This window comes from Dermacentor albipictus, chromosome 10 (genome assembly GCF_038994185.2).
Source record: "Dermacentor albipictus isolate Rhodes 1998 colony chromosome 10, USDA_Dalb.pri_finalv2, whole genome shotgun sequence".
NCBI lineage: Eukaryota > Metazoa > Arthropoda > Arachnida > Ixodida > Ixodidae > Dermacentor > Dermacentor albipictus.
In genome coordinates, this window is record NC_091830.1 from 29,354,528 (window position 1) to 29,641,203 (window position 286,676).

At 47.1% G+C, this 286,676-nt stretch overlaps 11 protein-coding genes across 23 annotated transcripts in view; 4 read left to right on the top strand and 7 right to left on the bottom strand.

The window, feature by feature from the left end:
- The window catches only part of LOC139051058 (cytoglobin-1-like), a 7,821-nt gene extending 4,791 nt beyond the window's left edge, over positions 1 to 3,030 (bottom strand). The window contains exon 1 of the mRNA XM_070528110.1: positions 2,725 to 3,030. Coding sequence (XP_070384211.1) covers positions 2,725 to 2,948 — 224 coding nt within the window. The 5' untranslated portion in view covers positions 2,949 to 3,030. The remainder of the gene's footprint in view (positions 1 to 2,724) is intronic.
- A 2,649-nt stretch (positions 3,031 to 5,679) lies between these two features.
- On the top strand, positions 5,680 to 21,423 carry LOC139050735 (TNF receptor-associated factor 3-like). The gene is made up of 4 exons (XM_070527418.1): positions 5,680 to 7,068; positions 10,424 to 10,986; positions 18,077 to 18,404; positions 20,019 to 21,423. Exons 1-4 carry the CDS (start codon positions 6,790 to 6,792, stop codon positions 20,289 to 20,291), a joined length of 1,443 nt encoding a protein of 480 aa, XP_070383519.1. The 5' UTR covers positions 5,680 to 6,789; the 3' UTR covers positions 20,292 to 21,423.
- A 7,498-nt stretch (positions 21,424 to 28,921) lies between these two features.
- Positions 28,922 to 46,684, bottom strand: LOC139050533 (uncharacterized). Its single transcript, XM_070527041.1, has 6 exons — positions 46,480 to 46,684; positions 41,643 to 41,854; positions 40,262 to 40,436; positions 37,423 to 37,542; positions 35,762 to 35,871; positions 28,922 to 33,192 (listed from the first exon to the last, which is right to left on the bottom strand). Exons 1-6 carry the CDS (start codon positions 46,598 to 46,600, stop codon positions 32,935 to 32,937), a joined length of 996 nt encoding a protein of 331 aa, XP_070383142.1. The 5' UTR covers positions 46,601 to 46,684; the 3' UTR covers positions 28,922 to 32,934.
- Positions 46,685 to 60,056: 13,372 nt separating this feature from the next.
- On the top strand, positions 60,057 to 131,550 carry LOC139050778 (neprilysin-1-like). 5 transcript variants are annotated; one of them, XM_070527525.1, is made up of 9 exons: positions 60,057 to 60,216; positions 60,804 to 60,997; positions 110,836 to 111,098; positions 115,763 to 115,969; positions 121,157 to 121,456; positions 122,914 to 123,216; positions 124,022 to 124,410; positions 125,399 to 125,771; positions 130,095 to 131,550. In XM_070527525.1, exons 5-9 carry the CDS (start codon positions 121,193 to 121,195, stop codon positions 131,124 to 131,126), a joined length of 2,361 nt encoding a protein of 786 aa, XP_070383626.1. In that variant the 5' UTR covers positions 60,057 to 60,216; positions 60,804 to 60,997; positions 110,836 to 111,098; positions 115,763 to 115,969; positions 121,157 to 121,192; the 3' UTR covers positions 131,127 to 131,550. The 5 variants fall into 5 exon arrangements, with proteins under 5 accessions (XP_070383626.1, XP_070383627.1, XP_070383625.1 ...); XM_070527526.1 differs by lacking the exons at positions 110,836 to 111,098; positions 115,763 to 115,969; XM_070527524.1 differs by lacking the exons at positions 60,057 to 60,216; positions 60,804 to 60,997; positions 110,836 to 111,098; positions 115,763 to 115,969 and adding an exon at positions 94,147 to 94,329.
- Positions 67,500 to 84,679, bottom strand: LOC139050780 (large ribosomal subunit protein uL1-like). Of its 3 annotated transcripts, none has more exons than XM_070527530.1 (7): positions 84,640 to 84,667; positions 82,853 to 82,867; positions 81,628 to 81,720; positions 76,994 to 77,128; positions 72,927 to 73,075; positions 68,986 to 69,158; positions 67,500 to 67,757 (listed from the first exon to the last, which is right to left on the bottom strand). In XM_070527530.1, exons 1-7 carry the CDS (start codon positions 84,642 to 84,644, stop codon positions 67,587 to 67,589), a joined length of 741 nt encoding a protein of 246 aa, XP_070383631.1. In that variant the 5' UTR covers positions 84,645 to 84,667; the 3' UTR covers positions 67,500 to 67,586. The 3 variants fall into 3 exon arrangements, with proteins under 3 accessions (XP_070383631.1, XP_070383629.1, XP_070383630.1); XM_070527528.1 differs by having other exon boundaries at positions 76,967 to 77,128; XM_070527529.1 differs by lacking the exon at positions 82,853 to 82,867 and having other exon boundaries at positions 76,967 to 77,128; positions 84,640 to 84,679.
- Positions 88,235 to 100,726, bottom strand: LOC139050781 (large ribosomal subunit protein uL1-like). 2 transcript variants are annotated; one of them, XM_070527531.1, is made up of 6 exons: positions 100,670 to 100,726; positions 99,278 to 99,340; positions 93,373 to 93,537; positions 91,568 to 91,716; positions 89,405 to 89,577; positions 88,235 to 88,488 (listed from the first exon to the last, which is right to left on the bottom strand). In XM_070527531.1, exons 1-6 carry the CDS (start codon positions 100,672 to 100,674, stop codon positions 88,318 to 88,320), a joined length of 726 nt encoding a protein of 241 aa, XP_070383632.1. In that variant the 5' UTR covers positions 100,675 to 100,726; the 3' UTR covers positions 88,235 to 88,317. The 2 variants fall into 2 exon arrangements, with proteins under 2 accessions (XP_070383632.1, XP_070383633.1); XM_070527532.1 differs by lacking the exons at positions 99,278 to 99,340; positions 100,670 to 100,726 and adding an exon at positions 93,644 to 93,841.
- On the top strand, positions 104,333 to 108,875 carry LOC139050779 (uncharacterized). The gene is made up of 3 exons (XM_070527527.1): positions 104,333 to 104,569; positions 106,328 to 106,603; positions 108,258 to 108,875. The coding sequence occupies exons 1-3, from the start codon at positions 104,439 to 104,441 to the stop codon at positions 108,712 to 108,714; spliced, it is 864 nt and encodes a 287-aa protein (XP_070383628.1). The 5' UTR covers positions 104,333 to 104,438; the 3' UTR covers positions 108,715 to 108,875.
- A 1,924-nt stretch (positions 131,551 to 133,474) lies between the features above and the next one.
- Positions 133,475 to 154,110, bottom strand: LOC139050662 (large ribosomal subunit protein uL1-like). Its single transcript, XM_070527254.1, has 6 exons — positions 154,059 to 154,110; positions 148,851 to 149,001; positions 145,280 to 145,435; positions 142,383 to 142,531; positions 139,283 to 139,455; positions 133,475 to 133,732 (listed from the first exon to the last, which is right to left on the bottom strand). Exons 1-6 carry the CDS (start codon positions 154,093 to 154,095, stop codon positions 133,562 to 133,564), a joined length of 837 nt encoding a protein of 278 aa, XP_070383355.1. The 5' UTR covers positions 154,096 to 154,110; the 3' UTR covers positions 133,475 to 133,561.
- Positions 154,111 to 155,993: 1,883 nt separating this feature from the next.
- LOC139050473 (large ribosomal subunit protein uL1-like) lies at positions 155,994 to 160,884 on the bottom strand. Its single transcript, XM_070526902.1, has 6 exons — positions 160,852 to 160,884; positions 160,566 to 160,684; positions 160,146 to 160,301; positions 158,748 to 158,896; positions 158,137 to 158,309; positions 155,994 to 156,207 (listed from the first exon to the last, which is right to left on the bottom strand). Exons 1-6 carry the CDS (start codon positions 160,867 to 160,869, stop codon positions 156,037 to 156,039), a joined length of 786 nt encoding a protein of 261 aa, XP_070383003.1. The 5' UTR covers positions 160,870 to 160,884; the 3' UTR covers positions 155,994 to 156,036.
- Positions 160,885 to 160,947: 63 nt separating this feature from the next.
- LOC139050472 (ubiquitin carboxyl-terminal hydrolase 47-like) lies at positions 160,948 to 236,102 on the top strand. Of its 3 annotated transcripts, none has more exons than XM_070526899.1 (35): positions 160,948 to 161,189; positions 166,091 to 166,135; positions 166,613 to 166,672; positions 171,017 to 171,190; positions 174,776 to 174,895; positions 177,223 to 177,340; positions 177,700 to 177,796; positions 178,450 to 178,528; positions 178,998 to 179,064; positions 183,657 to 183,796; positions 185,786 to 186,069; positions 189,690 to 189,969; positions 191,355 to 191,434; positions 192,329 to 192,457; positions 193,951 to 194,119; positions 196,295 to 196,399; positions 197,839 to 198,046; positions 201,560 to 201,675; positions 205,893 to 206,012; positions 208,257 to 208,383; positions 209,409 to 209,489; positions 210,371 to 210,631; positions 213,563 to 213,705; positions 214,775 to 214,868; positions 215,814 to 215,905; positions 218,587 to 218,670; positions 219,372 to 219,452; positions 221,170 to 221,285; positions 221,997 to 222,115; positions 225,562 to 225,692; positions 227,630 to 227,677; positions 228,337 to 228,467; positions 229,861 to 229,932; positions 230,073 to 230,224; positions 231,141 to 236,102. In XM_070526899.1, exons 1-34 carry the CDS (start codon positions 161,151 to 161,153, stop codon positions 230,215 to 230,217), a joined length of 4,155 nt encoding a protein of 1,384 aa, XP_070383000.1. In that variant the 5' UTR covers positions 160,948 to 161,150; the 3' UTR covers positions 230,218 to 230,224; positions 231,141 to 236,102. The 3 variants fall into 3 exon arrangements, with proteins under 3 accessions (XP_070383000.1, XP_070383001.1, XP_070383002.1); XM_070526900.1 differs by having other exon boundaries at positions 214,778 to 214,868; XM_070526901.1 differs by lacking the exon at positions 166,091 to 166,135.
- Positions 236,103 to 240,276: 4,174 nt separating this feature from the next.
- On the bottom strand, positions 240,277 to 250,500 carry LOC139050366 (uncharacterized). 4 transcript variants are annotated; one of them, XM_070526608.1, is made up of 5 exons: positions 249,970 to 250,102; positions 247,840 to 248,096; positions 246,769 to 246,937; positions 241,909 to 242,055; positions 240,277 to 240,924 (listed from the first exon to the last, which is right to left on the bottom strand). In XM_070526608.1, the coding sequence occupies exons 2-5, from the start codon at positions 248,089 to 248,091 to the stop codon at positions 240,671 to 240,673; spliced, it is 822 nt and encodes a 273-aa protein (XP_070382709.1). In that variant the 5' UTR covers positions 248,092 to 248,096; positions 249,970 to 250,102; the 3' UTR covers positions 240,277 to 240,670. The 4 variants fall into 4 exon arrangements, with proteins under 4 accessions (XP_070382709.1, XP_070382710.1, XP_070382708.1 ...); XM_070526609.1 differs by having other exon boundaries at positions 247,840 to 248,037; positions 249,970 to 250,008; XM_070526607.1 differs by lacking the exon at positions 249,970 to 250,102 and adding an exon at positions 249,124 to 249,270.
- Positions 250,501 to 286,676: the final 36,176 nt, after the last annotated feature.

The following is a 286,676-nucleotide window of genomic DNA, read 5'->3' on the forward strand; positions in this document are numbered from 1 at the left end:
AGTCGCGTCACCTCCTCGTCTTCTTCCCTGATCATTTAAGCAGTGTCTGAGACGTTCGTTGCTGTTTACCAATCTGTGTGCTCCGGCAACGTGACGTTGCACTATTAAGCCTTCATCACTCTCACACACAAACTTCACGTTATTGCCTACGAAAGGAGGCAACCCCGGGACACGGTCAGACAGAACCATTCTTTTCAGCGCTGCGGGTGCATATCCCGCACTTTGCCTTCTAATTTTCATTCCTTCCAAGCGCTTGGTCTACATGATAACGCTGACACGTTGGTTGATGCCCTTGAGCGAATCCTAAAACTATGCATAGATAATTTTGTTCCCCTCAAGCCTAAAATGAGAAATCCTCGTGTTCATTGTTTGCGGCGACTGAGAAAACGCATGCAATCCTGACAGTATTGTTCGCTTTAGCACTGCTAACGAAGAACTGCGTATCAAAATGCAAGCAGCTAAAACTTTTATTTTAGTGTTGAACTACCAGAATTATGACAATATAATCCGCGCGAATTCAGGACTTCTGTCACACCAAGGAAAACTTCTGCTGCTTCTTTCATATTGCATGAGACAGCTATTTCAGACCCCACTGAAATAGCTCATGCTTTAGTGCCTACTTCTACTCAGTGTTCTCGCACGACAGCAACTTTTTGGCACTATTCGCAAGGGCTAATTCTGAGCTCTCTAACGGCCATGGGGTAATCAGTGAAAACGGCATTCTAAACTTAATTCTCAATTTAGGCACAATGAAGTACACTGGCCCTGACAATATTCCGAACAGCTTTCTGGTCCGGCACTCTCTCTGGTGTTCAAGTTATTTGGCGGTCATTTTTCACAAATCCTTGACTTCAGGTATCGTCCCCCAGTCTTGTAAGCCAACCTAGCCTCTTTATGAATCTGGTGAAAAGCAACTTTTTCTATCTATAGGCCTATATCACTTACCTACGATTCCGGGAAGCTACTGGACCATATCCTACACAAGCATATAACAGAACACCTTCTCTCTAACATACAACATGGATTCCATCGTGCTTTCAGCACAATACAACTGGTGCCATTCTCACATGACATTACTAACAAACTTCATATTGTCAAACAAAAAAAGGATGCTTGATTTGTAGCCTTTTCTGAAGCCTTTTACATTGTTATACGCATCTAATTGGACTACTTACTCGACTGCAAATGTAACAAAAAGCGTTCCGCAGGGCTCTCTTCTGGGACGCTTGCTACTTTTAATATTCATAAATCACCTTCCCAGTAATACTAAGTCAGAAGTCCATCTTTATGCGGACGACTGCGTCCTATACCAGGTAACTTCTCCTAGTGATAGCACCTTAATTCTGGATTCCTACCCCAGATTTTGCACCTGGTGTACTGATTGGCAGATACGCGCTAACTTTCGAAAAACAGTAGTAGTGTCATTTACTAACATCTGTTTTCCTTCACAGCATGTGTACACTTTCATCAACACGATAGTTCCCCTTGGCATAGGTGTACAGATACCTTGCAAGTATCTTCACCGACAACATGCAGTGGTTACAGCACATTGATCACATTACATCTGAAACACTAAAACTAATGCAGAAACTCCGCTGCGGTTGTCTAAGTATGCCTAAGCATACAACCAATTTTAAGATGGCTAATGCCCAAATTTCAAGTTGGCCCACCCCAAAACTCTAGTTGGCCCACCCAAGTTTAAGTTGGCCCACCACTAAATTTCAAGTTGACCCAGCTCCAAACTTTAGTTGGTCCAATTCCAAATTTTCAGTTCACCCAACCCCAATCTCTACCAATTTCTAGTTGACCCAACCACATGTTTAAGCAGGCCCAGCCCTACTCTAAGCTTCCCTATGCATTTTCTAAGGAGCCCTACTTATCTGGCTCTATGGGTATTTCGTTTTTGTTTATTTTTTTGCTCTAAATTGTTCCTTATCGCTTATAAAGCTAGATCATCTTCATTTGCAGTATTATAATTATTAAATTCTCAACTTTGCAAGTTACATATTTTCGTGCAGCTACAAGGCGTTACACATTTCGCGTGACGAGCCTGGGGTACTCGCCAAAAAATTCGTACGCTATAAAGAAGGAAAATACTTAAGACGAACGTTATACAAGTCGCCGAAATATACAAAATTGCTAATGTATAAAACACTCTTTCACCGTGTACTACAGTAGGCTTGATGTATCTGGAACCCACATAAAGTTTGCGATATAAACAAAATTGAACCTTTGCAAAGGAAGGAAGTTCATCTGATTTGCCATCACTGCGATCGGGATTCTTCGCCCTGGCCCACAATGAATTCTTCGAATTGATCTATCCTGTGCACCAGGTGGCATGCCAATCCTATGTCACTATTACACTCAGTTGTTCACTCGTCTTGCCGACGATCCGCTGATGATTACATCGCGTGTGCGAGTGCTTTTTCCGATTATATGTTGTCACAGCCTCGAACTAAAGGCTTCCTTTGACGTGCTAACATTTTCAAACAGCGTTAGTTCCTGAGAATTGTCGACTGCTTTAACGAGTTACTCGGTTCTGTTCGTGAATTGGCGCTTTCATATTTTGTAGAACCACTTCAGGGATAAGTTTACTGTCTTTTTTGTCTGCTTGTGGTATCTGCTGTACACCACTCCGGCACTGGCCCTGAATGGGGCTGCAGTATTTGGAAATCAATAAACAAATAAATGACGCGGTGTTGAGTGCCACGCTTTCGCTGGTACCTGAACTTGCTGTCCTGGCGAAGCGCCTCGAGCTCCTGGCCCTTGAACTTGTTGAATAACGTCAGGTATTCTGGGTGGGCCGTGAACAGTGCGTCGAACAGCAGGACGCCGTAGTCGCTGTGGGCCTTGGTGAATGCGCGCCACGAATGGAGCACTAGCTGCTTCTGCCGTTCCGTCATGCCGGTGGCCTTGTCGATCTTGTCTTTACTGTGGCCATGACCCATGGCTGCGACGGCGGCGAGCTCAACTTCTACGACGAGCACATCCGGGCACCGAGCCGATGATGACGATGGCGACCGAAACCGTGGCCGATACCCACAACTGAAAGCCGATTGTTGCAGTGGAAATTTTTTTTTAATGCGAGGGTAAATGCCTCAGGGCATACAGGGGTATGGGATGCGGGCGAATAAGGATCGTTAAATTAATGAAAAAAGATTTGCGGATCTAATGAAGTCCAAGAGCGATCGATGATGTGGTCCCTGCGAATCATTATTGTTGGGTTCGGGATGATGGTGACGATGGTGATGACTTCTTACGAGCTGGCGCATATCCGGGTAAAAAGGATAGATCGTGAACCTGCCGGCGTTGATCGAAAGTGTTGTTGATGATTGCTGCCAAAAACTGGCAGTTTTGCCTGAAGGGCGCAATCATTGACAGTGGTATCAAGGCTTACCTTTGCTCTTAAACTCCACAGACGGTGTTCAATGTATATGCCGGTGCGATCTGTTGGCGGGAAACATACAGCTACAATTTGTCAGAAATGCTTAGCGCTACTTACGAGCGGGAACGCGAAAGCATTATAGTCCCGTTGGTGAATTTTTAACACGTTCCTTCTCCACGCCAAGGTGGTTTTTCGTCTGAGCAAGCTCTCGCCTGCGTTCTAACTGCGCCTCGGTAAGGCCAAATCAAAACACGCCAAGCGCCCTCTCCCCCTCCCCCTCCCCCCCGTCCTGGCACGCGTACATCTCCTCGCTTTACAGTTCACTATACCCCGCTCCCTCCCCTTGCACACGAGCTACCCTTATTGCCGTTTGCTGTACGATTCGTCAACCTTGCCCGCTATGTCCTTAGGCCTTAGAAATCCTGTCCCTATGGCTTCATCTCTGGGAGTCCTCTGTAGCAGTGTACAGTCGACCAAAAAAGTTTACGGACCACGGGATCTCAGTAAATTCAAAATATACGAGCAGCCTTTAAAAGCAGCCAGTAAAATTGTGCATCACAGTGTTGTTCGCATATGCCACAAAAGGCTAAAAATGGGAATACCAGGTTGTGTTTTGAGACTGAGGAGATATTCAGCTTTGTGTCAGATCTCTTGGTCCGTAAACTTTTTTGGTCGACTGTACGTGGCCATTAGTCAGCCCTGTAGAAGCCTCACCAGCTTTCCTCACCTCACTACGGCCAATAATATCGCACACAATGCCTGATAGTTCTTCAAAGAGTCCTGCTAAGCTAGGTTCTCTCGTGAGGGTTCGTGTGTTGAACGTTGCCAGGTTCAGTTTCCAGTGGCGGCCTGTCCGGGTTCAGAGATCCTTAGCACCCTCTGCGGCGCTGCAGGCCTGACCATCGTGCGCGGCCGTGCGCAGCCACACAGGTTTTATTTTGAAGGCGAACTGCGCGAGGGACAGATAGCGCCGAGCGCTGATCGTTTCGTGCGCGCTATGTTCTCGCCGCTTAGTTCGTGTTCTAGCGAAAGGTAGCACGACGATCAATTCGCTCGCCGCTGCTGCTGCGTTTCCTCACTGTAGCGTTTTGACGGCGAGTGAGATATGTTCATGTTTGCTTGTGCACACGTGACACCATGCTTGCTTAGTTAGTGAGCGAATTTTTACAAGCTCATACGGCCGACAAAACTACTATCCGTGCTTCGTATGGCTCTCTATTAATTTGCTATCGCAATCGATGCTGTACACGGGGGCCAAATAAACTCATTTTATTTTCATTGCTGAGGTAATTGTTACATGCGTGCATCCACAGAATCCGGACATACGCCTATCGCGTGAGTGGGGAAAAAAAGTAAAAATTGTAATAATATTCCTCTTTATCAGAGCTGGCACTCCCTGAGGGAGTGGAAGTAGCAAGGAATAGTAATGGTGCCTAGAAAGGGGTAGAAGTTAGCCAGAGGTAGTTCCTGTTGGCTACCCTGCACGGGCGGAAGGAGTAGGGGGATAAGAAGGCAGAAGTAGCAAGCTGGTGCGCCGCTCATCGGCCGTGGTTCGGAAGACCGAACTGACAGGGTTAGTTCCGATAAGTGAAGCCAAAACAAGCGGCGATAGGCCCAATAAGCTCAGCCATCTTTCATCAGACGTCATGCCGCTAACAGCGCAAGTCATTTCTTTTTAAACAACGCATCCAGCAAAAAGGCGCTGGTTGCTGCAATCAGTAATAGCGATGGCTACAACGTGAGCTTCGTGAGACATGCGGCCCTGCCAACAAGTTGACCTTGCAATACAAATTCGATTCTCTTTGCCTTTAGAGCACGCGATGCGTGTCACAATATTTTTTTGTTGTTGTTGTTGTCTCCCGCCACGACGAGACGCCTGGTCACATCTCGAGCAAACAAATTTAATGAAATCGGCTTTTCCGTGCGCGGAAACAATTTGAAGAAGTGGGACAACAGATGGAGTTGCGCAGTGCAGTATGATGTTAAGAACAAGGATAAGGTGCCTCGGAAATCTTACGTTTCCATAGGTGGGCCTGTCTTTGACAAAGGCTTATTTTGGACAAATATATGCCCATTGATACAAACGTACGCCAGCCTTTCTGAGGCACCCTATCTCTTTACGTAACTTTTATAACACAATGCATGGAAACAGGTTATATATTTACAACTTTGCTTGCGCACTGTCGATGTGCTTGCAATACAGCAAATAGGCAAGCGAATACGCATGCGCGCAAATAGAAAGCGCGAGAGCGAAGGAGCAAAACAGTAAGGCTTCAGCCACGCTCGGAAGCTGGCAGTCTGCGTCAGGCAATGTGGCGCGCGGGGCGATGATGCGTCGTACCAGGCATACCGAATTCCATTGCCTTAGCGAGCTAAAGGCCACGCAGGCGCGTTTGATCTCAACGCGTGAGATCGGCTCTGCGAGCGGGGCCGCCTACATTGGCAGCGACGCTGCAGTTCATTGTTTACGCACTCCTGCAGTCCCGATACATCAGACCGGTGCCAAAAGCGTCTGTCGGCGCAGCTGTCCCTTTGACGTAGCAGGCCACGCATTGCTTCGTATAGTTTTCACTTCATCTACGCTTCGAATGCGCTCTCCCTCCTCCCGTCGAGGCTTCTGGCGAACGCTCTGTGGAGCCAGTAGCAGCAAGCTTGTTTGCATTGGGTGACCTTATCGTTGACGCATCGGCTCCCCTGAACACTCGCGGAAACGTCGTGCGGATAGAGACACGTTGTACGCTTATCGGCGTGTGTAGCAAGCGTTTGGTGTGCACCGAAGCTGCAGCGTGCCGCGGACCTCCTGTCGGGACAGTTTTTGAGGACAACTAACATGTCGCGCCACGATGTCAAAATATCGATGCGTCGTCTCTTCTCCTGCGCAGTCCTCGAGCCTCAACTATAGAGATGCGAGTCGCCTTGTCAGCGTGCCAAATGATTTCTGCTCTAATCATCTCGACTCGTAATCAATCCCGGGCATTGCGGAAACAGCGATAACTGGATTCCAAACGACGTGGAAGGCATGGTTTGACCTCAGTGGACGAATCATTCACTCTCCTGCAGACAGTGGTCACAGACCCTTGACGATAAGCACGTAATCACTTCGTCGCTGCGCTTACTGATTACAAATCGCAGTTTAAGCGTGTCAGTCCATGCGGGAGCAACAGGCGAGGACGCTAACGAACCCGTTACCATGGGGCTACGATACTTTATCAGTGAAGCCTATGCCGCTCCTGCATAGCGTAGCCGACCAAGCACAACGGAAAGACACACGCGACACCTTATCTTCTCCGCATTGATTAGGAGTCGATAACACCCTTCGGAGAATCTCTGGCGAAGTCCTCGGAGGAGCCCCCGGTGGCACTGAGCTCATCGGAACGTCGCTGCAAGCGTCGCTCGCCGAGGCGATGGCACCTCGGAGCTCGTACACGCTGCGCGGGTACTCGCGGGAGCTCGACTGGAGGCCCACGCGGTTCGTGGGCCCCGTGCCCTCGGTCCGGGTGTGCAGCCTGTGCGGCCTCATACCGGACGCGACCGTGCAGCTGCCCTGCGCGCACGTGCTCTGCGGCCTGTGCTTCGACGGTTGCCTCCGCCAAGGGGGCGTGTGCCCCATCGACGGCCAGGCCTTTGCTCGCGAAGACGCCGAGTGGATATCGCTGTCGCTCGAGAGCTTCATGCGGAGGAAGGTGAGCTCTTGGGCCTTTCTTCCTGCGCGGACAAGTTTAGCAATAGTGCGAAGCGAGAGGTGAAATATCGGGTTCAAAGGCGGGAGAGTGGGTTAAACAAAGAATTAGGCGTGCTCATCGGCCGTTAACTGCACGACAAGGTAACACGGAGACAGGGCCTGAAAGGGAAAAGTACGGGTGGGCGAGGGACGATGATGAAGTAACTCAATCAGCTAATCACATGCTTCTCGGCGCATTACGCGCCCAGTGTCCTTGAAAAGTACATGTCACCTATGCATGCTAGTTTAAGTGGTATGCATAGTCTGTAACTGTACGCAACTCTGTAACTGCACTTATTTAACTATGTGTATATAGCTGCATTTCTAGCGAGAGATACAAGTGATCAGCTGCTTGTAAACAAAGGAATCGTTGGGCCAGAGTGAATGTCGCAGAAATAAATAAAGTAATTACTAAGGGGCCTCGTCTTGTCGGGCTCTAGCTGGACGCATGCTATGTAAATTGTGCACGCACACTATAAATGTTCAGTTTTGTTCACTTTGTAATGCTCAGTTTTGTTCAGTTTTGTATAAATGTTCACTATTTGTTCAGGTCAATTCTAAAATTTTCCAGTGCTTGTCCAATGTTCAATAACGCGTAACTGTGTGTGTGCGACCACTGCGTTTGCTTTATAAAGACTGAGAGAGCAGAAAAAATTTACAAAAATAAAATTCGCATGTCCGAATTATGACGCATCACATTCATCAATAAAGCTTTCACATAATGATCCTACAATGTCTTTTGTTCCGCACAGGCCATGCGCGGTGGATGTCATACAATGCAAGTTTTCTTCCAAGTTGGTGACCTCACAATAAGCCGCGCCTTGGAAGTTACGTACCTTCGAAGGCGGAGACGATTGTGAGCTCACTGACTCACAAGATGTTATATACAATTTGATGTAAAAATAAGAAAGCTATGCTACATGTGGAACTGTTGCGTTCATTTGCACAAGCCGATCCTTGGCAGACATTGGGTGCGCGAAGCTATTGTACTAATCAAGAGCATAATCTATCAAAGTTCGAAATTAGCTATCTTATTAACAAGCTTATGAAAAGCGCGTTGACTGCAAAACCGAAGCCAGGAAGTGCATATTGGATACTCATTACTCACAACCTATAAATCCTGCACCTAGCACCAATGTTGAGAAATATGCCTTCTCAAAAAGTATGCCACAAGGTTGCACCTAACACTCATCAGAACTGCGGTACTAAAACTGTTTTTTCCTTGTGAATGTTCTAACTGGCGCCCCAATGGGTTTCACTGCCAACTTTGAAACCAATTTTAAGCAGCCTGCTCCTAGCTTGAAAGTATCTGGACACGGGATATGGTCTTGCCGGCATTATACTGCGTATCCAAATGCGATACTTGACTTGCTGCGCGAAAAGGGATTTAGAAACGGCTATGTGCAGCGTTTAGTGTTCCCATGACTGCACCAGTTCGTTAGACGAAGAAATAATGCTCTTCCAGCTTATGCTTGCTCAGGACATTGTACTTACAGACGCTTGTCGATGAACCTTATTCGACGAAAGAGTTGCTACAGAGGCTTCCACTACCAGGCTACAAAACCGGCCTACTGCTACATCACCCCTACCTTGACCTACTAAATGGGCGTGCCTGGTACACTAAACGACTTCAAATTTGCATTAGCCGTATGAATTCTGGTCCTTATAACGTAAAACTATTCTAGTCTGTTATTATTCCTATCTCCTGACGTCAAATCGGCGTAACTACGAACGCTATCATCGGGTGGTGACCAGCAGGGGTTGTTGAACAGCCCAATGAAACGTTCTCCTCGTTTATAGATCACTTTAGTTTGCTTTTAACGTTAATAGCAGCCTATCTTAAGTTATATTTTTTGTCTAATTGGCTGATAAGAGGCGAGGAGCACGCAGTAGGGGAGAGGGTATCGGTAGGGTCACCCCAGTGCAGCGAAAGCACACAAACAGATGACGAGGGGGGTGCCGGTGTCTGCGATTGGCCCGCTTCCCCTTGCTTAGCTTGCTGTAGCTGGTCAAAAACAGTGGTGGCGTACAACGGCAGGTTATAAGTGCCCCTAAAACAAATCCTCGTCGATGGAGAGTTAACAGTGCAGTGTTGTATACGTGTCGAAAGGGCTCGACAAAGTTCTACTGCCACGCACGAATTTTTATTATACGCAAATAAATTCGTTCTCTCCGGCAGTTCCGAGTTGGCAGTGCCACACAAATACCCATGGGCGTGCAGCTGCCTTCTGTTCCTTTCGGAACGGGGCAGTCTGCGGCTATTCGGAAACAAGCTCAGTTTCGTTCAGCATATTACTGGATATACACGCACCTTTGACGGGATGAGTTTTCGCGGTTTGGTGACGTCGCATCACAGAAAGGCGAAGTTGCCAATAAACTGGCCAATAAAGTGACAGAAATGCAATGTTGACCAATAGGGGAGGGCCAATGGCGAAAAAGGTGTGAAATCAGAAATAACTATTTTCTTTTGTTCGGCATATCAGTGCATCTTTCACGCGTGTACGTCCCTTCTACGTGGCGAGTTTTCACGGTCAAATTACGTCGTGTAACAGACAGCTGGCGTGGGCACAGCCAGGAAACTCTGGACCAATACCGGAGGGCTAATGCCGAAAAGGCGTACAATCGGATATAATAATTTTTATATTGTTTGGTCTAATCAGGCATAAGTAGTCTTTACATTTCATTTTGGATGTTTAATTTTTGTAGTTTTCATGACGTCACGTGACAGACAGGTGAAGTAGGGGTGGCTCGAAAAAGTTTGACAAATCGTGGAGGGCTTATCGCAGAAATGGAATAGAAACATTTTGGAATGGGGGGAGGGGGGTATTTATCTTATAGCGCCCCTAATGCAGTTATTGAACAAATAGCCAATCTTATTTACCTGTGTGCGTGATGAGTTCATCTGTTCGAGCACATTATGCTCGACACGGAGCATGACATACCTATCACAGCAGCATTTGCGGAACATCCATTTTTTACCTAATTACAATTCGAAGAAACGAAACATTGGAGATACAGCACAGGCGAAGAATTTCATTCTGTTCCCGAAAGATTCCGCCAGGTTCCAACAACACCGATTAGCCACCTGACTTATCGTATCGGCTGACGATTCGATTTGAAGCTCATTAACATCGAGAGGCCATTATATTTCATGTCGCTACAATACCTCGGTCCGAACTGGTGCAATTCTGAACCAACGTAAACAGATGTATGCGCCTCTGTCATCAGCTGCACTGCACAACGTATCGGACACCGATTTGATTTGACATTCATTTCAGTTCGATTCAATACCGATATTGCATTCGTTTTTCCCGCAGGTGCGATGCTGGAATGACGTAAATGGTTGCGACGCCATCATCGAAGTTTCCAAGATTGCAGACCACTTCAGCAACGAGTGTGCCTTCCACGCCACTTCCTGCTCAAGGTGCGGCTTCACGGTTCTTCACAGGGACGTCGTTGAACACCTCAAGTCCGGATGCCGCTCCGCCGTCGTGCCGGGCACTACGGTCCCGGTTATGACGGACGCCCAGAGCCAGTGCAGCGAAGTCGTCGAGCACCTCAAGTCCGAATACCCGGCGACCGCCGCGCAGGACACGACTGTTCCGGCTACGTGCGAAGCCCAAATCCAGTGCAGCGAATGGAGCGTCACGCACATGAATGGACAGACCGACAAAGCCTTGGCACACGCCACCGCGGCGCTGGAGCTCGCGTCTACGCAGAAGGAATCTCTGGAAGCAGACCTGAAGGAGCTGAAGGAACTCTTGGCGCAAAGCTTCGCTGTTCTGAAGGCCATGGAGAAAAGTTCGGTGGAGGTCCGGAGTGAGAGTTCAGATAGGAGCGGCAAACGACGCTCCTTGAGACACCGAGAGGGTAATGGCAGGTATTCGATTGTGCACATCAATATTGTCCAGTGTAGGGGTTGAAGGACGGGACTTCGGGATGGAAGCCCAACTTGGGAGTATTTATTCTACATTTTGTACATAGAGAGGTGAGCGTCAATTAACATTCGTACTGACATTACGGGCCAGCAGCAACTCGGACGCTGCGGCCCGCGACAAGAAGTTCGAGAGAGGTGAATCAGGGAATCAGGGCATGTCCCAGAATGCTCAGGTCTCTCTGGAAGGCTTCTTATAAACCCTTCGAGCACTGTGTGTCACGTCATGTTTGACCAATGGGAGAGTCCGCTCCGATGACGCCACTTTCAGCCAATGGTAGGCGCCCGTGTCGCGGTGTCACACCTGGCGGCTCTCTGCGGTCTTGCCTCGCAGACTGGCAATGCACTTCGAACGAGGAGAAGGGGAGGGCTGCTCATGCTCCATTGTCGGAGGCCCACGTGCTAATCCCGGCGGCGCACGAACTTGTTGGCACGTGAACTTGTTGCCTTAAACTTGTTTGCTCGGCCGCTCCTCTGGAATGTGCTTTCCTGCTTCGGCATTCCTCAATTAGCTGTGCTGCGATTCGAAGTGGTTTGGGGAACTCGAAGTAATCGCAGGAAACAGCTCCATATCTAACAGCTCGTCCTCGCCCCGGTTGTTCTGAATGGCCGGTGAACTCAATTCGCTGGCCATGAGGAACGCTGAAAGAAGCTGCAGGGTACTGGGGTCGAGCCTCGTTTGACAACCCTCGGGATCCTGGGCCCTGGAGAACATACGTCAAACAAACCAAACAACACAGCGCTGCACCACGCGTAAGGGCAGGCTCTTCACCCCTGACTCGCCAGGCTATTACTGAGTCAAAATCAACCCTGATCTTTTAGTTCCCCAATTTTGACAAAGCAGTTCCAACCACCCTTCCAAACAGCTATCCATTTCTCCTCGATTGCCGACAAGACCAGAGTACTATTGTTGTTGCAAAACAAAAGGGTCGTTGACGATGCAAACAACAAATGAAAACAGCCGAACATAACTTAAGTGGCCTAACTACACGAACAGCATGTTTCCAATATATCGCAGTGGCGTACTTATCGCACGTATTGGTGCCACTGAACAATCTGGTCAACCTCACAAGTACGTAATCACAAGCGCACTAGCCTTGTGGTCACTAAACAAAACGCGTACTTGCGTTGTAGGCAAACTTTTCATTTACGCTTACTCACGTTTCTTCCCTGAAAGTCCTACAGGACTCGTGACTTAAACGAACAATTAAACTCGCGGGACTTACACACTCCGCAGAACCCTTAAAATAATGCGTCTTCTACTAACTCTTTCCACGCACGCTCACTAAAGAAGTCAGAATACGGCTGCCCTCCACACACACTAGCAACCCAGTCATAAAGTCTGCTTCCTTCCGTCCACACAGGACACGCGCTAATGGAACTAAGAACGCCTCTCAGTGCAACTCATGCACTCACTGAAAATCTACGCGCTTAACCTTAGAAAATTCAAAACCACTTAAAAAGAAAGAAGGTTAAATAACACACGCGCTTTACCATAGGCCTTTCGACGATAACCTTGACCTTCAGGTTACTCAAACACACACAAAAAAAAACCTATCTACTTATTAATGAGCATCTCGCGAGACTACATGTTTACTTAAACGCGTCTTTCAAATCTCGGAGCTTTCTCAAACCAAAACATAAACAGAGCTCAAACCTTACACCTTGAAAGAAATCCTAGTCTCAAATCGCGAAAATTTTCCGATCCTCAAAAATAAAAAACAAGACACTTCATTTCTACGGAAGGGCTCTTCGCCTCCCTTTCCAAACGCTTATGTCTGACTCATACTCTGAGCCGTCCTCGCGGTGGTCGCGGCTTGAAAGCTACTCTGGCTGCCGAGAGACAACAAAAGGGCGGACTAACTATCAGCTCCCCCAAGACGTTACGGTCTCCTGACAATTTGCGTCCTCGCGCCCCGCTTTCAACACAAACTCGATTGACCGCGTCGCTACTCCCCACCTGGTCTCGTCCTGCCACCTTGCGTTTCTTCGAACTGCACGCTGAGCTATGAAAAGAACTACGGAACGACGAGGAGTTTAACAGCCTCGTGCCCTCTGTCCGCGTCCGTGCAGAACATTCTTCGCGGTCCCCCTTTGACCGGTGGCTCGAACATTCTGGATGCGTCAACATCGTCCTTGACGACCGCACCTTTTTCCTCGCGCCCTGCCCTTTTGGGTTTCTCGCCATTTTTGGCGGCGCTACATTAGTTACCGACTTTCGGTCTCTACTGCGCTTCTTTTTACGGCGCTTTCTCTTCGCACTCACTTTCATGTCGCCTTCTCGTGCCTCGTGCTGGCCGGTACACATTTCGTCGGCCCGGATCGGTCTCTTACCCGCACAGTCTGAGTGATTCTCACTTAAATCTACTCTCACTTTGCCTCGACTGGCGGACAGCCCAACCGACTCTGGCACAATGCAGCAGGCTTTACTCGAGTAAGACAACTCGCACTCTTGCGAACTGCCCTCTACTACACTGCCCAGCTCACGCTGTGAATCGGCACACAGCCCGTCGGTATCGATCGCTGTCTCACGCGCACAGTCCGAATGATTAACTGAATCATCCCTATCTAGGCTATCTAGACTGGCGGAGAGCCGCACCGATCCCTGAACAATGCAGTTGTTCTCTCGTGAGCTACGGAGCTCGCCACCCCGAGAACTATTCTCAACTGCATCGTCCAGCTCGCACTTCACTTCTGCACGCAGATCTGGCTCTACATGGGTGCTCGCGTTTGTCGCGTCAACAGTACCCTTTTCCTCGCTAGCAACCTCGCTAACCTTACTAGCGACGCACACACGCGGTAACTGTGCCAATTTGTTCGCAGCTGGCCTAGCTGTCTCCACAGTCATCTGTTGGCACAGCACCTCGTCGCTCTCACTCTGGCCTTTAACGGCCTCTATTGCCACTAAGGCATCGTTAGCAGCTAGCCTTTTCCCTTCGCTTATGAATCGGCAGCCAATCTCACAGGCACTACTCTTCTCGTCGGCTTCTGGCGAAAGTCCGCTAGACACTTCCTCATTCTTTCGCTCTGTACTACCTACAGAATTCTCAGACAGCCGTTCTCTCTGTGCCAATAACTGATCACAATACTGTATCTCTTTGATCAGTGCTGCCTTCTCTCTCTCATACTTTTGCTCACGCTCAAGCTTACGTTGATTCTCACTATCGTGAAGCTCACACCTAAGAGTAAGTTCTTGAAGCTCATGCTTCCGTTCATTCTCACGTTCTTCACGCTTATGCTTACTCCTAAGTTCACGACGCTCTCGCAAACGTACACGACGCACACGCTCCCGTGGCTCCTGTATCACCTCCCAAGCAAGCGCAATGCTTTTGTCATCATTGCCACTATCATTAATCGCCTTTATGATAGCTGGCGTTTCCATCCGTTCGTCCGCCTCAACTCCCAAATCGTCGCACACCAACAACAAGTCTAACCTCGTCAACCTTCTAAGATCCATGGCAGCTGCCCCGACAGGTGGTTAAAACTGTTTTCCTTAATTAATTTGTGCAAACACACAATGCAACAAACTCCCGATTCCCAGGACTATCAAAATTGAACACACAACCTTTGAGTCTGGCGAATCATAAGGAAAAAAACCACGCGCTCACTTACGGTTGCAGCACCCTGCCATCCGGTTCATTTGTCCGCTGTTCCCGGTTCCTCCGGACTCTCTGGGTCGAAGGCTCGCTCCTTCTTCGCTACTCCCAGTTTCTTCGGACCTCTTTCGACGAAGGCTCTCTCTTCTTCGCTCTTCCCGGTTCCTTATGATCTCTCTTGACGAAGGTTGATCCGTAGCGCTGCCACCAGCTGATGCATTCGGAGGCGATCCTACCGCTGCCAACCAGATGTAGGGGTTGAAGGACGGACTTCGGGATGAAAACCCAAAACTTGGGAGGATTTATTCTACATTATTTACAAGGAGGTGAGCGACAAGTATCAGACGTACTGTCATTACGGGCCGGCAGCAACTCGGACGCTGCGGCCCGCGGCAAGAAGTTCGAGAGAGGTGAATCAGGGAATTAGGGCCTGTCCCAGAATGCTCAGGTCTCTCTGGAAGGCTTCTTATAAACCCTTCGAGCACTGTGTGTCACGTCATGTTTGACCAATGGGAGAGTCCGCTCCGATGACGCCACTTTCAGCCAATGGTAGGCGCCCGTGTCGCGGTGTCACACCTGGCGGCTCTCTGCGGTCTTGCCTCGCAGACTGGCAATGCACTTCGAACGAGGAGAAGGGGAGGGCTGCTCATGCTCCATTGTCGGAGGCCCACCTGCTAATCCCGGCGGCGCACGAACTTGTTGGCACGTGAACTTGTTGCCTTAAACTTGTTTGCTCGGCCGCTCCTCTGGAATGTGCTTTCCTGCTTCGGCATTCCTCAATTAGCTGTGCTGCGATTCGAAGTGGTTTGGGGAACTCGAAGTAATCGCAGGAAACAGCTCCATATCTAACACCAGTGCTTGCAGTTTTTTGAAGCGAAGTTTTATTTGCCTCTTCCGTCGACTTTCCCACTGCTGCTGATGTGAGCTGCTGCGGCTGCTGCTGTCCGGTAGGCCGCTAACGCCGGCCACGTCAAGACGTAGTTGAGACGAACGCCACTAACGCCGGCTGAGTCGGGACGTGGTCGAAACGCGGCCATGCCACAAAAACGTAAAAGGCATGCGCTGTCGGTATTTTGTTTCGTGATATTTGTTTATGAGCTGTCATTCTCAAAATCTCGAGGAACAAATTTGTAAAGAATGTAAGAGGAAGTATGTGCAACGTGGAAGGCCTGCGCGGTTGTGGTTCAGAAAGATTATTCGCTAAGTGACGTCCGCGGCGTCAACACCGGGTTTTCCGTGACGCGGGACCCTCAGCGCCATTGTTTTAGTACATAACAGGAGTGACACGAAGGAGAGCCGACCGGAGAAGCTCGTCTCAAGATTTACGCCGCATCGCATCTGCACAAAGCCCTCAGGACGCCTAACTAGGCGTGACCCCTCACGAATGCTGGGCAGGAGCCGCCGCGCTTGTCTCCATGCTCACCCGCAACAGCAACGGCAGTAGGGGGAGGAGGTGGGGAGAATATTAGCGAGGGAATAGAGAGAGAGACAGCGGAGGCAGTTTTCTGAGCTACAACGCTACAACCCAGAACGGCGCCGAAGCGTGCACTTAGTGCCGACGAAACCAATGCTCGTATAAAGCGTCGAAGCGTCGAGCGGAGCAAGAACAATGAACACAAGCGAAGCAGGCAAGGTAACATTTCACATCCCGTCGCGACTGCCGAATGCCGTCAATATATCACCGCCAAATAACGTCAACGAACGCAAACAACAGACAAAGCTTCGCTTACATCGATTGCCACAGTGCGTGGAACCAGCATGTTCTTTTTTTTTTTTTGTCTTGCATGTAGCCTTCAACGCGACGCACCTGCACCTACTTTTCGCTTCGCTCTATTCAGGACACTCAAAAAGTGACGATATGTGTAAAATAGTCCATTTAGTTACTCTGAGGTGTAGGTTAAGGAAAACGCTGAGGTTTAACATATTGAAGCTACTCAGGAGCTCTGATAGATGCAGTAGTGTCGGGAACCGACTTGCTGTAGACCGCGAAGTGACCTTTATTAATGTTCCCTCCAACGAAACCACGCTAAAACAGCGTTCTTGCTGTCCTCTCCCATGAGAATGCGGCCATCGATGCCGCAATTTGGACCCATGTCCTCGATTTTCAAGTGCACTGCAGTAAGTGGCGAAGCTGAAATGCTTGTTAGGCCCGATTTCTGCGCAAGCAGAGGGGCACGTAAAAAATCCAAGGAAGACCTGTATTTAATCAACGAATCACTGCTGACATATTTGACAATAGCCTCTGCCCACCCTGGAAGAGTGTACATGTCCTGTCCTGTGTAACTCGACTCGTGAGTAAGCTGTTACGGCAGGTCATGGGCAGACATAGATTTCTGTCGTCACTGTTGCTTGAATACGAATGAGCATGTGCTTTAACTATCAAATTTCAAAGCGTAGGTCTTTGTAAGCGGGTGGTGGCAGCCATACGGCACATGAAGTCTATGGACCTACCGTAGATTTCGGCGGGAAACTTTGATCAAGCTATATTATTGTTCAGAATGGAGCAGGTCACTGTGCACACTCAAAACAAAATGTTTTAAGAGCCGTACGGACGACTTGTCCACAAAATAAACCCGGCAAGGCAGAGGATTCCAGAACTGTGCGTCGTACGATTAAGACTATTTAAGAGCCTTCTACCTGGCCAGCTTTCCATTGTTAACTAGGTATCACCGCAAATCTCCAAACATGAGTTGCAGTATAATTAATTACTTGCTGCATTCCTAACAATGGCCGCTAAGCATAATTTGGTCGGAACGCCTCATTGCATCGCGTAGCATAATAGCTCAAACAAATTACTTTGTGCCTCCTGTAGCATGCGACGTCCCTCACATTGCCAGCTGCCCCAGTATTAAGGGGTTTCAGAGTACTTTGTTCCATGGTAGCGCATCGCAGGGCATACATGTGAAAACGTTCACTGCATGCGTTTTTTATGTGTGCGCTTTAAATGTGAGTGCTTGCATGTCCGTTTTGGGCACATTGGTGTAGCGGGCGAGCGAGAGGATCATTTGTTTTATTGGATGTGAAAAATTTTGCCTGACCTGGCACTGTGTTTGCCTCCTCATACTGCTTTAGGGGAGAACTTAGATACCTTAAACAACACATTTATACAGAAGGCGTACGAGGAGTGTCATTTACACATAATACACACAAGCACGCAAAGTAATGAGCAACTAACTGTCTCGATCAGCGCAGCGTTCCGGAAGAAGAGAGAACACCATCCTAGTACGCAAAGCACTACCAGAGCTGCTCCTTAAGCGAAGAGCATGGTGGCTATCAAACGGGCTGCCTCGTGAAATTGAAGCAGGTTTGTAGATATCTTTCGCAAAAAAGCCTGTGCAGAACGCACAAAACGTAAGTCATTCCTCAGCAGTGGCCGTTTTAGTAATCAGTGGTGCGAATCCGTGCTTTTTGTTTACTTACGAAATGCCCTCTCTTCGCAGCTCGGTCAAGCAGCTTCGGGAAGGCATCGGCGAAGTACTGAGGGCGTGGAAAGACTACCAGGCCAGGAGTCTGAACCCGCGTCGCAGCGATTCGAGCGAGAGTTGCAGCGACAGGTCCGAGCCATCCGCGGCTACGCCGGGTCCCGTCGCTTGCAGCGTCTGCCACGACTGGTGCGTCGGAAGCTACGCGGCGCTCAAAGAAGTGGCGCTCAGAGACGGCACAGTGGACGTGCCCAGCAGTTCGGGCTACTTCTTCGGCTACCGCATCGAGCCCATGATCCGCTTCAAAACGCATGGCAGCAGCCTCAGGATGCACTTCGGGCTACAGGTGAGTCACATTCCAACGATTAAGAGGAGGCCTTAGTTTCTTACCAAACTTTATTATTGTCGATGTTCCAATGCACATTTGATTGATTGAATGAATGAATGAATGAATGAATGAATGAATGAATGAATGAATGAATGAATGAATGAATGAATGAATGAATGAATGAATGAATCTTCGTTATCATCGCCCGATTTCAATTCAATGCATGGCTATGGACTCCCTAAGACACCTTGGGCCCGCCAGAACTATCTAAAACCTGCTAGTTTCCTTATATCTCCGTCCAGTCTACTGCCACCCTCACCTGCGTTTTTCTCCCCACGGCAGGGATTCTGTTATTCTCAAAGACAAACAGTTGTCATAGCAGGTTGTTGTAAACCTACCGTCTGTGTGGCGAGACTGTTTTCGTAAGGAAATCTTCTAAGGTCATTACTGACGTTTGTCGCGACGATGCCTGCGAACCATAGGCTGCGAAGACGACTCTAACAGTCACGCTACGGGATTATAAAAACAAGCTAGCATGCCATCGGCGACTGTCTTGATAGTGACGCAGAACGGAGGAAAGCAATCGTCATATTCTCTTGTCTAACGACCGACCTTTCCACGAACTAATTATTCCGGGCTGTGTTGAACGACGCTCGAAGTGCGCCGCGTGCAACGAGGAGAGTCGTGACATTTCTAACAAAGAGCGATGTCGGCCCCTGGTTCAATCAGCGTTTTACAAGTGCTTATGTAACCTAACCTAACCTAACCTCATTCCTGCCAACTAGGGTCACCGAGCAATCAATGGTCTAATGGGTACAGCATCGTGCTGCTGTGCTAACGGAACCGAGTTTAAAATGAACTGTCGAACCAACATGGGTCATTGAGTATGTAACAATGGACATGAGCCGCTCATCAATGAGCATGTTTCACATCGACTAGGGTCATTGGATATGTGCCGCACTCAAGGAACCTCCTTGAAGCCAACTTCCGTCAAATGGTATACGTGCGGCTGGGTACTTGTCACTCTTCAAAAACATGTGTTAACGCGATATTGGGTCACTGGGTCTGTCACTCGTCTTTATTATTATTTATTTATTTATTTTCAACACTGCCAGTCCCATTAGGGAACATAGCAGGTGGACATACAAAAATGAAATACATGGTATAAAACATGTTTTTCCGCTTCATTCTTGCACAGACTGTGGTTCTTAAACGGCCTGACCAATTATTAATCATTAAAACACAAAGCACAAGATCACCAATTGTCGTACGCCCATCACAAGACAGATTGCTAATCGCCTTGACGCTGCCAATCATATCCATAAGATGGGTGCACCGCCAATTTTTTTTCTTTCCCTCCTCCCTTACGCGTAATCCAGAGAGGACGACGCTTACCTCCTTCCAACGTGAAGGTTTTATTTCTCTTATTAGCTCTTCAGATACCTGCACTGCTCAGTCCAACACTAACCGCACGCCGCGCACGGTCGAACACTGAATACTCATTGCGATGTTGCGTCCAGACTGAGGTTTCAAGTAGTAGTTCCTCGTAAGTAAGGCAGATTACGTCGTGAATGTGTCAACGCCCTCTACAATATCGCGGGAACGACTGTCTCTATTATTTTCACCCGACAGGTGCTGCAGGGCGAAAACGACCAGCAACTCATGTGGCCGTTCCACCACTACGTACGGCTCTGGCTGGTGGTGCCGTCGGGCGATGCGAGCAGCGGCTTGCCTTTGGAGATCATGCCGGAGACGGTCGACGGCCCGCTCTACGCCAGACCCGCCGAAGGCTCGCGTGGCAACGGACCCTGCTTGAGCGCAGCCTCGGTCGACCTCAGGGCTCTCGAATCTGGTGGTTACATTGAGCAGGACAAGTTGCGGCTGCGCTTTGAAGTGCTACCGTGACGCGTGACGTGAGGTACTGGCAAACAGCTCGCGCTGTGTCCATCATTGGATACGGTGATAGAAAGATGGTTTATTCGCGCGAAAGCTAGAGTTGTTGTTCCGAGCTGGAGTGCCTGGGCGTGCTGCACTTCACCGGAAGGAGGAAATGGCAGCAGAGGAAGTCATCCATGATGACGGTGGCGGTGATGAGAAGGAGGAGAAAGACGAGAGAGTGCGTATAGACCTACAGTGGGGACCAGCGTGAGAGGGAACAGATAAATGGCATTCGAGGTTGTCAACAGTGCTTCACAATATACACTGGCACCTGGAAAGTACAAGAGGCACAGTTTTAAACTCGGCAGCTATTTAGAGTAAGTGTTCGCGAGGAAGTTCTGCCATGACACTCCTGCAGCAATCGTTCCTTGAGGGACTGTTTTCCCGCTTCATCCTTGCACAGACTGTAGCTCTTAAACCGCCTGTTCAATCGCTTGATTTACACAAAATTTCCTACTTGACACTCGATTCCACTCTTCCAGCTAATTGATCACGCAATGGGCCTAAGAAGGTGGTAGAAGGCGATCGTGGCCTGGCGATAATTTAGTAAAAAAATATCAATAACGTGCCTCTACGAGCAAGGCAAGAAAGTAGAGTAGCGCTCCAGTTAGAAGTGGTAGTCGACGCCTAAAATGAGGATAGTCGAACATGCGAGACCTGAGAATCTTTGCTACTTCAAGTTCCAGCTGACATGTCCATCAGGCATTCTGGACTCGCGCATAGCCTGCAATGAATGTAGCAGTAGTTGCATCACTGCCAATCTCCACATTGTTAGACTGTGCCTTACTCATATATTTCATATCGCCCTGAAAGGCACCTTCGTATACTTACCTGCTCATCGTATCTGAGCTTGCACAAGCTGCTGGACTGCGGTATATTCGCTCATGTTTTGCCTTTCTTCAACAAGGTGTCAGGGGACATGAACGAGGTGCCCGCCGAGACATATACCTGTACATTGTCCACACCATCCGCTTTTCAAGAAGTTCATTCAAAGATAGTCAACACATGCAATCCTTTCATGCGCCTCCCAACCCGTATATATTACTGTACATCAAATATTTGCCGTACTCATGAGCCAATAAAGAAAAACGTAGACGTTTGTCGAGTAATACTTTATACTACGCACCGCTCGACAATAAACTCGCTGTCGGCTTCACGTCGTCTGGCATAGCATAGCAGCCACTAACAATCCTTTTCTGTGGTCTCCTTTCAGTGCACGCCGATTGACCAAATTATGTGTGATCATGGTCTTACGTGAAAAAACTATACCTTGGCTGCAAGGTGCACTACAGAACGGGTGGTTCAGGATAAATTTTGGTTTTTCTTAATTTTTTTAACGTGCACCCAAAGAGCGGTACACATGTGCATTTGCATTTCCATGGCAACGCGATCTCTGCAACCGAGAATAGAGCCCGCTACTTCGTTCTAAGCGTTGTGTGCAGTATAACATAACCAGCAGAAAAAGTAGCGAGAATGCCGGGACGCCGTTTCGTTTGCAACAACAGAGCCCCCATTTTCACTGATCCACTGAGGCTGGTCGAGTGACTGAATGAGTCGTAGTGCTAGTTATAAGGAAAATAAATATGGATGGCAAAGAGAAAGCCGACAACCCTGCGCTACTAGCAAGATGTTATCAAAAAAATATATGCTGGTTCCACGCGAACAAAGCGCCGCTGGTCAGTAAAAACTGCTCGCGGTTTGAGATAAAACCTGGGGCCCTCGTTTGACCAGGGCAGTGAGCCTACGCTATCCTAACTAGAAGCCTCGTATTTATCAGAACGGTGACGTCTTGTTCGGCGGCCATACCATGCTCGTTGTGCCAGCTGTCGCCTGATTATGGAAGCCCAGCAGTGTTGTGCTTGGTTTCTGCTCGAGAGAGAGACCACCTGCTAGCGCCGACAGCTGATGGTTCCTCTGGTGCTGCGAGAATGCGCAGGCGCCCGACTTTAATAAGAGGACCATGGTCCACTTCCATACCAGGAAGTATATCTTCCTCTTAAACTCTGTGCACTCGTTTGCGAAAGAAGCCTCACCATGGGTAGACGGGCAGAGATAAATTAACACTTTCATTGTATGCTGCAAGGAGGTATGCATCTCAGCCGGCAAGTGAATAACTACGTAATGGGTCAACATCAGACGGACGGCCCATAGCAAGCGTACATCACGTGGTTATGTCATTCGTGCTACGTTCTCTTTCTATAGGCTGTTTACTCATTACGTATACGTATGCCGCAATAAATCACATTGGTTCGTACTTAGGTACACTTATATCCTGACATGCAAACAAAGAACATAATCTCGAACAAGACGTCAGCATCTGGAACCATTTTATAAACTTTATAAACTCAACATTGGAATTGGTCTGCACGACAAAGTTTCCCATTGTTTGCGCGTCAATGAAACATAAACCACGGTATTTCTATTCAAATATTGCAGCACATTACAGTCGTGCAGTGTATCTAGTGAGAAACTCGACCTCTGTCATGCCTCATTGTAAAAGATACTTTATACTTTCTTTTATGCACGGCGTTCTAGCTGAGATCTCCTGTAAACCATGAGTTCCTGACCCAACTAAATAACGGTATGCAGTGCTTACCCCATTCTCACTCGGAGTTCAGTTTCTGAAAGTAGGTTTCTAGCAGTAGGTTTCTAACACTAAGCTATGTTATGCACATGTATCGGGTTCGAGGGCCAGCGCTGTGCCGTAGACATTGTATGTCGAGCGAATGGTTAAATTCAACACATATTTGCTGTTCACGCGAAGTTTCTTCACTGGAAAGCACTCAGTGAATGTGCTGTCACCATATTCTACGAACATCATTGGGTTATTTGGCATATTCTGAAGGGATGAGCGACCGAAAGTTTACTTGCCGGCCTAAAACGTTAAACTCCACATCGAGCTACAATTTCATTCTATGCGAAAATGCAAACGAATTCATCGGTCGCGTCCAATTAAAATTATATCACATGCTAAAAATAAAACTATGCCCACAGTTTTTCCTCAATGAATGTCCACAGGTCTACACCACGCAAGATCAGTCATCGTATCGATACCTAATCTCTGGATCGTATTGCGCGGGCTTGTATCGACGCGACAGCCCTTTCCGGATCCTATCGTCGCCTAGGGCCTCGTTCCAAATGCCCTGGTGCCACAATGCTCTGCGCAGAGTGGTTAGGGCAAACGTGCTTCGGAGGTGAAAGAAGATCCACCACCCGCCGTCGACGAAAGAGTAGGCCTCCGACTCGCGCCAGGCCACGCGACTGCCGAAATCCACGTGACCCAAGCCGGCCGCTACAGCCAGCTGACCGGTGACGTAAGCCGCCTCTGACCAACGGGACCAACGGGGTAGCCGCCGCGAAGCACGGAGCAAGTCGATCAGGATGGGCAGATTCATGATGATGACGCGTCCCATGCAGAAGCTGCGTATCAGCGAAAGCGCGGATACGTCTGCCTGGAGTCCAAACACCTTGCTCCAAAGCGGTGCCACTCTGTTCCCGGTGGCTGTGGCCATGACGGCACAGTGGAGCAAGCGGCCTCGCGGTTCCACGTTGCTAATCAGGTACTCGGACAGCACGAATGGCTCGATCATGACGTCATCGTCTACCTTGATGACGTAGAGAGCGTGGGCGCAGTGCTGGCGGATCCACTGCATTACGAGCAGCAGCTTTCTGGGCGCGGACTCCCGTCCCACGCGAGGGATCAGCAAGACGTCTCCCGTCACCTGGGCTTCTAGGACGGTCCAGGCGCCATCTGCAGTGCCCTCCGGAGGATGATCCACAACGAACAGTCCTGTCCAGTTGAAGAAGCCCTTGGCCTTCTCCTCGAAGAGCGAGTCGCGTATGGCCGCGCGGCGTCTCCAGTCTTGCGGCTTCGAGTAGATGAAGAACACCACCTCCTGAGCGTATAGGCACTCGCGGCGCACTGCCCAGCCGCCCGACGTCGGCAGAGTGTCGAACCGAGAACCCGCGTCGAACGCGAGGTCGCTGACGGCCTCTTGCGCGGTTGTCGCGGTGTTCGCTCCTGGGTCTTTGTTGCTCATGTAGCAGCTCACAGAAGCGAGCAGAAAGAGACCGGCGAAGCAGCGCTTCCGCGCTCTGTAGGCTGCCATCTTCGTCTTCCTTGTTTCTCGTCGTACGGTGATGATGATGCTCCTCAACTACGGCGCGAGCTCACAAGTGTGATAGGCCGAAAATCGGGCCATGGTAGGAAAACTAAGCAGTATAATTACTCCCAAATATTTGCTCAAAATACCGAGAAAGAACAAATAATTAGGCTGCATACGAACTGAAATAAAGTTATTAAATGTGCACAGAAAAAACGCATAAAAGAAAGCGATAATATATTATTTGAGAATTATCTGCGCCAATCTGGTCTCGTGCTGTCTTCCTTGGGCTCATATCAGGGTGAGCATAGAACACTTCTTCTCGTGTCGCTGTTTTTATCAATTAGGGAAACAAAGTTTGAGAGGACAATTTTAGGGGCCTGAATTTAATCTAGCCATTCCCGATATTCTATCTTTGGGAGCCTCTTCTCTGTGACATAATCATTCGGATTTTGGTGCAGCTGTTTTGAAGTTTATAACTGAATGAGCACGATTTCCTTGGAAAATTCTTAAATCTTTACTGACTCCATTCCTTATTATGTTTTAAGCAGAGAAACATAGAGCTAATATTGCACTAACCAAGTGTATTCTACTTCGCTGCCGGTGGAAATTTTCGGCCGCGGCGTAAACTCGTTTCTGCTGAAAATATGCACTAGCAGCAAAGTAATATACGCTTGGTTGGTTAACTGTGTTGGTCTGGTTAGGCTCCCCGCCACCGGGTGGAAGCACCGGGCAGGCGGTTCACGTTTGCACCTACGCTCATCCGGTAAAACGCCGAGTCCAATTACGTTTGTCCGAATACCGCACACGCTAAAATTCTCTGTTGGTGGAGCCGTCTTCAGTGTAGACGAGGGTGCATTCACACGACGACGTACAACCCCATCGCTAGCGGCATGGTGGACTGCTTTCCACCACCGTATAAGAAGCCCTGCGCTCTGAGGTGCGCGGGTGGCGCGCCCAAGAAATGTTCGGTAACGCCAAGCCCCACCGCAAGGGGCAGCAGGTCTTGATGGCGGATTTGGCCGGTCACTGGGCCGTTCTTTCAGGGTTTTGAATAGCAGCGTCCTCCTCGCGCGCGTCCCATTTGTGTTTATTCAGATCTGTCCTGCTGAAATTTATTTTTAGCAGCTATAGAAACATTTTATGCGAAGCATACTAGCCGCACAACCACGCTCTTCCTTGCTGCGCCGCGCGCGGCCGCGTAGCTGCCATATGACGTCATAACAGCTGCAAAAGCGGAGGCTCAACTCGTGCGCTCGCTTGCGGCCGCGTAGCTACATAGCCGGGTCTCAGCTCGTGCGCTCGCCTGCATGAGTTGTTTCTTCGTCTAGCCGAACCAAATATAGCCAAGGAACAGCAGTTCACCAGGCTAAACAGTGGTTCAACAACTAAAATAAAGGCTAGTATGCTTCGCATCCTGAGCTTAACCTTAGCTAAGCCACAGCCATTTTTTCACACCGGTCATTGCCATTCAGTGATTTCCGAGATGGATTGCACCCTGGGCAATTTCCTCTTTGACCTTCCTCGCGCTGCTGTAAACTGTAGTTCGCATTTATCTTAACATATTGAGCTGGTGCTTTGAGCAAACACTGCTTTTAAATAATCTTTCGATGATTTTGAAGGACCTTTACTTTGTGGTGACTTCTGGCTGCCGGCATTTTGTATTCTTGAATGTCAGCGCGTATGTTCTTTATATGTGAATGACCGCAAAGTGACAAGGAATACAGTTTGAAAAAGTGAATTCAGAGCTCTTGTGTTTGATACGACTTTCACAAGACAGACCAGGGACACCTTTGGTATTGTCTTGCGAACTTCCAGGCAGGTTATTTGCTCTCATGCGTAACAGATCCAACCGGAGGGGAAGACGATCACGGAGGCCTCGCTTAGTTTGGCTGTTTACGAGGTAAGCCCTTTGGCTCTGCAACCTGATGTTGCTATTAAGGCCAACCTTAGCAGTTCATAATAATTCATAAAAAATAAAAGTTCTGCAAGACATATTCGACACATCATACTTGCTAGCCCATGTTCGCCATCGTGTTCAGACGTCCACGTCTTCATAAAAAATGAGGACAGACGTGCTTTTCGCAGACATAGGGCGTTGGTTCTTGGTTGAAGTATGGCCTTCTTTCCATAGTTGCAGCCAGTTCCTCCTTTTTATGGGCTCAGAAAATTTGAACGTTTATCGCAGGAAGTGTCTAGCCGCTATCACATTGCGACAAAGCACTTCTTTCCCGTATGGGTGCGAAGTCGTCGCAGACATAACATGTCCTTATGGGCGGGCTAAGTGACCACCCGGTCGTTTTTCCATTGTTCTCAGACACGGAAAAGCAACGCTTTAATTCCTCGCCCAGCACTTCCTCACGAGGAACGTAGCCACATCATGTTCGAAATCAAATTCGTATTCAAATGTTCGCTCAAACCTGCGCAGATATATGCAAGGAAAGACCCAGAAAAAAAAACATGACAAATTTGATCAAAATGTGTAAATCGTCTACCAGACAACCATGCAGAGCACCGGCACCTATAAGCGATACCTAGAGTGCAGTCAATGTCATAAAACAGCACATCAGTAGGCCTGAACGAGGCAAGCAGTGCGGCGTGACGAGCATTCGCGCAAGAAATCTGCACGCTGCCTGCTTGGGCGGACGACATAAGCCGCTGCGGCGGAAAAAATTGGCTGGCGACGGAGGAAAGGAACAATGAATTGCGCACTCGTAATCTGCATGTTTTATATAAGCTCGCTAATAGTTCACGTGAAGATCAAAGCTCGTAACGACTACTTTCCAGCTCGTCGTTATCGCAGAAACTTCCGTTTCCCATTTAAACCAGAGCAAAACCAAACGAAGTGACAGGCCACAAAGAGGGTTATGAAGTGACTAGCGCAATAGTGGACACGGGACACTAAAAAAGCGACAAGGACACGCGCAAACTTCAAACTTGTGTTTATTACAAAAAGGTAAGTCACGCACTTGATCATAATCAATCGCAATCGTGCAAGACAACATGGTCATCACAAATAAACAAGAACGCACCATGGCCGGGCCAAGGCTTAAGGCGACCTCCTACGTACAGGCCCCAGAAATGCAAATTCTTCAATGCTAGGGATTGTTTGCTAATGCAGTTGCCTTCTGCGATAGCCGCTGCCTCAATGATGAGTCTAGTGTTTTCCTGCCCGCTGCTTGCTATTTCTATTTTTTCAAAGAATGGATGACATTTGCATTGGGAGCAACGGATCCCTAGGAAACCCTCTCTCCCTTTTTGAACTTTCCGATTACGTTCCAGTGGTCTCACGTTTAGGCACCTTCCCATTTGTCCCACGTAACGCTCATCATTGAGGCAGCGGCTATCGTAGAAGGCAACTGCGTTAGCAAACCATCCCTTGCATTGACTCCTAAAAAATTTGAATTCCTGGTGTCTTTATGTGGGAGGTCGCCTTAAGCATTGGCCCGGCCATGGTGCGCTCTTACTTGTGACGGCCATGCTGCCTTGCACGACTGCAACTGATTATGATCAAGTGCGCGAGAGTATATATACTTACCTTTTTGTAATAAACACCATTTGGAAGTTTGCGCTTGTCCTTGTTGCCGTTTTAATGTCCCGTGTGCACTGTTGCGCTAGTCACTTCAGCATGGAATATCAACCAGCCCGGTCTCACACCCTGTACTAAAAGCAGTGCTCCGCCTAGCGAAGGTGAACATTTACATGACATCCGCTCCCCGTTGCAGCAGTGGAGCACCTTCATTCGCGCACTGTACGTGGTTTCCACTGCTCCCTGAAAGGCCTGTCTCCGTTGTCTGGGTCAATAATTGATCACGGCGGCTGTATGTGGCGGAAGAAAACACGCTACGAACCCGACTGAGTGGCCCAGATATTTGGTTATTCATCAGCCATTGTCAACGCGCCTGCGTCTGTGTCCAAGCCGATTCCTTCAATAAACGTGGCCGATCGTCTCCTCTTAGCCACCACAAGTCGAGCAATTCTATTTCACGGTTCTTCTTTGTCCACGGCATGTGGTTAAACCTTATTCCGTGGAAATTATAAGTTCACCTTCGGACCACCTTTATGTGGCTGAAATGAACACGATCTGGAGCAATTACTAAATAATAAAGCAAAATTCCTCACGGGGTGAATATATGGCACGTTATGCTTTTGAAAGACGTGTCAGGCCACTGTTGTTGATCCACGCACAATGAGGAGTACCCGCTGTCTCAGTGCGCGAGACCAGGCTTCCCGTCTCGAAGACGTCGTTTTCTTTATGGTATCGGCTGCTGGCGAACTTTGTATTTAAGGCTCTTAGAAAACATGAAACGATGTAACGTGGGACTGGCCAAGCAAGAGAAATGTGCGACAAGCAGTGTCCCACTCTTCACAACTGCACTTGTAAGGAAAGATGTCGATTTCATTTCACAATTGTAATCCGGCAAAGGTGACATTTTCCATTGAAAAAACAAAGAAAACAATTTACAGCAATGTCACGTGTGCCCAGTAAGCATAGTGCAATTTTTCGCCACGTCATTTTGAAAATTTTTATTTCCGGTGTTGGCTTGATTCTTCTGTTTCGGCGGGCGTTGGCTTCAGTAGCACAGCTATGAGGTTAACGAATAAGGCACATCCGGTCGCGCCCACTAAAAATCGTATCGTATAATTCGCGCGCTGGTATTAAGCATGAACGTTATTGAGTATTTTACGCAAATAAGTTGAACGTTGAATGTTTCAAGGGAGCAGCACATTGAAGTACTCCGCGAAAACTATGAATATGACACGAAAAGTTTTATTCAGGAAGTCGCACTTCCTCCAAACTCACCGAACGCAACTCTCGCCGATAAGACTAAACATTAAAAAAAGCAATTATCTTAGCATATATGTTCCAAAACGCATTCCACGCGAAATTGTTGATGAAAAACAAATTCTGTGCTCCCTGTCACAGGGCTCAAAGGTATGCGGGCAATGCTGGGTTTTCGCTGGCTAGAATACATTTGCCTTATTTTCTGTGCCTTCATTTAAGCAGGTAGAAGTAGGAATATTATACAGTAAGGCAACGTGATCCACACACAGCGCATAAGGAAAACCACAGCCTGAAGAAACCCGTTTTCCAAATGCTTCGATAAGGGTATACGGTTTCATTAGAGCCTCAGACTTCCTTTATCAAAACGTTGGCTCCAGGCTCAGGCTACGCCTCTTCACCCACTGTGCAAAAATTTGTCTACATTTTTATGTGACCCATTTGTTGTGCTAATACAATAAAACAGCAAAGTAATACATGTTCGACGAACTAAAGTATCCTGCGCAGCTATTTCGACGTAGTTGAGGATAACTCCAGCCAAACTTTGAGCCAGCTGTCCGCTAAACAGGGAGCCAGAGTCGCTTAAGTAAAACAATGTTAACGAACGTTTCCACAGTTTTTCGTTGATTCTCTTGAACGAACACACTGCTTCTAGCACATGTCCATAGGCTTTCACAACAACGCTTTGATAAGCAGGTTAAGTTGTATAGCTAAAAATATAAAATCTGAAGAGCAGTCGCATAATGATAGTCATAGCGATAGTGACAGTTACAGTAATAGACAGTGAGCATTGATTCGCTGGAGCTGCACTTCACCGTAAGAAAGAGCACTGTAACCACATGCAAATTCCATTCCATAATGGCTTTGTGCATTATATGCAAACACACCAACCTCGTAGATCAAACCGTATGCGCAGTGAAGGTTAAACTCGATAACCGTGCTATTTGTAACTTTTTTGCAGGGTCATCTTTCATCCTCCCCAAGTTTGCCGAACGTTTAAATGCTTTTCCAAAGGTTTCGGAACGAACACGCAAAGGCTTCCTCGCGAACGTCGAGATTCGATTGACTTTACTATGTATACTTCTAAGAAGTTCTATCGGCTCAGAATGAAGCCACAGAAAGAAGCACGAAAATATCGATTCGTGTGAGGCACTTCACCTATTTGCTGCATATCCGTTTCAGCGTTCTTAAATGCCGCAAAATTGTCCTTCAGTTTCGAACATTGCGTAAGAAAGCGTTTAAAAGGTACCCCAACCTATCGCGATAGCAAAACAAAAACATTGAACACGAATCCACATCGCCACACCATGTGGCTGCAATGGTGCTCGCCTACGCAGTGTCACAGCTGAAATATTACCACACCACGCAAAGATGTGCTAGTTGCGTAATTCAAGATACGTCGTCTTTGTCAGACGAGGCGTCTACGGAAACTCTTGTAGCGCAAGCACAAACGAACACAGAGGGTACAAGGTACAAAGCACAGGGCTTAATTTCAAGAACTGAAGGGACATGTGTGCACTGTACAAAAGCGTGCATGTGCCCGATGACGTATAATGGTACTATAAGTATGGCAGTGAAAACTTAAATGAATGAGACGACGTTGGAGGTTAGTTATGTGTGCGGTCACTCGTGCAGTACGATCCGTTCTTAAAGAGAACAGTTATTATTTCGCTGCTTTCGACCGCAGGAATGTGGCACAAAGACACGCCGGTGACCCTTCAAGGGTACATATCAACCTCATTCGTCTTCTGAGCCAGACGTTTCCCTCGATAAACTCTATGTGCTCGAGCTTTGATGAATTTATCATTAACTAAGTCACGATGAATGTGCAGAGCACGAAAACGAACAGGAGACACAACATGTTTAAAGTTCACTCTCAAAAAGTATTGCAAAAACCATGTCTCATCCTGATCAGCTTATTTTTATGTCCAGTGTAGGACGAAAGCATCTCCCATCGATCTCCGGTTACCTTACTCTCGCGCCGCCTGATACCATCCTTTGCCTGCACATTTCTTTATTCCATTACACCACCCAGTCCTCTGTCACCCTTCGCCGCATTTGCCTTCCCCTGGCACCCATACCGGGACTCCAAATGTCCATCGGCTGTCCACACTAAATCTTACATGGCCTGCTCAACTCCATTTCATATGTGAACTGTAATATCAGTTGCCACTGTTCATTCCCAATTCTGTCTTCCTGTCTTTTAACGTTGCGCCTATAATTTTTTTTGTTTATTGCTCGTTGCGCGGTTAACAATTTTTTGTCAAGCTTCTTTTTTAAACTCCCTGTTCTTTACCTATATATAAGTACCGGTTGTAGATCTTTGTTTTCAAGGATAGCGGTAAGCTGTTTGTCATGATTATGTAAAACATTCCGTATGCACTCGAATGCATTATTATTCGGAAACATTGTCTCCTCCTGTATTGAAGGGGCCTAGATAAGCGTACTCTTGCACAGATTCTAGAGGATGACTGCCAATCACGAATGTATGTTCTCTTGCTTGGCTATGCACTATTATCGTAGTCTTCTGCATATTATTCTTCAAAACTACTCTTACACTTTGTTCGCTAAAGTCCTCAACCCTTTGTTGGGGCTCATTTCCAGCACTGTTGAACAGGTTAACGTTATCGACAAACGGCAGCTTGCTGAGATGTTCCCCGTGCAACCTCAGACGTAACCATTCCCATTCTAACAGCTTGAATACTTCAAAGCACGCAGTGAACGACACTCAAGATATTATGATTGTCTCTGCTTGCTTGACTTCCTTCTTAATCAGTAATTGCCCGTTCTTTATGTGAATCATGAAGGAAGTTGTGGAATCTTTATATATATAAATTCTATGGCATTCACGTATCCCTCCGGTATTTCTTGACTAAGTAATCCCTCGATGAATGCTGGTATCTCTGTTGAATCGAGTGTATTTTCGTAATCTATGAAATCAATATAGAGAGCTTAGTTATGCACCTCATATTTTTCGATGACATGATTGATCACATGTATAGGATTCTTTGTTATATACCCTTATTTAAAGCAATCCTGCTGTCTGGGTTAAGTGAAGTGAAACGTTGCCCTGATCCCGCATTGCGAATAAATAGTCGCAATCTTTTCGAGTATAATGTCCCCTCTACTCTTCGTCTAACCAACTGTTACTCCATATTTCCTACCAGTTTTCCGTTCGATATATCTTGCAAAAATTTTCTAACTTTATCGCTACTTACACGTCAAAGTTCTGTATGCCGTTTCAAACTATGTGCAATCAAGAGTGCGTGGCTGCCCGGGGTTAATGTAAAGTTCAGTATAGACATCATCTGCTGCTTTTGCTATATCACCGAAATTGCTCATGAGATCGTCCTGATTATCTTTCACTGCATTGATTTTTTCCTCATATTATAGCTTACATTTTGTTCTTCCAAGCGTTATGTTAAGGATGATGGGGTTCAGATACCAGCCGGCGTGTTTGACATACGTATATATGCCACGATGTTTTCAATAATATTTTCAGTTCTCAGTGAGTGCTGGTTGTGTCGTTTACATCTTGCTCTGATCATTTTCTCGCTCTTTGTACATTCATCCTGAAAGAAAGCCAACTTGTCCAGACTGTCCAACTGCCAGCTAGGTGTTCTCTTTAACAGTGGACCGTACAGCATCATCTAAAACCGTGTCGTTCTGCCACCAACCAGCCCATTTAGACACTCTTGTAGGCAGGGCAGCACGTATCTGTCTTTCACATCGGGTCCGACACGGACCGGTCGTAGCGGATGCAGGGCCTCAGTCGCTTCTCGCTACCCTGGGTCTCCTTCGGCACGTTGTCCTCGGACGACGTCCTGCTGGGAAGGCCAGAGACCTGTACGCTGGGCACCTCCAAGAGAGGCTCCATGAGCAGGTGCCTTCCCACCAGTGGTCGGTAGGTGGTGTCGTAGGCACCGGAAATGCCCGATCCCGCGCTGTGAACCGACTGGGAGCTCGTGGTGCGGGACAAGTCCTGCGCACACCAACGGCATATATATATATATATATATATATATATATATATATATATATATATATATATATATATATATATATATATATATATATATATAACAAGAAAGGAGTTAACCGAGGGGCCCAATGTTTATTAAGCATGTCATAAGAAGCCCACAAACATTGACACCAAGCACAACATAGGGGAAATTGCTCGTACTTACTACGTGAATTAAAATGTAAATGAGAGGAAATAATGATTTTGTGAGTGGTGGCGCTGGCTAACACTCCCAGGGTTCTAGTATGAAACTTAAATACCCAAGAAAGATGATAAGAAAACGGCGCCGCGGTAGCTCAATTAGTAGAGCATCGCACGCGTAATGCGAAGACGTGGGATCGTTCCTCACCTGCGGCAAGTTGTTTTTTCCATCCACTTTCATTTCCATTTATTTATCATTTCTTTAATTCGTTTAGTAAGTATAAGTAATTTGCCTTATGTGGTCCTTGTTGTCAATGTTTGTTGGCTTCTATTATAAATTCAGTGATTGCCAATATTCAGCTCTTGTGGATGGTGTGTTACATCAGGAACAGAACCGAAATAGTAGTTGCAAATATGCGCTCTGCTTACTATTGAGTTGAAGCCTCCGTGTTGAAAAATAATCGCTGTCTCGCCCAAAAGGCAAGCCGTTGATACAGATAGCGAATTATCAAACAACTACACGGATGCTCACAGCTTTAGTGGCTGCATAAATTGCAGTGAACATTGCCAGAGAACTTTGGTCACACTGCTTGTCAGTATCGTAGCCGTCGGGTTGCGCTAATAATCTATTAGCTTTGAACACTCAACTAGCCTCAAACCACGCGATACTTCGGTCGGACTACGTGTGCACTTGCCAGCGCCCGCTCACTGCTGGCCGCTCCTGGCTAGACCCCTTGGTAGACTTCGCATCGTGTTGAGCGTCGTCTTGCACAAAATACGCAATTTGTATGTGGCTGCTACCCGCCGGCCAAGCTGGTGCAGGGCAAAGTTATTCCTCACCACGTAGCAACCTCGAAGTGGAGCACATGAGCGCGAGCGCACACTCCAGCCCTGTCGTGCGCGTAGCCAGCATGTAGCTGACTATACGTTGCACACTGTTGCATGTAGCTGCGTCTGCAGTGTAGCGTAGATACCGCGGCCGTCTTGGAGGTGCCGTTGACTGAGCTCACTGCGGCTAGCTGAGGACAACGGCGTGCTCTGATCCTTATCTGCGGGTGACGTGATTCAAGGCGCGAGCGCCAACATCTGGCCAACAGGTCGTCTGCCTCCCGAGTTGCACGCCCTCGAGGTATGTCGCCATTATGGTAGAAGCTCGTTGCGTTAAGAATCCGTTCAACGAGAGTCCGAAGTGCGGCGTCTGTCAGTGAGCCGATGTGTGCGCTGCCGAATTACTCGCATAAGCGAACGTCAGGATGAAGTTTTGTCGTCCCACGAATATTGTGTGATAGTCGTGGAGATAAGTGGGAAAGGAAAAGTGCTATTCATGTAACTAGCTTCGAGAATAACCACGCATTGCTTCATGGCACACTGAAGCACAGCAAAAAAAGATGAGACACTGTAAGTCATCCGTAAACTGAGGGATAGCCTCCGAGCTTGGCGCGTCGTAGGCGCCAAAATCGGAAGTAGCGGAGTCTAAGTGAACAAACAAAATTAAATTTGAACTGTACGCCACGGCGACTTTCAGTAGACGGAGAGGTGTGGGCCTCACCTTGCTCCACCGTAGCCTACCCAGTGCCAGGAGCCATTGAAAAAGGACAGACAGCTCAGCGAGGGGGGATAAAAGACGACCTTTGCCAATAACGCCGCTTCTGTTGAACGCATTGAAGTGCTTCTTGCTGCGAAGTATTGCTAAAATAGTCTGTTTTACCGCCAGATACATTTTACGACTTCAGGAAAAGTCGCTCAGGACCAGTTTGGAAGCACACCTAATGAAGACAATTGGGCTGATCAGTGTATTTCCGAAGGCTGGGACAAAATTAGGCTTGCGGAAAGGTAACGGATGAGAAAAAAGAAAACTACTCATAACGCTAACTTCAACTGGTGTTTGCCGATCACACAGCGCAAAGTTCATGCATTGCAGCTCTCACCAATGGACAAACATAATCACAGAGGCACAGTTCTTAAATATGCAAGGAGTTAATCTAAGCGCTCAGGTTCTTCAAACATTTTGCCAGATAGCTATTTTCTTTACGACTGAGTGCCAGTGAACGCATGCTGAAGATCACCAGCAAGACAGTCACATGATTTCTCCTTGGAGAATGTGATGCCCTTGTGCGAGCGCGCGCGCTTGTTTGTGTGTGTGTGTGTGTGTGTGTGTGTGTGTGTGTGTGTGTGTGTGTGTGTGTGTGTGTGTGTGTGTGTGTGTGTGTGTGTGTGTGTGTGTGTGTGTGTGTGTGTGTGTGTGTGTGTGTGTGTGTGTGTGTGTGTGTGTGTGTTTGTGCGCGTGCGTGTGTGTGCGCGTGCGTGCGTGCGTGTGTGTGTGATTTTTTTATTTTCGTTTGATTTTTTTCACCAGTTGCCAGCCTGCGACTTCACTCGGTGTACTTACGTGTGGTCCCACTTGAGCACGTTTCCTGATGTAGGCCACTAACGCGAAGATGAGTACAACCACCGTGATTCCAGCGGCGACGGTCACGGCCACTGCCAGGGTCTTTGACACTGCGGTAAAGGTACGTAGAGGCACGACATTTGAGAGATTCAAATATGCAACACCCTGTGGAATCTGCGTAACACCTACATTTATAAAGTTCGCCAGAAAAAAAAAGTTGTACTTGATGTCAGAAAGGGCTGTAAGGACTGCAGAAAGAGCTGATTGGTGACCGGGTTACTTCCATCGTGAATAAAAGCTGTGAGAAATAGGCAACACGAAAGGACGCAACAATACCATTGCGTCCTTTCGTGTTGCCTATTTCTCGCAGCTTTTATTCACGATGTTTAGTCGCGCTGTCTAGTCTCGCAGCCTTTATTCACTCAGTGTTTAGTCACAGGCGTTGCCTTTTTTTTTGTTTGACGGGGCTTAAAGGAGCAGACAAGTGCAATAAAAAGGCCACCGAAGAGGAACTGATTAATGGCGTCATGATGTACGGACAGACCAGCATACACACGACAAGCATTTCATTAAGGACAAGTTATGCAAGCCCATTATGGGCTTTTGTTACGAAGAAGGCCTGCAGATATCTGTCTAGGTATAACGTGTCCCGTCAAAACGAATACGCAGAAACAAAATGGCGTATCCCACGTACTATGCGAATGGATGCTGTTGTATGCTGTTTGCTGTGATTGACGGTACTTAGCGGTGATGTTGGCGGCGAATGTTTACTTTCTTCAGCGTGTCGTTGAATACGCGAGTGGTGAGTTGACGTTAGACCTTACCTTGCGTGCACTACTGTGGTTTGTCTAGGTAGTCCAGAGAACACACAAGGAGACGTGTTAGCTAGACGCGTTCTTGTGCATCGATCATAATCTCTGAGAGGGTTGAGCATTGTGCAAGACGTTTCGCTTCAAAGCGAAAACGCTCCTGCTCTGCGCGACGCTTCTTTCGGGCCTGGGTTTCCTCAACACTGAATGCAGGTTTTGGAGCCATTTTGCTGGCGCATGCTTACGTGCTCCTTCTGCATACGTGGTCAGCACGCTGTTGAGACAACAGCTCCAAGCACTCTCTTTAGGCTGTGGACGATTGTGATGTTTACACTATCACACCCCAGCACGCGACTTCCACAGCCCAGCAGCTGCATTTCTGTCGCATAGGAAAGCAAATACAACACGTGGCATGCGTACAAACTGAAACGCTGCCGCGGCGGCGCCGGCCAGAATGCGCAGAGGCGAGCGGCATCTGGTGGTGTTACAAGAAACCCAGCGGCGCGCGCGAGCAACACCACAGCAGCAGCGCCCGGGAAGCCAGGAGAAGAGAGAAATAAAGCTTCCCTTTAAAGGGACATGCACGCAACTAGTGGACACACGAGGCATTTTAAACCACCTGCATGGTTGAGTGAGCCTTTCCAAGAAGATCAAACCAATATACGCTTGTTTAATATTAATGAAACTTTCTTAGTGAAGGCTTAAGATTAGCTACTCCCTTGACAGAATGAGATTTAATGACGATCTTGGATCGCGTTGAGCAAAATTATTCGAGTTTTGTTCCAGCCTTTGTTGACCTGTTAGTAATTTTCAATTCTGTTGCCGCGAGGCACTCGACAAAGACAAACTCACTGCAATTCTCGTCACTCAGGTCACCGCAGTTGTTCTCGTTGTTGCATGTGAGTTCGCGCCAGATGCAGAACTTGTTGCCACACTGGTATTCGCCCTTGTAGCAGCCGTCGAAGTGCAGGCCTGCGCATGCGTACAAAGGAATTAACTGGGATCAGTACTTCATGAACCAACACATCAATCATGAGCTTGTGCCATAAAATGAGTACTAATAACGTTGACTTTGATATGACCTATGGATATCTGCGAGTGTGATAAAAGTGTACGTAGTACATTTCTACATTGCTAATTATTGTTATTGGCGCTAAAGTTTAAAGCGCCTAAATGTACCTCTACTTGTATTTGCACTGGCGCTCCTCTCCGCTGTATTCCGCACAGTGTGAGCTTTTCTAAACGTGTCGCATCTCAGTCAGGTAAACGGCAGTCTTTCCCCGAGACTTAAATCGTCACTACAGGGTTCCAAAATACTAAATAATTGAATTGTACTCTGTTGTAGACGAATAACAATTGCGTCACAACTTTACCTGACAACTGTTGTTGGCCTCGTAGGAACAAATTGCGTTGCGCTTTTGCTTTACAGTGAGCAATCGGTCAGAAAGTTTCCCACCACATGCGGACTTCTTCAACATTGCATCACGTACGTACGGCCAATTGCAAATGTATGTCTGCGTTTTAAGCGTGGAAGAATAGGAGAAATGTAGAAGGGCGAAAGATCCTCGTTCTAAAATACATAGGGTCTGCATCAACATCTGCGTCACTGTTCGGTACAACGAGTCGTTTGAAGCCGTCTGGACGTGATTTTGTGGCTCGTCGACAACTGTTCCGATAGGTTCATTTCGGGATATATAAATGACGGTAGGTAAGGGTAATAGAAGATCGCTAGGAGAAGCATTCGTTCTGGCAATGAATCTAACATAGGCTCATGAGGATGATGATAATGATGATTTTGGTAGGATGCTCGACTGAGCATGCTAATGTCCCACAAGGCCTTTGAAAGCTACTACTGGACGGTATTGCAAGGCTTATTTCCACCGATAGTGAACACTACTGAAGGCTGGCCGCGATGCATTTGCTTTATACCGAAGTATTAAAATGTCTAGCAAGACCTAGGTACCACCCCCGGTGGGCAAAATCAATCTGGAGTCCCCAACAACGGCGTCCCTAGAGCCCATGTGTAGCTTGGAGGCGGCAAACCTAATGAATCTTCCAATAACACGTATCAGGATCAAACGAAGTGAAAATGATTGCTATCCACGTAGGACAGAAGGCCCTGCACTAGCCCCTACTAACGCCTTCGCGCAAGTACCTCTACGAGGCTGGCGCGAAGCTGGCGTTTGTACTGGAAACGCTTGTTATGGAAACGCTTTCGTACTCTCTTCACCTCCTCGTGCAGAATACTAAATCGTCCCTGCGAAGCCATCCTCCTACTACAGTCTCGTGTACCTGCATCCCTGTATAGCACAACTTTCAGTTGTATTCCAATAGCCGCGTGATTGCTCAACACATAACCGGTTTCCCGTGTGACGCACACTGTAAACTAATTGACGCAGGAGCCTCCAGGTTTGCCTGTCTGAGTATGTCCATTCACGAAGAAGGTGCGCAGCACAAGCGCTTTTAAGTACTTACGGCTTGTCTCGTCAATAAAGTAACTAGTTACATGTAATCGATTACTGAAAAAAAGTAATTGAGTTACAGTGAGCGTTACCGAGTAAAAATTGCAATCCGAGTAAAAATTGCAATCAACTAATTACAAATCGCAACGAAATGGGCATGGCCAGGACATGTAATGAGGAGGGAAGATAACCGAGGGTCATTAAGGGTCACGGACTCGATTCCAAGCGAAGGTAGCGTAGCAGGGGGCGGCAGAATGTTAGGTGTTAGGCGAGCGGATGAGATTAAGAAGTTTGCAGGGAAAACATGGCCACAATTAGCACATGACGGGAGTAGTTGGAGAAGTATGGGAGAGGCCTTCGCCCTGCAGTGGGCGTAGCCAGGCTGATGATGAATTACAAATCTATCGAGATACGTAATTGATTACAAGTCATTAATTACGTGTAATTCATTTCGTAGAAGTCTGGAAGCATTGGAAGATTTCTTTTTTGCCCATGAGACCGGTTCTGCTGTGAAAAAAAAAACGTTCCAAATTAGTGACGTCACCATGGTCTACAGCCGTTGTGTATGCGCATTTTTCTCCGCTAGTAATGAATATTTCTCCACTGGAAAAATAATGAAATTGGTATGAAAAACTAGCTTCACCAGTTTAAACTGAATTAGAGTTCGCCTTCGCTCTCTCTATAAGATCAGTTAGAAAGGCAAAACATTTACTACAAAAAAAAAATAGTTTAAAACGTGACCCCTATCGAGTGTAAGTGGGGGTACTCAAGATAGGTTGGTCTTCGTTTTCTCCAGTAACAATAAAATATTTTCTCTACGTTTGCTACGTTATCTTCATGTACTCCTTTTTTTATATCTTCTGAAGCGACTCAACAGTACAGTGCAACCCCGTAGCTGAGATATAAGCGACCCGCCGTGGTTGCTCAGTGGCTATGGTGTTGGGCTGCTGAGCACGAGGTCGCGGGATCGAATCCCGGCCGCGGCGGCCGCATTTCGATGGGGGCGAAATGCGAAAACACCCGTGTGCTTAGATTTAGGTGCACGTTAAGGAACCCCAGGTGCTCAAAATTTCCGGAGTCCTCCACTACGGCGTGCCTCATAATCAGAAAGTGGTTTTGGCACGTAAAAAAAGAAAAAAAAAGAGTTATAAGCGCACTCGCCGGCATGATGCGACGACCGACTCGCTTCGCACCGCGCCGCAGCGACGGGTCTCGGAGGACTCACTTACTCTGCCGGTACGACGTGAGCACGATCTCGAAGGCCTTGCGCTCGTAGTTCCAGTCGTGGCGCGAGGTGACCAGCTGGACCAGCAGCTGCGGCGCGGTCACCCAGTGGGCCTCCTTGCCACGCGGGTCGTCCACGTTGCGGCAGAAGCGCTGCGCGTCCCGGCGGTCTGCCCACAACTGCACTGGACGCAAGGCCCCGAAGCGGCCCCGTATGTGCGCAATGGTTGCCACCGAGGCACAAGGGCAGAGTGCGAGAGTGTCGGAAGTTTACAACGCAGTCATATAGGCGGTGGTAAGATTAGATTAAATTAGATAGATAGATAGATAGATAGATAGATAGATAGATAGATAGATAGATAGATAGATAGATAGATAGATAGATAGATAGATAGATAGATAGATAGATAGATAGATAGATAGATAGATAGATAGATAGATAGATAGATAGATAGATAGATAGATAGATAGATAGATAGATAGATACTGTATTACCTGGTGCCGTATTGCGTCAATGCAAGCCCGCCTATCGCACCACAAAGTGCGCATGCACTTGCTGATTCGTAGAGAATAAAAGCAGCCCCGCTATCTTCAATAAATCATTACGTTGCTTCCACCTACTGCGTCTGTTGTTACCCGCGCTACAGCAGTGGCGACGAGGGTGCGATTTCATGTGAGCATGGTCTGCGACTGACAGGATCGAATGATGGCATCTCGCCCATCGGTTTTTGTCTAGACAGTGAGCAGCGGGAGCACGTACAGGATAGGGCTGGAAGCGCTCTTTACAAATGGTGAAAAAATCAAGACAATTAACCAAGACACACTACCCGTTTCTATTGACGGTGCAGCTATTGTGGTCCCTTTGCCCTAAAAGGACTTAGTACTTATCGCTGGTAATGTAACTCCTCTTGCCACTAAGCGATGCTCCGCATGTCGGAAGACTCACTCCAGCATTGACCTAATTTTTCCGCAGAACTGCGCGCGATATTGTTCTAGTGATTGGAGCAATGTATTTCTTCCCTGTGGCGCTCTTTGGCCATACCTGGCCCTTGCACCACTAAACAACGCGCATTAATTTATTCATTTCTATTGCCTTGTTACACTTCATCGAAGCTCCCCATATTCCCCAAAAGTAGAATTATACGCAGCGGTGGCTCAGTGTCAATAATATTCTGCCGCAGAGCAGGAGTTCACGGGCTCGAATCCCAGTGGCAGAAACGCTCTTCTGTGCAAGCTTAGGTGAACGTTGAGGAATCACAGGGAGGTCTAAATTATTCCGGAGTCCTCCACTAGGGCGTCTCTCGTACACTACGGTTGAACTATTATGTTAAACCACATCAATCAATCAACCGATCGCTCGATCGAAGGAGAGGTGTACGCGAGTACCTCCAGGTAGGAAAGACAAGTCATGGGCAGGTCCAGGAACGAGATGCTGTACAGCAGGCTGCGGTCCGCCCTCGTGGTCACGTTCACCGTGCAGTTGAAGTCATGGTCGATGTGGTGCTTGGTGGCACGAAGCACCACCGCCGACTCGAGGCCTGCCACACCCACCGTGATGGCAGCCGTGTGCGACGACCCGCACAGGTCATCCATGTAGTCTGCGTCACGGATGAAGCGAGCCACGTTATCTTTGCAAGCGATAATATTTCTCCGACTGCTCTACCCTACTTTGGAGGTATCTATGTCGCCTCGATTGCAACGGCCGTGTGAGAACAGCTAAAGAAATGCAGCCCCTACGAAAAACCAAACATGGACCCGCGGTATGGCAAGGAAGCACCTATGCTCGGCGTCACGTCTACTGTTGAGAATAGGGACGGAGTACGTGCGACAGTAGACAACACCTCCTAGATAGCACAATGCCTGTGCAATCTGATCCATGACGTAATGCTTCCTGGCCCGACTGCCATAGAATCTTGGGATGTTCCCGAGTAGACGGCGGTGATTTTGACTTGATGGCTTTTGTCACGCCGGGCTTGTCCATAGAAATTACAAGCCTAGAAGCATGGTGTCATAAGTAGAGTGCACAGGCCTTGAACGATCTAGGTTGTGTTGCAGTAACGCGGAAGAGCACTGTCACCGTTGTGCTATGGCGATATCGATGTGCATGCGCGGTTGGCGTGTGGAAGCTTAGAAGGCCCCCAGAGATTCTCAGTTCCGTACGTTTGGCTGCAAAAGCGTCGAAGCCAAACGCACGCGCCGTTACGCTCCAATCATTTCGCTACAATGGAAGTTGAATAAAGAATGTATGCTGTGCGAATGAAGGCTCTCGCACAACTTGGATAATCATCGTAGATGGGCTCTGCCGGATTGCTTTTTATCGAGTAAACAGATTTGCTAAACAAGAGTCTTGTATCACATATTACGTTGCAGTGTCAATTCACAGTAACAACTGAGTTATCGATTGATAGATTACTTTATTCAATAATTGATACTAAAAAATCTGGTAATATTGTAGCAATCATTTAGTTAGGCCTTTTACGTCCCTTTACGCGTTTCCCCAGCACAGGGTAGTAAGCCGATAAACTTACACTGGCTAACCTTCCTGTCTTCCCTCCCTTTCTCTCTCTCTCTCTCTCTCTCGGCACACCACAAACAAACGCAAACAAAAGTGGTTCAACTACCGCAGTACTCTGACACGTTTTACTATCTGCTACTCATCGGGCATAATTCTGTGGTTGTTCGAGTTTGAGCCTCTACACCTTTGAACATCTTCAACCTAATGACATGCTTCCCGTCGTATAGCCGCACCACATGGCAGGAGTATGTTGCCACTGTGGGAAGAACTGGGTGTTGAGGACAGGTTGCTTGGTTCTCCTTTGGTGAGTTGGCGCGGCCTATACTCCGCAGGAACGGCAAAGAAACGAGTGGCATGAGACATCAAAAAATCTTCTAGGGTAGCAGCAGCAGCAGCTGCTGCTGCTGTTGCTGCCGTTCTAGAAGATTTCTTGATGCTTCATGCCGCTCGTTTCTTTGTTGTTGTTGTTGTTGTTGTTGTCGTCGTCGTCGTCGTCGTCGTCGTCGTCGTCGTCGTCTTCGGAAATTTCGCGTGCTCACGAAGGAAATATTTCATTTCATTTCATTTATTTTTCCCTTAAAGGCCCGAAGGCATTACATAAGGGGGGAGCAAAATCAAGGTCAGGGTTCGTCGTGCAAACAACACACATTGTCTTTATCTTGCCGCTAACTAATGCATGCATCGGCAATGCATTATAAAAGAAGCACTTGCAAGATCTAGCAGGTCAGTTCATCACACCGCTAAAACTGTTTAGCGCATGACGCCATCGTCTTTGTCGTCGTCACCGCCAGCTTTTTTCATGATGAAAGCAGAGATAATCCCTCTCTGCTTTGATCAAGAGATAAGCTGATGCTCTCCTCAAAAACTTTTATCTGTCCTGCATCAGCCACACATCCTATGCCGGTAAATTGTTTAATTGCATCAATCTATCTAGTGATCTGGTGGTTTTCGCACGTCTTCTTTTCATTGGCACCCGACGTGTTACCCTAACAGACCACGCATTATCTATTATACGTTTGAGATATTAGATCTTCTTCAACTTCCTCCTCTTAATATCAGTTCAAACATGAGGCGCTCGCCTCTCCTCTCTTAATACATAGTGTCGTATTTCTGTCTATAACGCTACGCCTATCATGTTCCATTTTATCTTTCGCTGCGAGATCCTTAGCTTCTTTTCAAGTTTACTTCGAGCCACGTTTCGACCCCGTAGGCTTGTAGTGGTGGTTTTATACGGTCCTATTGGAAATTATAGTTTTCTCGTGTGTTTAGACTGGTTGAAGCTAAAGCACTGCACGCGCCGGATTTCCAGGCTGGTGCTGTTTTTCGCGGGCACGGGCCCGCGACGGCATAAACTGCCCCGCGCCCACCGTTAGAAGTTCAGGCCCGGCTCGGGCCCGGCCTGCTGCGATTGTATAAGCGGGCCCAGTCTTGGATCGTGGGAGAAATTCTGTGGACGTTCCTTAAGAATATCATTAAACATCACAATAAAACTGAAATGACAATAAAACGTTCCAAATAAAATATTTCCGGTAAAGCAAGTGTACAGCTAACGCAAAAGACCGACAGAAGGAAGAGGCTGGGTTTAAAATTTCAGGAAGGCCTTTTTGTGTACAGTCTTGCGTACACTCTATCGAAAGTGTACTGCGTAGTCACACGGCGACGGTGGCCTATCCACACAACGCAGAGGCGCTTCACAACTACGCGCCAGAGAACATGGCGGACGCGGCCAGTAACATTTGACCCCGTTGCAGAATTTACCCTGATGCGGAACTTACCCCATTCCGCACATATGTCTGCAGCACACACATTAATTTGAGCGGATTTCTAAGCACCAGACTCGTGAGCTGGCACTGATAGCAGCTCCTTTCACAAAATACCTTGACAAGTCGAAGGAAATGCACCACACGGAGTAGATGCAGGTAAAGGACATTCCAGAGAGGAGAGAGAAGGAAAGAGAAAAGCAAAGGGTAACGGCAGGAAGCTTAACCAGAGGATACCTCTGGTTCACTACCCCGTACTGGGAAAGAACGAAAGGGTTACTACTGAAAGAAAGCAATGATACAAGAAAGCAAATGAAGGAATTAAAGCATGAACCTTGTAGAACTGTCTATGTGGACGCCGTCGCGCACACTCTGAAGCGCCGCGTATTAAGAAGCAAAGCCAATGTTCCGCTCAGGTATAGAACCCCACAACATTGCGCACTGTCGCACAGACCAACAATTTGTCCCCTAATCCGGCATCCGTTAGGTAACGGAGCAGTCCCCTTTGCAGCGGCTCGCACTGACCTCCTCGTACGGTCAAGTGTCCAACAGTTTTTCAGACAAAATAAGCGACATCGTTCGTCTGTACGCGATGACGAAGTGAATTTCACCCCTCTGCGACACTAACACACTCCTTCTATCCACTCCACTTTATTTTTATGCTGAATCCCTGTCTCGGGCCGCTTATTTCTCCTTTACAATGACGTGGGCAAGCGCACTGTATCTCCCGTATTTCGGTGCCATCAGCACATTTCTCGTATTCTTTTTATCGCTCCTTTGACATACTCAAACACGTCCCATTCGCGCTGCTCGGTAAACAGCGAGAATCGAGTGACGTAAAGAGCTGAGGCCTCATTCGAGGCATAACGGCACTGCGGAATGGTGCGAGGGACGGGTTAATTCGGGGCGAAGGGCATGCATTTGCTTGCGAAGGAGAATCTGCGCCACTGCGGTAACTGCTGTGGCCTGTGATTTGTGAAACGTATACGTCTTTTTCACTGGCCATCTCAGGAGAGCGACCTAGTGAGCTTACACCTAGTATTAGAAATAATAGGATATGTATTTGCATCTATTCAGCCGCATTGATTGCTTATTCAGTTTTTTTTTTCAGTCTAACAGACAACGTACAAATGTTCAGCACTATCCCCTTCGAGCTGAAATCAGACATTCCTGTAAACACTGTTGGTTTTATTTTCCGTCCCTGCCACCATTAACAAAGTTACCTAAGATGCCGGTGTAGATGAAAAATCTTCTTTTTTTTTGTTCATTACTTCATTTTTGGCGTCAGGTAGTGGCATAGCTTGTTTATAACCAGCATGACTGAATATATAAGCACTAAGAGAGGCTGCCCGAATCTAAATTCAGGAAAATAATTCAACGGAAATACGTTAAAGAGTAAACGTGAATTATTAAAGGACTCAGGAAAAGAAAGATTGGCTATAGCACTATTGTTGATCATTTGTATAGAGTGGATATGCATCTTATAAGAAAAAATAACTACTATGCCTTAAGTTTTCCATGCTTTGCACGCGGCAATCCGAAAGTATTGAAACAAACTTGGACTGAAAGCTCGAATAACAAACGAGATTTCGAAGTGTAATTCGTCCGTACGACGATAAGTATAAGCAGCTTCGTTTAGACGTATCAAAGCTTTAGACTTACATATTGCTGCCATAGAACACTAGTAATAAATACGTCAGTCTTGAAATGGATCGAAACAGTATGCCACGCCCAAGCCATTCCTCTCTTGACAGCCAAGATCGAACGGCGAAAGGTGTCCGGAAAAACACTCAACCAAACCGGAAGCCGAAATCGCGGAGACCTGTCAACTTGCCACGATTGCGCGCGCGCGCGTTGGCATTAGCGCACGCGGTCAAAAAAACTAGGTCAACAGGGCGACCAACAGACCCTCAATACGAAACGACAGAAACTGCGTAGTTATACTCACAGACTGCTGACTTTGTAGGTCGGTCCGCGTTTACTGCACTAAGTAAAAACGTTGCTACCAGAAGTACGGGGAAGCAATACCAGCGGCAACAGACGACGGCGCAACGAGAGGATGGCGCCATCTTCTTTTTTATCGTCTGCTTATGTGCCCTTATGCCTTCTGGACAGCGTCAAACAGCACTCCCGGCGAACGACGCCGTACTATCTTGCCCTCGAAATCGGTGGAGGCCCCCTTCTCCCTCCGCCCCCCCCCCCTCTCTTCGCGATAACGGAGATGACGGTAACTCTCCTTCACGCAATCACGTAGACCCTCTCTCTCCACTATGCGTGGCATTGCCTGGTTGAAAAATGCTTACCTCTTTGATATGAAGTACCGTCGCCGAGAGAGGCGAATGTGTGGCGTACCGCTTGGAAAGAAACGCCGTCTTGCATCTTGTGTTTCCTGTGTCATTCGCGGCCCCTGTCGAGGGCTTCTGAAAGAAAGGATATTGTTCGGGGACGGGAGAACTGTTGACATAGCGCCGTTGATCGCACAGTCGTGAACGCGAAACCCAGGGCGGTATTCTCGAGGTGATCACCCCTGTCGGGGATAGGATCATCATTCGGCGAGATTCCCCGTGACTCGGCACCATGTATTTCGACGTGTCCAGGTGCCGAGTCAGTCGAAATCTCGCGAAAGTTGACCGGATCCCCGAAAGTGATCGCTTGAGAATACCGCCCCTGATCTCTTAGCGTAATTAAAATAAGATATCTGACTAGACGGAGTGATGAGAAACGTAAATTTGAAGGCATATAATGCATTCAGCGGACGCATTACTGAAGTACTTCGAAGATCTCTGGGGACCAGTGGCGTAGCTAGGTCGTCTGGCACCCGGGGCCCATAGGTCTTCTGTACACCCCCCCCCCCCCCAGGGTGTAGCCGGCGGAAAGAGGGGTGTCTTCAGACGTATATGACACCCCCCCCCCCTCCTAAGGCCCCTTGCACCCGGGGCCGACGGCCCCCCGGCCCCCCCTATTGCTACGCCACTGCTGGGGACATGCCTACATTCTGCAATGCACGTATATCGGATGATTAAGATGATGATTATAATCATCACTAATATGATGATCACTATCTTGCAGAGAAGCGCCATATAAGACTGCGTTCGTGAGTCAGAAGCCTCCTCATGTTTACACCTTGGCCAGATAAGTGACCTTTATGCTCAAAGTGCATTTTGCAGCCTTCTGTCGGAAAACAACATTGGTGCTTCAGCAGTCGGCTGATACTTCATGTCCTGCTTGTGCCTTCTTCTGTACCAATCTCTTTTAAACATATTTCTGATCACAACGAGCTCAAGCCACTGGAGCCTGCCTCTGCTGTATTTGCTTCTTTACCAATGTATTCGGTATTGGCATGTATTTGCTAGCATTTCTCACTGGTGTTATCTCTAAAATGTGGTAGCCCATCCCCGGGTAAGTGAATGCTGGGGTACATATGTCTCGGATGACACTCACTCAGACTTCCACACTGAGCGTTGTCTTGGTAATCGAGATTAAGTACAGCCGGGGTCATTCCACTGTAACAGTAGAAGCCTATAATCAGCGACAGCTTCAAGAGTGACAGAAAACGCAGACGAAGCCACCCTCCCCCGCAGAAAAAGCATTCTCCCTAGGCCGCAAGTAAACGCGAAAGCCACTGCAAACCAGGTAGAATCGAGATATAAACTTTATCCCGAACCTCTCCTCCCATAGCTACGAATTCTCGCCCTGGCATCAGGTGCCCTCAGGAGCTATGTACGAAATGTGGCGACATTGGTGGCCACGACGCACCTCTGTAAACCGTTTGTTGCCGTTGTTGTTGTTGAGCCATTAAAGAAGTGACCCATACCCAGCAGGAAAATGAACCACGCAGAGCTGAGAACCTAAATCTGTTTATCGAGCGACAGACTTTTAAAAAGCCAAGAGAAGCAAAACTGAAATGATTCGCGATAAAAAAAAGTAACAAACAAATTCCAAAGAGTAACAAAAATTGACGTGAAGCGAGGCTTTTGTAAACCCAGTAATATAATACTATATAACCTATTTCAAGGAGCGCAACTGTGTTTGTGTTCATCCTATGCAATGTCTAACCCCATAGAGTGTTTATGTATGTGCAACACATATACAACACGAAGGTACTAAATTTTATGCCATGGGATTTTAAATTCTGCACTGCACTATTGTTCTGTACTATACTGTTGTTGTGGTGTCACAGTTGCCTATACCCAATAGGGCTAGGATTACCTATGAATTGCAACAAACCCACTGGTACATGCCCAATTGCCCAAGAGCCGGGTAGCATAAATTTAAGATATTTAGAACAATCACAGATACCGCTGAATATCTTGCACTGTTTCCTTAAACTATCTGTGTAATTTAGCGTTACCTATCAGCCAATATTGTATAGGTTTTATTCCGTGACATACTGGTTGATTAAGTAGAACAATTAAGGGACGCTCACTGGCACAATTTTGTCAGTTAAAATGTAACGCTGTTTAGCCGGTTTGCTGTAGTAAGGGTGCTATAACGTAAAGCTACTCCAAACTTTTCTATTCCAATTCTGCAATCTCCTCCACGATCGGTTGAAAGATGTTCAGGCCACCCCCACTTCCCTGGCTGTCACACGACGTCATGAAAACCGCGATAGCTCCCCATCTGATATGATGTGTACACACTGATTATGCTTGAATAGACCGAACGAAAGAAAAATAATTATTTCTGTTTGGGCGCTTTTCCCCATTAGCTATCTGCTATTGACCAAACGTCTTCGGGCTGCGCCCACTTCACCTATCTGTCACGCAATGTCACAAAACCTCGAAAACACCGTGTCAAAATGAGGAGTTCGCGTTAAAGATGCATTAATATGACTAACAAAACTGATTTTTTTTTTCTGAATAGCGAGAGACTGCCCCGTTCCGAAAGGAAAGGAAGATGGCTGCCCACCAATCGCCCAGGCACTGCCTAGCCGCACCTGCCGAAAATCATGGAATAAATTGCGTATAATAACCTTTTCACGTGGCAGTATAACGTTATCGAGCCCTTTCGGCCCGTATACGACATCCCTCTGCCAACTCCTCTTTGCTGAGGATCCGTTTTAGCGCCATTCTCAACCTTCCGTTGCATGTCATTGCAATTTTCGACCAGCTACCGCAAGCTAAGTAAGGGGAAGCCGAACAATCGCAGACACCGGCACTACCCTCCTCATCTGGTTATCTATATTCACTGCGCTGGCTCGGCCCCATCAAAACCCTCTCCACTTGAGCGTGCTCCACGCCTTTTGCCAGCCAATTAGATTTTTAAAAACGCTAAATGTAGGCAATTTTATTCGTTTGAAAGCAAACAAAAGTGACGTCCTCTAATCGAAGCGAGCGTTTGATTGGGCAACGCTGCGGGTCACTGCTCGATGCTTGCGTCGGCGGTTACGTAAATTTAACATCAGGAGATTGGAATAAAAGCAGATTAGAATAGCTTTACGTTATATAGGGCCCGAGGGCCCGCGTGCATATCAGGCGAGAAACCGACGACCGATAACAGCCTACCGAGGACGCAACGTCCGTCCACTCTAAGTTAGGCAAACAAAGTCTCGGCTTTGAAAGACAGATATTGCCTGTTTACGCATAGCTCCCCGCTCTCGGCACCTTACAATAAACTACAACGCGCTATACGTGCTTTGTCATCAGAGCAGTAGCATACTGAATTTTTATTCTGCCGCTCATTGCAGTCTTCTAGCCTCCTTTCAAGCTGACCTATGGGACGCAGTGTGTGCGGAACTGCAATGTATGGAATAGCCACATAACTTATGTAAAATCTCCATGCATACGAAAGTAACTCTGTCGTGTTTCAGCGGGCCATCTTCTAGAATTACGCGTGGCTCCTACAGCAGATCTTTTTCCCTTCAATCATATCATTTTTCGTCATCGAATATTGGTAGCGAGGTTTCTGGAAGGAAAATATAATATTCCAGATGTATGCGTTCCGCAGCGACTCCTCGGTTATGGCGTCCTCCTGCCACTCGGGAAGAGGACGCGAGTTCGATCCACTCCTTCGGTGGCCGCCTTTCAAAAACGCTTCTGTTGGGTGCACGAAAGTTTTGCATTTAGATCCACATGCACGTTCTAAATCCCCACGCGTGGTTAAACTAAACCAGACTTCTCCCCCATAGCGTCCCTATCAGTTTACATTGCAGCTTCGCGAGCGAATACACTCCTCAATTTTTTATTACCATAGCAACTGACACTCTGGCTGCACTGGCGGCGTCGTTGACGTCATGTGTCGTCCAGTTTCAGCCCACTTCTAGCGGCAAAAGAGAACGCAGCCCGCCCGGCCCCCTCTCCCCTCCCCCCACATACTGGCATTCCGCATAAACCACACACACCTTTCATGTGTACTGGCCGGTGAACGCAAGAACACCAAAAAAAAGAAAGACAATAAGCAGCGTGAACAATGCTTCACGAGATCCTAGCCACGGTATATCTTATAGTAAAACCATGGGTGCGACAAAAATGAATAAATTAGCCCGTCTCTCATCTTGTCTCGTGGGGAGGCTCAAGGCTACCTACCGGATGCATTCCGACATGTACATACGTCATAGTACCCATAACTCCTCCCCCACCACACCGTAGCGTACACCACGCAATAAATACTTGTCAACGTCGTTGCACTGGCTTTGCTCAGGAACGTGTAAAATATACTCAGACGTTTCGCCACCTGTGCGGGTGGCAAATCCGTACACAAATGGCCCAATAGAGCGAATACGTCCAATTTATCTACCAAGCAGCCGCAAACATCAAGCATGGGGCCACAGTCATAATTGCAGGCCGACCGATCACGAAGGATAAACCATGATTGGACAAAGGTTGTAAGCCCCCATCACTGCTCCCGGATTATTGGACCGTTTGTGTGCTTACGATGCCAGTCACATAGGTGACAAGACGTCTGCTTGCTTGCTTGCTTATTTATTTATTTACTTATATTTATTTTATTTGGTCATACTGTTAACCCTCCAGTGAGGGTCGTTACAGGGAGGGAAGAAGAACATATACATTTCATAAGCACTTCAATGAGCAATCATGAATCAGAATTCAAAATTTGTACACCATTTCTCAAAAACATATCGACACCCAGCTCAAATTGTTGTACGTTCACACTCTCCACAACATCACTTGGCAGTTTGTTCCATAGTTCAATTACATCAGGAAAAGGAATACCGATATACATCCGTACGTGTGTTAATAGGTTGTAGTACCCTGCTGTGGTTTTTTCTTGAACCGTGTTTTATAGGCACTTTCACATAATGTTCTTTATTTATTTTTAATGCCCCTTGCATTATCTGGAAAAAAAGGTTGAGTCGATGTTTTTTTTCTTCTCATTTCCAGCGTTTCTAATTCACACTGCTGTATCATCTCTGTAACCGAGTCAGTGCGGCGATACTTGGAGCATATAAAGCGTGCTGCAATCCGCTGAATCCTTTCCACCTTCTTTTTTAAGTATTTTTGGTGAGGGCTCCACACAGCACTCGCATACTCCAGAACTGGTCTTATAAACGTTTTGTAGGCGACCAATTTAATTTCTTTAGTCGCATCTGGAAGCTTTCTCCTAAGGAAGCAGAGCTTTTGGTAAGCCTTCGAACAGATATTCTCAATGCGAATACGCCAGTCTAGATTATGCGTCACTGTCACCCCTAAATATCGGAAACTCTGTACCTCGACCAAGGCATTTTCTCCTATATTATATTCAAATTTGATAAAGTTCTGTTTTTTACTTACGTGAGTGTATGTAGATTTTTTAAAATTAATTACCATGCCCCAACTTTGGCACCACGAGTTTATATTGCAAGCAGCTGTTTAGTTTAATCTGATCTTCCGCGCAGGTTACACGCGTGTAAATTAAGCAATCATCGGCAAATAGTTTAATTTTTACAGGCGGATCAACATTAGAAGGAATATCATTAATATACAATAAAAACAATAGCGGACCTAAAACAGACCCCTGCGGCACTCCAGACACAACTTGACACTTCCCTGATTCACTTTTCCCGATTCTGACCCTTTGATAACGGTTTGTTAAATATGCCTGAATCCACAATACTATATTTTCACTAATTCCTAGGCTTCTCAATTTGGAAAGCAGTTTATGATGTGCAACTTTATCAAATACCTTCTTAAAGTCTATACATACAACATCTATCTGTTGGCATTCATCTATAGCTTTACTAAGGTCATGTACAGTTTCGATTAACTGTGTCACTGTCGAAAGGCCAGATCGGAAACCGTGCTGAACTGGGCATAATAAATCGTTTTGTTCTAAGAAATACAGAATATGTCTAGCTATTGCATGCTCTAGGACTTTACAGCACACAGAAGTGAGCGAGACTGGTCTATAGTTGTTTGCACATAGCCTATTGCCACCTTTAAATATCGGAATGACAGTGGCATCGCGCCAGTCCTGAGGCACTGAATGATCCCGCAAAGATTTTTTGAATAAAAGCTGCAAATAATACGACATCCATTCAGCGTACCGTTGAAGAAATGCCGTCGGTATTTCATCTGGGCCACACGATATTTTAGTGTCCAACGTAAGCAAATGTTGAAACACGCCCTCCCTTGTAATGCGTAGGTCTTCCATTGGGTATTGTATTGCGCAGACTAAAGGATCATCGCCCGTATCACATCTATCCTTGGTGAAAACTGATTGGAAGAACTGATCAAGTACGTTTGCAATATCTTTTTTTATGCGAAGCATATTACGAGGGCTCAACCCAGCTCCTCAGGCGCGGCGGTGTCGCCTTGAATACCACGTGACACCGTGACGTCACGACAGAGGAGAAGTGGCTTTGGCTCAACTCTTGCAAGATGGGCTGGGTGGGAATCGAACCAGGGTCTCCGGAGTGTGAGACGGAGACGCTACCACTGAGCCACGAGTACGATGCTTCAAAGCGGTACAAAAGCGCCTCTAGTGAATGCGGTGTTGCCTTAGGCTCAGGCGTGCGTCGCTTGCTCAGGCGCACATTTCGTTGACGCGCCGAACGCTGCGTTGCTCGACGCTCACCGCGTCCAATGCGGGGCGTCCAAGGCGAAGCAGAGTAACGCATGAGTTGTTTCTTCGTCTAGCCGAACCAAATATAGCCAAGCAACAGCAGTTCACCAAGCTAAACAGTGGTTCAACAACTAAAATAAAGGCTAGTATGCTTCGCATCCTGGGCTTAACCTTACCTAAGCCACAGCCATTTTTTTTTCTTTCACGACTACGTCGCCATCCGCTATCTCTTCTATTTCATCCTTTCTATCTGTGAAATACCGCCAAAACTTTTGTGGCGAGCATTTAAGGAACTTTGCTAGCGTTTTATTGAAGAATGTTTTCTTAGACTCCACCAATGCAGATTTCAGCATTTGTTTGGTTGCTGAAAGTTCTGTTGCCCTGCTTTTTTTCTTCCTTAATCTTTTTATCTTACGCTTAAGATGTATGATGTTCCTAGTAATCCATGGATTTCTTTGCTTTGATTTCTTTATACGTGTAGGGACAAAATGATCTATGCAGTATTTGATTGTGCCTTTAAGTCGGTCCCATTGTTCTTCTACATTTTCGCGGTTTGATGCTATTTCAAATTCATTAAACTTTTCTTCCAAAACGTCTAGGATAGACGTGTCATTCGCATGGCCATAATCCTTAACACGCATCACGACATATGCTTGCTTACAGATTCTTGTGTGCAACGGTACATTCAAGCAAACCATCTTATGATCCGACAAACCATTCTCAACTGATACAGTATAGTCAGGTATTCTACTGGATATGAAAACCACGTCCAACAATGACTGGGACTTTGGTGTAACTCTTGTGAAGTCTTTAACTATTTGCTTAAGGTTATGTGAAAACGTGATCTGGATCATTTTATTGGCGCTCCTTATTTCTACATTACCCGTTGATAGACTTTCCCAGTTAATATGCGGCAAATTAAAGTCACCAGCCATTATTAGTCTTGTGTTTTCATTTACATGGGAGCCAAGAAATTCATTCAAGCCATCCAAAAATTCTGGCGGAGTGGCTGGTGGTCTGTACACAGTCCCTAATATATACCACATGTCTGCACAGCGTATCTTGCACCAAGCCATTTCAGGGAGATTGCAATCAAGAGCGACTGTGTTTATAAAACTTTTCACAACAATAGCCACGCCAGCACCCCTGGAATCCCTGTCGCATCTAAATACCTTGTAGTCAGGAGGAAAAATACTACTGTCACTAATTGCACTATGTAGCCATGTCTCAGTCAACATCAATACATCAGGATTCTGAGAAATTAGTAGATACTCTAAAACAGTTACTTTATTTGCTATGCTGCGGGCGTTGACAAGTACAATGTTGAGCTTTCTTTCTTTCTTTCTTTCTTTCTTTCTTTCTTTCTTTCTTTCTTTCTTTCTTTCTTTCTTTCTTTCTTTCTTTCTTTCTTTCTTTCTTTCTTTTTAATATCGTTCAATAAAAGCAGTGCAACGACGTTGACAACTATGAGTTCGCCTCGCGTTCGGCACATATTTTTTCTCGAGTAGAGCTGACCAATAATTGTTCCATCAGCAAAATATGTCCGGAGATTCACCGGAGAGCAATCGCCTGACTTGAAAACCATCGTCCAGTAGTTTCTCCTCAGTTACTTTCTCAAAGTTTGGTCTCCGTTTTTTCTCTGTAGTGCCCATTCAGCCCCACTGCATGCACTACGACTGCAAGGAGAAAATATGCGGGTGGCCTAGTGCTCTTTATGCATGGCTGCCTGCAAGAGTTCCAGATTCGACTCGGCGACAGATACACAGGAGGTTTCAGTACAGTTTGCATGTGGACCCCATGATCGGCTGGATGGTCAACGTGCGCATGCTCTTCCACTCCTTCTCGATGTGCAGAAGCATTTCGTGGATAGCAATCACGACGTTCTCGGCCAGCTTATCGACGCTCATCTTTACGTGGCCCACAGAGGCACTTAACTTCAGGCCCTGCACGTGGCGTCACAAAAGCAAAGGCAATGTCATGGACTACCCTGCAGAAGAAAATACGCGTAATATTGAAGTACAACCAAATGCTTCAATGTCAAGCCAGTTTTAGTCGAAATCAGTACATTTCGGAACCCCTAAATTCACTTGAATAATTTGATGAACTGGGTGACTGTGGATTGTTTATACCGCTGGCTGCAATCTAGTTTGACCTAATTTGAGATTCCTCTTTGTTATAATTTTTTGCTAATGCTGCTCTGGTTCAACTCAGGTCTTGCATTCTTGCTTTGTCAATTCTTTTTCTTATTTACGCGCTCCTGCAGTACGGCTAAATAGGGCTGAAGTATCTTTAAGTTCATAAGTAGACACTGATTGTAGTCCTCGCAAAATATTTCTGAACAATACGCTGTCACATGGAGATAACCATGAAGTAAGTGACGCAACGTGACTACGCCAGAGACATGGAGAGTCGATGGTCAAAACATCCCAATACCTCTTTCGAAACAGTTTATTTAGCAGGCACCTACGCGAAGGCATGTTGCAAACACTTACAGTACAAAGTGCCACCTTGTGATGCCCTTCTCGGAAACCCCTCATACGAGAACTTATATCTGTACGCGCGTGTGTGTGACTGCGAGTGTGTGCGTGTGTGTGTTTGCGTCACTATGTGCGTGTGTGCAGTGCCTCCGTTTATGTTGTGTACCTCTTTCTTTTTCTTTTTGTTTTTCTTTTCTGTTAGGAAACGGGAATTTGACTTACCCCTGTCATCTACAGCCTAGCTCTGTTTTTGAGCTCGCCGACCCTGAGAAGTACCGGTCCCTGGCAAAAAATAATGCGTCATGTTCAATTGAGCTTCAATAGACATTCCATGGAAGGCAACATAAAGTCAATGTAAACACAACATTATGTCAATGATTGTTTTCCTAAGTGCGGGAATGGTCGGCTCCACCAGCAGGATGCACTTCCGTTTCTTATAGAAATTGAGTCGCAGGATTACTCTTCGCAACGCGACCTTGCACACCAGGAAGGCGTCGTACTTCACCGCTGCAGAGAAAATGTAAGGTTGTGCAGTGTTCACTGACGGAACCTCCCACCGACTGACCTATAAGAAACTGAAGTACATCCTGCTGGTGGAGCCGACTGTTCCGGCCCTTATAAAAACAATCACTGAGATAATGCTGGGTTGACACTGACTTTATGCTGCCTTCTAAGGAATGTATGTTTTAGCTTAATTGAACATGACGCATTATTTTTGTCATGGACCGATAATTCTCAGTCTGCGAGCTCAGAAACAGAGCTAGGCCGTAGATGACGAGGGCAAGTCAAATTCTCATTTCCTAGCGCTACGAAACTGTTATGCCAGTTGTTACGTACAAGATACCAAGCTGGGACTGTATAATACTTTAGAGTGACCATTCGTAAGTTTGATGCCTAACTGTCAATAATAACCGCAATTTAAAAAGATTAATGCAGAGAAAGCAAGAGTAGCATCAGAAGCATGACGAAGTAAATGTGCATGCGTAGACATTTGAATCGGCCAGCATAATAGCTCACCTTAAGTTATCGGCACCGAAAGCATTAAAACTATTATACTGTGCTTTGAGGAAGACCGTTTTTGTAGCTAGGTATCTTATTTATTCTTTGCTCTCTTCTTTTTCTTTCCTTTAACATGCACATTAGATTAGTCACAATAGTTCGATTAGGTACCTGAGAGTACTGAGTGGCAAATAACGCCATTGTACCTTCAGCACACGGCACATTCACTTGCCATTTACAAAAAGTATTATAAAGGCACTGTTGTGTTTCTGTTGACTTCCTGTTACTTTCAATACAATGTCTGTTGAGATTTCATTGAATATAGTGCACCATTTCTGTAAGGGTGCTCGGTGTCTCTCGTTTCCTCAACTTTAGTTCAGTGTCACTTCCCGTAAAGTGCGGGGGCAGATATCAAAATGTCCTGGTTTTGTTGCAGCCTCCTAGCATTTCATTCACTTTAATCCCAAAGAGACCACTCTCATATCGTCAAGCTCCGAAGTACCATCGCTCATCAAGGCCAACAACCCGCACTCGTGATCCAGTTTGCGTCCCACCTTCCTCTTCCTAGATGATGTCTTCACACCCGATAAGCGCGCAGAGTATTTGTCGAGAGCTTCGTCTCGACGACCGATAGGATGCGTCGCCAGGCCTGCTCGCTCGGGTTCAGTGATGTGCGTGGTTTTTCTAAGCGCAGGACAGTAAACAACTGTCTATTCCTTTTAAAGCAGTACTGACACGATGGCATTCATTTTTTTCATAAGACGATCCTGGACTTCGAGATCCTAAGTACTTTGTTACAATAGCTTTTCTACACACTCAGGAAACTTACGCCCTCGAAAGTGGATTATATGTCGAAACACCCTATTTTGCACCCTTACTTTCACCGAGAATTACCAAAGTGGGTATACTCATTAGAAGACTCTTAGTGAACGCTTTCATTAATTTCGGGGTGCTAATACGGTGTTTTGCGTGAAACGTATACCTTGCAGAATTTAAGGGCGCTTGGTACTTCCAACGCATCGACGATTCAAGTGCTTTTCTCAGTGAACCATCTCTTCAACAGCTTGAACACGACATGAATGACTACTTTATTAAACTGCGATATGCCTTGATCTGTATGAAGTTGAAAATGAATTACAGTAAAACTAAATACATGATATTTGCACTTATAAATGAGCCCCGCAACTTCACCGCAACTGTTAAGTTTCAAGGCGAAAAATGGGGACAGGTAAAAAGCCGAAATTTCTTAGGGGTTTGGGTCAGTTAGGGTTTGGCGTGCGATAAGCAAATAAAAAAGGTCGTAAGAGAACTGAGTAAAACTGGAGGGTTTATGTTCAAAATTAGCTTCCTCCTACCTAGCTGTTGAAAACTGAAATATTTTACACGCTTACGGATAACGCATTGTTTTCTGGTGTGGGTCACAATCCCGCAATATAATTTTACAGAAAGGTATTAGTTGTGCAGAAGAGTATGCTAAGAGCACTTCAACAATACCGTGGGCTCATCGGAGACTTTACCAATCTTTAAAAAATATTCTACGCTGAAGGCTAACCAAGCGCACCCTTCACACTTATGCAATGGATAAAACGAAATGCGCCGGAGTGTCTCCTAACCACACCAGAGCATACGCACTATTCAACAGGTCAGAAAAACAGAAGAAAGCCAAAACTAACGCGAAACTTCGGTAAACAGGGCGTAGAGTATCGAATGCCATGATTGCTAAATCACGTCAACAAACTCCGTGATAGCAGTCTTGTTCGAACAACTGATGCATTCAAATCTGCTTTGACAGAACATGATATCGAGTTTGTGTAGTTGGTCTTTTCTTTTCTCGTGTCATTGTTGTAGTTATTCATGTTTTATTTGACAGCGAGGCTGTATAGCTCTACCTCCCTATGAGTCTGTCGTGGCCGTAGGCAAAACCTCGGGAGGCACGTACCACGTGCACTGCTTGGTTCTTTGCAGCACCAGTAGATGGCGCTCGCCTCGGCGTGTCCCTAACACCCCTGCAACATCGTAAAGTAGGGACGCGCATTGAAGAATGCCGCCTCCTGATCGCGCGCCCTTGCCGACGCCACGTCGCTATTGGCCTACGGCCATCACGTGGGCCCTCAAGCTGGATTCGTTTGTTTACAGTAGCTCTCCACCGCCATTTATGCTTGAAAAGCGTCAACCGACTGGCCAGCTGCGCATGCTTGCGCCGTTGCTCTTTCCCGTTGTGTTGATTTGCGAACGCCCTGAACTCAGGAAGATGCCGTGCGACGTCGCTGCACGGCATTTTTCATCGCAATTACCTGCTGTGCCTTCGGATGCCAAGATGATCTCCGAAAACAGAGTTACGGGGCGCGTTCTTCACCGAACGACAGCATCGTGGGTCTTTGAGACGTACGTGCTAATTCACGCGAGCTTTAAAGTATGTGAATCTTAAGATGCGGTGTTTGCTCGTTCGTTTAGTCGTCCGCTTGATCGTTCGTTCAACTGTTACATCATACGGCCACTACGTCTCTCGTGTGGTCGCTATGCTTTGTCTGAGACTTAGTGAAGAGCTGTTACTTCGCACTCGCTTCCCGAACCAATGATAAAAAATACTTATTTAATTTTCCATTTACGCAGGGTACCTGAGCACCTACTCGATGATCACCCGGGCGTATTTCTGTCGACTTTGAGGCACGAGAAACGTAATAGCGCCAGCGCCCATCTCGGGTCCTCTGCGCGTGCTTAGAAGATTGGCAAGCACCCACGTAGGCGGCACTCTAGATTGTAATACCAACGGGTGGACAATGGGGCTAGTTTGTTTCACTGGTAGCCAAAGGAAAAACTAACAACTTTTGCATATGTAGGTGTAACTTTTCAGCCTACACAGTAATAAATTAAACTAATGCAATTATGTTAGAAATATAATGTGTTTTCGGCTATTGTATTTTAGGCGTCCTATATTCTTATTTAGTCGCCTCAATTTCTGTGCCATACGGTGGCGCTGTCTCTCTTCTCGTTTCGGCTGACATTTTGTTCGTCTGCTCTTGCAGCTTTCTACGCACGTTGCACGTTTTTCGTATGCAGGTACACATTTTCTTTCTGTGCCGCGAACGTTCCGGCAGTGTTGTAAAAACTGACGAAAGGGCGCAAGGCGTGTGCTGCGCGGCTGTGTGGTTCGGCAACTCGGACAGGAACACAGGAGCGAATCTTTTTCGATTTCCAGTTGACGAAAGGTAAGCACACTTCTCTGCAATCGTTATGAAAAAACAAGCGCTGTCCATATCAAGACAGAAGTATGAAGAAACGAAGCATCTTCCGCGGTTGCTTTCTAGTGATTTTTTTTGCGTGGCGCATTTTCTGCGCTGTTGTGAAAAACTGAAGCTGCAAGTTTATGGTTGCTCATGAGGGAGCCGACTGATGCTAGCTGACGCGGAGACGGAAATTTCGCTCCCGTGTATGTGAGCAGTTGCTCTTCATTACTTGCACGAGTAGAAAGCTTGTCATTTATATTTCCAAAGGTATTTGAAGGCTTTCTGCACAAACCGGTTAAGCTGGCGAGCATTCCGGTGACAAGTTCTTTGTTGTGATATTAACAATTTCGATGTTCATGAACGCGGCTGAAGCAAAAAGAAAAAAAAAGTTACGTAGCAGTCACCATTGGCGTTTCGAATTACAAGAAGTTCGAGTTACTTGCGTGACGACCGAGGTGCGCTTCTCCTTTTTAACCTGTGCCCAGAATGACAAAAGTTTTTGGTTGCTTCTTCGTACTCTCAACATTGGTTTCGCTTTTAGGTGTTCTTTAACCGAGGCAATTTTCCAGGCGTGACATGTGGCGAAATAAGGCTCAATGAAAGGTCCTGGCAAGGTTGACACGGGGGCAGATGTAGTACAGCGGCTACCCCCTCTGCTCGGACCACTTCACAAAAAGGGACTACGCCGATCTGGCCGAAACAAGACGGTTGTGGTCTGTCGTGCAGGCTGTGGAAGTGGAAGAGTGACCCCTGCTCGACGAAGGTAAGGAAAACAAAGTGCTTGCGAATCTGCGCTTCTGTGATTCATGATTTTAGCACGGAAACAAATCGACCGGGCTCGGCGCAAGTGCCAGGAGCACGGCAAGCGCCGTCTTTTCCTCGTCGTCTGATGCGGCGCCAGGTTCCATGTTCCGTTGCGCAGCAAAAATTTGTTCAGCGTGCGCCAAGAAACCGCGTGCTTGCCAGTTTATCGTGATCGCTTGTTCATCCGCGGTGCGTGATGTTCCCGATTGTTGGCCAAACTAAAGCCGAACAGTTAGCGAATTCACGTTCGTAAAAAAACTGGCTGTGGCTTAGCTAAGGTTAAGCCCAGGATGCGAAGCATACTAGCCCTTATTTTAACGCGACAGCGTTAAGGAGCTCGTGTCGCAGAAAAGCCGGTGTCGTCGGCGTCGGCTCAGGCGTGCGGCGCTTGCTCAGGCGCACATTTCGTTGTCGCGCCGAACGCTGCGTTGCTCGACGCTCACCGCGTCCGATGCGGGGCGCGTAGTCGCTGCGCCGTAGCAAAGCCACCTAGAAACAGTCTCTGTAGCACGCCGCAAGCTTCGCTTCTTATTCCAACGAGCAGCTCTGTCTCCAGGAGGCATCTCACCTCGTGAGTGTCTAGCAGAGGCAAGCGCAGCCGCTTATATACCGCCGCGACGCCGCGAGCGACGGCGCGAGTTGGAGCCCCGTTTCTCCTCTGTCGTGACGTCACGGTGTCACGTGGTATTGAAGGCGACACCACCGCGCCTGAGGAGCTGGGTTGAGCTCTCGAGCGACGGCGCGAGTTGGAGCCCCGTTTCTCCTCTGTCGTGACGTCACGGTGTCACGTGGTATTGCAGGCGACACCGCCGCGCCTGAGGAGCTGGGTTGAGCTCTAGTAATATGCTTCGCATAAAAGACTCACGCGCTTGGCGCGAAAGTTGCGGTTTCCTGCTATACACACTAAAAGAGTTTTTTATTGCAACGCACTCTATGAAGCCAACTTTATGAATGTGCTAAGAACAATTCTTAGCGAGAACGCACTTTTCATTCGTTGACTGCATTGGAGCCAATGTGAGCAGGAGCCGTACAGGTAAGCAGTATTGAAAAGCCTCCTCTGTTTGCTCTGCGTACTTCTTAAGTGTAATCTGCATATCTAATTAGCATCGCAGGAGAACTTAACGTCCACATTTCTTTAAGAACCTCTTTGAGATTGCGTCATGCCCTTTAAGGTAACGCTTCCGAAAATCAAAGCAAAAATTTGTCCGAATCCAACCCACATGTTGGAACCTATGGGAAACGAAGCTTCAGTAGGGTGCTCAGTTATTCCGTTCAATTCACTTCACTTCTTATACCAGAAACAGGAGCATGAAATAACGCCCATGTGGCCTGACAGGCTCTCGCTCCAGTTCCCGTTCGATATTCAGATGTATTTTCTTTGACACAAATATGTTTACGTGCACTGCGGACATCCTGACATACTTTCTTCATGCAAGTTGCACCAAAAAAATATAATTCCCATGAATTATGGATCTGTTAAATTTGAAAGGCAACACAAAACGGTACATGTACATAAATCACTTTTTTTCTGCAAGGGTTACAACACGGTGAGCATATACCGGGTGCCCCAGTTAATTGGACCAAGATATTTAAAAAACAAGAGCTCTAGAGAAATACTACCGACGGCATAGTAGCCATAGTCGTGTGTACTTACAGCCAATATTTTTTCATCACGAACAAATAATTAATTGCTTTTAATTATGAAACTATTTAGTTATTGCTTCAATCGGAAACATACCAATTACACAGTTGTAGCGGACGTCAAATAACCTCCGAATCAAGCATAATCGTTTCGTGCTCAGCTTTGCCTCGTTGGTTTTTCCGAGAACAAAACGAAAGCGAGCGAAACATCCAAAACTTTCTACGGCGCGTTTCTAAGGCAACACCGCATTCACTAGAATCGCTTTTGTACTTCTTTCGCGCATCGAACTCGTGGCTGAGTGGTAGCGTCTCCGTCTCACACTCCGGAAACCCTGGTTCGATTCCCACCCAGCCCATCTTCGAAGTTGCTTTTTATTTATGAAGTGCCTGCAGTGATTTATCGCTCACGGTCAACGCCGCGGACGCCGACACCTACGCCGACGACACCGGCTTTTCTGCGACACGAGCTCCTTAACGCTATCGCGTTAAAATACGAAATATATACGCGCTCGCGCGCCGCTACTCAAGCGCTCCCAAGCGAATAGCCACTGATGTACGGCTTTACTAGCGGCGGCAGCTTGATACAGGGCTTCACGCTATGTGATGGTCGTGGCATCGTGAGAACACGCAACTGACGCATTGATAAGCGTAGAGGAGCCGTAGGGGGCAGGGAGAGGGATTTCAAAGCCGGGAAACAGTGACAGCGCACCTGGGACTAATTTTGTGCACTCATATCTTATCCTGTAGATAGGCGCGACCGGAACGTATGCTCCATTTGTTCCCCTTATCAACAGAAACAAGCCTTGCCCAGGCTATGTCCACGTAATGCGTTTTGGCGAATCTGTGCGCCAAACCTATGCTGTTGTTGATTGCGTAAATCATTTTTGCTTGACGTGTCGGTGCGTAGGTGATAACGGGAGATCTCAGCGGTACTGCGCCAGTGACCTGCTCTTCAAGAAGACACTCTTGACCTTCACGAATGATCAGAAGGCCGAAATGATCCTGGCTCTGGGGGCGGCGCACCTCATTACGGCTTAACTTGACGCTCCGACGAACCATTTCACAAAACGCCGCACCTTTTTTGATGCTTACTGTCCTGTTTTGGGTCCAGCTTTAGTGGCGACACATTCCGACTACAAGGGCAGTACAGATATTTTTCACCGGAGCCCATAGCACTCGTTTTCGAGCGAGCACCCAATCATACAAGTTGTTGTTGTTGTTGTTGTTGTTGTTGTTGTTGTTGTTGTTGTTGTTGTTGTTGTTGTTGTTGTTGTTGTTGTTGTAAGTGACCGTGGCACATACCCACACTGGGGGATTGGCCATGAATTATCATTTTATACCCGGTTTTCTTCTGATTATTTCCTTTTTCTCCAAACAGAAAACGTTTACCTTTAGCTCCAACGCTAAAATTGTTAACTTCCTTGTTATTATTATTCTTTTTATGCACCTAATTGAACCACCCGATTGATCATACAAGATTCCGGAGCCTATATGCTTCGACGACGACGGTGATGATGCTGATGATGATGATGCCATCTTTAAATGCACAATCCCACTGTGCGGGATAGGCCACGAACCGGGTGGTAGCATGGTAAAAAAATTACCGACGATTACGTTACTTCCTAATGCGAAATTTGAGCGCAGCAAATAAGCTGTTTCACCTTTTCGATAGATTGAGGCAAAGAAATCGAGCAACACATGTATGCGCTATCACAGAATTTTTTTTTTCACACGTATTCCTTTAACAAAGACTGCACTAACAGTTCTTGACAGTCATGAAGGAAGCTTTGTGGTCGGAGAAATAGACTGATATATGTTCGACTTGGTACACCAATGCTTGATTCTCAAAGACGCGATCTATACAAGTGCCTCGCGAGGTTGTCACAGCCGTGGGACGCCTTACGAGCGAGAGGAACGGGATGTTCTCCCGCATAAGTGTTAGGAAATTGCTGTTTGTCTTTATGTCAACATTAAAGTCCCCCACTACTAACATCGGTGTGGATCGATGGACGGTTAATGCGAGTTGCAGGAAGTGCACGACGTCTTTCGTGAGTGCGGTAGCGGACTCACGAAAGCGGTATCAGTCGGTCGCTGCTAGCGCTGGGGGGATGAAAGGGGGGCGGAGCTGGTTACGAGGCCGACGACAACGCCGACGACGACGCGAAACCCAGGAACGGACGCCAAAGAGCCATTTGTGTAGCCAGCCCTCCTCCACAGTCTCTCCTCCTCCCTTCCATCATCCTCCCTCGCCCGGAGAGCCGACAGCGCGCATGCGCGGTGGCGGAGCAGATTCGTCGGCGAGCTGGTTACGAGGCCGACGACGACGCGAAACCCAGGAACGGACGCCAAAGAGCCATTTGTGTAGCCAGCCCTCCTCCACAGTCTCTCCTCCTCCCTTCCATCATCCTCCCTCGCCCGGAGAGCCGACAGCGCGCATGCGCGGCGGCGGCGGAGCAGATTCGTCGGCGAGCTGGTTACGAGGCCGACGACGACGCGAAACCCAGGAACGGACGCCAAAGAGCTGCGCTCTAAAAAATACACGGAATAATATTAAATAATCGCAGATGTGAAAGAAACCGATGCTTCGACGGAACATCATATTAACTGCAAAGTCTTCGTTTTCCTTTTCTTGTAAAGCGAAACGTGGCGATCTAGTTTTTCGTTGACTATCATACGCTCACAAAATCATTCACCGAGACGCTTACCCCGTGCCTCCCCAATGACGACACAACAGACTCTACAGGAGGCCGAATATTTTTTCAGGCTGGGCCTTCAATCCGGCTTTTGTCAAGCTCAAACGTGCGCGTCTGACAAAACGCAAGCCGGCTTTGCCATAATCCATGCACTGCACGAGTTCTCAAGTAGTGCTTTTCGAACTTTGCAGCACTCTTGCCACTTTCGAAAGAACTTCAGCTGAACACGAACTGTATTTTTTTTTCAGCAAGAGAGAGAGAGAGCAAGGCCAGAAAAGGCAGGGAGGTCAACCAGACGAACACCTGGTTTGCTACCCTACACTGGGGGTAGAGTGGAAGGGGAATAGATAGAGGAAAAGAGAGAGAAAGGGAGCATTGAGTGAGTCTGTGAGGATGCTCTACAGCAAACTTATATCTAAGTTCAGGGCATCTAGCCAGTCTAGCCGCAGGGGCAGCATTTGAGTGATGCCGGAATGCACAAAACACGATCGTACTACCGCGCTTTGGGCACAAATATAATCTAGGGCTTTCCACTACGGCGTTCCTCTTAGTCCACATTGCAACATCGGCACGTTAAAGGGCCCCTGAAACGGTTCGGACAAATTTTGTAGACGCGTAGGGTACAGCTTAAGTAGAACATTCGCACCATAATTTAAGTGAGGCGTTACGTATTAATGGAGCTACAAGCGATTAGAAGTTACCCTCCTCCCCAGCCATGCTTTTCCTCCTCAACTCATTCGCCGAGCGAGCGGGGCTAAGCTCCGCCTTCACTGGTCCTGCGTCACGATGCGACGTCACATCGTCCACTTCCGGTGGTTTTGGAACCCGCCCCCGCCCGCGCGAAACCTCTCCGCTAGCCGCTTGGCTGTCGACCCCAAGCGTGAGCTATCGAAACAGCGTGCGTTGCGAGCATTCTGTCGTAGCGCCGAACATGTCTGGTATTCCGTTAACCACAGGCAAGCTGGTCATTTCGGCAAATGACCGGAGGCATAAACTCAAGCTGATGAAGGAACTTTGGCGTAGACGTACGTGAGCGGCCTGATTGGTCTGCACGGTCCAGACACTTGTTGGCGCAGCGCTTAACCAGCCAAACAAAGCGCTAATATTGCTCTGACCAAGTGTAAAACATTTTAAACATTTATAAAAACAACGTGTTGATGATTACACTCCAGCGAGAAATACGCACCAGCAGCAAAGAAGAATACGCTTCGTTGCTGCTACTGCGTATGGTTGAGCTCTACGCCACCAGGTGGCTGCACCGTGCAGACCATTCACATTTGCCCTTCTGCTCATCTCGGCTCGTCCCGTTACGGCACAGTCAAGCGGCCAGACCCTGTCCCCTAGCGCTTACGTTTGCCCTAATACGGGACTCGCGAAACGCTATTGCGTTAGTAATCTTCCGGTGTAAAGTGACGGCCACAAACGCGCAAATCCTGGCGCCGATCGGATAGCGGCAGTCCGATGCGCAGCAGCCAGTTCGCTCGTACGCTGCCTTGCAGGGGGACACGATGTCGCAGCTTGACATATTGCCAGTCGCTACGTTTGCAGCCCACAAGGCAATAAAGTCGAATCATAGAGCTCGCGAAAAGACTGAGACCAACTCTGACCGCGGAGCTCTCGTCAAAATGGAGTACGTTGTAACACAAGCAGACGACACTTGATGTGTGCCGGAAGTGCTTAAGTGTACTGAAAAATTGTTCTTGTGCATTCTCTTTATGCTACTTTCTTTTTATAAAAACAAATTAACTAACATTCCAACTATTACGAAGATCATTTGTTTACCATAAAGTTGGAAAAATTATCGATCACGCGCCCTGGTCAGCCAATCGGATAGCTCGCCCCGCTGACGTCATATGGGTTATTTCGGTCATATGGGTAGGGGTGGCTTAAAATTCCGCCAGGCAGTGCGCTGCGATCGGCAGCGATGTGCATTTTTAAAACCTTATAATAAATTACACGCTTTACGCAGAGCACTTAGATGTGTCAATTAATGATCAGAAGGACCTACTCTAACGACTCAGCACGTTTGTAGAAAATCGTCAAAAGCGTTTCAGGGTCCCTTTAAGCCGCACACTTTGTTTTCAACGTTAATTCATTTTTTCAGGCACTGAAAACAGCCCAGACATATCGTGCGGGTGGTCTAATACTCTTTATGTGCATGGCTGCCAGCAAGACATCGTGCTCCTGTGACTCTGACAGAAACGCCAGCATCAGTCAGTAGAGTTTGCAAGGGGGTCCCATGGAGGACTTGATGCTGAGCGCATCCACGTGCTCCCATCCTTTCTTGAGTTTCTCCAGGACTCGGCTGACGGTCGTCATAACGTTCTCGGCCAGCTCGTCAGCGCTCATTTTCACGTGACCCACGGAGATGCCGAACGCCTGCTCCTGTGCGTGACGCCACACATAAAAAACGATGCAGTTAATAGTAGTAGTAGTAGACCTTATTTGTTGTTTTGTAATGAAGTCCCAAAAGGTGGAGCCCTCTGTCCAGAGCCCAATTTGCTGCTGCTATCCGACTGGCCCTGTCAATCAGGCATCACTGCTCGTCCAAGGCTGTTCTGAAAAGAGCGGTTTCCCGCTGGGATGGGGAATAACTGTGCCGATAGAATACGTGCATGGCACACGTGCCGAAATTCGAGGCCAGTTTTATCTGGCACATGCCCTTTGCAAAACTCATTTAATTTCAGTAAATTCCGGAGCCAAGTGACTGTGAATTGTTTATACGCATGGCTACGAGCTGTCTAGATCCATTTTCCTGTTTTTTTTTTCTGGTACGCAATTCTGATTCACCCCAACTTATGTATAGCTTGCCCTGCAGGCATTTTTCTTCCTAGAACCTTAGTAATACAGTATGCATGAATCCGGCTTTATTATTTTCATATAGGTAACTAAATGAATGCTCATCGCAAACAGCACGAAAGCTCACTTCTAAATACACTGTTATCGAGATGCCAGACAAGCGGCAAAGAATGCAACGTCACGACAACTGAAAACATAAACATGCCGTCATCTGACAACATGTTCCGACGCTGTATTTTGGGCAAAAGAGAAACGTCAGTGACAACACGTGGAAAAAGTATTAAAGGAGAAAGACTCAGTCTCGTGCCATTCTATCCCGAATCTCACCTTCACGCTTTCTCTCTGTTATTGCTTTCTTTCACAGCGAAGCATTCTTTGCGAACAATCCCAGGCTCTCCTGGCCATGGCTGCTGCGTGCTGCTGCAGTCTTTACGAATAGTGCATACTTTAAGAAATAGAATTACGTGTGCAATGATAGGATCGAGCTTCAGTGCCCTAGCGCAGGGGTCCGACGCTCTAACCATTAGGCCCCAGTCGCACGTGTACTTCTATCGTGCAACATGCTGCTTGAGATGATCGGCGCATGTGTCACACTGCGGCGCATGGTTGCGGAAGGGCCCATGATCGCATGTCAGTTTGCTCATACGCCAAAGACGCTGGGATGAAATGGGCAAATTTATAGCTTTGTATTAACAGCTTCACGAAGGCTTAGTTTCATGCAGATTCCAAGACGTGTGCATGCTCTGCATAATTTCTTTTTGTGTGTGAGGGAGAGAGAGAGAAAGTTTGTGTGTCGGGGGAGAGGTGAACTTACCCTTCTCATCCACAGCCTGGTGCTGGTCCTGAGCTCCTTTACCTTCATGTCCAACGGCACGTGCTGTGGAACCGGCGTGATGCACTTCCTCTGCTTTGCGAAATTTTGTGCCAAGAGCTTGTTGAGTAGATTCATTAGCGTCACGTCGGCCAGGAAGGCATCGTACCTCGCCGCTGCAGCAGCGACGAAGACACTTGAATAACGACCCACCGACTGCGTCAGGTTTGACGTAACAAGAAAGCTACAGCAGCTGTCACTGTAAATTAATTATGCTGAAGCCCGCTAGGTGCAGGAAGGTTCGTGAAAACTAAACTTGCTATCCCACCCGACTGCAGCGGCAACTTCGATTACAGCTCACCCGTCTGCAGCTTCGTGCTGTTCTCTGCACTCGTGTGGACAACTTCTTTGAGTATTCATTGCACGATAGTAAGATAGACAAAGTGATGAAGTACGATTTCTTAAAATGGCTAACCTGGCATTGATATATGGCGCTAAATTTTGCGCAAAATGGAGAAGCACTGAAAACGACAAAGAAAGTAAAAAGACACATCCGCTAAAGGCGCACTCATAGACCATATAATATCACAGGAACCAAAGTATCATTTTACAGCGAAGCTGTTTATGGCTTGGGTTCCATGCATTTCTTGCGTCCATCAACAAACCTGTGAGCAATAACTATCGTCATCAGCAATGGCTCATGCCACTGCTCACGCGTTCGTCGTCATCGTCTTGCACAGCTGGCTCCGTTGCCGCTCATCATGCCAGCATACCCATATTGCCCCTCTCTCTGCGAAGGCATTGACGGCACTGGCCCACTGCCAGTCGGTGCGGTGTCACATTATTTGCCTCAGTATATAGCGAAATGAATGCGCGAATGTATATGACGAATGTATAACATGAATGAAAGCGAATGTATAAAAATGCATGTTTGTACGTGCCTTTCATCGCGATGACCAACAATCAAGACGACAAATGTGTTCGTACCTTTGCTCAAAATTCTGTGTCACCTCTTTGTCGTGTGCTATACAGCTTCGCTGGTCATCCGCCTTCACAGAGTAGAATGGCTCATGATTTTTTCATAAGCTGAGTTTGATATCCTCATGACTGATTTAAGTGGGTGAAACTGAACGCAAAGCCAATAGTAGTTTTTGATAGGCAGTAACGAACTTTCACTTGCGGTTTCGTAAACAAGCAAAGGGCTAGTTAATTAGAGTACTAATTATTTTACTCAAAAGGAATTGATTACCTTATTTGCACAGATGTACCCTCCATCCCACAAAGCAAAGGTGAGCGAGTTCCTGTAATTTTCTTGGTGTGTTATGGCATTGGAGGTTTCAGGGCATGAGTGTGCATGCCTTACACAATACACTAGATAAATGTTGTCGACAGTGCTCGACACTCACATAACTCTTTTAAGCTGGCACTTTGCTTTGAGGGAGATCATAGTGTAATATTTTAAGTTAATTTCCGCAGCAATGTTTGTTCATTTGTTGCTTCGTTTGTTCTTCTCGTAAAGGTGATTGAAAAGTGATTGAAACGTGATGGAAACGTGATTGAAACGTGATTGAAACGTTATTGAAACAGTGACTGAAACGCGGTAATCCGGCCGCGTGGCAGCGTGTGCTTTTTTCTGACCCGACGAGCGCTCGGTATTCGCTGGGCTTCCAAATGCAATCATAAGGCTTCTCAAAAAATCTCTTGCTTACATCGTGTGCGAAAATACATCAGCTGGGTATCCGCAGTGGCCACAAGGGGCACAAGAAGCGCCGGCAGCCACAAGCCCCGAGTATGGCGTTTGAATTGCTGAGCACACATTACATAACTGTAAGCCGTGTATTGCGCCATCGCTGATTCCCTGATAGCACCTTTGCACCTTCAGAACATACATCATCCCCTTGGTTGTGACTCATGTTATCGCAAGTTAAGGTCAGTGGCACTACCCGCAACAAGCGCGAAAACGATAAAAAAACGAGATTTCAGTTCTTTCCTTCGATCGTTCGAATGTTTTCTGAAGCCAGACCATCAAACCGCATCGAACTCTACGGCACAACCATTCAAAGAAACCTGCGATATACTTTTGATCGGATTCCCATCACTCAATCATCGCGCAAGTTCATGTGTTCCCACTGCATAACTTGCTCGTACAGTTTTTGGTCAAGAGCTTCCCTTAGCGATAGTTAAGGTAAGTCACCGGACCGAGCCGCATAGGTTCAGTGGCATGCTTGGCGTTTCGAAACTTACAACAGCGAGAAACACCAGTCCTCTTGAAGGGTGCCGCTCCCCAGCGGCGGAAGTTCAACAAACGGACCCCACTAAGCCATTCCCTCCAAATGACCGCTCGCACACTACGCATTTTTTTAAACTAACAGTACTGTACAAGTCTGGGAGATTGCCCAAGCTGGTAATTTATGCTAAGGAAGTGCTAGCGTTTCCTTCTTTTCCGCATTGTCCCCTGCGTTGCACACATATGTCCCAACAGAGGCAACAGCGTGTATCCTGTACAACGGTGTTTCACCAGCCTTCAGTGCTCACTGCCTCCTTGACCGGCTCACAGATTCTTCGGGGACCTTCTTGGGCGGAGTTTGTTTTCATGGAACAATTGCGTTCTGCGTACAAGTGATACTGCCGGCGCAATAAAAGTCAAGAGAATATTACATTACAATAACGCATTAGAAGCTTTAGATGTCAATCCCGCCACAAGATCAGTAGGAAGGGTTGCTTTACTATATATCGTGTTCCGTTCAACTCTAGTTCCATTCTTTTTTCGCCTTTGACCCTAATTAATCTAAAACAACACAGCCTCATAGTCATAGGTTGTCACAAATGCTTCACGAGCAGTTTGGCTCGAAGTTCAGCCGAAAGGTGTTCATTATTGCCGCGTCTCCTAGAGTCGCTCACTGCTAGCACTTCGAACTACCCCTGGGATCCCTGGTGTTACTCCGCGGAGCACCATTTCCAAAAAAAAAAAAACAGTGCTAACCTTGACATCCCAACACGTTCATTCAAAAGCTGTTAGAAGCAATCATCTCAACAGCAAAGCTTGAGGCATATTTTCCTTGCGTTATAGAGAACGTAAGCTTAAAGTACGCGAATTAATCATAAATAAATTTATCGTTCGATTATTATATTTATGTTGCCGAATTTGGTAATTCGACCTGCGTACGATAGTTGCAGACTAACCGGAGCACGCGCAGAGACTTTTCAATATAGCATATCTTAACCGCCTGCACGCATCCGCTCCATTGACGGTAACTGCTCTTACTGCCTCGAACTATAAAACGATTTCTGGGTATATTATACAGGAAAATGTGAGTTTGGTGCACGCCCTGGTTTCGAACTAGTGTGCACTATGGTATCTAACAACTAGTGAACAATGACAGAGAGGAATCCGCGAAGGCAGAAGATACCCATAAAAAGAATCAAGGACTCAACTCTAGCTGACATCAACGTGATACGATGTTACGTAGACGCCACTGTGTAGGTGTTTGTTATTCTGGTACCCACTGACCCATGTTGCCATCAAAGAGGTTCATTGAAGATCGACACACACTCATTAGCCCCTGGGACATGTGCCACTGGCTATATGCCACTGGGTATGTCCTACTGCATATGTGCGCCAGCGGCTACCGGGTATGCGCAACTGGGTCACTGGGTATTTGCTATTGGGTATGGGCCGCTTTTCAATGAGCCTCTTTGACGCTAAGTTGGATACGTGCCGCTGGGTATGTACCAGTGGGATCATTGGGTATGCACCTCGAAGCACTTTCCAACGTCCCATCCCAGTTGCACTTCCCCAGAGGCCCCGCTTTAGACTGGACTTTCTTCGGAACAAGCCCATAAAAACGAGCAGATACACGCTGAAACAAATCGGATTGACAAGGAAGAATGATTCGCCTTAAATAAGTCGCCCTACGAAATTGTTGGCAGCAAATAACACGTACCGAGCTTTTTAATCGCCGTCGGTCGCCCGTTCAGCAGCATAACTTCCCCAACACTCATGAAATCCAGGTTGCAGGCCCTGGCTTCTTTTCTATCTATTTTGTAGCCGATCAAGCAGCCCCGGAAGTTCGGCTTTACAACGTGCGGCAGCCTGTCCAGGCAGACAAGAAAAAAATGCCGTTAACTGACTTTGGTTAGATCGTAGCCTCCGAGACTGGTAGGCAAAACACGTGTGTGAACTCAGCGGATATACTAGCACACGTACAGCTTTCCTTCAGCTGGTCCCCAATCGCAGCAGTAAGACCCAATGAAAAGAGTGACTTCTAAATTACTTCTGAAGCGCAGTCTCAATGTACTAATAGCAAATCCTTCAGAGCTAAAGCTTGTGCTGCCAGTAACATACAGGCCAACTCTTTGGTGTGTTCGTCAGATGACGTCGGTCGCATTGTTTATGCGATAACAAAAATCTTAATAACTTCGCCCTGAGTGCAGACTCTTTTCTGGACCCGTACGCATGCGCTGTATTACTGATTTAACTTCAGATGCAATGTACAAGCTGTGACACACTAGCAACATGCGGGGACTGACAAGCAACAGGTTTTTTCTTAAGTTGCACAGACTTTTCCAGCGACTTCGTTATCGTGTGCAGGGCCCTACTTCGGCATCTAAGAGTCACACCATGGTCTGGGTAGGTTGGCACGTGGCGGTGTCTCAAACTGCCCTTGTGACGAATGATGGCCCATTACTTGTGTAAGTTGACGCCGGAAGAAAGAAAGCAGCCAGTTTGTGTTTCTGCTCTCGACGTCGTGATACGATCTTTCCGTTGCATTCCCCACGTACGCGGCTATTCACCACGTGTGCGGAAGAAACAATAAATGGGACAAGACACGATGATAACGCTCTAGAACACTTGCATACGTAATTTATTGCAAAAGTCGTAATTAGGTCCTCAAACTTTAAACTTTTCCCGCACATTACCTATTAAGCTACGCCGTATTTTCGGCAAATATAAGCGAAGTGCATAGTCTAGTTCGCCGACTACACCGGAGAAGTCAACGAAGGATTTCGGATGACATATGAAGAAGGTAAAAAAAAATAGTGTTTAGTCAGTATTTCGAAAACATTTGGGCCAAAAGTGAGAAATTCCGTCACACGTTAGATTCGTGATTTCCCCTATTTTTACCTAAATTGCAGTTGGTATCTTGCGCAGTCACTTTAGAAGTGTGGGAAACGTTGCGAAAAACGGCATTGTGACAGTCTGAAACGCTCCAATAAGTAACTTTCTACAAATGTAATTAATCTAGACGCATTAAACAATTATTGCTAGTCAGTCGCAACATGCTTCACATATTCAACGAAATATAAACACTGTAGTTCGCGAAGTTCACCGAGAAAACCAAGTAAAAGCGATTACATGTCTCGTACACGGCATAAAAAGTGGACAAAGGCGTGTATTTAGTAATTATTTTCGAAGCGCATAACTAACCTAAAGACTTCTAGCTTACGGTTCACACAGACTTATGCAAGACAGTACTTCAAAAATTTATTGAGCATAAATAACTTACTATTGTGCAAAAAAGTACTTTTGTAGCTTACGAAATAGTCAGTTTGGAAAAGCATTCGAGTAAAGTACTACATGTTCATAAAAGTATTTTGTTACTTTGAAGATGCTTCGATGATACGCTTCATTATGAAGTTAGAAAGGAAGCACAACAAAACGGTGTACTGCCAAAAATTGTTAATGGGGAGCAAGATGCATTGCTTTTCGAAGTTTTCATCGGACAACTTGCCTCTGTTCTTAATATACGACTCCCTATTCTGAAAGGGCGCTCAACAGATGCGATCGACGGGACGGCGACGTTGTGTCGCAGGGAGAGCTCATGAAGCGCAGGGTACACTTCAATACAACTCTGACTTCCTCTGACTCATTTCCACACGGGTACGCAGAATACACGTGCGCAGCTGAAACGCTCTTGTCTCCTACAGGTGTCTCGTGCCTCCTATTCAGAAGCTTGCTTGTTTGTCGGTTTTATATTTCTCCCCGCAACCAGTCGAAGCTGTTAGTCGGAATATTTGAACCTGAGTCACCCGGCGTTTATGGACAAGTCTTATATGAGTAACAGCCTATAGAGTTATGTTGGGTGATTAAAAACAGAAGCTGCACAAATGAGATTTGCCGGTGACAGATTCATGGCCACTCGCGAGAGCTTCAGCCCACATCAACTTCATTAGGCCACAACCCACCAAACTGGGTCTATACCCTCACCAACATTTTTGCACAAATTCAAAATAAATGTCATTGTTTTCTCCCCGTCTTACTGCGACGCTCACTCGGCATCTCACATAATGAACCAAACACGGTTCCATCAGGTCCACTATTTTGACGTCGCGGACGAAACTTTCTTTCATAACTGAGAATGCTCGTGCAACACGCACTCGAGAAAACGCTCCCGCCACGCGGTCCAGATTTGGCGGGGGAAATTGCAGCAATCTGCTCAGGACTGCCTGTGAGCTATGCTCGGCAATGCTGCCGCACTGCCGTTTAACTTTGTCAGCGAAATTTCAGCCATAATCTGCTACCCTGGAGAGAACCTTCATTGCTTGTTGCCGAGCTCGGAAACCACGCTCGGTACGAAGTCTAGTGCCCACAACGATGCAGGCAATACTGCAGTCGCACTTCTTTGCACCTGCGCTATCAAGCGGACAACATAGACACGCACAAGTGTCGGGAAGCGACAATGAGGAAGGAAAACCTAGGCTTGCACTTAAAGAAGTAAAGAGTGGTAGGGGCGAATAAGAACTTTATCCTCTCGTGAAACTTTATTTTTTCATAAAACGAATCCTCGTGTGCGCACTATGGTGGACCTGATCGCTTGGTGAAACAAGCTTGTACCTAAGCAGCTTACAGCCTGCTTGTTCTGAACAAAGGTATCCTGCCCGTAGCGGCCAGGTGGTTGGCATTGTGCTCTCCTGATAAAGGGATTGACTTTTGCTTCTAAATACTTGAAATAATTAGTACAAGATACCCTGAAATGTATTGAAGCTGCAACAGAAATACCTCTCTTTCAATGTACTTCTTAGATACGAGAATACTCTGACAAGTACTTAAGATACAGTAAGTTGAGTACAGCATTTAAGCTATGTACAAGTCTGGGTACACGTCGTCCATAATGTGGCTCCTATTTCCCCAAAATATGAAATCTCTGCTGTTTTTGGTCCTCTCTGAGAAACGGAGGAGCTTTTGGAGCGTTTCACATAATCCATCTAAACGGGCCGAAAACTAGGGTTCAGCACATTTTCACTTAGCCCCTAAATGACACACACACACATACTTCAAATTCTGCCTACTTACTAAAATGAAAATTGAAATCTGCCAAAATCGAAATCTTCCTGCAGTACAACCTAACGTTCCCCACATTTTCTCAAAGTATATACATCGTGAGTGATCTCACTTTATTGTTCTGAAAACTGCGAAACCTGGCATACAACGTTTCCGACCGCTTCTGGTGTTCTGGTGTCGCATTCACAGCTTCGCTTTAAAAAATGGAGACACCTCAAGAGACATTGAACACACTGTCGTGTCGTCATTGTTTTGCCCAACTCGCTTTTGACCCCGTGCATTGGTGCAACGTTAAAGATCACTTGGGAGTCAAAATGAATCCGGAGTCCCCTAGTACATCGTGCCTGATAATCGAATCGTGGTCTTGGCACGTGAAACCCCAGGATTCATTCAACTCACTTTTGATTGGAGGATGAGGTGTGGTCGTTTGCCATAGGGTTCTCTTCAAAAAGCCGTTGGTGAATAGCATTATGCCCTCAAAACAACCAGCTTAAATGCTGTGGGTTAGATTGTTGTTACCGTTTCCATGCGCTAGCAATATCTCTCCTCTCGTCTTGGTATGTGCGTGCTTGCATTAGCGTTGTGCTTTGGCCTACAGTGCCCACCGCGATGATTGATGCGGCAGTCGGTCGCGTGAACGATATTCGAATCGAGATGCATTTGAAAATGCGTAGGTACAGCATCCAACGTAGAGTTGCTTACATGATGATGCCGTTAAGACGCTTGTACCTCTGGAAGCTGTATTCCTTGAGCCAGACCAGTAGGTCGACCGTCTCCAAAAATCTGCGGCGCTTCTTGGCCGCCGCGTCGAGGACATGGTTGACGCATTGGTACACCTCCTCCTTGCTGATCCTTTGCAGAAAACTGGGCACAGAAGGGATTGTAAATAATTTGATATGACGTGTCAAGGCGACTTCGTTGAAGGGACACTAAAGGAATGTTCGGGTGGTTCTTTCAGAATGATCTAGCCCTGCAACGAGCGTGGTGAGGAACAGCTTTAGAGCTGTATTACGAGATTAACCAAGTATGGAAGCGATGGTTCTGCTTCCTTATCACCAGTTCAGTCCGCTTGTGCTAGAACTAATGCTTCGTAGACCCTTTACGAGCACTTTACAGCACGGCCAGAGCACTCGGCAGCAATCAACTAAATATGCCTGGTATCGAAGCCGCCATGGAAGTCCGGACATTCAAAACATGGCGGGTCATCGGCGGAGGGACAGATGGATGTTATGAGCTTCCCTTTTGGAACGGGGCGATGGGTTGCGCCACCACGCTCTCATTTTATTGCCTAATGTCCTAAATATGTTAAAGAAGAAAAAAAGAAAGGGGGAAAGCCCACAATGAATTTTCATAACCAAAATTTCTGAACCCCTCTTGTGAACTTTGTTTCTGTACGCATCCGCTGTTTGTCGTTTCCCTACTATTTTTTCCACCTATCTTCAAATCGCCTCTTACTACTCTCTATTGCGGATATGCTTACTTTCCCCCCCCCTGCTCTCGCTGAACACAAGGGCTTGAAAGAGGCCTGTGATGCCTAAGATATCTTCACATTCTAATCAAACATGTTCCAACGTTTCTCTAGCTTTGCCGTGGCAAGCACATGCTTCTTCCTTCTTATATTTCGCTTTATAAGTTTGTGTCCTAAGGCATCCTGATCTCGCTTCGAAAAGTAATCAGCTTCCCTCTAAGTTTTCATAAATTATTTCTTTCCTGATTTCGTTTTTTCCTCCTAGATAGTTGCTCATGGCAGGTTTCTTTTCCGTTGCCGCCACCCATGAGATTATCTCAGCCTCTCATATTTTTCGCTTGACGTTCTTTGTTGCTGTGTTGCTCCCCATACAGGCCGCATACTTGCTGGTAAGCTTCCTAGTTGCTTTCCTCCATTGTGAATCAGCGTTTTTCCTGTACAAATACTTGAACACTCTCCCAGCCCATTTACTTTCTTCCATATTCCTCAGTCGTTTCCCATAATCAATTTTACTGTGAGCTTCCTTCACTTCAAAACTTGTCCAGCCCATATCGCCCTGCACAGCTTCACTTGTAGTCTTCCTGTGAGCGCCCAATGCGAGGCGTCCCACTGATCTTTAGTTGCCGTTCATGGGGCTTAGCCAACACCACCTAGATAGCACAAGGCCTTTTCACTCCGATGCATGACGTCATGTTACCTGGCCCGACTGCCATAGAATCGATTGGGGATGCTCCCGAGTAGGCAACAGTGATTTTGACGTCACCGCTTTCATCACGCCAGCCTTGTCAATATAAATTTCGGGCCAGGTAGCGTGACGTCATGGATCGGAGTAAACAGGCCTTGTGCTATCTAGGTGGTGTTGGCTTAGCGCCATCTGTGTGGGAAGGAAACGCTTCCGGCGGAAGAAAGAATAATGTGACGCCGTATCCGTTAAAAACAAAAGTGACGTAATTTTGTTCGCAAACGCGCGAAATTTGTCTTGGTGGCCTGCCATGAACTGCATATTCAAATGCCTCGTCATTCGAGTTGATGGAAGTTTAGAGCTTTCAGCGTGGAAAGCGATACAGCAAAGGGTCAGCCGTACGGGCGTCGAAATCGTGTCCCTGCACAGAGCATGCTTTCTTTGGAGGCCGACGAAAGCTTTAGGCGACGAGCACTGGTCCCGTCTCAGGACGCCAAGCCCGTCGGCCAGCCCACTCGCACGAAAACAGCTCAAGTAACCAAGCACCTCGCAGTCGTAGCTCACTACTTTTGACTGAACAGGTTAAGAAACGATGAAACTACCCGCGCCATCAAATTCAGACAAACGTCGACGAGCAAAACAACGCAACGTCTGAGGGGGGCGTATTGTAGCTGGTGAACTTCACCAGCGCGCCTTTCTGCGCACTTCAATAGATGCATTCGATTACAAGTGATAGCGGCGTCAACGTCCACTTATGGTGGGCGCGGAAAAAGGGTATTTATTGATAATGATAAAGTAAAATAGAGCTGCATTTTCTTTTCTCGTCCCGCGCAGTTAAATTTGAATGGGAATTTTATTTTCCTTGAACTAAATAAATTGTCTCGTTTTAATGAAAAAACGCCTTTTTCTTCCCCATTGTTTGTTCCCTCCTCACATAGTCGCACTTCAATCACTGCTCCCATAACCACCCTTGCTGATTGCAGGGTAGCCAACCGGAACAACCTCTGGTTAACTTCCCTGCCTGTCTCTGCATCAAGTTCTTCTTGGTGACAATTTGTTCTGAAGCGCTTTGTGCCCGACGTTTCGCGACCTATTTGGATCGACCTTGGCAACCACTCGAATGTGCCACAAATAGTGCATTCCGATAACGGATGAATCCGCGGAGGGCTGTCGGCCCGTGCAAGGCCACCTAGAGCTAAAGGAGGCCTCTGCATGTCCTCGTCTCCGCAGCAGCTACAGACTGCTCCTAGCTTTCACTCTGTTTCGGTTTTTTGATAAGACAGGCGCATATGTGGCTGGTTGATGCACAAGCGCTATTATTATTGCCCGCACACCACAACCGGCGTGTCTCCGAGGGCTAGAATGAGTCGTCGCAATTGGGCGGCCAATGTGCGTGTGTTTTACACCTTGATACAGCATAAAGAAGTGACCTGCGCGCGAGAGAGCGTGTTCTAGGTCGCGCCGATGCTGCCTAATGCAGCACGAGTGCGGGCTGTTGGTTCAGCCGGCTCGACCTGATTCACCTTGGCCGCAGAAGCGGCACAATGGATCCTCGCTGACCGCAATGCATCTTTGCTAGCCGCAGGCGGCCATCTGCACGAAGCAAACGCCAGCACCGTTATCTCTGGTTCACTTCGCTGCTTGGTCGCACCACGTGATCGGGCTTTACGTGATGAAACATCACGGAGTCGCGCAGCGTACATCTCGTTTGTGAATTTTAAATAAGTTGCCGTTGTCATGGCTTTTAATCGTGTGGAAAGTCATTGTTCTTGATTTACCTACGAATGCCGCAAATAGAGCGAAAAGGGCCATGAAGTTTGTAAGGTTCAACTAATATTACTTTAAATGAACACTACTTCTAGAACAGATGATCGCTTCGACCCACAAATTTCAACAGCGTCCAAGTAAGGTTCAACTAATATTACTTTAAATAAACACTACTTCTAGAACAGATGATCGCTTTGACCCACAAATTTCAACAGCGTCCAAGAGCTTTGCAAGCTGTATAAGCGTGAATCATAAACAAAGTAATTTAATGGCCCCCAAATATGGCGAAAATGCGGTGATACGCGCAAGCTTCCGAGTTGCCATTGCACATGACCGCTCATTAGCATCTCCCGCGCAGCTCGTTGCAACAAAACTTAAACGGGGAATCTCTGACGGCTCGGCACAACGTCACGCGACATCATAATGACGTTGACAAAACGGTCCTTCCTCTGACGGTACTCAAGTGGTTATTCCTTTAGTTAGCGTGTAAACTAGTTCACAGATCGACTGTCCCATAATGTCAAAATGTATCCGTGAAACTGCGAGTGCATTGTAGGGGTTCCTCTTCGAGACCATCCAATTTCTTTTAACCTCTAACATCACAATATTGTTGTCGAGGACCAGAAAAAAAAAAAGTTGCCCCCGAGAAAGCCTACAGCACCATGTCACGTTTCATCCTAATGAAAGCATCGAAACGTTCTTATGAAAAGCCTCCGGTTTTCATCGCGAATTTAAAAAAAAACAAAAAGCGTGACTTGTAAACAGCAAATTATACAGCCAACATGACGAAATTTGTAGAAAGCACCCACAGCAGTGATCCAGTACAGATGACCATATGTACTGTAGCCTCTGGAACTATAAGCACAGAAGGTTTCTAGGACACACTATAGATAAACTACCGCTTCGCGGTTCGAAATAGTCTATAGACCCATATGAACTACACATACCTTGCTTTGAACACCAGCAGCTCTTCGTGAGCCCAGGTAACTAACACAGTCGTGTTAGTGGCAAAGCCTAGTCCTAAATTGTATAGTATATGCAAATGTGTCCCAGGTCATTTTTGCCAAGGTTTCAGATTATGCTAAAACATACTAGGATGAAACGTTGTCACTCCAGGATTATGAACGTTGCTTTGATTGACATTATGCCTGTATAAAGAAAGTTTCTCGACTACGTTGGTTGCGGATTAGGTGATGCCATCAATGTAAAATGATTGCGGAGTGTAATCTGTGAACGCCAGTTGACGTTAGCGCTGTTTCGTGTATTTATTCTCATATGCTTTTTTTTTCTTTCACGTTTTATTTGCTTTAATTTTCTTTCTTTATTGCAATAAAGCTTTTCTTAGCCTTCGAACACGTTTAAAATACGAGAGGCACCTGTCCCTATCCAGCAAGAAAGTTTAAAGCGCTGCCCCTTTTGCGTCTTTGTGCTACTATTTCGACTCACATCGAATACGATGGCGTAGGTGGCTCTCGTTCTGGTTCAGGCGATGTCTCACGGGGTTCTGGCTCTTCGTCACTCTCCTCAGCCACGTAGGCACTGCATCGTGAGGGAAGCAGTGGAGTACAACGGAAAAGCAACGGCAGTTCAGGCACATGAATAAGCGTTAGCAGCTGGGGCGTCAAACCGTAACTTAACCGGTGCATTCCGATTCATTTCATTCAAGGGCGAAAGCATAACAAAGAAGTAATAAGGCAGATCCGACGCGCATGTTCAATACTTATGTGAAGCGAAGCTTTGGCGGAGAGGCCAAACACTGTAAAACAAAATTTGATGCATAGAATATTCTTGAGCGTAAACAGCACAAAGAACAGAACCAGCTTTCCTGGATATCAAAGTCTAGTTCATGTGAGCGCCGCTACGTGGCGTATTGACCTTAATGTTTTCGCACTTCCTGTGGGGACGCAGGGATGACACCAAGGAAAAAAATATTATAACTAAAAGCTATCCTTGCAAACTTCGCCAAATAACTTGTCCTGCTGGCGATATTATTGTTTTTGATAGATAGTAGCCGCTCGTCGGCTGGAAATGGCTTATCAGCCTTACAGAGTTTAATCGAGACAGGGAAAACACAGCGATTATTGATTCCGTGCTGTTCAGAGGCTTCTCGAAGGGCAGCCACATTTTTAAGGCGCTAAGGAGTGTTAAACGGGAAAAAGTCCATGTTTGGGAAGTGTGGGAAGCCGGTCAGTGGGAGAAGTGCGTGCGTGCGTGCGTGCGTGCGTGCGTGCGTGCGTGCGTGCGTGCGTGCGTGCGTGCGTGCGTGCGTGCGTGCGTGTGTGTGTGTGTGTGTGCGTGTGTGTGTGTGTGTGTGTGTGCGTGTGTGCGTGCGTGTGTGCACTGCCAATGGTCTGCTGCGTCAGTTGCACTTCGATCCTCGAGAAGGCAGGACATGTCGAGTGAGCTCCCGGACAATGCTTTTCCAGTGTTGTGAACGCGGTTTCAGTCATAGATCCGGGACCACGAAGAGATGCGACGAAATGGTAACGCATTTCTCTCGCATTTACCGCTAAATATAGCTACTGACGTTTTTTGTTTTAATGTACGAAATCAACGCTCTGGGATAATCGTCCGAAGCGCTACGCAGCAGCTTGTGTTCAATCAGAACGTATTCTGTATTTGTTGGTAAGATTTAGCATTCAAAAGTCGTGCAGCGGTAGGAAAGACTTACGGGCTACCGCAGCAGCTGCAAATTGAGCAAAAATGCGCTTAAGTATTAAGAGGGATGCATGAACAATAAGGTTTGACACGTTCGAGCATAAAGCACAGCACAAGGACAGTGCGAGCTCTCTCTGTGCCGCTGTCCGTTAGCATGCTATGACCGAAGATGATCACAACAGCAGTTGTCTTTGTTGGCCACCGGGCCAGGTACACCTTTAGGTAGCACATGCACATTAGTTGCACTTAGTTGTCAAAATACTGTCAGGTGACTGCAAATCATGTGCTTGAAGGAAGGCCGCTATTTCAGATTATTGAGACATGTGCGATTTGTTTGTTCTCCGTATTCACTGTCATGCTGCTGTTCTGCTTTTATGTTATACCGACAAATTTGTAGACTATCAGATAGCGAAAACCAAAAAAGGCTACCCATGTACTCAAAGACATCGCGCACAGTTTCTTACACCAAATTGTATTGAAGAGTTATGCGACTGTCAAAGACATCGAAAGAAATGTTGGCAGTTCGAGGAAGGTGGGAGTCAGCACATGAGAAATATGTTAGCACCCTCATGGGCAGATGTCTGACAGTTTCCGGCCGCTGACGTCGGCCACAGAACCAAAAGGGCCTGTGTTCATCTCCTGCTGACATTCTCACCTTATTTCGCACCATCAGGTTTCAGGTGAAGTTTTCATACAGCCAATTTATTTGCCGGAAAATTTGGCCAACCTGTCAACGTTGTAGGTTATTACTGTTTACCGCAGAAAGTAACATCTGTTCCGAGATTTTCAGCGATTTCACCTTTCCCATGATGTCCGCATTTTTGTCGGCCCCTGTTCATATTTTGGGACATTTTTGAAAGATGATGTAACCACAGCGCGCCCGCTGACCACGCTGCTCAAAAAGCCGTTTTACTAATGCGTTAGCATAAGAGTGTTAGGAGTGCGTGCGTGTGTTTTGGCCAGGGTCCGGCCTTTGGAAACGCATATTTGGAAACTGGCGTCGTGCTCAGAAATCGTCCCAAGTGGATAAGGCGTGCTAACTCATCCGGCTCTAATTTCTAAACTACATTATGTGTCGTTAAGTAATTAGTTAACTCGTCGATTATGAAAGTATTGTACTTCTTCGATGACGAATTTCGATATAACATGCCAATAATATCCGCCTCTGGGAGTAATTAGGCTCAAGGAGCATAATTCTGCTATCTGCCGCTAGCCATATTTAAAAGTGCTCCAGATATTAAAAAACATGCTACGCAGGTTAGGCCCAGATGCGCTCTTCTAGTCGACAACTTTACGCAGCCAAAAGGAGCACGGACAGGTTTGCACCTAAATCCGAGAGCCCAAAATAGCGTTCTGTAAAAATTTTAAATAAATGCATTGAACGAGGTTGAATACTAAATTTATATTGCCGTCGGAGGGCATGAACCATTTCCCTTGAATAACACGGCCTTACAACGTCACGCCTAGCCCTAATGTGTGCGTACAACACCGACACTGCACCTTAATCTTCTTAGCCGCTCAGGATTCAGCATCTTACGACGGAGATGCTGAATCTACTGTGTAGTCTGGAGCGACGTAATGTGATCGGCCCCCAGTGCCCCGGAAAACAAGAGTGCAGCTATCAGATAAAGCCTAATTGGGGACCACGCTTAGCCTAAGTGAATAATCCTAAGCCGTACCTCGATAAAACCAGAGATAAAAGGTTGCCTCAGGTGTCAGCATGTCATACAGGACCTTACGGAAAGGCAGAATGCTGAATGGCAGAGCCGAATAAAAACTGATAATGCAGGGTCTACGTACCTCATGCTGGAGCAAGACCACCCGAACGCGAAAAATATATTATGATGATGATGGTGATAATTTCTTTCATAAGGTGGCACAGACTTCGTACGGGATATCGACCAACACTCGGGTGGTATTTCAGTAGATAATGATGAACGAAAATGAAAAATAAACGTCATATTTTAATTAATATGACGTCTAATTCAGCCTTCCAGCCTTTCAGAAAAGCACAAAGAAGTAAAAAAACTTTCGCATAATCGAACAAGAAAAAATTGGGAGTAAAGAGAATATTAAGATGTATATTGAACTTCTTCTTGCTTACCCCCGGCGACCATGTCGCTCGTACCCACTACGGGGGATAGGCTAGGAAATGGGTGGATAAAAAATAGAAACAAAATGTAAAAGCAACAACTAATGGATGGATGGATGAAAAACTTTATTAGGGTCCTTTAGGGCGCGCACTAGCGCGCAGCGGGCCGCTCCCACGTCGGGACAGAGAGGCCGAGTCTCTCCGCCGCGTCGCGGGCCCGTTGGACAGCCCAAAGCAACAACTAACAAAAATTTTAAATAAATTTTCAGGACTGCTATAAATTAAGTACGGCTAATTTTCGTAATTTGTTTATTTTCGCTATGCCAACTTGACGAACTTGTGAACAAAGAACTATTTCGAGCAGATCTCTTAGAGAATTGCTAAAAAGTACGCAATCATTATTAAGTAATCTTCATGTTTTGCAGAGGTAATCATAAATGACTCGGTAAACGTTTCCTATATGGCTTGAGAGCCGCACCGATGCCCCAAGTGGGTGCTCCCCCTTATATACTTTCTTTGGCTTGAAAACGGTCGCGATTGAGCGATGAACATGACATGACAAGAAATTTGAGTCCTGAGGTAGTGTGATCTTGGGGAGCTAAAACCGAAGGTCAAGGCTCCCGAAGGTCAAGTCAGTGGCGCCGCCCACAATGGGACCGGAAGATTAAGTTCCGCCACAATGACGTGGGCTCTCTGGACAGCCTGGAGTTGAATGTAGAGATTGCTGCTCTTGAGAGATTCCTGCCACTGTTCTTTCGTTATGGGTGGAGAGGCGTTAAGGGCTGGGCGCAGCCAGAGCATGTGTTCAAAAGAGCATGAGTCATCACCACATTTGGGGCACGACTGTGAGTGGGCAAGATCTATCCTGTTAAAAGACTGAGGAGTGGGATACGAACGGGTTTGCAGAACTATGAGTGTGCTAGCCTGAGGTTTGTTCAATTTAGGGTGAGGGGTGGAAATGTCCTCCTGCCCAGTCGATAATGGGAAACAATTTCGTGGAAAGTGCACAATGGATCTTTGTGGATGCCTGCATTGTACGTACTATTACTGAGCGATGAACATTAGGGGAGAAAATATACGTACCGAGTGGACATTAGTAGAGGTTATCACAAAAGGACCCAGAAATCAAGTCACCTTATTTTTTCGAGCGAGTACAGCGCACTCCCAGTACTTTTCTCAGCCAAGGAAAGTTTTTGTTTTATTTCTTCCCTTCACTAGCTACACTTTTACAAAGACTTTACTCGGTTCCTGTTTATATTTACCGTGATGAAATTAGATCAGTGATACTTAAGACACGGGAAAACATGCCAAGGACGTTTTCTTGAGCCCTAATAGCATTTTCCTTGGGCTCATTGCATGTGGCCGCTCTGTACCATTTGTCTGCTTGTCTGGGAGGGTACGGGCGCACTAGAACAAGACATCCACTGCTTCTTTCGAAGAAAATGGCGCGCAAAGAGCACAAAGCCGTTTATAAGCAGACCCACAATAATCGAACAGTGGCAAAGGTGTTTCGCTCGCCGCAGAGGTGTTGGGGAAAACCACTCAGTGTACTAAAGATGCAGAGGTGAGAACCATTATCACCTCATCTCTCTACAAAACCAATTTTTGGCAAAGACTGCCAGAAAGGGTCTAGCTAACCAAGAGAAGTAGAAATCAAAGAAGACTAAGGAAAGCGACGGCAAAAAGCACCTAGGCAGTGCACGAGTATGTGAAGGAAGAGTGTTCTGCCAGTCATACATGTTCTGAGGCAACAGCAACTACTCGAACCCAATTCTTGATACGCACGTTGAGCATAAATTTACAAATTTCTGTCTTATTTTGTACCGCCTTACTATAGTTCGTTCAGTATGCCTCCTCCTGAACACATGAGATGTCGTCGAACCATCACTTTCTGAAAGGGAGTCGTGAGGCAAAATAGGAAAATCTCGATAAATGACAAGGAAATCACCGCCCAGGCACTCTGCGCAGATGGTTAACCAGCGAAGCTCAAATATGGGGTCCCGATGTTTAACGATGGGGCAATCCCGACGGTTCGTTTAACGACGGCTTGGTTGACTGCCGCATCCTCATACGCAGTTGAAGCTTGCGCTCGGCTGCACGAGCCTGTTCTTGTGCCCTGGCTGCAGCATCGGCACGGCCTAGACGAGCTCGTTGCCGGTTGTGCTCGCGGCGTTGCTAATCGAAAGCTACCTGCTCCTCAGTAGTGCGCGTGGCGTACCCATTTCGGAGCCGGACAGAAATTGCTGCGCGCGTGCTCAGCTGCTACGGAGAGCAACGACGTCACTACTGGTGCAGCTAATCCAACACCACCTAGACAGAAGAAGGCTTTTTCCACTCCGATCTATGACGTCATGTTACCTGACCCGACTGCCATTGAATCTAGGTGATGCTGCCGAGTAGGCAACAGTGAATTTGACGTCACCGCTTTGGTCACGCCAGCCTTATCAATGCAAATCTCAGGCCAGGTAGCGTCACACCATGGATCGGAGTAGACAGGCGTTCTACTATCAAGTGATGTTGGCTAATCGCGCGCCTTTTTTTTCGTGCATGTGCATGAGGTTGTGCCGAAGAAGTTTTCGATTCCACGCGACCGAACGACAGATGGATGAACGGACGGAAGAATCGGCTAGCCATATAAAGCTTCGCTATAAAGGAAAGCAAAATAAGCGCTCTCGCGCGTAGCTTAAACGCTAGCGACGTGAACGCAAAGCTCCTTTCCTCTCTCATAATATGAAAACTTCTCTCGTTGCACAAAATATCGCCTCTTCCTCTCCGCACTCACTTTCTCTCTCAGTGTAGTCTCTTCGGATACCTTTCTAGCTAACCTATGTTACGCAGTTTCCACGAGACTGCAACCCATGACGTACCTTTGTCACACTGTCGTCCGTAGCGGAAAATTTGAGTTCCCGTAGAATTGCGGTGACTCCTGCAATATATCGTTTTTATTTTCTGAAAGCACATCAACTCTCCTCATAAAGCAAAGCCAGTGGGGTTTCTGCAAGATTAGCATTACACTTTGGCTGTTGTGGCGTGCTGTATTGCTGCTGATGTCGACTTTAATCCGAAGCCCCGGCCGTCGCGCGCATTCGAATAGTGACGGAAAGCAAAAAACAAATAAAAACGGCTTTTGTGGTATAAACGCGCAGGGTAAACTTGGGCGTGCCTCATAATCTGCACAGCAACTTCGCGACGTTCGACGTCACAGCTTCATTTTGCGCATTACTTTACCGTGCCTCTCTCTATAGTGCCCTTTCAGCGCAGAAGCATGCAATCAAAACAGCAAAAAAAACAAAGCAACGTGCGGGTGGTCTAGTACTCTTTATACATGGCTGCCAGCAGCACGGCTTCAGGTGTCGGCGGCTCCGTGACTGGTACCCATGGAGTAGTCAGCACAATTTGAACGCGGGCCCCATGGTAGACTTGATGCTCAGAGCATTGATGGTCTCCCATCGATTCCCGATCCGACCCAGGAGTGCGGTCTTGGTCGCCTCGACGTTTTCGGCCAGCTCTTGGGCGCTCATTTTCACGTGTCCCACGGAGATGCTGAACGTCATCTCCTGCACGTGACGACATGAAAAAAAAAACGAAGTCCTGACACCGTAGACAGAACTCGCCTATTTTCCACATGCTCTGGAACTCCGGAATGCAAGGCAAGTGTGATCCGTCAGATGTCATTCAAAAGTCGAATTTATTTGAATAAATTGAGAGGCTTAGTGGTTGCAGGTTGTCTGTCTCTCCTACTACGATCTATTTAGATCTATTATTCGGGTTCACTGACGTTCTATAATATAGCTGATGATTCGGTATGTATGATTCGGTACTGTTGTCACTGCATGCAGATTTTTTCTTGCTAATTGCTACAATAGCCGTGAGTATAGTTAATTTTTTAATACTTCAACGCAATATATCACTTAGAAATGCATTGTATGTTATCTGTATGCCATAATAGTAGTAATCTAGGCAATGTGGTACCTCTGCCTACGAATGTGCTCTCAGTTGATACCGGTTTTGAAACGGCAAAGCTAGCAGACAGGCCGGTGACGACATGCCGCAATTACTTAAAGGATAAAGTGCCGTCTGGTGTCATCATACGCGCAAGCTCGTCAAACGATCGAGTACTTAGACATGTGACCCGCCGCGGTTGATTGGTGGCTATGGTGTTGGGCGGCTATGCACGAGGTCACGGGATCACATCCCGGCCACGGCGGCCGCGTTTGGATGGAGGCGAAATGCGAAAGCAACCATGTACTTCGATTTAGGTGCATGTCACACGACCCCAGGTGGTCCAAATTTCTTGAGTCCCCTACTACGGCGTGCCTTGTAACCCGATCGTGATTTTGGCACATAAAACCCCATAACTTTTTTTTACTTAGACAAGTACGTTTTGTTTATTCTTTCTTTCTTTTCCTTACTCTCTTTGTTGGATTTTCTTCTCGTCTTTCTCTACTGTAAGGGCGCGTGAATTTAACCCACCTTCCTCATCCACATCCTGGTGATGCTCTTGAGCTCTTCGACTTTCTCAAGTACGGGCACGCCTGGCGGCAACGGCGTGAAGCACTTCCTCTCCTTTGCGAAAATGGGTCCCAAGATTCGCTTTAGGTCTGCGACCAGCGCCTCTGGTACCAGGAAGGCGTCGTACCTTGCCGCTGCATAAGCGTTGGAACCACTTGCATATACCGACCGACAGACCAAGTTCTATCAAGTTTGACGTTACGAAATATTCACTGCAGTTGTAGTAATTGTAGTAATACAGCATGATGAGAAAGCAGCGTTCTGTAGAATTTCTATCCGCAATACTAGTAGCTAGCGCCCTCAGTATTGGGCACAAATAAAGCAAAAAAGCAAGTATGACAATATCAAGAAATACTGGTGATCAAAAATGCATCCATAGAAATTGAAGTAATCATACACACAGTATGCACTGGACATAAGGTACGCGTATCTATTGAGAGCATGAAAACTACCACTGTCCTTTAACGTACCGCAGGGATATAAATTTCTTTTAGAAATCGTCTCCCTCTTTCTTTTTTTTTTCTTTTTACGTGCTAGTTAAGTAATTAGAAGCCAAACACTAATTTGTGTTATCGCAAGTTTAGTTCAGCATTACTCCCCGGGACAACTGTGAACAGATACCAAAAAACGTTAAATTGTATCAAACTCTATAACGCAGTCGCTCAAAAGGAGGCGCCCAAATATTCGCGATCCACTCATGTCAGAAGATAGCGCGGGAAAGACGAAATCTTTTACGATCCGATGTGCTCGTGTCTTTTTCGCTCTACCTTCTGCTACAAGTGGGTCTAACCTCACTAGGCCATGAAGGCATTTCACTAGAGTATGTGTGATCCAGTTGACGTTACTCGTTCCTCACGCTCGCACATTGCAAGTGCTTGGGAATTTTGTCAATAGCTTCACTTCGGCATGTAACAAGATGCGTCTGCGGTCCCAATCACGTGGGTTCCATGGAACGCGTGGAGTTACCAAGGTCGAGACAGCAACTTCGTTTAAATGGAAGTGGCGTAGACGGGTCCGGCAAGAATTCGTACTGACCCGATCGCGTTTTGATGCACCTTGCTAATCCGGTTTGTCGAGTCAGCCCACCCCTTGCTGGCGGGTTGAGCAAACTCGCCTCGACAGTCGCTCGACCCGGCCTCCTAGAGAGACCGATGGGTCGACTTGACCAGGTGTTGTCGGGTTTGCGTAAACGTATGGCTAGTGAGAAAAGCTATCCCTCTCAACGCGTGCAGCTTTGCAGCAACGAAAGTCCTACAGTGGAGCCCTGCTACAACAGCCGAACCGCGCGTCCGTTGCCACCCTAAGGGATTTCAAAACTTCCGCCGTAGTACAAATGTGGTGGTTTGGTCAAGTTGGTAGTAATCCGAAACAACAAAATACCATCGTTGGCATCATTTTTGTTTTCCCCGCGGTGGTTTTCTCTTACGTGCTGTATCCGCTCGTTCCAGTTGTAACTGATCGCTGACCGGTTCATATATCGTTCACCGGCTTTCATTAGGACATTTCTCACTGTTTTCGGCAAATTAATTCTGCACAAAGGACAAGTGGTACTGTTGGCGACACTGAAATTAACGAAGTCGCATATTACGATCCGTGCGATGCGGCGTATTGAGAGCTTCAAATGTTTTTCGCTATTCAGAATCAATAAGAACGGTACCATACCCTAGGTAGTGGGAGTCACGTTCTGTTAAGGCCTAGTTCCTCTTGTTTCGTGTTGCTTGATTTGACATCTATCAATGTAAAGGTTGCCTCTCGTAGGTTGCTACTAAATACGTCCTTAGCTATACTTCGCCCGGTATTCAGGTACAGAGAGAGAGAGAGCAAAGAGAGGAAAGTCAGGGAGGTCAACCAGACTAGCGTGCGGTTTGCTACCCTACACTGTGGGAAGGGAAAGGGGGGACAGAAAGAGGAAAGCGCGATAGAGTGAACACTGTGTGTGCGCGCAGCAAAGCGCCTTGAAATCAGTCAAAGTATTCAGGTAGAAGTTGCCGATCAGTGACAGGACTTCTTGAGGCTCCCAGTCCTAACCGTTAGTACTTCCCCGAGGACCCCTGGTGTCGGCTCCGTGTGGCAAGCTTTGACAAACGCTGCCCTACACAACGTTTGTTTGCAACGAACACGCACCGAGCCTCTCAATCGCCTTGCGCCGCCCATTCAGCTTCTTGGCTGTGTCACAATCCATGAAGTTCAAGTGGTTGGCTTTGGCTTCTTCACGTTCCGCCTCGTAGCCGATCAGGCAGGCCCGGATCTTCGGCTTTAGAACGTGCGGCAGCCTGTACAGAAAGACGACGACAAAATGAGGTGAACCGGTGTGGGGTACATCGTAGCCTCCGGGATTGGGAGACGATGCGTGTGAACTCGGAGGATATGCTTGCACACGTACGCATCTGCAGTAACTGGTCGCCAATCGCGGCAGTAAGGTACAACGGAACGGCTGACTTTCAATTACTTCCATAGCACATTCTTAACCCATTAATTGCAACTCGTTCCCTGCTAACGCTTGTGTGGGGAACACAGGCCGACCCTTTGTCTGTGCTCGTCAGATTATGTCGGTCACCCAAAGGTGCGGTAACTATACTAGTGAAAATTCAAGGTTTATTTTTTTTTTATTTTCAAGAAAGGTTATATTATCCTTAGCTATTAGAATAGCACTCGCTCTTCAGTGAACACACGTGCGTTGAATGCAATAGCAAGCTCCTCTCGCCACTCCAACAACGCAAACTCAAACGACGTATTTTTTTTTTCGATATGAACCCACGGAGTAAACAATCGCATACTACAAGTACAATTTCAGTCTTTACGAAATTTACTTATTGTGCTAAGCAAGACGAAGACAAACACTAAATGCACAGAACTGGCGCTGGACATGAAATGACTTGACTAGCTTTAATGCACCACTGATCACATGCGTGAAAGGCGAACTCGCCTCAAAACTGGACAATACACAACATATCCTAATCTTCTATCAGGCGCGCGCATCGCGCATGCAGCTGTTCCGGTGCCTGAAATCTTAACTTGATATCTCGATAAGAATTGTGGTAATGCATCCGTCGTCTTCTTTTATGCAAAAGGCATCGCATTATCAATCTGCACTGTGCAGGCTTCTTTCTACCCAGTATAGTGGTGCTATCAGACATCGACACGCATTGGCATCTTTTACGATTATCTGAGTAGTCGAGCTTGATTGATTGATTGATTGATTGATTGATTGATTGATTGATTGATTGATTGATTGATTGATTGATTGATTGATTGATTGATTGATTGATTGATTGATTGATTGATTGATTGATTGATTGATTGATTGATTTTTCTCGAAATAATTGTGTTAGGACAGAAAACTGATAGTCACGCAAGTCCTGTTTAGCCTTTTGGCGCTGCTGTCAGAGCCTAATAAACTTCTGCAGCTGCGCTTCCTATTGCTAACTCCAAGGTCCTGGCCTAATATGTTATGCCACAACTATCGCCCTGCAAGGTGAATCCACGAATGGATGGTATGCCACGATGGTTGGGATTTCGGGCATGTCGGTGGTACAACGCCTCAGAACCGAGTTATAATGAAAACAACCATGAGGACACATAAGACACATCGAACACACATACGCAGCCCTGTCTGTGCGTTCAGGGTAGCATCCGGTGACCTTCGGCAGTCTTTCTTCCATAGGAATGTCTCCTATTGCCCATTCGTGAACATCACTATGTCCTGAACACTCCCGGATAATGTGCTGCAGGTTAGATGGTTCTTTACGGGACCGCGCACTGTCGACATCTCTTGTCTCGGTTATTCGGCGCTAGTATTGGTGTTTCGCTTTGCCTGCAATGCTCGTCAACCTGTTCCTGCGATGGCAGCTTACACGATCGATCTGGGACACGAAACGCGCTTGAAAAGGCGCGGGTACAGCTTCCAACACGCGTATAAGTTTGCTTACTTGACGACGCCACTGACGCGCTTGTACTTCTGGAAGTTGTAGTCCTTCAGCGCGACCAGCAGGTCCACCGTCTCCAGGAATTTGCGGCGCTTCTTGGTCGCCGCGTCGAGCACTTCGTTGACGCATTTGTACAGCGTCTCCTCGGTCACCTCCTTTGGCTTCGCACTGGACGCAAGAGAGAGAGAGAGAGATGAGATGAGATTCCCACTTGAAGTTTCAAGGCGACTTCCTTAAATGACTGCGGCTAGTTGGTAGTCCATAATGATTTCACCTTCGCGGTCGCCACTTCCGTATTCGTTTGGAGCGCTGGGCGTTTGCCTCAGCCATGCTCACTCCTTAAAGAGACACTGAATAGCGAATCCAGACGATGCCCGACTTCGCTTAACGACTGTCCCGTGGGTAAAACAGCTGCACAGCGCTCCCGACTGCGAAGAGCTCCGAAGAAGGGACGAATTGAACAGACGACGCCCACGGGGGCAAAACAGCACTACCGCAGAGAAAGAAATTCAGCAGGAAGCGGACAGTCGGCGAAAACCGGCGACAGGAAATACGTCACGCTAGTAATAATGTTATCCGTTAGCTAACGCGAGCGTCGAAAGAAAAAAGAAATGTGAAATGAAGTTAACTGAGCGCGTTTTATTTCTTTCTATTCTTTCCCGCTAAGATCACGAAAGCTTTGCCTATAAATGAACTTATGCGTTGCGACTTTATTTTCTTGCGTCCCCTAGCAACAAGCCAATGACGCGCCAGTTGAATGCCTGAGCATATGCCATGCGCCAGACCAGTGGCAGGACACGCCACTGAAGCGTACAAGGCCTACTGCGCATGTGATCGTGCGCATGTTCGGCGACCCGTCTGCTTCTTTTGGATCTGGCCTGCTTTGTTGGGCTCCCGGCGTGTTCTTCGGTTACTTATGCGCTTTTACACGGCACCGCTGCGCTATTTGACTACGGCAAGGTGAGAAATCTTGTTTGACAGTCTGCGCTGCATTTCAAGCAATTTCGACTTATATGCTGCACGACAGCGAACGTTGTGACGCAGTTGCCGAAAAAAAAGAGCTCGGCCGTTGTCGCCAGTTGGTTCGACGTGTACTGAAAGACTCTGGGACATGTTTGTAGCGCTTTCTCTGACCGCGCACATTACTGTAACTGATTTCGTTACGTTTTTGGGTACTTTTGAAGCACGGTCCCCGCATCCGGCGTTGTGAAGCAGTTAGCGAAAAGCAGCTCGGCTGTGGTGTGGTGACGCAGTTAGTTCCGCGTCCACTGAAGTTTACTGAAACAAGTTTGTGATAATTTGTATGCCCCCCCCCCCCCTCCGAAGAACATATACCTTCTTTCGGTATTCATGATTGTCAAAAGCGCGACGAGCGATTGCCGAGAGTGATAAGACGGGAGTGTCTTGCTTGCGCGGGCAGAACGCGCGATAGCTAACGCCGAGAAGATGAAAAACCGGCAACTTATAAAAAAAATATGGGATTTTACGTGCCGAAACTACGATCTGATTATGAGGCATGCCGTAGTGTGGAAATCCGGCAATTTGGACCACCTGAGGTTCTTTAACCTGCACCTAAATCTAAGTACACGGGTGTTTTCGCGTTTTGGCCCTTATACTCAAAAATTATTTCTCCTGAACGACTGAAAACAGGCTCTGCGCCCACGTATTTATCATGAGCGCGAGTAGAAAGCATTCTGTGAGCGTCTGGCTGGGAGCCTTTGTTGTGGCCACGTGTGTATACGTGGCGTACCATCACGTCGGCTGAGGCCAAGTTGTGTCGAAAACTGGCAGTCGTCTATGTTTTTCTACTTTTAAAGAAGGGGAAATAGTACCTGGGAATGGAAGAATGATTAGTAATCGGATGTTTTCGTCATATTTCATGTATGGTATGCATGGCTTGCACTGACGTCATCTTAGCGCCATGTTGGAGCACGACCCCGTGTGAAGCTGCATCCTTTGCGGTCTCGCGCGGTGGTTCTGCAGATTCTGCCGTGGTTCTAGCACAGATGCCAGCACCGTTCCGACCGCGTCTCCTTGACATTGAAGCAGGTTACCGGTGACAGTGCATATGGTAAACTGCCGTCTTCCTCTCCGCCATGCTGGAGGACCAGCAAAGTGAGAAGCTGCGTCCATGACGTCACGTGCAAGCTATCTGTTGTTTGGGATGAGGGGGGTGTTTTCTACCCCATGTTTGTAAAAGCGAATTGCTTTTTTTTTAATGTAGTAGGTTTACCACTTTCGCACGTTTCGCCTCTACACACAACTTTCTTATAAGGTCTAAATACCAAAATGACGCATGCTTGTAATTTACTTTTATTTTCATCTGATGCCGTCTGATGGAACTTCGTACCGGTACCACTGCTGCTTACCTGGCGCCACAACTTTGGATGAGCTCAACAAAAACCCGGAATAAGCCTTTATATTGAGCAAAATAAACATTTCCCTCATTTCACAAGGCATCATGCGTCTACTTCATGAAATAGCACGTCGCACAGCGGACAGATTCGATGGAGGCTTGTAAAGATCGCTCGCAGTCATATTTATTTTAAAGTTGCATTCCTCACTGAGACCGCGCGGTTTAGCAGTAGAATCAAAAACAAATGCTGCGCTGACCAGCGCAGCCAGCGTAACCGCGCCCTAAACCGAAACCGAAAGTGTGGTTCAGGTTTTGATGCCAGTGGCTTGGTGCGCTAGTCAGTTCGGCCGCTGGGCTCTATGGGGATGTCCGCTATTGTTGAATGTCTTTCTCTACGATACCACCGTGGAGGAAGCAAAGGAACTAGGAGAGCTTCGCGTCACGCAACCAGCCTTCGCAAGCCAACTCTCCTTGAAGCCATCGCTTCTAGAGCGAAGCCTTCTCTGCCTATCTACCTGCGATTTGGCGTGTCGTCACCTTCCTCGTCAACAGTTGTCTCGCCCAGTAGAAGCTGTCGGGGACGCGATCACTTTTCGAGAGGTTTCGCCTGACTCGGCCCCGGACCAACACCACCTAGGTAGCACAAATCCAGTTTACTGCGATCCATACCGTCGCGCTACCTGGCCCGAAATTTACATTGACAAGGATGGCGTGATGAAAGCAGTGACGTCAAAACCAATGCTGCATAGTCGGGAGCGTGTCCATTAGATTCTATGGCGGTCGGGCCAGGTGAGCTGGGATGTGGGGCCAGTCAAGCTGCGTTTATGTCGCAGCTTTTTTCCTGCATTCCGCACCACACATTGTATCTTTGCCTCATGTATGAATATGTAAACATTGAATCACTGTGGTGAAATGAACTCCAACTCCAACATGACGTCATGAATCGGAGTGAAAAGGCCTTGCGCTATCTAGGTGGTGTTCACCGGACACGCCGGCTTGCAGTGCTCCTGGCGCTGTGCCGAGTCTCGGGAACACTTTCGGCCACCGACTTCCACGTATCCGGCAAGGTAAATATACCTGGTAGCGAAGATTCCAAAGAAGCTTTGAGCGGCCAGTCGCGCGGTAATATCGCGTGCATTCGAGGGCTTCTTTCACGCTCGGAATTTTTTTTTATGTAGCGCGTATTGAGCAACAGAAAGCTGCATCGGGAGTTTTTCATGTTCCTCTACAATTTTCTCATTCACGTTTTTCATATATTTATAATGATCGAGATGTTGATTAAGACTTAATTATCTAAATAGGCGAAATGCAAAAAAAAATCTCAGTGCCCTTCCACTCTGTGAAGAAGTATGACCAGGAAAGATCTGCATGTAGGCCAATTAATGGGGAACTCAACCTCCGCCGCGGGTCCGGCCGGCATTGGACTATATTCGGGATAGGCCTACGTATGGTGAGTGCTTAAATGCTTCACCTCCGCCGCGGGCCAGCCCGGTATTGCACTAACTTCGGTATCGGCCCAGGTATTGGGAGGGCTTAACGACTGCTTCATCTCCGCCGCGGGTCGGCCCGGCATTGCACTGTCTCCGTGACCAACCCACGTATGGGAGTTTTTCGCTTACGACGACACGAAATTTTCTCGGGCGGTAGAAGTATACAGCTTCCCTGTAAAAATAAAAAATAATCCGAGTACCTCCAAGCGACGGCAAACATTACCTTGGTTCTGTCCACCTACTGGCATATGCATATTTTTGATGTTCGGTTCAAGTTACGTGAAGCAGCCTGTAAACGCTTATGTGGGTTCGGACAGTAGCGCTGAGCGCCTTCAAACATCGTAAAACTTCGCTCTCTTGATTTCATTCTTCGGTGCTCAATATAGTTCCGCAGCTGCTTTCCTCTCCCCCTGTCCACAGTTTTTTTTTTCTGTGTAAAATTTTAGGTTTAACACCCTTTCCTCTGCCGCTGATGACGCGTGCGCTAAAGTAATATTTACTTGGTTAGCTTCACGGCGCATTCGCACATTTTCTACACTGTGAGGCAGTTTTACGAAACTTGCGAAAGTTTTTTTTTTCATGTATTTTTTCAGCGCCACCTAGTGAGAAGGAAAATGGTGAGTATGTTTGCGAGCATATTTTTTTGTCAAGCCTCTACTATAAAGGAAGTGAGCTCTGCTCAGGATAGTCTGCTTTTACATGATCGCTCTGCTCATGATAACCTGCTTTTACATGATCTGCCGTTTCTCCATCCGAGGGACACGAAGGAAAATTAGAGTGCTCATTTGGCAAGACCATGTCCAACGGTGTGTACTGCTCCACCTTGAACGTTAACTTTGACTTGAAGTTACGCGTGTTTTGAACACTGGTGCAAACCCTCATGCCGTAGTTGCAGCGATGATGATGATGATAATGATGGCGATGATGATGTGCATCCCTTTTGGCACATAGGCTGCGACATACGTCACCAAGTTCGAACCTTCGACTTTCTGGTGTGTAGAAGTCTTGATACCTTTACAACCCTAGGCTGCATTTATTGCCGTTCACTGACACCTGGAAACAAAAGCTACATAGCCCGATGCCGTGTTCGTAAGCATGTTTTCATGCCCGTAGAACAGGTGCAATCTATTAGCTACACATAATACGCAGATTATGCACTGAAGCCTTATGTTGGACAATCGCGACACTGTGCAAACGAACACACAGCAATGCACACTCTTAGAAAAATTTACACCCTTTGGGGCGTATCTTGTCCCACAACAATAATCGTCATCCGTGTTGCCCGCGTTTTCTTTCTTTAACGCTGCGAGCCCGGTACTTCCCAGTCACGAACGGCATGCGCGTTATCAGTGTGACGCAGCATTCTCGACAGGAAAGTAGCGAGCGCCGAGTTTTCAGGAAAGGAAACGCAGGCAAGGCAGATGACGATTATTGTTGTGGGACAATATACACCCCAAAGGGTGCAACCATTTTAAGAGTGTAAGACATTGACCCGCGTTGCGAATGGATCGCCAAGCATGAGAAAGGCGGCATGAAATAAATATAGCCGAATACGCAAAGTATTTTTCTCTGATCAGCATGCTGCACATACGGAGAACACCATAGACTATTCCGGAATTTCGATATATCATTTTGTTGGAACATCGGGGGGAAAAAAAGCTTTGTACGTGCTAGTAAAGGAAATTTGAAAAGAAGTATGTCTGCTCGCGGGAGATCAGAAATTTGCGAGTAAGAGTGTGCAAACTTGCCGCTGCCTCGACAGTGGAGCTATGATGAGAAATTTAATGCTACATGCAAGTATATTGGGATACAAATGGCAGTTAACGCATCGGGTACGACCAATCCACTTGTATCTGCACTTCAAACACTTGAGGCATTAGTATCTTGTACCCGTACCATGATAAATTTGCAATATATCTTTCACTGCAGCCCTGGCAGACTTGTCTCTAGACGTACTGAGCACATATGCAATTTCACGCTACGAGTTACGGCGTGGCTAAAATACCAGCGAAAGGGGGTTCGATACCGGTTTTTTACGCGACTGCCGCTCTTCAGGGCTTACCTCGGCACTGGTTCAGGTGGTGGTGGTGGTGGTGCTGGCTGAACGGGCTGGTTCCAGGCGGCACTGCACCAGAGGAGGTAGAGTAGGCATACCAGTGGCGGTTGAGTCCCATGAATACTGACGCTAGCTTCGAAGAGATGGGAAAAAGATAGATTTAAAGAAAAAGAAAAGAACTGTAGGATCCGTGTGTTACGTCGCCTTGCCTGTGAACGACTTGGGAAGATACTGTTCTTCGCTCTTATATTCCGTGCAGCGCGGTAACGTTACAAACATAGCTTCAGAACCCTGCATGTCGGCGTCGCAGTGGCATGTAGTGTCTGTGCGCATGCGAATTCAAATTTTTAAACGCCCACTTGTAGCCATTGAGCTGGATTGCTGGTCACTAGAAGGAGAAATCGAAACGCATATTGTATACCTACTGAAATTACACTAATAAGCTTTTCTGGACTCATTGCTCTAGGGCCCGCATTGCAACTTACGAATTGAAGCCAACGAGTCGTCGAGGCGCGTCCACTAGGAAATAATTTTGAAGTTAGTATCAGTTTTGAGATAAGTGCATGGAGTCTGTTTGCCGGCTGTTATTATCATGGGTTGGTAAACTCACTCCTGAGTCGACTGACTAAGACTCACTCAAATTCACACGCACCCGTTAGTTTGAGTGCGAACGAGCCAGACTGAGCAGTATTGTTGCGAGTCTGAGTCAGAGTGAGTCCGTTTGAGTATAATTTTATTGAGTTTGAGCCCGAGTGAGTAAAATGTTGGTAGGTCTGCGTCCGAGTGGAGACCTACGCAACAGACATGTTGTCTGAGTGAGTGAGTGAGTCCTGTTTATTTTGCCGACTAAGAGCTTTTAGTGATGATTCACCACCGACTCCCTGGTCATGTGCGCGTTTCGGGCCCGCCGGGCAGGTTCCGTTGCTGGACCACGCCGTGACCCTTCGCCAGCTGAGCCGCACAATTTCCTGGCTGACGTCAAGCGTGGTGCCAGTAAAACACGACGTAAGATGCAAAACTTATGGATTGTCTGTATCACGAAAAGAAAGCGCACAAGAATCAAAATTGTCTATTCGAGTGAGGTACACCGTATACGCTAATTTATGATCTGTAGTCTATAATCTATGATTGCGTTTCAGATCAAAGTTTCTGGACTCCAACGCATCTTGCGTATCTGACTGCTCATTGATCGAAATTTGATGCCAAGCACGACCCCACACGACGTCGCCACTTCAAAGCGATTGTGTAAGCCCTCTTGCCAGCTTCGCTGTCAATTTTTCAAACAATAGAGGAAAGAGGCTTTCGTATGGGTATAAGCATGGCCATGCAGAACTTAAAGGAAGGCAGAAAGCTGAACAAGAAGGCCAAAGCAAAAGTGAAAACACAGGGACTACGTACCCCATGCTGAAGCGTGACCACCCGAACGCGACGATGTTTATGATGATGATGCTGGTGCTGATGCCGATGATGATAATCCTCAACTATGCCGTGTACCCACAAAGGAGGATAGGCTAAGAATCTGTTTCCTTCTGTTTCATTTGCGTTGGTACCCAAGCGCTCGGGCTTTTAATGCGAATAGCATTCTCGGCATTACCGGGCAAGTTTTCTTTTCGACTATTTAACTATCGAACCGAAAACCAACTTTTCTCACTGGTTGTGCACTACTGGGTGCGTGACACTCGTGAGTGAACCACTTTGACGTTGAACTTGAGCGACTGGGTATGCGCCGCTCTTCAACATACTCATAACATTTAAAACATGTCGTCATCAATTACACGCCCATGATAAATGGATTGTTAATAAAGTACACAAAATGTACATAGAAGAACAAACTTTCGTTTAGCGCAAAATCAATTATTTTGATCTTCTTTCGTTTCCTTTCTTACCGTTGCTTGAGGATCAAACTTCGGATTTTGGAATAGCCGGCTGTGATGTAGCCTACATTTCCATGTTTGGACAACAATAATAGAAAAGGCGCGAGAAGTCGTCAAAGAAACAAGATTAACGTATACTGGGCAGTCAGACTTACTGAAGCAAATACCCTAAAGCGAAATGCGAATAAAAATCTAATAAAGTGGCACAAAGGGGACACTAGGGGAAGTTATGACGATTCTGTTTAAACAAGGCCGGTCCCCATACAAGTGACCTATGTGACCCGTATGTAGCCCAAGATGAAGATGTTGTCGTTGCTGTTCTTCTTTTTCTTCTCATGCTCACGATGTTGTGCTTTAACGATTCGGTTTCACGTCCCATATTTACGCTTTCATTCTTACTTATTTCTAAACTTTGTCTCCAATTTTTTTCTTTTTCTATCCCCTTTCTCTCCCATCTTTTTTCTCTGAGATTTGTGTTTGCCGTCTCACAAGACTGACTACACTGCCCCATTACTCCTTCTCTTACGGCATGTATTTTTTATTTCTTTCATTATAAAGCACTACAGACGCTGTGTCTGCACATGTACTCAGGAAGACGTGCCTCAGATAGGCAAGAATGACAAGAAATAACGAACGCCACCAACGTTTAAAACGTATACTGCATAGGTCTCGAGGCTCATCTAATTTCAGCTGTGCTGCAATATCTGTTCACGTGCTCAAAATTTGTTCAATGAATTTCCGAAATCTAGTTAGTTGCATGGCGTGTTGGAAATTTTTCAAATGCATCGGGTGTCAATGTCTTTTCAATGTATTATAGACATCATTCACTTCATTCAAATCGCCTGAAATAACATACTTTATTTACGTCACGCGATAAATGATCGATTTTGTTCCCGCACATTTGTATTTCTCAAGTTTCTCGCGTAGAGTGCAGATTTATTCGTACAAGAAAGCTCAGAATATTTTTGTTCGTGAGGTGTCCTGTTTCCGCAAATTTTTTCTTTATACTGAAGATGCGAATATGTAGATGCGATGCGATGTAGATGTAGATGCGAAGATGCGAATATGTAGATGCGAACACAAATTCACAGTTTCGACCCGCAGAGCAAAGCATTGGCAAGCGGCAAGTTTCCTTTTTGTTTGTTTTTTAATTAGATTTCGGGATTTTACGTGCCAGAACCACGACGTGATTAGGAAGCACGCCGTTGTGGTGGACGCCGGATCAATTTTGAACCACCTGGATCTAGCACAATCCTCGGGATCGGCCCACCTATGGGGAGTGCTTAACGCCTGCGTCGCCTCCACCGCGGGTCGGCCTGACATTGCACTGTCTGCTACACGCGGACACGATAGTAAGGAAGGCATCACTTAACAGCTTCGCTGTAAGAATCTCAGGTTGTCATACAAGCTTTCGCCACGAAATCGAAAACCAAGCTTGCATAACCCATTGTAGTGCTGCACTACTTCGAAAATGTTTGTAGTTTATTTAATTACGAAAATTTGCGAAAATTCGTTTAGCATACAGAGAGCAGTAACCACGAAGACCTTAGTTTTCAATATTCCAAAATACCGAATAGTTTCTTTTTAATATGAATAGGATGTGCGTAGTATTTGATTCCTATTCGAAACTTCAAATATTCGTCCTCCCCTAAGTTCAGTGCCTCTGTGGCGGGCATTGAATGGAATACGCCTACATGGCGTGAAGTATGGTGTTTAGATCACAGCAACTGACGCACTGCCATACGGTAAGAGATCACACTGCTCTCTAGCGGCCAGGGCTGGCGGAGGCTCTAGAGAAATGGGAAATTCCCACTTCTCCTTCCCACACTCTAAGAAAAATCCCGGGGAAAACGGGAGTAACTGCACCGTTAGTCCTAAAAAGGGCGCTTTCGTCCCTCAAAGGACTAACTGCATGAATGTGCGTGCCGTGTGCAAATTTCGGAGAGTAAGTGTTTAGTTCCTGCTCGGAAAGAGAGCAATGGGAGGACGAACGGCAACAGTTACTCCCCAGGCACTTCGCTGTGTTGGTCCGTGTCATGGAGCGATGCGGCGAAAACGGTATTGTCTATAAATCATGAACGGTTCGAAGTTAGTGCATTGTCTATTGAACTACATGCAAAGCAGCACCTTGCCTCTTCGAAAATTACGTGAAACTTAAAACTGGAATGTGAAGAGGCATGCCCTTCATGCGCACCCTATAAGTGAGCGTACACATTAAACGCGCAAGTCATTGATAGACGGCTAGATTTTCTTGGTCAATAGTACCTAAGTTCCTTCCGTTCCAAGGAGGTTGCGAACTGAAGCGATGTGTAGCGCAAACGGCACACGCTAAGTGACAGAGGAATTGCCCTTCTCTGTCGTCTTCGGTGCCCCGTTTGAGCTCGCTACACGTATACATGGCGTAATGCCTCAGTTTAAATCAACCTAATAATACTCGGGCTTATTTCTTTTCGCAGTCGCTTATGGTTGCAAGTACACTCAACGTTAGACTCTCACTGCATAGCGTGCACAAAATACGGAGTCACTTTTATATTGCCGCACTTGTGTTCCCATGCTTAACCTTGCCTAAATATCCCGTCTTGTCAACCAAGCGGCGTGGTGAAGTGGTTAGAGTACCTGACTTGTGAGCGAGAGGACGTGAGTTCGACTGCTGCTCTTAAGCCCGTTTTTTTTTTCAGCTCATTATTTTTTTATTATGGTATAAATGCCTAATTTAATTAATTCCACCTTGCGAAGCATCGGAACGAATTACCGTTACTCCCTTGAGGACCATCGGGCAAGCGCAACTGTTAGTCCCCGAAGGAGTAAGCGCATGGGGAGTAACAGTTCATCCCATGTCAGTTCGTCCCCAAAAGGACTAATGGTTGTGGCAAATCAGTTAGTCCCCAAAAGGACTAACCTCCCTACCCCTTTTAGTCCTTTTTTTCTTAGAGTGCACTTTACACTTAGTCCATTCCCGCTTCCCACGTAGCTAAGTGGGAAGTGTCACTTAGCCTCCGCCAGCTAGATGGATGCCAGATGGCGGCACAACTCCCTACCACGGAATTTCTGACAGTACGTCCAAGGTTAGCGTTACGGTAACGTGACGTTGCGTCGAATTGTAACATCACGCTAAGGTGACATTGCGGCACAAGCCCCATAGTGGGTTTGTACCGCTTTCTGGCAGTAGCAACCAGCAACAGCTACGACTACCGAACGTTAAACCACGAAGAAGACGAAGCCAATCGGTCGCTGCGCTGGCCCATCGCATCGCAGCCATCTGCCAGTGAAAGCGCCCACCAACCTTTGCTGCGATGAGTTCCCTCGCAACCTACCCGTACAGCAGCCAATACTCCACGGTGGTCCGACCATCGTACCACCCTATCATGATGCTCGGCCCCATGGGACCGTATAATCCATCTCGGCGTGCCTACGACAACCGCACGTGAGTCGTGTGCCGCCTTAGTCATGCATTGAACACACTCGCTTCGCAATACCTGCAATGGGCGCTGGATGTGCAGCTCGAACTTCACTTGCGGCAGCAGATTGTACTTGGTGTCTTCACTGCTTCGTTTATCCTTTCGTCTGAGCCCTCATTTGTGTCGCCTGTGTCATGGGTACCTCCCGATTGAAAGCAGCGATCACAGAAAGATTCACTTGCGACAGCAAGTTATAAATGGCCTTAGCACCGGTACTGTTATAATGTACATCCTCGTCTGAAGGCTTTTATGTGTCGTAACTCTAGCAACGCTGAACGCAAAACGAACAGGCAGGGGAAAACGCCAATGTATGCAGTAGTCTGCATGGGTTCAGGAGAGGTTCGTCAGTTGAGACGCAACTAATTAACTACACATTCGCATTTCAACGCGGTCTGGAACTTACAAACTGACTGCGTCTTTGGTGATTTTTCTAAAACATTTGACCGCGTAGCCCTCAGTCACCATTTTGGTAAATTATCAGCAATAAAATTGAATTGCCTAACTTCTTCTTAGCTTGGCAATTCTTTTTTCAAACAGGCAGCAATACCCGCCGCAGTTCATTTTTCTTCGCCGTTTTATAACGTAGACACAGCCTCAAGGAACATCGCATCTATTTAGTAAAAAGAAAAACGACCCCTGAGTAAAAACATACAATGATATCCATGGCGTCATATGAACATAAGTGACACTGCCGTAGATAGGGCGCAGCGGCGTACGGCTGGGCACCGCGCATAATGGTACCGCGCGCTCAGGTCACTGCTCAGCACCTTTCTACCCCTTCCCCCCTGTGCAGCGCGGTTGAGGTGTCCTCATCTGAGAGACAGTTACTGCGCTGCACTTTACCCCATGTTTTTTCCTTCCCAAACAAGAATCTCTCTCTCACTCCTCCCTCTCCCTTTCGCGTGCGACAAGAGCTGCGCGCATCAAGCCACTATCCTTCTCGGCTCACCCTTTGCGCGTTTCCCCTCGCACCAACAGCGTACGGCGTGCGGGGCGCAACAGGATCTCATCACGCTTTGACTTTATATGGGACAGCACGGCGACGCCGACAACGAAAATTCGCCTTTAGTGTCCAAATAATTGATATCGCATTAAAAAGAAGACATGGGATATAAAAGATCTTTAACGTTAACCAGCTCGTCCAGTTGCTCACTCTGTTTTCTGTAAAATAAGTTGTCCTCTCACTCACTCACTGCCTCCCTCCTCTCTCATTTCTTTCTTTATCTCTCTCTTTGAGAACGCCTCCGCCAACTGTGTAGTGGTCTAACGGCTGCGGATTTATTTATTTATTTATTTATTTATTTATTTATTTATTTATTTATTTATTTATTTATTCAGCATTGATTTAGACACAGTGAAGGTCTTGGATGGCAAGGCTAAAGGCAGTACATTGTCTGCCTGACTAAGGCCCTGTCACCCATACATTGCTCAACAGTGCGGTAGCATATAACATACAGATAGTATACACGCATATCAATAGCGTGGATTAGACGTACATAGCATACATTGCAAACTTGAGGGCTTGAGGGCGGCTAACGCGGCGGTCAGTGAGCAGCAAGAGTCCCAACACGAGCGGCGAACCCCGTGCACAGCGGCGGCGATGATTGGCCAGCGTTCGCCGTCTTCACCACCCTCTCTACATATCTCTCTCTTTCTGTGTGTGTGTGTGTCTCTCTCTCTCCCTCTCATGTTTCCTCCTGGACCTGCCATTCTCCCGGTGGCAGCCAAAACCTGTGGTTCTACGTCTGCTCGGTGTCGTTCATGTGCACCTTCGTGGTGCTCATGGTGTACTCGTCGATCGAGATAAGGCGCCAGATGCACGACCTCACCTCGCAGAACGCCGCCAACTACAGCACCGCCGGGAAGACGAACGTCACCGGCACCACGAATCCGCCGCTCTTCGAGTGGCACCAGCCGGACGGCACAGGGCGGACCGGCGGAGGGCGGACCAGCGGAAGGGAGGGCGTCGCAAATGAAAACATGGTCCCGGACCGCGACCAGTAAGTTGCGCGCCACTTCCGACTTGATTTATCGAAGCGATACCGAGTGGGGGAAAAAAATGGTGGCAGGAACTGTCGAAGACGATTGTCCGAGTCGGCGATAGCTTTCCTGCGTGACTTGCTGCACATCCCCCAAGCCACACACCCTCGAATCACGAAGAGCTTTATGGGCACGTCATCGTCAGTTAGGTGGTAAATCGTTCACCTTGAACAAGATCTTGGGACCATGGTCTCGCACATCGCAGCTACAAAAGGCCACAAAAGCGCTGCTTCGATATTTGAAAGCTACCGGATGGAGTCAGCGTCTGTGATCCGGACTGAGTGGCCCAATGATATCCCCAGTAGACTTTCTGTCCTTCTTTTAATCTTTCCGCCCACTTTTCCCTTTCCCCAGTTTAGGGTAACCAACCGGGCTCAGTCCTGGTCAACCTCCCTAGCTTTCATTTATTATTTGCTCTCTCTCTATCTCTCTGTGTATCTATCTATCTATCTATCTATCTATCTATCTATCTATCTATCTATCTATCTATCTATCTATCTATCTATCTATCTCTATGGGCACATCAGCAGACACACGAAGAGGCACTCTCGCTACCATCCACAATGCCAAGTGATGCCACGACACAGTATATCTTGTTGTAATCGATCTGCCACACTTGAAACTTCGTATCAATTCCCACTATCCCTAACCTGGCTGCAGACTTCGTTGCATTGGCTATTCATCAAACGGACGCGCTCGATGTGGAGTTGTCCGTTGGAGATGATGTGCCGTCGTTTAGTGTACTTAGGGCTGAATGCCCCACGTGTCACCTTGGCAAAGTATTCAAGGGCATAGGATAAGAACGGTCTCGTGCTGATATCGCTTACGAATTACCGAAACTGTGTGTTCGGGCTTCTGTGGGACTCTGTCGGGAGATAACGTCGGGCGTCTGCAAATCGAGGTTCGGCTGTATTCCGAAAAACAACGCTTGGACCATCGAATCGCATACCCAATACTTTTTCTTTAAAAAATGAAGGAAAATACCCCTGCATCAGTGCGAAGATACTGAAGGAATGCTCCGCTTCAATTTATGTAATGAATCAGCAGATTACCTGAGGCAGAAACATCTTCGATAAGATATCAAACAGCAAGATATGAACAGAAAAACATTGCTTTGTTCAGCGTGCTAACTGTAGTGCCTCTCAGTATTGAGTCAGTATTACTACTAAACATGGATTAACAACACATTTCAGGCGACTCTGCAATGTTTCTTTTTCTTCCCCCCCCCCCCCCAGATAAGCACGAACATCCATTCTTATTCTATACTATCCGTAAAATACAGGCGTATGCGAAAGTTCCGAGTATCAAATTCTCGAATCTAACACGACTCAAATGATAGATACAGCATAATCTAATCGTATTCGAAATTTAACAATGTTCCCAGACATCTAGGAGAAAATGTCGTCGGAGACAGCTTAAGGAGTACCTTGGAACCCGTGCACAGTGCAGCTTCCACACCACCTGAACACGAATACATTGATTCTGCTGTCGCTTGCATACATATAAAAGATTAGATGGTGTACATAATTATAAAGAAATTACGTGTCAAAATTGGGTCACGCTTTCCGTCTAATTCACTTTATATCTTTCCTCTCTCCTTCGCCGACCGGACAGCGTCTTAGTGGACACGCCGGAAGAGCGTCGGAGGGCAAACCGCCGGTATCAATTTACTGACGCTTCTCCATACGATACGAAGAAGACCACGCTTAGCGCTGCGGGCACCGGAAGTGACGTCAAGCGGTCGCCGTCATCCAGCGCTACCTATCGGCTTACGACAACACCCAAGCGCGTCGCCGTCTCGCATTCGTCGTCCGGAATCACAAGCATCAAACAGACGACAGACAGCGGCAACAGCAACTCTGCCTCTGTAGCCACCGATCATAAGAGGACGATGGACGAGGGGTTCCGAAGGGGGAGCCAATCATCGGCTAAGTTGCCGACTGCGACTCACCCACCCGGAAAGTTGCACGAAGTGACGAAAGTAACACAAGCATTGACTTCAAGAGCACGTGACGTCAGCGGTAACAAAGCCGGCGTCGGGACAATCCGCGCTTTGTCCGCTAGGCGGTGAAGCACTACGATAAAAGCCACGTTTTTGCCGAAGAGGACCGGGATTTGACATGAACAAGTGTACCCGGAATCTCATAAACAACGGTGACGATAATAATTTTAGTAACTTAGTGCATTCTGTTACGAAAGGTAATAAATGTATCCGAAAGTTGAAAGCACTTCAAGACGTGTCAGCGGCACTTGTGTTCGTGCTGCATTCCCAAGAGTGTATAGAAAAAAAAATGTCGTTAGCTCTTACGAAATGGATCTCGTGTTCAAATACCTAATTCCACACTTCCCCATTCAGCTACTAATTAGTTCTTTGTGTAACCTTTACTGTTTGCGTTGCCGGCTAACTACTACTCGAGGGGACACTGCGGCCCTATATCTTCAAACGTGTCTCCACGCTCTGGCCATAGGTGTTTTATAGGCTCAGAGCTCTCTAACGGGGTACCTGAGGCTTAAGCCTCTCATTCGGCACCTGTCCATGGAATTGGGCAGACCTCGAGCAGCGCAGCACCTCACTGTGACAGCAGCAGCCATCATCACCAGCCTGTTTTACTGCTACTGCAGGAAAATCAACATCCACGTATACATTACCTCTGTCTTATGTCAGCCTAATGGTGAACTCCAAGGTAGATTCGGAGTGCTTCCAGTAGTAGTTCTTTCGGTGCTCCTTGCGGAGCAAGTCTATTCCTTTGTGACACTGAGAGTGCCTCCCGTATCTTTCAATGGCGGAATGGGAGCAGCCCCGCCGCAAGATCCACTCCGCGGAGTAGCGCTCTGCAAAAATTGAAGGAGTAGACCGGAAGTCGCTTCATGTCAGGCCACCCACACTCAACGTACCGCTATGGCGCTCGCACCCGTGGACGCGAACCGCGGTCCCTCGGAAGCAATAAGCGGTGCTTCGCATCGTCAACTTGCGCTGTTACTGCTTTGCTCGCGGAGAGAGAGAGAAAGAGAACAAACATTTTTATTGGGTGAATGAAACTTTGGAGAGGCGTCCTCATTCCAGAACGCCTTGAGCTGGAGAGCGATGATTCGTCTAGCTCAAGTTCCCAATCGACCAGCGGTGACTCAAGCGAAGAAGCTTGGGAAGCTAGTGTATTCAAGCAAGCTTTCGACATCGCATGTGACCAAAAGACCGAAAGCTGTGCGTTTCGTCAACGACGTCGTTCGCCAGCATTCGGACAACTGCTGCTCTTCGGAAGTTCGCGTTTTAACAGCCTTCACTTTTGTTGATTAAATGCAGTTTCGAAGGCACTTCAGGCTGTCTCGATGTGTTGGCACCGAACTGATAGCGGGCTTCCCTGCGTCTCCGGTGTTTCCGATACACAGTCACAGCGGACGAGAGAAGCAGATTTGTAAGCGATGTGACTACCGTTGCAGCGCAGGGGCCAAAAATAACGTGAAACTTCTCAACTCAACGCGCGCGTGAGAGTTCAAGCCGAGACGGCCGAAAACAACGATAAATGCGAGGGATGCTGGGCGTTTTCGGAAGTGAGTGTGCGCTAGCGCCCCCTGCCAATTGCTCTGGCGAGAGTGTCTGTATTTCAGTCGCAGAATTATCATCATATTGGCACTCCGCGGCAGTGGAGTGCTCCGGTGCAGAATTCGTCGGCCACTCCGAAGCTGCCATTGCAATTCACTGTAACTCAGCCTATCAGCTAATCACCACTGTCACCAACATCATCATCAACATTATACCACCTAAGCATATTTCGTGCTGCGAGTGCCTTCCCCTGGTCGTCGCCCATTATTTACTCGAACCACGGCCGTTCGATGGAAACGCACAACAGCGGTTTAATAGACATATATACTAACCCAAAAATTACGGGGAGGAAGGGGAGAGGGAGGACGGCTGCACGCGCCCGGTGGGCCCTCCCCCCTCTGGCTACGCCACTGATTTCGAACAGTCTGTCATGAAGCTGTCCGATCCCCAGTGCCAACCCAGTCTTTCATTTGTTAGCTCATCTCCTTTTTTCCTCAATTAGGCCACGAGCTGTCCTTTACGAAATAAAAGGATTCATTCATTCATTCATTCATTCATTCATTCAATGGGAGACAATGCGTCAAAGCAAAGTTTCATCAGTTGGCGGCAAGTCCAGAGCCGGCCCTAAAACGATTTGTTCTGTTCCTGCAGGTGCGCAACTACGTCACAAGAGTTTCAAGTGGTTCATCGGACGTCGGATGCTCTTTTGCACGGATGGCTTCGACGGTGTGGCAGCTCTGCTGAAAAACGTGGAACTTTTCCAGTTCTTCTTGACTTCGGTTCGCGTCACAAGATGGTGCTCTGATCAACAAGCGCCGTCATCGTCCCCATAAAAACGCATCGCTTGCAAGCAGCAAGCGCAGTTGGCGGCAAGTCCAGAGCCGGCCCTAAAACGATTTGTTCTGTTCCTGCAGGTGAGCTGGTTTCACTGTAGCAACTTTTCTGTACATTCCATGCCGCCAACTGCAAAACTGTCATTTGCTTGATCTACCGCGTGTGTTCTCTTGTGCGCATGTGTGATGGAAGGAAAAGATTGTGCTCAATGTGGGGTTGATTTTGCCGGCGAAGACCGATGTATGGAATGCTCTAACTGTGCATCGTTGTATCACCTCGGTCAAGAGTGCTCAGGTGTGGCTGAAGGCACATTCTTGTCGATGGGCCCGAAAAAGAGGGAAAAGTGGCGGTGTAAAACATGTAGATCAGCGGATTCTTCCCAAGGCAGTTCTAGCCAGTTAACAGCTATTGCTGAAAAGCTGTCGTTGCTGGATTCTATTCGTGCGAAAGTTGAATCTCTTTCCCTGGTTCCGTCGAAAATAGACGAACTGTTGTGCCTCAAGTCCGAGATCGAAGTAGTGAAAACAAAAATGCAGGAAATACACGACTCGGTCGACTTTCTTTCAAATAAATATGATTCCTTGCTGAAAGGATCAGCAACACGAGAGAAACAGGTCACTGAATTGTCTTCTAGGGTGATGGTACTTGAGGATCAGGTCGCTTCTCAGGCAGCTGTCATTCAAGACCTTAGAGGGGAAATAAATGCCTCTGAACAGTATAGTAGGTCCTCAAACCTCGAAATTCATAACTTACCCCAACTTCCTAGTGAAAACTTGACTACTACTGTTGCTGAACTGGCCGCTCAACTGGGCATTGATTCATTCCTGTCAGGTCACGTAGTAGCTGTGCACCGGTTGCCCAGGAAGAGCAAAACAGCTCCAGTTTTAGTGCGCTTCCTTTCGGCGGGCATACGTGACAGCTGGCTGGCAAAGCGAAAGAAACTGAAATCTCTGGCGAAGGAAAATGAGCCCTCGGTTTTCTTTGTCGAAAACTTGACGAAATACAACAGAGAACTGTTCTGGGAGACAAAGACTAAGGCCAAAGAGGCCGATTTCAAGTTCGTATGGGTGAAACATGGCAAAATTTATGCCCGTAAGAAGGAGGGTGACCCAGTTGTGCGCATAATGAGCCCTTGTGACTTGTCTCGGCTAGTCTGACCTCTTATCCTCTGCTTTGTCTGTTGTAATCTTTTTCCTGATTCATGGCTTCGTGCGAACAATTTCGAGACTTTCCTTCTTTTTCTGTTCTTTTAAAACCAGGTGAAGGCACATTCACTGTTTTTCATGCAAACGTGCGTAGTATTCGCAAGCACTGGAATGAATTTTGTGTCCACGCTGGTGCAGTACGTGATATAGCTGATGTTTTTGTCTTAACTGAAATTAATATTGGGCAGGAACATACTGGTCTCTTTCAACTCCAAGGTTATCACAATCATTTTTTGACGCGCAAGGACGGCCGTGGCGGTGGAATTGCCATTTTCATCAAAAATTGTTGGATTTCAAGTCCTCTGAACATAATTTTCACAAGTGCTGAATCGCTAGCCCTTCGTATTCACACACGATCTTTTGCCATCACATTGCTCGCTATTTATAGGCCGCCAAATCAAAGTGTTAGAAAGTTTGTGGACGAATTGCATCTAATTGCTTTTCCATCTGGTCACGTGTGTATGATAGGTGATGTTAACGTTGACGTGCTGAAGAAAGAACGACACATTGTAGCTGATTACTTGAACACGCTTGCTGACGTTGGAATAGATTCTATTATCAACCTTCCCACACGTGTCGAAATTTTGGGTACATCGCTTGTTTCTTCATGCATAGATCACGTCAACGTTCGCACTGAGAACGACCAGGTACTTCCGTTTATTATTGAGCAAAAGCTATCCGATCACTTCTATGTTGGGTGTAGCTTTCTATCGTCTCAGCATGCTGCGGCTAACAACCCAGTATCACAGATAGAGGTTATTGATAAAAGGAAGCTGGACTCGTTGTTGCAAGGCTACGACTGGAAATCTTTCCTAGCAGAAGTTCCTGCCAGTCACCTGTATAAATCTTTTATTGCCGTTTATACGCAGGCAGTGCACTCTTGCAAAAACGTAGTCGTCTTAAAGCAACGAAAGCCGAAATGCCCGTGGATAAATGGAAATGCTCTAACCGCGTTAGCTGAAAAAGAACTAGCCTGGGCGCGTTGTCGGCGCTCACCTAATAATCAGTATCTTCGTGAAGCTTATAAGATGGCTCGCAATAAAGTCACTGCTGTGCTTAGAGGTGCCAGGCGACAGCACTTCCAAGGTAAATTTTCTGAATTTAGAAAAAACCCGTCCAAGACTTGGTCCGTGGTTAACGAATTAAGGGGTCGTCCCCGGAGAGGCCCATACCAAACTATTGCGAAGAATTTCGGTCCACCATCTATAACGTTAGCAGACCAATTTAATTCCTTTTTCTCGTCTACTGCAGCAAGCTTGTCCGGTAATACGGCTAGTTATTGTATGCCGCAATCGGTAGTTGACTCTGCATTTCTACCTGAGTGTACCGAGGATGATATTCGCTACATCTTATTTAACTTAAAACAGCACAAGTCGGTTGGATTAGATGGTGTATCTGTGGACGTCCTTCGCAGAAATTTTGAGGCCCTAAAGAATGTTCTTTTAGCAATTATAAATAACATTATAACCACGAAAGAAATACCGCCTGGCCTCAAGGAAGCGCTTGTAGTTCCTCTCTTCAAAAGCGGACAGGTCAATGTTGTCACAAACTACAGGCCAATTTCGATACTTTCGTGCATTGCTCTTATACTTGAAAAGCATATTTTTCACGTAATGCAGAGCTTCATTGACGCGCACAACATAATGTCGCCTAATCAGTACGGATTTACTTGTGGGCGTGGTACTAGATTAGCATTAGATGAATTAACCGATTTCCTTAATGGTACTCTTGAAATTAGTGCATTCGCTTGTGCATTATTTCTGGACGTATCAAAAGCTTTTGACTCCGTCAACCATGAAATTTTACTTTGTAAACTTCATAGCTATGGCTTCCGAGGGCCTTTTCTAACTTTCCTTAAGAATTATTTGCACGGTCGAATTCAAGTAGTAGTTCTCGGAAATATTAAAAGCAAACCTAGACAGTTGAGCGCTGGAGTTCCCCAAGGGTCGATTTTAGCTCCCCTTTTATTCAACTTGTACGTTAATGATCTCAGTCAAGCAATTTTTCGCTGTCGGGTGTTTCAATACGCAGATGACACGCTTTTAGTATCTCGTCACACTAATTACCATCAAGCCGTTGCGGAATTACAAACTGACACTACAAATGGTATCACTTGGTACCGTAAAAACTTAATTTCTATTAACCAGAATAAAACTAAATTAGTATGTTTTCACGATCCACTGAAATCTATTCCTGTCATCACTCCACTGTTTCTTCATTCTCCTCTGTGTAACAATTGCTCTTGCTCTCCTATTCCATACCTCTCAAGTGTCAATTATCTCGGTGTTCATTTCGATTCTAACATGTCCTGGAACACTCACTTGGCTAACGTTTGTGAAAGGCTGCGCAAAATAGCCTGCCTACTGCATTCTATTAAAGCACTATGCCCAATTTACGTAAGGAAAACAATAGCACATGCATTAGCGTACAGTGTGCTAAGATATGGAATCTGTTCTTTTTATTTCTGTTCAGTGTTTTGGCGCAATAAAGTTGATTCTTTACTAAAATCCATAATTCGGGCGGTGATGTATGGTGTGCACATTACTAACAATTCCAGTCTTTTTTCATGCTCGCACATGCCCTCGTTCAGGCTGTTATTCAAAGAAACGGTAATCCTTTTGTATATATGGAACAATGAGTTCTGCCTCCCGTATGTCCCCGCCAGAGCATTACGTACACGTGACCGCTTTACCTTACCAAGAGTAAGGACAAGATATGGCAAACGTGTCCGTGCCTTCTATGTACCTGATGTATTAAATGACCTGCCAGAAAAAGTTTTATCTTCCAGCACACGGAAAGAAGTTAAATCTTACATTTTTGATTTGTATGTGTAATTTGGTTTCTTTTCTTCCTTTCTTTCTTTCTTTCTTTCTTTAGTTTTATTTTTGAGTTTTGTACATAACTGATTTACTGTGCCGCTCCCTGGCTTGCTCCATTCTGCCGAGCGCTGCCCCACAAGCCCATTGTTGGCTTGGGCAGGCTCGTATTTGTATGTAATTTTCGAAATAAATAAATCATTTATATATATATATATATTTCGCTAGTGGCGCATCGATCAACTGACCGCAGCAAACTCATACCAGAGTTAAAAGCTGAGTTTTGAGATCCGCTACAATTGAAGAACCTTCCATACACATGATTTGTCCATCATCAAATGCTCTGGGAGTGCGGGTCGCTGGGCCCGAAGTTCACCAAGGAAGAGTGGGACGCCCGCCTGCGAAGTCCCGTCTTTGAGGATCAAATCCTGGCCGTCCAGCGCGCCCGCGATCGGGCCGGCAGACTAGATCTGTCAGTCCCGTCGTGGGATTAACCAGGTGCGCGTTTTATCGTGCTTTGCTGGACCAAATAAAAGTTTATTCACTCACTCACTCACTGCAGAATCTGACAGAATCTGACAATTCCTGCAGAATCTGACAGACGTGATAAACTAATCCGCCCTAAATAATGCCCCTTTCGGCAAAGTCTGCAGGCCGAGCCGCCTTTCCTGTGGAAATCACTTAAACCATGTTGTAAAGCCCCGCCCCCACCCCTTTTTTCAGATCACGCCCGCAAGCTCCTGAGAATATTACCCAACGCCATCGTCCCCTTCGACCGAGCCCAACCTTCCCTCCTCTTCTCTTCACCCAGTTGGCTCACAAACGTCGTCGCCCTTACAGACTCCTAAAAGAGGGCACCTACAAAAAATTGGCTGAGGCTTAGCTTGGTTAAGCCTAGTCAGATGCGAAGCATATTGGTGGCTAAACTTGGTAAGTAACTTGTCGCCGAGCCGCATACTGAGCACGTTGCTTGGCCAGATGTTCTTCCCGCTCTTCATCAGTCTCTGTAGCATGCCGCAACCTTCTCTTCTCATTCCAACGAGCAGCTCTGTCTCCAGGAAGCATCTCACCTCGTGAGTGTCTAGCAGAGGCAAGCGCAGCTGCTTATATACCGCCGCGACGCCGCGAGCGACGGCGCGAGTTGGAGCCCCGTTTCTCCTCTGTCGTGATGTCACGGTGTCACGTGGTATTGAAGGCGACACCGCCGCGCCTGAGGAGCTGGGTTGAGCTCTCGAGCGACGGCGCGAGTTGGAGCCCCGTTTCTCCTCTGTCGTGACGTCACGGTGTCACGTGGTATTGAAGGCGACACCGCCGCGCCTGAGGAGCTGGGTTGAGCTCTCGAGCGACGGCGCGAGTTGGAGCCCCGTTTCTCCTCTGTCGTGACGTCACGGTGTCACGTGGTATTGAAGGCGACACCGCCGCGCCTGAGGAGCTGGGTTGAGCTCTAGTAATATGCTTCGCATGAAAAGGGCGTAGCCGCCCTGTGATCTAGATGTGCTCAAGATGTGAAATAGATGTGGTCTGAGCCCCGATGCACACGCCCCAGCACCAGAGCGGAGGCGAGCGAACGGATCGAGGCAGCCTACTGTAAACTCACTAGGCCGCACTTTATTTTCTCGCCAGAAACTTTACTTGCGTAAGTTCACAGCATTCTTCGCGCTTAGTGTCGGGTCTACAGAACAAAATGCATTTTCGTCAGCACCACAAAATACGGCGTACACAAAGTTTAAGTAAACGTAAATATACATGAATTTCGTAGCTCGCAATAAGTTATTCACGTACGTAATAAAACACCTATAGTGCCGATAAATATTCAGTAGCTTGGAGATCATTCGGAGAGTAAAATTCCAAGATCGCTCGCATTTTAATAAGCTCGCGGAATCGGATTGTCCCGAACTGCATCCCTGGTAAAGAACATACAGGCCTGGATGACGAACCGATCACAGAACGACGACTGAGGAGATGTGGAATCCACTTCTTTCGCTTTGATCGAGGGGAACATTGACTTGCTTGACAAGCTTTAGGAAATGCTTTATGCACGCATTAGTGCGATCAAACTTCATTTCCAGATCGGACTTGATGTGAATGGAACGCGTCGAAACAGAATTTAGCGTGTGTATCCCAAGGCCATCTTTTACTTTCACCCTCTCTCTCTCTCTCTCTCTCTCTCTCTCTGTCTCTCTCTCTCTCTCTTGGGGCCCTTTCAATACGTCAACCCCTTCGCCACGCAGAGTGCTATGTAGGCGACTTTACGCAAGCCGACACAAATCTTCGCGTTTCAATAAAGAGCTCTCTCTCTCTCTCTCTCTCTCTCTCTCTCTCTCTCTGTTGGTGGGTAATTGGTTGCTTTTATGAATGGCTTATACTTCCTACGGGGGATTGGCCAACATTCGGATGAGTTAGAAAAGTTCAGTGGCAATTTAAAGGTGATTGTGAGAGAAATGCGTTAGCATTGCGTTGCACCTGTTTGCGGTCCCGGATCCATGATTTAAATCGCGGTTCGCCACATTGCCAGAAGCTCATTCGACGCGCGGTCTGTACCTCTTTGAGGAGCGACGTGCAACTGACGGGGATCTGAGGCAGACCACCGTCAATAAGACGAGTAAACACGTCTCACTTCCAAAAGGTTCGTCGTCTCTTTCCGGCATGTGTTACTTCGGTTTCAGCGTGCTGAACACTGAAGAAACCCGAATATATATATATATATATATATATATATATATATATATATATATATATATGTGTGTGTGTGTGTGTGTGTGTGTGTGTGTGTGTGTGTGTGTGTGTGTACCACGTGACCGGCTTCACCGACTCTTCACATACACCCTTTTGCTTTTTGACTCTTCTAATGCGAACATGTAATGAGGAGGGAAGATAACCGATGGTCATTAAGGGTTACGGACTGGATTCCAAGGGAAGGGAAGCGTAGCAGGGGGCGGCAGAAAGTTAGGTGGGCTGATGAGATTAAGAAGTTTGCAGGGACGGCATGGCCACAATTAGTACATGACCGGGGTTGTTGGAGAAATATGGGAGAGGCCTTTGCCCTGCAGTGGGCGTAACCAGGCTGATGATGATGATGATGATGATGATGATTATGATGATGATGATGATGATGATGATGATGATAGATAGATAGATAGATAGATAGATAGATAGATAGATAGATAGATAGATAGATAGATAGATAGATAGATAGATAGATAGATAGATAGATAGATAGATAGATAGATAGATAGATAGATAGATAGATAGATAGATAGATAGATAGAGTCGGATACAACTTTAGAAAAAAGGGGAAGCCCCGCCCAGATGACCGAAGCGGCGAAGTCACCGGCCGTCCGGCGCATGACGTCGGTCCAGAGTGCGCGCCCATTGGTGGATGCTTGTGTGCATCCTCCTCGGAGGAGTAAGCGCCCCCTTTTTTTTCTAAAGTTGTATCCGACTATAGATTCATGCGAAGGCGTGAATCTATCTAGCCAAACCTAAAGCTTTTCGTCGCGAGGCCATCACCATCATCCCTTCGCTGGCCTTCGTCTTCTCCTTCACGCGAGCTCGAGCTCTCGGCGCGCGTACTGGAAAGAAGAAGCGTTCTTGTTCTCCGACAGTCGAGCCTTCGATCCTCGTACCTGGCTTCGCGACGCCGCTTCGCGAAGCCTCGCCAGGTTCTTCGGTCACGCCCTCTTCCCGGGACAGAGCTGCGAGATGGGAGAAGCGGAGGAGGTGAGCCCGGTCCTATAGAAACCCGCCTGGATGGCTAGGAAGGCGGCGACGGCGTTCGTGAGAGACGGCACTGCACTTAACTCTTCCACTCTCTTTGAAGTCACTTCCCACACACGCGTTCGTTGGTCGAACGGGGATGCGTGTGCTCGATTATAACTGGGCCTGTTGAGTTTCTGTGGCGGGCCGCCATCGAAAACGCGTGCACTAAGATCAGCCGCCTGCGACACTGAAAAACGCCGTGCAGGCAAGTATATGACAAGCCCGCGGTGCCATGTTCATTAAGTGATCTCGAACTTGATATACGTTATAGAGGATACGTTATAGAGGATACGTTATAGATACGTTATACGTTATAGAGGAGACCATATAGAGGAAGTTCACGTTCAGCCCGCGGGGCCATGTTCACTAAGTAATCTCGAACTTGATATAAGAGCAAGTTCACGTTCAAAATCATGCAAAGCGCAACATTACTTCGACTGGTTTGGCAGAGGGACGGCCATTGTCAAGAATACTTTTGCAGGCGCGTGACAGTTTTGCTGTTGCGCTAGTTGCGCAATATGTTGCAGCAACGGGCTACCCGAAGTGTAGTAAAATTGCCGTAAGAAGCGAGGCGCACTTCTTACGACTCATTAACCGCCGGATCCAAATAACTACTGAATTTCTGTACGTACATATATATGATTCTCTTCAGAACTTATAAATCGTGCAAAATGAAAGCGCATGAAAAAAAAATGACAACTGGCCACAGGTGGAATACGAACCCATGTCTTCGTATCGTGCGTGTGATACTCTTGCTGATTAAGCGACCGTGGTGCTGTTTCCCGTCCATTTTCTTGGCTATTTAACTATGTGTAGGATAGTTAACCCTGGGAGTGTTAACCAGCGCTACCACTCATGGCTTTGGCGGCGGATATAGAACGTCCTTCTGCCGGAGGGCGTCGTGTCATACGCAAACTTGGGAGACGGCAACTGGACAGTAAACCCACGTAGCTAACCTGAAGGCGTTAAAGTTGCCGGAAATGAGACAGTGGACATAGGACACAATGAATATAAGATGAATCGTGATAACAGCTTTAACAGTGAGTGCTCACTGTCAATGTTAAAGCTGTTATAACGCTTCAGCTTGTGTCCATTGTGGCGTTCCTTTAGTTGTTTGTGGCAACTTCGGCTGGTCGTTTCGGAGCGCTCGAGATTACTAGATGGCTAGAGTGGACTGTTAGATTTTGTACAGGTTGAATGAGACAGCGCGCATTGTCTTGGGGGGGGGGGGGGGGAGGGGTAAAGGGGTTCTTTCCTGTCTGCTTTCTTTACGTCGAACGCTCTCAGGTGCTCTGAGACCTGTCGAGGAGCAGTCGCCGAGCTTGAAAGCGTTCTTGGTCACGTCAATCACGACACAGCGTCATTTTGCCTGGGAGCGTCGTGCGCTATGGCTAGGCTTTGACACAGCTTCGACGCCAGAGCACTTTGTTTTTCTGCAGTCCCGTGGTTTCGCATCGTGACGCTTCCTCCTCCGAGAGCGAGTCGCACGTTAGGCTTCCATGTTTAACCTCCACCTCCGAGATTGAGAAACGCTGGTTGAACCCGACTCTGAGTCATCCAGTCAGATGCCATCAGAAACTTCCTACAGCAAGAGAATGCCTCGACTCTGAGGGATGCCGTAGTGAAGAGGTTCCGGTCACTTTTGTCCATCCGGTCTCCATTCACCTGCACACGAATTTTGGCATGCATATATATACCGCCCCCGTAGTAATCGGTCTGCCGCGGCCGGCATCCGAACCCCAGACCTCATTTCATTTCATTTGGAAATGAATGGCAGTAGAATAGAGAAAAGTATATAATAGCTGTGTCTTACCAGTACTCACCTACGGGGCAGAAACCTGGAGGCTTACGAAAAGGGTTCTACTCAAATTGAGGACGACGCAACGAGCTACGGAAAGAAGAATGATAGGTGTAACGTTAAGGGATAAGAAAAGAGCAGATTGCGTGAGGGAACAAACGCGAGTTAATGACATCTTAGTGGAAATCAAGAAAAAGAAATGGGCATTGGCAGGACATGTAACGAGGAGGGAAGATAACCGATGGTCATTAAGGGTTACGGACTGGATCCCAAGGGAAGGGAAGCGTAGCAGGGGCGGCAGAAAGTTAGGTGGGCGGATGAAATTAAGAAGTTTGCAGGCACGGCATGGCCACCATTAGTACATGACCGGGGTTGTTGGAGAATTATGGGAGAGGCCTTTGCCCTGCTGTGGGCGTAACCGGACTGATGATGATAATGACGATGATGATGATGATGATGGTGATGATGATGATGATGATGATGATGATGATGATGGCAGTAGAATCGCACACGAGCCACAGCGGCGCATGCGCTCTGACGTTGCCGACGCCTTCCCGCAGAGCGACAGCGAGCTTCCTCCAGCGACGCGCAACTTGATGATGTCGGTCCGCGTGGAGGCGTTCGCGTGCATCGAGCTGGTCACCATCGTCGGGGTGGCCGCGTACGTGTTCCTCACGCCGCCTCCCGAACGCGTGCTGCGCAACATCACCTGCATGAACCTGAGCTGCTTCAACCTGGGCCAGGAGCTGTACACGGCCATGGACCTGCGTTTGAACCCCTGCGACGACTTCTACCAGTACACGTGCGGCCGCTGGGCCGAGTATCACCCCGAGTACGAGGACCAGTTCCGGTACCTGGAGGTACGTGCACGCCTGGCGCAATATGGTCTTTCGTTCGCGGCCAGGTGTAAGCCAGTCTTGAAGAAAGCGGATGTTTAGTGCTCCGCCATTACGCATTAGAGTCCATACGTGGAAAGGTACGCGCTCTTCCAAGCGTCCTGAACTCCCGTAGTTGCCGAGCACTGGTTGGGGAGTGCGCTCGTGCCTATTTTTGTCCGTCGGTACCCGACGGTAGCACTCGTCTGCCTCTACATATATATATACCCTCTATACAAATCTCTATATACAACCCATATAAACAAGTGAGCACCGGGTCGTGGTACGTTTCTACCCATTAGAAGAACCGGTGTGGTTTAAGGCGGCACGGGGATTCGAAGTCAGGACCTCCCGCCTGTGAGGCGGGCACTCTACCACTCTGTTACCACACGTTCCAGTCGCATACACAGCAGCTCCGAGCGTCTGTCACGTTTTGATCAGCCTGAATACCTGCCCCGACTATATAGCATTCGTGTGTTCTACATAGAGATCTACTCTACGGAGCGTTGCCAATTTCCCAACACATTGGAAGCAATCTATACATGGTCTTGGGGTAATTCATCATCACTCTGAATCGCGTTCGAAAGCCCGTTCTCTACAGAGGCCTAGAGTTATAGTATAGGCTCTCTTTAGGGAAGGAATCCCATACAGTAACTCTACATAGGCCCCACGTTGCGCACCAGTGTAGCCTTTTCATGGACCGTCCAGTAGGATCACGCTGAAACCACTCTAAACTCTTTTGTAAAAATTACCCTTGTTGTTCTCTCCTTCTGAGCGCTCCGGGGATCACTTCTGGGCTCGTTTCAAACATATCGTGCCCCGCGCAGCACCTCCTTAAATCATTGCTTTCGAAAGATCCAGTTATTTCTTCCGAACCGATTGGACCACCCATACCGCAGCTCTGGGGCACGAGACGCAGCACGCAAGTAAAGCGTTCAAGACTTCTCGTTTCATGTATGAGCATCTGCTCACATACCCACGAGGGCGCCATTTGTTAGAAAATCACTAGCGCTCCTTACATTGTGCGGCAGCAAGCCTTTACCGAGGTCTGGGGCAAACGTAGTCAGAAATCTGGTTATCCGAGTCTTCAGAGACGGTCGAACATGCTGTGTGCTCTTCTGCACACAGCTTTATGGTAATAATTCATGAGAACACAACCTGCGTAGTAATAATTGTGCTGCCTGTGTGGCCTCTGCTGTGTGCAATTCCTGAGCGTTAACCTTTTTCTACCTGTCTCCGAGACGTTTACTCGCTCATCATTGACGGAGCGACTACGTGCCCTTTACAGTCAGCCTTTTGCACCCTCTCCACAGCAAGCACGTGTGTAAGGTAGCACGTTGTTTTCAAACTGTACGAGATCATCCGGTTTTAAAAAGAACGCTTCGCAGCATCTCTAGAAGCGTAAGCGAGCCTGACTTCTCTCTCTCTCTCTTTTGCCCCAGGCTCGCGTGTACCGGACGGCCAACGAAAAGCTCCGCGAGCGCTTGGAGAAGCTCCCTCCTCCGGACAAGCCGCTCTCGGGCACCGACAAGGCGGCCCTCAGCTACCTGGCGTGCGTCGAGGTGCAGACGCGACAAATCGACGTGCCCTGGAAGATCGCCGAGCTGCTCTTCGTGCGGGCCACGGGAGAGGGCGGCAGCGCATCCCTGCTCGAGCCGACCGCGGGCAAGCTGGCCAGCCGGGGCGCGGCCCTCCGCCTCCTGGTGTCGCTGGCGCTCGACCTGGACATCGACGTCCTCTTCAAGGCAAGTGCGGTGTCGCCAAGGAGTCTGGACCAAAAGGAGGCTACTCGTGAAGGAAGTAAACTATGAAGGTCCACTACGTAGCACAGCTATGGCCTTCGCAAGCAAACTTTAAGTAAAGCCGGCCCTTTTCCTTCCTGAAAAAAAGTCGACCCCACACGTGAGTCCGCATTTGCTCGGCAAAATAGCCCCGCGGTGTGCTTGGTTCCCGGTAAGATTCAATTGACGTACACTTCTTGAGTTGTTTTGTCTATATAGCACTGTGGGCATTTTCTCCCGACTTATTCAACTTATTCAGCTTCTTTCTTTCTTAAATTTATCATTATGGCACTTTCGTTACGATGCAAGTGTCCGTATTCGTGTATTTGTGCTGCTATAAATCCATTTGATGGGGCCTGCGGGGTCGTAAAGGCAGCTTTTATCCTCCACTCTTTATTCTCGTTTTGTCTCTTCATTTAAAAAAGGCGAAAAATTGATTGATTGATTGATTGATTGATTGATTGATTGATTGATTGATTGATTGATTGATTGATTGATTGATTGATTGATTGATTGATTGATTGATTGATTGATTGATTGATTGATTTCACTCAAAAGAAAGACAAGTAGAAAATGTCAGTTTAGGACTGCTTTAAGGTAACCAGGCTGACGTAACCCACGTTGCCCTCTTCGGATACATACTTCTGGCTCTCGACCCGCGGAAGTTTCATGTCGTTGCTTCTTTAAACGCGCTGGCCTGACGTAATTCGCGTCGCCCTGACGTAATTCGCGTTGCCCTGACGTAATTCGCGTCGCCCTCTCCGGGCAGATAATGCTGGCCCCCGACCCGCGCACCGACAGCCGGCGGATCGTGAGCGTCTCGCACAGCGAGTCGCTTCTCAGGTGGAAGCGGCACCGCGAGCAGCTCATGACGCCCGTCGCGACGGCCACCTGCATCCGCGAGTTCGTCAACGTCCTGTCCACGGAGCACGCGCTGCGCGTCCAGCTGGCCGCCGCGCTGGTCAAGATGGACGTCGAGGTCACCGCCAAGATGGCGGCCGGGGCGGCCACGTCTCTCGGCGTGGGCGTCTTCGTCACGTTCGCGCAGCTGCCCGCCTTGGAAGCGGCTAAGGTGGCGCCCTCTGCCGCTACATCTCGCACGAACAGGGAGGCCCGCAACGCTGCGGACCCTAACGCAAATCCCGCAGCGCCCTCTACGTAGGTGGTCATTTGTTTGTGCTCACTCTTAGTGATACCAGCGCGGGGGCAGGACCGAATGCGATGTCCCACACGAAAGCAAAAAGTCCCCGTGTATATCTAGATTTAAGAACAAAGCTAACGTTTACCCTAGGTGGTCACAATGAATACGAAGCCCTGTCCTGCAGCGTCTCTAATGGTGCAGCTATTGGTTTGTAACGTTAAAACATCGTCAACGATTCAGTCGATCAGCGTAACCGCCGTGGTTGCTCAGTGGCTAGGCGTTAGGCTGCTGAGCACGAGGTCGCGGGATCGAATCCCGGCTACGGCGGCCGCATTTCGACGGGGGCAGAATGCGAAAACACCTGTCTATATAGATTTAGGTGCACGTTAAAAAACCCCAGGTGGTCGCAATTTCCGGAGTCCTCCACTACGGCGTGCCTCATAATCAGAAAGTGGTTTTGGCACGTAAAACCCCATAATTCATTCAGTCGATCAGCGTAATACTTAGGCTTACGCTGACAATGCTTCTTTCTCCGTAACAGTGAGCATAGTTTTTTGACCGTCTCAGTTTCCCCTTGAGTAAACATCGTCCGAAGTAATCCGCTACCGGCACCCGCCGTGGTTGCTCAGTGGCTATGGTGTTGGGCTGCTGAGCACGAGGTCGCGGGATCGAATCCCGGCCACGGCGGCCGCATTTCGATGGGGGCGAAATGCGAAAACACCCGTGTGCTTAGATTTAGGTGCACGTTAAAGAACCCCAGGTGGTCAAAATTTCCGGAGTCCTCCACTACGGCGTGCCTCATAATCAGAAAGTGGTTTTGGCACGTAAAAACCCAAATATTATTATTATTATTAATCCGCTACCGGAGTCCCTCATGGCCAGACCATTGTTTTGGTATGTCGAACACCATCGTTCGTTAAATCAGCGCCATAACTGTTTTGTCCCGCTGTCTCCGCAGCCATAGGCGATCATATTTTAATGCAGAAACTTTCTGCATGATCGCAGCAGCGGCGACAAAGCGCCCGGAGGCGGCGGCGCCGACAAGAACGGGGATGACGCGGCCAATCCCTGGTTGGCTGCCTTCAACGCTGCCCTCGGCGACAAGGGCAACGTGACGGACGACGAACCGCTGTTCGCAGCCGATCCGAGGCTCTTCGCGCTGGTGCGTGAGGTGCTTGACCAGTACCCGACGAGCCACGTGCGCTACTACACCGCGTTCCACGTGGTGCGCCAACTGGCGCCGTTCACCTCGTACCGGCTGGTGGAAGCCCTGTTCTCGCCCGAGAACAAGACGGCCGCCATGCTGTACTACGCGGACGCGTGCGCAGCGGCGGCGAGCCGGCTCACTTCCTTCGCCCTGGCCAGCTACGTTTTTCAGGTATACGCCGCAGGACGTCCACCAGGACGTCTGGCAAAGACCTGGCGGAAAGTCCTGGTGGAGGACGTCCACCAGGACGTCCGGGAAAGGTCTGGTGGAAAGTCCTGGTGGAAGACGTCCACCAGGACGTCCGGGAAAGATCTGGTGGAAAGTCCTGGTGGAAGACGTCCACCAGGACGTCAGGGACAGACCTGGTGGAAAACGTCCACCAGAACGTCCATCAGGATGTCTGGGAAAGACCTGGTGGAAGACGTCCACCAGTACTACCACCAGGACGTCCTGGTGGACATTCTGGTGGACGTCTTCCACCAGGACTTTCCACCATGCAGGTCTTTCCACCAGGACGTCCCCACCCGGGGTTCTACGGCAAAACCAACATGCACAGTAGTGCGGAGTTATGTACTTGGGTTGGGCATCTTTTGAAGTCGGAGAAGCACAATGCAAGATTTGCTTTGACGAAAAAAACTCGGGAACGTGAGTCAAGAGAAATGGCTGGCTCAAGTACGCAAATATCTGTACTTCAACAGCGTGGACGCAGATTGAAGTGATCAAGGAAGTTTACAACCTAGTACAGGGTAATGTGAAGCGCAAACAAAAATACCCGTAGTCGTGAAGTAGAAAATGAAAGAAAGAACCAGGCAAATTGGGAGTCTATGATGGAAACGAAAAAGTCTATCGCGATTTGCAAACACGAGAAGCAAGAAAGCGTAAGATGAAATTTGTAAAATAGCATAAAGGGCTCGCATAAAGTGCCTCGCTATTAGAGGCCCGCGAGGCCCGCCTGTCTAAGGACAAGAACATAGAGCAGTAAATATTCGCAACAGGATGAGGCATCTGTCAGCTGCAGCAAAAGTCCGGAGACGACTCGGCACATTATAATGGGATGCCGTGATGTTCACTCGGCCATTAGCGCGCTCCTATCGGTTTTTAACCCCAGTGCTTTTCGAAGCTGCGGACGTTCCCTCATCCGCTTTCCAGAAGCGCTGGGTTTGAACCCTGAGGAGAGCGCTAACTGGTCTTCGGTCGAGATAATCAAAATACGCCTAGATTCTTGGTGGGTAAACACGGCAGGAATAGAGCCGGGGTCGTTACAGGCATATTACCATTAAATATTGAGCTTCTCATTGATGGAAGTAATATAAAGTAGATATAAACGAAATTCTAGACTGCAATAGCCGTAGTAAAATCTGATCAGCTTGAAGAGGCAGGTGAATACTTGTCGCCGCGCCGCTTTAAATTGCTTTTAGAAATCGCCAATCAAGTGTGAAGTGGGCCGACATTGTTGGTAACTTCCCGAGATAGTCGATAATTTTAGATAATGTGTAGCCACTTTAACGACGGCTCCAACTTTTGGGGAATCGCAGCGACTTTCTTGGTGATGTTTCGCTGGTCACATTGCGCTTCCAGCAGCGCTGTCAAGAGTAACTGCTTCTTGGATCGTCAGAGGTGTCACATGTACACACTCGGCTACATCGCGAGATTTTCGCCGAGAACACACACTGCGCTGGGGGAGGCGGTCGTGCGAACATTGTCAGTTCCCAACAAAATTATTAAACGCTTTACTGTTCGCTGAGTTACTCGTGTTTATAAAGTTGAACATTGTGCAAATAGCCAGTACACATTGGCCCAATTAAATTCCTGAAGGGACTTCGACTAAATGCAATCCCTCTCCCCCATGTTATCCCAAGGCGGGTAAGCGCCTCAATTTGCCGGTACTTCTAACGTCATGCCAAAGAGCTTATTAGCGGGTCACCTGGGTGCATCAATGTTGCTTTTCTATAGGCGATGGAAAGTGTCCAAATCTGATACCGCTTAAAGAAATCGGGGGTTACTTCGACTGTTCGCACTACTGCCGTTGATTCGCCACAGCAGGAGGCAGTTCTTTCTTTCTTTCTTTCTTTTCCTTTCTTTCGTTATTTCGTTATTTCTTTTTTTCTTTCTTTCTTTCTTTCTTACACACACATACATTTCATTATACAAGATACGCACAATCTGTATGGTCCCATAGCAAAGGGCTAGTACGGGGCCCATTTAAAAATATACTTCTACGAAACTGTTATAATAAAGGTAGTAAAGAGTTTCAGATATATTAACAAATAATACCTTGTGGCACACCTGTCCTTACGAACCGGTGGGCCACAAAGTTCGGTATTAGGTCCGTTGCTTTACTTGCTATACATAAATGACTTGTCACAAGTAATAATCACTGCCGAAGCTTTTGCTTTAAAGAGCAAGGAGGCCGTCGAGGAGCAACAGAACCACTGAACCAAATAAATTTCAAACATGTCATGACCATCACTTAACTACACTTCGTTAAGAAAATGGAATGTTCTGGGCCATGACTCGGCAACGTTGTCCGAAGGAAAAAAAGAACATAACACTATCGCGTGAGGTGTGTGAAAAGATGTCGCGCTTCCTGAACTCGCATGTGAAAACATGGTGTCGCATTTAAAATTAGAATGTAGACTGCACTATATATATTTTTAAGGGCAGTTGGAAAGTTGGAAAGATATATATTTAGTAGCACACAAAGAAAGGGGAGAACGCGGCAGCATACGGGGACATCGGAAGAATCTGTTTCTAAAAATAACTGAGAAGCATGAAAGAAAATAGACGTGCGACTACTGTTTCTGGGTACCTGCGTAGGGAAAAATGTAGGCTCACAGGGGAGAAAAAGAACCCGGTAACTTACCAGAAGATATTGCGTTTACGGCACGGGCATAAAAAAAACGAAGTAAAATAGATAAAGTTAGATATGTAGAAACAGTATACCGCATAGATGCGGTGCCAAAGCCAGCAATCGAATCAAGCACCAAAGAATGAAATCACAGCATAAGATTTACAATAGTTGAAAGGCCAGCGCGCTACTATTTGGAACAAGTTCAGGTTGTCGGGGAACGGGATGTAATGTTGAAAATTTGCCAATGATTACTCCATATGCGTGTGGACGTTGCGCAGGAACCACAGAGCATTGTTTTTCTAGCACGTCGCAAAATATATAGAGATGTAAATGAGAACATATAGTTACCCTACCCGATGCCTGATAGCTTGAAGATAACGACGAAAGGAAAGGTTTAGAATTCCTTTTACGGCGATAGTATTTGTGCCCTAAAGGCAGGGAACATGCTGATAAGAAAAAAATTTCTTCTTAATGGCAATAAATTTCTTGTGGGTTAGGTGATTTGTTCACAGTATCACGGGTATTAGGTGCCAGCTATGAACGCCGCAGAGGGGTAAAATTGACGATATTCATGGTATCAGCCACCATCTTGTTTTTAAAAAATGCTCATAATGTTTATCCATGTAAATTTCACATGACTTCACACTTCACTAATCGATCACGTGCCCTCCCCCTTCCCCCAGGCCTACCGTTTTCTGCTTCAAAGAAGGAAGTTCATAACATCCATCCTTGCGATTTGTCGACGCCATTCAGTTTTATAACTGTGCAACGAGGCGATGGATATACATTAACCACGGTTACACACTAACCGTGCAAATACTAACCGTTCTTATCCACAATTTCGCTACATACGAGTATTCGACCATTTCCCATACCGCACTGTGGAATCAAATATGACTAAATTAACATGCACTATTTGTTCGGAAAGTCACACGAAATTTCAAGTATTCTCCTGTCCCTATATTAATAACCGGTTGCGTAGTGTCCCCTAACTTATTTTTTTCTCACTGAGGATGTCGTGACCCAAGCGAGAGTGTTGCTGCTAATACGGAACACTAACCTGTGTTATGGGGACGGGGTTTTGTGATCTTCAACAGCGTCTGCCTGGAGCTCGAACCAAGTTGACCACCGGAGAGGGCTCGGCAGGGAAGACAAGGTGATGTAAAATCAAATAAGAGAACTTTAATACATCCTTACAGGTGAGCGATGCGCTCGGAGAAAAATACAAAAGCATTCAGCGTGTGTTCACCTGCACGCAAGGGCAGAGAATATGTGGCTCCACATGGCGGCTCGCTGGCCTATGCCCTCCACCATCCGGGCAACTTCATTCTCTGCTGCTCCCTGGTAGAGGGCCTTGTTAGGAGGACACGTCGGGCCAACCCACACAGAGGGTCGTGGGAGGAAAACCACTCCTTGGCGCAGAGGAGTTGAACGTAGGACACAGGAGAGTATGACTTGCACATTCCGCACGCAATCCCCTCGCACACACCCGACGGGCAAGTATTTTCTTGTCGACGAACATCACCATTAGGCACGCCGTGACCCAGGTGTTTGGCATCTGTCCCATTCGCTGCCGCACAAAGTGAACCGTAAGAGCTGGTAAATTAAAAATTCTTTCGCATCGTCTCAATTCGTACGTCCAGGACCTGGTGCCGAAAGAGCGAGTACAAGCGGCGTACGACCATCTGGACGCGCTGAAGAACCGGACGGCCACCGTGGCCAGTTCGTGGCTCGCGCAGCCAGACCAGCGTTGGGCTCTTCAGAGACTCGGCTCCCTCAAGAGCATGGTCGCCTGGCCCTCCCGCTTCAACGACTCGCACGGTGCCGCCGTGGACCAGTTCCTGGCGCACCTGCCCGACTTCCGGGGCTACTACGTCGAGATCTACGTGGACGCCGTCTCGGCCATTAGGAACCGCGAGAAGGCTCAGCTCCTGGACCGGACACCGGGCTCCAAGGAGAAGATCGCCCGCGAAGAGGACGGTCCTTTCCCGGGGATGCGGCCCATGGTCCGCTACAGCGCCTGGTACGGCAGTGTCCTGGTCTCCCCCAGCGCCGTGCTCCAGCCGCTGTTCTTCAATGGCAGTGACCCGCTGAGCATGGGCGCCTTCGGACACCTGGCGGCTCACGAACTCTGGCACGCCGCGTTGGGAGAGATGCCCCTGGGGGTCGCGCCCCAGTCCGACCTGACCCTCGGCGACGAGCAACTCAAGAGGCACCAGTGCGTCGCCGACATCTACACCAAGGCCGGAGCCGTGAAGCGGGACGCCGCCAAGGGTTCCTCCGAGAACGTGGCCGACGTCGTGGGCCTCGAGGTCGCCTACGCCCTCTACCGCGAGGGCAACGGGTCCTCGTCTGGCTCGGCGAGCGGCGGCGACGACGGCGCCAACGTGACCGACGTGACGGGCTTCACGGCGCAGCGCCTGTTCTTCATCGCGTCCTGCCTCAAGTGGTGCGCGGCGACGCCCGATGCACTGTCGAAGACGTCGCTGGGCTACGCGACGCCCAGGCTCAGGTGCAACGTGCCGGTCGCCATGTTGGACGGGGCGGCCGGGTTCGCCGAGACGTTCGGCTGCCGGGCCGAAAGCAAGATGGTCAAGATGGCGGCCGGTCCCAACTGCACGACCGTCGAGGAAGTGCCACTGCAGCCGCCCCGGGCCTACAACTTTACCGGATAGCGCCTCGAGAACGGGAGCTGGGGGCGTCGGGGTCGATGACGGGCGCCTTTGCCCGTTCCTATAAAACTGTATGTTTGTTTGGCTGGAGACGTCGGCGAACAATTGCTTGCGCCATCCACTCCAGCGGTGCCGTGATATATGAAGGCGACGTCTGCTGCGGTGACGTGCAGTCAGCACGGACTTGTCCCACTGCGATTTGCGATTCGTTATCGCGGGGTAGCGTGTATACCTGAAAAGTTCTCCATCGGCCGCCGCTGCGAGGAACTTGGTGCGACCTGGCGACGTGCGAGGTCGCGCCTAAATGCGCGACGCCTTGAAAGCGCAGTTGTCGGACTGACGCGGGCGCTGCCGCACTCCCTTTTCGCGACTATTTGGGAATGGTTACGTTTGCTAGCGAGAAGATTAAAGTTGGTTTTGTTTCGGAGTTTCCGGAGAGTTATAGCGCCAATTAGGGTCAACTGCGAAGAATCGTCTCTAATGGTCGCTAAAAAAGTGCCGTGAGGAAGGCAGTACGGTGCGAGAGACCGATGTGTGTAATCAAATTACTGCGTACACCAGTCGAGCCCAGAGCACGTGGCAACGGGTGTCGCAGTGCACGGGTATTTTTTTTTTCATCTTAGCCCTAGGCCAGGCTGTAGCCGAATGGGTTTTACGGGACAAATCAGGTACTCGTAACAGGCCAGACAAAATGGGACGTGGCGCTAGAAAAAGGACGAATTGCTATAGCGACGAAAGATTATTTTTCAACCGTTTATTCTTGTAATGCAGCTGAATTTATTTATTTATTTATTTATTTATTTATTTATTTATTTATTTATTTATTTATTTATTTATTTATTTATTTATTTATTTATTTATTTATTTATTTATTTATTTATTTATTTATTACGTACATTTCAAAGCTCCGTTTGGGGTGATAAAACTGCCACCGCGCGAGTCATCGGGCCTATCTTTGCGAGAGCAATCAAAGTTGGGATGCAAGGGCAAGGTTTCTGAGTCAGTTTCACGCCGCTAGAGGGAAATGTGGCGCAGGAGTTAGCGTGCGCTGCCTGTATGATGGCTCAACCAACGTTACCAGGTCACGAAACATCGGACTCAACCCACACGGAAATGATAAGGATTGCATAGATTTGCTCAATTTTTCGTCTTTATGGCTCCCAAGCCGCTTTCGTGTATCAACGTCTCTTTTCGATTTTCACCACAAAATCCTGTAACGGCGACAATAGGTCTTCTTTGGTCTGCTACCATTCGCTGGTTTTGCAACAGTGCAACAAAGATAATTGCTTGTTAGGCTGCAACTAATTTATGTCCGTTGAAAGTTTGTCAAAACAACAGATAATATGAAACTAAGGAAATCATGGGGTAAATTATGTCATGCTTGATATTATAAATAACAAAAAAAGTGGACAAAAGAACAACTTCCCGCAAGTGGGATCCGAACCCACGTCATTGCATTACCGATTGAGCTACCGAGGCACCGCTTTCCGCATCCACTTTCTCGGGTACTATACGTATGTGTACTGGCCCTTGGAGTATTAGCCAGCGCAGAACCCACAGCCGTGTCGATGGATGTGCATCCTTCCTGATGCAGGCCTCACGTAGTAGACGAGAACCCGTGAGAAGGCAACCGCATGGCCAGTATATCCCGTGTTGCTTAGCGAACCATGAGCCATATCGAACGGGAGGCACGCTTTCTGAAAAATGGCGTTGCAGGACTAAACCGCCACACAACTGTGCTGCAAGAAAGAACGAAAGAAGCAACAAAGTGCTCTTGCAACAAATTCGTACCAAACCGTAGAAAACTCCGCATAACGTAATCTCTTCCATAAAGCAAGGAAAGGAAAACCGTAGCATGGCGTAAGGCAGCTATATAGGCTAGGCAAGCCAGCCCCGCGTGTAGGACTGGCCCGCGGACTCGCATGACTTGCCGCAATCTCCGCAACACGGCTACAAGCTCCAAAATTGCCACGTAACATGCCCTGTTGTAGTCTTCTTATTTGTAGTTAGTTTCTTCCTCCATGCAGCATATTCCCGTGATGGCTGAACGTTTGGAACGCTGTAGTTCACTGTTTGGCTATGGGAATCTACTTAAAATAGGCACCTACTCCCCATAGTCCCCGTATCCACAACCGCGTTTTATTATACGGCACTCTGTATAAGTAATCGTGTGTTCGCATAGAAACTCATACGACCGCGCATGATTATGCTACGGTGCATACGGGACTACCTGCATTCAGAGAGAGTGCTAGCATGTCCTTCCGAAGGAACGGTTGTTCGTGTCATATTGGAGACCGTATTCTAACCTTTGGCGAGAACAAGGCACCAGGCAAAATACCACTCCGAAGAAGTTTGCGCGTTGGTAGGGCCTTTAAGGTCGCAGCTTTATTTACCGCTATATTGTATTTTTTTAAGCTGGACCACCGAGCGAGGGAGGGTCAGTAGATTCGCTGAGAAGGTCCCATGGTGGACTTGATGTGGAGGGACTTGACGTTATGCCACTCCTTCTTCAGCAGCGTCAGCAGCGACCTGATGGCTTCGTCAATGTTCTCGGCAAGCATTTCGGGCGCCATCTTGACGTTGCCGACGGACACCGCGAGCCACAACACCTGCGTGTCAGGGAGAACGTCACAGTGAGATCTCGCCACGGGCGCTCGACGTCGCAGCAACCGTTTAGCCAACAACTATCAGCGGCTGCGGAACCGTGAAGCAGTAGGGCTGGTGCGTCCCCACAAGTCTCAATGGAGGAAGAGGAGAGGGAGGCTTGCCCCCTCCCCCTCTAATCGTTATTATCCAACCTGCCTCTAATCCAGTGAACTTAGCCTCGGTTTCAGAAAAACAGCAAAAATAGAATGTGACAGCGAATCCGGCACCTGCAACCGCCCTCTAAATACGCTTCCAAAGCTCGTGCTAAAGATTTTTTTTTTTTTTTTTGCTGACGATGTATTATTCATATGCGAGATGAAACTATTGGTGTTCCCCGACCGAACTTTTTTTTAGCGCGCAAGAACCAGGGACGCAGAAGGCTTCTCTTTGCCTAACGCCATCTTTGTAACGTGGTTTTCGCGCGGTAAAATGTTTGTGCGGGGGGGGGAGGGGGGGGTCAAAGTAAATAGTAGTAGCGGCACACTTCCTCTGCACCTTATACGTATTGAGCAGCCTGCTTAGAAAGAAATTTGTTTCGCCCTTAACGTGAAGTACTGACGCGATAGCTGGTGAAATAAAATGCATAGTAAACTTTACGCTATTTGATGCGGTGTTTGTTGGAGTGAACATTTGCAGGTACGACCGCGCAATCTCCTTTCCAGAAGTTAAAATATGAGAGTCGCATTGGATGGATGGATGGACGGACGGATAGACGGACGCGATGAGCGTCCTCTTTGAAACGACGTGATGGGTTGCGCCACCAAGCACTCTTTTGTGGAACATGCGCCTCCTGGTGGCGAACCGATAAAGATCCGGCTTTTCTTCCTCCTCTTCGGATCCAGACATCGTCACTGGTGCCTACTGAAACAAGGCTTTAGCTCCTCACCGGTGGATTCATTCGGCTTTCCTCAAATTTATATTCGGTCTACCCCGTTAATAGACCTCACGCTATCATTGAAGAAGAGAATACGATGTCAGCGCCATCCAGTAAACACGAGAAGAAGCCGAGCGCAAGAAAGACTTAATGAAGACGAAACAGACGCGTTAAATCGTCGTCATTACATGGAAAAGAAGAAAAAATTAAATTAGGGTCCTCTCAGCAACTGCTGAAAGCGGCGTGCTAGAACACGAAGGCGCAGGCGCCAGCTCTAACTGAAGACTCACGTGTTGATTGGGCGTTAGCCAATCGTGGCAAATGCTGGCGCAGTTGCGCTCGCCGGGTTTCATTATTCACCATTGCTGTTGCATCGGCAGAGTGGCTGAGAAGTAGAATACTGAACTGCCGAATTCTTGGTCGTAAACTCGAATCCGTGCTTCACGATGAGAATTTCCTTTATTTTCTAGCAAATAATTTTGAGTTCCAGGGACGGACACCCGCGAACATCGAAAAGCGACCAGGGGAGTGGAGAACAATAAGAGCTACCGCTGTAGGAAAAACTTAACGCCGCCAACTATATACAGGTGAGAAGCTATGTACAGTCGGTCACTGAAGTTTACAGGGCACCAGATTGCGCAAATACTAAATTCAAAGAAACCCTCATAGGCTCCAACTGAAAGTTTCAGTTTGTTGTAGCTGTTGCTACCTATACTATAATCTATAATATAGAAGCGTTAAGCCTAACAGAGTGGAAACTTTCATTTGTGGTAGAACCCATCTACCACTTCTCCCTCCCCACTTTACACGTGGGGAGAGAGAAGGGCGTCCTTATTACACTTTCACATGCACTAAGCGAGGTGCAGCGTATATATAGTCAGGCAATCAAGTATCTTCCCTTCGGGTACTGTAGAAGTGCTCGAAATAAAAACAGAGCATTACAAAACAAAATATAACTCCTCTCAACGCTCTGTTCGCGAAATACAAGAGGCTTTAGGGCGCTAGCAGCGGACGCCCCAAATTCTACATATCCAGTGCCCAGTTTGCTGTATACAAAGGACTTACTTTACACGACTATCGGGCAGCAAGTTTTGCCTGTTCGTTATAACAAAATTCGTTTTATCCGGGTTCGCTATATCGAGATTATTCTGCAGCCATAAAATACGGTGCAAAGGAGGGCTCACGGCTGCAGCGCCGTCAACACGTGCCCTCCAGCGGTATCTTCTAGCCGCCTCGTGAGTTGCGCATAGCACGCCTAGAGCGTAGCGGGGGCCGATCGTGACACGGTCGTCACTGACGGCTACCACGAATAAAACACTGGCTCGGCACTCGACACTTCCTTTGTAGCAATTTGCTACGTTTGGGGTGGATGTCTCATTTTCCCTTTATTAACTGGCTTGACAGATTAGGCAATCGTGAATGGGGCATTTTACCTAACATTTAACGCGGCGATGGCGCCCGATTGATGAGAGAAAGCGAAAGGGACGACGTCAGGAGAGGCTGACTTAATTAATTGCCCTCTCAGGTCATGCTTTTTTGTACCTCTCTGACTTCAATTAAATTAGTCAGCAAGGTCTGGACTGACGACTTCTGAGAGACGAACCACTTCATCAAACAATTTAAGTTTCCGCTGCAAAAAAAAAAACTATTTCGCAGATGTATGCAAATCCGAGCAACTCGTATAGCAAAGACAGCGAAGCTGCGTAAGGGAGTTTCCACACCTGTTGGAGTCTGGTTTGCAACAGCGTCGAAATATACTTAATTAGCAAACGCTACTTAATATTCGCTTCCTTTCCTCCGATAAACCCACGCTGGCCCACATAAAGTGGGAATGTACGGCTCAGCCAAGCAACGTCAACTCACCTATTCTAAGGGTCACGGACACCGTACGGCAGTGGGAGGCACTGCTCGCAAGTGAGGATCAGGGGAGCCAACTGGCCCTCCTGGACCAAGTTCAGCGAGCCGCAAGAGCCAATGGAGCCCTGGACTGAGGGCCCCACCCAGCCCTGCCATAACTCCGATTAACTGATCTCTTTTATCTCTCGCTTTTATCTCTCGCTTTCTCCTCCGATATACCCGAATCCTTTCGTATACTTCCCTATATCCGAACTTTTATACTCTCCACTACATCCGTCGCATGTTCCTGCACACTGCGCTGGCCTTGCCGACGCCGTCTGCACGTTTCGACGGCCCGGTCGTACGGCCTTGAGATGCAGGCTGCTTTAGTGGGCTGTTCTCTAACATTTGACGTCGACAACGCAGCCGGTACGCGAAATTCTTCGCGAAAATCCCCTTAAAGTCCAACTCCAACTAAATTTAGGACCGCGTAAAGAAGCCCAGTTTAATGTAGCCCAGATAAAAAGAAGACTCCTCGCAAAATTTGACGTTCGAAATACGAACGGAAGCGTCACGAAAAGCTCGCAAAAATATCAGTTGTTTGGTACCGAAACTGCAAAACAAAAAAAAAGAACGCCGCCACTACCGATCGCCGTACTGAGAATTACCGTCATAGCGACATCCGCCAGGTGCACGCGTCGTCTGCTTAGCTGTTGTTTACAGCTTGCTAGCGAGAAAACTAAGCAGTTACCAGCCCTGTGGCTTTGCCAACGTGGCTTTAGCGGTGTGTGCTATACCATTCGTGACAAATTTGGCCAATGTGAAATTTTGTTGCCGTTGGCCTCGAACAGCTGCGCTGCCGAAATTGCGCACCGCGGGAAAGCCTTGAGACTGCCTTACCCTTAGAACTGAGGTGAAACAGCGCGAAAAAGACGAGGACACAAGGAAACAAATACCACAGACAAGCGCTGACTGCCAACTGGAAGTTTATTTGAAAATTACCGGACATATATAGCTTCATCAGCATAGGCATGCGCACATCATTCACAAAAACATCTGCAAATCATCATTTTAATCTTTCTTCCAAAAATGTTATTTCTTTTCCCGACAAGGCAAGAGAGGGAGTGCTCACACATTTATCGCCTTCCTTTCTTATATGAAAGGCCTCTATTATCTCCCTTTCCTTCTTGCTCTTTCCTTTCCCTATGAATTTAGTCTTTTCAAATATGGGGGTGCATTGACACTTGTTACAGTGTCCAGCTAAATGACTCCCATAGCCATTCTTTAGGTTAGTGCTGTGCTGACGAGCTCTTTCATTGAAGCACTGTCCCGTTTGACCTATATAAGATTTCCCACAGCTTAGCGGTATTTGATAGATGACATTGCGCCTGCACTCAGTGAAACGTGTTTTATGATTAGTGGTGCACAAGTGCCTTTCGCGCTTGTTCATGCGATTGCATATCGAGGACAACTTGCATGGGGCACTGAAAACCAAATTAATATTATGTCTATTAGAAACTTTCTTCAGATTGTGAGACAGCTTGTGTAGGTATGGCACCACTTGCACTAGTCTTTTGTCTTTGTTTTTTTCTTGGGAAGCATCGGAACTTCTTTTCTCTTTCTGCAAAATGGCTTCGCATACTGAAGTGATCACAGAACTGGGAAAGCCTGCGTTCTGTAGTCGCGATATCTGATTTAAAAAACTATGATCGCACTCATGCTCACATGACTTACTAAGTGCTACCTTAATGCACGTTGTCGCTATGCCTCTCTTAATCAATTTAGAGTGTGCGCTGTCGTAACACAACAAAGTTTTCTTAGATCTGGGATGATATCGCCAGCATACGTGCTCGTCCAAAGAAAAACAGAGGTTAATATCTAGAAACTGAATACGGTTGTTAATTGGCAATTCATACGTGAACTTAAGTCCTCCCGATGAGTTGATGAACAGGTTCAAAATTTCTTCGACCGCGTCATGAAAATGCATACAGGAATCTTTCTTCATAACAATTAGGTAGTCGTCAACATATCTAAACACTCGCGTTACAGGCATGTCAAACAACTTAGCAGAAATTACATCGTCAACCGAGGATAAAAAAATGTCACATAAAACAACACAAGCTGTCTCACAATCTGAAGAAAGTTTCTAATAGACATAATATTAATTTGGTTTTCAGTGCCCCATGCAAGTTGTCCTCGATATGCAATCGCATGAACAAGCGCGAAAGGCACTTGTGCACCACTAATCATAAAACACGTTTCACTGAGTGCAGGCGCAATGTCATCTATCAAATACCGCTAAGCTGTGGGAAATCCTATATAGGTCAAACGGGACAGTGCTTCAATGAAAGAGCTCTTCAGCACAGCACTAACCTAAAGAATGGCTATGGGAGTCATTTAGCTGGACACTGTAACAAGTGTCAATGCACCCCCATATTTGAAAAGACTAAATTCATAGGGAAAGGAAAGAGCAAGAAGGAAAGGGAGATAATAGAGGCCTTTCATATAAGAAAGGAAGGCGATAAATGTGTGAGCACTCCCTCTCTTGCCTTGTCGGGAAAAGAAATAACATTTTTGGAAGAAAGATTAAAATGATGATTTGCAGATGTTTTTGTTAATGATGTGCGCATGCCTATGCTGATGAAGCTATAAATGTCCGGTGATTTTCAAATAAACTTCCAGTTGGCAGTCAGCGCTTGTCTGTGGTATTTGTTTCCTTGTGTCCTCGTCTTTTTCGCGCTGTTTCACCTGAGTTCTAAGTATGAACCAACTAGCCCCCATCAAGATCTTACTAATGCCTTACCCTCTTCATTTGGAACCTCATGGTCGTCTTCACCTCGTGAATCTTCTGGCTAAGGCAATCGTCGTCCTCCAGAGGCAAAGGCACCTTGCCCACCTTTTTCATCATGGGACCCACGAGGTCGGTGACGTCCTTCAGGATGGCGGTCGACCCAAGAAAGCCGTCGTACTTCTTGACTGTGGAAGAGCGAAAATGTAATTACGGCGTGTCGACACATTTCGAAGAAATGCGCGCCAGACGATGACGCCTGACGTGCGCCACTGCGTCTTTCGCGGCCATCGTCTTTCTTGGCGCTGCGTGCACGACGTTAAGCGAGCGCCAGCCAATCCAGCAATCCAGCCAATCCAGCTGGCGCAAGCCGAGCGAGCGCCAGCCAATCCAGCAAAAAAATGCCCTCCTGCAGCACAAGAGATAAGGGTGTGCGGCACCGTCGGTTCATGCCCGCTCTTCGCTCCCTCGCTCTTTCGCTCCCTTTCAAGATCGACCCCCATTCTCCGTTGCCTCTCCAACAACCGGAGTGAGAGCTAATTGATTTTAATTGGTTACAAAAACAATGAGGTGCAGTTGACAGCCAAGGCATCAGCGCGAGCGAATCAAACGTACCCTTGTACTTTGTTAAAAATGATCATATTTCTGAGCTAACATCGTATCAATGCAAAAAAAATCTGTAAGGCGCTTAAACCTCCCCTTTAAGAGCGGAACGCGATAGCAGTCGCAGATCCCTGACTGCTTGTCACGCTTCCCGGCAACCGCAGCTTTCTTGCGGATGTGCGGAACCGAGCGCCATCTGGATGGTGTTGCAAGAAATGGAGCGGGCCGCGCCACTCTGTGAATGGTAGAAACGCTGGAAAGGAGGTTTGTGTATGACTTTTCGCGTGACCAAATAATGTTGTCAGCTATATTCAAATTACAATCCGACGCTGCAATTTCTGTAGGTTCAGTTTAGGTCGCACTTCACGATTTTTCTGGCGCACTTTACTTTGAGGAGTTCAATTAGTTGAGTGACGCCTCTGCACTGCGCGGAGGGCCTGCGTGGTTGTGTTTAGGAATGATTTTTCGTGACACGACGTCCGACGCCGACACCAGATTTTCTTGCGGCATGGGGATGCCGGGAAAACCGAACGCTTGTGCCAGCCGCCTTGTGAGTGGCATCAATATGGAGGTCGCGCAGAAACGGCGGTTGGGTGACGACGAGTATTTGATTGCTAAAAAACGATGTTATTGGCAAGAATGTAATCCCTGTGTGCTTAAAAAAAAGCAATGCTCATGACGCACTTTACTCAGAGCACTAAGCCATGAGAGTTTCATGCCATAATTGCTAGAGGGAACTCTGGCGTTAGTGTCTACGGGAGCTGCAATGGTAGCGGTTGCGCGAAGCAGCTAGAATGTACCGTTTATCTATCACATAGTGAGGTCTTTCATCGCACGAGTCATGGCCTTCGAGATCGGCCGGCGTGCGGTGTTTAATCTCGGAAACCATGCACGAGAGATATCTCTACAAAAATTACTGGAGGCAACATGCACTGGCGCTAGCATGTCTAGGGAATTAAAACCCCTTTGCTCGTCTCAAACATAGCAACAGCTTTCGGCAGCACCGCGTGGGTTGTGCCAAGAGAAAAAGAATTTATTTGCACGAGCTGTGTGGCATTAGGCGGACAACCCTGGAGTTCGGCGCCTATTTTAAAGCCATATTCGCTGCTTTTCTCGTTGTGGGAACAAACGAATATCCCGGCTACTCCGAAACCGTTATCGTCACATCAAAGCCATATCATATCAAAAGGCACGTTCAGGCGCAGACGAGCGCTCCAGTTGATAACGGAGATCGATGCGCGTGAGGCGCTTATCGTGATAATCCTCTGGCCCAAAATACGAAGCGGGGCGCCTAAGTTACCTTCCATTCGCGTAGCTCTGCGTAGTTTTCAAACATCCAGTGTCTTTACGCGGGAGCTGCAAGGAATGACTGTTCCAGTAGCATGGGAATGATGAGCCGTACACAGATGTGGCTAAGCTCCGTCCTTCCAATTCCAGACGGCTTTGTAACTTTGAAAATTACAATTTTCGACAAAACCTTGCGCGTTAACGTTTCAACAATTCGCAATGACTGCGCACTTGGGCAGAGACTAACTGCTCTGCCGCGCTTATATATAACTATATGACTGCTTGGGAATTCAGAAAGGTAAAACAAGAAAGTTTGAAGCCACAAGCCCCAGGTTTAGACAAATCCATGCGCTAGCCCTTATTCCCATGGCAGCGGAACGACCGCAAGGTTGCAATGCCCTTTCTGCGGGAAACCTTTGTCGACGTTTGCATGAACCCGACGTGAGGGAGCGAGTCAGAAGTCGGGCTGACCGAGACCGACGTGACCGCGTTCATATGAACTCGCTTCTGACGAGTCTGGGCAACGACGTACGGCACACAGCAACGCAACGTCGAGCCGGAACATCAACGCGTTCGAACTGGGCTTCCGATTTCGCGACGCCATATTGGTTCTGCGCCAGTCTCGGCACTCGGGCCCAACCTGTCCGCGTTTACATGCGCGCTGCAAACGGATCAGGCTGGCCGGCGTTTAGACGAACTCGACAGGCCGATCCAATCCCGACAAGCCGATTCGACCCGCTTCCGTCGCGGTTTCATGCAATACGTCGTGCATGTTGCAATGAAAGGACGGTTGGCCGCTGCGATGGCTATTGTTTCGTCAGAATAAGTGACTACGAGTATTTGTCTCCCCTAAAACGGTCTTGCTGGCAAACGAGGACCCTGTCCATGCGTATCCTTAAAAGCGTGTAGAAGAAAGGAAGCAAGCGTACTCGAACACTTTAGGCAAAAGTGCAACGCTTGTTGCCAGACTTAGAAAGCGTTCTAAGCTAAACCCGTGTTGTTCGACAGCCAGAATCAGAACGCGAGGAATAGCCCGGCATTTCCCGTCTTTGCGCATCGCGGACCAACAGAAATCTGTGACGTATGCGAGTGGTCACGTGATGCGCCGTCCGGCGCAACGTTTATCGGTAAACGCTGTACCGGCGTGGAAAAAAAAACAGATTTGTTCCATCACGCGAACGAGTGTGCGAGACCAAATTAGGGAGGCGGGTGCAGCCGCACGCACTAATTCTCCTGGCGAAGCTGGGACGCTTCTTCATCCTCTGGACGATCTCCATGTCGATGAAGTCGACGCCGTTTTCTCGGGCCCCCTCGCAGTGTTTCTGGTTTCCGATGACGCACACCTTGAAGTTGGGCTTCAAGCAGTGTTTCACCCTGCGAAGTGAACGTGCAGAATGCCACCTTCATAATCCGTAAGAACGAAGACCTCTCCCAGGGGTGCGACCTTGCACGCGTTCCAAAACAGAACGGAGGCGGTCCGTTCCGCCGAGCCGCACACGATTGGTCAATTTGAACCGTGACGAACGCCATGACGTCAATTGTGACGTGGCTGTCAACCAGTCTGTGTCGTCTGCTATCGGACGAACGCTACGGAACGGACCGCCTATTTCGTGACGTAAAGAGCGGACCGCCTCCGTTCGACTTTCGAACGCGTACAGGATCGCACCCCAGATATATCGAATTATCTCAGTTCTTTGTCAACCGAACTAGCGTTGATCCCGCAAATTGTTGAGGATTATTGTAGCGGGAAAACATATATAAGCACCAACGCGTCTGATATTTTTTAGAGCGTAGAATTAGACATCGTTTGGTCCGTAAGCGTACGTAGTAGCGTTTGCAGAATACTGGGGGTCCTATCTGGAGCAGCCGCCGCGGTGGCTTAGCAGCTGTGGCGTTGCGTCGCCAAACACGAGGAGGTAGGTCGCGGGACCGAATCCTGACCTCGGCGGCCGCATTTCAATGGGGGCGAAATACAAAAACGCCCGTGTCCCGTGCATTTGGGGCCCCTTAACAAAGGTCCCCTGGGGGTCAAAATTAATTCGGAGTCCCCCACTACGGTGTGCGCCTCATTATCAAATTGTGGTTCTGGCACGCAAAACCCGAGAATTCAATTCAGTTCTGGAGCAGAGCGCCATGTTGGGAGAGTTGGTGCATTGTTAATTCGACTGAGAGAACGCCGTTCTTCTGCCGGTTTCTTTCTTCTTCCACGACTTGTATACTCTGCACCACGATACGTTGGATTAGATATCCCGGACATTGTCATATTCCGTCGTATTGTCAAGTTTGGTACTGGCTGCGTTTTGAGCCAATCGGAGAGGCCGTAGTAGTCCTCTGGGCCTCTCTGATTGGTTCAAAATGCAGCCATCACCGAATTTGACAATACGGCGGAATGTGACAATGCCCAGAACATCAACCCGGAGAGGAGTGCGGCAGCAACAACGCTGGTAGCCACATCGTGTGACGCAGAGTTTACCCAGAGAACAAAGCCATCCTAAAGCTTCAGTGACCTACGTACTATATTCCATTTAACTGATCTCGTGAAGCATTGGCATCGAAATAAATGTTAACGTGTACTCATCTTGCGATTTTCAATCGAGGAGAACACTCAGGTCAAACAAGCGACGGCGGCTGCGCGGATAGCACAGACAGGTATACACCCAGCCACAAAAGTTTACGGACCACGGAGTCTCAGAACATGTTCGATACTCGAGCAGCTTGTAGCAGTAGCCAGTAAAACTGTATACGATAATGTTGTTAGCACATTCTAGTCGAGGCCCCAAATGCAAATACCGGGCGGCATTGTTTTAAGTTGCGGAGACATTCAGCTTTTTTATCACATTTCATAGTCCGCAACATTTCGCGGCCGGTTGTGCATGGAGCAAGGAAAAAGATAGGAGAGAGCATTACGTCACGCAGCGAGCCCTGGCAAGGGAACGCTCCATGACGTCAGTCCCTTTGCTCAGCGCGTTGCTCAGTCTGTCTGCACAACACGTGACCTCTTGCGTCGAGATCACGGGAGCAAGAATCGAGATTTGCCGAGACGTTTGGCTCCCGGTAGTTGGTTCCTTATTCTGTGGCTAGTTTTTTAATCGATGCGCGGTGGGGCGGCAGCTGCTCGGCATGCTCTGCCTGTCCCCCTGGTCACATGCTGCCTGTATCTTTGGTCACGTGTTTGGACGTTTGACACAATTTGAACTGAGGTGAAAACAGCGCGAAAAAGACGAGGACACAAGGAAACAAATACTACAGACAAGCGCTGACTGCCAACTGGAAGTTTATTTGAACAGCGGTATTTGTTTCCTTGTGTCCTCGTCTTTTTCGCGCTGTTTTCACCTCAGTTCTAAGTATGAACCAACTAGCCCTCATCAACATCTTACTGACACAATTGGCTTCAATCGCGTTGCTCGATTCTCTCTCCTGTCCTTTTCCGTCCTCCACGGGCAGGCATGCACAGGCGCAAACAACTGCGCGGTCGTTAGACACAAATTGCCTGAGATCAAGAATAGCAAATTAGCATTTTTAACAGTACAGCGCATTTTATTAGCTTATGACATTTCCAATCACGAAACAGTGGTTTAAAATTGCTCCTGTGTAAATGATAAATGAAAGGCAGGGAGGTTAACCAGGACTGAGCCGGGTTGGCTACCCTGCACTGGGGAAAGAAAAAAGGGGAGAAAATGATTAAAAGAAGAGAAAGTCCACTGGCGATATCGTTCGGTCACTCAATCCGGATCACAGACAGTGACTCAATCCGGTAGCTTTCAAATATCACAGCAGCGCTTTTGTGGGCTTTTGTAGCTGCGATATGCGAGGTCATGGTCCCAAGATATTGTTCAAGGTGAATGATTTTCTAACTGATATACAGCTGTGCAGAGGTCATGTCTTTCATTTTCAAAAGATGGGCAGTAGCACAGTAGATGTTCTAGAGTCTCCTCGACACCGCAGCCATTGCACTCGACGCTATGAGCCATTCCAGTCGAACACGTATATGCATTGGTGAATGCGACGCCCAAGCGTAAGCGGCACCAATGAAAAAAAAAACAGTCGGAAACGTTATGCGGTACGCGAATTAGTGAAAACAAACACAGGGCACGTTAGCAAAATGCCCGAATACTAGCGCACCTAAATGTGCCGGATGTGGGCTTGGTTTTGTGGGGATTCATGTTCTTGAGCGCGATTTGCATCTCCACCGTCTCGACGAAATTGCGTTTCCGGCTGGCCGACTCCTCGAGGACCTTATTGATGCACTCATTGAGCAGCTCTCGGCTAACCTTGTTACTGCGCAAAAGAAAAAGGAAGGAAGGAATAATGAATGAATAATGAATGAATAATGAATGGAGGAATGAAAAGGCAGGTAAATGGAACCGCCCAGCGGCTAATAGATACCTTTAGCTTGTACCCTATTCCGGTAAACGGGAGCGGTTTGGGCGGATTACCGGATGGTCGGAGCGTAAACGTGAGCGGTGAAGCCGCTTTGTGTTGTAGAGCTCAACCAGACAAACGCATAGCTAAAGCTGCAGTAACTCACCATATCCTGCTTCGCCACCCGTGCAAATTTTTGGCAGCGGCGTAATTGTGAACACGATTACGCCACTGTCGAAAATTTACGCCAGCAGCTAAGCAGAATATAGTAATTAGCTCTGTGTTTGTGTGGTTGCGCTTTGCGCCACCAGCTGGCGCCACCAACCTGGCCGCTCAGGTTGGCGCCCCCGCTAAACCGGAAAACCGCCCGCGCTTGCCCGAGTACCGGACACGCTAAAAATGTCGCGGAGTATCGGTAGCCAATCTCGGAGGACTGGTTTTGTGCGCTGCAAACGCTGACAGCGATTACGGGATCCGGAAACGCGTCACGGCCGCCATGTTTTGCACATCACTTATAAGTAGGCGTTGCCGCCAGTGGTGTCACTAGAGCCACTCCGTTTTCGAAAGTACTCTTAATCACCCGCCGAGATGAATCAGGGGCTCTGGCATATGGAAAAAAACGAAGAATTAAAAGAGACCTAGCGTCACGTGACAAAACTGAAGCGGACGAATCATGGAGGAAGAAAAAAGACTAGGAGGGGGCTCGACGCGATAATTTCGAAGCGTAGTCACATAAATTACGAAGGAAAACGTGCAAGTGTTAAGGCATGCGCTAGTTAGTAACAGTACATTTCAATGCTGTTGACAGCGCACACATACTAATGAAACAATTAAGGGAAAGGTAGAGAGTGAAATGGCCTCGGAAATCTTTCTTTGCATGCCTGCTCGTTGCTTTCTTAAGTATGTGTGTGGTGTAAATATCGTCGATGTGAAGGAAAGATTACAAAGACGGCGCCAAATAAAACAACAGACGAAGGAAGTAGACACGAGACAACCACGTAGGCGCACTAACAACTGAGTTTTAGTTCTTGACGTAGGAATACATAGCTGCTGTCAAGGATCAAAACAACAAGAACAGGGCCGTCATCTGCATCGCACAAGGAAGCCACGATACAGAATAACTTCTAAGTGTCGCTCCCAAGATACGCCAGTTCCTTTGTCGATAGAGAAACTGAGGCTTCACTGATACAATCATCACCACGCTTCTGGATCTCAAGCGCTTCCAATATCTCCCTTGTCAGTTGATCATCAGCTCTGTTCAACTAATCATCAGCTGATTCATCAGCTCTGCGCCTACGTGGTTGTCTCGTGACTCCTTCCTTCGTCTGTTGTTTTATTTGGCGCCGTCTTTGTAATCATGCATAGCCAACTCGTCCACCAGCACGTGCTCAATGAAGGAAAGGTTCATGGCAGATTATGCCCTCATCATGTGACAGGTACGCAACCATGTAGGGCCTATTTCGCAAGAGGCAATGTGCCCATGGTCTCCGATCCGAAGTAAAAAAGGGGACAGTGTCAGAGTAGGTTGCTTTGGCGAGGTTAGAGCTACTTGACGTCCTGCTTTCTCCCGGTATATTTTTTTTGCTCCCTCCATGCAAAGATTGTCGGCCCAGCTTGTGGCGAGAACGCGATAGGTTTCATCGATAGGGTAGGTTTCAGTGCATCAAACTGTCACGCTGTCCCGAAAAGGCAGTGAGAGCGAGTACAACGTGCATGTGCCGTACTTGCAAGTTGCAATGAAGATAAATGTACATAAGTTACAAGAAACTACCGCACGAATAAACATAAACACGTAATGAAGCCAGAGAAATCATATGGGATTATTTTGATTGTTACGCTTCATTAAAATAATAAAAAGGTAAGCGGTAAAAAAAAGTGCACGAAAAGACAACTTGCCGCAGGCGGGAACCGAACCCATACCTTCCGAATGACGTGTACATTGCTTCGCCAATAAAGTCAAGTCTATTTACAACATGTAAGTGTTGAAAGCCACCCTGGCAATAAAGCTGTAATAGCACAGCTTGACGAGGCCAGGGAGCCGCCACCAGGCAACAGCAGAGTTAGGCTACCGCGGTGGTCAGCCTCCCGTCTAATTTCTTAGGTATTTGTGTGTGCAACTTATAGCCATGAGAGTGTTAGCCAGCGCAACCCACGGCCAAGTTGCGCACCCGCGTCGGCAGAAAATGTGCACAAACGATGGCAATGCATCCCCGTACAAGTATGCATCAATTAGGCCTAATGTAACCGCAACCAAACATGCGTGGGCTTATCCAGTCAGCCGATAGCGCGGCCGGGACTCGCAAGTCAGAGCCGACTTTTGGAGGCGCGGGAAACGAAGAGGCAAAGTAGGGACGATTCGGCGGTCAGTTGGCTTGAGAAGGCTCGTTGCGTGACGTATCATCATGCTCCCTTCCTTTATTTCCTTTGCTTCTGTCTGCTGTAACGTACTGCTGCAGTCGCGAATTTGATTCCCGGTCATGACGACCTGCGGGAGATATTCTTTAACAGTCCCCAAAGTGGACATGTCCATTTCGTCTGCTGCTGAAGTTCTGATTGACTTGGCTGGGCTTGCGCGTCCACAGCAGCCAGGCGCCACAGCCAATCAGAACTTCAACATCAGACGAAACGGACATGTCCACTAGGTGGACTCTTACAGAATACTGGCCCGTGGGTCCGTATACACGAAAGGCTCTCATGTTAGAATTGTTCGTAAGAGCAAATTACAAGCAATCATGATGCTGGGCATATTATTATTGAAGGCGGCTTCCACTTACGAAATCACTTACGAACGAAAAATCTTCGTGAATTCGGCCCAAGATTTCGCAGCGGCGGAGTGCAAAAGGCACTCGCACTCTCGTGGATTCGCAGCGAACCGAATAAACAAGCGTTATCGCAGCCCGTGATCGCAACGTGTAATAGAACTGAAACTCGGGCGCCGATTGGCGTCCACAACGTGCACTAAAACGCCAGAACATGGTTGTCAGTTTCGTGCAACAAACTCTGCGGTGCAGCGAAATGTATACCGCTGTGTCAAAAAGTGCACGGGCTACGTTGCATGCGACCGTCAGGCCGACTACAGACTGTTCAACGGTGTTCCTGTAGCGTACCGCAAGTTCCGGCGAACCAAGGGAACGAAAAGACGCCTGGTACTCTCTCCATCCAGAGCTCTTGAGGGGCCGAGAGGGCCACAGATGTTCGAGCCTCCGCCTCACACAGCCGAGCGACATGTTTGTGGGGAAGGCGCGGAAGTAGCCCGCGTACTTTTTGACAGAAATTGTGCGTAAGCTCTGCGGTTATCAAGCATGAAACCAAGAAAGCGGTTATTGCGTACCTCATGGTTGTGCCCGCGGCCCCACCCAAACCCGCGCTAGAGTCCAGCGCCGTACTTCCTCCCCGTCGGCTTCCCCGGGCGTACAGCGCGTGCCTGGGAACGGGGCTCGCCGCACCTGCAACCACGGTCGGTGATATCCACCACCATGCGGCTACATCGAAAAAGAAAGAGAAGCATGTGCAGTTTTTCTGCTTAATTTCTTCTAAATGCAATCAGCAAATTCATCTAGTCTGGCTCATCAATTGCACATGGTCCTTCGTTCCCAGTTCTACCTTTTCTAGCCTCTTAATTATTTCCCGCGATTGTTAATACTTGTGCCTACAGACGACGCTCGCTCTTGCCTCATCCCCCTCACCATGGATAAGTACCGCAATTTGAAAGCACGTCATCATCATTCATGTCCCGATTTACTTTGGTGCGAAAGCATCAAGTGGCCCATTGAACGAAAAAGCCGGCGTCTGTAGTCTGTAACAGCGAAACGGCGCCCAAGTACCACTGGCTGCGACGCCACGAACGCGCCTTGACGCAGCGAAGCGCGCGAAATAAGTTATAGCTGGGCCGTCCAGCAGGTCCACGACGCCACCAGGATACTCAACCTCCCGGTTGCGTCGTGGGAGACGCCCACTCCATGAGAGCCCAAAGCTCTCGTGGCCTGCAGGACCTCGAATAAAGTTGATTTCCTTCCTTCCTTCCTTCCTTCCTTCCTTCCTTCACAGCGGGATGAACTAACCGACGCTCCGTCCGTATGTCTCTCTCACGTGACTCCACTGGGCTTAGCTGCTGCATGCGCCTGTCAGCCTTTGTCATTCGAGACACCGAAATCCTACGCCAAACCCCGAGTAGCCTGGCAAAAATAGCCTCCCTTTAAAATGTGTGCACATGAAACTACATTCACTGAACCGTCCGTAAGGTTACGCTGCTGGATCGTGGCACAAATTTAAGGCGATAAGAGTTCTTTAGGAACGTCATCCACTTTCCGCATCTTTCGCCTAGTAAACCAAGTTGTCTACTGGCTTAGGTCACAAGGTGCGTGCTCTGGCTGCCGTCCTACGGGGCAGACAGCATGGGCCACTGGGATGAGTAGACAACTTGCTGCTGTCTGGCCTAGTACGCAGTCTGGGTCATCGGTATGTGCACGAGCAGGTAACTTTGGCACTGTGTATGTGATATTGCTGCGTACCCATTCTTGGCCAGTTTCCCAGAATGGTGACACAAGGGGTGCGCATATCTTAAAGCGATAGTGTCTCATTCCCGACAGACACACCTGTATCGAGTGCGGCCGCTTTATGTATAGCCATGGCAACGAAGTTGCATCGAGGATAATATGGTGATAGTGGGGGATCGCTGCGGAATTTCAACAGGGCGCAGTGATTACAGTGTTGTGGTATTATTCGATATTATACGGTTGTCAGCGAGATTGCCACTTCATGTGTAAGCTGGTGTGCCCATATAAGGTTTCGTAATTTGCAGATATGATGGTAATACCTGTAAAACATATCCATCCCCAATGACGCGACCATCATAGTAAATTCTCCTCGCAGCCATCGACTATTCCATGCTGAATATATTGCGGTCCTCGCAAGATGATCGAAGCTGAGCATTATTTGGCTCGAAAAAAAATGTAGGAAAAGCTAAAAAGGAGTGTAACGCTATAAAACGCAATTCAACGAGAGTCGATCCAACGCGTGGGAGCTTTGACGTCTGCCACCACCGTACTCAGTGCACGCTTTCTTGAAAGAACAGCGGGTGCTGCAGTAATGCGGCGCGGTTGTCGAACTCGAACCTGCCAACGAAGACGATAAATGTACAAGTTGCAATAAACCACCCGAGTTGCGTGAGTGGATCGAGGGAAAATGTCCACAGAGTAGTTTGGCAAAGCACCTTGACCAATGCGCGTCGAATAGAACTACACCGGGAACCAAGTACTCTGGGCCGAGTCCACCTCCAGCGCAGGGTCACGTGTCAGGCCGACTGTTCGAAGGAAAAAAAAGCGAAAGGAATGGCTTTACGGAGAGTTGGCTTGTGACGGCTCTCACTCTTAGTTTATTTCCTTCATCCGTGGCTTGAACAATACTGGAGAGGGAGATAACTCAGCAGACGTCGGTTGTTCGTGGCTTTCCACTCTGCCCCGTCGAAATGAGCAGTAGCCGGCGCAGGGCTTGCAATTTAATACATGCTCCAGTCGGAGCCAAAAAATGCCGAAATTTGGCGAAGAATATACAAGATTGTTTTATTATTCAAGGTGTTGACTGTCAAAATATATGTTAGTTTTTCTCTCTTCGTTTCTTGGGTTCTCTCCAGGCACTCTGCTGTCAGAGTCCGCTCTAAGGCGCAGCGCAGGAATAATCTGCGCCATAGAAAAACAGAAAGTGTCTTTTTCCGATAGACAAGCCGAAATTTTGTTGCTGTTATGCGTTGTTTCCACAAATGGGTGACGTTGCTACATGGCTCATCGCACAAAAAAATTATGAAATATCCGCAATGGCAGCCATGGCGAGCAAGCCACTGAATTACTTACTGCTTGGTAGACATTCCTTAGAGGGCTTCCGCTACTTTATCTCTGAGACTTTTTTCGAAAAATATTCACCAGCAAGGCTTGCCAGAAGTTTGTCATAGTCGTACCAGAGTCACTAGGCGATTAATCCCAACACAACGCTTCATACGGCCGTAACAAGCGTGTACATCAGCTCTGCGGCGCCCTCTGGTAGGAAAAGCGTGCCGTGCGCAGTGGATCGGCCCGCGGGAAAGTGAAATCCGAGAATTGGAAGAGGAAAGCGCGCGCACGGAGCAGAGTGTCGCTACTCTCCAGAATAGAGGGGTTCTTCGTAGCGGAGCGCGAATGTAGTTTCGCTGCAGCACACGCAAACTAGTTATTTATTGTACGGTACACACCTCACGTATAACTCGTTTCGGCAGTAGCAATACGTTGTCGCTTTAGTGCTTTAATTCTGAGTGCATTTTGGTCGACAGTGGTCGTGAGATAGGTGCTGCCGAATTTTTTAGCTAGCAATCGTAATAGGTACTCATCCACGTTAGCAAACGTTGGTGACCTTAGCACAAGAGCGCGCTATGGTGGTTAGAAGTTAGGTGAAGCTAGCGCGCTTTGACTCAGCCGTCGGCTAGATAGAATCCGGTAACAATGTTGACCAGAATAGTCTATCCGACGCGATCCAGCGGAGTTGCTCCCGCGGGTAACTTCATAGCAAACGAGCAACCAAGTCGATGAGGATAGCAATAGGGGCTTGTTGGTACGGCATATCTTATTTTGTTATAGCGCAAGCTTGACAATGACAACAGAAGACACACACGCACGGCGCTGTGTGTGTCAGACGTGCCTTCTGTAGCGCTGTGTGTCAGATGTGCCTTCTGTTGTCCTTGTCAAGCTTGCACTATAACAAAATAAGAGCAACCAAGGTTTGTGACGTCGCGCACACACGCCATAATTGAACCTTAACCGCAAGGAGCGATTTTCGGACAGACCTTTATCGTCAAGGCAAACGCGACGCTTGCTAAATGGACACCAGAAATCTGTCGTGAATTTCATTCTTCCTAAGTGCTTCTATAATAGGATACAACTTAAAGAAACAGCAGTTGGCAATCAAAGCACACGGACCACGCCAGGTTGTTACTCCGCCAGCCAATCACAGAAGCAGACACAATCATCGTCATGCGACCACAACAAAATGGCGTCGTACTTGATACCTCCGGTACGTCGACTGCTGTTCTCGAAGAGTCCTTTCATCGGCGGAAGCGATGAGGTATGCAACAGACATGGACAAAGTTTATGGAACCTTAGCATTTCACTCTTCAAAAGTCCGCAGTACGGTTCATTTCTCTGCTGAGCCCGTTTTACTCATGAAACTTCACTGCCAACTAAAGTGAAACTTGGCAATAAATAGTTGCAGTGAAGCAAGCGTTTTATTGCAGTTTAATAACGAAATAGGCTTTCGCCTTTTTGCTATAATAGACGAGTGAAAACGCATAACATTACGCGCTTATAATTTTATTTTTGTGGTTACCGCCCTATTTAGGTAATAGGGAAAGTTTGAAGTACGAACTATTTGCAGCCTCGCGGAGGAACAGTGGCTGGCGGCTATGAGTGCGTGGGCGGGGCTTCACTGCAGACTTGAATTGTATCCGACTATGGACACCCTGCAATGAAGTTTGCCTTAGAGTTACCGTATATGCTACCTTTGGTAGCATATACAGTAACTCTAGGTTGCCTGTACATGTCGTGCCACCTAGCAGCGGCGGTGAGCACCCACGAGTAGGCTGTCACCACACCGTCACTGCTGTCACCGTCATTTCACCATTGTCTGTGGTGCGCTCAGGCGCGCCTGATAGCCTGCTTTTCCAATGGATCCACCGCGGCCTCTTGGCAGCTCCTCCCTGAGAAGTGTGAACAAAAAGAACAAGCGCAGATACTACTGTTGGGTTAAGATTTTGTCGCATCAAATTCTACCGCTTCCCTTCATAACCGGGGGAAAACCCGGCGGCTTAAGTGGATCGTCGCGGTTCGTGTCGGTTTTGGGAATTTCTGCTAAACGAACTAAGACGTGAATGCAAAAATAAGAAACGAAAGGAACCTGCCGCGGCACCCGTAAAAACACAAAGCGTGAACTGATTCACGCTGTTGTAAATTAGTTTAGGTAGTTGTTTAGCTCGTCTTGCTCCAAAACAAACACGCAGTGATTGTCAGGTGTCAAATCTAGCTTTGTACGCACTGTGCTTCTTCCTGCGCCAAGTTCAAGACGCGACTGCTGTAACCGCGCTCATTCGTGCGGATGTTTTCTCGCGGTTAGAACAACAGAACAAAGGGTCGAGGGTCCCGTTGCAGTCTTTGAGACCCTCGTCTGTATATTGTATCTTTCCAATGCATTGTATTTGAAGAATAATAAACTGAAAGCGAAGGTTCGAGTACACGGCAGCACACTTCGAGTATTCGAAAATTAGCATTTCTCTCATGCACGCTAGCGCATATTTGTTCAGTCTTCACGTTGTTTAGTCTCGGCTGATTGCTCTCTATTATACTTCAGCGGCAATGCCCTCTCACATTCGAGCCCGAACGACAAAACTAGAATATGCCCGAGGCACTTGGTCAACGGAGAAAAAAAGCACTTACCTGGCATTTTGCCAGAACCTCTACAATTGTGAGGTGCAAGGCACGCTCCAGGTAGTGAAGCTACAAATGACAGTTTGTTAACTTACTTTGAGTTCGACGTCGCAAAAATGCTTGCTTTGTCATGACAAACACTTCGCCACCTGCGGTGGTTGCTTAGCGGCTATATGGTGTTGGGCTGCTGCTAAGCGAGAAGTCGCGGGATCAGATCCCGGCCAGGGAGGCCGAATTTCGATGGGGGCGAAAGTCGGAAACACCCGTGTACTTAGATTTAGGCCCACGTTAAAGAACCCCAGGTGGTCCAAATTATTGCGGAGTCCCCCACTACGGCGTGCCTCACAATCGGATCGTGGCTCTGGCACCCAAAACCCCATCATTTGAGCACTTCGATGTCCGTGCCGTTTACTTCTTTCACACGATAAACATGGTTGTAGCCGTAAATTTGACGTCGTTTCTCGAGCGTCCGGCCGCCTTAAAGGGACACTAAAGTGAAAAACGATTTCTTCTGCATCAGTAAATCACCGTTCTACAACACCAAAAATACCACTGTTGCAATGATAAGACGTTTGGTAAGCCAGAAAAAGCGCAAGAACGAAATACGAGTGGCGACGCCTACTTGAGTTCCCGCACCTGGGCGCTGTGACGTCGTGGATTTTGATGGCATCTTCTAGGGCCTACTAATTATATATAGCGGTACAGATCGACTATATTGAGTTCTAAAGGAACCAGATATGAAACATGGCAAGTTTCAGGAACCTTCATTCAGCCAACGCGGCCCAAATGCGAAAACATACTTTGGAATCCCTGACGTAACGCTAACGTACCGGCGCTGGGGTTTCGGCGCGAAATTCAAATACTGATACTTGGACCTTCATTTTCTCATCTAATAATCAAGCTATCTTTTTGAAATCACTGCCTGCAGGGTTCTCAAACAATGCTTCATTAGTCTAAACTGATTTATTGTTTCGCTTTAGTGTCCCTTTAAAATTGCAATTTAGAACGACCGACGCGTTCCAAGCGAGCGCCGCAAAAGCATGCCTCCGTAGCAGTGGCCGCCTGACCACTGACGGTAGCCCATAGTGGTGCCCAGTACACGGCAGCATCGTAAGTGAGGACACATTCTATTGTCTTTGAGGCAAGACAAAAAGTGAGGGGTCATTCCATACTGTGAAGGTGGCTCACCAGCATACCTGTAGCACAACATGCAGGATTAGACAAGGGTAAATGTATTTTTCATCATTTGGTAATGGTAGTTGCGATAGTTTTGCAATTACTGTCATATAAACTAATTGGTTCAGTTTCAACCTTAGAATCGCGGCCATACACGACGGATGTTGAGCGCCTTGGACTGGTGGGATTTCAGCTCTAATTGAGTGAACCATTTCTCGCCTGGTTTTGAAACTATGATCACAGATGCAGCGTAATCGTGACTAAGTCACAATTCAGTCTCGTTTGTGCGGCACATACAACCATCCCCATACTCAATGACATTGTCCTCTTGCAAAGCGGGAGCACAACTGTGCATACATTATGTAGCCAGAACACTTGCATGTTTTGCTTGCTTGCGGGCACAAGCCATTCATGACGACAGCTTCCTTTTGTTGACACGAAAAATAACACAGCCCTAGCCATACACAGCTGTAACAATTAGCCTAGCCTCACAATTTTGATCCCCTCATTCAAGTCCATTTGCAGCGACAGGATACATTCCCTCAATCTCGTCCACACAATCTGCAACGTCCCATTGCACAAACTTTAACTGTTGCCTAATCTTGATTTAATGAACACGAACATTACATAAAGTAAGAATTAGATCAATATATTAGCCCACATAGCTTATAACAAAGACACTGTTGTGCCGGATGCGGCTTCATGTTAAGAACGGTCAACTATCGCCTAGCCGCACAGGAAGACCCACTGCCTGAAGGCAACTGCCGGTGTGCAAATATATGCGACACGCGCAACATAAGCTCTGCACCCAACTTGCATAGCTTGCCAAGCAGTAGAAAAACCAAGACTGCACATAGGACAAAATGCTGTGCATTTAATGCTAGAGAACAGAACAGCTCAGTAGAGTCGCTGGGGTGGACCCATGGTGGACTTGATGTGCAGGGACCGAATGTTCTGCCAGTTTTTCTTCAAAAGAGACACCAGGTAGTTGATGGCCAGGTTGATGTTCTGGGCCAGCTCATCTGGACTCATTTTGACATTGCCGACGGCAACTGCGAGGCACAGAACCTAGTGCAGAAAAAAAATTTACAGTGAGAACAAGGTCTCAACACGGGGAACAGTAAAAGGAATGGTGGTCATCAGAGATGCACAAGTAATCAATGAAAATTCATTGCCCAGTGCTAGACTCATCACGTTTCTCAACAAATGTCCTTACGCAAAAATCACTGGGACCTATCGGAAGAGACCTAGAAAAATGGATGTGGCTTAGCTAAGGTGAAGCCCAGGATGCGAAGCATACTAGCCTTTATTTTAGTTGTTGAACCACTGTTTAGCCTGGTGAACTGCTGTTGCTTGGCTATATTTGGTTTGGCTAGACGAAGAAACAACTCATGCGTTACTCTGCTTCGCCTTCAAGAGTGGAACGCGACAGCGTTCCCGTCGACCCGCCAAGGGGTGTAAGACAATGGGCTACGGCACAGCGACTACGCGCCCCGCATTGGACGCAGTGAGCGTCGAGAAACGCAGCGTTCGGCGCGGCAACGAAATGTGCGCCTGAGCAAGCGACGCACGCCTGAGCCTTAGAAACAGCTCGTTTCTAAGGCAACACCGCATTCACTAGAGGCGCTTTTGTACCGCTTTGAAGCATCGTACTCGTGGCTCAGTGGTAGCGTCTCCATCTCACACTCCGGAGACCCTGGTTCGATCCCCACCCCGCCCATCTTGCAAGAGTTGAGCCAAAGCCACCTAGAAACAAGCGCAGCTGCTTATATACCGCCGCGAGTTGGAGCCCCGTTTCTCCTCTGTCGTGACGTCACGGTGTCACGTGGTATGGCATGGGGTCAAAGGTCATTGAAGGTGACACCGCCGCGCCTGAGGAGCTGGGTTGAGCTCTCATAATATGCTTCGCATAAAAACAGTGGACTGCCACGCAAACTTTCAACTCATATGTCATCTCAACCTTGCACACTAAGCCACACTTGGCATTACACATTTGAGTACACTAAACTAAAGAACTATGGACAAGCTGCACTATACACAGCCTGTAAGAAGGAGGTGCCACTGATTACAACCCAACTGCAACAAAAACAGCAAGCAGGCCTCGTCCTTTGTGCACATGAATTATAAACAACCCCTTCACCCATTTGCAACGCACCACACTTGAAGCAGAGTGTGAGCAGCCAAGAAAATGCTACCTTTCATCTAGTCTCCAACAAAAATGAAAAAGACTTCAGTGATATCTTTCAAACTCATTACACCAAGTCAAACACTGTATAACATTTGTCAAACTGCTACCAAGGTAAGAAAGCTAGAACCTGACAAAATGCCCAAGCCATTGCAGAGTGCAATATCAAGCCTGTTACACAAATGCTGGCAGCCAACTGCTAGGGGTGGGCGAATACCCGAAATCGAATGCCGTCCTATTTGATTGGGCCCTCAAATAAGATAATCACTATTCATATATACGTATATTTTTACAACACTTTTCTAATTTTAAAATGTCAACTGCACCCAAATAAACTAAATTGGAGCGAAGTACGGTAAGCTTTCCTTTTTGTGGGCATAGTATAGACAAAACATGAACTTGCGCATCAGAGCAGGCTACATTCAAGGTAGCCATACGTTACAGGCCATTTGAGCCATCATTCGCACTCGAAAGAACCCTGTGCGAGGGAAGAAACTGGTTCATTTCTAACTCCCCATTCGTGCTTTTAACACACAACACTTCACAACCTACTATGTAACTACATAAACTAGTCAACATTAAATATACTCGAGTGTGTCCCAAAAATTGCTGTTCGCACACCCTTACCAATAGTGCCACAACAGCACTTATTAGAGGGACTGGTTTGAGTGTGATAATCCATCAACATGAGCACTGCTAACCTTGACACACTTGTTTGTACTTTCCTGTACACTGAAAGACATTCAAATTGTAGTATGGGAGCACAGCTTAACCAATTCTGCCATGCTCAACGACAGCACAGCTGGGCATACCTTCTTCATCTGGAACTTGATTGTGGCCTTGACTTCATCAAGCTTGGCCATCATGGACTCGTTGTGGGTCAGCAGTGTGGGGAACTTGCCCGCCTTGTTCAGGCCAGGGCCCAGCAGACGTGGAATCTGCTTGATCAGCGACTCGGACGCCATGAATGCATCGTACTTCTTGGCTGTGGTGGCGAGAACAAAATGAAATGAGTGAGCACAACCCAATCTAGAGGAAGAAAAACTAGCAGTCAAAGAAAGCCAACAGCTTTTATGGGCACGTTGGCAGAGAAGTTTCGATCGCGTTTTTCTCGTGCATGTAATTACTGAACACACAAGCCCCGCATGCACACGTACATTTATCTTGGGCACATTTCAACTGTTGGCTTACATCGCAACGAGCTACCAGTTCAGACTTCATTGTGTCGATCACAAGAAGTTCAGGTAATACATGCAGTTTTGATTAAGTCATCATTCTGGTAGCAGCTAGCCTTTCCACAGATTGGCTTGGTGCTGTCGACAGTCGTATCTAGTGACGCACCAGGGGCAAGGCTAGCACAAAAGTAAAGAGAAATAATTATGCCAGTACACCAAGCCCCTCGGCAAAAGAAAGAAGCACGCACCGAGTTTCTTGACAAGCTTCTTGCTCTTGTTCAGCTTCTTCAGCGCCTCGGTGTCCATACAGGCAAGGTTGTTGGCCTTGGCCTCGTCACAGTGCTGCTGGTCACCCAAAACGCACACCTGGAACTTGGGCCTCGGGATGTGCTTCAGCCTGTGAGGTGAAAGGTACACCTTTAGCATTGCACATGTCAAAACCAAGCAAAAGAACTGCGGTTTTGCTTCCTAAGGTGCATAAACTTCTGCTGCAATTGTAGTGAGCCAACATCACTGCATAGCTGTTGTCCACAGCAAAAAAGCAAAACATATTTTGCAGTGTTTTTCCGTAACACAAATAGCACAAGGACGTAGAATAGAACAGAACACACAGTGCCTGTATTTGTCTCCTTGTGCTATTTGGGCTACAGAATGAAACTACAAAATGTCACATCAACAAGGCCAAATATCTACACTGGCAGAAAATTTACCTATGTCACCTCGCGACCTTCCTCGAATCATGCCAATAGGCTACAAGATGAGTGCATATCCCTGTAAAGAAACCCGCTACATGGACATGGCATACGAGATGCATCTTGCTCAGAAATGCACATGTAATCAGCGTAGTTCATTGCCCAGTGCTAGAGTCATCACTGCAACGATGCACACCTGCGACTTTTTCCTGTCCCCAGCCCATCTCGAAGCAATGTCGAGCAACACAGCACTCCAAAATGCTGCCCTAATCAGTCATCCACAGTACTTCAAATGCAGCAACAGTCGCAGAGAAGGGCATTTTCTTCCCCATTATTCCATTCTGCTGTCTCAGAAGGTTTGATAAGGTGAAAAATTGATCGTAACAGACGATCTCGTAACGCCCGTCTGCTGCGACCGAGTGCCGCCTCCGAAGCAACTGGTGTGTGTTGCAAGCGCACCGGTCATACATACGACAGTGGGCTTCCAGGAGTCACCGGGCGAATATTATTGGTGCCGCCGAAGCGATACACCTCCCCACAGTTTTAAGACTCTGGGTTCGAGTCCGCCCGGCTTCCCGAAACAGAAAACCGAGCTTCCTGTTGCGCTACAGGCATTTGGCGTCTTGGTCAGCGCAACCAGCGACTAATTATGACCAACGATTAGATCGTTAACGAATGCTAACTAACGCAGCGCCGTCCAGCTCCGCATGGCGCCAGGCGCGCATGCGCTGGAAAGGGCCAAGTAGCCGCATTCACTGCATTTCTGCTCGAGTTTGAAACGTTAACATTGCAAGGAAGAGCCCCATCAGTAGGTAGCCCCAACGTTTGAATGAGATTTAGGGCTAAGGGCGTGGTTTCCTCTGGTAAAACGACGCCAAATGCTGTGCGTTTCAGGTCAGTTTTTTGTGCGACGCTGGTGGTGGAGGAAGATGGCGTGCTCGCGCCGAGGCCTACTTGACGGTGCCCGAGAAACGCTTGTCCTTCTGGGGATCGTAGTTCTTGAGCGCGATCTGCAGCTCCACCGTCTCGAGGAACTTGCGGTGCTTCCGCGCCGACTCCTGCAAGACCGCATTGACGCAGTCGTACAGCGTGTCCCTGCTCACTTTGGAGCTGTAGAGAGAAAAAACAAACAGAATATTATGGCAATGAGTATCACCATGACTACTGCCTAAAGTGCGTGTGAGGCACAATTGAAAGCTTTGTTCATACAACGGGATAGGCGGGTGCAGCACATAAGTACGATCTTAATGCACAAAAACGACAGTAATTACAAATTCATTTATTAACCGTACTGTCCTGCACATAAGTATCGATTGATACACAAACTAGAACGTTAAATACTAATTCAGCCAAGGATTGCGACGGATTACATACCTCATGCTTCGGTAGTCGACGCGCACAAGCGCTGACGATGACGGCACACGACCAAAAGAACGATCGGAAGTGGAAGCATTCGCGAGGCTCTTAGCGAGGCCACGTGACCAAGCAGCACCCTGGCGGAGAAAATTAAAAATATATATAATATTTTTTAGAACGTCTTTGCTTCTGTAAATAATGAAGAAATTTATTTTGTTTGTAAAGCTGTTTTAAATGTATTGTAAAATAAGGTTTGGATGTTATTATTATTTTGCTGATACGGGAATAAACAATGTGACGCTACCCTACGACCGCCGTGCATCCGATGTGTTGCTCGCTCCGATTGGCCCAGCACCTGCGTTCAGTGACGTCAGGCGGGCGTTTCCGCCAATAACGTGACACGTTATTTTTCTTTTCTAAATACAGGCTGGCCTGGCTCGGTCATGGCTGCGACTGCTGCTGGTGCTGCGGTGAACATCATGGCTTGAAAGTGGTTGTGTGAATACCCCCTACCTGAACATTTTTTTTTTCTTTTGACGTGCGCGCATCGTCCCTACGAAGGAGAGCCTGCCCGCACCCGGCAGACTACACCGCGGCTCCGAAATGACGCCCGGAGAGAACACACAGCCCGTTTCGGACGAGGCAAGTGCCCTCATTTTTTCCCCCAAGCGCACGGCTCGCGGTATCGCACGCCTTAACTTTAAAGGGACAGTCAGCTGGCTTTTCGAAGCCCCAGGCCGGCGCCCCTTTCCGGACCTCGGTGTCCGGACCGCTGACAACGGCGGCATTCGCCGCGCGTTCTTCTACGTCTCGTCAGCTGTTACACAACCGTAACCCCGGTCGCACTACGCGCGCGCACACACACGCACTCTCGCAGGTGCTGCGAAGTGCGCCGAACTCGTCCCGGCGTTCATTCGGTGCGTGTGCGCACTTGACGCCCGGTGCCGAGTACGCCCCGTGCCTCTTCGGTCGCCGCCTGCGTCATTGCACGTTGTCGACATCTAGCACGTCGTCGACACTGGCTCGTCTTTTGTCCATTGTCTGTAGAGACGGGAGTCGGAGCGAAAACGGTGTCGCTTGCGAGGCGGGTGCCAATCGGGGAACCTCTTCGCCGCAAAGCGCTGCGTTTGCATGCCCATGACTCGCTACGAACCTGCGTGGCTCTTCAATGAATGGGAGAACGTGTGTGTGCGCGTAGCTGCGTGATACGTTGGTCGCCGCGGCAACTGTGGGAGGGAAAAAAAAAAAAGTTTCGAGTGACCCAGCGACTCCGCGAGCGTGTCAAAAGAAAGCAAGAAAAAAAAATTCATCGGCTGTGCGCGCTGCGTAAGCGGAGGAAAAGTGAAACCGAAAGGAAATAAGAACACAACGCGAGAGAAGCTTGCTAAGGGCGAGCGAGTTGGTAGTGCTGCAAGCAGGAGCGGAAGGGGAAAAAAAAAGTTGCAGCACTGGACAGGCTCGACCCGTGCCATGTGGTAGCACGGGGGATCTCTTAGCGAAGCGACGAGGGTAGTCGCCAAAAATGGGGCAGCGCAGTCGGGTATTTTTAGCCGCTTTCAGGCAACGCCAGCCACGCGCCCGGAGTTTAAAATGCGGAGAGGTGTTTAGCTGCGCGGGAGGGTGGCAGAGGGCCTGCGACCACGCGTTCCTGCTTGCTCCTAGCGGTGCAGCCCGCGCCGTAGTTTCGAAACCCATGGCTCCGTAAGCGACAGCGCTCATTTATGTGCGAGCCTTCGGTGGAGATCTAACCTTACCACGCTTTCCAAGCAGCGCGAATTAGTGTCCGTCGCTTGGGCCTCGCCACCACCTTTCGTGTGACTCAGAAGACAAGATAATATGCCTCAGATAACTGCGGTGCGACAAATGTGGCCCATGATTCCCGGGGTTTAAGTTCAATGGCTTGCTTCTGCTGCGCACTATGGTAAACATCTAATCGCTGATAAAAATTTTACTCTTGGCCGAAAACGGTGCTCATTAAGAAAAAAAAAGTATTCCACTGTTGTCAGTTAATGCGGGCACAAGTGCTGTGTTTAGCTTATGTTCTTTGGCCATCACGGGAGTATGAAGCACGAGGATGGATTTTGGAGGGAAGGGGTTGGGTTCCAAGCCCTCACACTCCGGTATTTTGCTTATATGTGGTGGGCACCCGTTGGATGTCATCAAGTATGAAGTCTTGTTTTAGCTAGCCGGGCAGTTCTTCTGTGCCGTTTATCCGGATGGTGTAAACATTGCATTATTTAGCAGGACTTGCTAAAACAGCTGTAGGAACAAAGTTAATCAGGGTGATCGGCAGTGTACGTTTAGGACATCAACGTGACCATATGTGCACACACCTTGTTTACAAGCAAATGTTGCTCCTAGGCTTATTTGAATGCCTCCCATCAGGACTGTATTTGCACAATATAACATGTGTAAATTCCCCTTTCAAACGGAATGTTGGCATGTGCCGAGCACCCCAGCACACTATATTAAGTTGATATGCAGCCTTAATGTCGACTGTTTGAATTCCAACTCCGTGGTGTCTATAATAAGTGCGAGACTACACTATCCTGAGGCTATGTACCAATTTTTATTCGACGTCGGTCTGTTTCTTTTCTGCATAAGCACCACCAATCTTCTAAATGTTTCTGGCTTCCGTTTGCTGAGCCAATGTTCGCCCTCTTATTACTGTCTCTAGACCCTGAGGCTTCATTGGTACTGACCACTTGCTTACGGAGGTAAATATTCTGAAATTCGAACGAAACGTGTGTAACGACGTCTTTAGTTATGCCACCTACACAATTCTGGACTCCAAAAAAACATCTCGCCACGATATTCAGTCTAATCTATGGCTGCACTAGGTAGCGAAGTTGCATGTCAACCTATTCATCTGTGCTGGCTGTACTCCAGCTTTATACGCACCAATGCACAGTGTCACCAAAATGGCACGGGCGTAGTGTGGTTGTCTGGACAGAGTTCGTTGACATTCCTGCGGTGTAGGTGAGCCAGGTGCCATCGTCTGGCAAACAGTGCCAAGTTTCGTGTTCGCTGCAGCTTTTCTCTGTTTTGCTCGGATTCTTTCCTCTCGTTCAAAGCCTGTGCATAAGCCATAGCCGCTTGCCGACTATTTCTGAATGGGTCAGACGTTTCCTCTGTCGGGAACGCTTCGCTTTCGCTGGCATGTCGCCAGGCATGACAGTAAAAACTATGGGACCAGCATTTAAGTGTCAGATGCCATAAAACAGGGTGCCAATGTACAGCAGCTTTTTTTTTATGCAATGCTAGTGCACATTTAGGAACCTTTCTGGGATTGCGTCCTCGGTTACATTACAGTTGCCTTCATTCGGGTTGCAGTGCATCAAGCTGCAACTTGATAAACTGGCCAAAAATGCTGTCGATGATTTGGGATTTTTATGGCGCAGCAGCCGTGCAGACTATAATTGCTGTCAAAAAAGGTGGGGGGGGGAGGGGGGAGGGGGGTGTAGCCTTTTGTCAGCATTATTTTCATGCATGTTCACATCGGATTCTGTAATGTCCTAGTGTGCTCTTCTTTGAAACAGCATGCTCGGTGTATGAGACATCAAACGGCAGCATTACAAACGAAACGCATGTTGCATTTACTAAAGTTGTCTTAGTAGCGTTTTGCACATTATTTGCTGACAGTTCTCCTGGCGTAATTATTTTTGCAATTAGCAAGTTTGATTTTGAAACCGTCAAAATAGCTTTGATCAGCATCAAGACCCACTGTTCCTCCTTTGCTGTAGTTTGAGCCTAAGCGTGTACCTCAACGCCTATACATTGTCTTAAAACGCTCCACCAATTGTCTCCCTCTATCTATTGTTGGTTGACACATGTCAGAAGCTCACCTATTGAGCACCCCCCATCAGCCCCTGTCGAATCGTTTGAGCTCTGGGCATTCGCTGTGGCTATGGTTTGAGAAGCACAAGTCTAGTGCATCAGAGAGATTGTTGAGTGGTAGAAACACTTTGACAAGCACATGGACAAGTGACCACCCTCTCGAGTTAGGATCGGGAATGAGAAAACCTCACCAAAAGGTTCAGCAGAATTCAAACTGCGCGAGGAAGACAGGACATGAACAGAAACATATACGCACACACACAAAGCTCAGACTTTCAACCTGTCTGTCTTCCTCGCACAGTTTATTTTGCTGAACCTATGGACCAACTAGCCCAGCAGCATGCCTTACCTCATTGAGACTTGCATTAGGTCTGGGTGTTCATTAGAGCTCATCTGGTCGAGAACGATATTCACAGTCGAATAAAGACACCAAGAAGCAAGCCACAGAATGTCTATAAGTGCCGTAGACAGTGCACTATCTTTTTTATACTTATTTTCTGCAAACTTCTGCTGTTGCCATTGGAGAATTTTAGATTTTTCATATACAAATGTACCTTTACAGAGTACCAGGTTGCCAGAGACATGAATGGCAGTAGTTACGGTGGTAGTTACACAGTATTCTCTGGTTATCCTCTCTGGTAACCCAGACAAGCTAAAGTTCCTTGTTGTGAACAAGTCTCTTGTGCACAAGTTGAAATGGGATTTGTTCTTTCTTTTAACCTTCAAGATTTATGGTTCATGTTTTTATGCAACTGTGCCAATGATTTGACATACAAAGCTGCCAAAAGCCACTCAGTGTCTTCCAGGAATCGGCACATCTAAATGGGCAATCTTGACACAAGCACATGCTAGACTCTCTGATAGTTTCTTGTTGAATGAACCCTCTGCTTGAGTGCAGGGCCTCCCTTAAACTCTAAGGTTACATTACAATGAGATGGAGAAACTCCTGACAAGTGGCTATATCACGGTTGAACTATCACAAATATCACATTGAACTATCATCGTTGAACAAGTGACTATATCACGGTTCTTAGGTTCAGACGTTACCACCTCTTTCCAAGTGCCGGTAATGGACCAGGCTCATCCAATCCATTTTGACATTGTGGTGCGTTTCCTCTATGGCCGTTAAGGTATTTACGGATTCCGTTTGTCTGGTAGAGGTTTTAAAAATGGCGGCTGCCACACACTTGTTGCTGCCCTGTACAGTGTGTACATTCTTCAGAAGTAGGTCTTACTCGTCAGATGCATGGCACTTTGTAGACATTATACCGTATACAGCAGGCAAGGGATATTAAGCAAGTTGGTGTACTAGTCAAAGCAACACTGGCTATAAAGGTTGCAAAGTAACATGTTTCTGGTGTAAGGAGCATGGTGCGGCACTTTCCATCATACCATTTTTTTACATCTGTCATACCAAAGCAACATTATAATCCTCCATAGCCACTTTTCAAGAACTTACACTTTTTGCAATTTGCAAACCTACCACTGCAAATGTTTATCTAAAATGGGCCTGTATCATCATACGGTTGTGCAGGAACTGTACTCCTATCAACCCTGAAGTCAGCATACATGGTTCTTGCTATTTCGTATTTTTAGACACAAGTTGCGAATTTCCTACTCCCATGTTGTATGTATTTTGAATCTTAAAAAAGTATTGTCTAGGTGAGCAAAATTAAATTAATTTTCTGAACGCTGTTTTTTTTTAGGTCTTTTTGCCAGCACCCAAAAGGATTAACATAGCAGGTTGTCGTGTGAGTAATGCCTGCCTGTTTATGTAATCCTGCAGACATAACTCTGATTGCACTATCCGTGACCAACAATTTTGTAAAAATCGATAAGCCAAAGGAATCAAAGCACCATATTTCCACATTCCTCTATTGATTCGGTGCCACTAAGGTTACTTGTGTAGTAATGCTCACTTTACCAGGGAGTTCATAGATTGTCAGTTTCAGGGCCCTTGAAATGCCTTTCTGATTATGTACATGTTGAAGACGATATTGGGCATATGTACCAAGATAGTCTTGTAATTTTTTGGTTCTCTTGAGAACTACTATTTTGGAACATGTATGTGCCCTGTGAATTTGTGAATGGAGCTTGTTGGGAATTCCTAGGTTGCCACCAATTATAATACACTAGTGTTCCTTTATGTCACACCCCTCCGTAAAGAAAATCCAAAGGTGAGAAGGTTCTTTGTGTTAAATCAAAATATCTTTATTTTGCTCTCTCAGGTTCCTGCACAACCAGAACCTCAGGCGATATGCATCATTCGGGACATGACCACAGCAATGGTAAGAATCGGCTCTCTCGCTCCGTATGGGTTTCATTGATCTCCTCGATCAAGGAGCTGTTCGAAACAATGCTTTCAAAGCTGCTAAACATATGCACGGATAGCAGAGCCTATTCAAGGGACTCTAAAGGTAAAAATTTTGTCGAGTTTGGTTGATAGATTATTCAACTACAAGTCTATCATTGTTTTTTGTATGCCATCATATGACTTTGTTGCATAAAAAATTGTCGCCAAAGGTCCCGCTGTTGCTCCTCAGTTTGAATTGCCCACGGCGAAACGAACGAGTTGATGTAGTCGTTCCTCTATGCCACTCTCTGTGTATGCACCAGTGCTGAGTCACTTGAAGGGCTACTGTAATCCACAACACATGGTGCCACACCCTGGCTTTCCATTTCCGTAGTTTTCTCTCAAAAAGCTGTTTTCTTCATGAATGACATTCATTGTTACAGAAGCCTAATCTTTCAATTTAGGTCGAGTTAATGGTTTCCTTAGTGTCCCTTAAGAGCATTCATTTCACAGCACCCATATTTGGAACTCTCACCGGTGCTTTCCGAATGCACAGGCATTAAGTCATGATCCGGGTTTGGGAAAGAATCTGCACATGGATACTGCGTGTTCTTTTCTGAGCCTCAGTGATATTCTAGGGGTTGTAGCCACCTATACCACTTGGGTGCTGCATGCATAGTTATACATGCCAAGGTAGTGCTCTAAACGTGGAAGCACTGATCATGTTTCAAGTCTTTCACGTAGGACTTGAAACACTTCTGGTTGCACCTTCGTTGCTGATATCTTAACATGTGCAAAGTGTTTAGATAACTCTTTCATTACCGTACCTATAGAAATCTGTCAATTCAGTTGACAGTTGCGTTGTTAAATGTTCTTGTTAGAATTTTTCTGCTAGCAACATCATCTGCCATCTCAAATGACAACTGAACTTTATTTGTTAGATTTGAACATTTTTGGCAGGTTGGGAGGTCTACAAAAAAAAAGCTTTGACTGGAGGTATATCTCTGAAATTAGCCTCCAGTTCTCCTAGCACTTCAATTCAAAGACACAAGATTTGCACTTTGGTGAACTTGGCAACATAACTTTTTTTAAAATTATAGCAGCAGCAAAGACACAGAAGCTTCTCTCTGGGTGTCAATTTTCCAATCTGATGTCTGAAACAATAGGCGCTCATGAGTGCCTGTTATTTTAATAATTGTGTTCAACTAATATCAAGTGCAACTTTATTTTCCCTGCCATTGATTGCTTCTATTGATCGGCACTCCGACAGCATATGTGCAAATTATTACGAGCAATCCTTTCCATACTATGGGGTTTTCTTGCTCACCTAAGAGCACGCAGTGGATCTGAGATGGACCTTCTTCTGAAGCTTGACTAGCTGTCTAATCTTACATCTTGAGCAACGCCCGTGCGAGTTCACTTATTCATTACTGTACATTATTGTGCAACACTCCACATTACTGTACAATGCTGTACAGGAACTAAACAAAACATGTGGAGGCGCCAGCAGCTGTTTGAATGCACGCTAGACCATATTGCTTGCACAGAAAAGCCAATCGAACGCAATAATCAAGCATTAGGAGGCTTCTGCACGCTCCCTGACCTGACAACCAGTGCATCGCAAGCCTAAAGAATGCAGTAAAAAAAATTAAGCAATGATCATGATATTCCCTAATGAGAAATTAGAGCGCAGCTCTATACACGTTTTCGTTCCGTAATATATTGGCTGATGCGGACAATCTGTCCCGTGTGGCAGGTTTCAAATGGAGCGAAGTGTGGTGAAACTGCCTCGCTAATCAGGAGATCGCGGGAGGCAGCACGTGGGCTACGTGTGGGCGCCATTTGCAGCAGCTGCTGCAGACAGATCTCCACTCATGCAGTGCTTCGTTCCCATACAGGCGATGTGCGCTACTCTGGCGCCACCTTGTTAGCCATCGTCGCCGCACAGCCCATCTTGCATGGCACTGGGCTTTTCTTCCCACGCTTTTGCCATACCCTCCTACTCCGCTTTACAGAGCAATTTTTACTGCTACACATCCATTCAAAACACCAGTGATGAGGCTATAATGTTATTCATCATGGTATACGCTACGACTTCTACATCTTTGAATAAAATGTTTAAGCCAACTGTGTGTGTAAATTGTCTAAATACGCTTTCCCAGGGGGTAGAGGGACGGCGAGCCGGAGGGGGGGGGGGGGGGTATTCTGGAAGAATCCACCTAGTGGACCGTCCATTTCGGCCACTGCTGATTGGATGCATCTGTACGAGCGAGGAGTATACGAGCGGCCCGAGCCAGTCGGGAATGGCCGAAATGGACAGTCCACTAGGTGGACTCTTACAGAATACCTCCCCTAGTGTAGTACATTTGTGGGAGGGAATAATTTCTCTGCAATTTTTAGCTGGTAGCTTTGTCGTAGGGATGAAAGCTGAAGTATACCGGCAGGGGTGGCTTAGTGGCTATAACTCTTGGATTTTTACCGCTGAGTAAGCTTGGTGGTGAAATGTAGAATGGCAGGCGGCAAAAGAGCCATTTTTCGGCACCTGTCCTATTCTGAGCTGAGAACTGCAAGTTTTACGGATTACTATTTAGACAGATCCGACATTTTGCTTAATGTGTTGAAGAGATGATGTGTTGAGACGTTGATGAAAACAAAATTTCCGTAATTGAGTGACACAATCCAGCGTGCTATTCGTGATTTCAGTAGGAATTTTCATTCTAAGTTGGCAAAGAAAGTCTCAAAAACCAGTAAGTGGCGAGGTCTGGCAGTGAAATCTTGATACTTTGAATGTTGCAAGTCAGCTGTTACTAAGTACAACATAGTTATTGCCTTAAATTGCAGTTGCTGTATTATTAGACACTCGCACTTTATTCTATGCGTCAGAAATCAAAAGCGCACGCATGGCTACAGCAACAAGCTGAATTGCATATCACATGTGAAAGCATCATTTTGTTTTTGATCCGATTGATTTCATTTTGACTGTTTAAATACCACAGCAGTTAGACAGGAAACCATGAAACATGTAGCTATTATTGCAGAAATACTTTAATGCTTCTGAAAACATGAATGGCAGGAACATCGACTTGATAAAGAAAATAACTCTCACAGTTATGGCCGCACTTGTCATCTGCCTCCCACTAATACCAACAGATAATCGCTATCGCGCTCTCCTATCACCATTTTCAGCATGCTTCCAGTGAACAACTACGTCCTCATTGCAGACAGAAAAATTCTGATAAAACATTTTCCACAACGTTTTCTGTGTTACCACTTCGTGATTAGACACAATGGCCAGTCAGCTTTCCATTGCATTAAAAAAAAATAAGTACTATGAAAATTGGTTGTCAGTCCTTATAAAGGGACTGACAATGGCCAGAATGTGTTGGGAGACGTTGATAGAAATGACCATGATTTGTAGTGATGGAATCCAGCACGCTGTTCGCGATTTAAGTAGGAATCATAATTTTAAATTGGAAAATAGATTCTCAAATACCAGTAAGTAGTGCAAACTGGCTTGGTAAGCCTTGGTACTTTGGCTCTTACTGCATACTTATTGCTTAAAATTGCAGTTCGTATATTGCTGTAGCTTTGAGCATTATTATATGCGTATTACGAAATTTAAAAGTCCGCGCTAACGAGCAACGCTTGCATGCCTCAATGCATGGCGGTGCAGTTGATTGATTTTGTACGGGTGCAAAATTGTAAGCATGCATGCCAGCTAATGTCCTTTGTTCTGGCTATCTCAGGTCTTGGAGAAACGAAATGCGTTGGCAATCAAAAGTGCATGTGTGACTACGGCAACACACTCAACTGCATATCACATGTAAAAGCATAATTGCACTATAGAGATCTTGGCTTGGCTAAGAAACAACCTCAACTTGTTAGTGACCGAAGCTGTTGGATGGGAAGCCACAAAAGGATATCTATTACTGTAGAAATAACTGAACACTTCTGAAAACATAAATTGCAGGAATATTGGCTTGGTAAACAAAATAATAAAAAAAAACTTTCTCGTAGCTGCGACCGCATCAGATGGTGTCGAAAACCCAACTTCTGACGCATTTCTGGCTCCCGCAATCACGTCTGGTGGATTCAGCCTGCAAAAGCATAGCCTTTAAGATCTGTGTTTTATATCCAGAGGGCACCACCCTATAGGTCATGGACATTACTTTTTGGGGGTACAAAAGCTCTCGTGCGCTTTAGTGTATGGGGCACATTGAAAAATCCCCTGGGCTGTCGCAATGAACCGGGAGCCTTCCACCAAATATTTCATATAGCGTCAGTGTTGCTTTGGGACAAATAAATCGATCAACCCTTATGTGTGCCTCTCACCACACAGGCACCCAGCTCCAAGGTACATGTGCAGGGTACCGGTGGAAACAGGACGAAGGTGACGCTGACGCTTCCTGCAACGACAACAGCAGCGGAGTTGATGGAGGCCGTGGGTCGCCACTTCCAGTACGCTTTGGACTCCTTTGAGCTGCTCTTTCAAAGGCTCGCCGACGGCGACTGTGTGAGTTCGGCTGCCTGGGGTCTGCTTTCACAATTCATCGCGCCTGAGAGTCACGCTAGCCAGTGTAATTCCATAATGTGAATTTTGTGATGTTTTTTGCACAATGGATTCCCACTTAGGTGGGAAGAATGAATGCTCGCTTTCGTGCAAAGAAGCACGAGGTATTGACCGCAACACCAATGTGGCTGGTTATGTAGCTGCAATGTTAACCTCTGGCCCCCTAACAGTCTTCTGCCATTTCCAAGGTCCTCTTCTTTGAGAGGCAAGGCCTTGTGAAAGGGTGTCATCGTTTTTACTCCAACGAAACACAGAACACAGTTGCATATTACGCAGCGCGATAATACTCAGTTTAATAACAGAAGACACTTTGTCGAGACTAAAGTGGGAAACGATGGAAGCCTAACGCCATTGCCAATGGTGATTTGTTGCGTTGAAAACACCACGGAGGCACACAACTCATACACTGTTATGTGAATGTTTGTTTGTTCATTAAGTGCCTGCAACATTGTTCTGGGTGAAGTGTCTGTTAAAGTAGTTTGTGGCTGCCTGGAACTGTTGCAGTGCCGTTTGTGGATCAGGAGGAGACACGTCTTCCATGGTGCTGTCAGGGTGTAGTTGGCCACCCTCATCATCGACTTTGCTCGATTGACTTGTACTTGCTCAGCTTGCCGCAGCAAGATGGCGGTCACGGCGCTTCCGAGCTTCATTTGCCTTGGTACCTGGAGAGGCAGCGAGTCGCTTCAAATGCATTGCCTCTCTTGCGTTGGCCCGTCGCGTCCCTGGACTGTGCGGTGTCGGGCGTGCCTCGCCGCCCTGATGCATGCAATGTATACGCTCGGCCTTTCTCGCGCGCCGCTTGCGTTCAGCGGCTGTCGCACATCGCATGTTGGGAGACACTGGTTTGGCGAGACAAGGCATCCTTCCCACGTGATACCGCAAAGTAAACTTCCGCCACTACACCACACCCACGCAGAAGGTCGCCACGCCCGCCTCGCAATAGTGACGTCAGGCCACACAGCACCGAATCGAGAGGCCACCTCAAGTGCCTGACGACAGTGACGTCGGGGCGCACCGTCGAACACACGGCTGCCACGTGTGCCGATGTGATGAGTCATCCCGTGCGGCGCCGGACCGCCCCGACACCCGCACATGACAGTGCCCTTGACAATGAGCCATTAAAGGCTTCCGCCTTAATGCTTAGCTGGCAGCACTGCAGAAGATACGCAACTGTAGCATAGCCGTAGAAGTCTCACTACACGTGTTCTGCAGTGCAGTTGCTTTTGATCTGTGGTGCTTTTTATGGAATAACTGCTTCATAAATTAAAGCTACAACTTGTGGACATAAGATTGCACCACCTCGCACATTATTTGCACAACGTTTCCATTGCACGGGTAGTATGTTCTAGTCAGAAGTGAAGCAGTGAACTGGGCCCACTAGCTATGAAAACATGTCACTTTGCTCGTTTAGGAGCTAATGGGTGGTGATCTGTGACAACTTTCACCGTAATAGGTTGTATCGTGCAACACCAAAGTACAAGGCCGGTGCTACATGAAATTGCGTAACACATACCTGAATACCTTTCTTTCTCATGTGACGCAGTATTTTTTGTCACGTGCAAGCAATGAGGAAAGTCTTTCGAGCTTCCATAGCATTGCTTGCTGTGTATGGAAGGAAGTAATATTCGTAAAGCCCACATAGGCCACTGATCTCTTTTTAGGGGGCTGGATAGCACATCGAGTGCCCTAGGCTGAAGCCACCAAAAGTGAGCCGCCTTTTTCTGGAAGTTGGTGCTTGACTACTTTGCAGCCACAGTTCACCTGCATTGGAGCTCGGCATATTGCTCTTCATTCCCCCAAATTGGCTGTCTGTTTGTTATGCTGTAAACTATCAAAGCAGGCAGGAGGAGTGTTGGGTAGACGTCAGTAATCATCCATTGCCGTGCCGACAGTGTCACTAGCATCAGTGGCGCATGCTGGTAACATTGGGGATTGAGAAAAATTTTCTATGTAAGAAAGAAAATATTGCGTATGGGTTCAGATTATCGTAAAAGCCCTTCCCAGACATGAGGAGACGACACCACCCTGAAACATGAAAAACCACGAAGAAAGGTCATTACTGCTGCAATATTATCCAAACGTACATAGTAGTAAGCACACACACGCCCTGCTTCCGGTACAAGCGGCCGCACACTCCATTTCCGCTAACTTCCCCTGTGGCCCGCTTGGTGAGGGGTGAAGCGGCAACCAACAAAAACGTGCTTATGGTTGGTGCTGGCTGCCAGTGTTCAATGAGCCATATATTGTAGTCACAATAAAAAAATCTCTTTACTCATTCATCATCACTGTGGAGACTTGCATAATACCCACACTGTGTACAGTATGCGCGGTAGTCCAGTGACTATGGCGTTGCGCTGCTTAGTTCGAGGTCATGCATTTGATCCCGGCCACGGAGGGTGCGTTGCGATGGGGGCGAAATGTGAAAATGCTAGTGTGCCTTGATTTAGTTTCACGTTGAAGAGCCCCAGGCAAGCAAAATGAAACCCAGGCCCATATGGTGGTGCGCTTGGGCATCAGATCGTTGTTCTAACGCATAAAATTTTTTTTTTAACATTTTTTTCCTGCACTCTAAACTTCAAGTAAAAAATGAGATCTTTTTGCTTTTATTCTGCAATGGTTTCCTTATCGTTTCTATGCCTCTTCCTAGTTTTGCAATAGTTCCGCATACAAATATGATATAAAAGTTGAAGGATATGTTTCTTTTTTTATTGACCTGTTTATACGCATGAAAACATCAATGTTCATGTGAATGAAGCGCGAAGGCAACATTATTTGTGTCAATCTACAGGCACATTCGTACCGCAAAACGAGTGTTCCCTTTCTCGCTGCTCTGTAAAGGAGCTTATCTTCCTAAGAAAAAATAATGGTAGTACAAGTTGTAGTAGAGCCACAGGTATTGATCCTTCACTAGTGTAGTTTGTCAAAATTGTAATTGAGAGGGAGCATGACAAGTCATTTATGTAAATGCAGCACAACACAATGCATAAACATTATCGCTTTCATTGAAATCAGTTCATTAATAAGGAAAATTTATTTAAGACTAAGGCACCCATCCAATGCTGTATGATCTTGATGCATTCTTAGTTCGTCATACAATTTCTTAGTTTGTATAATTGTAGCAGAGGAAATAGTTTGTTCAGATCTTGATAAGTGACTCTTGATTTTCCAAGATAACCTCAGCCTCATGTTTTCTTATAATGAATGGGTGAATTTCTGCTACATTGTGGGATAAAAGTGTAGAAATGGGGCAACATAATTAGCGCACACATAATAACGCTGTTAAAGGACGAGATAATTCATTGATGCTATTTGAGCTGTATATTTCTTCACTCTACGGGGATTTTCTTTGCATCACAGTTGCCTTATTTCTAGTCGTACATTTTCCTGGATGCCTTTTCAGATGAGCTTTGTAGCAGACTGATCAGTCTGCTGTGTCCTCTCTGTTCCTCATGCAGTTAACATGTTCATAAATAAATCATGTTCATGTTATGTCAGTTATGTTCATGTTCATATATCTTCCAACTGCAGGTTCCGGTGCACACGTGCGATGACAAGACCCTCCAAGAGCTTGGGTTCCACACAGATGGCACAAGCCGCAACGTACTAGTCATGTCTGACCGGAACCGCGAGCCCCCCAAGCGGCTGGTGGTGAGTACTTTCCCTCATTTGTTTTCTTCTCAGCTTTAGTTCTGCTGGATTGTGCGGTTGTGCTCGTTCAGTTATGAGCTCGCTCCACTAGTTGTATTGGTGTCCACCAGTGGCGCTGGTGTCAGGCGTTAATTAGCCCAAAGTGTCTTGTGAGAAGTTTGTAAATAGGTAAAAAAAAACGTTAACAGTGCGCTTTGAGGATTTCAACTCTGGGCAAAGATTGGCAATTTAAGCAGACTGCCAGCTGCCATGATTGACTGGGACATTCACCAAAAGCTCATCTATAAACCTGCACTAAAGTGAAACTAACCAAAACCACTGGTAAGAAAGGAAAAGCAAGCTAGGTAAGATGAAGAACCAGGCATCTACACTAGATGGATGCAGCGCTGACTCGCAGAACCTGTTGTTGGTGAACACCGTATCGATCTAATCCTCTTCTTTGTCGTTTGTTTTTACAGCAAAAGCTGTATATGAGTAACCTTCCGTAGCTTTTTTGGCGTCTTGCAACAGAAACAGACTTAGCAATTTGTAACAAGCCCGTACACAATGGTTTCCATTGTTTGCTTTGTGTGTGATCATGTACAGCAGCTGTGCAGCAAGGCAGATGTCAAAATGCGGAACAGATTAGAATGCTCGCTGTGAAAAATAGCGGGGAGTCAAGGTTATCGCATTATATAAGCAGGAGAGGTATCGGCGCTAAAAACAGCTGCGTTATCGATGGGGCGGACATGTATAGTTCATACACCCGAAGAACAAATGCGTACGAGGAGCGCCGGAGGGAACCGCAATGAGAATGTAAACAGTGCCGGCGCGAAGCAACCACTGACAAAAAACAATCCCGTGGTGCTGAATGAAACAATTGCGAGCCCAGGCAGCCATTTCACTCTGTGGAGATGGAATGGCAGTGAAAGCACTTTGCATTTCGTTTGAGAGCTTTGACTGTCAGCTTTTGCTGCCATTCCATCTTCACAGAGCGGAATAATTGTCATTTCTTTAGCTGTTTTCATAAGTAAGTAAATTAACATCTGTTGTGGCGTCTGTGTCCTGTAAACTTTGTGGTCGACTTCTCACCTTTGTACACAGGAGGTGAAAACAAGACTCAACACAGTCCCTTCTCATCGTCACCTCTGTTATCATCTGCTCAAGCTTTGTGTGGTGCTTACAATGTCCCACAAATTAGCCGAATGAAGTGTCTTATCCTAGATCTACTATGCTTTACATGTTGCACCTTGCTGCCTGCCATTGTAATGGCTGGCAGCAAGGTGTCTCACAGGAGGTACAGAAGTTTATTATGATGTAAAAGCTTAGAGGTTGGCTTTAATCTAGTTACCAACCAGCTACAGTCAACGTCCTATTTTTCATACTCCCCAGGGGTCGCGAAAACATCTGAAAAATTGGAGTCCGAAAAAACAAATACATGCCTTTTACTGCCCCAAAGGGCTCAAATTGTCGCACGCACATCCGAAATAGCTCTGAAGACCTGCCGGTACACCGATTAGGCGTATCGATGCTCATACTGTTATAGGAGACTGCGGGTGCACGCATTTATAATTAAGAAATACATAGTGTCCCGTGACAATTGTCTCTTCCCACTGTTGGTATGCTTCACCGCAATACTTTGCATATGCTTCACTGCCTAACATTTTTGTATTGAGGCGAAGCTGACTTTCAAGAACCAGCATTATGCAATGCGTCGTGCTTCCTGAGGCTTCCAAGACAATGATGAGCAGTGAATTGGTTGAGTGCACCAAACAGATAAAAGCTTGGTAGTGAACTTCAAAGTAGCTAGGCCTATCATTGCCACCGTGGTGGCTACGGATGCCAGTGGATCCGCGTGTGATAGAGCCGGTTAGAGATGCTACATAATCTGGATACGCTGGATAATGCTGGATACGATTAATACCGTTTCAGACCTGCGGTCATGGCAAAAAGTCTGGGAAATCGAAAAACCAAGGTTTTTTGCATCCGAAGTTTCAGACGTTCTTATACGTTGACTCTATGGGTTCTGTGGCGGTGCCGCGAAGGCGTCCAAATTATCGGCCATGTCCGAAAAATCGGGCATTGACTGTACTTGGCCATGTAAGAGAGATTATGCCAAAATGACGTGTTGGGCTAGTTGATCTTCAGAGGTAGACATGTTGTGCACGGAGCAGACTCCACAAATAAGACGGACAACACTAGTACCACCTGATCATCAGTTAGTAGCAGCACTCCATTTTTGTCTGTCTCATCCCTTGTGGTGTCTGTTCCAAGCTCAGCATATCTCTTCGTAAGAGAGAGTGTTGAGGATGAAAACGGTGGTTTGAACGAACATTGTGCCTCACCAGGGGCCTGAACCGGACGAGTGCAGTTCTTCCTCCTCAGCAGCAGCCGACTGGGTCCGCAACACTCGAGGCGGGGCCGGCGAGAGCAAGTACTACCCTGCAGACACCAGGGAGGCCATGGGTATGTTAACTTGACAGTACATGGTGCTGTAACTCGGTGGCTAGAGCATTGCACCGCTGAGCTTGAGGTCACAGGTTTAACTACAACCACGAGGCATTCATTAGGTTCGGAGCATTCATTCAAAGTTTGAGGTGCCATCATCAGGTGGTGGGTGGTGGAGATAAAATGTTGGTGATGAAACTTCAGGGGTGTGATCATTATGCGAGTAAATACAGCATGTTTTCGCATTACAAAACCAAATGCATTTTGCTGTGGTCAACTTGTTATAATAGAGCAGTGTTCATTTCGCAGTGTTAGTCTAACATGCTGTTAAAATGTTGAACGTACTTTGAGAGATCATTTGCTTTTGTTTCCGCAAGGTTATGTGGGCCTGGTTAACCAAGCCATGACCTGCTACCTGAACAGCCTGTTACAGACCCTCTACATGACACCAGAATTTAGGAATGCATTGTACAGGTGAGTTAAAATTAAGGAGCAGTTGTTTAAAAGAGAACGTAGAGGCTCGGAAGAAAAATATAAATTATTTCAAATTCGAACTAAACAATAAGTGATCACGCTATTTCAGACCAAGCAGTAAGTGAATAACCAGTTCGATTTCCAACTTTCACATAATTCTTTAACGCTATGAAACACTATGTAAGCTTCTTGGATTGCATGCATTACACCTGTGCTGCCACAGCTGCATATATATTGGCACAATATTATGCAAATGTATCATTGTTGATAAGCAAAAATAGGAGCATGTTTTGGGCTAACCAAAGATTAACCAACCGAAAACATGCTTTGGATATTTTTGTTTGCCATTTGTGAAACTAAAATAAGTGTTGCAAGGAGAATTGAGTCTTGGCATGACGGCAAACCATTCTTAGTTCAAAGATACGGCTACTTATTGACAATGCAACATTCAAAAGGGGTTGTCCACAAGTGGCAGGAATGTGAGGCCTAAATTCTTTGGTTTTAGGCTAAGCGTTAGGATACCTAAGCCTAAAAGCTCAGAGATTAAGTTAAGCTTTATTTTCTCGCCTCATGCTTTTGGCAGCACTCCCGAGTTCCCTTCCTAATTGTCCCTTTCTCCGTTATGTTTACTCACTTGTGTGCCTTGTTTGCAGGTGGGAATTTGATGGCACAGAACAAGATGCGGCTAAGAGCATACCTTTCCAACTGCAGAAGCTCTTTCTCTTACTACAGGTGAGCAGGTGTTGAAAGGGCAGAGCTGTTTTATGAACTGAGCAATTCTGAGCTCTCAAGCTCTTGTCAACTTGTTAAAAGTGTTTTGCCCGCCTCTCCACGATTTGGCATGTCGTCGATGGCTGTATTACTTTTGCGAGGTTTCACATCAATTGGCACTGGACGCATTGGTGTATACGGCCAACAATGTTTCTGGTGCCTTGCCAAGCTCATTATCTTCGCAGTGCTAGGGCCGCTTATAACTTGAAGCATCAGTGCGGAGTTAATCTTTAAAGGGATAAAACTTGCCATTGCTCTGCAAGGTAAGCCACTGTGGCTGATGACTTACGGAATGTGCTCATTGCTGAAATCTTTTGCATGTGTCTTATCGGTATGTGCCGTTTTGTCTTGCCGGCTCGTCGAAGTTTTCTGCTTACGCCAATTCTTGCAGTGCTGTTAATCCGCAGGATTTTTTTTCCCCCTGTTCTAGACGTCGTCCAAACCTGCCATCGGAACAACGGATCTTACTACTAGCTTCGGATGGGACAGCAGTGAAGGTACGTTCCTGTTGTGTCAAATGGACATCTTTGGTAGAGAAACAGTTGGAAACTGTGAAAGGCCAGAATGAAAAATTAGGCTAATTATGATTTCAGTGAGTCATGCATCAGGGCTGAATTTGCCAGTTTTTGCCAGATTGTGGAAGTTAAGGGGGGATGAGGGTCTTGAAAAGTTTTTTTTTATTTCTTAACATATCTTCCTGAAAATTGGCATGCAGATATATCTTTGAATGCTGATTCCAAATATATATTCAGATTTTACATATCTCATCTAGAAATGAAGATATTGCAAAATAATTTATCACCCATAGGTCTTTTCTTACGGGTCATTATGATAATTTCTTAATTAAAAAAACTAGTTTCAAAGAATAGCTGTCATTTCCAAGGGCCCACTGGACATCCTAAAGCTAAAGAAATTTTTAAAAAGTGATCATATAGGTCATGAATGAATAACAAAGTAGGAAGAAAAAAACAATGCGGGAGTAATTAGCTTACATCTGACCTAATTGCTAGTCTATTGAGTTTAATGAAAAATGGAAAGCTTTAGGATGCAGTTGAGGTTTTACTGAAAAAAATGATACCTAATTCAATAAAATCAGTTGATGCAAACAGTATGAAAAGTTCTGTAAGGCAAAGGCATTTGATCGAAAAAGCAAAGCTGAGAAAATTGCATTCAAAGTTTTGCTTACTCTGTCACTTTTGTTTACCTATCACATGGAAAAATTTAATGCTTTAGCATGCAGCCCAGTCATTACTGAACACAATAACACCAAACTCACAGAAATCTGTTCATGTAAAGATTGTGAAAACCTCTGTATTGCATTGGCACTTGACAAAAAAAAAAAAAGCTCAGTAAGTCGTCTTCACTTGCTGCACCGACGTTCATTAGCTCGAACTTGCGGGAAGTCGCGGACTTCTTCGCCAATGAAGTTTTAATGCTGTCTGCGTACTTTTCACGCCCCGCGCACTCCGCGCAAAACACCGTGTCGAAGCGTTGAGCACGCGAGCTCGGTTCAGCCGCGTCTGTCGGCACCGAAGCGGCGCGCGGAAACGCCGAAGTCGACGTTAGGCTTAGGTCAGCCGGCTCGGCCGCTTCCGACGACACGGAATCCGAAGCGACTTGCAGCGTCTCAAAAGTTAGCATTTTCGACTGGCTTAGTCCAGGCGCATCCACCGGCACTGCGGAGACTTGCAGTAACACCGAAGTTGACACCGATCGGCACTGTCCAGCCGCGTCCACCGGCGAAGCTGTTGTTGGCGAGCTCAGTCCAGCCGCGTCCACCAAGGGCACAGCAGCTTGCGGCATCACCGAAGCTGTAGTTCTCGACGATGTAGTGCTCTTATTTCATGCGCGCCTCTTTTTGCTGACTGCTTTTCGCGTGCTTGCTTTCAAGCGCGCGTCTCGCGCCATCGTGACACGCGGAACAAAGACACCAGGCACGCAAAAGCAAGAAATTCATGGTTAAAAGAAGCGACTCAATAGCCAAAATATCTACAAGAACGATAAAGAAAAAGGCAGAACGAAAAATACTAGGAAACAAAGAGGAACGCGAAAAATTACGTGCGCGCCGGCGAAAGCAGACGACGCGAAGGAGTAGAACAACGCGGCCGCGGGGCCGCGGCAGGCGAAGCATGCGTCACGGCCAATCAGAGGGCTGCGCCTCGGGGAGGCGCCCGTTCCACCCAATCAGCGGCTGTCTCGCGACGATTTCGCTCTTGAGAACGGGTGCCTGGGGTGCCGATCGCTCCGCTGCACGAGGGTTTACAGCGTGCCGAGGGGCGCCAGAATGGAGAGCGGGAAACCAGCTTTCAAACGAGACCAAGATGGCGCCGATCGGTTCGCGTCGCGCGGAGCTACGGCAGCTTGAAAATGAGGCAAACCTTCGCGCTTGGCGTTCAATTTCGGCTCACCGACGTTTCTAAATTGCCGTTTTTTTTATACTTCGAGTAGGAATTGAGCCATAAAATTTTGTAGAGGCATAGTTGGGACATTAAAGACTTCAAAAACGTGATTTTTGAAAATTGCCATTTTTGACCATTTTTCGCGATTTCAAGACCCGCGTCCCCCCTTAAGCAGCATGGGCTTGATCAGTCACTCCCTGGGATGGTATTGTGTCGGCAACTGGGCGATACTGGTAGGTGTTGGCAGCCATGAACTGACTGGAATGTGCATTCCTTTGTTACAAATGCAGGGGGCGGGCATTTTGCGTGTGTTGCTGCCATGGGTTGTCGACAAGTCGTTCAATCATTGTGCCTGGTGAAGCTGGTGGCCATTGTTGTGACATATTTCCAGCCAATGAAAGGCCATTAAGTAAGGGAGGCTACGTAACATAGCACAAAATACAAGAAAGAAAAGCCAGGCAAACAGGAAGTCAAATGTGCAGCGATGTTGGGGTGTCTTTGTACGCAAGATTACTTCAATATAGATGCTGTGGCAAACAAACGTCTAGGCAAAGACACATGCCTGTATAGAGTAGCTGTAGCAAGCTTATACAAACCTAGACATGAGATGTGTGCAGGTCATTAGGAAAAATTTCATGGTGAAATATTGGTTTAATGTTGTTGGGAAGGCAATTCCAGCTTGCTGTGGCATGAGGGAAGGCCAATAATGTTGAAATAATGTTAACAAAGACAGAATATGATGATCTGGTGATGTCAGGAACATTTTAAAGCATTAAATGCCCTAAGTGGGTGTAGTTTGCCGACATCCTGATCACACGTTTGATTGGAGTGTCAGATTCACAACTGACAGGGAACAGTTTCAAAACTGGCTGAGGTGTCTTCAGTCTTACTGTGGCAGAGGATGCTGTACTTCTGAGGCTACAGGCTAGGTTTGCTCATAGATCTCTCATCTCTACTTGTAACTCTCTGCACATTCCGTGGGTGCCTGACATGTCTTCGCCGTACCCTTGTAGCAAGGGAGCATTTGCTCGCGGGTAATACGAACTTGTCAGGCATCGCAACTGGTACGCTCATTTCCTGCAAGCCGGCCTACAGGGTGGTGACACATTGAGTTACCACGGCTGGTCACATGGAAATGCAGTTCTCGCAGCGTACATACTATATAACACATTGCACGCTGTGGCAAGTGTTTGTCATTGTCATGAGATGCCTTTGAATATCACGAAATCAGCCTTTTGTTGGACCAATGCCTTTAATGTGTCATGCATGAAGGATAGCACAAATGGCTATCCGTGCAATGTATTATTTGTGCATTTCTAAATCGCAGCTGTAATGCGGAGATTTTCTCAAGTTGATGTGGCAGTTAATTTTTCTTTTTATTATTTTAACAGGACATCTTTTCTAGAACACTGTAAAAATAACCTTTAAGCGTTGTGTATTTATATGTATTCCATCGACACTCACTCCTGCAAGGGTCCAGTGTAGCTGGCTGTATTTGGAACATAACAATTTAATACAGTGAAACCTCGTTACACCGTAGCTTGCCGGAGCTTGGAAAAAGTACGTACTAAATGGTAGTACTGCTTAACCGAAATAGCATGAGATCGCCCACTTACCTGTCAAAAACGGAAGAGAGAGTGTGATGAAAGGGGAAAAAACATGCAGTATTTACTTACTTCGCGTGACAAGTGTTATTTTCGTTAGATGCCACGGCGGCCTAGTAGTGACTACAGCGGCCTCAAACTTACTGAAGCTGTGAGCCAGCTTTTTAACCAGCCCCCTCTTCTCGGCAAACACTCGCATTGCAGATTCCTCGTTAGCGTTGAATATTCTCCGTGCGCAGGCGGGTTGCATTGCAGAAGTTGCAGGGCACCTTTTCATTGCGGGGTGCTGTTCTCGTTGCGACAATTGCATTCATGAGGCTGACGTAACGCGTAGCTTCTGCAACTGTCGGGCCTGAATCGCTCATGCTGTCGGTTTCCATGTCATCCTTATCACTATTGCTGGGTGACACTTCGGCAAAACAGAGGCAACAATGGTGAAAAGTCGAACCTCGCAGCAGACATCTCTACGCAGTCGCAGCAGCGCTGCCGAGCAACTTCTTCGCATTCCAAATGCCACACACCGTAGTCAACAGTAAACCCATGTTGCGTTCCAGCGCCGACTTCGTCATGTCACCTTCGACAGCACGGACGATGTCCAATTTTTCTTCTATGCTGAGCACCTGGCGTCTTTTTTATCTGAGCTTCGGCATGATGCGAGTCCTCGCTTACACGACGCCACTGCGCTCTCTGGGATGGCGCCGAAATGATGTTGATGATGTGGTTTCATGCGCAAACGCACAGGGTGCGCCATTGTTCCGATCTCTGAGGCTAGTTCTGCCGGGCCGCCCGATGGAGAGAACGCACCGCCGTGTTTGCGCGACAAAAAGAGGAAACACTGCGTGCTAACCGATACATACGCAATAAGCTGGTACAGTTTATGCATATATAAAACACATGTTCAATGGCCGCCGAGTCGGGGATTTGACTTTACTACTTTTAAAGCAAAACTACTGTTTAAGCGAGTACGGTTCAACGAGGTTTTACTGTATAGCACTAAGCAATAGTTAAAGTATTCAAGTCAAAACCTCCTGTGTGCTGAAGTCCTTTTTTATTTCCCTTTCCTGTATTTTCCCGCAATCTCAACAGCATGGCAGCAGCACGATGTGCAGGAGCTTTGCCGAGTCATGTTTGATGCGCTAGAGCACAAGTTCAAGCACACCGACCAGGCCAAGCTCATCTGTCAGCTGTACGAGGGCAAGCTCAAGGATTACGTCAAGTGCCTACAGGTGGGCCACCTCGGAGAGCAATCTTTCTTGCTGGAGCGTTTTGGTGGGAAGTTTTGGCATACCCATTCCTTGACGTGCCCAATCGTTGCCGCACGAGTCGCCGACACGTGTCGACCTTGTGGGGACCGATCGACCCGAGAGTTGTCATGCTAAGACGCATGGAAAACCGAAATGAAATTGAGCTTGGTGGGCCATGCCAGAATACGAAGCTGCAATGCCGCCAGAGGGAAACTGCTGCAGGGAAGAGTGGTTCGTTTGGCCTATCGCATGTTAAAAGCGTGCAGTACACTTCCTATGCCACACACACTGTGAAACAGATAAGTGAAGATCTGATTGCATTGGGTTGATGGCCACAGCTGTGAATGGTGATGTGCCATGACCCGCGAGGGGATTAGCTGGTACCAGAACAGGAAACAGCGTGTGGTGGTATTGTCACATGACACGGGCAGTCATTCAAGTACTGTGGGGAAGCTGCCGTTTCAGGTGCCCACTGCTCTCAATAATGCATGCCCTCACGCCTTTTCTTGTTTGCATGTGATCTAGCGAACAGAAAACATATCATAAAATCGTAGTTTGGCAATGACCCGCCGTGGATGCTCAGTGGCTATGGTGTTAGGCTGCTGAGCACGAGGTTGCGGGATCGAATCCCGGCCACGGCGGCTGCATTTCGATGGAGGTGAAATGCGAAAACACCCATGTACTTAGATTTAGGTGCACGTTAAAGAACCCCAGGTGGTCGAAACTTCCGGAGTCCTCCACTACGGCGTGCCTCATAATCAGAAAGTGGTTTTGGCCCGTAAAACCCCATAGTTTAATTAAATTTATTTTATCAAAAAAATCGTCATACCTAGCTTTATTGCTATGTGATGCAAGCCAATTTTACTGTGTCGTGTCACACTGAGGTTGATGCCAGATTCAGAACTCTGACCGACGTTAGCATAAAATTAAAATGTCTTGTGAGCATATCCCAAATGTATGTCTCATTTTCCGTTTATTAATAGCAAGTATGTTGGTACCACAGCTGTGTCACTCTAATAAATGTTAAAGCTAACTTGCCCAATTTATAAGCTGTAGAATTGAGAGGCTTTGCCTTTTTCAAAATATTTACCCCGCATGTCAATTTTAATAGCATCATTTCACTTGCTGATCACCACTCTTCAAGTGCACATTGCCAAGAAAGCACTGTCTCTCGTATCCTCATGCCTTGGATGCATTGCTGTCTTGTCCTCACTTGTGCCAGCCGATTGTGTTAATGCAGTTGCACGAATTACCATACTGAAACTAAAGGTCGTCCTAAGCACTGTTCTTAACTATAAAGTGTTATTTAGCAAAGGTTTTATGAAATAAAATATATCATGTGCCTACGACATTGCCATCAATTCCAAATGATGCATTGCTTTTCCATACGGCTGTGCGCCATTGAAGGAACATTCAATGCAGAAAAGTGCAGACACTCAAAGTGCGACTGAATGTGCCCATGTTACTGTGATGCAATTCATTCATTAATTTTTCATTCAATTGCTTGATTCTTGACCCACTGTGGTGGCGTAGGGGCTTTGGTGTTCTTGGTGTTGCGCTGCCAACCCCAAGGTGTACCGGCCATGGTAACCATTTTTCGATGGGGGGGAAGATGCAACACCCACGTACCGTACATTGGGTGCACGTTGAAGAACACCAGGCAGTCAGAATTCACCCAGAGTCCCCCACCGTGGCATGTTTCATAATCATATCGCAGAAAAGCCGGTGTCGGCGGCGTTGGCCGTGAGCGATAAATCCCGGGAGGCACTTCATAAACAAAAGATAACTTGCGAGATCAGCTGGGTGGGAATCAAGCCAGGGTCTCCGGAGTGTGAGACGGAGACGCTACCACTCGGCCACGAGTTCGATGGTTCAAAGTGGTACAAAAGCGCTTCTAGTGAATGCGATGTTGTAGTTTTGGCACATAAAGCCCCAGAATTTAATCAATTTTTATTGATCGATTCTTGCCAGTGTGGTTACGAGAGCGCCCGCGAGGACACGTTCCTGGACATCCCACTGGTGGTGCGGCCATTCGGGTCAAGTCAGGCGTACGGAAGCGTCGAGGAGGCCCTCCGCGCTTTCGTCACCCCAGAGACCCTGGATGGCTGCAACCAGTACTCATGCGAGCGGTGCAGCCGCAAGTGCGACGCCCACAAGGGGCTCAAGTTCGTGCGCTTTCCGTACTTGCTGACGCTGCAGCTCAAGCGGTTTGACTTCGACCCCACCACCATGCACCGCATCAAGCTCAACGACAAGTGGGTGACCAATTTTCAATTCCAATTTAATAATTCATCATTCGTTGATTCACTGGTTGATTGACGCATTGATTTTTTTGATAATGAATAGCTTTGTGAGTGCACATGGGAGCATCTACCGTATTTACTCGCATAATGATCGCACTTTTTTGTCAGAAAAATTAATGCAATATCAGGAATAAGCTCATTACGCGGGTTAAATTTCCCGCGAAAAGAAAATTTTTTTTTGTCCCGCGTTTGCTGCGGAACACCAAAACAAAAATGCCAGCCGGCGGAGCAAGCCAAACGCGCCGAACGTGATTTTTTTTTCTTTTCGTGAGTACATTTCGTGCATTGAAACAGTTTCTTCCGTACCAGTGATGAATAATATCGTTAATATCGGCAAGTTTGCGGTAATAACATAGCCATGTACACTTCGAGGGGACAGAAACAGATGGGCGCACTTAGCTGCCAGTGACATAGAAACATATGGCCAGCATTCTGCGGAAACTGCGACATCTGTCTTCACTACTATCCTAATGCGACACGTTTCCATTAAGGGGGGACGCGGGGATCAGATCGCGAAAATCTCCAAAAAGATCGATTTTTGGCAACGACGCGTTTCGCTATCTGCAATGCCTAATCTACATTGTATCAAAATGGTTTGACTGAAAACGCGCTAAAAGTGGCCGAAAAAAATTAATTTATCAGTGCGTAGGGCGAGAAAACGGCTTAAAATCGCGTAAACTCATCGCAGTTCGCGGAGCCCTAACTCGTCTTTCCCGCCACCGAACGCCGCCATCTTGGTATCGTTCGAAAGCTCGAAGTTTCGCCATTCCGTTTCTGAATTCTTCGGTCGTCGCCATCTTGTAACAAACACACAAACACAAAAGAAGCGCAGGTCTGCTAGAGGCGGTCACACGGGCCCTGCGATGAAAGCGGGCCTCCGATTGGTTGCCGTACTGAAAGGCGTCTCGCCATTGGTTGCTGCTGCAGCAGCGGGGAAGCTGGCAACCATGGCGGACCGCAGTTGTCTGTTTTGAAAACCACGCCGGCGTCTTTCTTCGTTTGACACTCGCAGAATTCGGATTTATGAAAGCTCCCAGGTCAGCGATGGATCGTCGCTCGTTCGAAAAGAACTTTTAAATGAAGCATGCCTTCGGAAAACGGAAGCGCAAGCCTCCTACGGTGAGAGCAAGACGGTGGCAAGCGGGGGAAGCGGAGAACCCGACTGAACACGCGGATAACGTGCCGCGTTATCTTGCACCGTGCGATTCCAGCAGCGAAGCCGACAATCGCACTGTGAGATCAACATTGATAACCAAGCCACCGGAAGACGTGCCAACGGAGGCTCTCGCACCTGTGCGTACGGCCGCGCGAGTCGGCAAGCGAGCCCGCGTTGTTGGAGGCGACGCGGGTCGAAGGTCTCCATCGCCGGCAGAGCCGGTGTGCGTTTCCGATTCATCGTGCGACAGGGACACGCAGCCTGCAAGTGAGCCCCAACCGTCGACGAGCTACATACTGTATGGTGACTCAAGGCTCACCAGACGAATCGTCACACGATTCAGACGCGCCTCGAGCCGCGGTTTGTGTCAGCGGTGACTGCAGAAGCGCAGGCATGCAGTGTTCGCGACTCCCTTCGCGCAGTGTCCGCGACTGAGCGGAAGCAGCAATGCCAAGAACAAATTTCGGCCCCTTGTGACTGTGAGTTCATTACTATGCCTGTTTCCGCGATGAACTCTTTGATCGCTAAAGCTCTGTGCGCAAGATGCCAACAGCGTTCTGTGGGTGTACACTGCGATACCAGGCTCGGTCTGGCAATGAAAATGGTGGTCATGCACTACTCCAGACGGCGCAAGAAAAGGATAAAGAACGCCTGAAGAAGGCATCCAAAGCCCACCAAACAATGAGGCAACGGTGTAAGAAGATGCCTGACAGCAATGATTCAATAATTACAGCCCTGGTGCTTTTTAATAAATTTGCAGTGCTTTTAAAACTTTGCAGCCAGTTTTCTCAATTGCATTTTTTTAGTCCATCACCTCGCTCGTGGAAAGCGTAGCACAACAATAGCTGGACCGATTTTGGCCCAGTTTGTTTTGCTGTGATCCACAAGCTGTGCTTTATTTAAAGAGTCTTGAAATGTTTCTTTATCTTTCCATTATTTAATTATTTCACAATTACTACATGGCTTCATGCAGAGAAGCACAGTCATGTGCATGTTATGTTGAGCAAAAAATTATTAGCGCACTAAAAAAAAAATCGAACACTGTCTTGATGTAGATTAGACATCTGGGCAAACATGCAAAGTATTCCCAGCTCCCTATCATGTTTCGTTACTGTGCCAGGCTTTCCACAAGCAAGGAACTTATAAATTCTTATAAAACAAAAACTAATTAAGATATCCTAATGAAATTTTAGATTTGTCTCTTTATTGCAATGTGCAGCGTGTGTGCCAAATTGCAGCCCTTTCTGTCAAGAAACAAAAAAGTTAGTTCTGATCCCCTCCTCCCCCCTTAAGGGTGGGTGAATATCTTATCTATGTTACAAGCGTCGAGGTATGAATAGGGTACACTTTTAACGTTCAGTGTAAACGTGGCTACTATCGTTGCCGCTCACGATTTGTAGTTTGCCCACGAGTGCAGATGAGAAGAATCAAAAGGCGCCTTTTTTGTTGTTGTTGACCACAACCATTATAAAGCCTACACATAATAAATGCAAGTTTGGTTGCAGCTTTTTTTAGTCATGGAAGTGCGGACAGTGATGAAAGTAATGAAATGAGGCATCTACTTAAGAATGTTTGGTGCGTGCAGACCGCTTGGTTTGTCTTGAAGAGTCGTTCACATAACATTCGACAGATGGTAAGCGCGATCAATATTAGCTAGACTTGGCACATGACATATCGCTGCGGCAAGTTCGGGGTGCGATCATTATACGGGAAATTTTAAAAATCCAATTTTGACAACAAAATTCAGGGGTGCAATCATTATGCGAGTAAATACGGCAATTGCCATGCTACGCACCGTGGTTACAATTTCCCACTCTCTGTACCTATTGTACAAAGTCCCTGGAACAGAACACAGATCGTCTCCTCTAATCACTGAGTAGGGATGGTCGTATTGTGTCTCCTATATTCTACAATGGATATGAGAACTGGCAGCCAGATACGAGGCACTTTGCCGTGCAGTAGCACCCGATCGGATGCCCGGCATTTGATAAAAGTAGGAGGCAGACGTTGCAGCTTAGCATACGAAACGGCAGTTGGATCCGAAGTGTTCTGCCGTGCTGTAGCACTGGATCAGGTGAATCTGATACCACAGCATAGCAATATACGTTGGGTCCGGCTGCAGTGTGGCGCGTTCAACACCCAATCGCACTTTGTGTCTCATACTTTTCGGAAGTGGCGTCGGGAAAAATACTCTCTTAAAATTTTACCTCGCGTAACAAATGCACTGCCCAACTCGGCAGAAATTCGTCATGAAAAAAAGTGCATTCATTATGCGAGTAAAGAGGGCAGCAGTTGGTACAACAGGTGCTACACTGGATTGCAACAGAAACATGCCATGTGTCTTCTGTTTTGCTCTGAAGTAAGCTTTGTTGAGCTAACAATGCCTGCTCCTGTCCAACCTGACTTCATTGAACAGGGTGACCTTCCCGGAGATTCTAGACCTCAACCAGTTTGTGCGGTCTGAGAGCGAGGCGGAGAGTCCCAGCGATGATGCTGACACGACAGACAGTGGGTCGGCGCTCGACGACGAGGCTGCGGTGACCTCGACATCATCTGGTCCGAGCAGCAGCCGTCAGACAAATGGGCCGTGCGAGGACATAGGTAGCGACGACGAAGGCATCGACGTGGGCAGCGGTAGCGGCAGCAACGCGGATGCCGCGGCCAATGCTCGCAACCTGAAGCGGCCCATTAACACAGTGAGCTCGCATTGCCAGCCATGGCGGCTTAGGGGCTTTGGCGTTACTGCTAAGCACGAGGTCATGGGACAAAAATAGATTGTGGTTTTGATATGTAAAAACTTGCATTTTTTTTGTGCTCACATTCTATCACAACAAAATTTAACAAGTCACAATAATTCTTTTGCCACCCTTAGTCATTGCTCATATTTGTAATTGCAGTACATTTCAGGCTATACAATTGCAGGTAGTTAAGTTTTTCGTACTGACAAATATGGAAGCATTAAAGGGCCCCTCACCAGGTGTGGCCATTTCGAGCTGACAAGCGCAAATCATATGTTGCGCGATAACAATCATGGCTAAAAAGTATTACACCGCTACGCGCTGCGGGGAGGCCTGAAATTTCAATCTGACACCGTATCCTTCTTCACTCGCGGTGAATCCGCCCGGAGAGAGACGGTGACATAGTCCGGCTCCTGCACCTACATAATCGTGTCCGCAGTGTGACGTCGCTCGTGGTGACGCATGACTTCAGAAATTATTCAAGACATCTTGAATTGACAAATTGAAGTTTAAAAGAAATGTAGGCCTCTAATGCCTCTTGCATCTTGAATTGATGAATTGCTTGAATTGACGAATTGAAGTTTAAGAGAAATGTAAGCCTCTAATGTAGGCCAAACAAAAAAGGAAGGACGGCATTCACAAAATAAAAACATCATTTATTGAATAGGTAGGTGGCGAGCTCATTCTACATCATCGCTGCTGTGGTCCGGCAAATACGATTTTCATTGCGGCGCACGCAAAAAGCATTTCCCGTTGCCTCCTCCAACAACGGACGTTTTTCTCATTGATGCCGAAGTCCCGCCCAACTTGAACATTTGATGCTGCCTCTGTGGCCTAGCACAACTTTGTTTGAAAGCAGCACTATTGTAGCATCGCCTGTTTGGTGCCATTACAATAACGCCACACCGCACGCCGGTACGACACAGGTCAAAATGGCGACGTCACTCATGTACTTCACTTGGCTACTGGCGCGGCCAGTAGCAGCTGCGATGCTGACTTCTTTAGGTGGCGCTAGCTATGTGCCATATTTATCAATTTCAATCAAAACTGGCATATTTTCTTTTAAATATTCGAATCTAAGCCGACCCTGGAGTTTGGTATCGATTATTCGAAAACATCTATTGGCCTGAACTCGAGCAAATACGGTACTTTATTAGCAGGCTTTGAAACATTTTAGCTTATTGTTGCGTTACTGCTTGCTATTGTTGCATCCACCAGCTTGCGTGAATGTGTTATGTATGCTGTCTCCTGCCAGGGGAGCCATTAGCGAGTGTTTTTATTCCGAGTGTTGTTTCTGCCAATGTAGCATGCTTTCAATGCCCATGCTTCCATTCCTTTTCCAGGGTCCATACGTGTATGAGCTTTTCTCCATCATGGTGCATTCTGGGAGTGCCAACGGTGGTCACTACTACGCTTACATCAAGTGAGTGGTTTACCGCAACCTAATGCAAAATGCAGTAGTACCTTGTTTGGGCAATTATTTGACTGAACGAGTAATCTTTATCTCCTCTAAGATGTCATTTCACCACTGTGCCACTTGGCTGTGAGTGTTACAATAGTGCGCAACAGACATGTTTATTCCTTGTATATTTTCTTTTTGGTATGCCAAACAATTTAAGATGTTACTTTGTCACATGTTCCGTATCCTTGCATATTATGTATATGTGCCTAATAATATGTTCCCTTATAAAACTGGCATTCCCTTCAGATAAGCACTGTAGACTGCTTTTGTGAATAACATGAAGGAACAAACTAAATCTGTCGATAATAAACTGTTAATCACTTCTAATAGATATGTACGGAATCTTTGGAAAACTAAGTTTTCTGAGCATATATTGCAATTGGCGACAAAGAAAAGTAAATAAAGCGAAAGTGAGTGAGGCTGAAAGGCCAAGCCTGTGTTGCTGTACCACGCAGGTTCCTTGTGCCACTTGAAAACACATTCAAAGCTCCTGTTGTCATAGGAATCAGGCCTGAAGTATAAGCTAACATAATGATGACATGGCGAAGTTGTTGTGATGCCTTAATCTAAGCAGCATAATTATGTCACACTTCTAATTATCATAAAATAAGCCTAATTACCATAAACTAAGAGCTTTTAAGAGTTTTAGGAGCTTAAAGAGTTTTTAGGATTCTCTGCAGTAATAAACTGGCCGTTTACTTTTACGCTTTACTTGCCTTAGAGAAGTCAAATTGCCATTACCTCAGCAAGAGCAATTTGTTTTAGGGGTATTTGGGGCAGTAACAAACTGAGTGTTTGCTTGTAGGCCTCAGTTGCCTCAGAGTTCTTATCACAATTTGTTTGCACATTTCCAAGATCCTTTACGGAGGGCCAGTGGTACTGCTTCAATGACGCTCAAGTGTCACGAGTGACGTACGACGAGATTCGCAAGACTTACGGCGGAGGACAGAGTCGAGGTGGCTACTACATCAGTTCCTATGCAAGGTAAGCTTCACCGGGAGAATGCTCAGCTTAGTTGTGTGATCGACTGACAAGCCACGGTCAGCTCAACAGCTACAGCATGTTGCTGTTAATCTCATGTTGGCCGTCTGTAGTGGCTGCAATTTGAAGGGATTGGAATCGGGAAACTGCCAATGTAACATGTCTGGAGTACCCTCATTAGAGCACCTTTGTAAATTTGGGTCCTTGAAGGCAATAGCTGGTCTCTTCTTTTCTTTTAACTGCTCACTGTGGAGCTCCCATTTGGGAGAGCTTAAGGCAGACTGCACCTGGAAAATGTTATAGGCTGACAACCTATCACAATAAAGGCACACTATAGGGAACAGTACTGTAAAAACCAGAATATAGGTCTAACTTTTTTCAACAAATCATTGCGAAAAGCGACCGTAGTCTTATATACCAGACATTGGCGGAAAAACTACGGAAGTTTTGAAACAATGGGCTGATGAATTAAAAGGCCACCATCGCCATCAGCAGCAGCGCGTCGTGGCGACATTGTGGCACCGCCAGTTTGCGTTTACATTGTCACAAAGTTATATAGGTTAAAGGCTGCTTTTTCACATTTTGTTTCAAAATGAGTGGAAGCCGACGACAAGTCACCGTCGCCTTCAAGAAAAAGGCGATTGAGTGCACGGAAGCCCACGGCAACGTCGCGGCACAGCACGAATTTGAAGTATCTGAAAAGAGCATTCGGTACTGGCGGAGACAGAAGCAGCAAACCAACAGAAAACGTCATTTCATGGGCGCACCGCAGTGGACTGCAGAACTGGAAGGCAAGATTGCGGAGTTCGTCCGGGAGCTGCGTGTAAGATCGCTGCCTGTGACAGCCGAATGCATCTGTTTGAAAGCGGCAGAGATCGCATGCGCCTCTGAACTGGGCAGCAAGAAGCACTCGTTATCCGACTCTAGTTCGGACCACTGTGATCAAAGGCGTTGCTCTGATTCAGAGTAGCGCTTACGCACTTCGTGCCCTTCTGCGTACTGTTCACCCGGCCAATTTTTAACAGTATCGTGTGACCATCGACGACCCGCGTGTTTGTCAGCACCTTATCATCACGGCACAGAGCGGCGAAATAGTGAAAGTAAGTGCACGTGTACACCTGCTCGTATCTCGTTTGTTTCGCCACTCAGCGCCGTTAATAAGGTGCTGACAAGCACGCGGGTCGATGGTTGCGCGATACTGGTAAAAATTGGCCGGGTGCACATGCGAGCAGCATTTAAATGTACTGTCACTAGTTATTGTGCATGAGTCACATTTGTTTCAAAGTAAGGGTGTTTTTCGGTACTTTTGCATTGAAAAAGATTTTTTTTTTTTCATTTTTAGAATTCGTCGTTGGGGGATCTGCCTATATTTCAGTCCGACCTATAGTCTGGTTTTTACAGTAAATCGATAGTTGGTACAAAAGGTGGATAAAACTTCTTCACTTCGTGGATTTCTCTGGAACTTGTGTGGCTAATCTGGATGTGTTGCAATCCAGCTCGACGAATGCGTACATGCTCATGTACCGTCGAGTGGACAAGGAGCAGAATGCAGAGCCGATGACACCCGACCAGTTTCCGGAGCACGTGAAGGTGCTGCTGGAGAGCATGCAGGAGGCAGAGGAGCGGGAGCGGCAACAGAAGGAACTGGACCGCTCCATGTGCAAGGTTGGTTTGCTTTTCTTACCATGCGCCTTGGTATTCGTGCTGCTACCAGCGTATTCTTGGCTCATGCATCCATGTTTCGTCAAGAGTGCCATCGCGTGTACCAGCATGGCTTCCCCATGTGCTCCAGAATGGGCAAGTGCAGTAGATTTCCCTTAATTCAGCTTCGGTTAATTCAATCTTTCAGTTAATTTGATTGCGACCGAAGGTCCCAGCCAGCACCTTTATATTTCTAGCGGCCCAAACTTCCGTTATTTCGGTCTTAAAATTAGCCTTCGCCAAATATTTTGAGCTTGACTAGTCAACTTCGCCACAGTACAGCCATGCTATGCAGTGAAGCAAATCAAGAATGGAAATGGGGCCACCGTCATGGGACATAGTGTGCATTTCTTAATTATACAGGCATGCATGCAACATCTCCGGTCTCGGTACAAGCACCTAGGTGACTAACATTCATACTGGCTGCCATTCAGAACTGTTTCTGACGTTGCTGTTGGGATTTGAGCTCTTGTTTTGCTCGCCATGCGTGTCATATGAGAGCTTACGGGGCATAGCATGCATTTTATAAGTATACGCGTGTGCATGTGCTGTTCACCAAGAAGCAGAAAAAGCATCTGTGCTTGGGGAAAGCTAGCGAAAAGGAAGGTGGTATGATAAAAAACTCCAAAAGGCGTGAGGACGTTTAAAGCCAACAAAAGTGGGGGTCTATCTGAAACTCTGAAGGCCTGCCAGTGAGCTTACTATGTGTTCCGGTGCTTGCACTGTGATCAGAGACTGCATGTACGTGCGTAAATTAAGGAATATGTGCTAAGTCCTATAACAGCAACACCTTTCTCTACCCCCCCCCCCCCCCACTTTGTATGCTTCACTGCTTAACACAGCTGTATTGCGGCCAAGCTATTCAACTACACAATCATTTATTGACTGTATGCCTCATGTGGCCTACTCAACTCTACTTCTTGTTATTAATTTCAACTGGTAGTATTGCTGCTTGCACTTTAATTCACAGTGCTGTATTCTCTCTTAACGTTGGGCATATGATTTTTTCTCTTGCTGCACGTTCCTTAGCTTCTTCGTTAATTATGTTTGGTCATCACTTTCTGCCATACTTAAGCAGCACAGCAAGAAAGTGCAAGCAGTGGTAGTAGCAGACTTAGGCATGTTAGCTTTTGCGACTGACAGCTCACCTTGCATAAGACTTTATGACCCATAATTCCAACTCGGCAGGAACCGGCTAAAAGTCTGAATAATGGATTCCAAAATATATCCTCTGACATCACACGGACATTGCATTCTCGGCTACTTGCAGTTAGTGCGAGTTTTCGAGCCATTAAAACTAGTGCTGCACTATGCGATAACGAAACTGCCGAAACACAAAAGTGTGGTGCCGCAGAGTCTAGTGAAAATGAAACCTTTCGACAGTGTGCATTGTTGTAAAGGGTAACGTCAATTAGTTCTTTATTCTGAATATCAAATAGAACTGGACAAGTAGAATATTTTTCCATCTTATAATGCACCGCAATAATCCTTTAATTACTAGCGGTAGAGTATTAATGACAGAATTATAATTGGTGCCTACGCCATCGGGCTAGTACTTGAATGTCCTGGGTGGATCTCAAATCATGTCCAGCATTCAGCTCAATTTCAACATTACTAAAGCTTTGTTCGCAATAAAATTGACACATTAGACATTCTCAAGCATTAATCTATCACTTTAGCTTGACTTAATACTTGCCTTTAGTGTCCTGTTAAGTTTATGGGGCTACCAGCAGTCAGTGCCGCGAAGTTGTCCGAATAATTGGGCCCATCCATATTATCGGTCAACAACTGTATCGCCAAGCGTAGCTGAGAAGCCACAGCTTGGCATGACAAAGGGCTTGGTCAAGCTTGACCATTCACCTGTTGTAGTGGCTCGGTAGCCATGGCAACCCACTGCTGAGCACGAGGTTATGGGTCCGAATCCCAGCAGCCACTGCAATGTTCTGATGGGTGACGAGTGCAGAAGTGCACATGTCCCATACTTTGGGTGCATGTTAACGAACCCTAGAGGGTCAAACTTCATCCAGAGTACCCCCCGCCCCCCTTTCTTCAGTATAGTGTCTTTCATAGCATGTATGTTGCTGTTGTATGATAAATGCAAGCAACGTAACTCCAATGCTTTTCATCTTTGTATGATAGATCAAGCTGTTCTGCCTTCACCCGCTCAAGCCCACCATGCAAGAGATGCGGCTCAAGGTCCACAAGGACGCATCACTGGCTGAGGCCACAGAGACAGCGCATCAGGTGAGAATAACTTTTTTTTCTCGTGTGTGAAAGAGATATTATCCGAATGCACTATTAAACTGGCGTGTCCACCCCCTGCTAAATTTTGGACCATGCAAGAAAAGTGTACTTTAAGGTTGAGCAGAATTAGAGCGGGCTTCCCTGCAAAATTTTGAAGTTTGAAATAAGAGGGTATGCGTCGCAAAAAGCTAGGTAGCGCGACATGCTTAATCTTCGACTTCAGAAAGACCATGCCAAGAACAATGGCCATAACAATGTTGCACTAACATTTTAGGTGCTCTTTTTCCCTATATAATAGACTCGCATTGATACGAACCTTTCAAAATTTGCATCACCCAAAAACAAAAAAACCTGGACACAAGGGGAGGCGTGGTAGTGAAATAGCTGACTTTTTTTGTTAATTTTAAGACCTTCCTTTATGTAATGGCAAGATACACAGCAGAATTTGAGGCAATTGCACTTTTTTAGTGCTGTCTATGAATTCTGGAAGAAATTTACATCTGAGACCAAATGGAGTTGGGACTCATTGTCACGTGAATTTTAAAATATTCACAGGCTTTTTCTAGTTCTAGTTCTTTACCCGCATGGTTGCAGTGTTGGGCTCAGAGCGCAAGGTCGCGGGATCGAATCCCGGCCATGGCGGCCACATTTCGATGGGAGTGAAATGTGAAAGCACCCGTGTACTTAGATTTAGGTAAAGAACCCCAGGTGGTCCGAAATTCCAGAGTCCTCCACTACGGTGTGCCTCATAATTGGAAAGTGGTTTTGGCACGTAAAACCCCATCATTTAAAATTTTGTCTTGTTCTTTCTTTTTCCCCCGCAAGAAAGGATCGCGCAAGATCTAGGTCACTATATGCGCTGTTATTGGTAATTTCTTGACGTATTTCACAACATTTGTATTGGCACCTCATTGAAAAAGTCGTGGTTTTGCCCGAAAGGCAAAGCACTGACTGGGATAGCGAATTAGTAGGCAGCTATACAAAGTAAGGCTAGTAGTTGTATCGGCCATATAAGCTTGCTAATGTGAACACATTAGCAAGTTTCCATCCTGTAGTGGCGCTTCCATCCCTGTAGTGGCGTCTACGTGAACATCCAAAATCACAATTGAACTGTGCGCCACGGTGAAGTTCAGTAGGCTGAGCGCTGTAGGAGTAAGCTGCTGAGGGATGTCATACATTCACAGAATTTCCAAATTGTCATTGAAATCGTTTTTGGATCAACCTCTCTGCTTGTCATGTGCTAATTGTGCAAAATTTGGTGTTTGCAGTACTTGGAGCAGTATATCACTTTTCACGTGTTTAATGTTTATTTGATGTTTATTACTGTTTTTCTAAGATGCCAATTATTGGGCTGTTACTCGACCCCCTATTGGGTGCATTATGGGTGATGTAGGTTACATGTGTAGTAAGTGGTCAAATAAGTGCCGGAAACTGTGCAGATCATGGGCCTGGAAGGGGTGGTTCCGCTGGAGTGCTGTCGTCTCGTGATGTACGACGACTGCGCCGAGTCCCTGGAGTGCTCGCTGGAGGAGGTGGCCCACCAGACCATGGGCCAGATCCTGGGCGGCGTCAAGTCCACCTACCCCTTCGACCTACTCCTGGAGATACGCAAGCCCCACGAGACCTTCCAGCCCTACAAGATTGGCGGTGAGCGAACAGCAGGGCAGCTTTTGTTGTCGAGGGCAATGAAGAAAGAGAGGGGCTTCCGGGTCAGAAACAAATGGCGAGATATTTTTTGAGATAGTAGTGCAGTCGGCGACCAATGATTCAGTGTTTACGGGGACCAAATTCAGCAAAAAAAAAAGAAAATTATTTACATTTTAGTGTGCCTGAGTCTATGTGCTGCCGCACAGATACGCTTACTCAGAACCAAGTCTCCTAGTATTTCGGCGAGCGTAGTGCTTTCATTGTACGATAACGATGCACCACAAAGGCTTGCGCTGGGTCTTGCGCTCAATGAATACGCAGCTCAAGGCACTCTGTCCTCAGAGTCGTACTCGGAGTCTCTGTTCACTAGCACAAGCACTCGATCAATGATATTGGCATCATTCAGTTCAGCACAGGAAAACTTGGCACTGTCAACAATGGCAGTCTTCGAAGTTCACTTCAGCCGGAATCGGCACACTGCTTTCCTCGTAGATCGCCAATCAGGTCGTCTGTGCTCACAAGCCCTACCTTGGAGGCAGTAGTTGAGGCAAAGGTCCCAGGTCTTTGGCGTCTGATTCACTGCCAGCAACAAATCCTACATGATGGAAGCAATGGGGGGTTGGGCCTGGCGTCAACTCGTCGGCAAGAATGTGCATGGCAGGCAGCAAGTCTATGCTGTAACTTTTACCACTGTCTAGGCATGTCACCATGAGACATGAAATCGCAAGGCTGATCTGCTTGATAGCAATGGACAAGTGCGCTTGTGGCATTTGTATAAGGTGTGTATAGTGCCATAGCCCTCGCAAAGTTTTTCTTACAGAAATGCGTGAAGTTTCTTCTTCCTTACTAGATTAATTTTTTATATGCAGTGTATTGTAGAGTTTATCCCTCGAACTCAATTAAAACACTGAGTGAGACTCAAAACAAAGTAATCTACAAAAAGTTGTGCAGAAACCATCGAGGATTACTGTCAGTGAAAGTAACCAGATGCTTCAAGAAAGCCATTTGCTTTATGAAGGAATGTTGCGCCTGATGGTGTGTATTCGTTGCAGTGAATATATTTGTTTCACTGTAATTTTGCAGTGAACATAGCTCTTGACCTTGATCTGTTGCGATAGTATAGGTACACAAATCAAAGGGCTCTAGGGGTTGGCCTTTGAGCAAGGAATGCAAATTGGTTGCAAGAGCACATGCACTGTATGCATCTGTGCCTTTTGTATCAACAGTGAAAATCTGACCATGAAAACAGGCAAAAGAGTTAGAAAGCTTTTTTCATTTTGGATAGGGTTGTGCAAATAAAATTTTATAATATGAATACTTAGCATCGAATATCAAATTGACTATTCAGTAATGACATGCACAATGCATCTATTACGAAGATGGTTATTTTAACATGTTGGAACATTGCAATTACATTTTTATTGGTAAAAAAAATTAAACTAGTAAGCTGTTGCATTAACCCTTTCAGGCGCCACTTGCAATTATGCATAGAAAAAAATCTTTTTATATATAAACATTCTTTTTGGGACCTAAGAAACACAAAACCATCGAATTCTTGAAAGTTATTATGAAACTGTAATTTCTGCAACATCGTACACAATTGTGTACACAGCGCCTCGGTGGTCACAAAATTCACTTGTGGAATGCGAGGAAGCAATTGCTCTCTTTCGTCAGGCACAGTTGCACGGCGCATTTCATGCAGAATATCCGGGTGTCTCATGTGCACTTCTCGAGCTTGCACCTAATTCGCACGTTCCGGTTGCGCGATTCGGACCAATGGTCAAAGGAGTCGTAGTGCGCGTCGGTGCATGGACGCGATATTCTTGCTTTTTTGCCATATCTTTGGTTGTGGTGCTTGGATCTCTGCAAGAGAAGGCCTTCCACGCTTTTTCTCGGGTAGTACCGATTTAATTAATGCTTCGGCAGCTTGCAAGCAAGCGAAAATTCATCAAATATAGGAGTTTAGCTCCAGGCAGCGTTTGATTGTCACGGTGGTAGTCCAGCCAAGAATTGCAGATACCCAGGTTCACAAAAGGAAAAGACACTCTGTGTCCACTTCTTCAGCTTGCGTTTCCCCTGCAGCAGCGTCTTCCTCTTCTGTGAGGTTGGTGAACGCAGCTGCAACGCAGGCGTCGGTCGCTTCGCACGTGGCTTCTTCTTCGTCACTTTCCCCAACGTCTGAAACATTTATCAGCAATGAGCTCCAAAAGCCTTTCAGCTGTCTTTTGGGTTTTCTTATACTTGTTTGCATTGTAGAAAGAACGACGAATGGCCAAAAAACCTGGAAAGAAAATCAAAGCAACTCTCAGCGTTCTTCATTTCTGCAGCGACCACGGCGCTTTGTACACAATCGTGTACACATGCGCGTGCGAGCGTTAGCGTTCGGTCATCTCCTCAGAAAGGATAAAATTATCACTCCTCGGTACTTCATATGATGCACAAGCGCGTATAATTTTTTTCGCTTGCCACAATAAAAAAAAATGGCTCTAAAAAAAATAAGAACTTGACTCACCGCTCTTTGCTGCTCCGGCGTCCACCATTTCTTGTTTTGATATGAACATCTTCACCGAAATGCGACAGATGGTGCCCAAAATGCACATGGTTGTCAGTTTAAAGTTTGGGAATGTGCTAAAGCCAACCTAATAGAAAATTGCGCGCCCTAAACGCGAAAAAAACACCAGAAGTACAATGTACACAATTGTGTACAAGGCGCCTTAAAGGGTTAAGAGATTGTGTATTCGGCTCATGTTAGCTTTGGAAAATTGAGTAATTTCCGCTAGGCGTCTGTTCTCACCAACCTGTGCCTTACTATACCTCGTCAATTTCCCATAAGATCAGAGGCATTTGGTCCTGTACCATTCGTCGCTCATCGCATTTGCTGTCGAGCAATAAGATTTGATTGGGGGCGGGACCTGCAAAAAAGTGCACCCCCGCAGTTCGCAAACCCGTGCCCCTTGCTGCCGAGAGGCTGGCTTTCCTGCAAAGCTGAGACGTCCAGTGGCTATTCGTGTTCTACAGATGAAATTTAGTTATCAGCATGAAATTATCGCAAAGTTCAACTCAGAATAAAACACTTATCCTAGATTAGATAAAAATAGACGCCAAGAAACATGCTTGCTCGCACAGCCAGCAGTGCGTGCAATTTGTTCCACATATTCGTATCCGATCGAATATTCGAAAATTTCCTAATACCTAGTTTTTGACTCAAATATGAACATTAAAAGTATAATATTCGATAATGTTTGAAAATTTCGAATACTCACACCGCCCTGCTTTATAATGATGCACACGAGTGCCTGGAGCCAGCAGTTACCGGTGGAACAGGCTAATGCGCAGGACTTGTTGCCACAGCGCAAAGCAAAGTGTGCCACGAAGAAGGAGTGTTTGTCCATTGCAATATTGCTACAAACTGGCAGGACGAATATAGCTTTGGCTTTGGGATTACAAAACTAGGGATCTTAACTTTTGCATAGGTGGCGCTCGCACTGATTCTGTTCATACGCGACTTTTCAGGAACAACGGTGAAAGTGCACGTTGTTAATCTGGAGGCCAACGAGATTGGACGGCCGATAGTCGTCCGCGGTCTCAAAACTCAGACGGTTGACGAGTTCAAAGCCCAAGTAGCTCAGGTGAGTTTTGACTCTTGCTCTTGCCAGACCTCTTGCCAAACCATGTACATGTTTCTATTACCTATTTTTGCAGTCTTGTCAATATTGAATGGCTTTCTTTTAGTATACTGCCCATTTCCCTCTTTGTTGGACTTGACTAAATAAATTCTTGATTGAACATGAGATTTTGGTTAAGGTGTAATTGTAATTTGTAGTGTGAATATCATTGAGAGAAAACATGGGCAGCCACATGCTTCAAGAGAAAGAGTGCAGCCAATCAAACAAAATGATGCCCGTGCTTTTGTTGTATAAGTGCAGCTTATGTCAAAATAGAGAATAACCAACCAAGCCATTGTGTAGTCTTACAGTTGGTCTCGTAATTGACTGCCTCAGCATTTTCCATTGAATAACTACGAAAGTAAAATGGTTGAGAAATAAGAGGCTCCATTTCTCTAGTAGTTCATTTTGTTACCATATTTACTCCTGTAGGTCCGCAACCCTGCTTAGGAGTGGGAAAATTTTTGAAAAAAAATTTCACTAGTGTCATGCACATACCCATGTTCCGTAACCCACTGCTAGATGACACTAGTTGTCCTGCCCATGATGGTACTATCAATGTATCCCACATTCTGCACCAAACAGCAGCTTTGGCCTCAGACTCCAACAAAGGAGTGCTGTGACATTGGTGGGGCCTATACAGTAAGTGTGGCGAGCAGCAAATTGCGGGAACTTCGCCCTTGAATTTTTGTGCCAGCAGACCGTATTGCCGAGTGGGCGTGAGATCGCATGCGTGGGCAGGACTTACAGCTGCATGTGTGAAGCAGGGTTTGGGTCTTCATGCAATCAGCCGGCAACTACCGTGAATGCCTAACAAGTCCATGGGTGCGCTTACTGGATGGAACGGCGTAAGCTCACGTGTGGGCATAAGGCTAAGGCAATTGAATGGACATTCCAGGTGCATTTGTGCCGTTGCTGTGAGGTTCTGTATATAAAGTCCAAGGGTGATGAAAGTGTGCGAGGGTGAGCTGTTGATTGTGGTTCGATCTCGCGCATGTAAACGAAGGAAGCAGGGAGGAAGCACGTCCATCGCACGCAACAATCCGTGGGAGGGTAGGGAAAGTGCCGTATCTCGAAAGCCATCTGCGACTGGGACAGAGTCCAGCCGCGTGCTTTATTTTCGGGGCTTAGAATGTGTCAGTGTGAGACACAGCAAGAAGGTCAAATCGCTCGCTGCTGCTGCCTCACTTCCTCACTCCAGCATTTCGACAGCGAGCGAGTTCTTGCAGTCATCGAGTGAGATGTGTTCACGTTTTCTTGTGTGCGTGTGACACCATGGTTGTTAATTTAGTTAGGATGCCTATGTTTACAAGTTTATACGGCCGATAGAACTACTATCCTTACTTCGTGTAGCTAGCAGTCCACTAATTTGCTATCACAATCGATGCTTCGTCATTCGGGCTGAACTGAGGCATTTTTTGTACAGCACAGCCTAAGTGTGTGTGCAATTTGTGTACTCCACAATGACCCACGAAATGGACCCGTAGCCTCGGCCTTCGTGAGATTTCAAGTAAACTTGATTTTAAAGGGATAGTGAATAAAAAATTTGTTGCCGAGATTCCTGTCTCCAGTGATAGCTGTCGCACCGAGAGCGACCAAAACAACACTCTTTCTGCGGAGAAGTGAGCGAAAAGTAATTATTTTAGTGAATATTTCTCAAATCACAGCACCTACCGGCCTCCTCCAAAAGCTCTGGCAAAACCGGATGTCACGTCACGCTTACCCACCTCGAGGCCCATTGCGAGCGATTGTCCACACTGAGCGCGCGAAGGAGCGAGTTGACGTTTGCGGCAACGCGCTTTTTTTGTTCGACCATCCTATTCGTACCGCTTCCTCATGTGAGCTGTTCGAAAACCTCGTCTTTCATCTCGTGGATTTGTCGTTTGATGTGTGGAGCAGCCGTGTCAACGCCGCAAAATGCCGAGGGTCTGCTGTGCGCATGTAAAAACAGCAGGCAGCGGTAGTCTTTTTCTCGTGTACTTATTCACGCTGTAGCTTTGTGCACAGGTGCCGTTTGACCCTAATTTGTCGTTTGTACGACGTTCTGAGCCAGATGTTTGGCCAATTCTGCCAGAATTAATCGAAATCCGCATCGTCTGAAGTGACGACTGACAAAAACAAAAACAAAAAAAATCGCCAACATGAGACTGGTGACGCCATCTCGTGTGCACCAAGCGAAGGAGTGCTCGACTACGATGAAACAACGGGACGCTGAAACCGCTGCGCATGTACTCGTTCTCTCTGTGAATAACAAGACGCTCCCTGCTTACAGAGGCGCATTTCAGTCACTGCACATGCCTGGCTTCAATCTTCACCCGTTGCTTAATCGCATCTATTCTCAAAACAGCTACTTGCGCGCATCAAGCACCTGCCGCACGAGAGTCGGCAGCTGACTGTTATCCTCATGCCGCCGGCCACACCTGCTCCGATGGCGTAGGTACAGGGAGGTCTACACGCGTGAATATCTTCAACGATTTCTACGTATTTTTTTTGTTTTTTTTTTTGTACAGTGTGTACTCACGGCACCTGTATTGTGCATTGGTGGCTTTCATGTTTTACGCGCTAGCAGCTACCCATCCAAGCGGGCGGAGCAAGCCGCTTTGCGCAGAACGCAGAGTAAATTCCTTACGTCGCCTGACATTGCATAGCCTGAGGCATAAGCGTCCTCACTCTGATGAAGCCAAACATGGCAAAGCGTTTGCGTGAGCGAATCACGCTGGGCGCACCGCAACGGATACAACACTGTCAATGAGGCGTGCGCCTCTCGTCTCACTCATTCGTGACAGGTGCGAGCTTGCGATCCGAGCCGCAGGAACCGCATTTATATCTGGTTTCCACCTATGATGCCACCCCTGATCTCTCGAGGCGAACGCGTGTACATGGAATGCACAGTGTAAACACCACTTTGCTGGTCCAGACTCTCTCGGCACCGCGGAGGGGGACTGCTGCAGCGGGTCGTCGTCAATTTCGCTTGACGACGCGGACGGATCGTAGGCATATGCCTTTATTATTCGTGGTCGTTCAGTAGGCCGCTCATCCAAGTCGGAGTCATAAGTTCCGCTCATGCTATCGCTCTCACTAGAACTTTGCATTTTGCACTGCGCAGCGCGAGGAAAACAAAACTGCGCAGCCGGCCAGCTCGCTCCGCGGCTGCTGAGGGTAGGTGTGACGTCAGATCCGCCGGCTTGTTGTCGGGAGCGCTTTGTGAGGGACGCGGTGGCCGCTCATAGAGAGTGAAAAATAAAGCCATCCGCTCAAAAGTAACTCAAATAATGACTATATACTATAACAATCGTGTCTTAGGAATGCAATTGTGGGGCTTTCTCCATATTCTTCGATTTCTATTCTGTATCCCTTTAATCGAGCACTGCTTTAAGCAATAGTCTCTGAATTAATTTTATACTCTGCTGTAAAAAAAACAATGATATTGATTATATCCTCAGAGAGAGAGAGAGAGAGAAACCTTTATTTGAATCAGTGACTTGTTACTCAAGGTGGGAGGGTCCCTTATTCCAGGAACCCTCTGGCTTGGATCGCCCTCCGGGCCCGGGCGACGAGTTCGCGCTGGTCGACCAGGTCAGGCTTGGAGATCGCAGCCTCCCACCTATTATATCCTCACAATTCGTTTTTACGAGCTGCCCTGTTATTCTGACACTTTCATGGTATTTTCGGTATACAACATATAGACCGGCAACTGTAAATGTGTTCATGGTCAGCCAACAGTGGTTGTTTTTTTTATTTGGCATAGAAGTCCGAGTGCAGTTTGAGGCTTTAGTGAGTGGCTACAAGCCTGCCTCGTGTAAGGCCTGCTTGTAAGAAATAAAAAAAAGATGTGGGTTTTACACGAGTAAACAAGGTACTAAATTGCAAGCATTGGTGACCCTGGCTGGTTGCTTTTCCACCGGGCACTCTGTTACACATGGGTGCAGCTGAGTGCAGGTTTAACGAGCTAATACAGGCTTTCAAGGTAGAGTGGCGAAAAAGGCGGGCGTAAATGTACAACATGGACAAACAAAGCAGACACTCTTGTGATAAATGCGAAGAAAATGTATAGAATACAATGCTTCGTGTGTCCGGTTTCGTAGTTTATTGCCCGTCTTCATCCGCGCTGTACTTCGAAGGCACGGCAGTGTTCGAGGTTAGTGTACGACCGCACTCGACCGAGCCGTTCTTGCGTGCAGCAACTCGGCCTGCCCTCAAGCAACATGCGCATGGTGCTGGAGAACTACCACAACAGCCTCGAGCTGCTCGCCTCATCTGGACGTATGCTAAAGTCGGAGGGTTTTGGCAAGAGTAATACGGTAAGTCGCTTTCGTTGCATTAGCAATTGCCCCCCTTCGGTCATAGAATTTTGGGCTAGTTTTAGTTCGATGCAGTGCATCGTCATTGTTTCTTGCCTGCGTCTTTCGTGCGCCAAGGTCACAGGTACTGTACCCGTTTAGTCACGGTGTCATCACGTGTGTGGACGACGCGAATTCGTTTTGCCAGTTCTGGCAAGCAGTGGCAAGGCAAGTAACCACGGGAACTGAGCTGCAAGTCAGCTGAACCCTCTGCTTATGCCCAGTGTTAATCCAGCTCACTTCAGACTGCAGAGTACTGGCATGAGCTCTTTATTACTGGCACTTACCATGTTTGACAGGACGTTCGACATGCTGTGTTCCGTCACCGATGGTAAAGTAGTACTCTTTCACTCTTTTTTATGCCTGCAGCTAATAAAATTGTGCATGTGCTTAGGGCTGGCAATTCATGTTTTTATGGAAAATATTTGGCATTATTGACGGTACACTAAGTTGAAATTTAATTACTGTTGAATTGCCAGCACTCGCTAGAAAATGTGAAAAGGATTTTTGTACCATCTTTGCTTTCCTTCAAGACAGTCTGCGGCAGCTGGGAATACCATCACAACACACTTAATGACAGTGCTTCGTAATTCGTGACTAAATGAACACTCCAGTTGTCATGCCTGTTTGTATGCATGTGTGTGCTGTCGCAGCAACCTGCAGCCCACTTTGGCAAACCAAATGAAAAAAGGAACTATAGCATTCCCATTGTGCAGTGAGACCCCCTGCCTCCCCTCCTCGATGTTTCCCATGTGAAGCCTGTCTCGAGTTACAGTAGTCTTGAACACAGTCAAGGAGTACAGTCAACCGATAATTCGGACGTGCTTGATTATTTGCATAGCCCCTCATTACCACCACTAGCCCCAGGGACTTAATGATAAGGACAGCCGAAATTTTGGGTGCCATTACAGCGCATTAGTGGCAATTCGGACTGTAGCTGCATGATCGTGTGCTAGTATGGCCACTAAGTCCAACAGAAAGAGCAATATTTTTGTCTCGAGACGTTACTGGCATGGTCATTGGTCATGATAATTCCTATGATAATTCAGCACATGCATTGACTGTACTTTCGTCTATCTGTAGTGACACCATGACACGTGTCTTTGAAGCCTTTATTCTTGCATTTGTAACACCGTGAGCTTTCGTAAGTGCATAGTTGCCATCCTTGGTCGCGGCGATAGCAACCGCGGTTTCGACCACAGCGGTTGCGCCAAACAGTAGTTTCGTTTTGAATAGGTGCGCGCATTAGCCGCGTTTCTCAAAACTGCACAGTCGCCATCCACGATTGCATCGATTGCCACCGTGGTTTAGTCCACAGGGGTTGTAGCAAACACGTTTCGTTTTGAAAATTCGCTTAATTCAGTCATTTTTTCAGTCCCGGGAAATCTGAATTCACGAGCTTTTACTGCATCTCTAAGAGTGATGATTCGAGAATACAGCACACCCTTCTTGGCCGTTAGCAGAATGTCACTTAGTGTTGGACGAATCTGGTATTTCGGACTCCCAATTATGCATGCATTTAGGCAGTCCCCGTCGAGTCCAAATTATCGGTCGGCGACTGTAGTCGATTGGTTGGTTGGTTTCCCTCTAGATGTGGCTCATACCCACTATGGGGAGATGGCTAAGAGTGGGGTAGATTTAGGTGAGTCATCACTGAATAATTTTCTTCTCAAATAAACATCACTTAGGCTCATCTGCAGCAGTTTACTCCAACACCACACAAAACACCGCAAGACTTACTGTGAGTAATATTGCACAAGCTGTCACATCACTGCTTCACGTTATGGACGAAAGTGCAACTTCCTTAGGGATGTCACCGCAGACGACGCACACTTTGGATTTATTGCATAAAGTAGGCAAGCGATTCACACAAACCTGGTATGAAGCCAGACCCACTGCGAAATTCTATCTCTGCACAATATTTTATTAAAAATGAACCATTAGTTTTGCTGGAAGATTCATGCATACTTGGCACTCCTATTTTTACAACGCACGGTATATTTCGAACGCGAGGCGCATGCTCACAGTCCGCGCATGTTATCAATGCTCAACTTCGCATATATGGCTTCTGCTGTTGAAACACTGAGTTGCTATTTCCTGGCCGTCTTGCTTTCTCCCTTTAGACCACTGTTGTTTGGCCGTGGCTGACATGTACCTCTGTGCTTGCCTCTGCCTATTAATTGTCGACGTCTGTGTGAAACGCAGGTGTACATAGAATTTCTCAACGAGGAGGATGCAAGCCGGCCCTTCCGAGAGTCTCGGTTCTTCGAGATTATCGATCGGCAGGTCAACACCGTCGTCATCAACGTCCAACTGCCACCAGAAGAGAAAGGTCAGTACTTGACTGGTGTTCACATTTGGTTTTATGTAAGGCATGCTTAGGATTGTTTAGGAGCAACAACAGGCAAGGCCAAGGAAGCGGACACACTCAAGTGTTAAACTTCAACAGAGGCTGTATTACAGGCTTGCCTCGAATAAAACTGAGGTGGGGCTGCTATGGGCTATAGTGCCATCAAGGAAGACCTCCAATTTCTGATTTTGGAACTCCCTAGCATTGCCAGGCTGAGTGGTGCAGTCAGTGCCATGCTTAGAACACCATCCTGCCTCTGGTTGGCATGGTCACCATGCCGGGGCCGCTCTAATCCTTCAAGTAAATGTGACTGTAGTCACCTGGATTGACATACCGTGCAAAGCCTCTATTAAAGCCTTTAAAGGCTTTCTTGAAGGCTTGCCTCGTATAGTCTTTGCTGAAGTACTGGCTTTTGTGTGTCCACGTGTCTTCATCTTTCACTGTGCAGAATCCTAAGTCGGTGCAAGGCCTACCACTCTACTATGGTGCGCCATCTCTATGCGTTTAAATTCGAACAATTCAATATTAACATTTAAGATAAGATTTAAGCGAAGAGCTATATATTAGAGCAAACCAAGATGATGCTTCTTCATACTCTCAAACTAAGCAATGTATGCGGCATAGGTTTAAATTTCAACCCTTCAAAATTAGATTTAGGTTTAACAAATTATTTTGAACCAAGATGCCAGGGTAAAATAAATGCTCATCTTAAACTGAACAATCCGTGAGGCATCAGTGAAATGTAGGCTCGCATTGTTTTGCGAGAAAATTCCTTGCACTTGTTTCGGCAACATAGCACGGCTTCAAACAGGCTTCGCGCAGTTGCAAGCGAGCATACACTTTTACGGCTGTTGTACAATACAGTAAAATGTGCACATAGATAGGAACATGCTAGCATGCCTGGCATCGTCCTTATGCTTGAGCAAACATGAAAAAAAAAACCTTAGAGTAAGTGTAATTTAAGTTTAGCGTACAAGTCTGAGTCCGTATCTCTCGTCTGTGTGCAGTGTTACTGGAAAAGCAGCACATGTCTTCCAGCAGCGAATGCGATCAGAGGTGCAGCAACGTTGAAGATGAGGGCGGCACGGGTGAGCGAGACTCCCTTTTACATAATACATGTGCACTCAGATGTACAGCCACGAGCAAAAGTATGCAGACCATAGGGTCGCCGAAAAAAACGTCACTTCGTAATTAACGCGCATATACGGAAACTGATGAGCGCACTAAAAAATTCGTAATGCCAAGTGTGTGCTGCAGTCTTTAGTCTTTAATTTCAAGTTGCATTCACAGACAGAGGCGCAAATGAGTTTTATCACGCAGTCCCTGGTCCGTATACTTTTGCTCACGGGTGTACGTAATGTGGCCAAAACTGCCAAAACAATGCGTGTCTTGGGCTGCAGTGCATCGGTTATGTAGATGTCAACTACACTCGAGTGTGCCAAATTTTTAGCAACTTCAGATCATACGTTTTCCTGGTTAGTATGTTTTTTGACGCATTTCTTTTTTATATATATATTTTTTTCCAGATCGTGTGAGCGAGGTTCTACTGTACTGTACACTTGAAATGAAATGCGACAGGAAAATTTTAAGAACCGAACGAGCAAAATTACGTCAGAGTTCAATGTCACCTCGCTAAGTGCCTGACCGCAAACAGTGCTAGGAACTGATCTATGCGTAAGGGCCAAAAGTGCGCCGATATAACACAAATTTGAAATGGCAGAAACACAGATACGCATATTATTAGTTAGCCCTAAATGGACTTGTTTCATTCTCAAAGTATGCACATTTGATAGCAATCAAATGTTTTTTCAATTCAAGCAAAATAACTAAGGTAGTAAGGACTACAGGCTACTTCTGTCGGGAAATAAATGAGTTTATTGCCAGTCAAAGGGTAGGGCATCTGCCATACTCTGTAGCACGGCCTTGCACTTGCAAGGTGCTCAGTTCCAGCTTGTTGCTGCGCGTGCAGGCGCAACGAAGTCTACGCAGCAGACGCAGACGTCCAACACTGCCCTGTCGGACGGCTATGACAGCGACCTCTGCGATTCGTCCTCCTCGGGCTGCCATGGGGCAGGCGGCGACCACTCCGAGGATTCTAGTCTCACAGACAGCGAGCGGACCCTCGTCGGCGATGACATATCGCCGCGCAACAACTCACCCGACCTCGCTGCAGACGACAATGGCTGCTGTTCGGGCGACGAACGTCTGCCAAAGTTTGTGCCTTCTGTTGGTGAGTTGTTTAAAAACGTCTTGCATTTGTCGTCGCAAGTTTTGATGTATTAGCATTCTTAAGGTACATCATGCATTTTTGAGGGCTATGTATCTCTATCTAGTTATCTATATATGTTTGTATGTTATCTATATATGTTTGTATGTATGCATCTGTTTGTTTGTACCTAACCGTTTTCCCACCTGCCTAGGTCACTGGGTAGTCAGCAGTTGAATGGGAAGCATATCAGGCAGCTGTGCTTAGGGAACGGGATTCTAAAGCAACCATCGGAACAACTTCGGTTCACTGATTAATGTGCACATAGGTGCCACTCTTCGACGAACCTCATTCACGCCGACATAGGTCACTGTAGATGCGGGACTGGGTGGGTCACTATTCAAAGAAACTCTTTGACACTGACTTGAAGTACAGTGAAACCTCGGTAATATGTACCCGCTTAATAAATAATTTCGGTTTAAATGTCACAATGAGTCCCCCATCCTGTCACCATTGAACCTAAGGTATTGGCTGACCACTGAGATTTAGTCACTTAATGCATGCCAAACAGCTAGTGCGCAGTATTTACTTCATTCTTCGGAACGTACAAGTGTGGAATCTGTAAAATGTTATGTGCGCGTACCATAGGTAGCAAAATTATGGTAAATTGACCCTTCCCGGACTGCAGTCGCCACTGTTAGTGACATCATAACATGGTAGCAGTCACATGTTGCCTGCTCCCATAGCTTCCAGCGCTTCAACTTCTCTGTTATGGAATACAGCATAAATGATGACCCTTCCGTATCTGACATGGCTAGTGTGTTGACTGTCATGTGGGCATTAGCAGAGAAGTGGGGCCTAATGGAGAAACTGGCTCGCAGCCTTGCGGAGTTTAAAGACGCTATAGTCTCTGCAAGGCCGCCACGGCGGCAAGTGAAAAACCAATATTTTGCTGGCTGCTCACAAGTAGTTGTCTGCGTGTGTTTGTGTGGGTGTTTGAGTGAGAATTTGTTTTTTGGCCAGTAAGTTTATAGCCGCTTATTTGTCATTGTCAGTTTATTAGTCCATCGCTTAGTGTGTACCTGATTCAGGTTTCCTGCCAACTACGTACTAACTAAGTTTTACCGTACTAGATACCTGCCACTCAGTCTGTGCTGGTCTTCAGTGAACCTCTTTGATGCCAGCTGGGGTCTTTGGGTATGTGCCAGTAGGTGTGTGCCGCAATTCAATGAAATTTGCACACATTACAGACACCAACACCTAATGTATCCACCTCTCTCTATGCATAGAATGCGCCAGAGAGAAATACTGTGGGGCCAACTACAAACTCACTGGCACTTTTCTTACCTCGCGCACTTTGCACTTATTCTTTCCCGCCACATACCCAACACCCAAGTGTCGCTGTTGCCCTGTCCCGATAGCAGATCTCTCCCATATCATGTGGCAATGCCCCATCAAAACTTGCCCCCCCCCCCCCCCCCTCGTGCACTCTCAAACCCTTAATTAGCAGCGAGGAGCTGTGGGAGACCGCCCTGCGCAGCTCCAATCCCACCCTACAGCACAGACTCCTGAGGTGGGCCGAGGAGGTGGAGGAGGCCTACCACCACTGGTAGATGGATGGTGGTGACAGACGCCTGCTGGGACTGGAGTACTTAGACCTCCCTCTCCCCCCCCCCCACACCTGCCCCTCTACTCTCTTAAAAGGGAAATAAAGTTCATTCATTCATTCATTCATTCATTCATTCATTCATTCATTCAGTGATTGTCTTTGATGCCAACTTGGGTACTCGGTATGTGCCAATGGGGATGTGCTGTTCTACAATAACTAAAAAGATTCGTTAAATTTCTCCGATGCTGAGCGGAATCAAACCCATGTCACAAGGGTTCCTCAAGGATAGCAACCAGACACACTAGCAGGCTGTGCCATAAATGCAATGGCTGTGTGCCCCTTTCCAATGAAAGCTTTCATGCCCACGCTTTAGCGAGCCTTGCCATGAATGCAATTGATATGTGCCACGGAGTGGGTGGCACTGGTGGTGCACTAGTGCGTCGCGTTTCTAGTCTGAGGCCACGCACGGTCTTCTCAGCAGTGCCATTAGACAGTGCAGCGTATATTGAAAGAAGTGCGAGAGCAGTGGCTGTTGTTTTGTCCAAATTGTATGTTGAGTACTTGTTTCATCGAAAGAGGTCTTGTTGGCAAAAGGACTATATCGCCACCAAGCATCTCGGTATGCAAAACCACTTGTATCGAGAGCTGTTGGTCAGTGACATTGAGGCATACTGGAGGCTGCTTCGAGTGACAAGAGAGGAGCTTGTTCAGTTGCTGCCAAATCGTTTCTTCCCCTCTCGTGTCCAAGTAATCAGTGAGAGTCATGTCCCGCAACGCGGGGAGCTGCTCCATGAGATGCAAGAAGGTTGCCTCATCACTCAAGTTTATTGCAGTCGCTCTTGCACAAGTCACACGGGCAAACAGGCACGGATGCTGTCAACAGCGATGAAGCTGTTTCAGAAAAATCCCAAAGCCACTCTTGTTGTCATCCTGTAGAGTATGCTAGGCTAAATCCACAGCATTCGACCCCCAGAATCCGGATGTGAAAAATAGCTCGGAATTTTCCGTACGTGGGGTTCACGGACGACGCGCGGACGGTATGAATTCGTGATGCGTAGTCACGTGATGCGCCATCCGCCGCGGAAAAGACGGATTTAGTTCATTGTGTGGATCCACCATATGGGAAGTCGATTTCAACACCACCTATAACGACAGCTGTTCTTAATAAATCAGTTGGTAAAAGATTGGGGAAATTTGGGTAGTTTTCTGAAAAACAAAATATGGCACGGGAAAGGTTAAGCATCTTGACGCAGATTTTCAGCCTTAGCATTTAGATGTGCCGTCATCTGCCTGAATTGTACTTCTGTCTTCACATTCTAACTGGCTGGTCTTCTGCAACTTTGTAGAGATGACGGACCAGATCAAGCGGAGCATGCTTGAACCTAGCGGGAGCACATCTGCGGCTGCGCCCACCGCCGCTGCGGCACCTATTGGCGACGGTGCTGGTGTTTCGGAAGAGGCCAGCGCCTTTGCCTGCGGTGACACTGCGGTGAGTGGCTCTTTTTTACTTCATAGTCTACCGAATAATGCAGCAGCAAAGGCACCTCAAAGTGAATGTTTGTGCAGATTCCATCTTTGTGCATTCTGTCCCTCTTTCCATCTCCTCTAGCCCAAGATCTCGCAGATTTTGCCTCTGTCGATATTTAATAATCCTTTGTGGTCCAGTAATTTCTTCAAGAATCGATGGAAATATCATAAAGAAAAACTAACAAAACTATTTTTAGAAATCTCAGTGTCAATGAATTTGCAGTTACATAATTTGTCAACTTTGTCCTGCAGCTACGTATGGCTCTCCTTTAAATTCCACTAGTGTATCCGCCGCATCATTGCTGAGGTTAGGCCTCTGTGTTCGATTTTTTTTGCAACCTGCTGCCTCATGCATATCGCATGCCTTAGAGGACAGAAATATGCCCTTCAAATAAACATTGGCCATATTGCTCGCCATTATGATTGTGAATTAAGGTGCAAGCCACGTGTGGTTCTTCAGAAGCAGTTCATGAAAAAAACCTTCAATTCATTGCCCGAAACCCCAGCGGGAACTTTTCTTTATTTTTCCCAGACTTTTCTCGCTGAGATGCACATATAAGATCGCCACTGCATTTAAGAAGTTCTGACCATAAAGGCTTAATAGCTAGAATCATGCCCTCAGACAGGGTTAATAGACGTTTGTTTATGCATGTGAAACAACCGCTGTGGTGGCATAGTGGCTTTGGTGTGGCACTGTTAAGCCCGAGGTCACAAGATCAAATCGCAGCCACAGCTGCATTTTCATGGGGGCAAAATGCAAAAACGCCCGTGTCCCATGCGTTGAGGGCACGTTAAAGAAGTCCGAGGTGGTCAGAATTAATTATGATGTGCCTCATAATTGTATCATAATTTCGGTGCATAAGACCCCAGAATTAAAGAATTTAATGCATGTCAGAGGCAGTGTCATTAATCAAGGCATTGTCACCCATCATTGAAGGCAGCTGTTTATGCCATGAATTGTTAAATTTTGTGTTCGCAGTAGATATTTTTGGTTGTGTGGTAACGCTGCACACTTATTCCTTTTGTCGCAGCAGCAGTCCCAAGTTGAGGCAGCGGCCACGAAAGAGGAACCGCGACGCTACTTCCGTGCATGGCCGTACACGGACAGGGAAGATAATGGCCGCGGTAAGTTGCCAGCATACATAGTCAGGCTTGTGCAGTAGGGTAGACAGGGGCACCAGCTCGCTTACCTTAAAATTGCTGCATGAGTCCGACAGGGAGGAGAGTTGCATGGAGATCCACCATCGTTGCACGCAAAATGAACCAACATTTGCATGCAACCCACACATCACATTTGCCAGGGCAAGCTTCTCGTTACATAAGTGATGATGGTTGACCCATTATTTTAGCTCTGGATATATTTTCAGCATGTCAACAAAGCTACAGCAAAAAGAATATGACAACACACATGAAGCCAAGTTATCAGACAATGAAACTTCAAAATACGAGCAAAATAAGAGTTACCCCCGACCCAATTTCACTCTCCCATGACATAAACTGTGGTGACCAATAGCAGTTGGCATTGATGTTAGGTAGCGCAAGTTGGCATGCCATGGTTGCCAAGCCTGCTTACCTTTTTGATGGCGTTATTTCTATCATTACAGCAGCTTCTGCGAGATGGAATTTGGCATGTCATGTGCTCAGCATGTTAATGGCATTGTTTGCATGGTTACAAGGCCCTCCGTGTGGCTGCGATGAATAATTCAAATAGCTGTAAAATGCAACGTCAGTTTTTTTTTTTTTTTTCACAGTACATACCCATATCACACATTACATTTTTCATCTATGATCATAGTGCCTCACACAAAATTCATGTCCGTTGGGTGAAATTTTCAAAATTGCCACATAATACTTTATTCGGCATGTTGCAGAACCCCTTAAAGCTGTGAAAATGAGATATAGGCCTGAGTTAGGGCACTGTATCACTTTGAAATGATCAGAATTTTCTGCAGTTAAGGCATCCTCCTCTTCCTTTTGCCTGCTTTCATTGGAAATAATGGCATTCAACATGAACTGAGGATGATTGTGTGTCACGTTTCGATGCCAACCAGAGTTTATTTGTCTACACAGGGCTTCGTGTCTATGTGGACAAGCGCATCACATTCGGGGCTCTCAAAAAAGAACTGGAGCCCTACGTCGGCATCGATTCCAGCCAGTTCAAGGTCAGTCGACATGGAAAGTGTTATGGCTTAATGAAAATTCACCTCCAAGACGAACCATTCTTTATTGGTTGTGGTGTTCTCACCCGTGCTCTTGGGACAAAGGAACAACTACGCAGTAGTGCAAACAATCACAAGGGCATTTATTGCACCTTTCATAGATCAATGCCTGCTAGCCGAGTTGCTATCCACAAAACATGCCTATGGGCCCGCGACAAATCTAGGAAGTCCGACTCACCGCGACCAGGTAACGAGCAAATATGTTCGCCCCATGCTGGATCCCAACACCTGGTCATTGGCGCGTACGGTCACGCGAATCGTGGCGCGTTCGAACAAGCCCTCGCGAGACGGTCTTGCAGAAGCATGGATCGGTGCACTTGTGGAATGTCACGCAGCTAGCCAATTCCGAACCAAAGAGCAAGTGCCTACTTCTTTCCCCGTCCAAGTAACCCTGCCGTTAGGTCGCGTTAGCAGCGCAACACTTGCGCCATTTCTCGTACTGCGCTGCAACCAGACCGACTGCCGCAGGCATCAGGCCACGCGGCGAAGCCGGATTACAGGAGACGGGAGCTATGCGGGAAAACAACATATCAGGGGACACGTGAGAGTAACGCATCCCCACATGGTTCAAAGATGAACCGTGCTGTGGCTCTGGGAACAGCCGAATAGAGACCACTTACATGCAATTAAACCTCAGTATAACAAAGTCCATAAAATCGGCAATTTGCTTGGTTATATTGAAATTTCATTGTATTGAAATTCGACCTCTTATGCAAATAAGTACAGTGGCCAATCTATTTTGCTTACACTGTAAGGGGGCAGCAGAATTTTCCGAATTATCGAGCAACCAAAAAAGCCAATATGAATGAGAAAACAATTCATTTTGATAAATTTGGGAGTCGCTGAAGAGTGATGCAGTTTCACGCTACGTTGACGATGTCTTCACATGGATGGATGTAAACAACTTTATGCAGAATCCAGCAAAGTTTAACGACCCAGGCTCGGGTCTCCCGTGAGTTAACTTCGAGGCCTTGCCTCGTCATCACCTCTCGGGCCCGCTGGACTGCCCACTCTTGTGTCTTGAGGTTGGAGCTGCACAGAGCGGTGGCCCACTGCGATGCAAGAGCCTCCGGAGCTTCTGCCATTTTAGCTGCTGTAGCAGGACACTCCCACAGCGTGTGCAAGAGTATCGCTCTAGTTGCCCGACATAACTTGCAAGGAGCACTCGGGTATTGCGTGGGGAAAATGTGCCGCATTTGTACCGGACTGGGGAAGGTGTGTGTCTGCAGTTGTCACCAGACGACTGCCTGGCAAGGTGTCAGTTTGGGGTGAGGTGGGGGCAATGTCCACTTCCCTAGCTGGTAGTGCTTAGTGATGTTGTCGTGTCTAAGCGTTCTTGCTTGTTTCGCGCCAGGAGATCTGAACATCTGCGGTACGAATTAAGTGAAGCCAGCCATGCTTTCGCATGCACTCCGCCCTTGTGGCTCCCCCACCCGCACCGAGACGACACTATCAGGAAAAGTGCTGACAGTGGGGAGCTTATGCTTCATCTGCCTCTCGCTCTGATGGGCCACCAAAACTTGAGATTATGCAACCTCCAATACTAAACGCACGGGAAGACAGCTTACGTGGTGCCATGCCATCTCAGCACGCCCACTCATTGCACCTGCAGCAGGCTACCTCTAAAGCAGGGTGCGCGGCTGCGTGGCTATGTATGCGCAACAACTTACCCCCGCCCCTCACGCGTGCTTCATCTCATTACCGCGAACTAGCTCCCCTCCCTCTCTTTCCCTTTGCTCGCACGGGAAGGCGTCACTCACGAAGCCCACCATCTTGTCTCAACCACGCACACTTTCACTAGCACCTAAGGCACACAGTGCATTGGGGTGATAGGATCTTATCGCATTTGGACTTTATATGGAACATGATATGGCTCCACTTTATTTGTCGCTCTTGTAGTGCAGTGCGGAATTTCAGAGGTGCGTTTGCAAGCAGCCGCTTGTAATGCAATCATTTGACCATCTGCATCGACAGAAGTTTCCATTTATTGTTTCGGCATTCCTTTGCGACGGCAGTGAACTTTCGTTGCATGGAAATCGCATAGAAACGCGCTTTTTTATATTGAAGTTCTAAATACATGATCTATGGACAAGAGGTGATGAAAAGTTAACTACTTCATTATATCGAGGATTTCGTTATATCGAGGTTTAACTGTAACACCATTGAAAAGAATGGCCAAACCTTGCATAAAAATAGGTAAACTAATAGGAGTAGCCACAGCCTTGTGAAGCAAAAAACTTAGAGTAGCAGTGACTAGGGAGTAGCCAGAGAGTTGGGAATTTTTACACATAAATTTCTAGGCTTGGGAATTGACTTGGCTATTGCCAGAGTCTTGAGAAATGCCAGGAACATAAACACAAGCAAAGCCTGTGCCTATGTCATTCTAGTCTGTATGATCCGAAACTGACATGGGCTGTCTTTCTGACAGCCAAACTTAATGCACTCAGATTTTTTTTGTTCCTCTTAGTACATTCTGGAATGGCTAATCTTTATAGATTTATTCAGTAACCTACTAATCATTCGACACCTGTGTAATAAAAGCCACTACCATGTAGCATGCAGGCTGAGTTGCATCAGTTGCCAGAACTGACCCGACATTGGTCATCACTCCTTGCATAATGCAGGTGTTCCGAGTGTACTCCAACAACCAGGAATTTGAGTGCACCAAGCTGTCGGACAACCTTGCCTCTTATGCAGAAGACACCAAGGTGAGGACACTTGTCAAAGCATGCCACGTATCGCAAAAAGGAGTTGGTGGAATATCTTGCACAGTACGATACCTGCCAGGTGCCAGGGAGCAGAATGCAAAAACTCTCGTGCAATTACATTTAAGTGCACTTTCGACAACTGAGGGCATGTTCCTATGAATGGGCAGCGCAACTCGGACGGAAGACGAGGCATATTGTGTACTACATCTCGTCCCACTTCCGGGTTGCGCTGCCCACCCACGGGAACATGTTCAATCACCAACTCGCCCAGCTTGCCATGTTAAAACTGTGGGCAGTCAGAATTAATCCAGGGCCTCCCCCCCCGCCCCCTCTTTATTACGGCATCTCTCGCAGTAGCCCCAGAGTAGCTTTGAAACGTTAAAGCCCATAATTTGAATGTCTTAGTCGATGCTAGTCAACATATGAAAGAACGCGCCGGCAGAGGTCAGGTGCACACCGCGGGCACAGTCAAACCGGTCGCAGTCATTGTTCCCAGTTCAAGATGGTATCGAGCCCAAGTGGGCCGTTGTGTCCCTCGCAGCATGTGTGAGGGACACACCGGCCCACTTGGGCTTGGTACCATCTCGAACTGGTAACAATGATGCGACCGGTTTGACCGTGCCCGCGGTGTGTGCCTGACCTCAGCCGGCGCGTTCTTGTGGTTCTTGCGGTTCTTGTGGCAGCTTGTGGTCTGTGCACAGCTCGTCATCAAGCTGGGAAGGGCGCTGAAGTCTGGCGAGCACCGCATGGAAGTGTACCTCCTGTCGCCAAATGCTCCAGAGGTGAGAGGGCAGGTTTTCCTTCTTTTTTGCCTTAAAAGCTCAACTTTTCTTGCCATCTTGAAAGTATTGTACAACAAACCCGCATTCTAACAAAGTAATCTGGACAGGAAATTGACTTCATTGTAGGCAGTATATTGTTGAAAGAAGTGAGGCCAAGGTAGTCATAGTAACGCAGTAACAAGAAACACTTAAAATAATGCGATATTTTAAACAGGAATTTTGCTATATGTATTGGGGTTTTACTCTAGTTAAACAGTACAGTGGGCCCTCTTCATAATTCTCAAATGCATTTCTCCGCATTGCACATTTGTCCAACTTATGAGGGCCCTGGTCATGGTTCAAATGAAGTGCTAGCTCCTCATTCCATGTCCTAAGAGAAAACAGGCTGTACTTGTACAGTGAAACCTCGTTACACCGTAGTCGGCCGGAGCTCGGAAAAAGTACGTACTAAACGGTAGTACTGTTTAAGCGAAATAGCATGACATCGCCCACTTACCTGTCGAAAACGGAACTCGGAGAGAGTGCGATGAAAGGGGAAAAAAACATGCAGTATTTATTCACTTCGCGGGACGTAAGTGTTATTTTCATTTGATGTCGCGGCGGCCTAGCACGACGACAGCGGCCTCAAACTTACTGAAGCTGCGTGCCAGCTTCTCAGCCAGCCCCCCTCCTCTCGGCAAACACTCGCACGGCAGATTCCTCGTTGGCGTTACGTATTCTCCGTGCACGCGCGCAGTAGTGCTGCATAAGTCCCGGGGCGCCTTTTTCATTGCAGGGTGCCGGAGTTCGGAAAACTTTTCGTTTGGAATAGTTACGTTATCGCGCCCCTGTTCTCCTTGCGACGATCGCATTCATGAGGCTGACGTAACGCGCAGCTCCTGCCACTGTCGGGCCTGAATAGCCCGTGCTGTCGCTTTCCGTGTCGTCCTCATCACTGTCGCTACTTGACACTTCGGCAACGACAGCGGCAACGATGGTGAAAAGTCGAACCTAGTAGCCGACATATCTCTTCGCGGTCGCATCAGCGCTGCCGAGCAACTTCGCATTCCGAATGCCACACACTGTAGTGAACAGCAGATCCATGTCGCGGGCCAGCGCCGACTTCTTCGTGTCACGTTCGGTAACACGGATGATGTTTAATTTTTCTTCTATGCTGAGCACCCGGCGTCTTTTTTATCCTAGCTTCGGCATGACGCGAGTCCTCGCTTGCACGACGCCACAACGCTCTCTCGCACTGCGTCCATGCGGCGTCGCAATGATGTTGATATTGATGCGGCTTCACGTGCAAACGCACAGGGCGCTTGGAGGCCGTTGTACCGATCTCTGAGGCTTGTTGTTCTGCCGGGCCACCCGATGGAGACGACGCACCGCCGTGTTTGCGCGACGAAAAGTGGAAACACTACGTTTTAACCAATGCGTACGCAATAAGCTGGTACGGTTTATGCGGTTACAAAATACATTATGTTCAATGGCCGCTGAGTCGGGGAATTGACTTTACTACTTTTAAACCGAAACTACTGTTTAAGCGGGTACGGTTTAACGAGGTTTTACTGTATGTGAATTGTTTGAGGCAGGATGTATGAACCTCCAGATGCATCTGAGTATTGACCACAGCGTTCCTGGCATTTGCTGTGTGCAATCTACACACCTTTTCTTATTTCAGCATGTAACTCATCTTCTGCTTTTCCTTCTCACCTCCCCCCTCTCTCATGTGAAGCCAAGCAAGTTTCTTCTAGACTGGATCTTCACGCAAGGCACGACAGTGCTGCAGATAAAGCAAGAGATTCTGCACAAGATCCGCGAGCGCTGTGGTCGGGACATTCCCCTGAACAGGTGATGAAACTGTTTAGCCTGTGCCGCTGGTCAGGGAGTATTGAAACTGATGCTTGCAAGTGCAACGAACTAAAACACCCAACAAATGCTTAAAGTATAAACCCCATGCCGGCGATCTTGCACGCCACAGCGACAAGCGACACGGTGGAGATGGCTCTCACGTTCACTCGTCACCTGCAAGTCGTACCCCATGCGAGCGATGACTTCGAGTGACGTCTCCCCAGTGTTGCTGGTATGAGGGCAGCAATATAGGAGCCAAAACTAGCGTGCCGCGTGCTTTATTAACTTAAAATTATGTGTTTTGCCGTAAAAATCAGCGTAAAATATTTCTGAAGGTCTTCCAGTAGGTTCTTATCCTTGCACTATAAAAATTCGATCGTTTGCTCATTCCATGCCACAATCGGTAGTACTTGAGTGATGTACATCCAGTTCCGGCTTCGTGCTATTGGCTAGTCGCTCATAGCGCTTCCGGGCGACAAGCGACGAACTCTAGATTTGCAGAACCGAGAGATCGTGTGACAAGACTGAGCGATCTGTATAAGCGACGGCTATATCCGTCGCTCGTCGCTGTCGCGCACAAAATTGCACTCATGGGGTTCAGCCATAAGGCAATTGTAGTTTGGTGTGCTTAATGTATGTATAAAGTATTTACACCTTGATGTACAGGGGTGGAATTATGAGGAGTGCCTTCTTTGCCTGTTGTGCTTGCAGGTGTCGACTCAGGAAAAAGATCTCTGGCAACCCGGGCTCCGTGTACCTCGACTCGGACCGGATAGACAGCGATGCCTCTATGTTTCTCTCACACAAAGTATTCCTTGAGGTGCTTCAGGGTGAGCTGACCTTTCTTCTTGTTAGCTTGCTTTTCTTAGCTCTTTATAGAGGTGGCCAGATTTCAGTGGATTGTATGTTCACTTTGAGCTGTTCCTGTAGGCATGGAATGCGGTCAACTTCCCACACAATCTCTGGTTTTGTAGAAATGCAGGGCGGAGGCCGACAAGCATTCATTTTTATTTTACGTACAATACTCCCAGTCTCTTCCGAGATACCAGCAGGTGGGACGCAGAATTAAGTACAGCGCCAAGTCATGAACAGAAACAGGCGAATTCATAATACAGTGTTCAAGAGTAGCATAACGCAGTTCGAAAACCTTGTAACATAAGCATTGTAACATCAGTTAACAAGATGTAGTACCCTAAGTATGTCCACGTGATACTTTCACATTATAGAATCAAACTAAAACATCATAACTATGTAGTACTTATGCAATCATGAATGCGATGTGTATACACTGGAAGAAACTAAGAAACGAAGAAAATTCCGAATAAATAAAATCGCCATCTGTATAGCAGATACTTTGCGCAAGCATTAGTGTTACAGCCCGGTTAACAAAGATAACATGCTAAAGGGGAAAAAAATGGTAATAGCAGTTATTGTAACTGAGATGTAAGCAGTGCTTTTTTTACTAAGGGTACAAAACCGTTTAATGACTCAGTGTTAGTGATTTCTTAGTGTAATTTATTCCGTTCTCTAAGCACAAGTGGAAAATGTGAATATTTAAAGCAGTTTGACTGAGAGTTTGTCCAGTGTTAGGGAATGCTTGTGTCGAGTTGGTTTGGTAGTCTTGTCATGGTTAAAAAAATGAACTTATATGTGTCAATTTTAATCTCATCTCTTAAACATTGGAGCAAGAACTTCTGTCTTGCTAGTTTCACTCTGTTTTCAATAGTTAGATGACTGGCTTTGTCATTTTTGTGGGTGAATCAGTTTGTGTGAATTTGTTAAATGCAAACCTGATTGCCTTAAGTTGAACAGCTTCTAGTTCTGATAAAAGCTTTATTGTAAGGAAACCAAGCAATTGTGGAATGTTCTAGGGTTGGTCAAACCAGTGAAGTAGAGGCTAGTAGTTTCATTTTAGGCAGTATGGAACGTCTAAGAAAAAAAAAAACTGGCTTTTTTAATGCAGATGACGTGATGTTGCCTACGCAAGTTTCAAGCCTGAGATCGTGTGAAAGTGCTGTACCCAAATATTTGTGCTTGTAAACCCTTGAAATCATGTTGTTATTAATTGCACAGCACTAATCAATTTTCTTTTTTTTTCCATGTTAATGTGAGCACTGCAGCTTTCTGCATGTTAATTAGCATTTGCCAATCTTTGCGCCATTTATGAATGGACGGTAGTACTTTATGCGGACTCCACCACATCATTGCGATAGATGATAATGCCATTTTCGCTCTTTTGCGACCCAACTTTGCGGCATTCCGCACTCGCCGAGCTTTGAGAGTTGTCCAAAAAAAATGCGTGGCCGAATGCTTCCGAATTAACAAGTTTTATTGTGTGATATAATGCACACGCCTGCCGGGATCATAGGACAAGTCCGAATCATCTGATTTTCCAGACTAATGAGGGTAGAAATAAAGAAGTTTTACTGTAACACTTCCAATTGTTAGCCAGTCAGACTTGTCGAAATGCACGGCCGAGAGTGTTCCTGGCACTCTGCGCAGACAGCGAGCTGAGCACAGCACCAGAAACACTGGTGGCCACGTAAACCAAAGCATCCAGTGCCGAATCACACAAACATAACTTGCTGGAGTCATGAATTTTCTCACTAAAGCAGTGCCATACTATAAACAAAACAACCTTTCTCAATTGCTATGCACGTGCAAAGCATGCAGGCCAAGCAGCTGTATACGTCCAGGAATCAAAGCACACGACCGGGATGAACCTCACTTTCGTTGGCGAGAGGATTCCTCCGCTTCCTAATTGTCGTGCAGCAACCGTGAAACATTTAGTTGACTCGGCACAAAGCCGCAACTTTGGCCGCCGATTCCCAACGAGACGGCGTTGGTTTGACATAGCTGGCGGGGGTGTCGGGCTGCATGCCGTCATGAAAAGCTCGCCCTTGGCATATGTTCGTACCCGTAGACAAACTGCACGGAGATGTGGCACAAGATCATGCGCACAGGCCGAACTAGTAGCGGCACGCATGATGTGGCGCTCGCAGGTGATCAGCCGGCAACTACCATGAACACTTACAGAAAAGTTTGTATCTACTCCTACTGGTAGTAACGACGACAGCTCATGCGGGGACAACGTTCTGAACTGGTAAATTTGTGGAACGCAGTTACCTACCATGGTGGCTTAGCAAATATAGTGTTTTGCGCTACTAAGCACAAACTCGCAGGGTCAAATCACAGCTGCAGCGGCTGCATTTCAATGGGGGCAAAATTCAAAAATGCCCCTGTCCCGTGCATTGGGGGCACGTGAAAGGTTTTCCGGTGGTCAAAATTAATCTGGAGCCCCTGACTACGACATGCCTCATATGCAAATCGTAGTTTTGGCACCTAAAACCCCAGAATTCATTCTTGGAACACAGTTCAAACAGCGTTCATGGAGTCAAGGTCACACGCAGGATATCTGCACTTCGCAGTGTCTCGCATCGTCACGTGCGAATGCGAAATGCACTTGTGGCCTTCACCAACATTTTCATGGTGCTGTAGTATCAATTCTAACGTCAAAATTCATTTTTCTGGCTTGCCTGATCAATCAGACATTCTTGCGACCCTGTCTATGTATGATAAAATCTGTCAGCAATTCATATTTACATTCCGCACACTAGCTCAACCACCAAAGAGCAACATGTGGGCATGTTCTGTGCAGACCAGGTATCGCTAACAAACAATCGGAGCAAAAGGCTTCTTCATCATCTAGGCAAACCCCCGCACACCCCAGCTGAGCCAACACACTGCTGCTGCGGGTTTCTTTTTTTTTTTTTTCCCCTCTTGTTTGCTCGCCCCGCCTCTTCTCCACATCACCCTGGTCACTCTCTCCCCAGACGGCATACCTAGTTCAGAAGCGCACTCGCTGTCTCGCTTCTCTGTCGGCTTTTCTGGCTACTACATTATAACTGATATTTTGTCTCGTGCAGCTGCACTTAAGCGGTATGCATATACTGAGTTCTGTGGGAAGATGGGAGTCATAAGAGACCACATAATATCCAGTCCTGCACTGTAAACAGCTACACTATTAAGGGTCTGAACTGTAAGTGGTTTACATTGCTTTGTTGTTGTTTTGTGTGTGTGTGTGTGTGTGTGTGTGAGTGTGTGTGTGTGTGTGTGTGTGTGTGTGTGTGTGTGACCAGGCATACAGAGGATTCCTGTCATGAATGCTTAACTTCGTCTTGCTTGGACCTATACTAAACACTGCAGCTACCTTGAGCTTTCACAGCAGTGAGGCTAAACTTAGTCTTTCTGTGGTGTATCTGCTCCTGAAATGCAGGGCCCGAAAAGGTTGTGTCTGCGAACAGCCTGGTGCTGTTTGTACGCCGCTGGCGGCCTTCCACCTTCACCTTTGACCCCCTGGAGGAAGTGGTTCTTAATGAGCGCACTGTCGGAGCACTCAAGGACGCGGTGCGTGCAGCTTTTTTTCTCTTTGAAAGAATGCGCATTCACGTAGCAGCCCTGGTTGATTCGACTCGACGCCACCGTGGCCACATTTCAGTTGGAGCGAGAATGTCAAAATGCTCGTGTTTTCAGATCTAAGAGATCTAAATGCATTTTAAGACACCAGCTGGTCAAAGTTCATCCAGAGCCCTTTACAATGCTGTATCTCATTGCCCCAGTAATGCACTGGGACGTTAAACCTGTTAACCAACCAATCAATCATTCAATCGACTAATTCATTTTTCATTGGTTCCTCAAGCAGCTGGAGACTGCCTCAGTAGCTGGTGTCTATTGTAGTGAAGCAAGATCATGCTGCAATCAGCTTGTTCAGAAAGTTTGATGATTATTAGTGTGAATGGTGTGAGCACGAGGCTTGCACTCAGTAGCATGCAGACTACGGACATCCACAGAAGTAAAGTCTGTGCACTACGCAGACATTAAAAGCACTTCATCCACCACAAAGCTGATAGCTGGCCTGGCTTTTCAGAAAAGCTAGGCAAATTTTCTCGGTTGCATCATATATTGAGTCAACCATAACCCAAAGTGCAATCGGCAAAATTTTGTCCATTGTATTTGACATTCATTGTACAAGTGTACAGATCAGGGCTAGTGATTGTTTTCACATATTTGAACACTATAATGGTGGACAAACAGAATGCGAGCTAGTTAGGGCTAACTAGCATGCATTCTTTCAATTGCGCTCCTGCCACGTTGCGTGATAGCAGCGCGATTTTGGCTTCTGCACTTCCTTTGGGGCCCACACTATTTTTGGCGATCGGATAAGTACCAGTGCAAGATGGTGCTCTCAGGTTAGTAGACTTCTGGTAAGTCGACCCTGACAGGATCAACAGAAGAAATAACAAAACACACCACTGATTGATTTGGCAGTATTCGTCCAATTCTAGTCTAATATGTTCCCAGATTAAACACGCACCCGCTTTCTTTCTGTCCGAGTTAAAAAAACTAACATAGAAATGACATTAAAGCTCCTAAACAACGTAGAAATCAAACACGCACCCCATTTCTTAGCAAGAAAAATGGGCAAGGCTCGAATATGTGTTGTGCAGTAGCAACTGGCTTCCTGAAGTCAATTTCATCACATGGTAATTTAGTCAGCTTTGCCGTAATACAGTCATGTTACACAGTAAAGCATATGAACGCCACGAACGCAGATTCGGTTTCGTATCCGATTGCACTGGGCAGGTAATTTTTGGCCTAATTTTCTTGAAAAAAAAAAGACTCGTGTTAGAATCAGGTAAATACCATAATCAGACATTGATGGTTGTTGCTTCAAAATCCTCATGGGGCAGGTAAAAAATGGGCGCTTTCGACGGGATATTCTTTCTTTTGATGTGTTCAGTGCATTAACTGTCTGCTAAGCTTTGCTAAGGCAGATGCTTATAATGTGCGTTCTGACTGGTCAAGTTCAAGTTATGCAGCAAAGGCCAATTTTAGGAACAAAATAATGAAAGTTTGGGCCTAAAGAAGTTCACAGGCCAGGGCATTCGGTTGGGATCAAATTAACTGAAAAACATAATTAAATGAAGTCAAATTACTGAACGTCTGCTGTATTACTTGTAACAGGTGTTCTGCTTGATAATTGCTTGTGTTTTTGTTTGTACGTAATGGCACCTAAATACCCATTGCTTGCAAATGGCTTGCCAGTAAACTTACACCGACCAGTGATGGCCATGTACAAAAAGCTGCTAGGAAAGCAAAGCTATCTTGTAGAAAATACGTTGTTGGGCCAGTTGTTCTATCTTCTTGCATCTTGTTCAAGTGAGTTGGTTTTCATTTTAAGAACCTTTCTTATCATGAAGCCACAGTTTTTATATACGTTTGCTTTGTAATATTTTCATATTCTTCATTTTAGATTCATTTGTATTTATCTGAAATTTTTGCAGCTGTCCGAGCTGAGTGGCCTGGACCCATCGGTCATTGAAATTGCTAAGGTGAGTAACCAGGTATCATGCTTAATTTTTATTGATAGCTTTTGACTGTACTTTCCTAAGATTTCGAGGCATCTGTTACAGGCCTCATGATCGTTTTCATTATGACGTTCTGTTCTCTAGGAACCCCCAGCTAAAATTCAATCCTGAGTCTGCAGTGTATGGGCTGTTATGCAGTCCTTGTCATTGTATCATTGTCGCATTTGTAATGCCATTGTGTGATCCTGTCATTATCACTGCCACCATCCAGCCAGCCACCGCTCTTTGGGTGGCACCAAATACTTCGGACATTTTTGATGGCCATGAGAAACCAACAACTTTGATTACTCCCCAGGAATTGTGCTTCATAGGACCAGACCCGGAACTTCAATAATACTCAACATACATAGCCTGCATTGGTTGCACGTGTACACATTGTAATGAAAGCCACATGTTCAGTTGACCAGACAACTGACCAATGTGATCATCCTGATAATGCTTTAAACATTTGCCTGACCACTTGTCAGCCAACAAGTCGATGAGGGCATTTCTGTGCTTTTTTTGCGCAATGGCCTTTGCGAATGCCTTTGACTGCTTGGATCAGTTCGTGTTTGCAGGTTTCATGTCGCATGTCGCATGTGTTTGGGATATGTATGGTCTCCTTTCTTTCTGGGGGAATACAGTGCCCTGGTCAGTTCCCATGCCCGGTGTCATCGCTGACTGTGCACACAGAGGTAGAGTGGCACTGTTCAGCGCCTTCCCTCATCTCTTGGCCACTGTACATAGGCGAGGACGGCCTCGTGGTGCTCTACCGGTAAGCACTCGACACTACACTTGCTGGTACTCTTTTCTAGTACTGGTACTCTTTTCTAGTACTGGTACTCTTCTAGCACTGGTACTCTTCTTCTAGCACTGGTACTCTTCTTCTAGTACTGGTACTCTTCTTCTAGTACTGGTACTCTTCTTCTAGTACTGGTACTCTTCTTCTAGTACTGGTACTCTTCTTCTAGTACTGGTACTCATTTTCTTGTATTGGTACTCATTTTCTAGATGTGTTCAGGGCTGGAGGCATTGTGAGCCAGATTGCAGTGAGAGCAGGGATAAACATACTTGCTATATGAGAGGTCAATGCTCTTGATATGTTTGTGCAGGACATGATCCTTGCTAGTGTGTGGATTTTTGTGAATATGTGATGTAAAGATAGAGCTTGGTGTTGAAATTTTGATGTTTCTGTTGCTGTCAATACATATTTTACTTAATAAAACATACACCCCACATCCTGTAATCGTGTGTCATCATATGGGACCCCACTAAAATCTTGAGCATTTCCAAATGAAGCCACAATAATGTGATTGGCCAGATTAATATGGGGAGATTATGGGGCATGGGTTTTTAATGCACTTAGCATTCTTGTGGTACTTTACACACTTTCCGGGGGTTGACTATCTCTGAGTGGTCCATGGTGGAATGGGTAGCGTGTCAGGCTGCTGTGCCAAGGAAAACAGAGTTCACAACCAATATGGGTCACTCGGTATGCGGCACTGTGTGCCTAGATGCCACTGTTCAATGAAACTGATGCCAACATGGACGACTAGGAATGCAGGACAAAGTATGGGGTACTGGGTATGTACCGCTCTTCAATTAATTTCTTTTATGCTGACTTGTAACACTTTGCATGCGCCACTCAATCTGTGCAGCTCTCATTGAACTCCTTTGGTACCAACTTAAGAGGTGTGCGCTATTCTTCAATGAACGTCATTGAGGCAACTTGGGTAACTAGGTAATTGCCATTGGTGATGTGCTGCTCTACAATGACAGGAGATCCCTTTAATTTCTCCGATGCTCGGCGGACATTGCACGACTTTACGGCACCGCCGCCAGAGGGCGCTGCGTGTACAGCGGGAAGCGCGGGAAAGGAGCCTCGTTTCATTTCGACCAGCCAAACGTACCATTAGAAAACCGTTTAAATTTTCTCATGCCGGGCAGAATTGAACATACTGCACACGAGCTCAAGAGCACACAGGAAACACAGGAACATATGAGTTCCTTTCGAATTCCACACAGGAAAAAGCACCTGAAGGTGTCTGATTTCTTGAAATAGAGCAGATGGGGAAATGTGGACTCCTGCACTGTCCATTGACTGTATATATAATTTGACTTTGCAACATACTCTGCCAGTGACTCATGCCTCTGCACATTTCATGCAGCGACCGAACGGAAACTCTCAAGGAGCTAACAGAGGAGGAGAAGCAAGAAATCTCCAGTCGAGAAAATGTCAGGTGCGTTTTTGCCCTGTTTAATTTTCCCAGTACCAGCTGATTGTCGAGGGACTGGAAGTGTAAATGCTACCGGGAGGGTAGAATCGGGGGCCTTGCAAGTTTGGAGCAGGCCTACGAGCACGGACGAAACATGTCTGCAGGGCTCCCAAGGGCGTCAAGGCCGTCCCGTCCCCGAGGAAAGAGCGTGCGCTCAAGATCTACATGGGCAGCCCACCCAACGACAGCAGCGCGCTGTCCTCGGACATCAAACCCAGCCTTCACTCTGTGCCTATCGACCTGGACTGAGCAAGCAGTGAGTGCGATTTGCATGTCACCTTGCCGGTATGCTACGATACGGTGCAGCCATAGCTGCAAGGCATGCTGAAGTAGTGATAACTAAAAAAAAAAACATCTGTCGGCGTGTTGGCACTTTCTCGTGCACAACCAATGGTAGATCACAAGCGGCCGACCAAAGGAAGCCTTAGCTTGGAGCCATTGTTTCGGCAAGGGGAATTTGGTCTTCTTTTGGACTTGTTTTTGTTTCCTTGACGAAGGTAAACCCCTTTGTCGAAACATTGGCAGAGGCGCCATCCAGATTTGATCACTGTTTGGCGCACCTGCCGCAGTTGCTCAGTGGCTATGGTGTTGGGCTGCTGAGCACGAGGTCGCGGGATCGAATCCCGGCCATAGCGGCCGCATTTTGATGGATTTGATTAAAGCCGCGTTTGATTAAAGCCATAGGCACAAATGCATTAGTACACTCATGTTCATGGTTACTGGTAAGGTTCATATTGCCTAACTGAAGCCACAAAAGACAGAAAGGCTCTTGCTCGAGCAGAAAGTCCCAAAACTCCTTTTGCGCAAAGCAGCCCACACTGATAGCGTCATGCAGTCAAGGCAGCACGTGCGATTTATCTGCACTTCACAACAGTGCACATCATGTGACATGAGACACACGGAACACGACTTCAACCATCACAATATTTTAACCATAGATTCTCTAAACAAAACGCGACGCTTGACTAAATTCTGCAAATGATATCTTTTGTACTACTGGCCTCGAAAAAAAAAGATTGGATTTTAGCATCGACATTTTTTTTTCAGGCTGTCCAGTTACTTGGAGTTTCTGCTGTCCCGTACGAGTCCGAGAAAGTGTCAGTGACTGTGAAGGACTGCATGGGGTGAACGGGTATCTCATCAAGTTCCTTTGCTCGTGCTTTCATTTGCAGGCTACCCAGGATCACGACACTGCTGCCTAGTGGTATTTTTCTTCAAAGAGGACCGTAGTGATCGACCGAGTGTCTGTGACTATGCGCGGCAGGACGAGTGCAGTGCCGCGCAGTGAAGACGGCGACGACAGCAGAGGGGACCGTCTCGCCGGCTCCAAACTGACGCCGGCGACTTCTCTCTCCTTGTCAACAACGGAAACGTGCGTCCCAGTGCAGAAACTGTCATCTCTTTCGTGTCAAAGAAATATCGAGGAGAAGCTCGGAAGCGTGCACCCGAAACGTGTCCACATCTTAACATGCCTCCTACTGTCAACCTCCTTTCTTTAGCTGCATCTATTTCTTTTCTTTTTTAATTTTTATATACATATATCTGCAGCCCTGAAAGGAGACTTCAGCCACTTCCTCAGCAGTTTTGACACCCTTTCTACGTTTTTTTTTTTTCGAATGCTTTTATTAGCTGCTCTAGCCAATCAGCTGCATCTATGCTGGCAGGTTTATTCAGAAAGTGATGAGGTCGACTACGTACTCCAATACCCCTCCCCCTCCTCACAACCTCTCAGGTACAGCAAACTGTCTTGCAAGATTTCAGATCTCAGCAGCGGCCCCCCCATTCGGCTTCTGATGCAGGGCTGTATTTGTACGCCGCCATGTAGGTCGACATGTCACTATGGGTAAATTGTGATGGGGTGAAGAGTTTCCATATAGAAAGTTATTAAAGCTATAAAGCAGTTTTCTTACAGTTGTCTTTTTATTTCTTTTTTTTTCTTCGAAGGCATTTGTAAGCCGAACGTAACTAAACACGCTCATCAAAATAGGTCGTCGCAGTTGTCCATGCCAGGTATCGAAACAGGAGTTCGTGTGAGAGCATCAATATTCAAAAAAAGCATCGGAATTTCAAAGCTTATTTGAAACTCTTCAGCATCAGCATTTTGCAAGTGATTTCCTGAGTAGTCAGTCAGACTACTTTTGTCCTGGTTGTGAAGCAGTGTTTTACTGAACACTGTATACCAGCGCATTCTTTTTGTTTTACTGTCGTTTTAAAGTAGTTTCGTTTCCTTATCAATGTGCTAAAGCTGACAGTCTGATGCACCAGATATGTCACATAAGGCGCACTTCATTTTAGGTTGACCAAAAACAGATATTCTAGTTCTACAGCACAGTTCATATATGCATAGTCTTTCAAATTAATGTTGAAGTGTGGTCACTAGGTATAAAGTCCATTTTAACTACTTCATCACCTGGTTTTATTAGTTGAGTATTTCATAACTAAATGCATGTAACTGTGGCCATAAACATCAGTTTGGGTCATACCTAAAAGCGTACGGAGGACGCTACATATAGATTTGACTGTTCTGGAACTGCATCAAGCCAACAGTCAACTTTAATGTGGTATCACAACATTAGCAGTGCATGATCATGATGCATGACCATTTTACTAAGGTCCTGGAGTGCTTAGGCTGTGCCTCATACCACCACAATCTCGATTTCAGTGGTCATTGTAACCAAAGACCACTGAAATACTTCAGCCTTACTGGCTTCTTTGTGCGAGCTCACAGCAGGGTGCCAATGGGACTCGTGGACTTTATTGGATTTGAACGGTCTAAAAATGAGCATGTGACAGTTGCTTATAATGCAGTTAAGCAGGAATCCTGTTCGTGCGTCCATGCAAAGACCTAAATTAGGCAAATCTCTGGTTGTACGTGTTTGTGGTTTTATGCGGCAGCATGTTCATTCAATAAGCCATTTTCGTCACCACAAATTCTTTTTCATTTTGTCTCTGTTGTTTCCCGCCTTTTTTTATGATTTATTGATGTGTTGCGATAGCTTCTGCAGCCTGCATTACCCTGTCGATAAGGTCTTGTCTGTTCCGGGCATGTGAAGATGCAGGATTGAGCTTTGCTTTTGTAACATGACAAAATTTGAAATGGTTTACCCTTGTTCTGTTTTTTTTTTCTTTTGGTGTTTCTATCCCTAGTGCAAGTTCATTTGCCCGCTGCAGTACAGAAAAAGTACTAAGAAAAGGAAATATTCAGTGCTGTACTGAAGGTTCATTCTCACAAAAGCAGCTGTTTTTTTGCACCGTCCAGCTTTCAGTGCATTTTTTTAGCCGTGCGTTGTGCTGTGGCCAACATTGTACAATCCATTCCACGTGCCGACTTCACTCTGGATGATTTAGGCCTGTTTTGAATGAAACAACTGCAGGTCACTTTATAACCTAATGAACAGGGTAATCCATATTGGGATTGTTTGTAGGGTTCCCAGCACAGCAAAGGGATGGTCTGTGTACTCTGGGCTAGCCCCTTGCTTTGCTGGATAGTGTGCTTGACCCTTTTCCAGCAAGAGGGTAGTCTACGTCTTTGCAGAATAACCTCTTCCGGGTGGAGGCATCGTAAATTGCCATCATAGTCTAGGCTTCTGCCTTTCTGTGCTGGGCACTCTACAACTTCATTTGAGATGGCTCTATTGCCAGGGTGTGGTCTGTCTTACAAACTTCTGTCTTGCTGATGATACATCGAGAACTTATCATAGCTTAGGCTACGCTGTGCGGTGCAGCAATTCCTCTGCTGGACTTTTTTCTTTTACCGTGAATGTGAATTGGAGTCCTTTTCAACCATTTCTTACAATTTCTCTTAAATCTGCTTGTCAAACACAGCCAGGAGGTTAGCTTCAACATGGGTTTTGTCTATGGCTGCTGGACGTTCGGAGGCAGTCCATCAGCTTTCATGGTGCGTATGGAGTCGACAGCGTTGCTGAGATCGGCAGTGAATTCACATCTATTGTTCACTGTTGCCGATTGCATTGTTCTGTGAAAAGGGGACAGAACACTGTTGCCTGAGGTCTCACTTTAACCCATTAGCTAGTCTAGATTTCTAACATTCTTTTTTTTCTGAGATGCATTTGCGGTACTAACTTTCATGAATGTGATATGGTGGGCAGCCAAAACAAGCTGCCTTGGCGAGCAGCCATTTTTGCCGTAGTGTGACTAGCTTTCTAAAAACATGTCCGATGTAAGCATTTGCCCAGGTGGAACACCGCGCATGTTTGTAATGACTGCAATGTTTTCTGTAAGAGCAGTTCCCGTGCTGTACTGGTGATGGTGAAAGGCATTTGTGTAGTTGCCACGCGTGCAAAAAGAATGGTCGGGTTTTGGTCGTTTCGATAACAGCCAACAGTTCCATGTGCCTTGTGATGCACTCATAACTCTGCAATTCTATTGGTCATCAAACCTTGCCTGAATACCTGGTTGGCTCCAGAGCCACCCCCTATGACCGGGAAATTAGATGTCAGCAACTCTTATCAAATCCTTGCTTTGACAAAGGAGTCGTGTAAGTGGCTCTACTGGCTAAATCTCTGGATTGTTCGTGCACCGAGTTTGCGCAGAGATAGCATCCCACGGTAGTTCGGGTGCAGTAGTTATTGCCTGCTTCGTCCAAAATAAAGAGCAAGCGTCACATCGTCTGGCACAATGCCGAACAGACGATTTTGTTGCGTATCATGTTTAGGTATATTTGGGCGTTATGTGCCTGCTTTGTCCAGAATTAAGCAGTAGTAGTGCCACCACTTGCCACCAGGAGGCTGCAACCACTCGGCATTCTTTTCTACAAGCGTTTTCATAGGGCACATAACGCCACCGTTCCTTCTGCTGAAAAATATATACTTGCAGTTAGATCATTTGCTTCAAAACAGGCAGTGCAATCACGTAATTGCACAAAATGCACCTGTAAATGCCATTTCTGTATGGAATTTGAGCTCAAACGAGCCATTGGTTCATCTGCAAGAGCTGTTTAAACCTGGCTCCCTTATCAATGAAACATTCAGGTCTCACTGCCTTGTCGTATTGCCTACTACTCGGCTAGTGGGCAGATGAGTGATGTAGTTGTAAGTCTAGGTCGATTGTCGAGTCATTGTTAAGGGCTTAGTGTAATATTTGAACTTGTGTGATTGTAGAGCTCTGATGCCATGTGGGTGTAACTTCATGGTGTAGCTGCAAAAAGCTGCCAGGGAACTGCATTACTGCATGTGGGTTTAATGTGTCGGAGAATAAGACGAGACTGCAGTCAGCCCATTCCATAATGGAATAATGGAGCGTGCCATGAGAGAGCGACGTGTTGCACAAGTGTTTAGGGGCAGCCATCATGAAGCAGCCTTTCTTAACTGCATTGGCACATAACTTAAAAGCAGACCATTTGCTCTTATTTCTCTATAACACTGCATCTAAGGTTACAAGAGCTTCTCAGCCATTTTGTGAAACCAATTTCTGTATGGTGCCTCTGATGTGAAAGAGGACACGGGGGGAATGCTCTTTTTCAGTGAAAGCATGCCGGGGGATTTTTCTTAGAAAATTTAGAAAATTGTTTAGGCTGTGCAATGCTGCAAGAAGTGCCCTGTGATAGATTTTTTTTTTCTCAGGCTCATGGTCATGTAATGGCCCCTAACGCTGAACACTCCGATTGTGGTGTGTTCTCTATCTGAAATGAAATGCTTGAAACAACTTGAAGTTTGAGTTGAGGTTTAGTGGATGTCGCCTCTGTTCAGAGGAATGGAACCTGCTGAAGATTTTGTCACGATTATACATAAAACAAACTGGCCTGAGGTTTTAGGTCGTGATAGTGTGTGTACCCAAGATAATTGTTTTACCATTCACCATTCGGCAATGGGGAAGAGACATCTTCCCGGTGTGAAAGAAGTCGGCTGCTTCAAGTTCGTGTGTTCTCGGTTTAGCGTGTTTACGTTTTTCTTTACAAACCCGGCACCCAGAACTGCTACGTAATGCAAGACGGGACTTGTGTGCATGCTTGTTTTTTGTATTCTGTGCGCGTACACACACCACGTACGAGATGTGTCTGTATAGTGGCTGCAGTTCATGCCTTGACAGATTGATTACGGTTTTATTATTTATTGATATTGAAGGGGGCACGTCGCGCCGGAATAAAAAAATATATTGCAGAGTTTTTTTCCGAAGTTTTTGAAGCGTCTTTGTTCTCATCTTCATTCACACCTATTGGCTCTTTGCAGTCGTCTGCTGAATTGGCTGCAAACCATTAGAGGAAGAGGAATCTAGAGTATGTGTGCTGTGTTGCAGAATTGTTGATCAAAGATCAGCGAAGCTGTCATTTTTCCCTCCAATGAGGATCAACATTGTCGCAATCGGAGCGCTTACACCAGTTGTTGCAATTGGGTCGCAAGCCCCAAGGGTAGCGTTGGCCTGGCGGCCTGGGGCACAACTGGAAGCATCTGAAGGTCCTGGCAAAGCATGAGTCGACTGCCAACAGAACTTGTTTATTCTAGCATCGCAAAAGAGCAGCCGGTCAGGTCGACCGAAGTGGAGGGACGGGAGAGCACGTTACTCGACGGAAGAAATCGGAGCCTCTCTCTTGGCGTCCGGGGGCAGCTGCTTTTATACTCTCGGAGTTGAGGGCAAGAAGGAACGTCACGGGATGAGGCCACGTGACGGCGGGGCACGGACAAGCTGAGAGACATGTTGAGACGAGTGTAGTGACGCATCAGCCGGGCCGGCGCCGGTCAGACCTCCTCGCTTCACACTTGGGGAGCTCCTCTCCCCGGCTGCCGCGCTTTGACAAGCGTGGGCACCAACATGCACACACACGCACACACGAATACACGTGGCATCGAAACATGCCTGGACGCGCTTGGCGGGGAGGCGTCGCGGCAGCGCTGAACGGGCCAAAATGTCCGCCGCTTTGAATGAAGCCCCGGCGTCCGTTGCATCCGCGCCGGCTATACCGCGCGTCGTAGGCGAAACGTAACAACATCCACTTCGAAACTGTACTGGCAGCATGTGCGAAAGCTGCATTAGCTTTGTGCTGCATCTGAAAACATTCGTTTGCTACACACAAAGCTAAACCATTTAATCCAGAAAGTTAGCTTCGTCACGTGTTTTAACTTGCCCACCTCAGCGGCTCTTTTCTTGCTGCTGAGCATGTAGGAATGTGTATGGGGAAATGTCGTGGGTCCCATCCCCGGCCGCCATGGCGGCCGGATTTTGAAGGGGACGGAATGCAGAAAAAAATTTGCGTAACGTGCGTTTTTGGGTGCACATCAACATTCCCAAACACCTGAAACACTGGAACACAAACCTGATATATCACCCAGCATATATGCCGAGGTGACCTATGCTAGACCGTTCCCTAGCTCGCCAGCGTTGGCAGGCAACCACTGTCGGAGGGTGCTATTTTCTGACCTTGATATTTTCTTGATACTGCAACTTTGAGGCACACCGATAGTGAAGAAAGGGGGTTAACCGAGGGGCCCCATTTTTATTAATCATGTAAGAAGCCAAGAAGGACACCAAGGACAACACAGGGGATATTACTTGTACTTACTAATTTAATTACAGAAATTATAACGGCAGTGAAAGTGGATGAAAAACAACTTACCGGGGGTGGGGAACAATCACACGTATGCGCATTACGCGAGCATTGCACGCGTATTGCGAAGATGTGGGATCGTTCCCCACCTGCGGCAAGTTGTTCTTTTCATCCACTTTCACTGCCGTTAATTTATCATCTTTAATTCGATTAGTAAGTACAAGTAATTTCCCCTATGTTGTCCTTGGTGTCTTCGTTTGTTGGCTTCTTAAGACATTGATAGTGCTCTAAGTTCCTGCATGAAATGGTGCAATAGACGAGCGGTTCTAGTGGGGCCACTGTCAAAAAGTATGCACTCCTTCATTTTTCCTTATCAATCCCCATACTTTCACTCCCCCTCCATCTTTCCCAGTGCATAGTAGCAGACCAAGCACACCTGCTCCGGAATGCTGCATTCCCTCTAGGAGATGGTGCAAGCCATAACGATGTACATAAACATTCACACGCAATTACTAGTAATCAGTTACGTTTTTTGGTAGTTTTGTAATTGATTGGTAACATTCAAATGCCTAAGTGAGAGCATTCTTATGATACTTTACGCACTTCCTGTGAGCGATTTATCTGTATTTGCGTCTAACCGCTTTCGCGCCTACCTGGGTCACTCGGTAGTCCGTGGTCGACTGGTTAGCGCATCAGGTTGCTGTGCTGATGTAACACGGCTCGAAGAGAGTTTTATTTACAGAAAGGCAGTAAGCAACCGCGCAATGAACGTCTTTCACACCAACGTTTAACGAGCTGCGCCATGAATGCACGATCGGTCTCGCGCGATTGGCGTAGGCCGATCGCACGAGGCGAAACTGAACACGCATTTCAAACGGCGATCTTCGATCGCGCCCATGGCACATATGGAAACAAAGCGCTGCATGAGTGGAGGTCTGTCTGTCTGCAGCGGCTGCTGTGAATCGTGCCCACACGCCATCTGCACGCTGCCTCTCGCAATTTCCCGATGTGCGAGACAGTGGCGCCGCTTCGCTCCGTTTGCAACGTGCCGTACGAGACGGATTGCCCGCTCAAATTTAGGGTGTATCATAATCGTCGGTGAACATTTTGGCCTCGGTAATGCTTACTGCATAGTACCTTTTTTTTTTCAGGGGCCATTACTACGTGTAACCTGTTGCTTTATTGGCAAAACCAGCTGTAACGGTTGACGCAGCTTTGCGCAACCGGCGCGAGCTACAGCAGAGCAATCACGGTCGTGCCGCGAAGCCGCCTCGCGCATGCGCCTAATCAGACCGGCAAACCCGCTGCTCAGCTGAGGTCACGTGGCCTGTATTGCCGGCGCTGCATTTTGCATCTCGCGATGGTTTCGCGTGTCTGTTTGGCACGAGCACTATCACGTTAGAACGCCCACATTGAGTTAAGAGGAAGCTTGCGAATGCGAGATCCATTACCTTTGCGGTTGAAGAGGAAGCTTTAGCTCGTGCTCAGCTCCGATTCCGCCCATCCAAACACACATGAAATGCAGAAATGCTTTTCTGAGATGACCCACGGAGAGCTTTTGATTGCTGCATTTGAGAAATTTAGGTTCTAGCTACTGTTGGAAGCGGAATGTTGATTTTTAGGGTTTCAATTTTTTTTACAAATGTTGCCAGTAATTAGCGATCTTAAATAGAAACACACAGTTCACAAATCCGTATATCTGCACCAAAGACCATTATCGCAGGTCTGTGAACTGCATCTGTTAGAACATAGCGGACAAATTTGATATATTGTAGCGGCAGCAGCATCGGCGTCGCACGAGAGTTGACGCAGACGCTCGCGTCTACACGAGGCTCGAGCGGCTGGCGCGTTCCGGCGCGGGCTAGCGTTCCGAAGATCATTAAAAAAAGAATGCTACGCTAAGCGACGGAGTGTTGGTTTTTCCTCTCCTGCGAGAGCCCGATACTTCGACGGTCTACGTGGTCGCTCGTCGCCACAATATCTTTATCTTGTGTGAACCTCTTGCAATTTTGCGAGGGGTTTGCAAGAGCACTACTGGAATGTTAGTGGTGTATTTGAGAGCCATGCATGTATAATTCATCAGTTTTGTCCAGTTTAGGTGCACTATTATAGACGCCATTTGCAAGATTGTGGTGTCGTATTACATTACTGAGTGTTCTGAACATAACGGTTTCATTCTTGAATATTTGCGATTTTCAACAATCTTTTTTTTTTATATGCATGACCTAAATAATACGCTTGCTGCAGTCACTAGATTTAGACTTCCTTCTTTTGAATGTAACGAATCTCGATAAATTTGGTGCAGTGGTTGCCGAAAAAAACTTTTTCCTTTCCCGTGTATTCAGGTAGTAGTCCTTTAGTTAAAGGTTCCTCTTAAGTCTTCGCTCTTTTCATTTTCATTGAACAGTTCCCGAAGCCTGTTTTTTGCCTATTTACACGTTAGGTGTTCATACGCCACAAACCGTCCTTCCCTCCACCGCGCACATAGTTTCCAATGTTGTAGCTGCTGATGCTCAAGAAAATGAGTGAAGATGACCGAACAAAATTTAGAAAAGCAATTGTTCGCGAAGGTAAACAACGCCTGAAAGGCTACATACGGCGCGTAGATAGAGCTAGGCCAGTTTGTTCGATTTACCGTTCATGCGATGTGAACAAGAGGCGGGAGCAATAGTTGCGTAAAAGTACGATCTATTCTTAGTAATTGCTCGGGTACTTTCGGAGCAGTAACTGGTCACTGTAATCGGTTACATCTTTAAGTGAACTAAAATCAGTTACTTCTTTCTGTAAAGTGTGATGCAAATCAAGACTCTTCTCTCGTAGTGGGTGCGTATACTATACCGCTTTATTTCAAGTAGCCATGGACAGCAGCGGTGGTTTCAATGGAATGTCTCATGTTCCGGAAGCTGCAAAACAGCTCGTCGGGACAGAACTGCCGCTGTGACTGCACTCGAAATAGCACAGGTATTTTGATTAGCTGGCGGAAGTGCAGATCTCTTAGGCCTGAGCGCTCGCGTCGAGTATTCAAGTAGCTCCTCCAGGTCGACTAGAAGCATACGCTGAAGCAGACGTCCAGGCTGTCATTGATGATGCGTATCCTTGGCTGGACGACGACATGTCTGGAACCAACTCGACACGCGTCGCATAAAGTTCTGCGACGTGACATGGCATCGCTGATGCGGATAAAGTTGCACATTGCGCACCCTAGTAACGGTTACCCGACGACCTTGATACTGCCGTGCTTGTGCTTTCCGGCTGATGATCGTACGGCGGAGGTCTGTTCGAGTTGTCCGGACCAACGGCGATGCTGTACGCAGTCATTGGTCCGCCGGCGATCGCAGCGCCTCTGCTCGGTGGCCTCTTAAACTTCATCCAGACCGCTGTGACCAACAGCCCTGAAAGCACGACAACTGCGACGCATACGCAGATGCTCAGTGTCGCCAAGGTGCTGTCTTCACCTGGAATTAAAGAAGTCTACGATGAAGCACAACGCGTCGAGCATTCATTGGTTGTATATTGAACAATATAAATTCCCGGTTGTGTCAAAACCACGATCTGATAGTGAGACACGCCGTGAATGGGGGCTCCGGTTTAGCTCTGACTGCCTGGAGTTCTTCAACAGGATCGCTATAGGAAAACACTTCATCAGCTTAGACCGACAAAACATTTGGCTGAAGCTGTATTTTCGCGATCTTTGCTGTAATAGTTTGATTAATTGAAGAGGAAATGAAGCTCAAAGTTCAGTTCTTCAAATTTCGCGCCGAAACTGTCCGTGTGACGTCACAAATTTCGAAGCGGTTTTTTTTTTCATTTAGGCCGCTGTGGCTCAAAGGTTCTCGATACTCCTTAAGTTCAGTCTTTGGCTCTTTTTGAATACAATGCAGTTCACCTTTTGCAAATAAGATGAGATAGGCTCGAGCAGACGCCTTCAAAATCCATGACGTCGCGGGAGATTGAAGGTGGCGGCGCCACCTGTCTTTCCTTTTTGCGTCTCTTCTTGATAATCACGCCTCCTCTCGCGGCAAGAATGACTGTTTGGGTATTGCAGCAGGGTAATTGTTACAAATACAGCTCGAATAGTTTTTTTTTCTCTTTTGGGTCCCTTTAACCTGCTACAAATTTACGGCATACACGGGCATTTTTGCACCCCGCCGTCATCGGAATGCGGCGGGGATCGAACCCGGGTCCTTGAACTGCACCACCGCGGCAACGTGTGGGCCAGCTATTATTTCACAGTGGCCTATGTTATCGTGACGTTCATAGCTTAATTTTTCTCGTAGAGCGTACGCAGGTGACCGGCATGCTAGGAAGGGGAGGTTTGATCGAACGATTCGAACATAGAATGCTCGATACGAAACGGGGAGTATATATATAATCGCGTTCGTAATTTCGGGCATTCGCACGTTCGGTACAAATTTAATGCACTGCTTGGTATCGCTCACCTCGACAACCTTTCTCGTCCGACGCGTCGCCGCAGTTGTCGCGATTGTCGCAGCGCCACCTGGCGTCGATGCAGCGACCGTTGTCGCAAAGAAACTGGGCGTCGGGTGGCGAGGCAGAGCCGGCGGTCGTGCAGTTACGGCCGTCCGCTGCGTAAAAATAAGGAAAGTGGAGTTGTGCTACAAACTATCATCATCATCATCAGCCTGGTTACGCCCAGTGCAGGGCAAAGGCCTCTCCCATATTTCTCCAACAACCATATTTCTCCAACAACAAACTTTTATGTAATTAATTGATAATAATTTGTTCTCACGCATAATATGTTTTAATAGTATTTATGTACTATATATTTTGTTGTATATTATGGTTTCTTTACAGTGATTTTGATCAGGGTGTCTACCAACCGGGAAAACCGGGAAAACCTGGAATTCTCAGGGAATTTGAACAGTCTGGAAAAACTCAGGGAAAACTCAGGGAATTTGTGCTTCCATCAGGGAAAATTAGCTGTAACTTTATTGAAAGCGAACGAAAGTGGTGTTAATGCTGCCTCCAGTAACAGAGGAATTGCAACGAATCATCATTGACGCCTTGTCATCGGCATATATTGCCAGAGTAGTTAACGACCGATTTTCTAGACGCCCGATTTTTCGGACATGCCCGATAATTTGCACGGTCTTGCGGCACCACCACGTACTCCATATAGTCAATGTATATCGCCCTGACTGCAGGTCTGAAATGGCATTAATCAAAGCCGCCACCGCCGCTATTTTGATTATCTCGCTGCCTCGAACCGGCACTCTCGCAGGCAGATCCGCTGGCAGCCGTAACCACCACCGCGGCAACGTTAGGCCTAGCTGCTTCTATGTTCGCTATTAAGCTTCTTGCCGTGCGGTGCTGTTTTTTTTTCATTGAAAGAATTCGCCGCTATCACCAATGGCACCGACTCCGCCTTTGTAATCCTCGCGATTGGGTTTGAAGCTCGCAGAGCACAGCGCGTTGCGTAATGCCAGTCTCCAAAAGTTGGCTTCGCCTCAGCACACTACTGTTAGGCGGTGAAGCATAACAAGCGTGGGAAGGGGACAATTGTCACGGGACACAGTATGTGTTCCTTAATTACACATGCGTGCACCCCGTCTCCTGACACAGTACAAGCCCTGATATGCCTAATAAGCATACTGGCAGGCCTTCAGAGCTTTTTCAGACGTGCCTGTGGTAATTTTAGCCCTTAAAGGCAGTTAAAGACATGCATTAATTTTTTTCATTTCAGACTGCCCGTTTTTTTTCAATTTTTTTTGCGGCCCCTCGGAAGTCCGAAAAATCAAATGTTGACTGTACAACTGACCAAGAGGATGCTTCAAATGATCCACGTGGTGAAAGCGTGGTAGTAGGAGGATGACAAGAGAAAGGACCGACGCACTGAGGAATTAACGGGAAAGGAAGGGTGCCACCGCCTTTTTGAAGGAGCTTGAGCAAAAAAACTAAGTGTTGGCTGACGCTGAGACACAGGTGTCCCTCATCCAAACCAAAATAAATTGTTTAAGCAGTGAAACCCAACACTGAGATGTTGTGTACGGGCTGAGAGTATGTCAGGACAGTTGAGGTTGACTTCCCAGCTGCTGAGAGAGAACCTTAGTTGTGACAAAGTTCAGGACCTCATACAGATAAGCTTGCTATCAGTTGATAGAAATAGCTGATATTAAAAAATATTTACTTATGTATGCATCTCCTTTTCATTCGTATTTGGAAATGTTCGACTCAGTTTGGAATGGGCTTTACCATTTCTTTCGCTGTGCATTTTACTAACACCTTCCTTCTGTTTTCTTTTTAAATAAAATAGATATTACTCCTTACTATTCAAACTGGATTAAGTCATTTTTTTGTTTCATCATGCTTACTAGAGAGTGACAGCATCGGGCAACGTGGTGTCAGCCTGTCTTGACATAAAACAATGTTCTGGCTCATTCAGGGAATTTCGCAATGCTGCTCAGGGAAAACCTGGAAAACTCAGGGAATTTGGAAATGTCAACTTGGTAGACACCCTGTTGATGTTACTACTGCTTGCTCGGTTCCCTCCTGAGCGTTGTTTCCGTTTCTATTCTTCGTCTATCTTTCCTTCCTCTTTTCCCTCTTTAGCGTGATGAGTTCCTCATACTTTGTTTGCCCCCGCCTTATGTAATGCCTCCGGGCCTTTAAGGCTTCAATAAATGAAATGAAATGAAATGAAACGCACAGTTTCCACGTGGATTGGTGCAATATGATGCGCTGCTAGCGACACCCCTAATGAAGTTCGTACGTCCGTAAACGTATTACGTACAGTTTACGGAACATCGAAAGTAATGAGAATAAACCCGCGGGTAGCTCCTCCGCTCTGCAATGGGTAGTCTTCTCAGTCCAGGAGTTGACATGTTGGATAGAAAGAAGGAAGGTATGAAATGACCGTGGCCGTCCGTGCCGGTCTTATGTTAATGCAGGCACTTTTAAAGCGAAGCCTTCTTTGCCTCTTCCTTGTACTTTCCCACCGCTGCTGTCTGGCACACCGCTTCGGATGGTGCTTCAGAACAATTGTATACATGACAGGAGTGAGTCGGAGAGGAAAGGTGACGCGAGAAACTCGTTTGGACCCCACCGCGTCGAATGTGCACAATGCCCTCTGGAGCTCCCTGGGCGTCGCATCATTAGCCTCTTGACAACTGTAATTATCCGTGACTCCCCTCAAAAGCATTGCGGAAACTGCAGCGCCTCTTCTATTAACGTGCAAGTTCAGGAGGACGTAGATAGAACTGTAGAGAGGAGGGAGGAAAAGAGGCAGTTCACATACAAATGGGGGGGGAGGGTACTGACGTGAGAAGGCGAGGAAATTGAATACGGTACACGTGTCGCGCGACTTGCCTCGCGAGGCACTTTGCGTGTATTCACGGGCTTCTTTCGCGTTTGGAAAAACTTTTATGTAGCACGTACTGAGCAGCAGAAAGCTGTATCGGGAGTTTTTCATGTCGCTCCACAATTTTCTCATTGGCACTTTTCATCTAATTATATTTTGAGAAGTTGAATAATTATCTAATTAGGTGGAGTGAAAAAAAATCGAATCTCTCCAAGCGACGGCAAACAACGTCACCTTGGTTCTGTCCAGCTACGTGGCATTCAAATGTTCTTAAACGCTGGCTAAAGTTATCTGGGACACCCTGTATACATGACTGCTGTCAGAGTACTTAATAATTTTCAAAGCATGAAAGGACTGTGCTGCTATCGAGGCAGGGCCCCTTGAACTGCCGAAGGATATTCCGGCGCTTATAAGCGAATAAACAGTATATCTGAGAACCTTCTAAAAGTATATCCCTCCCATTTCTGAACACCGCATCAGCCGCATATCATACAGCGAATGGTTGCCTTGCATATGCTTCATTTTCTTTGCCGATCGAGCGTGTGGTTGCTTTTCCGTACGGTAATGCGCATTTTCTGCTCGTGTAAACCCGGGCATACATTCTGTCGCCGGCACCTGACATCAATACTAGTAAATGCGTTGCTGCAGAGAAACAAATCATTGTGATTTCGAATCTGAACTGAAAAACAAAAGTGACCTTTATGAGCTCGGCAGCAAATGCGGAGTAAATAACTGTACTCGAGAGGATATATCGCTGAAAGCATTCACAGACACGATCCCTCCCTTCCCACTACACCCCCTGCATCGTAAAAAAAAAACTTCGCATCACACAAAATCCGTGGAACAGTTTCATTCACATGAATCCTTCCGGATTATTTGGCGGATTTTTTTTCCTACGTCCAAAATGAAAAATAACTATCGGTTATCATGCCTAGTAGATTTCATTCTCTGATGGAAGAGAAATTTCGGTGCCCGAAGGTACATGAAGTCCGCGCCGTTGGCGATTACGGAATGTATAGTCCATCTCACAACTAACTAGCAGCACTGTCAAAGGTACGAGGTGTATCCAGGCGATATCCTTCCGCAGAAGAGTATAGTTCCGAACGTAACTGTCTGTATATCGGCGGAATTTTAAAAATTTTCATTTTTTTCTTGACACATGATACGTTACAGCGATGTGTAACTTGTGAGGCCATTTGTGCACGTACATCCTATACATTGGATTACTGTGGAAGTTACGAGCGATAACCGCAATAACCACCCTAACCGGAATTACGCGTGCAACTTGGCATCGCTCATATACGGCCTAGACCGTCCGCTTCGATATGAAATCGCGCAATTGTTACTAAACTTGCGCCATAACAACAAGAAATAAATGGTAAAAGTCATCATCGCTCAGGCTTATCTAACGCTGAGGGCAAATCATTAGTTATGTTTTGTCGTTATTACTGAGATCGGCGGTCTATGGTTTCGGGCTTTTCACCCCATAGTCAGTGAAGTGCCCAAGGTACAAACGTGGCCTTCCGCCCAAGCCAAGCGCTGTAGATGCTCGAAGTATAATACACTGTAAAAATCAGCCATCACTTTAACGGCCATGTTTCTTATAGTTCTTGTCAAGCCATCGAGGTCAATCCGACAAAATGTTTTTATCGCCATTGAACAATGAGAGCAGTCACGACTACCATCTGAAAAACCACATGAAACCCCATGAAAACAACAGAAATTGCTCGTGATTAAACCGCGATTCGATTGGATGCCGTGTGAAGTACGTGACGTGGTGTACACCCTACAAAATGAGGGCCTGCCATCATTTTGACGGTTAAGTCCTTGGAAATAGAGTTGCCACGATATTCCCCGTCATTTACTGCAGCACATTTTACAGTGTAAGTATACGCGCAGTTGATGTGCACTGAAATACCGCCATCTGTGTACGTGAAATCATGCAGAACACGGAAGCTGGCCACCACGTCAGGCACTGTACCTGGCTCCGTGAAGGCTGTCAGTAGCACGGTGAAGCCCCTGCTGTCGGGCGAGGCCGTGTAGAAGTTCCATTTGAAGCGCAGCCCGTTGTCCACCGAAGCGTACGTCGTGGGGTAGGTTTCGTCCAGGGATCCGCAGAACCGGCTCACCAAGGAGTCCAGCTGCTGGACCTTGGCGATCGAAAGGAGAACCGAGAAAGAAAGAATGGAATTTAAGACCGCACGTGGTTGGCAGCTCTGCACTTGTAGAATGGCGAGAAGGTGTAGACTGAGGTTTTGGAAAGGCTGACCCCCGCATTATCAAACCATCCTCAACTTTCCGAAGCTCTTCCTCCAAATCCGCCCCGGATTCGAGTGCATTGCCACCCCTCGAATGAAGAAGGCATTACGTTTCTCAAGAAATTCCCTGGAGTGCCGATGAAGAGCAGTGACCAGATCTGTCAAAACGCGGCGCTGACATCCATTTTCCTGAGACGAGGTTGAGCGGGGAAGCGTTCAACAATAGGGGGGGGGGGGGGGGAGGTTGTAGCATGCATGTGAAGGTTAGGCACTGCCACAGGCAGTCTTGGAGTTCAGTCGGCTTCAGCCAAGGATAACGGCAACGAATAATAGTCGACTTCACGAAAGAAATTGGGCCTATGGCGAAGGCGCTCCTATGTCACACAGCGTCCCGAAGCGTTAGCTGCCGTGAAGGAAGGAAGGGGGAATCTGGCGCGCTCTTGCCAGCAGAAGCAAGGTGTTGCTATAGGAGATGTGACGTGCACGTGCGCACCAACCATTGCTAACGATATATACGTGGGAATGGCCGTGGCAGGTAGTGTCATGTCGCAAGGATGCGTCTGTGGCCTGGGAGACTGTGGTTTAAATACCACCACCGGACACGGATGTCTTTATTGAGTGACGGCTTGTATTAACCGCGTTCTGAGGTCTACGTGACGGATAAATCAGCCGCGTCAATACGCAGAGCCCCGCGTTTAGCCTAACTGGCACGAAACCCCACCAGCCACGCCGAAACCCCAGTGTTTGGCAGAGAGAGAGAGCTTCTCCTTGTAAAAGGAAGAGCGCGAAGTTACGTCTAGGAAGTCGACGCAGTAGTTCTCCTTGGGGTCGGCGTACATGTCCAGATCCTCGATGGCCACGGTGATCCGCGATCCCGGTGGACTGGTCACCAGTAGACTGGACGTGCAGCTGTCCCACACGTGCCGACTTCGCTCCGCGGTGGAACGTTGAGACCGGAGCGTGACTGTGGAGCGGCTGCCCGTGGTCTGGAGCTGGAACAGCGTGAGCTGCGGTTGCTGACCAGACGACCGACAGGTGTCGCTCATGTACACTGCACAGCGGCCAAAAGTAGACTTTGAACAGGTAGAAACAACTAAACGGAGGCTATCTGATTGGTGGATAATATCAACGCAAAAGTAAATGAGTAAATACGTAGGTATGCATGCATATATAGTACCATTCAAGGTTAAGTGGCGCGCGCCGCCACCGCCCGATTCAAAGGGTTGAGCCTCATCCATCTATCCATCCAGCGGGAACGCATCGTCGTCATCACCAACCTTTTCAATGTCCACACCAGGGCGCGAAGGCTTCCCCCAGAGGTCTTCGCGTCATTTGACTCCATTCTACGCCTTAATATTCCCTGTAGACTCCACACACGAACTGATGCTCGGTCATCCTCGACTGGGTTTTGCGTTGTGACCATAAAACGCGCTCCCGCAGATGTTTCTGTTAATCTTACAAATAGCTTTGCCAAGATTGCTTCAGTAGTAACTGCTACTCCTCTGTAACCAATGTAGCCAAAGTGAAATTTTGTTACAATTGGCCTTTAAAGCTATACCATGGAGTCCTTCCAGAGAGGGACTCTGGCTATATACTAAAAAAAGTATGCTGGTGGTTTTGTTCTAACCAACTTCAAAAACAGAGTTCGTGCTTAGCGCTACCTTGTTTTCTCACACATTTTTGACGTCACTTTTTTTTTTGGTACGCATTGTTCAGTAAAACACTTCGCATCGTTTGATCGATTCATTCGATGAAAATTGAAGCGTTGTGAACTGTTGTGTTGAAGGCATCTTCGCAAACTATATTTCGTTCAGTGATTAAAGAATGAGGACCCAGGGTATTGGGAGCGTTCCTTCAATAAATGACTTTTCGATAATTGGCGTGCGTAGTCAACATAGAAAGCACAAGAATAAACGAGCATACTAACACAAACACGCACAAAAACAATTAAATTCTGTGGTTTCACATGCCAAAACCAGGATCTCGTCAAGAAACACGCCGTAGTGGGGGACTCCACACACACACGCACACACACACGAGTATTAAGAAATTCGATTTAAGTATACTTGGGAGATTACCTTTTTCTGGTGAGTGGAGGAGGGGAGACGTTTTAGCATTGGCGGTGAAGCTATTGCATAATCGTGGCCATCGCACTGAGTCAACGCAGTATTTCTACGTTCTCAAACTAGTCGATACAATCCCGCACATCGACGTTACAATAATTACCGAGACGGCGAGACGTCCCCCCCCCCCCCCTCTACCAGGTCATACAGTCTCTTCATCGTAAACGTGACAGAGCAAAACGACGCGAAAAAAAAAAGAGCCATTTATGACGTACGTGTCAGTAGCGCATTGCAAGCCCCTCCCCCTCCTTCCCTTAATCTGCTTCACTGCATGACCCATCAGTCTGTTGACACTCGGCGTATAGTTCCTACAGTAGTTTTCCGAATATCTTCTGCAACCATGAACGAAGATTGAAATGCATCACGATTACTTCCTGAAGAACAATTTTCGCTCGCTTATAATGGCGTAGTTTGTCCTGCCTTCTTTTTTTCATCGTCTGAAGTGCGGCTTACGTCAAAGGCGGCCGGTAACAGAAAAAAAAGGCATCACTCTTATCAGCGAGATTACCTGTTTCGACGAACAAACAATCGCCATGTCTTTGACCTTTATATAGTGCGATGATATTTGCTACGACTAGAGTATAACACAGAGACACACCAATAGTGGCAACATCTAAGGTCATCTTCGCAATGCCCGACTGGCGCAGTCCTAGTAATCCTTCAAGTTGTGACTTCGTCACAACTTGAAGGATTTGTAACGTACTGCGCAAAACAATCACCGTTAGGTGCGGAAAGGAGAGACACGATAGGAAAGAGCAAGAAAGCACTTCCTAAATAAATTAAGTCTCTTGAACTACGTACCCGCACTAGCCACAATTTCCGCATAGCGTATTGCATTCGGTAATGAAATACTCGAAAGACTGCAGGTTGGTTGGATATACGCCCTCAGTTCCTCCCCCAGTCAATATGCGTCGAATTAGCAACGTAGACGTGCGGCGTCCACAGCATGACGAAATCTATCAAAGCGCATCATTGCACACTTGAATTCTTGAGGTAACATCACACACGAATCCAATGGCAGACTTGACAGACTCACAAGTTTCCATGTCCAGTTCAACCGCCACCGCGGAGCAGACGAAACCCAAGGTGGCGAGCAGAAGACACAGGGCGGCCATGTCTTCCCATTGTTCGCGAAAGCGGGGCTTATGCGAACGAGCAGTGGGTCTTATCAGCTGGCCACTGCAAATAGGACCGTTGCTTACGCCACGCATGTAGTTTTCATTGCTTTTTTTTTTCAATGCCTTCGGGGGCTTACATTAAACATCCGCGTTGTTTCGGCGGCCAAACATGCGCGTAGAGTTGAACGAGCGCCAACGGGATGTAGCGTTATTCCTACGCCATGAAAAAGTAGTTCCCGAGTTAGAGTGGTGTCGTCAGCAATGCATTCGGTCTTGCGTAACAGATGGTTCATACAAATGACATTTAGGACTAATGTTTAGGCCGTACCAAGTGTGTCAAGGCAAAACAAATAACCTCGGAGAGATAGGACGAAGAAGAGGTGGGAGAGGCGTTTGAATCTGCTTCCTTCCTCCTGGTTGGATAAACACCTCACCGTATAGGTTCCCCGTCTTATATCAAGCCTCGTGGAAGTGCCAAGATATGGCGCGCTGATAACGGTCTGTTCTTTTTTTTCTCTCTCTCTCTCTCTCTCTCTCTTTTGTCGTTATCTCTTCTCTGTTTGCTCGCTTTTTATTTCTTGCGGGTATTTCCGGGGCATATTGCTCCACAGGTTGACAGAGCTCTGTCGCTACACGCGTACCGCTGTGAACGATCTGAAAGAGTTATCCGGCTTTTCTTTAATGTCGCAAGGATAGGTTTTAATGTAGCAATGCGATATTTAGCTGTCCGTGCCGCAACACCGCTTCGTAAGCGTTAGCGATTCGCTGACAAGAATACAGGGCACTATTACTAATTCAAAAAACACTTGGCTCTTAGCTTTTGTTGCACGTTAAAGGACACCCTGGATGCGGGCAAAATTAATCTTCGCTCCGCCGCCACTACGGCGTGCCTCGTATCGGGGTTAATTTGGGATGTGCAAAACCTCATAGTTTAACTAATTTTAATTTAACACTTATCGGAGTTTCGGAGGAGAAAGCTCCACGTACGTGGAGAGTATTGGTATTGATTCTGCTGCACAATAGCCGGACTTGTGCAGAGCAAGGGGGTTTGGCGCACATATACTAGTTCCCGACATCAACGCACCGGTGCAGATAACTTCAACGCAATCACTTACTGTGAAGTAATATCTTGAATTGAGAAATACTTCGTTTCATACTTATCGCACGACACTGTGAACGCAAGTAGTACTGTCACCTAAAATGTATCACTCCGCGCGTTCCGTCTGTGCTTCGCTTCTGTCCAACGGCGTTTGCTCGTGCGAGCATGCAAGTGATCGAGGCTGCCGGCGACGGGGTGCAAACAAAAAGAATACGAAAACAACAACAGCTAACAACAAATTGATATAAAACAACCTACCGCAGTCGTACAGGTACGCAGTTCTCAATTTTCAATGATTACCTTTTTTTCTCGTTTAATGTTGAATCTAAATAAACAAGTTTCACCTAATTGCTGGCAAGAGCCCCGAACTTTTTGTTGGTGCGAATGCAGCCACTGCAGAAAGTCTCTCTAAGCCTCCACAGCGTTGCACGCGATGTATGAAACGGTGTATAGTTGGCCACACGTAGCGAATGCACTTACGTCTCCAAGGACGGGGACGAAAAAGATACAATGACCCGGGCGCCAACTACCAACTGATCTTTATTTGAAGAAACATGCGCATCCTGCACGCATGGTGAACGTAGTCGCCGCGACATTAGTTATTATTTAATGACAACTTTCTGTCGTTCAAAAGAATGCCTTGCTATATTAGGCAGCCTGCGAGTCCGTTGTCTCGGTTTTATAGACCAAGCAATTAGTTTATTGCCAGCCTCGCCACGTTTAAAATCCATTAGAACATTGCGCTGTACTGTAGTGTCACACTTATCTCCGTGCACAGCGCACCAGATATGTATGCATATGAACTTGATGAAGGCTTGCCGACCAGTCTAAACGTTGGTAAACAAAACGTTTCGTACGTGTGTCCTTCTGGCCATAGCCATAGTCATGGCCACGGACCGCCGAAGAAAACACATCACGATAATCACGGGCTCGAACGAAGCATGTCGTAACTACGATGTTAGTAGAATTAAGCGAATGGTGATCTCCATTTTAGAGGCATTTCCCCTTCCTGAGAGAGAGAGAGAGAAGGGAGGAAGGAAAGACAGGGAGGTTAGCCTGTCCAGTTTGCTACCCTACACGTGGGGAAGGGAATGGGCGCCACGATAGTACGGACAACCGGACACCACTCTCTCGCTAAGAACCTCAGGGCCTACGCCTCTAGGCTATAGGGCGCACACTCTTTCACAGTGAGACAACCGTGGCGAGGAGAGACCGGAACGGGTCTCAAGTCAATTTCACGCCACATACTTCAACACTACACAGGCTACAGCGTAGGAAATACCCCACCGCACGACTCCCTCACGCGCGCCATAGCAGTTTCGTGGAGCCAGCTGTATAGACAAACACCGTTCCCCACCGCACACACACAACGCGTACATTGCGCCACGTAACCCCACACAATAGCCCGCAACAATGACCACGCCGCTTGGGCCTGGTCATTGTTGCTCATGAGCGCCAACCCCGCAGCTCCATGAGCGCCAACCCTACAAACCCACACCCCGCCACACAACAGTGGGCGTATCCTCGCTGTCTATCTAGCGTCAACTCCCGGGGCTAGCTCGATCTGGTCGTGTGAGCGTGCCGGGCGGTACCGGCTCGTGGGGTTCTGGAGTGAGGACTCCACCCGCGCCCAGGGCCCGTCGAAAGACCCTGTGGTTTTCTTTTAGTAAATGCTCTCTCTCTCCATCTCTCTTCACTTGTGCATCATACCGGATCCGTCGAGTTTCATACTAGAATAAATAAATAACATGGCAGCAGTGGTTTATTATTATTATCGATACATGTTGGCGACAAGTGTGGCAAGTTGTGCGGGTCGGCAAGGTTGCATTGTGGCTGTAAAAACGCGCGCTCAAAAAATACCGAGTACAAAGAAAAGATCGGCGTCTGCCTTTTCTCTGTCCCCTTATTTATCTTTAGCGCTCTTTTACATTCACAACGTATTTAGGAAATAGAAACATGACGTACAAAGCTCCTCAGTTGATCGGACGTCTCGTTGTAAACGTTATTATATACTTTATTTATTTATTTACTTACGTACCTGTAGCGCACAATGTTGGGCATTAGAGCAGGGGGGAAGCGTATTCTGCATATGTACAAATACAGATGATTGACAGTACAAAAGGATAGATCTAATACATAATACAGCACAATAATACACTACAGTAATTAACGCAACATTACACTTAAGGTTATTATGAAATACAAAATAAACACATGTAATACGTAATACAACGCAATAATATAAAACAGTAATTAAGGCAACATTATACGTAGTATTAAAAGCCGTGGACACAAAAGGTCGATCTCTTATTCTATCGAAAGCAAAAAAAAATTTTTGTATTAAACATAGAAATGTCCCGACAACAAATTTTCAAACACAGAGCGCGTTGCTGTGACAATTTCATGCGGCAGTTTATTCCACTAGTGTGCAGTCTCGGGGTAATATGGCATTTGCACTGTAGTACTTTTAGCGAAGTATCTGGGTGATATGTAACTTACGTTATTCACGTACATGTCCCTACACAAACCAGCCTTGTCTGTGTAAATATGGAAGAAAAGTTTAAGTCGTAAATGTTTCCGTCGGTTCCCGAGAAGTGGCCGTCCAAATTAACTCGCATTTGGGATGCGCTCTCCGAGTGAAATCATAGTTGGCGGTAACGAACCGGACCGTGCGTTTTTGTTTTCGTTCCAAGACTGGGCGAACGTTTGTTAAATAGTGTTTCCCTTACCTTATGGGGGATGGGGGGAAGGGGCCTCTATGGAAATTACGTTTTAGAAAATTCAACGTACGGCTAGCCTTATCCGCCACGCTCTCTATATGGTCATTCCAAGAAAGATTATACTTTAAAAAACACGCTTACGTACTAAGTAATTGCTTATCTCAATCAATTTTTCAGTGTGTGGAAAGTAATTTGTGACAAACATTACTCTCTTTTCGTGAAGCGCACGACATTGCACTTGGTAGACTTTAATTTCACGCTCCAGCTGTCGCACCACGTGGACACTGTCTGAAGGTCGCTTTGCAATGCATACTTGAGTCCGTATAGGGACGTAATGGCGTGGTGTGTGCGACAGTCACCAGCATACAGGCGTATGTGCCTGGAAAGATGCTTCTCTGTGTCACTTATGAATATCAGAAGTAACAGGGTGCCCAAGAAACGCCCCAAAAGACTTCAGCCTCTGTTGAGGTCAGCCCCTCAGGAACCATTCGGTCCAGTCAGATACGCCTCGAGCCCTTTTATCAGTGATGCTGGAATTTTGACGGCGGAAAGTTCTAACAGTAGAAGGTTATGTGCAACAGAATCAAAAGCTTTCTGAAAATCCATAGATACGCAGTCTACCTGGTGTCCTATATTCATTGATGATGCGATATCCTGGGTGAATGCCATTAGCTGAGTGCCGCGCGAGAAATACTTTCGAAACCCATGTTGCGTAGGGCAAATGACTCCGTTGTTCTTTAGGTGACTCATTGAGTTAGCATAAATTACGTTCTCTATTAGCTCACATGTCACGCTAATTAGTGAAATAGGTCTGCAATTTTTTTGTCATTGTGCTGTCGCTGCTTTTACGCGTAAAATATAGGGACTGTGTTACCACTTCTCCAACCTTTGGGCAGGGACCCTTCTTCGATGGATGTTTGAAAAATAATTACTTAGAATGGGGCGACGGATGCAGCACAGTTCGTTTCTTTTAGATATAGTTTGTAATCTGATCAGGACCGGATGCGAAACTAAATTTAACGTTTTTGAGTAGTGAATGAACTTCCTGGTCTATTATTTTTATGTATTTTTCTATGTTGATGTAGTCGGTAGAATGGAAGTCTTCCGCAAGTCTTCCGCAATAGCAACAGTGCCGGAAAATATTGGTTGGAAGAAGTGATTGAAGTGATTAGCTTTGCTGGTTACGTGTTCACCATAATTTAAGCCATCTATATAGTATCAGGGGCAGCTACTTTACTGTGTAATGTGTACAAAAAACGTACATGAGCCTTTTTTTTTAAGTTGTCTCCGCGCATAATGTACTGCACCGTACGCATGAAAATGAGAAAATATTTTTCATTCGATTCGACATTCTAAGGGAGCTTTTCCTGAACATTCGTGTCCGTACGCGACCCGCAAATTTCTCTATTCGAACAGCCCTAATATAACGTTAACTAGCTACAATTCCATTAAGTTACGTTCGCCATGAGCAAGGTCATCTAAGCACAAGGTCGTTCACCTTCACCGGTGTTCTTGTTCTTAACTCACAAGAACTTGCGAACAAGTCGAGCTAACAGCCAATGAACGCAAGACAAAGACGTAGCCACAAGCTCCGGCTCCTCGACACTATCGTGCCACGAATGGATTAAACGTGACGTGACGGTACAATTGCATTCTCGCTTCACTAATGACTCCGCCGTTTAAGAAAAGAAAAAAAAAATACGAGGGAGCCTTTTGGAGTAAAAAAAGCTTTATTTGCTTTCTTTTTTCAGCGATGTCTTCAATCAACCGCAACAAAGCAGAAGTTGCACTGTTGCCAACGAGAATGCCTGTAACGTACCTCAACGATCACGCGGAAAGGTCACGTGACTTCTAGCGCTGCCACGGAGTAAAGGCTTGCAACAGCATTGGTTGGATTCAGTGGCAAAGCCGAATGCAGTGCGTCTCGAGCAAGATATGAGAGGCGGGGGGGGGGGGGGGGGGCGGTGTCGTTTTCAACTCCGTCTACCACGATAAAGCTATACTTTTTCGCTAAAGTACGTGGCTGAGCTATGTAGTACGCGTTCGTATTTTTATTCCGCCATTTCTGAGAGAAACTGGACTTTCCTGTCGACTGTACTGCACTCTGTTTTATCGCAGACAACTTAAGTGCAGTCTGGTCTGGTTCGCTTCTTCGTACATTTTTTGTTTTGCTCTGATTAGTAAGACTCGAGCAAGAACGTGCGAGTCACTGACCGCCGTACATCGCCTCCGCTGCGTCGAAAAAAAAAAAGGGGGGGGGGGGGGGGTGTAAGAAAAGAGAGTACGCGACTACAGGTGCTAAAGGGGGGAAGAAAAAAGAAAGGAGCAACGCGCATTATGCTTTACAGGGCGTCCGTGCAGCCTTCGCAGTTCCACACGAACACACGGATTCTCGAGCACGCATCCACGTCCAGGCATACACGTACGTACAGACACACACACCGCACGCGCACAGGCACGCACATACAGACAGACACGTGGACACATGCGCAAACCGGTAGAAAGACGAGCGCATGGCAAGAACGGATACGCACGTACAGACACACGCACTTCCCCCGCGGCAAAAGATTAGAGAAAAAGAAGTAAAGATAGAAAAAGACGGGTGCATCCCCTCGCCGAAGATGCGTGATGCATTCATTCCGCGCTCGCAAGCATTCGCCCGGACGCAATCCATTTGAGTCCGTGCCTGGCGGCCCCCACCACGCTTCGCCGGTGAACCGAAATAAACGGAGACGATGGATACTACCACGTTAACAACAACAAAAAAAGAAATTAAAGGAAAGGAAAAAGAAGATTCGTTCAGATTCCTAGAGTGACGTCACACTTGGACGGACCACTTGTACGCGGTCCCTCTATAGTTCTTTTTCTTTTCTAGTTCTAACTCTCATTTCTTTCATCTTTTTTTTTCCTGTTGCCGGACCACAAACCTGTGCAGCACACGAACGAGGAATCCCTCGTCCGTGCTCAGAGTACGGACGGAACCACTGCTCGCATCGCAAATTGCCCGAGCAGTTGCGTGCAGCACTACGAAAGCCTGGTAGCGCGAGAGAAAAAACGTCTCCTCGATGCCGCCAGTCTTCATTGAGGCTGACGCTTCTTGCACTCCCCCCACTGCCCCCCGCCAAAAAAAGAAAAGAAGCCAATTTTTGTTTTATACCTGTTATCGATGCGTTCTGATAACGAAAGGAAACCTTGTGCATCAGTTTACGTATATGCACGTTTTTATTTATTTAGCGACAAATGCCGTTTATGACAATTTTATCAACTTTAGAGAAAGAAGCGGAGGTTGTCGCAGGGTTGCATATTATTCTGTTCACGTTTCTGATTGTAGACTCCACACAGGGCAGCCAACCCTGTGGAAGTTCGCCTAGATATAAGAATTCTTGGCCTTGTGCCGATTGTTTAGGAAAAAATCCAAATCTAGGGAAAGCTTATGTCTTCATATAGGGGAAAGAAAACTCAGACTCCCTAGAACTAAGAATTTTTGGCCATTTGCCGATTGTTCACGGAAAAAATCCAAATCTAGGGGAAAATCTTGTCCTCCGACGTGGAAGAAAGGAAAACTGCTACGACGCCGCAATGAGTGATACGTGGAAAGGCTGACGTGACGGCGTGTTTTGATTTGAGTCGGCCCAAATTTCTTTCGCATTAGCCTGCGAAATATGACTTGTGGTCGTACTGCGGTGCGCTGAACGCTTTTTTGTCAAGTAAGCAGCAAGGTGTGGATATGCCTCCTTTCGATTATTTATCGAATATCTATCGAATAGTTATCTGTAAGGGGCAAAAGAAACTTGGTGCTGCCATGCCAAACAAAGCAGCACCTGCCAATCACGGCATAAGAAGACACACGCTGTATGTTTCACTTAACTTGAGCCAAACTAAAAATATGCAAATGTTACGTTACTGGACAGAACCAAGGCAATGTTGTTTGCCGTCGCTTGGAGATACTCAGATTAACATTTTTTGCAATCCGCCTAATTAAACAATGTCTTAATTAATTATTCGACTTCTCAATTATTATAATTAGATGAAAAATGTCAATGAGTAAAATTGTAGAGCAACATGAGAAACTCCCGATACAGGTTCCTGTTGGTACGTGCTTCATAAAAGTGTGTGTGTGTGTGTGTGTGTGTGTGTGTGTGTGTGTGTGTGTGTGTGTGTGTGTGTGTGTGTGTGTGTGTGTGTGTGTGTGTGTGTGTGTGTGTGTGTGTGTGTGTGTGTGTGTGTGTGTGTGTGTGTGTGTGTGTGTGTGTGTTTACTGGAACACCATACATCAGAGAAATTCCCTAGGGGAGAAGTACGCTGAACTAACGACGTTTGTTCGTCGTACTTCCAGTGGACCTGTCGAACCCGCCTCGGCGTTTACCCTCGAACCCCTGGTTATCGCGGCTAAGGTAAGCCTGCCCTATTCTTTATATGTTTGTCCGGGTATTGATGGGAGGCTCGAAATGGCATAGGACGTAGACAAAGCTCGCCGTATCAATTGGGCAGCACACGGCATGACTTTTCAGGTTGAGTGCCATGCTTATCAGCTCGCGCAAGCGCGACGGCAACCACGTGATTATCTGCAAGGTATCTTTTGGCTGTTGCATTTATTTTCCGCCGAAGATTGTTGCGCAACAAATGGGAGGACGTTTCTTATCGCGGTGGAACAGGGTTTCACCAGATGTACCTGCGGGTGCCGATGTCCTCATCTACAACTTCCGGTATGAGTCAGACCATGCCAAACCCACCACTACGACTTTACGACTTTTATGCGAAGCATATTACTAGAGCTCAACCCAGCTCCTCAGGCGCGGCGGTGTCGCCTTCAATACCACGTGACACCGTGACGTCACGACAGAGGAGAAACGGGGCTCCAACTCGCGCCGTCGCTCGCGGCGTCGCCTTCAAGGCTGACCACGTGACACCGTGACGTCACGACAGAGGAGAAACGGGGCTCCAACTCGCGCCGTCGCTCGCGCCGTCGCGGCGGTATATAAGCAGCTGCGCTTGCCTCTGCTAGACACGAGGTGAGATGCCTCCTGGAGACAGAGCTGCTCGTTGGAATGAGAAGCGAAGGTTGCGGCGTGCTACAGAGACTGTTTCTAGGTGGCTTTGCTACGGCGCAGCGACTACGCGCCCCGCATCGGACGCGGTGAGCGTCGAGCAACGCAGCGTTCGGCGCGACAATGAAATGTGCGCCTGAGCAAGCGCCGCACGCCTGAGCCGACGCCGACGACGCCGACTTTTCTGCGACACGAGCTCCTTAACGCTGTCGCGTTAAAATAAAGGCTAGTATGCTTCGCATCCTGTGCTTAACCTTAGCTAAGCCACAGCCAGTTTTTTTTTTTTTCTGGCTTTCCCTTCGTTTGCGCTTCTTTTTTTAAAAAAATCAGTTTGTCGTAGTTTCGATCCCGCATGGATCGTAGCCTGCCTTCCTGCAAAAAAGAGGTGAGGCGTGCAGACAGGACACAAGAGTAGAGAAGTGGACAACACGAACGCCGACTATCAACTGTCTTTTTTTCATAATGAATCCTTACCAACTAGCTCAGCTTTCTGTCGTTCTGCCTTCCTGCCCATTTCAATATGGGACGCAGGCTCCGAGATTGGCAGCACCTGTGCGTGCATTTCGGAGGCCTCAGTATACGATATTGCAGCGGACGAGGAGGACAACATTGTGCGCATCACAAATATATGTCGTGCAGCGACAACTGTTATCTCCTTCCTTTAACGATGTACGTGGTCACACTATTCGTCACGTTTATCACGTGTTACTTTACGTGACCACGTGACTTCCTGTGTCCCGAAAATCGACCGACTAATCCGCTGCCTCGGAGAACATCCGCAGCGTGACAAATGAGCTCGTTTGTGAAAATATACGAGGTTCTCAGGAATGACCCGCTGTGGTCACGTTCCAATGGGGGTTGAACGGGCAAGCACTCGCATACCTTTTCGTTGAAAAGGGCTTGAAATCAAAATATATGAAGTAAGGCGTGTGCCATGGTGTAGTCCAGGTTTAGGTCAACACCGTCTGTAATAACAAGTGAAAAAGTGCATTGACCGCAGTTCGCTTTTCGCTTTTTATAGCATTTACATTGAAATACTTAATTTCCGTATTAACGAAGCGTGAAATAATTTAAGCTATTAAAGTGGGAAGGCGTAGGAGTGAGGATCAACGGCGATTATCTCAGCAACCTTTGGCTTGCAGATGACGTTGTCCTGTTCAGCAACACTGGGGACAAATGGCAACAAATGATCGATGACCTTAACAGAGAAAGTGTAATAAGAATAGGGTTGAAGATTAATATGCAGAAGACAAAGATAATAGCCTGGCAAGGGAGCAAGAGTTCAAGATCGCCAGTCAGCCTCTAGAGTCTGTGAAGGAGTACGTTTACACTGGCCGATTGCCCACAGGTAATTGACCAATGTAAATTGATCATGAGAAGCAGACATTGCCAGATCCTGACTGGAAGCTTACCGCTATCATTGAAAAGAAAGGTGTACAATCAAGTGTATTCTACCTATGCTAACATATGGGGCACCGGTAGAAACTTGGAGGTTGACTAAAAAGCTCGAGAAGAAGTTGAGGACCGCGCAAAGAGCGATGGAACGAAGAATGTTGCGCGTAACGTTAAGAGACAGGAAGAGACCGGTGTGGATCATAGAGCAAATGAGTTCAGCCGATATTTTTCTTGATATTAAGAGAAAAAATGGAAGCGAGCAGACCACGTGCGTAGGATAGACAACCAATGGACCATTAGAGCTACAGAATGGGTGCCAACAGAAGCGAAGCCCAGTCGAGGACGGCGGAAAGCTTGCTGGGGTGATGAAATTAGGGAATTCGCAGGCGCAAGTTGGAATCAGTTGGCGCAGGACAGGGGTAATTGCAGATGTCCACTGCCTTCCTCCAGCAGTGGACATAAACTAGCCCGATGATGATGATGATGATGATGATGATGATGATGATGATGATGATGATGATGATGATGATGAAATTAATTGGGCAAGTTTCGTTAGCACAAGACGCGTCCACCTCAGTAAGTCCATATTAGCGTTAGTCCATATATTAACCAGTTAGTAACCAGTCACGACATTACGGCGAATGCTACGTTCACACAATCTGATTGGCCCGAGAACGGTGCACCTAACTCGCCTAGAGGATGCACCACACATAAACATTCGCGAAGCCCACACTTTCTAGTGCAGCGTGATTGCCATGTTGTTTGCAGATAAAAGTTTCTGGATGTGGTCTCGTACGGACGCAGCAGGGGACAGCGTAGTTAACGCCTATGGTTGCACTTATATCCATTGCCAAAAGCAGGCCACCCGCATTGTGCCTAGCTGACGCCTAATGCAGTTTCCAGAGAAAGCGGTACTGCGTTGTTGTCGTTGGTTTTTTTCTTAGGCAAACTTTCTGCATACGACCTCGTACAACTGCCACAGCAGACAGCGTAGTTAACTCCTAAGATTTAACTTACAGCCATTTCGAAAAGTAGACAAGCCACTTTGCGCGGAGCTGTAGCGCACTTTCCGGCCATCGCCTATAAAACCTCAATGAGGCCCTGGCTTGCTGCATAATGACGCTTAAAAGCGGCTGAGTAGTTCAGACAGTACCCTCTACCAACGGAGGTGAATGGAATTAAAGCATTATCGTAGGTCCTCGAGTACTGCTACATTACAAATCTGCAATCTATTTTTTTTTATTTTTCACGTTTAGACCCAACGATTCTGGCACCCCAAAAAAGTACATTTGCACAGAGAAGGTCCAGCCTGTACGCAGTAATCTGCAGAGGTCGTAGAGGATGCTCTTCTTTTTTCTTCCTGGCACCGTAGAGCTCCCGGCTAGATCGTCAAGTAAACATACTTCCTTCGCACTTTTCAAAGCTAAGCGCAAACGTTTGAGCGGCCACGTCTGCAGCACTCTCGGAAACTTCCGCGACAGCCGTCTTACGTCACTAGAGATCTCCCTCCCTCCCCCCTCTTCCTAGTCCCCGTCCGCTCCCCACATACCCTGGAGGCAGAGTGGCACCCACGACGTCACCGTGCCACGTGACTGCAGGGGACCCCGGGGCCCAAGTTCATTGCGCGACGCACACAGATCACAGAGGGGGGCAGGGTGCTCTGCTCTGCGTAGTACGCGCGCATTGCAGTGTTTGCTCCGCCGGACCGCCGTATACCCTCTTTTTTTGTTCTTATCTATTTACCTCTTCCCTTTGCTCCCGCTTACTTTGCCCCACCCTGCAGCGGAGCTCCACTATGAACTCTTCCTCTTTCGGAGCACTACTCCCGAGCGCGGCAGTTTTACCCTCTCTCGGCACCCGCCGAACATCCTCACTCTAGCAATCGATACAGCGTGCCTTCCTTCCCGAGCGCCCTCTCTACGGTGCAGACGACGCTGAAGGGCGTACTTGAGGGAACTTCGTGTTTTCTCCTTCTCATGTTCTCTTTCCTCAAGCACACACACTCACACACAAAATGTTGAGAGTGCAACATCTCAACCAAGATGAACTGCAGAGTAATTCATCGCGCCTTCATATCTATGTCCATCGATAGGGAAGTGTTCCGAAAGTGCACGGTAAACGGTAATGCTTTTAGAAAATTGTTGCATGTAGGCTGCAGGGAGGCGTGCGAAGTGTCACCTTCGGCCGGCTTTAGTAGTTGCGCGTGGTCAAATCAAACTGGTCCACACTGCAGTTTCTGCATTGCGTAGTTTCCGGCACACAGAACTCTCGTCTGCGGGTTTGTCGACTGTCCGAGCAGACTACGTTCCAAAAAGCCGTTTCGTCTGTTACTTTTTGATTCCGCAGCAGGAATAAACAAACAAAAAGCTGTACAGTATTGAAAACGCATTGTGGGAAAAAAATCATAATTATCTCCATGTATTCTTCATTGATCATGCGTTCGAACCACTCACAAACTACCCAGAGTTGTTTGGGAAAAGTTACAATTATTGCTTATCTAAGTGCAGACATCGCATGCGAGTTCGTCTGCATTATCCACGGAGCATCGTATAAATAAATGGGAGTCCCCCCCCCCCCCGGATATTCTTTTTTTTTTGTTATTGCGATGAAGGCTTGCCCTGTCTGTCTGTGAAACTGCGTAAGGCACCGACTAGTCGCATGTGCACTGCGGTACTTTCATCTGCGGGTCAATTTCCATTTCCTAATAGAGCGAGTAGGCGAGTTGTCGCTGTGCACTGTTGGCATCACTCAATTTTTCACCACAGGTGCATAATTAGACGCTAATTTGCAATGTACAGCTATGCGCGCCGTGAAGTACGAGAAACTCCGTTTCTCTATTCTTGAGGATACTTATAATTAAACTCCATTAATCTGAGCTCAACTCGCAATACTTAACTAGAAAACATTTTCACACTTGCAGGCCCAAATGACGCACCAATTCCATGTGATGCTACTCATACAGCATACCGCACTCCAGGCTACGAAAAGCTCGATAATGCAGCGCTTTCGATGCACTGTCAAGGCGAAGTTATCCATAATTCCAGGCAGGAATGCCGCAAAAGCCGATATTACACTACACGTGCCGCGGCTGAAACCCAACAGACGATCGACGTCTGCAACCCGCTCTGCGGCGGCGTGACGTCACTGACCCAAACGCCATTCCCCTCCGACTCCGAGCGAAGGGGGTTTCTAATTGATTTGCAGTGCAGCAATAAACCACGCTGTCCAAAAGTAGCTACATTTAATCGCGAATAGAAGTGGGGGCCGACAGCATACGCTCCACAGTATCGAACGCTAATTCTCCGAAGGCTCGCGGATGAAGTTCATTACACTAAAGCGACCCTGCTGCTTTTTTTTTCTTCTTTTTTTTTCCTCAAGCAGACGACATCGTCGTAGCTGTAGGTAAAAGTCAGACGAGACGGCAGGAGAACGTCGACGCTAACAAAAAAAAAGCTAAAAGGAAAAAAAAACATTGCGGGGGTTGGAGGAGTCGGGGGATTCGCGCGAGCCGAACAAACAAAATCGAAGGTTGTTGTTTGGCGACGTGTCCAATAGCAGGCGCCAGGAGTAATGTACGTTAAGTACGTGGCGCAGGAGCGCCGCAGTACGGCGGATCACTGCGGCAGGCGCCGCGCCCGCCGCGCTGTGCTGCGGTTTGCGCTCGTCTGCTTCCATTGGACGTGTGCAGCAGCAGACGGCCATCCCTCTACTGCGTTGCGTCGTCTGCTATCGACACTGCTGCATACCGCAGCAGTCAGGTAGCGACTGGCGGGCTACGCGGCGTTCTTTTCCAGTTATTCATCGCTTGCCTCCTTTTTTATGGCCTTTTACGGAGCGCTGGCAGTCAAGAGAGACACGGGAGCCGGTCCATATGCGGCATCTCTCGACGTGGCAATCCTGCAATTAGCTCGCCTTGACAAAACTGAAGCCGCTGATTATTTTTTCTGAGAGCGGGATCGTACGGCCAGTCGGGATGGCAGTCGCACGTGGAGGGTAATTGCGTATTGATTTTCTCGCGCTCAGTCTGTCGTTTTTCTTAATCTATGCGCCGACGTATCCGACAGACCCTCTGATGGGTTCGTTGAAAATGTTAAGCTGTGTAGAACACGAACTCGTAATCGATTTCCTTCTTCCTTCCTTCCTTTCTTTCTTTCTTTCTTTCTTTCTTTCTTTCTTTCTTTCTTTCTTTCTTTCTTATTGACGGCGGAAGGCGGTCGCTGTGGGACGTAGCGGGTACTCCTCGAGGCCTACACTTCGTCCCACCGTCATAAAGGTTGCGTTCTTTTTTGTTAGCGACGTATTGATTCTAATTAAAAGCAGATTTCTGTGAACTTGGTCGAACTGGTAACTGCTATCCCGTTTCAATAGCTCCTTGCCTATCTGTCTGTCTGTCTGTCTGTCTGTCTGTCTGTCTGTCTGTCTGTCTGTCTGTCTGTCTGTCTGTCTATCTATCTATCTATCTATCTATCTATCTATCTATCTATCTATCTATCTATCTATCTATCTATCTATCTATCTATCTATCTATCTATCTATCTATCTATATGTCTATCTATCTATCTATCTATCTATCTATCTATCTATCTATCTATCTATCTATCTATCTATCTATCTATCTATCTATCTATCTATCTATCTGCCCGCCCGTCTTATAAATAATAATATACATAATATTTTTTTCCCTCCTGTTTTTGTCTTCGAGAAACACTCGTCCATAAAGAGTGAAATGTCTAAGGTTAGCACAACACCAGCTTCGGTTCGTCTGCGATTCGCCCATAGCCCACGTTCGCCGGCTGATCGATGCGTGAGGGCAGCTGCATGGTTTCTCCGGCAAATGTTGACTGGGGGCTTCGTATGCCTGTGTAATTGCGTGCCGCACGCACGGTGACAACGGAACAAAACGTCAGACATTGGAAAGCAGTCGAGCGATGAGAACTGGAACTTAAAGTAGTACTAGCTATATATAGCTAGAGGATAAACCACTTTAACTAGAGGCTAAACGAGTTTGTCCCAAGGTTAAAGTACATTAACCAGGCGTCGAAGGAGTACTGAGCCAAAATAGGTGGCGCTGTTTTCAGTTTTCGTCCAGAAAAAAAAAGAAAACAATAGTAAAGAACTGCCGGGAATGTTCTCGAAAGACGATACCGGGACAAGTTTTCTACTCTACTGGCAAAGATATTTGTTTAAAGTGGCAGAGAACGAACGATAAGAAAGGGTCAGCAATGTCTGCTATTCTTGCTTACTGTATGCCTCTTCCTTTATAAATATGAATATTATCCACATGGCGCATCCTCTCTATTTCATTGCAATGAAGATCCAAACCCTCTAAGCCCTTGAACAAAATGCCGGAAAGCGTCAGACCGCACTAAATAGCTTAGCACGGTACTTTTCTAGTAACCAGTTTCGATTTCGGTACCCAGGATGTGGCCCCTTCGTGACGTCACAATACAATGCGCTGGCTAGCTCCATTCCTGCGGGATCGCTGGTGCTGCCACATGCGAGCGCGGCCAGAACAAATGTGCTCAACGTTCTCGTTTACTTTATTTCAATGCGATTAGAATTCTGCGGCAATTTCACCCAGTTTTCGGTACGTATCTGGAATGATTCTCATACCCTCAAGATCCAAGTTGTCTTGCTATGGCTTGGTTCATGGCTATGGGCTGGCCACTGTCTTGCTGAGCAGACAACATGGGTCACTGGGTAATGTGCCCGTGCATAGACATATGCACAGTCATAGAGATGGTGTAGGTTTCTACGTGGTTTCAACTGAAGTGCTGTGATTATCGTGTCGTGGTATCATTCGGCCCGTTTGACAGCGAGATTTCTACGTAGTGTGTCTACCGATGTTCCCGTAAGGTTTCGTGGTTCACGGATATGGCATGGGGATATGGCATGTGGATGCAATAAAATAATCACAACACATAAAAAATATCATCACCGATTACGCGACCATCATGAGAAAAATTGATAATTGCATAAAATATAACGTTGCCAATGATCTCCGACTGATGGATGTGACACCATTTTTCTTTTGTTATGAGCGAGCATCATCACACGTATAGTTATCGCTAAACGGCATCAGCAAATGTTCCTCCACCATACGGCACGATGGTGTCGGTGATGCTAGATACGGAGTTTGGAGACCACCTTTAGTTTCAAATTACGTTAACCCAATTTTCGTACTTTCTAAGTGATCCTTCTGCGTGCTTTAAATGTGCGGTATAGTTTGTAGTTGAAAAAAAAATGCGTCAGTAATTTAAAATGGCCAAACGATTCCCATGCTAAGAGCGTGATTACAGGTTTGCTCGAAGAAGTGTTTATTAGAAACGAGAAAGTCGAAGATGATAATTATCTGTAAGCTCTTTAATCGGCTGGACATTTTTTATTGAGATGACGTAATAGGATAGGTTTGCACCTCTAGGTGGCACCGGCTATTGCACGTCGCTTGGCAGAGAAAAATATTGTTATAAAATTTGTTACAAAATGTGGGACATAAGTATCGCAAAAGAACAGCCATTCAGCAATATCACAAAGTACTGTACATGGGTCAAGGGCCATTAGAATGTGAACATGCACACAGTTGCATATCTAAACACGTGTGCATCATATTGTCTAAGAACACATAGCTCAGTTTCACAGTTTAGTGCACAGACTGTAAGTATACCCATACATAACATACTACATAAACATTTGACAGCCTAACGAGCATAGGCGTACTTCTACACGCATCTTTCAGCGGGCACTAAAATTTAACATAAACCTAAGATGCTCGTATTTTCTAATAAAATGTTTAAAGCGACAGGCGCTTTTCTCTGAAGCCCCACAATTGGCCACGGGCCTATAGTATTTTGTTTAGAGTAAATGGTCGTAGCTGTTATAACATCAAATCTGCCTTCAAATTTCGTCTTGCAGTAAAATTGCCGGCTCTTATGTGGAACGATCTAGACTATAAAATTCCATCTTTCTGCGAAATTTCATTGAGAACAGAGCAGCGGTAAGCGCAAGATTCTTTCTGCAATTTTAAGAAAAAAATTGGAGGACGCTTAATGCGACGGAGGCAAGTGCCATCTGGAGTTGTTGCAAGGAACCGGCCGGGCGCGCTTCTCTATGGCCTTTGAGATTTGCGCACGACCTCGGAGGCCATGGCCACTCTACGAATTTCAGAAACGCTGGAAAATGGGTTTGTGTTTTGAGTTTCCGCGTAGCAGAATTATGTTTTCTCGTATATTCAAATTACGATCCGACGCTATCATATCTGTAGGTTGTGCGTAAGTCGTACTTTGCGATTTTTCTGGCGTATTTGACTTTGAGAAATTCAATTAGTCCAGTAAATTCCTTGCGATACATGGAGAGCCCGCATGATTGGGTATGCGTGGTTCGACATGCTTTCTGTCGTAACGACGGTTGACACTGGACGCGAGACGTCGTGTTTTCTGCGACACAGGGACGTTAACGCCGCGTTGAAAAATACTCGTGTCCCGGAGCTCCTACACCCAGCAGTTATTTCGCACGCAGTCGAGGCGTTGCTGATACTGTTCATTTATCTTCTTGATGCATCTGCACATTCCGGCGCAAGATGGTACTTACATCGCAGTTTATTCGCGCATGGTATCCTCGACCGGCGTTGAGTCGGATAGCCCGCCAGCGTTCCGACACAATGTTCCTCGTTCGTACGTCGTTTTTCACGAGCGCACACGGTACCACGACCGCCGATGTCCAGATAAAAGCAAAGAAAGGTCCGCGGAATCGTTACGAAAGAAGCAACGCATTTACTTCGACAGAAACGCGCGAGCTGGTCTGGGTGAAGCGTAAAGTTTACGACAAGAATGCTGAGCACAAAAAAAACGCAAAAAGAACGAGAGAAAAGGGGCGGGCACACGTCGAGAGGCTTCAAATGAAAAACCTAAAACAGTCGCGGCGACATTGTTCCCAGATGGCGGTGCGCCTGGCGTCCCAGCCACCGCTGCTCGAACGAGACAGCTGGAAGGATCATCCATCATTTGGGCCTCACGACGCAAAGAGAGGAGTAAGCGAAACCGCGGCGACGGCGGAACTGCTTCGTATACTGTGATTTCTGAGTGTGCGTTGCTGAACGCAGTCTCAGGAGCGCGCGTCCACGTCGTCTGCTTCGAACCGTTCGTCTGCTAATGCGAGTGCGTTCGGAAGCTGGCACTGACAGTTTCGCACGAGAAATTGCCGGTTGGAGGGCTTTTAAAGGCCAAATGTTTGTAACCTCCATAGCGGTGGGTTGGACGTAAATGCTAAAGTGAATTCGGTTTCTTTTTTTTCGCTCCAGGCTAACTTTTGCCGTCGCCGTGATGCTCCGTATATACTTATGTATCTGTACGCTTAATGCTTATTCTGCGCCGTATTTGATATAGATTCTGTACTATTCAACCACCAGAGTTGCTCAAACCAGCTCTTATGGTCCTGGCTGAATTATTCCTTAGGTTTTTTTACTGCTCGCAAACAAACGTTAAGACTATTAAAAACTGCAAAACAGTATTAGAGCTCGCAATGTGAAGGTGATTCAATTTATTTAACACCGTTCCTCGCAGGCAGCACAGTAGCGCATGTGCGATGCCATCACAGGCGCTAACATGATATGCTAAGGCTTTTAACGATGCCAGCAATTTTGGCAGTTAGCCGCTTTTTAAGGGACAATGATCAGAAAAAAAAATTACATCCGGTTAGCGTGACCGGTTATACTCTTCTGACATTGAACAGGACACTCGTTTGGGCGCAACAAAAGAAATACACCCGTTGAAGACCGAAGTTTAAATCTGTGACGTCACCTGAGCCTAGAATGACGTATGAAACGGCTGTGTGTTTAGTTGGTGTTTTGGAAACTTCAAGCATGTTCGTTATTCTTCATTTTTTTATACTACGCGAACGTGTAACATTTCAGTTTTCAAGTATCCCTTGGCATCATGAACAGCGTCAATGCTGGCGAGAAGTTGTCCCTTCATTTCTAGGTGCATGTTTTGTTGATTCATGTCAGAGTGCATTAGGCGCTGAAGTTTGGTTTGATTGCTGGAGTTTCCCGGCTGTTCGTGATTGCGACCTGAAGGCTGGCCGAGGAAAATTTGTTACTCCCGGTTTAAGACATGCGCGTAATCCTGCATAAATTTTAGTCTTCGTGTCCAGCAGCAATATTACGATTAGCTACCACCATCTGTTCTTGTTTAAATATCTAGCATATATTAAAAAAAATGAGTGTACCGTACTTTTGATATTAATGAGGTCATTGTCGTCGTACGCTGTGGCGCTGTGGTTATTTGGTTATGCTGCTGAATCCAGATGATAACTACATTCGGGAGGGGTCGGGAACAAAAACGTTGTAGATGGCATGATGACAAGGTCGAAGGTGACGACGAAGACACGGGGGGGGGGGGGGGGGGGGAGGGTATGACAGCGATAACAAATACGAAAATAATGACCACAACCGTGAAATTTGGCAGAAATTCGTCGAAATTTGGCTAAAGTAACAGTTTAAAAGAAAGATGCGCGAATACGATCGGTGGAACGGAGATTAAGGGAGGTAAAAGTAAGTGACAAGAGGTCGAGTTTGGCAGATCCTTATGTCCATGGCGTAGCTAACGCGGTGGTCTATCACCAAAAGAATAGATGCGGCAGCAGATGACTGCAGATCGTCGTGTGGCGTGATGAGATTATATTTGCTGGCACAGGAATCTAGCTGTTATAAACTTACCAGTACTCACGTACGGGGCAGAAACCTGGAGGCTTACGAAAAGGGTTCTACTCAAATTGAGGACGACGCAACGAGCTATGGTAAGAAGAATGATAGGTGTAACGTTAAGGGATAAGAAAAGAGCAGATTGGGTGAGGGAGCAAACGCGAGTTAATGATATCTTAGTTGAAATCAAGAAAAAGAAATGGGCATGGGCAGGACACGTAATGAGGAGGGAAGATAACCGATGGTCATTAAGAGTTACGGAATGGATTCCAAGGGAGGGGAAGCGTAGCAGAGGGCGGCAGAAAATTAGGTAAGCGGATGTGATTAAGAAGTTTGCAGGGACAATATGGCCACAGTTAGTACATGACCGGGGTAGTTTGAGAAGTATGGGAGAGGCCTTTGCCCTGCAGTGGGCGTAACCAGGCTGATGATTATGATGATGATGATGAATCTAGCTGGCCAACTCGAGGGAAGAATAACTGGATATTGCACGGAGAAGCCTCCAAGCTCTATATAGAGAATCTATATAGAGAATCTATAGGAAACGCCTCAGTGGCCATAAGACAGACTGACGATGACGACGACGAACAAGGGCTACGTCGAACTGACGTTCTCGCGTTGCCCCTTACGCGCACCTCTGAACATCGTCACCACCGCTACAGACCGCGAACGTTATTTTGCAAGTCCGTAGGACACCAATCAAGGGCACAAGAGCCGGCGGGCAACCTTTCGCCACCGATCCGACCGAGTGACTCAAAAGAGTCTGCCCACACGTTTCCGGGTCTGGTCGGGATAGCGTCGGTTAGCGGCTTCTCGCGACCGGCGTCCTTGCCTTTGTGCGCATATTGTGGGCCCGTTGTCATCCGCCGTGAGCCGACCACCAGCCTGTTTCGTCTACTTCGTTATTTTTTCTCGCGCCGTCGCGTCAGCCGCAGCGTCGGTGTCGTCGGCGCGGCGATGCGGAGGTCACACTCGATCATCGTTCGCCGCTGAGACCACGCCCTCGAGGATGTCGCGTCGCTTGTTTTTAACGTTGGTCCCGGCATCGCGCCGTATGTAGATCACTCCGGCAGATCCTGAGTTATTCATGTTGCGAAACTTTCCGGCGTAGGCGGCCAGTTTCTGCGCTTCCCCCGGGGAGTAGTAGGCAAGCGAACTTAAGGCGTTGTTCATAGACTGCGACTTCGCGTGCACTCGGAGAACAAAGAGAGTGCCGGTAATTCCTTTTTTGCGGTGAGTAACTACCGCTCTCACACCGTTTTCGGAAATTATCGCACTCCCCCCGCAAAGGAGTGGCTTCGCTACGATTGGGCGCAAGCAGCGTAAGCACTCCGAGTAAAGAGAGAGTGGTGGCAACTCTTTTGGTGGGAGTACTTGCTTGACCCATTTTAACTCCATTTTTGGGGAGTTATCGTTCTCACCTACGAAGGACTCTGTCAGAATTAATACTCTAAGAAAAAGTAGTGCCGGTAACTCCTTTGCCGGGAGTAACTGCTTGACCTATGGTTTTACCTCCACGTTCAGTAATTACCGTACTCTCCCGGAGGAGTACTTTCACTCTGGTCGGGTGAAAGGAGAGTAAAGACTTTCCATCGGGGAGTGAGTGAACCCTCGCACATATAAAGTTGAAAACGGGGCTGTATCAGCTATTACTCCAGCAAAAAGGAGTCGGCAGTACTCCATTATTTTGAGTGTGTACATGCACTCTCAGAGAAAGGTACACCCTTTGAGGTGTAAATCTGCCGCACAACGATAATCGCCATCTGCCTTGCCTGCGTTTCCTTTTTTGAAAACGCCGCACCCGCTACTTTCCTGTCGGCAATGCTTGTCATGCTGATAACGCGCATGCCATTCGTTACTGGGAAGTACCGGGCTGTTAGCTTTAAAGAAAGGAAATGCGTACAAGACAGATGAAGTTTATTGTTGTGTGGCAAGATACAACTCAAAGGGTGTAAGTTTGTTCTAGAGTGTGGTATACGCCCGACAGCCTCACTACAGGGTCGTATAACTGACTTAGCCGTTGTGTCTCGACTGCGAAGTGCCGAGGTATGTACAGTCAACATGCAGCAAAAGTTTACGGGATGCGGTTTCCTGTTCAAATGTGAATTCCTGCACTGTAAAGGCATGACACTTCGTATTTAATGAATCACTGTGTAGGTGGACCCGCCGTGGTTGCTCACTGGCTATGGTGTTGGGCTGCTGAGCACGAGGTCGCGGGATCGAATCCCGGCCACGGCGGCCGCATTTCGATGGGGGCGAAATGCGAAAACACCCGTGTGCTTAGATTTAGGTGCACGTTAAAGAACCCCAGGTGGTCAAAATTTCCGGAGTCCTCCACTACGGCGTGCCTCATAATCAGAAAGTGGTTTTGGCACGTAAAACCCCAAATATTATTATTATTGTGTAGGTGGTGAAGGCTATTACATGCTGGAACATTTTATTCGAGGCTGTGTGACCATGCTTCGCGAGATGTCAGCTTCTTGGCAGATCCTGCGTCCCGTAAACTTTTGCGGTTGACTGTACATATGTACTTCACGCGATGCACAATTGGCGCCCCGCGGTTGGAAGTGGAGGAAGTTCTTGGCGCGGGTACGCCGCAGCTGCCAGCTTTATCTGAGCCATTTTCTTTCCCTTCGGTTGACGCAGCAGTCGCATCACGTCTGTGTTGTAAGCCGCTCCCTCGTAAGCCGCCTCTTCCAAAACATATCACTTCTTCGCGTTCTGTTTAGTTTTTGACCGTGACTGATGAGTCTCTTAATGCGCCGCGAAGTTTCGCAACATGGCTATGACTAAGAGAACATGCCCGCCACCAACACGTGTCCTCACGGACACCACCGCTGTTATGCTTCGCGCCTTCTTATAAGACGAGCGCATCACGCAAGGCAAGCGTACATATCGACTTCGCGCTTCGTGTGCGTCAACATTTCTGCGACAATGACGTCGGTGTTTGATATTTACCCGCTGCGGTGACACGGAGTCGATGTGGCGGCGAACTGTTGGACGCGACAGCCGCTTTCGGGTGGGTGCAGAATGCAGGATTTCGCGCGGCGCTATAGCTTGGCTTGGTGTAAGTTTGAGAATACCGCTTGGTGAAAGTTAAGCCGTGACCCTAAACCAAGGCGTCTTTCATATGGGCACCACGTCTCTCGACTGTGGCATGTAAAGTTACATCGATTGGTGCTTTACATTCGGTTGACGCTGAGCTCCGGGGACCTGTTGCACCACAGCCACTCCGCTTCTGCCCTCGCATTGCATGCACAGGCCTCGTCTGGCCGTGCTCTTTGTGGGCTGCTTAATGCAATGTGCGGGAGATTGGCGACGGCGCCTCAAGGGTTTCATCAATACGATCGTGCTTTCCACCGCCCCTTCCACCCACCGCATGAATAAAGAGAGGACGCTAATTAAATCGAGTGAACACGGCATTCGTGACTTATTCGACCGAAATAAGTATACTGAGAAAGTGGGAAGCTGTTATCTTAAGTAGTCCATTAACAAATATCACCGCCTTTGCATCTTACGGCCGTGATAAGATGCGGAGAGTAAACAGTGCAGTTTGATGTGACCACCATTACTTTTTCGATGCGGCTGCGCAAGTAGCAAGAAAAGTCGGGATCGGAGGTGAAAAACGAAGCGTGTCGGCATAGTTTTTCTCGCGAGCATTTTCTTTAATGCTACGGCGTGTCTTCTCGTCCCCCCACGAACTTTCCCGAATTTGCTTATCTGGCCTCAAAGCTTTGTAAGCTATACGTGTCAAAATGCTGCAGTTCAGCTTCGGCCCCTTGTAAAATAATTCACCTTCACACTCAACCCAACACAACAGCATGGAAATATATTTGTAATGCAATATCAAGATGCGATATCATATTTCTTGCGTTCATTTTTTACTTAGTTGTAGAAACGTGGCACTACTTAAAGATGCCAGAGAAAAGCCGTATGCTTCTCATTATAGAGAGCATTCGCCGTGATTGGTTTGCGGTCGTCTCTGGGTATGCTCCGATCAACAAGCCACATCATCAACATCACCATCATCATCAGCCTGGTTACGCCCACTGCAGGGCAAAGGCCTCTCCCATACTTCGCCAACAACCCCGGTCATGTACTAATTGTGGCCATGCCGTCCCTGCAAACTTCTTAATCTCATCCGCCCAGCTAACTTTCTGCCGCGCCATGCTTCGCTTCCCTTCCCTTGGAATCCACTCCGTAACCCTTAATGACCATCGGTTATCTTCCCTCCTCATTACATGTCCTGCGCATGCCCATTTCTTTTTCCTGATTTCAACTAAGATGTCATTAACTCGCGTTTGTTCCCTCACCCAATCTGCTCTTTTCTTATCCCTTAACGTTACACCTACCATTCTTCTTTCCATAGCTCGTTGCGTCGTCCTCAATTTTAGTAGAACCCTTTTCGTAAGCCTCCAGGTTTCTGCCCCGTAGGTGAGTACTTGCAAGACACAGCTATTATACACTTTTCTCTTGAGGGGTAATGGCAACCTGCTGTTCATGATCTGAGAATGCCTGCCAAACGCACCCTTGCCCATTCTTATTCTTCTGATTATTTCTGTCTCATGATCCGGATCCGCCGTCACTACCTGCCCTAAGCAGCTAGCTACAGCGACATTAAATTATGTTGTTTCCAGTCACACGGGACACTTTCGATTGGGATAGAATTTCACAAATATGATTGGCTCTCTTCCGCAGCCTCCGCAAAAAGGCAAATCGCGATCGAGCAATTCGATCCCGATCGGGCTCGATCGAAAGTGTCCTGTGGGACTATGGTGTTAGTTTTACTCCGAGAACGTTCTCGTCAGAGCTCGAACCCAGACGCACAGGTTAATGGCACCTCGTCACGCGGTAAGTTATGCAAGGACGTGCTAATTGCAATTACGCAAAACTATTGACCGCGAATAAGTAACATGCATATTTTTCACGCGGACTTGTACCTCCAGTTCGCAAAAGAAGGCAAATACCACGTTGACAGAACATGGCGCTGATGTCTGAAATATGTGTATTCTCGCTTTCGCAAGCACGATTGTCGCCATGTTCTCGCACCATTCCAGACGTCGTCTGCTTTGAGCGAGAATGTACACGGCCAGTTGTCAAAGTAACTAGTGGTTAACGTCAGTCATCTCTTAGCCTGTGTTCCCGCACATGATATAGCCTCCTTTTGCTGAATGTGACGCGCTATGTGCAGACACTTTCTTCGCCACAATCTGCACCTTGCAGCGCCCCCTTAATGTTGTTCACGCGCGTCAGAAGGCGTTTTCGTCTGCTTGCACGTTGCGCAAGGTCGTTAGTCGTCTGCTTCGAGATGAATCATTTGTACGTGTAGGTACGCGATAAGACGTCACCCACATACGCACCTGCGCCCGGAACGAAACAAAAAAAAAAGGTGAGCCAAGAGCGGTTGACATCGAAGAAGTACAAGGTCAGGGTCATTCTTAGGCCCATTAGTGTATTATCTGGTTTGTTGTTAAGGCCGCACTACCTTCGGCATCTGCCCATACATTTAGTTGAGTAAGGTGACACTTCCGGTTCCGGATTAGGAGCGCGCAGTTTGAACGAACGCAAGTGGGTTTCATTTCGGACTTTTTGCGTTAATTGCGCGTTGTTTCGTAGATAGCTCTAAGCTAAATTGGTGCCATTTTTTTTTTCGTTCAAAACTTCATTTTGACGCTTCTTTCGTTGCAATGTGCACCAGAAGGCCTCAAATTGTCTAATTTGACGAGTCGGAAATGAGCAGATACCCAGATCCAATGAACCACAAATCGATCTGAAGTTTCCATAGTCTTCAAGAAACTCGCGGCACAGAAAGATTGGAAGTCATCGTAAGTTCGATTTGTTTAGAATAAGGAACTATACGGAAGCGGTGACTCGTTCGCTATGGCGACTGCTGCACGCAATGCATAAGGCATATCTGCTCAAGGATAACTTACAATAACGTCACGTGTTTTTGCTGGTGGGTGTGCTCGAGAACCTTGCCTGTAACAGAGGTACGTCGGATGTCACAATAAATACAGTACATTTCGAGTGCTATACAAAAAGCAGTTCGCATCCGCAGTGGCGTCTGATTGCACACCGCACAAGGCGTCATCGTCTGCATGGGATACACTCGTGTAGAATGACGTCAAGCGTCTGTCAAGGTGCGTTCCGCACGAGAACCACACACAACACGGACCAACGGGAAGCTACCGTAATTTACTAGTTTGTGCAAATTACGAATAGGTGCTGCATGTCCGGATGATATTGTGGCTGATTGCACACTGCTCAAGGATTTGCCGTATATGCTACGAGATGAACTTAACACATTTACGTGCGAAATGACGTCACGCGTATAAATGGCGCAGTTAGAAGCCGAAGGCATTCGCATCCATATCGTCTGCTGGCGCATAGCGCACGTCGTCTGCTAAAACCGGCAAACTGCGCGCCCGCACGTTTCCGGCCTTGGCCGGCTCCCTATGTCGCCTGCGTAACAAAAGACGTCCTTTGTGGGCACGCGAGCGAAGGAGCAACCAACGCTCAGTAGCTAGCCGCAGCAGGCAAGAACACTAGAGGGAAAGTGACTGGAACAAACGCGCAGTAAAAAAAAAAGGAAAGAAAGAAAGAAAAGGCTTAAGAAGAAACTCGTCGCCGGCGCGCGTGTGTGTGGGAGAAGACGCTCGGCGAGAAATAAGCTTCGCCTGCTGGAACGAATACGCACGCACACGCCAATTAGGCTATTCGAGGCGCCCGGGCAGCTGTGGTCCGTGTTGCTGTTGGCACGGCCTTAACCCGCAACCCCGGAGGACTACGTTGCTGACCCATCCCCCTTCTCGCCTCCTGCCCACCGCTTCTAGCGGCAAACCACCGTCTCCTCTTGCGTGTGCGTAATGACGCTTGGCGAAGCCCGTCCGCTGGGGCTTCCGCAAAATCAAAGCAATGGCTCGGAAAGAGGGTAGAGGGGTCGAGCGTTGTTGCCGGTGACAATGAATATTCCCGGTTATAATGACGGGATGTTATTGCCGCGGAAGCGGATATAGAGGGCGCTGCGGGGACAAGCACAGATAGGGTGCCTCGGCGGAGCTCCTTCTCCCCTGCTCGGAGCGGGGGAGAAGGAGCTCCGTCGAGGCACCCTGAACAAAGAGGTTGGGTGACTGTTTGTGGCGATCCTGATTCGTATGAGATGCCGTTTACGACCATCCTCATCACGATCGGTGGTTGTTGTGATGATCTGGTTGGTTGTTATGATGTATCTGGAGCAAAGGCCTTTGTCAGGCTATTACATAGCCTTTTGCTTTTGCTCCTGTTTCTGTTGCTGGGCAGAAAGAAAAGAACTGAAATGAATAAAAAATTATGATCCCCGATTATATGGCACCTACCCACGAAGGGTGATTGGCCAAGAAGCGGGTGATACACTTTGAAAAATGATTCGGTGAATAAATAACCCGACTGCATTAAAAGCGGTGAAGAAAAGAAATAGAAATCATGCAGGATTATATGTACTAGAAGATGAATAAAATAAAATAAATAAAGCGCAGCAAGCTCAGTACCCCCTACTGAGCGGGGGGGGGGGGGGCACTGAGGCTGTGCCCCCTACTGAGGCTGGGTATGTGCCATATTAAGAAAATCATCATCATCATCACCATCTCATTGCGTTACAAGGCAAACGTCGAGGTGATAGGTCGCGGTTTTCCTTTTTATTGTTATTTCTGTTTTATTTTGTTCAAGTGTAGGTGTCGTCTTATGACGTCACTGACTGCACTGCAAGCATTCACTGGTTCCTCTGATACGCTGTCTAAGGAGATGCTTGAGGTCAGCAAGCGGCACATTGAGTAGAACACTATACTGAGACTGGGGCGACGACATGAAATACGCTTTGGCGGTTTCCTCAGACGTGGAAGAAATACTTGAAAAGCGGTCGTACGGACTACGACGTCACAGTGGTTTCCGTTTTGCCTGCGTCTGCTTGCAACTTGCAAGTGGTTGTAAATAGGCTGCGTCAATGTGCCTGTACGTGTTAATCATTTACGTAATTGGAAGTGTCTAGGGCCCAACTATACGCGGCTTTAACCAGATGCGCTTGTCCTCGTTTTTTTTTTCTTCTTTCGTCTCTTGTCCCTGCTTCGCGCTGTACCACACAATCGAAAATGGAAAACCAGCTAGCCTAAGCCATCACCCTTTTAACCAGATCTCGTGTGCACTTGAAGCTGTTACCAATTCTTGCAGAATGTCATCAACCTCGCTGAGTTCAAACCATTACCGATGATGCAATAATAATAAAGGAGGGTTACTGAAAAAAAATTCGTTCAAGAATTTCATTCAGCTTTCGTGCAAGAAGACGTGATACTCAGCTAGTTAAGGGGGCAGCTTAAAGCTGTAAAAAATGTAATAAAGGAAATGTCTAAAAATAAATTAAACATAAAGTAGACAAAATTTGAAGCAAGCCATCCCCATCATCATCACTTAACGACATTGAGCTAAATGTGAGTCACGCCACGCCATGACGACGTTAACCCCCCCCCCCCCCCCCGAAAATTACCCACACTGAATTTGTATGCTAACAGAATGCCGCTGCGTTACCTGAATTAAGCCTATGACTGCGGGTAATGAATGTTGAAATTCTCGCACACGGCATCCACATTGCATGCATTTTACGTCCATATGGTGCTCTAATTTCTCTCGTTCTTTCCCCTTTCCCAAGAGGGATAGGCAAACAGGCGCCTCTTCAAGTAAACCGCCCTTTCATACCACTCTTCTGCCTCACACTGATGGTACACCCCAATGTCGAGTACAGTTTAGAACTATCGACAAACCCGTATCCCCATTTAGGCATGCTACGAGCATGTCATGCACCCCACCCATGCACCCCCCCCCCCCCCCACTATAATGAGTACGCCTCCCTGTAACGTGCCACAGGGGCTTGCCCCAGCGTACAACCAGCCCCTAGGACCCCCAACCCTACACCTGAATAGTGGGAGGCTGTGCTAGCTGGCCAGCTCTCAGACTCGAACCACCAGCGACAGCTGATACAATGGACCCGAAGCTCAGCAAAGGCCACAGGAGCCCTGGACTGAGGGCCGCTCTCCGCTCAGGCTGGGGATATGTAAATGCGATTTCCTCCTTCTCCTCCTGATAATCGCACCGACTGACCATGCGTCCGCTTTGTAAACGCAATTGCGTACAGTCGCGTACAGTCGCGTACAGTTGCGTAGCGAACTGAATGCCCAGGTGTAGCCTATCATGACGGGACACGTCACTATAGGGGAAGGTGGCGAACTTAAATTTACGCAACCATCAACTGCTTTCTCCTATGCACGGGAGACCCGAGCTGCCAGATGTATGATACGGCTTCTGGGTGTGCGCGCGCAGACAGAAAACACTTGACGCAGCGGCGCTGTTTCTTCGTAGTCACGTTTCTCCGTCTCACTGAGCTGACATTGCGCCGCTTTCTTTGAAACAAGATATGCGTCCCTATACAGCAGGCGTTGCTCGTCAAAAATCAAGACAGTGAGACATGCTGAGCTGGCCGCCATCTTCTATGTGGGAAGGTCCTATTAACACACCTGGCTTGAAAAGGGCTTCGCGCGCGGCAGCATGTGTTAAAGACATCACAAACGCTATAAAGCGGATATCGAAGCGAAGTTATGCTGCTGGTGTTACAGCACAGTGTCCCTTTAAACGAATGCCAATAGGTTGCGATTGCGGGCTCGACGTGTCCTCCTCTCGTACATTGCACGCGGGGTACAGTGGAAATCCTACCCGCACAACTTTAGAGAAGATGTATTTCGTATAGGCAATGTTCAGACGAGTACGGTGCAGACATATATATGATCACACCTCCCAAGTTCGCAGGGGAGCAATTATGGGGAAACTCGCACATTTGGTCGTAAGTGCGATCGTCGTATATAGGACGCTTTTTCAGTCGCAGACTGGAAAAGCGTCCTAATGACCGCACAATAATGTGTAACTCAGGGTTCGCACCTTTGTGCTACAACATGTACTTGTACAGTGGCTTATGCGTCCCGCGATATACAACGGCGCTTATAACGTTTTTTTAACGTTTGAAAGAGGTACCTCATGTCTCTATGCTGTGGGTTTTGTGTGTATTGTGTCCTGTGTGCATCATTTCCGATGCTATTATCGCATTCACTGGAATAGCATGCAAGGCGTGCTGCCAGGCATACCTCTCCAGTGTCCACTATTCATTAAAGAGCCTCTCCTTCGCTTCCTTTAAAAGGCTGCTGATATTACATTTTCGATTCTTTAGTATTATTTTCCGTCGAATGAAGGTCGTATAGCTCTCGAAAACCCTAGTAAAGACACTGACAAGCCACAGAACACCCGACATAATTTACCATAATAGTTCTTTATCGTTGAGTTTCGGTTTCGTTTCTCAGGCGCTGTATGTGTCACGACGCCATGGCATAGAGCGTGGTCACGCGAGAGCAGAATATCGTGACCATTGTGGCCTTCGCTTCAGCTGGCTCGGTCGCCTATTACACCGGGCCGCGCGGCGAGATGACCGAGCCAGCCGGACCGAGTGCCGAAACGTCACGATGTTTTGCCTCCACGCGGCCACACTTTCGCTCGTGACGTCATGACGCATACAGCACCTGGCAAACGAAACTGAAACTGACCGAAGTAGAACTACAGTAAATTATTTATGGCATTCTGCGGTTTGCCAGCATATGTTTATCTAGGGTTTCGAGGACTAGGATTCTAATTTACCTCAGGAGAAATGAAAAGTCGGAAAAGTTATGCGTCAGCATTCCTAAAACACACCGTCCATCAGTTATTCACAACAGCCATCTAGAGCACGCTACGCTTGGTTACCATAACCAACCCGGAGAACATGACCAAGACGCAACGCACCTGGCCCGCATGCGTATACATTAACTTATACCCTTTCCCGAGAGCGCACGCCTAATGGGATGGCATGGAACCACTACTTGCGCCCATATCTAGACTATATGCTCGCACGAGGGTACGGCAAACGCGACGCGCGAGTAGGCCTATAGCCGACGAAGTTCGGTGACGAGCCCCGCCCTCTGGTTGCGAATGTATGAGCTAACGGGGCGGGCGTGCTGCAGCAGTTTCGACATTCCCCGTGGTGTCGGGGCGAGGAAAAACGACGCTGTCCCGGACGGCCGCGCGGTTCGTTGCTCATTCAGCGTCAGACAGCGTGCGCTGAATGGAACGCGCACGTGGCGAAGGCTGGACGGCCTTGTGAATGGCGCAGAGCGGCGATCGAAGGCGTCAAGCTTCGCCGGATATCGACTGTTACCTGACATTTATTCATTGGCCTACGGCGGACGACTTCCTGCGGCGACGAAACTTGGTGCTCGACGAGCTGGCCACGAAGTTTGCTACAAACAATCATTACAGAGGGAACGGTGCTGCTATATTGTACAGACACATAGGTCATCTATATACAATGTAGTGATGGAGTTTTTAAGGAAGAAGAAAAAATGGTCCAAGAGAATTAAAGAAGGGAATTGCGCTAAAAAAGACACGGACGAGTAAGTACATGGACGGGACATGCCCGTCCATGTCCTTACTCGTCCGTGTCTTTTTTAGCGCAATTCCCTTCTTTAAGTATGTACGACCGACTCGCCCAACAACGTGCTCTCCTGAATTATGGTCCAAGAGAAATAGCCAAAATGGTAGACTGCGCTAGATGCAGTAAAAACCGATATATATAAAGCAGGCTAGCAGACCGTTTGTCGCCGCCCCGTTTAAAAAGGGATGCTGATAAAACCATCGTCCTTAGCGTTGCCTACGGAAGCCATCATGGGAATAGTGGGAAGCACATGCAATCACCCAAACTTCTTGCTTCAAATGGTCTTGTGCGATTTGTATGATTGGTAATGTTCGAAAATACGTTATGCGACAACTGGCATTCATTCGCAACATTTGAAACTTATAAATGTAAAGCGTAATAAAAAAACGTCGCACGAACGTCTGCAGCAACGAGTCCCAAGATTGTACCAGACACGCTACGTTCCGGACATTATAGAATTCCGCAACGTTATCATACTCCTCCTTGTTGGCGTTTTCGGAGCCATGCAGAAAAGTCGTAGCAGCCCTGTGGGCCAATCAGAGCTGGCAAGATGGCGAACTCGATAATGCGGCGAAATTTGACAGTGCCCAGAATAGCAGTCCAGATATATATATATATATATATATATATATATATATATATATATATATATATATATATATATATATAGCATCAGACGCCTTAATCCGGCAACATAATAAATTCTGGGGTATTATGGGCCGAAACCACGATATGATCATGAGGCGCACGCCGTATTGGGGGACTCTTCTGGGTTAATTAATTTTGACCACCTGGGGTTCTTTAACAAGCACCCAATTCACGGTGCACGGGCGTTCTTGCATTTAGCACCTGTAGAAATGCTGCCACCGCTGCCAGGATTCGATCCCGCGCCCTCGGGCTTAGCGGCGCAATGCCTTAGCCACTACGCCACCATGGTGGGTCCTCCGTCCTGCAATGGCATGGAGGAAGGAAATAACTGGAAGGGAGCATGACACAACGCGATTCAAGCCACAGGAGTTGACCAAACACGTGATCGTCACGTCGGAACACGCGGTAGGCGCGTTAGTGCTCTCGCTACGCAGGCTGAGTTACGCAGAGCAGCCGAACTAAAGTGCCAACAAGTGCACATCAATTAAAAAAAAAACGACCGGTAGCCAAAAATTTCCGACCAATACGCTGAGTCTCAGAGGTCACGTGATGGGCCGACTTTTCGACGAAAAATTAGCCAATGGAATGGCTTCACGGAGAGTTTGTCTTGCCAGCTGCCAGCGATGAAGCTTGGGGGCGTAGTACTCCCCTCCCAGCTTAATTCTTCCCTCCGCGTGCAACGGGCATAAAATAAGAGGAGGAGGAGAAAGAGGAAGAGTCTTTGACATCACCGTAACGGAGAAAAGAAAATGGCGCGCATAATAGACGTCGCTGCGTGTTGCAGCAGAAACTCTGGTGTGTGTGTGTGGGGGGGGGGGGGGGGGGGTGAGGGGTACATGAAAATCGGCGAAATGCCGCGTAAACACATCCGACGCGTGCGTTTCACTCATTCTCGCCTGTTGCACGTCTGCGGGAATGACCGACGAGCGTTCCATCAATTCTCGTGCGGCGGCAGCTCTGGCAGCAACCTTAATGAGCCATGCATGCATGATGGAGCACCCATTGCCCGGTAGTATCCTATAGTCCTCTTGTGGCAAGACGTACACTGTATACTATATTGCCGAAAGCAAGCTATATAAAGAGAGAGAAAAATATAGTGGTTATTTTTCGTGTCCGCACGTACGCGGCTTGATTTATATTGCTAGAGCTAGCCTCGATGTATTCTCTTTGCGGTTACCGAAATTCCAGGCCGTCTTGTTGCAAGACGTGCTGTGTAAAAGCCGAAAGCAAACTATAGTGAAAGAAGATCGTAGTTTATTCTCCGCGATCAAACTTGGCCGGCCTGATTTACATTGTGAGTGTCATGTATAGCTGTTACCTAAACTAGGCGCTACCAGAGGTTAAAGGAGTAATGGCATTCTCACTTTTTTTTCCTTTTTCACCTGAAATTAAACGTTCTGCACTTCGAAACCACTGAAAGAAAATGAATACTATAAAGCCTTCGAGCGCCCTAAATAATTCACTGTAATAGCGTTTCCACAAATCAGTTTTGGTTTCGTTTCCCGGGAGGTGAACGTGTCGTGACGTCACGATGCGAAGGGTGATCACGTGGTAGCAGGACATCGCAACATTTCGACACTCGCACTGACTCGCTCGGCAGCCTACTGGTCTGTTAGAGATTTCGCGAACCCGGTGTTAAAAAAATTGGCAGTGGCTTAGCTTGGCTATGCCAGGATATACGCAGCGAAAGCTAAGGCATAGCATGGTTAGCCTTGGTTAATCTTGATTGCAAGTCCAAGTTAGTCTGGTTGTCTAGCTATGTTGCGGCGTTTAGCCAGTCGTTCGGCGCGCTGTTCGTCTGTTTCCTGGGCGATTCGTTTCCTCTTCATCTCGTTCCGATGTCGATTCCATGCCTCCTCCTGCTTATCAGAATTGTCGCCGTCCATACTGCCCCCTCAACTGTGGTTGCGGCGCACGCGAGCTCTCTTTTTCAATCCTCCGACATGTTGTTATCAGGCATGCGACGCAGCTGGCGAAGCGAGCGGAGGCGAGCGCAACGACGAGGAACGCGTGTGACGTCATGTGCCTCATCGGAGCACGGCCACGGCCAAATCGCAAGTTCGCGGCTAGTAAAGCTTTCGCTTTAAAACAAAGAAGTTGTGCGACTTTCACGCATCGAAATTGCAGAGTGCGTTATAAGGCACACGCGGTAAGGGAGGGGCTGCCTTCGCGACCGCCTAAGTGACCGCCCGAAGTCCTCTTTAGACGTGCACTCCAAGCGTGGTACATGAACGCTTCTGCATTCCGCTCCCCGTCGGAATGCGACTGCCTCGGCCGGGAATCGACCCCAAGACTTCGTGCTCAGCCACGCAACGCCATAGCCAGTGAGCCAACACGCCGGGTGCGACGAGCAGCGAAGAACAGAATTGCCTCACTGTTTCGTCTGCTGCCTGTCTGTCGGACCTCTAGAGATGGACATATAAATATAGAGAGGAAATGAGCGGAGGTCAAACGGACGGGTGTACGGTTTGCGACCCGAAATCCACGAAAGAAGCAAATAGTGGGAAGAAAGAGTGGGAAAATTCAAGATAACCGACTCCCTGCACAAGGTGATGTGCAGCACTGAGGGTAGTCGGTAGATGGCGCTACTTACGGTGGCGTCGAGAACAAAGCGCATTCCAGGCTCAGACAGATCCAGCAAAAGAAAAGCCTCATACCAAAACTTAACGTAGAAAATGTCAACAGGGAAAAAAAGTAAAATAGAATGTAGCTAATAACATGGCAGCAACACCTGATGATATTCCGAATACAGCTGATCCAACAGCTGGGTTCCATGAGCAAGGCACAGCTGTGTAGTGCCATCGAGCAAGTTACTTTAAAGAATTCCACTTAGGTAGCGCGGGAAAGCAGGATTAGTCTAAGATATAAAGGCAAAGGCAGAAGGAATGAGATGAGCTCGTACAGACCAGTTACATTAACGTTGGGGTGTCATATATATATATCTATATATATATATATATATATATATATATATATATATATAGAGAGAGAGAGAGAGAGAGAGAGAGAGAGATGCTGAAGTGGGTGAAGCAAAATGATATACTGGGGGATCTGCAGGATGTATTCTGCCCAGGAAAACACTTAGATGCTATCTTTGTACTAACCCAGGGCGCATATAGTTATTTTAATGGCTCACAGTAGACCATATAGCTTTTCTAGATATTAAGGCAGCTTACGACCACTTGGAGAGGTAGTTGCTAGGGGATATTCGCACACACAAGAACGTAGGTGGGGATTTCGTAGAGCTGCGGAGGGGAATATCTATAAAGGGGCACAACTGACTACAAACCGCTTGGAAAGGTCGAAAATACACATAGGTAGCAGAAGTTCATCGATGGCCGAAGCAAGGATGCTCTCTATGTTCATTGCAGATTACACTTTATGTTAATGGCATCGAAAGACGACTGGGAAATAGTAAATTAGATTTTGATGTATATTACCCCCTGTAACGGGCAGGTGGTGCAGGAGAGCGTCTCTAGGATGACGTAAGCGAACGAAGTTGTGCTACTAAGGGCCAATTTAGAGGATTTGAAGACTTAACTGCGAGTATATGTGGCAATGAAGCGATATATCTAGGCTTAATTTTAGCACAGAGAAATCGGGAATTATGATTTCTAATGAAGGGATAAGTAATTACGTGGTATCAATTAAACAGCAGGTCACACCCATGGTCAACAATGGAAACGCCTTGGTGTATGCATAAACAAAGGAAATGCCTACTGGCCCACCAAGGAAATCTTACGATGAAGAGGAAGCGGAATGCGGCTGTACTAGGACGTGAAGCACATTGTGAAGACTTTGGGATACGGTGCGAGGAATTTGAAAACAAGTGATAGTGCAAGCACTATATAACGTTTGCAAATGCCATTATGTGCCTAAAATCGGAAATTTCGTCGGATACCGGAAGTTAACAAGAGGTCGGTGGGCCGATTTGCATTGGGGTCCTACGGTAAAACCACAAACGAGGCCGTGCAGGGCGACACGGGTTGGGTCTCTTTAGAAATCGGAGAAGCGCAGAGCAAAATTAGTTTTTAAGAATGAATCAGGAACGTGGATGAAAAAAAAAGGCTGATCGATTGCACATACATCTGTATCTCAAGAACATTGGCACGGAGCAGATAATGTGGTCAAGAAAGGGTCCGTGGGCCCTTTTTGGCCTCTCGCTCTATTCTGTGTCGCCTGTAACGGAAGACAAGGTCAAAAACGAGTCAACATACAAAGGCTATACGACTGGAAATTAGACGGGT

Coding starts and splice junctions, on each gene's coding strand:
- LOC139050735 (XM_070527418.1), top strand. CDS start 6,790: ATGGCACCTCGGAGCTCGTACACGCTGCGCGGGTACTCGCGGGAGCTC. Junction 10,987..18,076: donor CACCGAGAGGGTAATGGCAG/GTATTCGATTGT, acceptor CTCTCTTCGCAG/CTCGGTCAAGCAGCTTCGGG. Junction 18,405..20,018: donor GGATGCACTTCGGGCTACAG/GTGAGTCACATT, acceptor TTCACCCGACAG/GTGCTGCAGGGCGAAAACGA.
- LOC139050533 (XM_070527041.1), bottom strand. CDS start 46,600: ATGGCGCCATCCTCTCGTTGCGCCGTCGTCTGTTGCCGCTGGTATTGC. Junction 41,855..46,479: donor ACCTACAAAGTCAGCAGTCT/GTGAGTATAACT, acceptor TCCGTGACGCAG/ACTACATGGATGACCTGTGC. Junction 37,543..40,261: donor GCTCACGTCGTACCGGCAGA/GTAAGTGAGTCC, acceptor ACGCATGCGCAG/GCCTGCACTTCGACGGCTGC.
- LOC139050780 (XM_070527528.1), bottom strand. Junction 73,076..76,966: donor CGTCTTAACGGCATCATCAT/GTAAGCAACTCT, acceptor CTGCCTGGACAG/GCTGCCGCACGTTGTAAAGC. Junction 69,159..72,926: donor GACGGCGATTAAAAAGCTCG/GTACGTGTTATT, acceptor TCGCTGCTGCAG/CGGCGAGGTACGATGCCTTC.
- LOC139050781 (XM_070527531.1), bottom strand. Junction 91,717..93,372: donor CGCGTCAGTGGCGTCGTCAA/GTAAGCAAACTT, acceptor CTTTCTGTACAG/GCTGCCGCACGTTCTAAAGC. Junction 89,578..91,567: donor CAAGGCGATTGAGAGGCTCG/GTGCGTGTTCGT, acceptor ACGCTTATGCAG/CGGCAAGGTACGACGCCTTC.
- LOC139050779 (XM_070527527.1), top strand. CDS start 104,439: ATGAGTTCCCTCGCAACCTACCCGTACAGCAGCCAATACTCCACGGTG. Junction 104,570..106,327: donor CGTGCCTACGACAACCGCAC/GTGAGTCGTGTG, acceptor TCCCGGTGGCAG/CCAAAACCTGTGGTTCTACG. Junction 106,604..108,257: donor ATGGTCCCGGACCGCGACCA/GTAAGTTGCGCG, acceptor CCGACCGGACAG/CGTCTTAGTGGACACGCCGG.
- LOC139050778 (XM_070527522.1), top strand. Junction 121,457..122,913: donor ACCAGTTCCGGTACCTGGAG/GTACGTGCACGC, acceptor CTTTTGCCCCAG/GCTCGCGTGTACCGGACGGC. Junction 123,217..124,021: donor ACATCGACGTCCTCTTCAAG/GCAAGTGCGGTG, acceptor CTCTCCGGGCAG/ATAATGCTGGCCCCCGACCC.
- LOC139050662 (XM_070527254.1), bottom strand. CDS start 154,095: ATGACAAAGCAAGCATTTTTGCGACGTCGAACTCAAA. Junction 142,532..145,279: donor CCCACATCCGGCACATTTAG/GTGCGCTAGTAT, acceptor TTCACTTCGCAG/GGTGAAACACTGCTTGAAGC. Junction 133,733..139,282: donor TGAGGTTCCAAATGAAGAGG/GTAAGGCATTAG, acceptor CCTGACACGCAG/GTGTTGTGGCTCGCGGTGTC.
- LOC139050473 (XM_070526902.1), bottom strand. Junction 160,302..160,565: donor GTCGACTACCGAAGCATGAG/GTATGTAATCCG, acceptor TTCTCTCTACAG/CTCCAAAGTGAGCAGGGACA. Junction 158,310..158,747: donor GAAGCTTGTCAAGAAACTCG/GTGCGTGCTTCT, acceptor TCGCCACCACAG/CCAAGAAGTACGATGCATTC.
- LOC139050472 (XM_070526899.1), top strand. CDS start 161,151: ATGACGCCCGGAGAGAACACACAGCCCGTTTCGGACGAG. Junction 178,529..178,997: donor AGCTCTTTCTCTTACTACAG/GTGAGCAGGTGT, acceptor CCCCTGTTCTAG/ACGTCGTCCAAACCTGCCAT. Junction 210,632..213,562: donor AAAGTTTGTGCCTTCTGTTG/GTGAGTTGTTTA, acceptor GCAACTTTGTAG/AGATGACGGACCAGATCAAG.
- LOC139050366 (XM_070526606.1), bottom strand. CDS start 250,379: ATGCGTGGCGTAAGCAACGGTCCTATTTGCAGTGGCCAGCTGATAAGA. Junction 248,097..250,204: donor TGAACTGGACATGGAAACTT/GTGAGTCTGTCA, acceptor GCCGCTGTGCAG/TGTACATGAGCGACACCTGT. Junction 242,056..246,768: donor GACAGCCTTCACGGAGCCAG/GTACAGTGCCTG, acceptor ATTTTTACGCAG/CGGACGGCCGTAACTGCACG.